Raw genomic sequence first — 288,358 nt, 5'->3', positions numbered from 1 at the left:
AATTTGCCAGACCGAAAGTGCAGCGGAACGTCTTTATGCGGTAGATTTAAACTATCAACTATTCTACCTTTAAAACTATGATGTTTTTATACAAAAAAATTAACCTCAACTGCCGGATAAGCATTGCTATGGAACGCATTCTGTGACATTCGCAAAAAAATATTTGCATAAAAGAAGTTATCATTACGTGAAAGCACTGGGATACTACGAACGGGAATACTGTCAATAGAACTATGAGCCTGATGTTATGACTGTCGAAACCCTACCTATCTCGTGGCTGAGAAGTGCTACAATGTTATACTGAGCACGTAAAAAACAAGCTACAATAATAGCTGTTCACCAGAAACTTAGAGATAGCAATAATTCCAGAAAATTTAATGTTAACAGATAACTGTAGTAAATAGAAATTGCATAATGTAAAACAATAGAACACTATACTTCCTTCAGATCAATAAACACATTCCAATTGAAATCCCCTCACTCTTAATGAACAACTATTCCCAAAATTCCTTCCTTCCAAGGCTCAATCATCCCTTTACTCGCTCCATTTCCAAATAGCTCTCTAGTAAATACATGTACCTTCATGTACTGGAAAAAATCAATGTCAAATTCAGGCATTTTTTTATGCATTTAACATAATGATGCCATCTATGTTCCTTAAAGGCTTTCAAACATTCTTAATACTTAAAATAACTCATGACATTATGGGTACGACCTACATTTTCGTAAATTTGCCACTGCGCTATTGTTAATTCAAGGGCGAGTTTAAGTGCGTTTATACCTATCAATAAACACGGTAGGTATAGTGTCCGGCTAGGATCGTGGTTTTTCGAGTGATTTTATCGGGTTTTTTCGAGTGTGACCACTTTTTTTCGAGTGAATCTGATCAAAAATGTAAACAAACAGACTTCTTTTCTGACAAGACGTGATATAGAAGCTTGAGTTTAATATACAAGGATATAAAAGGTGTGTTAGTATTTGAGATAAAAAGATATAATCAATCCGACATTATTATTCGTTAAAAAAGTTTAATTTAGCCTTACAATGCTTTTATTCCAAAAAAAAAAACAGAATACAGCCATTTTTATACACATACCAATGCAAATGTCGATGGAAATGTATAAATGGAATCCATATATCCTTAGATATACAGACACTTTACAAAAATCCTTGTTATTGCATTGAAAACGACATTTTGAGACTAAATTCATTTTAAGTGTTCGGGCTTTTTCGAGTACGTCCGTGTTTTATCGAGTGATGGTACAAATTTCCTATAGCTTAAAATGTTATGTGTCAATGTATTTACGTTTAAAAACAGTAAAAAGGGTTCAAATTATGTACTTTTTAAGGCACGAAACCAATGCATTCACCAGTTTTATAATGGTGTACTAACACTTACACTTTATAAACACGTATCGTTCATTTGTATATATTGTTGTTTGTCACATCTTATAAATTACATGTACAGTATATATTCATGATGTCAACAATCTAATGTAAGCATAGACAATTTGGATTGAGACGTACGTACATATAGTGTGTTAAGCTGATGAACTATTCATTTTATTGTTTACTATATATGAAATTTAATTCAAATTTTATTGTCAATGGGAATAAAACTGGTCGGATTAAGTGTGTGTATGGTTTTTTGTTATTAATGATTTTTTTTGTGGGGGCAGGGGGCAGACCTCTTTTAGTAGAATATTTTGTTTTACGTAATATTTTTCTGATTCTTCTCTGCTGTCAAGTAGGTTTCTTACTCCGTTTTTTAATAAACACCTGCGCCATGGGCGCATGATACGCCCGTCGCGTTTTCAAAGAATAAAATTCATTCTCTTATGGTTGTGGCTTATTATCTATTTTTTGCATGCATACACAAGAATTGCGGACAGCTCAGCTGGATGGCTTTATTAGCTACCACACAGAGAACCGTAATCATTGAAAAAAATTTTAACGTTATTGTCTATGGGGAATTATGACCACTAGCTAAATAAACGAATACTGTGTCTATTTTATAAATCTCATATAAAATTAATAAATTATAGAGATCTCACCAATTTTTTAGCTTTGAAATGGTGTAATAAAATCCACTTTATCTTGATATTTACTGGTGTCCCTATCATGTTGAACGCCGGGTTCGCTTTTGGTTGAGATATGTTAAATTACGAGGTATGCATATTTTATAAAAAATCATATTAAATTCATTTTTTATTGTAAATCAAATTAACAAATTATACAGTACTGGCAAATAATTTTCCTATAAAATGGTATAAGAATCGTCATTTTAAAATAATGTTTACTGTTGTCCCTAAGCATTTGAAAGTGAAACTCCATTATTTATGAATGCGATGTATATTCATTCAACTAAGATTGACCGTATTCAAAGACAAATTGGTCTTGTTATTTAGTTGAATTCTCATTTTTATGATGTGAACTTCTTTTCTAATTACATCCATCATTTTAATATCTAGTTAGGTTTTAAACAATATATTAATTTCTATTATACCAAAGAGTTCTTTAAACATCAAAATTTTAAAAGTAGTGTGGTTTTGTTGACATCTTGAAGAAAACTTTGCAAAAAGTGTTTTTTTTTTCTTTTTTTTTTTTAAAGGGCTCTGTCTAATTAATCTTATTTTGATTTGAGTAAATTATATTATTATTATCAAATATTTGAATACACAATTGCATGATTGTATTATTGAAAAAAAATGTCTACGAAATCTGAAAAACTAAATTGAAATAGAAAAGAAAAGGTGACAACGTGCAATTTTTAATGTTATTCAAAACATACAAAATTTCATACAAGTTTTGTATAATGAAAAGGTATAGGGAATATTATTCTTATCATTATAAGAAATGATCAAAGAAGTAAATGCAAGTATTTTGAATGTATACAGTAAGATATCATAGCATGCTAGATATGCTATCTTTATGTTCTCCTTCATACATTAATCTTATTGTTTAGTACAAGGATTTGTATAGTACTATACAAATCCTTGTTTAGTATATTCATAAAATGTCGTTTAATAATACAAATGACGAAAAACATCGAAGTCCTTTTTAAGAAAAGCTCCATAATTATCGATCTCAGCTAACATATAAACACGAATGTGTCAATATTTACATAGTATATTGTATAAGCGTCCCATGGTGCCACGGCAAATCCTTTCCGGTGCTGTATCACTATTCAATACCATATGTTACTATTTTATCTTATCATTTAAGTATTATATTGAAAATATAGTAGTCCATGCACAAGAGCTTGTTGGGAGACCCCCTTTTTTATTTTTTGATATTAATATATAATTCCAAAATAGTCTTTTCACATCAACTTTTTTACCTTGTCTAAAGTGTTCAAACTCTTATCAATGCGATTTAACAATAATAATGTATGTATGTATGTTGCCCTCTATTCTTATGTTTAAGAGTATTCTACACATACGAATATAGGGTAACACATATAAACTAATTTTATAAAGTCAAAATAAAATTGAGATACGGCTGAAATATGAACGAATATTTTCAAATAAGATTAATTACAACAACAAAAAATTATAAAATTAACTAGACAAAGTGATGCCCCGCACTTCACTCTGAAGTAACTGTATCATAAAGATAATGTAGAACTTTATCTGAGATTTAATTGTGTCTGGGAGACACAAATGATGCCCCCGCAGATGCATGGTGTTATTTTAAAATAACTTCAACTATCTCCCAAAAGAGCAAATATTAAACCCTGACCACATGCACATCTTCAATATATGTACAAACCACTAAACTTTAAGGAGAAAGTCTGCGGTTTTATTTACTGATATCTATGTCTAATTAAGGGTAGTGAATTATGTAAATTTTATGTTCCTAGTGGACAGAAAAATATTACAATTTAATCCACAGGTGTTAATGATTTTACGTGTTACCTAGATCAAATAAAATTCAGCATGGAGTATACATCTGGCTTATACAATGTCAATATCGAATACATGTGACCTATCCATATCAAATAAAATCTAAAATTGACAGTAATGTACATCTTGTTATATTTATGATATTGCCTTTCTGTAGCTTTTATTTATATGTTTTATGAGATTTCAACCCTCCCTCTATACCTCTCTGAGCCTATGTAGAATAAACAAAACACAGCAATACGCACAGTAAAACTCAGTTTAAAAGAAAGTCCGAGTCCGATGTCAGAATAGATAACAAAAGACACTTCACTAAGCAAAATGACAATGATACATGATAAATAAACTAAAGGACTATTAGCAATAACTGACATGCCAGCTCCACACTTCAATTAAACTGATTGAAAGATTATGTCTTCGTCATATTCATAAATTGTCTATCCTTTTCCAGAATCACGTTGAAGAGTTAAATGCTATTTTTTTTTTATATAAAACCATGGAAGTAATAATAATCTAGATAATACTCAAGCCTGCTTGATGTTGAAAGGATTTGTATATTGGATTTTCATCTAACTCAATTAAAAAGAAATATACAAGGATAGATCATGCAGTTTGCCTGCGGCTTTAAAATGTTTCTTTTATTGAACTTGTTAAAATCAGAAACACCGATGATAAATTATTTGGACTATCTTAAAGCTTCCGAAAAGGTCGTATGTAGTATAAACAGGGTTACAAATTTCATACAATAAGAAAATTTACTAGATTAAGAAATTTTTTTTTTTAAAAGTATTGATCAAGAGATATACATATATTATAAATATAGGAAATATAATAACATGTAAACAAACGTATCTCTTTTGAACCATCGTTAACAGAAAATATTCTTTCTACATCATAGATCATCATAGGGCATGCAAAACTTTTGTTTTTTTAATTATTTCTTTTCTATCGGCAATTTCTTCATCATTCATCTGTGTATAGTGTACGCGGGGTTTCTTTCTTAAATCCAACTGCGTTCGGAATTATCGTATAACTGCTAATATCATAAATTACCCTATAGGCATAACGTCAAAGTGACATCTATTGGCGGGGCGTTCGTTTAGGGGAGTTATCTATTCTTATCTACTGGTCACCAGACGATGAGAACAAGATGGGAACCAGAATAGAAAAGTAACACGAGTTATCTCGCCTTGAAATGTCCGTAATTCTTGTACATGAATAGAAATTTCTCGTATCACACTGCACGGAGTGTGAAACGAAAAAGTGATACGAAAATCTTCGTTAATTTGATTTTCTTATCCAGTATCATAAGACGATATTACGACATTTCCATTGGCTATTCGTTAGGTCATTGATGACCTCCAAAGGTTACGACGATGTACATTTCGTGTGCAAAATACTAGAACAACGATTCGCGGAATTTTTAATTTAACACAATGAGAGCGTTGACCATTAGACATTTAGGTTTAACAACTTGTGAGAATGGGTTATCGCTTGATATCAACTCTCGTTATTTAATTCAAATAGTAATAATAAACTCGCCAAAGGCTCGTTTATTATTATATTGAAATTAAATAACTCGAAATGATATCAAGCGATATCCATTCTCACTCGTTATGAAACCTTTAAATAATTTCTCAATGTCATATAAAAAATTTATGAGAAACTAAAGGGAGGTTACCTTAATCTATATAAACCAGTCTCCAAAGTTTCATGAAAACTCTTCAAAGCCATTAAAAATATTGTGCGAAAACTGTAAATCACCCCTTTTTAGCTCACCTGGCCCAAAAGGGTCAAGTGAGCTTTTATTATCACTTGGCGTTCTCCGTTGTCCGTCGTCGTCGTCCGTTGACTTTTACAAAAATCTTCTCCTCTGAAACTACTGGGCCAAGTTCACTATTGTAGATAACTGTAAACAGCAAGAATTTTCAGTAAGATCTACAAACAAGACACCATCACCAAAACAGAGAATTTTGTCATGAATTCTACTCTTGTCTTTAATGTTGAAGAGTGTCCTTTGTTCAATATGCACTGCAGCACATAAACCAAGGTGAGCGACACAGGCTCTTTAGAGGCTCTAGTTTGTTTAATAAAATCCCATAACTCGGAAACGTAAAATCTAAAATATATAAAATTCGAAAGGGAGGATACCTCAATAGATATAAACAATTCACCGAAGTTTCATGTAAATTGGTTACAGCGTTTTTGAGTTAATGTCCGACATGCTGACGACGGACGGACAACGGTATACCATTCTACGTCCTGTTTAAAAACTCCGGGGTTCACCACGAAAAATATTATTAACTGTGACAACAAAAGTACCATGAAATGCAGATGAAAAGATTATGAGTCCCCTGCAACTATGTTCTAAAGACCTTTTTATAAAGGATCCAATAATTTCTAATTTAATACTGGAAAGTTGTGGTAGAACGTTTTCCGAACAGAAAATTTGCATTGAAAAATGTTAATTTTGATCAACGTAGTAACATGTTTTGGCGATTTATTGAGAATATATGATATTTTCATTCATTAAATTACAGTTATAAACTAGAAAAGTCATTTTTTAAAGTCAAGAATACCTTTTTTCTTATTAAAATTTTCGTTAAAAAACCCGGACCATTTGTTTAACGATTTCACAGTTGCTCTCCAAAAGCCCAGACAATATTACAAACTGGATTTTTTGGTTGAATACAAGAAATTGTGCTTCTTTGTTGCTCAAAACGTGTATAGTATTCAAAATAAGATGAGTAGTCATGTGAAAAACTATTATAATTACGAAATAGCAGTTAATTGACCTGATCGCATGTTTTATCACTCGAACAAAAACCCGATCTACACTCGATAAAAATAGACAGATTCACTCGAAAAACCACGATCCTAGCCGGACACTATACCTACCGTGAATAAACACCCATGTTGAAATGATCAACCAATTCATGATACTTCTCTTTTTATAATTAAAAAAAAGTCCGCGCTTAGATTTACCGAGTTAGAGCAAATCGCAAACGCTCCATAATAATACCTCATTGAAATCTAGTTACGAGCGTACCAGATGAACTTCAAGGTTATTTCAGACCCGAGTTTGCTTTTAGAACATTAGTCACGAACGTTCATGATACCTGATGAAGGTTAATATTACTTTTAAGGGCCTTAAACAAGAAAAAAAACCTCAAATGACAAACAGAAAGCATTAAAAATTTCATAATCCCATTAAAAGCCATTGGTCTTAAACTCAGATTGTCATAGAGTGCAAAAAATATATAAATAAGAAATACATTAATTTCTGGTTTTACAACTTGAAGTAAAAAGTTATACAACAAAAATACCGAACTCCAAGGAAAATTCAAAATGGAAAGTCCCTTAACAATTGACAAAATCAAAATCTCAAACACATCAAACGAATGGAAAACAACTGTCATATTCCTGACTTAGTACAGACATTTCCTTATGTAGAACATGGTGGATAAAACCTGGTTTTATGGCTAGATAAACCTCTCACTTGTATGACTTGTATAATAGATCCTGATCATTTACTTTAAATTATATGGAAGGTGTAATAAGATAATTATCTGTATTTTGGATAGCCCACGGTTTTTGGGCTAAAGAAATTGAAATGCTGTGGCCTTACATAAAAGTTACCATGACACTTTTAAATTTTCATGATTTCGAGATTACCTAGAAGTTTCCAAACTTTCTTTTATCATTATCATGCAAAAATCTGTATGTTTAACATGTATTGTTATTCACAGTTCGGGTATATAGCATTACCAATGTCAAATAAAAAACTTAGATATAAAGTCATGTCAAATACACAAAGAAGAGCCAAACCAAACAATGTCGCACTTAACATAACCCTTGCTAAATAAGCTAAAATAAGCTCTTGGAAATAAACTGTGAAATGTAAACACGAAAAAAAAAAGAAAGAGACGTGTATTATCACAAAAATGAAAATTGTTTGTATGTGTGCAGTGCCATCCAAAGCCAACCATATTTCACAAGTCTAGCGTAGACGTTTTATTTGTATTAGTTGCTTTATCTTGTTTTTCTATTTCACGTGTGTGGGATGTATAAAACGTGAGGCCTTCAACGTGGAGCAAAAAAACCTCTCACCTCACTGCAAGTTTACGGCCCCTAGCACCGGTTGGAGCGGAATCCTTTGCAAAATAATTCGGGTAGATTTTGTAAAATCGGCCCGGTTAAAAAGAATATACTGAAAAGTAGTACATATTTAGAAAAAAAATTGTTCCTATGCATAGGAAATGAAATATAGGGGGAGTCCCTGGGGTCACCCACCCCCTCCTATTTGAGAACTTGTAATCGGTCGAGATCCCCACCCCTAAACCATATATATTCATGTATGGGACAATATAACAAATCAATATAACAAATCAATATAAATATCAAACTATGTAGAATATATTTGATAATTTAGGTATCAAATGAAAAGTGAAGGATTGGTGATCTTTGTAGAACACCTTTTGACTAAAAATTTTGAATAATGCAGAAATGTATGAATAAAACTAAAAAGGAGGGTTAATTTCGACCATTTCTCAGATATGAATTCGACCATTTCTCAGATATGAAGTACCTGATTTGGTATATCTAAAGTTCCGGTAACCATTACGGTCTGATATGTAAATAACGGTATATAAACCGCGACCCAATAAATGCCTTTGTCTTTATGTTTGCAGTTTTTTATAAGCTTCTTACCACACCACCTTATTTTGATATTCAAAAGTATGTCGTTAGCAATCCCTTTGAATTGTGTAACATCTTGTTATACTGGTGTCTTTTATAACCTACGAATATGTACGTGTTTTCTCATTGTGGAAGAACGGCGACTTACAGTAGTCCTTGTCCGTTGGTCTTGGAAAAATTGTTGTTTCTTTTGCAATCATACCAAAATCAGTTTATGTCTGTATTTAGTTCATCTTGCCTACCATTGCATACACATTGATTCAAGTTTCGTTAAACAAGTATGAATCATCGCTATTTATGGTCATGTAATGTTTATTGATCATTATGGTTACAAATAAGAAGGATCTAATTGTAGCAATACATGTTTTACCCTGGAGAAAGCGTTGTGTAGATTTAGAAGTTTGGCGGGAAAGTCATTTACCGTGGCGAAGTTTATAGGGGTATTTGTGAGGGATTCTCGTGTTCAGTGAGGGGAACATTGAGGAAATATTGTATTCTACCTGGAATGTATAAGCGGATGAGGAATACCATTCGGGTTCTGTCAATGTTTTTATAAAGAAGACCAGTTTACAAGCAGGGGTACGTTACTTAGATATAAGTTACATATAAGAGCTATAACATTGTGAGGACAACTTGTACTGGGTACAATTTGGTCTAATATAGGAAGTTGACAGAGCAGTCTGTCCCACTCGGAGGTCAGACTGCAACAATCCGCACTGAGTGGAAGTGACAGACTGTCCCACTCGGTGGACAGGCTGTACCAGTCCGCACTGTCTGGAAGTGACAAGACTGTCTCACTCGGAGGACAGACTGTACCAGCACGCACAGTCTAGTAGTGACAGACCGTCCTACTCGGAGGACAGACTTTACCAGCCGCACTGTGTTATAGTGACAGACCGTTCCATTCGGATGACAGGTTATTCGATTGTTATATTTTTGTATCTGTAATTGTTAGTTGTTACATTAATCGGCAAAGAGCCAGTGCGTATATTTTAGTTCATTGTTCACAGCATGGATAGGTAGTTGTTGATTTTTTGTATCAGCGTTATGTTCATGGACAGATTGAATCCAAGTATTAACTGAAACGAATCGTTTACGATATAAACGCCTTACTGTTTACTAGTTACAGTCCGATCGTTGAATAGTAACCAAACGGAAACCGGCATACAGTAATATCCATGTCGTGCATGAGCATAAACAAACAAAAAACAAATATTTAATATAATTATTCAGAACAGTGTTTCATTATCAATCTTGTCTTTTCTCAATTTCATTAAATAGTGATGTCAGTAAACAAAATTATACGGATAAAGTGGAAAATGAAATATGAATTTTAATTTCCTTGGGTAACAATAAACACGTTGGGACCACATACATGAGTTATAATATCCCGTTTTTGATATAACACCCTTAATGGGATATAATTTTATATGTGTAAAGAAAAATAATTTTTGGATTCAAGGGAAAAAATTATAAAGTGCGATTACATAAAATGCAATAACAGTTTGTTTTCTACTTTTCTGAACAACTAGTTGTTTTTGAGTCTGATCCTTTGGAAGATGTTTTCTTCAGAGGGATCAATCTAGCAAATTATTCATTTCATGGAAAAGTCATTAAGTAAAAGCTGTTAATATTGACCCTAACAAAAAAGTAGAACAACAAAAATACCGAGCTCCAATGAAAATTCAAAACGGGAAGTCTTTTATCAAATGGCAAAATCAAAAGCTCAAACACATCAAACGAATGGAAAACAACTGTCATATTCCAGACTTGGTACAGGCATTTTCATATGTAGAAAATGGTGGATTAAACCTGGTTTTATAGCTAGCTAAACCTGTCACTTGTATGACAGTCGCATATAATTCCCTTGTATTGACAATAATGTGTGAGCAAAACAAACAGACATAATAGGTAAAAATGTCAACAATTGGGGTACAGCAGTCAACGCAATCTTAATCACTATAAAAAACAAATAACTATTCAACAAAGAAAAACAAAATGGCATATAGAAACTCTATAAACAAAGTACATAAGCAAAAATGAAAGACAAGAAAACAAAAATTACCATAGCACAATAACACAATGGCGGGATGAATAAATACCGAACCACGCCAAAAGTATATTACCAAAAATGGACTAAACAGTAAAGTTTTAAAATATACAAAGGCAAATAAGCGAATGCACGTTTCAATATGTTTGCTAAATTCCAAAAGATTTTTTGCATGCACTGTAAATGTATGTACCACTTTTGGGTTTTAATACCAATTTTAGTGATTGGGTCCAACCTGATAAACAACAATAACTCTTCTAATTAAATGAAGAATGTAATTCATTGTTTCTATCCTTTTCGTCTGATCATCATAATTGATTCCTTCAGCGCAATTAACTGACCTTTCCAATGATACCATGTCATTGAGGTAGTTTGTTGTCCGTAATAACTAGCTCCTATATTATATTGCCCGTTAAGATTTGAATAGGAACATGATCCTGCGTACCACCATGCACCCTGACATGAATAACCAGTATTTACATCCTTTGTTTGGAATGTGTGGCCATTATGATGCTGTAGAGAATCTCCTGTATAAAACAAAAATAAAAATATTTACAAAATACATCATTTTTTGACAATTTTGGGACTAACCAAACTGGTTTTGATATTTAATCGCCCCGGTTATTGATTTGAAATAGTTTTGTTTTCTTTATAATATCAGGTAATTTGACTTTTGATTAAGCAATACTTTTATACGTGTCAATACTGGAAATAGACGTTCGTTAAAGACGTATAAACTTTACGGTTGCAAAAGTATTTTTGCAGTTGAAACGCATTGATTTATTTAGAATTTTCATTCGACATGAAATCATTTCTTGTTGAGAGCATTTTATAAATTGTAAAGATACAATCATATGATAATTGTAATTGGTTTCTTTGAAACACGGAAATAAGTAGATAACTGTTTTGTATTTTAAGCTTGGCCTACATCAAACCTATGTTTAAGGTTCATCTTAAACTGGGTAATTTACATCACAAAACGTACTATAAATACAGACAAACACGTGCATGTAGCAAAGTTTTAAAGGTTGGCTGGACCTATATATATATACAAGTAATATACTGTTTATGTTTCAGAAAATCAAAACAAAAACAAAAAATACTTGGATTTTGCTGTGCACTTTTTTCCAGTCTGCAGAAGATTGTTAAATAAATAAACGATTGAGTTTCACTAAATACGGTCCTGTCAGTTGCATTGTTACAAATTAAATCGACTAGAGTTGTGCAGATATCTTGTATCCCTCTATTGTCCAAGTAAATCAACACAATTCTTTACGGAGAAGTTCTCAAAAATCTTTCAAAACTTATTTACATACTTAGATACACCTTTACAGGAACAATAACAAAAATCACAACAAAATCCAGTTAAGTTAAAAATATTCTGAAACATAAAAAGCAGTAAAATTTATTCATCTAGGTCCGTACATGCCTTAAAACTGTTCCGGTCACACCAGTTTGTCTGTACTTATAATAACTTTAGTGGTGTGAAAATAACTTAAAAGTTATGATAAAGCTACCTTACACCCCATGATACATATGTTGATGTTGCAACAAAAAAAAATCACAAACAATATGGTGGTATGTGAAACATAATTTTCAACTGATCGATGAGTGAAATAGGTATTTCTATGTCATTTGGTCTCTTGTTGAGAGTTGTCTCATTGGCAATCATACCACATCTTCTTATTTTTATATTGAATATTCGTTTTGATATCCAAATAACATAAGTGTTTCTACAAACAACGTCTGCAAACTGCTACACAAATCATTTTGCAACTAAATAACATCTATTCTATCATCAATTAAAACCAGCCTATTAAATGAGGAAAACGATACCAAGTAGACAATACCATGACAAAAACGAAAAACCGCCAACAAAGTCCACAGAACAGTACACAGAAAAGTGAAGATTGTCAAACATTACTTTCTCTATTGGCGATACGAATTTGATGTGAATATTAAAACATTCGATGATATGTTAGAGTATATATTACATATTTCACTTTCTTCCTGAAATAGCACACACAATTTAACTTCATCGTTCACACACGAGTTAGTCGTCTTTGTTTAATAAAGCAGGAAAAAACACCACTTGTTTTAGGAAGAGAAACTTCTGTAAAATATATTTTCAATTAGTGTTGTCAACGGTTAACTGGTTTACCGTCTGAAGGACCAAATACCAAAAAACGCTAACCGGTTAATCGGACCTTTGTTCCATTTTAATAGATTTGATATAAATGTGTATTGAAATCATTAATAAATTTTGCTGAATTTTGAAATGATCGTTGTGATAACTAATTTGACAGATCAATTGTCCAGTATATTGATTGCTAATGTTCACCCTTAAAACATTCACGTTTTACAAAATTAGTTAGCACAAATACAACTTGTCTATCAGCTCGGGGCAACCCCTTAAGTAAACATTATTAGCATACATGTATGTTGAACAGTTGTAAACTGATTATATTTTACGGCTTCCTTTATTATTTTATTTTTGATTTAATATTGCGTAAACCTACATGTTCAAGGCTTTGTCATACTTTAAACGGAATGCCGACTCAAATATGGCGAAGGGCAAATCGTGTGAATGAAAATAATGTATACTGGGTGGTACGAGTAACACCCTTAATCATCTCAAATTGAAACACCCCACATAATTTTCTGAGACACCAGAGAAAATGAAACAACGACTTCAGACATTGTGAATTCGACGAGATCAAGAAGATTTTCATCTTCTCAATCTGAAGTTATTACAAACGCCATAGTAGATATGGTAGTATTGGATTATATAATATTCCTGCTGATATACTTTTTGAATTTTTCAAAAATTTAAATTCGTCAGATCCTGACGCTGGTGAAGAAACTATTATAGATGAGAATAACGAACTTAATTCACTATTAAACAGTCCTATTACGGAAAATGAAATTTTTAAATGCATCAAAAATCTTAAGAATGGCAAAGCTTTTGGTGATGACTTCATCATTAATGAATATATTAAAAGCACCACTCAGATTTTCATGCCAATCTATGTAAAACTGTTCAATATTGTTTTTGATACTGGAAAAGTGCCTGAACTTTGGTTTGTTGGTAATGTTATACCTTTTTATAAAAACAAAGGTGACCAGTCAGATCCCCAAAACTACAGACCAATAACTATAGTAAGCTGTATGGGTGAACTTTTTACGTCAATTATGAATTTAAGACTGAGTAATTTTTTGGAAGAATATTTGTTGTTAAATGAAAACCAGTTTGGTTTCAGAAAGGGCTATTCCACTATAGACAGCATATTTTATTAGGCAGTTAAGCTGCCTTATGCGAGCACCCTAGATTTGTGTTCTACCCAATAAATGCTGAAATAAGTGCCATTGTTATTATCTAGCTGGCTATTATGTTATTTATAACTAATTGGACATTTTTTTAATACTTTTATTTCTGGAATACAAAAAATATGACCAGAAAAACCTTAAATGATCGTCGAACTACCCAAAACTTTTGAAGTTGCACATAGGAAGTAGTGCTCAATAGAAATCCGTACGTAGTTTATTATCCCCTGTGCTTTTTGCTACGATGCCAAAGAACAATTGTATGAAATATTTCATCGGCGAAAATCGGTAATTACAAGTCGTTTATATTTCCCAAATGGCAAAATGCGCAGGAATATTGTTCATGTACAACAAATCTCCATGATAGAGGAAATAAAGTTATATAAGTGGGCGGTAATTTTTAACTTATCTTGCCAAATAAGGTTGTTGTTATTTTATGAATGAAACGAGGTCATGAAACAGATGCGGAAATCGACGTTGATGGGATGTTTTAAGTAATGTGGAAAACTCGTCCCCGAGACAAGTCGGACCGAATCCACTCAAACCGTCTGAGAAGACAACCTCGACCGTTTGTCAGATTTACTTAGGGTTTCATAAAGTATTAGACTAACATGTCTATCGGATCCATTAATCTTTTGTTTGTGCATTGGGGTCTATTTAGGGGTATTTGGAGGGGCCTGAAGAAGGGAGGGGTTTACTATAGAACCCTATCAGATTTTATTTTGTAAAATTTTCAAATGACTATTTCTCGAAAACAGTAAGTGATAGACACATGCAGTCTTCAGTAATGAGAACAGGACCCAAAAAAATCAACCAAAATATAGGGTGAGTTCCTGGGGGTCATCCCAACCCCCTTCAATTTGAAAATGTACTTTTATCTTGTAAACCGTCGCGATCCCCACCCCTAAACAATATATATACTTGTATGGGACAATAAAAGAAATCAGATGAAAATAATTTGGGGGTGTCCCTGGAGTCACCCCAACCCCTCCTGTTTGAGAACTTGGAAATGGTCGAGATCCCCACCCCTAAACCATATACATTCATGTATGGGACAATAAAACAAATCAAATGAAATATAGGGGGAGTCCCTGGGGTCACCCCACCCCCTCCTATTTGAGAACTTGTAAACAGTCAAGATCCCCACCCATAAACCATATATATTCATGTATGGGACAACATAACAAATCAAATGAAATATATGGGGAGTTCCTCGGGTCACCCCACCCCCTCCTGTTTGAGAACTTGGAAATGGTCGAGATCCCCACCCCTAAACCATATATATTTATGTATGGGACAATAAAACAAATCAAATGAAATATAGGGGGAGTCCCTGGGGTCACCCACCCCCTCCTATTTGAGAACTTGGAAATGGTTGAGATCCCCACCCCTAAACCATATATATTCATGTATGTGACAATATAACAAATCAAATGAAATATATGGGGAGTCCCTGGGTCACCCCACCCCCTCCTGTTTGAGAACTTGTAAACGGTCGAGATCCCCACCTCTAAACCATATATATTCATGTATGGGACAATATAACAAGTCAAATGAAATATATGGGGAGTCCCTAGGGACACTCCACCCCCTCCTATTTGAAAACTTGTAAACAGTCAAGATCCCCACCCCTAAACCATATATATTCATGTATGGGACAATATAACGAATCAAATGAAATATATGGGGAGTTCCTCGGGTCACCCCACCCCCTCCTGTTTGAGAATACGGAAATGGTCGAGATCCCCACCCCCTAAACCATATAAATTCATGTATTGGACAAGAAAACGAATCAAATGAAATATAGGGGGAGTCCATGGGGACACCCCACCCCCTCTTGTTTGAGAACTTGTAAACAGTCAAGATCCCCACCCCTACACCATATATATTCATGTATGGGACAATATAACAAATCAAATGAAATATTTGGGGAGTCCCTGGGGTCACCCCAACCCCTCCTGTTTGAGAACTTGGAAATGGTCGAGAACTCCACCCCTAAACCATATGTATTCATGTATGGGACAATATAACAAATCAAATGAAATATATGGGGAGTCCCTGGGGTCACCCTACCCTCTCCTGTTTGAGAACTTGTAAATGGTCGAGATCCCCACCCCTAAACCATATATATTCATGTATGGGACAATATAACAAGTCAAATGAAATATATGGGGAGTCCCTAGGGACACTCCACCCCCTCCTATTTGAGAACATGTAAACAGTCAAGATCCCCACCCCTAAACCATATATATTCATGTAAGGGACAATATAACAAATCAAATGAAATATATGGGGAGTTCCTCGGGTCACCCCACCCCCTCCTGTTTGAGAATACGGAAATGGTCGAGATCCCCACCCCCTAAACCATATATATTCATGTATTGGACAAGAAAACAAATCAAATGAAATATAGAGGGAGTCCATGGGGACACCCCACCCCCTCTTGTTTGAGAACTTGTAAACAGTCAAGATCCCCACCCCTAAACCATATATATTCATGTATGGGACAATATAACAAATTAAATGAAATATTTGGGGAGTCCCTGGGGTCACCCCAACCCCTCCTGTTTGAGAACTTGGAAATGGTCGAGAACTCCACCCCTAAACCATATGTATTCATGTATGGGACAATATAACAAATCAAATGAAATATATGGGGAGTCCCTGGGGTCACCCTACCCTCTCCTGTTTGATAACTTGTAAATGGTCGAGATCCCCACCCCTAAACCATATATATTCATGTATGGGACAATATAACAAATCAAATGAAATATATTGGGAGTCCCCGAGGTCACCACAACCCCTCCTGTTTGAGAACTTGGAAATGGGTGAGATCCCCACCCCTAAACCATATGTATTCATGTATGAGACAATAAAACAAATCAAATGAAATAGAGGGGGATTCCCTGGGGTCACCCCACCCCCTCCTGTTTGAGAACTTGTAAACGGTCGAGATACCCACCCCTAAACCATATTTATTCCTGTTCATCATTTCAAAAAGATTTGAATGACATACAGGGTCAATCTCCTAGGTGTCACATATGCATATCACTTTACTAGACCAAACCAATATGAACTGGACTTTGTCCAATGTCAGGAGACCATGGGAATGACGAATTATGGGAGCTTTGTTTGGGAGACTTCGTAACGGCATCCTGTTACAATTATTTCTTATTTATTATAAAATTTTATTGATGCAAAAATGAGTCTAGATTAATTACTTTAATTATTTATTAAATTATTTCTGGGCCTATAATAATTTTCATTTATGGCTCATTTTAAAGAAAACATATAAATCTTTCAAGCAGCATAAAGCCCGAGAATGTTTGACCAACTGTTTTATAATCACCTGTCATTTTATTCTAAACTTGGTATGGAGTAACATCATGCACTTGGGGGTGAAGATGGGGGTCATTTACATTGATATATGAGTTGCTTTTGAAAAACGTGATGAAATATTAATTAATTTGCCGTAATAATCAATTCATTTAATGAATATAAATGTTCAATATACGAATGTTTAATGTTTGTTCTTTCAAATCTTAAAAAAAAAAATGAAGCAACACTGCCACAGTTTTCATAATTACGTTTGCCTTGGTTTTTGGTTAACTGCCTACAGCGCTTACAGAGCTTTGATTTGAACTACTGAGACAAAAAAGAAAAAAAACTTTTTTTGTGCTTTTATTAATTTTGCTTAAGCTTTCGATACAGTTTGGAGATCTGGTCTTTGGTCAAAACTCATTTTACATACAGTGAATGGGAAGATGTATAACACTATTTTTAATATGTATAAAAATGTCAAATCACGAATATTCAGTGATGGGGAATATTCAGATTACTTTCCTTGTAATGTAGGTGTAAGACAGGGAGAAAATTTATCTCCCATACTTTTTTCTATTTATTTAAATGATTTAGAAAGCCTTTTTCAGGACAAAAATATAAATGGTTTGAAATCTTTATCAGATCAAATAGAGAACGAGCTAAATATGTATTTAAAACTGTTTGTTGTATTGTACGCAGACGACATTGTTCTTATGTCAGAAACACAAGCAGATCTACAAAAACAATTAGACGCTTTAAAGGAATATTGTGATACATGGAAATTAAAAGTCAATGTCCCTAAAAACAAAATAGTAATATTTTCTAAAGGTAGACCACTACAAAATGTTATTTTTAAATATACTGATATTGAGTTAGATATTGTTGAAGAATTTACATATCTTGGTGTATTATTTTCTAGAACAGGAAGTTTCACAAAAGCAAAAAAGGCACAAGCTGATAAAGCAACAAGGGATATGTACGATATTCTAGAAAAGGGGAGATTAAACGAGTGCCACATGTGGAGCAGGATCTTCGTACCCTTCCGGAGCTCATGAGATCACCCCCAGTTTTTGTCGGGGTTCGTGTAGCTTAGTCTTTAGTTTTCTATGTTGTGTCATCTGTACTATTATTTGTCTGTTTGTCTTTTTATTTTTGGCAATGGCGTTGTCAGTTTGTTTTCGATCTATGAAATTGACTGTCCCTCTGGTATCTTTCGTCCCTCTTTTAACATTAAATGTCAACTAGAATTATTTGACAAAGTAGTTAAGCCTATATTATTATACGGGTGTGAAGTCTGGGTAATGGGTAACACCTCTCTTATAGAACGTGTTCATCTAAAATTTTGTAAATAACTGCTTAATCTTAAAAAAGTCCACTCCTGATTACATGATATATGGGGAACATGGCCGATTCCCACTGGATATTTTTTTATTAAATTACGTACTATTAGTTATTGGGAAAAGCTTGTAACCGGGGAAGATAAGAAACTTCCTGTTATTCTATACAATTTTGTTACTGGTAGTTATAATGGAAATATAGCTTGGTGTAAGAATGTTAAATCTGTGCTTGATAATTGTGGACTATCAAATATATGGAACACTAAATATTTTATAAGTAAAAACTGGTTGTATGATACTGTTAAATTAAGATTAACTGACCAGTTCAGACAGACGTGGTATGCTACTCTACAAAATTCTCCAAAAGCTCTGAATTATAAATTATTCAAAAATAGTATAAATTTCGACACCTACTTTGATATTTTAGATGACAAAAATATTGCTTCTTTTTGTAGATTGAGAACTTTGAACACAAAAATTCCTATCGAAATTGGTAGATGGCAAAATATTCAGAGAGAAAATCGTATTTGTATTTTGTGCAATTCCGGTGATATTGGCGACGAGTTCCATTATATTTTAGAATGTTCGGCAATAGACGAAAGTAGACAAATGCTACTAAAGCATCATTTTGTAAACAGACCAAATATTTAAAAATTTCAAGGTCTAATGAATAGCAACAACCCGTCTGAACTAAACAATCTGTGTAAGTTTATAAGAATTATTATGAAATGCCTATAATCTCCTGGGTAACTCCTTTATGTCTCTACTTTACATTTGTATCTAAAATTTATACTATGTATGTTAATTTATTTGTATATGTCTCCGTACCATTGTACTTTGGTTTACGAGAATAAAGATATATATAAGTAACACCCTTAATCATCTCAAATTGAAACACCCCACAGAATTTTCTGAGACACCAGAGAAAATGAAACAACGATTTCAGACATTGTGAATTCGACGAGATCAAGAAGATTTTTATCTTCTCAATCTGAAGTGATTAAAAACGCCATAGTAGATATGGTAGTATTGGATTATTAAAAGTAGAACTTCGCCAGGAATGCTGAAGTCCAAGACTTATAATGGACAAGGGTGAACTTCAATGTACCGTATCATAGAAACGTGCATTTGTAGAGTACTGTAGATTAGGCCTTTTAACATCAACTTAACTAGCGGTCGAAAGATTATCCGAGTAACCGGTTAGGCAAAACTGTTCAATTTAACAACACTAATTTAGATATAACAAAATAAAAGAAAAATGTGACTAAGAGCACGAATGCCTCCGCTCAAGCTTGCTTGTGATACATTAATATACTTTTTGAGAGCATATGACGAAAATAATTGTAATTTTCCAAGTTTTAAAGGGGCATAACTCTGTCTGCGAGTTTGGGTTCTTAGCATTGTGTACGAGTTTCATAAAATTTGCATAAGGCAAACTTAAGTTAGAGTACGGTAATGAAAAAAAGAATTCAATTTTTCAAGTTATACAGGGGCATACCTCTAGAACGGTAAGCGACTCACTGCCCAAGCATTGTGTACGAGTTTAATGTTAGAGTGCTGAAACGAAAACAAATTGCAATTTCCAAGTTGTAAAAGAGGATAACTCTAGAACAGTAAGTGTCTCACTACCCAAATTCGAACTCTACCTGCAAATTTTGGTTCATAGCATTGTGTTTGAGTTTCACAAAATTTTTCACGAGACAAACTTTAGTTAGAGTGCAGAAATGAAAAAAATAATGTAATTTTCCAAGTTATACAGGGGCATAACTCTAGAACAGTAAGCGACTCACTGCCCAAAGTCGAAGTCTGTCTGCGAGATTTTGTTTTTAGCATTGTGTATGAGTTTCAGTTTCATGTAAGAGGACAGAAACGAAAAAAAAATGCAATTTCCAAATTATAAAAGAGCATAACTCTTGAACAGTGACTCGCTACCCAAATTTTGGTTCATAGCATTGTGTTTGAGTTCCATAAAATTTGAACGTGGCAAACTTAAGTAAAAGTGTGGAAACGAAAATGGGACGGACGAAATGACGGACAGTCAAATATACTAATGAATGCCTCCTACGGCGGGGGCATAACAATTTCCTACACTGGCACTACTAACATGCTTGTGTTTTTTTCTGATTGTAGCGTATTTGTTATGATACGTAGACATATTTTTCAACAAACAGTGAGCGTTCCTATTGGAACCAACTGTGTTTCTCTTCTCGCCATTTTTATTTATTTGTAAGAGACAGATTTCATACAGGTATGAATAATGTCCTCTCACTTGATAGTTCAAAGTTTTGTGACTATGTTAACTGCACCTATCCCATGCAACAGGATACACATAATCAATGACCACATTCCTCTCCCTTTTCCTTTTTAATACAGTAACATTACCGAATGCTACTTATCACCGTTATTCGAATATCATGAGCAACACGACGAGTAACACTAGTGGAGTAGGAGCTGCTTATCTATATTTTGTTTGTTTTGTCCATAATTCTTTATCAATGTTTTAAGTGACATATTTTGTGGACTATTATTTTATTTTTGTATTTTTTCTTTTGACCATGATTTTATCCGTTTTTCCTTAACCGAGTTTTGTGATTGACTCCTTGTTTCTTAAGATATGTGTACAATATTACCAGCTGTTCCAGAATATCCATTGACTGTAAGCACGTAATGCTACTTTCATCTCCGATTATAACTGTTGAATACTCTGCGTATGCATTTAATCCATTCCAATCCTTTAACTCAACACGTAACTCATGATGCCCATTAGAGGATATGTAGTGGATATTATCATTACTTGCATTTAAATAATGATAATACAAGGATAATTTAGAACAAACTGATCTTCAAATGAATATAAATTCGGCAAACTTGCATCATGTTTAAATTGTAAATTCGAATATTACGCACTGCATTCGCTTTGTAAACTACAGTGTAATGACATTTTCTATATGTATATTTAGCACAGACTCACTATGGCTGATACAGTTTACCCCCACGTTCATCCACATATAGCATAACCTATGAACACACACTTTGTCGATGTTGCTGTGTGAAAAATGAAATTGAAAAAAAAACTACAGAAGTGTTATAATTACTAATCTAAAGCATAAGAATAATAATTAGTGCATTAGACCTTGGGAAAATGTATAAAATTAAATTTTAAACTAGATTAAAACTCCATGAAATTTCAGAAATGATCTTGGCGCATTAACGTCATGTCAAAACGTGAAACAGGACGCCATTCGAATTTTCGCTTCAGTTATATAAATTGCCGTATTTTTCGTATTCATTCAAGTCATAGATTTTTTGTCATTTCCAATTGGCCTTATCAAATTCGAAAATAAAGGTCCAGGCCATGTGAAAATGACAGAAAATCTAAGGCTTGCATGAATCATTACTTAAATAACACAATAACAAACAGGGCTTTTTTTTAATCATTTTTACACTTATTTCTCTTTCTATATAAAGAATTTTATTTGTTGTATATCCCACTATCAAAATGCAGAGTCTTGTTAACTCTGTTGGTAGTTCAAATACATTTTATTGCTAAATTAGAGTATTGATTAAGTGATAACAAATACCACCGCCCGCAGCAACTGCGAGATCATAATTTTGTTTTGTGGTCCAAAATCAATTTCGAGAAGGGGTTCTCCATTTATTATCAGTATACCAACAATTTTTTGAACGGTAAAAGTGAAAACGACGGAAACCAAACCAAACCTGCCAAACGGAAATTGAATTTCACCTGTTTTTAGTGGTCCATTTAAATTTCAAAAGATTTTAAAAAGTGTTTTCTATTAATCACTTGTTGAGTAGAGACGATAAATACCATTTTCCTGGTCTATTTCGTTTTATTGTAAATTGACACGATATCAGTTTTTAAGCGCTTTTTTCATTCTGTCGACTTCGATAATAGAGTTGGATAAGATTTGCATGGCGAATGATTGATACACTTGAATCTCACTATTTTTGGAGTTCATTGGAACGCAAATGTGTATTGTGAACAAACATTGTTATTGTCTTACCGAGCCAATGATTGGCCTTCACATCTCCGAATCCAGATTTATATTCCGACCAGCCTCTGTAAAAGTTTACTGTTCCACTTTGCCTTCTCTGTATAACCTTTAAAATGGAAATGGGATCATATCAATAATCGGTTGGCTAATAAAAATACTCCTCCCCCTAAACAAAAAAAAATTTAAAAAAAAAAACATAACAGGACTTGCAATTGGATTTGGCTATTAGTTTTAGGTCATTTTTGGTCATAAGAATTAAATTGAAAAATATTAAATGCTGCTGAATATTTGAAACACAAAAAATCTATCAGTATGATTCAGATTTTATTTTGAAAATCTGTGATTTGTCACAACAATAACTTAACAAGTAATGGTAACTGGTTAGACTTACCGTCCATTTCTCACTTCCTTTCATGACACAGTATACGTTAACTGGGGACGAACTTCCGACTGGCCATACAGTGTACACACCATCCAAGTCAGATTGAACGTCTTCACATTCCCTTTGTTGCACTTCAACAAAAAAACTCAAAATGACACTGTTTGTACAAACGAATGTCTTAAAACATCCTAAATAAAATGCTTTAAATGTTTTAATTGTAAGCAAGAAAATCTCGTTAAAGATACTAGGCTTATAGTTATGTACGCCAGACGCGCGTTCCATTTACAAAGGATTCATCCATGACTCTCTAATAAAAAAAGTTAAAAGGCTAAATAAAGTACGAAAGGGAAGAGCGTTGAAGTCCAAAAATTCCGAAAGGTTTTGTCCAATACAGGTAGGGTAATATATTCCTGGGGTCAGAAAACCCTTATTAATTCGAACTTCCTAAAGTTTTGTAAACAGTTCATCTACTCTAGTATTAATTCCATATTAATGATAATTCATGTCAACACAGAAGTGCTAAGTACACCAATCAGTAAAAATATTGATGTTTGGTCCCGTAATAAAACCTTATTCATAATAGTTATTTAATTATGTAAGTATTATGCCTTTTCAGAGACAGTGAGTTATTAGATGATCCTAGCTTACATAAATGTGAACAAATAAAAGATATGGCATGATGCTTTAAAATCATTACTTAATGATCTTAAGGCATCACAAAAAAACTTGTTTTATTAATTGGTTTATTCGTTTACATTTTTTCATCAAATTTATATATATTTATATATGTATTTACATATTTTTGAACCTCAAATTACTATCTACTTGAAGTTAAACTCACTGCATACATGACCACTCCGATATGAAGTATTAGGACACACACAGAAGTTGTTGTGACAAGTGTACTCCTTCATACATTCTAAATTATTACTGCATAAAATGTTGTAACCTTTTCTGAAAAATATATATTTGGCATAACTATAAGTTTTTCGAAATAAAAATAGACATTTTCAACAGACTGCCTTGAATTTAAATAAGCAATATATACAATAAAACTGTAAAACCATTTTTTCAAGTGGTGTCCATTATAAATAATGAACACTATCTTTTAATTTTCTTAAAGATAAACGATTTCACACATAGCAGGAGACGCTTGCCATCTTGACGGATCTGGTCTCACTCCTTAAGAGTTTTTCTTGTTCCCTCAATTTTATAACGCGATTTGTGTCTTTTAAATGGATAGATTTAATTTGAACATCGGAAACTACTGTTGCCTACAATTCATGATATTTAGTCCCCTACCGACGAAGTCGAAGGGGACTTTAGGTTTGCACTCCGTCCGTCTGTCCGTCCGTCAGTCCGGCAAATCAGCTTTCAACACTTTTTTTCTTCGTTCTTAAAGATATTGATTTGATATTTGGTATATAGTTTTATCATGACAAGTTATAGATCAAGTTCGAATTTTGTTCCGGTCTAATGATTTAGTCCAGAGTTATCATGGCCCATATCTAATGTTAGAGTACTACATTTTGTATGTTAAACCATATTTCTGTACAAAGAGAGATAACTCATTTTTTTAAAGACATTCTTTGGTTAATTGTTTGAAGTATTTTTTATTTTGTATAAACTAATTTTCTGAATGCTATATACGTAAAAAAATATTATGAAGTGAAATCTTTTAATTAGATAATAATCTATTTTTATTAAGGTATGTATTTCATTACATTACATTGTGTATAGATAAAAGTTGTTGACATTTTAAAGATAAGTTACAAATCTATATTAGTTTGTGACAAATGAAGGAAAAATATTTGGAACTATTAATTATATTTGATTATAATTTGAAAATAAATATACATTGTATTACATCATATCTAATTTTAGAGAACTATTAATCACATCTAATGTTAGAGTGTTTTCCACACTTTTTTTCATCATGCTTGAAGATATCGATTGATAATTGTTATAGTTCTCCTCTTATATTTGATGTGTTTCTCTCAGTTTTAGTTTGTAACCCGGATCTGTTTTTTTCTCAATCGATTTATGAATTTCGAACAGCGGTATACTACTGTTGCCTTTATTTATATAGTTTTATCATGACAAGTTACAGATCAAGTTCAAATTTTTGTTTCGGACTGATAATTTTGTGCAGAGTTCTGGTCCTTGGACTTGAAAAAATTCACTCATATAATCAGTTTTCCACACTGTTTTTAGTCATGCTTGAAGATATTGACTTGATATTTTCTTTTTGTTTACACCATGACAAGTTATAGAACAAGTTAGCATTTTGTTCCAGTATAATGAATTTTTACCCGGTAGGGGACTATGTATTGCCATGCAATACTCTCAGAATGCTTGTTTATATATATATATATTGAATCTGTTATAATGCTTTGTTTCATAAGATAAATTGCAAATCGCAATATTTTTAAACCTTTCACTAAACAGTGCTTTACATTTGTATTTTTTTTCGTTTTTTTACGGGGTGGGAGTGAGCTTAAATATTGCAAACCAAATCACATTTTATCTACTTTTATTTTTATTATGATTAAAATCAAAACAATGGTTCACGAATTAAATGGCGCCTGAAGAGCTTTCCTGAGCTTACCTTTATCGGGAACGCTCAAAACTAAACTGTATTAATACTCGATGAGCTATATAATAACACGGAGCATCTATTAGTTTTTTTGGAAACATTCAGCAGATAAAGTACTTTTTAATTATACAGCACACACAATAGTTCCAAAATTTGTGTAATTTAATTCATAAGACTATGTATTGTATGCCATAACTAACAAATAAAACTTACGTTTGACACAATATTGTCCATCCCAGTAGTCTGTTTCACAACACAAACATAGACTATCTCTGCACTGTAAAGTTTCACCACATTCCGTTGGAGATTTACACGTTCCATTAAAGTTGGTTTCTAAAACATAATACTTATACTATCTTCCTAAAGCAAATCTATATTATTATTTTCATACTAAATCAAAACATAATATCGTGTAAAGGTGTTCCAATTAGAGTACCAAAGGATGATTGAGCTTAAACAGATACCTATGATAGTAAATTGGAAAAGATAAGTTTTGCAAGTATATACTAATGTTATAAAACATTTTAATCAGTGCCAACTAGAGCACATTAGATCTGTTATGTACACTGATTACTGAAATCGTACAAAAAAGTCAGGAATATGGCAGTTGTTATCAAGTAGTCTGTTTCTATGTATGTTGGCGTTTGTTTTTGTTTCATTTCAGCGTTTCTGTTGTTCCGTTGTTTTCGTCTTAAATTTGATGTGTTTCCCTCGGTTTTGGTTTGTGACCCGGATTGGTTTTCGCTTAATTGATTTATGACTCTTGAACAGCGGTATACTTCTGTTGCCTTTATCTTACACAGTTTTAATGAACTCTTCAGTGTATTATTCATTTCAAATTTCAGATATACGAATATTGTATCGGAAATGGGCTGGTAGAGGGTTCCATTTTATATATTTGCTTATGTTAATGTGTCAAATTGCAAAAATATATCGTGATATTGGATATTTGTCGTTCTCTTCTTGTCTTTTGATTTATAACAATTGGTCAGTATAGTTTTTATGTTAATTTCCTTAATGCTGTTAATTTCTCTGAATTATTAATATTTCAAGTTTGCTTCTTTTCTCTGAATTATTACTATTTCAACTTTGCTTTAACATTAAACTATCGTACTTAAGACACATAAAGACCCGTTCCAAAAGTCTGTAGCTGGACATTGACAGATATCGCGTGCACAATACATGGTTTGCTGGCATTCCCTTGTTTCCAAGCATTTCTCGTTTACGTCTCTCCCTGAAAATGGATAAATAAATGAATATTTTTGTCCTATATAGTAAATAGAAACGTTTCAGAGATAACAGAAACTTACCTCCAAAAAAATACAGCCGCTTAATTCCCAACACTTCATTCCTCCGAACTAAACCCTATATACAAGCAAGAAAATTCACAATGAAGGAGAGCAGGGTCAAGAAAATCAGACAAGGTACAAACACAACATGTAGTGGGAATTAACCAGTATTTCGTGACAACACACCCTCGTGTGCATCGTTTGACCAGATGTTGTACAACTAAACCACTATAGATAACACATACACATTTCATCTCCAACAGGATGACACTAACATGTAAACAAAGAACGAGTGTCCATATGCAACCATGCCCCGCTCGACATATTATAGAAAGCTACCTCAATAAAAAAAACATTAACCATATTTGTTACAGATCAAATGACGGATGGACACACAGACCGAAAACAAAATACCCCTACTTTCCTTAACGTCACATATTTATGTAATTAGGAAAGCAGGATCAACAAATGATATAGCTACGACAGAAAGCTATCTAGGATAGCAGCAGTTTTTTATTGGATTCTGTTGCCGAAAAATTCAAAAACAATCAGAAAAAAAAACCCCATACAGGTTTCAACAAGTCTAATCATCTATACTATTAAATGAGAAGACCTCATTTTGTGTGTCGCTTCTCTTCTTTCCACAATAAATTAATCATCATGCCTCTGTGTCCTATAGGTACCATGCATAGTCGCATTTGTCATCCTCGCTTATGATTATCCAGTTTGGGTTATTTTGGGAGAAAAACGAAAATAAAGGCGTCCGAATATTGTTTCCGTCATCGGACGGACTTTTAAGTCATGGACTAGACTTCCGTTTAGGACTGTGTTTAAAATTATACATAATTTTCATAAGTACTTGGGCCCAGGGCAATTATTTTCGCGTTTTTCTGTATACCATGATCATACATATACTATAAATAAAGTGTATTTGCTATTTACTATCAATTCAAAGTTTACTATCCGCGGCTGTCACTGATATATTATTGTGAGAGTCTCTATAATGACTATATCGCCTAGGATAGTATTACAACTTGGAATTGATAGTAAATAGCAAATACACTTTATTTAAAGTATATGTATATTTAAAGTATACAGAAAAACAGAAAACAAAAAATAACGGACTTTGGAAAAAAAGGGGGAGGGCTAAAAAAAATTGTCCTTTAACCAAGTACCTATAACTTTTGATACCTCTCCTGAAATTCTCCAGTCATAAAATCTTTTTACAAAAATTCATCCTACAATAGTTTACATACTTTCAACCACACTCTTAAGGTAGATGGGGTGTCTAAATTATAATCCATAGATTTTTTTAATAATTTGCCAAACTGTAGTTTATATCATGCTTTTTAAAAAAATAAAATAAAAAGAATGGGTCACGGGGCTTATTTTCACGCTACAGGTTGTGCAAAATTGACAGATTTTGTATAGATTATGCATGGAAAACCCAATTTTCTGCCATAAAACGAAAACTACACCATAGAATTTTGAGATAGAATATGAAAAGATAGCTCTAATAGTATGCTTTCAGATAAGAAAAAGAAAAAATGGGGTCACGGGACCCGTTTTCTTGCTACATAACAAAATAGGCAAATTCCTAACACATTCCAGTGTAAAAGTACCTTTATCTGAATTATCTGCCCTTACATTTGAGTTGCCTCCCCTTATGTGGCAAAGATGGAAATAATAGAATCAAACAAAAGTATTCCGTTTTTTTGTAAAATACAACCATAAATATGATAAAATATGTCATTTTCTATATTAAAATGAAAATTCTTACACATGAATTACCTACTACTCTCAAAATTTGCACCAATTATTAAAGATCTAGACCGATTGTTTTCTGGTATTTCAAAATTCAAGATGGAGGAAGACACCCTATCTACCTTAATGCCCGCGATTTCGCGGGTGTGTTCTAGTAAAGTTTAATTGAAATCAGAATTGTTTCTGAAAGGCCATTAAATAAAGGCAACAGTAGTATACCGCTGTTCGAAACTCATAAATCGATAGAGATAAAAATAAATCCGGGTTACAAACTAAAACTGAGGGAAAGGCATCAACTATAAGAGGAGAACAACGGCATAACAAAAACACAACATTAAAATGTAACACACACAGAAACGAAGTATAATATAACAATGGCCATTTTCCTGACTTGATACAGGACATTTTAAGAAAAAAATGGTGGGTTGAACCTGGTTTTGTGGCATGCCAAACCTCCCGCTTTTATGGCAATGTTAAATATAACATTAAAATGACAACATAACATGACATGACTACAATACAAATAATTGGGAGAACATATAGGACAAAGAAACACACGAAAAATAGCTAACAAAAGGTACTAGGTTTAAAATTTAATACGCCAGACGTGAGTCTCGTCCACACAAGACTAACCAGTGACGCTCAGATGAAAAAAGTTTGAAAGCCAAAACAAGTACAAAGCTGGAGAGCACCGAGAACCAAAACTTCCAAAAAGTTGCGCCTAACACGGCCAGGGTTTTCTGCCTGGGACAAGAACATTCTTATTATTTAAAATAATTTATACTTTTGCAAACAGTAAATTTTATAAAATGACTATATAATAGATATACATGATAAAACCGAAGTGGGGACTAAGAATTTAAATTCTTAAAAAAAAATTCAAAAAAAAGAGTGTTTGACAGTTGTTTTCTATTGGAAATGTGATATATGTTTGAGTTTTAATTTTTTCATTTGATAAGGGACTTTTCGTTTTGAATTTTCCTTGGAGTTCGGTATTTTTGTTATTTTACTATTTACTCAATTCTATCGCGTCTGTAGCCCTAGATGTTAAATGGTTCAGGAAATTTCAAAAATCATTTTTCAGTATCTAACTTATTCTAAACGACAATACTTCATAACGACGAGTGTAAAATACCGTCAAATATTGGTTTTTTTCCGATCAATACTAAATTTACAGTAACGATGCTGATATAGACTGTGAAAGGTTTCGAAACTATTTGAATTCCTATAAATTGGTTCAATATCATCATTTTCGTTTCATATGACTTAAAAAAAAAACCTATCAATTTCTACACTCGATGACTCAAAATAGATGACTGCACCATTTGCGACTCATGTCGTAAAAATAATACGTGTATAGTAATAAATCAAACTGAAACAAATTGTGTATTCAAGACTATAACTTACTTGTTTCGCATCGAGACCCATTCCAGTACTCTGTGTCTTTACAACCGCACAGCGACCCTTTACAGTGAAGATTGTCTGCGCACTCCATTGAATCATTACATGACACCATTATTGTTTTCCCTAAAAGCAAACAAAAAATGCATGATCAGATTTTTAAATTTTGTTTATGCTTATTATAGAAATTAACAACTTGGTCAAACACTTTTTAATGGGGTTCGTCTGGCTCAGTCTTTGGTTTTCTATGTTGTATTTTGTATACTCTTGATTGCATTTTGATCGGTTTTCGTTTTCTGCCATGGCATTGTCAGTTTGTGTATTTACGGCTCTCTGTTAAATAGTATTTTCCGTCAATCTTTATTGACTTTATAGTTTTTAAAGCATATGTTTCTTGATTTATTCTTGAATCAAAACTTTTGTAAAGTTCTAGAAGAGATCTCAATTACTGCATGTTGAAACATCTTCAAAACATTAAACTCTCGCCCACTCTCTTCACGCCCGACTTTTGTTCACGCCCTGCTAAATTCCTACTATAATTACTTAAGCTGCACTCCAAGCCATCCCAGTAGTGTGTATCTTTACATATGCAGCGTTGTTTGGTACATTGAAAGTTCTCCTTGCATTCATTTGTTGACATGCAGGATTCATCTTTTCGTCTCCCTATTCAAGAACAAAATTAAATCATTTAATATAAGTTAGCGTTTAACATGATCATGTTATTTAGTCAATACAAAACGACACAATATGGCATAAGATGATTTTGTTTAAGGGGCATTAGCTGTCAAATTCATGTTCACCGATTTGACTCAAGTTCTAATATTTGCTTCATAACATACAAAAAACGTATATCCAAATTATAAAAATCTAAGATAAACAATTCACAATGCATGGGCTCGATAATATGTATGAACACTTCGTGTGTACTTTAGTCTAGACGTCATCTAATTAACCATTGAGGTGACCTCTAAAGACTGTCGACGGCAATACAACCCAAAATAAACACAAATAAAGATATGAATAGATAGCGAACTCGAGCAATTAGATTTTTCTATGTCTGTTTGATTTCATATCATAGGTTAAAAATAGATGTTAATCGTCGTTTTTACCTGTATAAGAATTACTTTTTGTGGATCTAATCAGTCAATCAAATGGTTTATCCATGATTCACTTTCAATGTTGACATTATTTTCCCTTTAATAACTGAACACGCCTAATTCATGCGTAACCCATCTCTAGCTACGGGTTAATTAAAGTTCACATGAATACGGATTCAATGAGATCGAATTATTCACTTGCACGTTAATAATTCATCAGCGATATTTTTTTTAGCTTATTTTGACAAAATTTAACTGGCTTCTTAAAGTGAATTATTTTTCCACTATTTCACTTTCATTAATGATTGAACAAACAAAAAAAATCATATTTTAATTGTTTTTATATCTCGTAGCTAATGCCCCTTTAAGGAAACAAATCATCCAACATTAACAACGTCCAGTTGCTATTGTCAAAATTGTAAGCATCTAATTAAATTTACTTAAATTTTCCTTTTGTTACTCCAATGAACAAATTATTAAAAGAACAGGAGATGGTAGGAGTTTGATGAACATTAGACAGAAATAGTATTGAAACTGATACATAAGAGGCATATAAAAAGTTCAAATGGAAATATATGGTTGCTGTGGAAGTGATGCATCATAACATCTGATACAATACACTTTTTACTTTTAGGTCAGTAATTCTCATTAACTTCGTATTTTATTTGGCCTTTTAAACTGTTTTGTGATTCGAGCGTCACTGATTTTTCTTTTGAAGGCGAAACGCGCGTATAGTGTACACAATTTCAATCCTGGTATATATGATGAGTTTATTTGCATTTATGTTACTCGTATTTGTCAAGTTCTTTCATTTTTTTATAACTTATTCATATTACTTTTAATGCAGGCTGTTCCTTGCCAGAATTCTGACTCGTCGCAACGACATGTTCCTTCACTGCAACTTAGTGTATCTTTACATTCAACAGATGATTCACAATCAGTATGCAGGTCTTTCTCTGTAAATCGAAAGAACAAAGAATATATAGATTTCATCACAATAGTTTACAACAAGACTACATTTTACGAACGTAATTATAAGCAAAACGATTGCGCTTTGTCAGTTAATCCACGCTCAACTTCACGGGGTTACATAAGCGTTCCATATTGTATTTTTTATGCTCATCATTGAAGATTAAATTGTTTCCATTCACATTATGTATTTGAATATATCACATCTGCTCCATATCCTCTTGTTACTTAAAACTTACAAAAGTGTTAAATAAAGGCAACAGTAGTATACCGCTGTTCGAAATTCATAAATCGACCGAGAAAAAAACAAATCCGGGGTACAAACCAAAACTGAGGGAAACACATCAAATATAAGAGGAGAACTGGGTCAATATCCCTAATGCGCCTCAAATTGAGGAACACAAAATGTGTGTGTAAACAAAAAATCTCTGTGTAGTGATATTGGACATGTTTCTATTTTTAACAAATGACTGAGCTTAACCATTTGTGTTGATTTGGAAAGTAGACGACCATAGAATAAATGTGTAAAAACTATGGAGTTATTAAATGTATTCAAAGTATTAAATTTTCAAAGAATTTATTGTGTGAAAAAAAGGATTTTTTACCAGGAAGAGCCGCATTACGAAAGGATTTTCGGGGTATGCTAATTTACGGAAAAATGAATCACACTTCGTACCCCGAAAATTTAACCACATATGTGATAATGTCTCAGCTTCGAAACGAACCCTCATACATATCCAAGTTTACGATATGGACTGAGCTACAGAAGAAAACGTTACCATTACCGCCTATGGAGAAACAATTGCGCATATTGCCCCAACTACGACACAACAGAAACACAACACCAAAACGCAACACACACAGAAACGAACCACAACACAACAACGGCCACCCTCCCGACCCGGCACAGGACATCCCAAGAAAAAAATGGCGGGCTGAACCTGGCCCCGTGGCCAGCCAAACCCCCCGCCCTTACGACAACGTCAAATATAACACCAAAATGACAACACCACATGACAGGACTACAATACAAATAAATGAGAGAACATATAGGACAGAGAAACATACGAATAATAGCTAACAAAAGATACCAGGTTTAAAATTTAATACGCAAGACGCGCGTTTCGTCCACACAAGACTAACCAGTGACGCTCAGATCAAAAAAGTACAAAAGCCAAAACAAGTACAAAGTTGAAGGGCATTGAGGACCAAAAGTTCCAAAAAGTTGTGCCAAATACGGCTAAGGTTATATGTCTGGGATAAGAAAATCCTTAGTATTTAAAATAATTCATACTTTGCAAACAGTAAATTTATAAAAATGACTATATAATAGATATACATAATAACACCGAAGTGGTGACTAACTACAGAATAAAAACGGATACATAAAACAACATAAACCAGCACATAAAAATTCACAGCCGAGTTAGCCAAATAGATCAACGCAAAAAAAAGTGACGTCACATTTGAATTTCTGAAATTTCCCCAAAATAGGATAGAATTAGGATAGAATTCAAGATTTGGTTCATAATACTCATATAACATTTATTAATAACAATGAAAATTACAATACTAATTAATATAAAATGTGGTAGTAATTAGATAACTAATAGTATTATCTAGCTATGTCGGTGTTTCTTCTAAATCAAACTGTAAACCAAATATATCGTATAAATTAAGTTGACCCAAACTAAAATCTAATTAATGAACTGGGTGATTAATTATCTTTACCATAACACACGAATACAACAGAAACAAAAATAAGATTTACAACTACAAACGATAAGACATTTGACAAAATCCGATGAGAATAACAAATATAACATTAAAACTAAATACATGAATTTTGGATAGAAAAGTACCGTGAGACGTCTTATAGCAATGCGAATTAACACTCAGCAAAACAGTCACAATCGGGAATAAGTCACGTTCGGTAATTAGAAGATCAGACGACGTAATGTCAAACAACAATCAAACACGTGGTAAAAATGTCCTTAGGTACTTTGGACAAGAACACATCGTATGGATCGACCAATTCGTGATGGTGTCCGTAAAATTTACGGAGTGTCATTTAATCTGTCCTCCTCATAACTTTATTGGAGCAGTTTCTGCGTTAGGAGCACACTCCTGTATATGAAGTCCGTATAGTGTGAACATGCACGAGCATAACGTATCAACTGAGATATGTAAACACCATACGAAGGGGCAGAGGGTATGTTACTGCTGAGAAATGGGAAATTGATAATTGGGAAGTTGAAATCGTCCCGTTTGTCATAGATTTTCGTGTGAAGTCGTCCATCTGTGTCAATATTGAGGAAAAGATCAAGGTATGAAGCAGTCCTTCTAGTATCAGTTGTATCCTTAATTTCAAGTTCACTAGGATATATGAGATGTAAGTATTGGCTGAAATATGGGTTATTCAATGATAGGACATCATCAATATATCGGAAAGTAAAATTGAAGAATTTCGCAAGGTGCTTTTTCTTTTTGTCTTTTAGAAGGTTCTGAATGAATTCTGCTTCATACGAGTACACAAACAAATCGGCCAGTAGGGATACACAATTAGTACCCATTGGAATACCGACTGTCTGTTGAAATATAAATCCTCCAAACTCAACAAATATATTGTCGATCAAAAAGTCCAGCATTTTGATAATATCATCTTCAGTATATTTTCTGGTAGATTCAGTGTGGTTCTTCACAAAATATGAATTATTGTAACCCAATACAAAAGAAATTTGTATCTACGATTCCCATTTTTATAGAAAAAGCTCTGTTTAATGAGATGGTGAAGTCGATCTTTCAACTGAGCATGGGGAATAGTAGTTTAAAGCGTAGAAAAATCAAAAGTCTTTATGTTGCTGCAAAATTGCAAAGACTGTGATCGAAGATTAAGCAGTAGATCTTTCGAATTTTTGAGAATCCACATCTGGTTAACACCACTGGTAGAATATATCTCATCACAATATTTTTGAAGCCCATCTTTAACTGTAGAAAGAATAGTAGTCAGTACTTTAGAAAGATGTTTAGTCGAACATTTTGATGACCCAGCTATGTATCGTTCTTTATATTGAGTTTTGTGAAGTTTTGGTATCCAGTATAATGATGGTAAATTTTCTTCGTTAAGATTTATAACAATTTGGGAGTTATATAGGAGTAATCCGCATCCAATAATTTAATACGTGATTGATGTAGTAATGAAAAGAAAATATATAGACCGTGCACTTTTCAAAATATGTCTAAGATAAATCATGACCTCATGCCGATATCCCGCCTGTGGAACAATTCATGACATGAGGCCGATGCATTGACAGCAGAGCGGTTCATGGCCTTGATAGACTACAATTCTGAAAGCAATGGAATTGTAAACATGTTGAGAAATATATGATGTTATTCTAAAAGTACAATACAATACTTACTAGGGAGACATTCATTGTCGTTCAAGTATTTAGTAGTGGGACAATGACACGTACTCTCGAAACAACGGAGACCTTCCTGGCATTCATTTTCAATCTTGCACCCCATCGTCACTGATTTTCCTTAAAATATAAATACATGGAGTCTATACTCGGAAATGTGCTCTGAATTTTCAGACTTTATGTATCCCTCGTCACTTAAAATATATTTAACGTAAATAAATATAGCTTTACGCATAAATAGTATCGAAAAATCGTTTAAATTGATTGACATGTATTTCCAACGCTTCTACAGGTGTATTTGCTGTATGGTTTTAACTTGAATATGAAAGTATTATTATGACCTGATCAACGTCAACTTGATATAAATATAGGATTCATGTTTCTATTTTAACAAATTAAATTTATGAAATAATCGTATGTGTTGTTCAAAACTTTGTAAGAAAAGTCCAATATGGCAACATTTTTAATTACTTCAAGTTTTGATTACGATTATTGTCTGACAAATGATATCCGTTTTTTTTCGCTAACATGTTGAAAACAAATAAGTTGTTATGTAGGCAAATACAAATATTTTGACTGTTTTTACACGTGGACTAGTTTGACTTTAATAGTAATTGTTCAAAAATGACAAAACTTTAGGGTAGCTACTAAGAACTAGGATAATTAAGGTTATCGGCAACATAGATATTGTTTAAGGCCTACCTCCTCTGTCCTTATAAGCCATTAAGTTTATCATAAAATTTTCATCTGGGCAAGGCATGATGTATTTCTTTAGTAATACTCACTTTTCGTGCAGTAAATTTCATTCCAGTAATCATGGGTAGAGCATTGACATTTATTTAAGTTGCACTGAAGTGTATTACTGCATTCCAAATGTGTGTTGCATTTGGAATTAATAGTCTTTCCTGTATTGTGTAATGGAGAGGAGAAACATTTTAATTAGATTGATAAACAAAATACCAGTGCAAAATCATTTGCATACACTGAATATGCAAACGGAGACGACTAACAATTTTCTCTTGCAAACTGGCCCATTTCGTTTAACAGTAGCGTAAGTTTTGGTGGGGTTTGTGTTGCTTAGTCTTTAATTTTCAATGTTGCGTTTTGTGTACTAGTGTTAGTCTGGTGGTCTTTTTTTTTTTAGCCATGGCGTTGTAAGTTAATTTTCGACTTATTAGTTTGAATGTCCTTTTGGTATCTTTCGCCTCTTTTTTGTATGCCTTTTAAGACGTGCACATAAACATGAAAGGTAACCGTATATGATGTGTCGCGTCTTTTAACATCTGTTAGTACACGAACATTTGATGTTTTACCAAACGATATAGTTGTATTTAAATTGTGATAAAATATACGTTCATTAGAAATATATATTTTACAAATATTGGCTTTGATTATGTTTAGCTCTTCGTGTCAGTCAGAAGCATATCAACGTCTTGAACAGATATTACTTTTAACAGAAATATATCACATTACATATGGTAGAATCGACACCAAAGACTATAAACTATTTGACTAAAGAGAACACTCGTCTTATTTTTTAAATCGAACGGTATCAACCATACAGTCACTAGATAATAGATGAAGTAATAGTTGATGTTGGTACTAACCATTAACATAACAATTAAGCAAACCTTTAACTGAAACATAACACACACACATAAATACAATGTATGTCTTTGTGTTTACTAAAAATAATTTTAAATGGAAACATGTACCAAGTCAGGAATATGACAGTTGTTTTCCATTCGTTTGATGTATTTGAGCTTTTTTTATTTTGCCATTTTATAGGGGACATACCGTTTTTAAATTTCCTTGGAGTTCGGAATTTTTGCTATTTTGGTATTTTACTTTTTAAACTATATATACTTAATGAGCAGGAAGAACCATTCCAGTAGTCTGAGCTGAAACATTGACACCTTTGTCTGTAACAATGCATTGGATGTTTGCATTCCTCTCTGGATGCACAGGTTTCAAACACAACTTTCTCTTTAAATATAAAGACGTTAGTGAGTACTTATTCGTACGATAAATTGTAATAAATGAAAGAAAATTTTAAAAGATTTAATATATTTATAGATTTAAGACTTTTGTTTTCTTTTCATCATTGCGCCTCGATAATCTGGTAATCCTTTAGGTAGATATATCAGTTAAATTACCGAAGTTTTAGTAGTTTATCAAAGCAAGGAAATCACCACTTTAATATAAAATCAGAAAATAACTTCAGCGAATCGAAAGATCTCCGGCTGCATCGACAGAAGTGACTTCTCTCATATTGAATGCATCACCCACGATGCGAGTAAAGATCTAGACTCAGTCACATGTGTATTAATAAGACAGGAAAAGGATACAATCGGTAAATGTAGGATCAAACGACTATTATGGTGCCTTAAGATATAAGATAGCAAACATGTCTCTCGCAAGTAGAGATACAGACAGACACAATATACAGGTCAACCAATTCGTGATGGTGAGCGTAAAGCATGTGTAGAGTTGATTTTCTGCAGTCGTGCTTTTTCATTAATCTGCTTAGTGCAGGCGTTTTGGGAATTGTTATTTAAAATAAATTAAAGGTCATTATATTTGTAATGGCATGCCTTTATCTATTTTTGTTTAAGTCACTGTGCTTTTGTTGTACGCTTTCGAGAATAGCAAAAGTGCATGATTTTCGAGTGGGCAAATAAATTGAAGTATAATAGGACAAATGTTTCCTTTGTCCCTAGTAAAAAAACTCTATATTTTAGCAAAACACTTGACAGATAACAAATAATATTGAAATATAAATAATAAAATTTATGATAACTTTAACGTTTGCAACAATACTCAAATATGTTAGTCACAAGCGAAAAAACATGAACATAAACGCTGAGCTGAAATGTGAATTCCCCCCCCCCCCCCCCATGTCATATAAATACTAATGGTTTCAATCGAGGTTGATATAATAGTTTGGACAAAAGGTAAAAAGAACACGTAGATACTGTTTTTGAATGAATGAAGACTATGAGGTCGTTGAATTAAATCAGTATACAAAACAATTGGTCTTTAAACATTCATCATATCGCTATCTTCATAGACCTTTAATGAACTTTATGACAAACAATTTATTTTCCCAACAGATGCAAACCTAACCAATACTATTTTAGATTATAAATCTAATTTGGTTTTGTCAGGTTCTATGGACTTCCCCCTTTTTTTATTTTCCTTGGAGTTCTGTATTTTTATTAAACTTTTATACTAGTACATTGTAATTTGTATAACTGTCTGTATTTCAGACCTACTGAAAGAACATTTGTCGCCATTCCAAAAGTCTGTTTCCCTACACTGACACGTCGAATCTGAGCACTGCAGTAAGTCAACACATTCATTCGACGAACCACACGTCTGTCTCCATGTTTTCTCTGAAAATAAAATTCAAATTTCAGCCTGTCTTTCTTAAATTTTGTTATCCAAAATGGAATCCCGTAAAGAATTAAGGTTGGAATTTTCTGTTGACCACGTTTGATATCACTGAAGTACAGTTCACTCTTTTTTGTCTTCATTTTTTCATTGAAATGTGTAGTTTTTTAAATGAATAATTGTCAGCCAAGAATAATTAAAAGATTTATAATTCAGATTTCCGCGCATAACACGTATTCCTGAAATTATATTATCAGTTAGGCTGGAGACAATTTGTTTAAAATCTCAAACATATATTAAAACGTTTGAGATTATTCATAAGACATTAGCCTGTCGGACATCAGTTTTGTATTTCTGAATATTGTCTTGCATATTAACACAAGATTTACAAACTTCTTGCATTTAATGCAAAACTGTAAAAATGCCCCAAAAAGCCTCGTTTGAATTAGCGATCTTGACATTATTAGACAGATTATACAAAAGATATTATGATGTAATTAACAAAGATTTGTTAATGTGTGTAAACTATCCTTTTTGGTAAGAGCTTGGCGGATAAATTTGTTTTGTTCAAACACTCTGTATAAAAACTCATCGAAGGTACCAGGCTTATTATCTAGTACGCCAGACGTGTGTTTCGTCTACATAACCCTTATTGTTCGAAACAAATCAATTGAACTCCAAAACCATATACGAAAAAGAGAGGCGAAGGATACCAAAGAGACATTCAAACTCATAAGTTGAAGATAAACTGACAACGCCATGGCTAAAAAAGAAAAAGACAAACAGACAAACAACAGTTCATAAAACACAGCATAGAAAACCAAAGACTTAGCGAATCCCACCTAAAACTGGGGGTGATCTCAGGTGCTTCGGATGGTAAGCGGTTCTGCTCCACATGTTGCACCCATCGTGTTTCTCATGTAAGTACAAACCGGGTCATAAGTCTAATTCGGAAGGTTACATTCGGGGAAAAGGGGAAAAGATGACAGGATTGTAGTACGACAATTGGAACATATCTGCTGTCATCTGTGAAACGGATGTTCAATTACCAGGGGCGGATCCAGCCATTTTTAAAAGAAGGGGTTCCCAACCCAGGATAAAGGGGGGGATTCCAACTATATGTCCCCATTCAAATGCATTGATCGTTAAAAAAAAAGGGGTTCCAACCCCTGGACGCCCCCCCCCCCCCCCTGGATCCGCCACTGAATTACGGTCAAACATCTCGTGGCGTTCGTACAATTCACGAAGTGACGCGATTTCAACTTCACCACCTGGAACTCTTGGTTTAATAGCTTCCTTGTGAGCAGCAACCCTCTACCAAGGAAATGATGATAGGAAATACAAGTCCTGGAATATCTTATCAACTGGAATGATGCTACATAGAAATGGGAAGTTCACAATTGGGAAGCTGAAATTATCTCTTTTGTCGTAAAGTTTTGTTTTCAACCGACCATCATTGTCAATTTCTAGATGTATGTCAAGATATGAGGAAGACTTAACTATTTCTGTTGTATCAATAATTTGAAGATTATTAAGACAGAAAATTCTGAAAAATGTGCCAAATACGGCTAAGCCAATATATTTTGCCCGGTGTAGTTTGACCTTTATGTTTCGAATAATAAATTGGATGTTTTAGGTCAAATATGCAAATATCGACATATCTATGACATCATCATGATATCACAAGTGGCCTTTCTGTACTAAAGTGTACAGATGATATCAATCTATTAATTAATGAATACAATTAACATAATTTTGAAAATCTTGAATAATTTTACTAGTTTTGTAAGCTCAATGGCTATCATACTTCCCCCTTTACTTCAGGTTTTATTTGATCAATATTTAGATGACAATATATTTGTGATGAACTGATCTTAATCTAACCAAACTTACAAAACAAATAATTAAAATAACAATATATGCGTCGTAAGCGTTTTCTGGATTTATCCTCACCAAGACCGTTACCGCTCAAAGATGAATATTTCGGAGCCAATGATTTATGGGTCCTGGAACAGGCGAAGAGCTACATGACCAAAAAGGACCAAAAAATAATAGCTTCGTTTCTTAATTATATCTTAGTTTATAAGCAGACACTATCAGAAAGGTATTTTATAAATCATGTTAGTACCGAAGTACTGACTACTGAGCTGTTGGTACCCTCAGGGACTGACACTGAGTCGACCAGCAGCTGTATTGACCCAAGGCTCTGAAAGACCTATAAACACGTATAAAGATGGATATAGCATGAATGAGATACACGTATTGTATAATTTTGAAATTAAAGTCAACTTAAACATTTTTAAAAGATTATCACTTTATAATAAAGTATGCCTGGAGAAAATAAAATAAAATATATTTACTGATTAAGATATACAGTATCTATATTCAGACCTTATATCTAAAAAAAAAACCAAGGTGAATATGTTGATAAAACGTTCAATATTACACTTTATCTTAATATTGAATTAGCGTCTTAATCTTTTATTGAATGTCAATAACGATGATGTTCTGATGGGATTTTTAGAAATTAATTTAGTTAACTTGAATACTCACTATTATAACAATTAGTACCATCCCAGTATAAAAAGGCCTCACACTGACAAGTTCCATCGCGACAGAGTAATTTACCGTAACATTCATTTGAAGTGTTACATGGTGAACTGATGTTTGTTCCTGAAAAAAAACCCACATATTAGCATGTATAAACGTTAATTAAACAAGGCAATGTATTTAGAGTTTTGAATACTGAAGATTGTACCTTTAAGGACACTAAAAGCTTAATAGATTCTGTATATTTGTGTAGGTTCTTTTGTCCAAGGTATGTCTTGCCCAAGAATGTCTGCATACTATTTGTCGACTGTTTTTGTTATTAGCATTGAAATTGAAATACAGTCTAAGGTTAAAGTTTTTCAGACTTCAATTACTTTTTAAAACCTTTATGGAATTAGAAGAAATTTGGAGAGAAACTTTTTCCAGATCAAGAAAAAGTATCAGATAAAAAAGGTTTTAGTTTTCCCGTATTTTCCTGATAAATAGACTTTGTTTCTTAGCAGTCAACATAACACTTTTACACTTACATCAGCAATTGCAGGCGCGATTCAGGGTTCCGCGGTAGTATTGCTAATATTACAGGTTACACTGAGGTTCAAAAATCAAATAAACATTCATTTGTTTTCTTTGTGACTTTATTTGAAGTTCATTTTAATCGGATAACTTCCGATTTCGGCTTCGTATAGAGCTGTTTTAGACTTACTTGGGGAACAAGCGTTGCCTGTCCAGTAGTCTTCTTCTGCGCATCGACACTTGCCGTGAATACAATACAACGTCTGGCTGCATTCAAGGGTGTCGTCACAAGCAACAAATATTTGACTTCCTGTTTAAAATGATATTGATTATAATAATATAATTTAATACTATAAGATATTTTGAAAATCTAAGTTAGGAGTAGGCAAAAAGGATAATAATGATATAGATAACTATGGCGTGTCAAACGTTGCAATATTCACAAAAAAATCAAATATATGTTCAAAAAGTTAAATAATTGTACGTAAACACAAATATATGTTCATAAAAACAAAATATATAGGGTTAGGGTTAGGGTTAGGGTTAGGGTTAACAAAATCAAAATATGTGTTCATAAAATAAAATATATATGCATAAAACATAAAAAATTGTTCATAAAACAAATATTTCTTCTTAAAAAATGTATATATGTTCATTAAAACAAACAATTGTTCATAAACGAAATATATGTTCATAAGATAAATTATTGTTCAAAAGACATAAAAGTTAAATATATATTCATAAAAAGTTAAATATATATTCATGAAAAGTTCAATACATATTCATAAAAACAAAATGTTCATTAAAGAAAAATAAAAATATGTGTTCATAAAGTAAAATAAATGTTCTTAAAAATTTATAAATACGTTCAATAATTTGTATCATAGGATTCCTCGTTGCATTTGTAACAGTGTTTTTGATTGGGTACGCTCTGAAACCCGGATATTTAATCGAGACAACACCTTCGTCAGTGTCAATATTTCTAATTTTTTTGATAATATATATATATATATAATTACTCTAAATATTAGCACAACAAATATACCAGAACAGAACAGAACAGAACAGAACCCGGACCGGGCGGGACTCCGGACCCGAACTTTAATTTGGTCTGCAACCCGGACCCGGACTAAATGCCGGACCAGAACTGAGAAAATTATGGGGAAAAGCAAATTTAATATGTATCGGAACGTCTATGATATACATATGTAGACCGTATACTAAGCAGATAAGAAAAAAATTTAAAGTCTAAAGATTTGCGCAACGGTACTAAGATAATTAGATGGTAATATACGAAGATGATGCTATAAAATCGTGTTGACAAATATTTCGACTGAATAAATAGCCTTCGTCAGTGTCAATATTTCTAATTTTTTTGAGAATATATATATATAATTACTCTAAATATCAGCACAACAATGTTAAATCTGCAAATTTGCGGAAGCAAATTTTAGTTCTTCTCTCGCCGGGATTCGAACTCATGCTTTTGAGATATCGAGACAACACCGCCTGCACTGTGTACAGCGCTCTAGACCACTCGGCCACCTAGATTGGACTAAAAAAAATCAGCTTTCGGTGGCCTAGTGTTACCTTTCCTCGTCAGTAGAATATGCAGTTGTAACACAGTACATGATATATTAGGCATGAAGATGGAATTGATTGAAGATTAGCTAAATTATCTATCGTAAAGTATCGTATGATGCAGTCTCAGAAATAATTATTTTGATAAGTACGTCTAAACAAGTAACAACTCTACGACAAATCCATCTTTTGGATCACCAGTGAAGGTGATACACGGCTAAAAACACATATTATACATGTATATATATTTATGTATCTCAAAATGCTCACACTGGTACTAAAGAACAACAACTTCACCTTTGATGGAGATCATTATCTACAATTTAATTGAACTGCTATGGGTACCAAAATGATTCCATCATAGGCTAACATATTTATGGACAAATTAGAAAAACAACTCCTTGAATCTTCGATCGAAAAACCGCTTTCCTGGTATAGATTTATAGATGATGTGGATATGAAATGGAATAAAAGTGATGAGGATTTAATACATTCATCACTCATGCCAACAACATACATAAACGTGTCAAATTTACTCATGAGCGATTTAAATCCAAAATCACCTTCCTCGATACTTCCAGCTCCCTAACAGATGGCATGATAACAACAGACCTATATTCTAAGCCTACTGATACTCACCAATACCTGTCCCCAAAAAGTTGCCATCCTGCTCACTGTACTAAGAGCATCCTGTACAGTCAGGCACTCAGAGTCAAGCGAATATGTTCCAACACAAAAACAACAAAACAACGACTGAGTCAACTCGAAACCCGCTTGGAGAGAGAAGGGGATATAAACACAAAACTATTCAAACAAGTTTTCAGAAAGCGGAAACTATCACAAGGAGTAAACTGTTAGAATACAAAGAGAAAAATAAAAATAATAGGACTCCATGTGTTCTTACTTACCACCCATTTCTCCAAAACAGCTTCGGTGTCATTCCTGAGCAGCATTGCTAAAGTTGAAAAGATTTCCAAACTATCAAAGAATTTTCCAGCGACAGCTTCAGGAAAGCTTTTGGATAAAGGAACTAAATGTACTTCATCCAATCGTCATCAATAAGAAATACTAGCAGTTTCATAGAGGAACTCTTCTTATTTTATTTTATACACATTCTGACATACTTATGCATTTTGACAATTTGGGATGTATGTATACGCAGACACGTCTATCAAGTATTGACTGTATGTGTGTTCTTCAATGTCGATGTGGCATGCAGTATGTTGGCGAGACAAAACAGCCATTCAACAAACGCATGAATGGTCATCGAAGTGACTACACCTGCAAGCCCGACCTCCCCGTAAGTCGTCATTTGAGATCACCTTGGCACGCCCAAGCTGATCTCAAAAACCTTACCATCACTATCAAAGACCATAACGAGGGTTGGTCAAGGGCCGATAGACTTGCTCGGGAAAGTTTTTGGATAAGAAAGTTAAGGACAGTTTCCCCAGAGGGCATTAATGAAAAAATATAAAATGAGTCCCTACCATCACTTGTTTCCTGTAACTCAGGCTTCAGTACAGGACTCTCACAGTTTTAAGGAATTTTATTTCTCTTCCAAACATCTATATTGAAAAAATTTACCAGCGTATTGATTCGTGATAATTTGTATGACGATCAAGATTATTATTTCAGTTCGACTACCACATGTCAAGATAAGAATCATTTGATATCTTACTGATGAAGGATATTAGTTATCCGAAATATTTAATCTTTGTTCATGATTTTACTATTTTTTTGGTGATGTTGTACCCTTTTAGACTTGTTTATTATATATTATATTTTGTAGTGTACTGTATCATATTTATGTGATCCATCGCCTCGTAAGATTTATCGTTGGCTATTATTTGGACATTTTGTATATGTAGGACTCAAATCTATGGTGGGTTCCAGGTCTATGGAATATTCCTAATCTATGGTAAATATGACGCCACAAACGCCAAACAAATCATAAATCTATGGCAGTTTTTTGTTTTCTTCAAATTTATGGCAGATTTTGTTATTACGTAATTTTCCGGGAAAAAGTGTCAACTGTAATGTTCATGACGCCGCTAACGATGACGGTATTGTTATGTAGAAGGAAAAGAAAAGAACAGATTTTTAGGAACCTAATCCATAAATTAATTATTATATTTCAGAATTTCTGAAAAAAAAAATTGTGTTTCAAAATTTGAGTTTACGGTATCGAAAATCCTTGCAAATGAGAAGATAATTCGGATGATATAAGAATACTAGCGAACAAACCCATAGTCATTCATAGCCGCAAAATTGCTTGCAGGCAATTTCACAGAAATGAATATGTTTTTGTTGTTTTCGGTGTTTATGTTTCGCGATTGTTTCTGCCGCTCATCCGTGTTTCTGGTGTTGCCTAGTCTCTTGATTTTACGTGATTTTACTGTGATCACTGTGATGTTTTTTGCTTTTCTTTCATATTTTTTTTTATAAGCTGTTTTCTTGTTATTTTGTTTATCCCTATGGTACTCTTCAAATTTGTTTTAAACATAATCTACAGCATTTTCCAGCTATATTACAGCGACTACCTGTACTTTTGTAGCAAATAATCTTTCTTGAGATTTGGAAACTAAAAATAAACATCTGTCATAGATTTCTAATAACTATTTACATTATGTTCAGCTATATTGATGTCGTATAACTGTACAGTTGGAGAAATTAGGATTTTTTAAGAAAGCCATTTGTTTGAGGCAAGTCATTACAGGACTTTGACTTAAATTGTCACTAGTTCAAACGATTTATTAACGCTCAAATAAATATTCGGTAAAAAGTCAAAACGTTTAATTATTTTCATAGGAACTGATTTTTGTGTTGTTAAGGGACTTGATTAAATGACAGTCAACCAGGTACCATGCACAGAGTAGGAAATGCTTATTCTCCCGGAGCACATCATTTCACTCCTAAAGTCTGTGTTAGTGTGTATCACTTCTTTACTAAGAACATTTTATGGTTGTCATCACGATTTGGTTGACCATTATTCAATGTTCACAAATTGTTATGGATATGCTCCCGCTGTCGTACCTCTAATCCGTTTTTCTTATACTTACTTTTAATCAAAAGCAGCTTTTTCGTAACCTTTGGACATTTCCACTTGTTTAAGGCGTGTCTGGTCCTCTATTTGCAGAAAATCTGCCATAGATTTGAAAGCTGGAAATCCGCTATAGATTAAGAAACTAAAAATTTGCCATAGATTAGGGTTCTAAAAAATCTGCCATAGATTTAGGATGGCATGACGTCATATTTACCAAAGATTAGGAATCTGCCATAGATCTGAAACCCATCAGAGATTTGAGTCCTACATATATATTAACATACATCCAATATCAGTGCTCCCAAAACATATCATTCTTCTCCTCAGTAGGGTACACAAAAGGGAGAACCTAATGCTAGTAAATTTAAACACTTTTCCCCCATCATTTTCCCATGCAGAACCAACGAGGTATCCCATGATGCAAATTTATTAAGTTTTAAGAACATATATTTTGAATATATATTTTGTTTTTCTGAACATATACTCGATTTTACGAACGACTATTTAATTTTATGAACATATATTTCCTTTTTTGTGAATATTGCAACGTTTGACACGCCATAGATAACAATAAAATGATAATAAATTATTAGATTGAAATAACCTTAAACAAGTAATTTGAATTGTCAAAAAATATAACATCAGATACCTCTAAGGTGAACTCAATGTTTAAAATCCTCGTTCCATATGTATACATATATATATATACATACATATAATTTGCTTAAGTACCTTCAGCTACTTTCGAGACCAAACAATTTGGAAGCGAAGCACATAAACCGTTTCAAAACATCAACATAATAGAATAATCTATAGTTAACCAGACCTGGAAGAACCGTGTGAGGTCAACTTGCTTAAAGCAATTTTATGTTGTATCATTTGCATAATTCATTAAAAGACTACTTCCCGGCATCGAAGAGTGTATTTTATGATTTATATCATTACTATGTACAAGTACATGTCCAATGGTCTTTTTTATGGTTGTATCATTGACAATCATACCACAATATACATGTATTCGTATTCAACATACCTAAATAAACTCATCATAGATACCAGGATTATTTTCCAAAGTTCAAAGTTTTGTAAACAGTTAATTTATAATTATGAACATATCAATGATAACTCAAGTCAACACAGAAGTGCTGACTACTGGGCTGGTGATACCCTCGGGGAATTAAAACTCCACCAGCAGTGGCATCGACCCAGTGGTTGTAAATAAACTCATCATAGATACCAGGATTGAAATTTTATATTTGCTCCAGACGCGCGTTTCGTCTACAAAAGACTCATCAGTGACGCTCGAATCAAACAAATGTTAAACTTTACTCAATTCGCTAGGAACCATTTAAATTTTACTGTGCCATATTCTATAAAACAATACAGAACGGTAATCGAGACATTAAACAGAAACTCTCAAGATTATTTTCCGAACCATACTAGTCTCATCATGAAATGTACGTGTCGTATCTAAACTCTTAGTTTAGTGTTCGGTGTTTTCCTGTGCTAATTAAATGCTCTGTTATGTTTCTTGAGATTAAAACCAGGAAGTCAAGGTTGAGATATAAAAAAAAGAGCCCCACAAAAGTTCATTGCCTGTCGAAGTAAGGAACTTTGTTAACTGTTGTTTTTGTTGCATGTATAATAAACCTTTTGTATAATTTGTAGAATTTTGAATGATGACATAATGTTGATAGTGTCTGATGAATTTGTTAGCATTTTTAAGACTCGAGCGATTTTGAGCTTGACTTATTGTATATAGACACACTCACTTGTACATTTTTCATTTGTCGTAGTTTGCTGTATATCATATTCATTTTTCGTTTGTTGTTTTGTACATACATCTGGCGATTAGTTTTCTCGTTGAAGTTGTCTCACATTTGTCATTTCTGGGCCTTTTATAGCTTGCGCTGTGCGATATGGGTTATGCTCATAGTTGAAGTCTGTACTGTGACATATATTGCTAAGTTCTACGTCATTTTGGACTCTAGTTTAGACTTGTCTCATAGGCAATCATACCACATTTTCTTATTTTCATATTATAGATTTCTTTTGGTATTAGGTAGAGTCAGAAAAAAATGAAAACAACACGTATAAATTTAATGCGTCTGAAGCGCTTTTATGGATTTACCTTCATCATGCAGGAACGCTCAAAGCCGAATATTTGAAAGCCAAGAATATATAAAACCGAAACAGTTGAAGAGCTATATAATCAAAAATGACCTAAAATAATAGCCAAATCCTTCTTAGGCCAACTTTGCCTGAGGGAGTTGAAACCTTAGTTTCATTATAATTTCAAATTTATAAACGGCCAAATTTAGATAGGTTTGTTATTAATCATGTCAGTACCGAAGTCCTGAATACTGACCTGATGATACCCTCGGGAACTGATAGTCCACCGGCAGAGGTATCGACCCAGTGTTGTAAAAAATGAAAACAATACGAATAAATTTAATGTGTCCGAAGCGCTTTTCTGGATTTACCTTCATCAGGAACGCTCAAAGCCGAACATTTGCAAGCCAAGAATGTATAAAACCGAAACAGTTGAAGAGCTTGATAATACAAAATGACCTAAAATAATAGCCAAATCCGTCTAAGGCCAACTTTGCCTGATGGAGTTGAAACCTTAGTTTCTTTATAATTTCAAATTTATAAACGGCCAAATTTAGAGAGGTTTGTTATTAATCATGTCAGTACCGAAGTACTGTCAGAACAATTACAAAAATTGCTAAACGGTTCGAGAATATTCTTTCAAATATTTTTTGCCAAAAGATAATTTCCTACATACAAATACAAACTGAGACAAACGGTCCAATTATACCAATAGATGAAGTTAGGACAGTTAAAAACAACATCCACAATGCACGCGACATTTTAACAGATTTATAGTTAAAAAAAATATATATTAATACATATATTAGTTGATAACAATTTGCGAAGGTTAAAAAGGGAGAGACGAAAAGAATATTTTATGTTTTTACCATATCGTATTACAACTAATAATGAAAGCTTATAAAGTATTGGCATCGCTGTTTGGTGAGGATTCTTTTCAAATAGACGAAAATGATTTAAATCGGTTATGAAAATACATAAAACTGATATAAAACAGTCCTGTTGGTGCACTCATACTTAAAAGTTAATCATTGAAATTTGTACCTAGATGTTTGTAACAATATCTGAGAGGATATCATATCTTCAAAATTCTTATCCAGCTAATTATAAAATATATATACTTCCGTAAGTGAAGTTGCATTTCAAATTGTCATAAAATAAGGTCAGAAGAGAACTTTGGTTTGAAATTTCATTTCATTTTAATTTCTTGTAATATGTTATGGTCTGTTAATATCTGATGTCCCAGTCGTTCAGTCTGTTATAAATGTGCATTTCAAAAGACGTCGTTTTATAACTTTTTTACATAAGATTGAGAATGGAAATGGGGAATGTGTCAAAGAGACAACGACCCGACCATAGAGCAGACAACAGCCGAAGGCCACCAATGGGTCTTCAATGCAGCGAGAAACTCCCGCACCCGGAGGCGTCCTTCAGCTGGCCCCTAAACAAATATGTATACTAGTTCAGTGATAATGGACGTCATACTAAACTCCAAATTATACACAGGAAACTAATTTAAAATGATACAAGACTAACAAAGGCCAGAGGCTCCTGACTTGGAACAGGCGCAAAAATGCGGCGGCGTTAGTCATGTTTTTTGAGATCTCAACCCTCCCCCTATACCTCTAGCCAATGTAGTAAAAACAAACGCACAACAGTACGCACAGTAAAACTCAGTATAAGAGAAGTCCGAGTCCGATGTCAGAATAGGAAACAAAAGAAAATAAACAAAATTACAATAATACATAAATAACAACAGACTACTAGCAGTTACTGACATGCCAGCTCCAGGCCTCAAATACTGATTGAAAGATTATGTCTTCATCATATGAATATCAGGCACAATCCCTCCTGTTAGGGGTTTAGTATTATACCGTCATAAAATATATGAGAAGAACATAACCCGTGTCATGCCAACAACTGGTTTTAGAATAAATGTGTTTAATTCCGATGCAAAGACCCTATAAGTGAATCAAAATTAAAGCCAAAATATGCAATCTTTAATGACCTGACAACAGGTTTTGTTAGCTTTTGAGGTGAATACTGACATTTTTGTGCTTTGTAAAGAATATTACCATAAAAGAATTGATGTGAAATACCCGAACGTATAAGATGTCTGCATGTTGAGTTATATTTACGAATGATGTCCTTGTACCGATGATAAAATTTAGTAAATGTTTTGACTAGTTTATGATATCGAAAACCCTGGTGTAATAATTTTTCAGTAATACATAAATTTCTCTCGCTAAAATCTAATACGTTGTTACATACACGAGCGAATCGTACAAGTTGAGATATATAAACACCATATGATGGTGACAAGGGAACGTCACCATCTAAAAATGGATAATTAACGATAGGAAATGAAAATCATCTCTTTTATCATAAATTTTTGTATTAAGCTTCCCGTTAATGATATAGATATCAAGATCGAGGAAAGGACAGTGGTCATTGTTATTATTAGCTTTATTTAAAGTAAGTTCAACAGGATAAATTTCTTTAGTATACATACTGAAATCGTCATTATTGAGAGCCAATATATCATCCAAATATCTAAAAGTATTGTTAAATTTTTGTATCAGATGTTGTTTTGATGGGTCTTTGCTGATTTTAGTCATAAATTGTAACTCATAACAATACAAAAACAGGTCCGCAATAAGTGGTGCACAGTTAGTCCCCATTGGAATTCCGATAAGTTGACGATATACGGAATCTCCAAAGCGAACAAAAATGTTATCAAGTAAAAATTCAAGGGCAGATATAGTATCAAAGCATGTCCAATTGACATAGTTATTTTGTTTGTTGCTACTAAAAAATGACCTAAAAGAGTTTGAACATATGTATTCGCATTCCGACTTTTTAAATGCCCATTTAATTAGGTGTGTGAATTTTTTCTTAATAAGAATATGAGGCAAAGTGGTATATAGGGTAGAAAAATCAAAACTTTGAACAGATTCAAAATCACCAATATATGCATGTAATTTATCAAGTACTTCCAACAAGTTTTTGACACTCCAAAAGTAATTAATTCCACTATTTTCAAAGGCCTTATTTGAACAATTTATTATCAGGTTTTTGATTGTACCAAGTGTACTAGTAAGTAGAATAGACAATTTAGTAGTTGAACAATGACTTGAAGACGAAATAAATCTATATTTGTAAGGTGATTTGTGTAGCTTAGGAAGCCAGTACATAGTTGGGGCTTTTATTGTATTTGGTTCTGCTTGTAAAGAAGTAGCTAATAGTTTATGTTTGTTACAGATATCGTTTTCGTAGGTCCTTTACTGAGGAATGATTTTAACTCTCGGTCGCGAACGATGTTAAGGTCTCCTGTAATAACATGGGAAATGGGGCCATAAATGTATTCGGAATTACTACAATTACATGACGTAGGTGTATTTTCACTGATATTTACATCTTTACAGACTTGGCTATAATTAAACACAAATTTCTGGGTAGATTTCGTATAAATATAACAAATAAGAGGGAGTTCAGTATTATCAAAATATCCAGGAATTTGTTCTTTAACAGAATGGTCGTTAAAAATACTGGCAATATCTACAAAATCAAAACCTTTATTGACATACTTTATTTTAATAAAATGTTTTTTATGATCTTCAGGGCGATCAATTTTGGGAAACAGTTTAGAATAACAATATGCCATTATAATTTGAACGATTTCATACTTAGGACTGCAATATGAAATTGCGTTGCAATCCTCTAAAATTTTATTTAATTTATCTATAGGTAAATAACAGAGCTTGGTTAATAGATAATGTCTGCCGTTGTTTTTTGAAATAGAAATTAGGTCCGAAATATTTGTATGGTTGGTCCGAAATTTTCTTTGATTGCGATTTTTTTCTACGCCCATGAGAACGGTTTTTACGAACAGTTTTAGAAACTATATCCAAAATGTTAACAGAATCGGTTCTTGATATATTACCAATTCCCATGATATTATCATTAAGACCGAGAGGGTAGACTGTCTGTAATTTTTTAATCCAATTTAATTCAATTATTTTCCGTGATCGTACAAACTTTGAATGAGATTCACCAGGCTGCTTATTTACTACTTATAAAGGTTGAACTGTTAAATATTTGATAGGATGATTGTACTTTTTAAGATGTTGATAAATGATAATTTTGAATTTATTGGGTCTTTTAAAACGATACAGGTGTTCTCGCGTGCGTTTAGATAAATATCGTCCATTTATCTTTTTAATACATGCATTTATCTTTTTCAGTGAACATCCGTAATTTTTTTATAAATCCTAATTTTTTAACTTTAAAGTCAGTTCTAATGACATTTTAATTTAGGAATAATTCTCTTGACTCCAAAAATTTTAAAATCTATTAGCTAAATGTTTACCCACTCCAGCCGATTTCATTAAAGTAGCCGAAGGTCAGATCAAAATATGCGTCCAATTTCACATATTTTGCAGATTCCATCATGGTGTTCTTGTCAATGTCAAAGCAATCTCTACCCCAGGAATAGATTACCTTAGCTGTATTCGGCAAAACCTTTCGGAATTTTGGGTTCTCAATGCTTTTCAATTTCATACTTTTTTTTTGTCTTTTTAACTTTTCTGAATCGAGCGTCACTGGTGAGTCTTTTGTAGACGAAACGCATGTCTGGCGTACACAATTTAAGTCTTGGTATCTATGATGAGTTTAATGTTATGCTGCGTTTAAAAATACTATTAAAGTTAAAAATCTGAATTAAGATTAGATAATATGTCACTCGTTTTCATGTTAAGATTGCTCTGGATTCGATTGACCAATATTGTTTTAAAAAGATTTTGAGAAACACAACGATTCTAAAGAGAAGAACAATAGTTTGGTATTTTTTAAAACAATTTTTTGAGATACAGACTTCATAAAGTTAATTTTCAGAGCTAAACTTGATACAAAATAAAATAAAATATTCAGCTTACATTTTAGTTCCGAAAGGAACTAACATCTAGGACTAATATATTATTAGTACAATAGTGCCAGCTAAAAAAAAACAACAAAAAAACAAAAAATAAACAGAAAATGGCCACAGCCGTTCTTGCATTGTACACCAAGTAAGGTCACGCATTCATATAAGTGTATTATGGTTTTTATCAGCTTTGCCGCTCCAGTCATGCTTCAATGACTCCCTATATAATCAACCAAATTTTTCCCACGAAAGGGGGGCCGGGCCCCCAGCCCCCCCCCCCCCCCCCCCCCCTGGATCCGCCTATGAGAACATATAGGTCTAGAACAAGGTATACATTTTCTGAGCGTGTCTAGAACAGGGTATGTTTTTCAATATTTCTGTTTAGAACAGGGTATGTTTTTCAATGTTTTCTGGTTAGAACAGGGTATGATTTGACAAGTGCTGTCGGCACAGTTATACCCGAAAGTATATTCAGTGAACCCCCCCCGGGTCCAAGCGTCAATTGTTTGTGCAAGATGAAAACGTTTCCATTCATTCAATCGTGAAATGAAGATCGTTTTGTAAATGCTCGACCAGAAATAGAAAATAAACAGCAAAAGGCCACATAGTGGGAAACCCTATATCCGGAGACAGACTGAAGCTGGTGCCTAAAATGAATACTCAGTTATAGCAAAATGAACAGTAACTCTGAGACAATCAAGATCAAAATTTGAAGAAAAAAACACAAGCCAAAGGCTAGATCTCGAGTTTCCTGGCCGGGGACAGGCACAAAGAATTGTGGCGGGGTTAAATATGTTTCTTGCGATCTTTAACCTCCCTCTAAACATCTAGTGAAAGTAAAACAAATTACAAATTAGACTAACAGTAAAAATCAGACTTTAATAAATGTCAAATGTAAGGCCATTGTTTGTGCGAGATGAAAACGTTACAACTCTTTCAATCATGAAATGAAGATCGTTTTGGGAATGCTCTATGTTATGTAAGATGCATCCATTAGAGCTATTTTCCTAATGCTTGTAGTTTAAAGGTTTGGTTGGCTTGCTTGCTTTGTTTGTATAAATGTTTACTTAATCTTAATTACAATGCTTAAGCAAACATTTATACAAATAAAGTAAGTAAGCCAACCACACCTTTAAACTACAAGCATTAGGAAAATAGCTCAAAGAACGTTTAATTTATTAGTATGCGATGTAGATTTAGACCGAAACAGAAACTCTGCTTTTTCGGTGGCGTGGATTGGCTTAACTGTTCAAGATATATGTATTCAATGATGACATGTCATAGGAAGGGATAAATTTTATCCTATATATAGATCTTAATCTGGACAAATTATAAGAGAAAATAGAATTTACTATATTAGCAATAAATGCCATTTTTTAAGGAATTTATTGGTATATTACCTCATACTTTCACTCACTTAGTATATATATTTTGGCGTTAATATTGATTCACTTATACGGTCTTTGCATCGGCACTAAACACATTTATTTAAAAACCAGTTGTTGGCATGACACGGGTTATGTTCTTCTCATATATGTTATGATGGTATGATACTAAACCCCTAACGGGAAGGATTGTGCCTGATATTCATATGATGAAGACATAATCTTTCAATCAGTTTAATTGAAGTCTGGAGCTGGCATGTCAGTTAACTGCTAGTAGTCTGTTGTTATTTATGTATTATTGTCATTTTGTTTATTTTCTTTGGTTACATCTTCTGACATCAGACTCGGACTTCTCTTGAACTGAATTTTAATGTGCGTACTGTTATGCGTTTACTTTTCTACATTGGCTAGAGGTATAGGGGGAGGGTTGAGATCTCATAAACATGTTTAACCCCGCCGCATTTTTGCGCCTGTCCCAAGTCAGGAGCCTCTAGCCTTTGTTTGTCTTGTATTATTTTTAATTTTAGTTTCTTGTGTACAATTTGGAGTTTAGTATGGCGTTCATTATCACTGAACTAGTGTATATATTTGTTTAGGGGCCAGCTGAAGGACGCCTCCGGGTGCGGGAATTTCTCGCTGCATTGAAGACCTGTTGGTGGCCTTCTGCTGTTGTCTGTTCTGTGGTCGGGTTGTTGTCTCTTTGACACATTCCCCATTTCCATTCTCAATTTTATATATAATCTCTCCTTTTGAATTCATAAATTTTGTTAGAGAGTTGGCTGAATTAAGACTTCATATAGAGAAAATTAATTAATTTCCTTCTGTGAAAATGCATCGCATGTACAATAAAAATGAGTCGCCCTACAGTGAAAATGAAAGTCTAGTATCATTATTCGACAGTAAACATGAATCGCATAACGAAAACAGTATAGTGATTGATTGATTGTTGGTTGCTTAACGTCCAGTGGCAAATATTTCATGCATATTCAGGACGAGAACAAGTTCACAATAAATACAATAGGTAGGTTCTGTAATAGATTAAGGGATTATGGTCGGAGAAATTTAGACTGCCACGGGAAATGAGGGTATATTGGATAGGGACAGAAATTTAGCCTTGCAACAGGTCACCTACGGGCCCCTCTAAGAGTTGTTGCAAGGGTTCTTAACGTGCAAAGAGCGTGGCACTCTCTTTACACGAGGCATCGGATTTAACGTCCCCATTCTGACCGGACGTGGCTGCAAATTTGTACATCCCGCACAGCCAAACGGACGCCCCACTTTAGCACGGGTTTTACTGCCGGTCGGAGGAAGACCAATGGTGACCATACTTCTATTCCCCAGTCACCCTTGGGGGCCAAAACAGTATAGTGGAATTTGAGTCAATTTCAGCAAGCTGAATAACAAAACATGTTTTAAGTTATACAACATTAATAATTATGTCAAAAGGTACACTTTCCTGCAAATGAAACTTAACTGCTACTTTTGAATCTATTGCACGCTCTGTTCATGAACTGTTCTTAATATTTACCTATTTGTGTATCAATTTTGCACCTGGATGGCTGTAGGCGCGATGAAAACCCGTCCGCATCTCATACCTATATCATGAAATTATAAAAACAGTACACATTATTTATTATTTCTTATTTTATTCAAAAATCACGAATTTATCGTCTGTTTATTTATCATTCTACATCAGAAATTCATCACGGATACAGTAAAAATGACATTTCAGGATTCGCACATTACATACACTGTATATTTATGTGATTGATGAAGTATGAATAAATGCATTCACCGGGTAAATCGAATATATGTACATGTATAGTACTAGAAAATGTGGCGGATTTGCTTGCATTTATTATTCGTGCAGAACAGTGTAGTGTAAAGTGTTTTTTCTGAATGTTCGTCAATAAATGAATCAATCAATCAATCAATAAATGTGTAAATGATAGTAAATATCGTAAACACAACATAAAGCGAATAAACACATATAGTTTTACTTTTTGATAGATTAAAACGGTGACAATAGTTTGAGGACTGTAGAGTGCTGACATAACAAATTTCTCTCCATCATATAATTGTAAACGTACCTTCTCAAGTAACGAACACTATAGTCAGTTGCTGTCGTTTTTTATTTTGAGAATTTGATGTCATTTGTGTATATATGTCTCTATTGAGCTGTCTACTTCTTTGCCGATTTAAAGAGCTGAACATATGATATGAACACTTCTCCATCGGTCAAACTGCAGTAAACAATGTTGACCTATAGATGTATTTTTTATGGTTTTTTAGTGTTTCTGTGTTGTTTCGTTGATGTTTACCCCGTATCATTATGTTGTGAGATATTATCACAATACCGTCCATGTTGTTAAAAAATAGTCACCTCTCGATCCAAACAATGGTCCAGTTAAAACCAAACTTGACACGAATCTTTCGGGGTGTGTACGCACAAAATTATATCAAATCAACTATGATCCTGAAGAAGCATGTGAAGCACTGTTTATCAATCTTGGGTAAAGTGACAGATGTATTATCGTCAAGAAAAAGCCCAAGCAGCAAATTGCCAATCAACATCGTTGACATCGTTACGAAAAATTTAAATATTCACTAAAATATACAAAACTGTAATCTTTTGTAGCAATAAACATCAAAGACAAACTTTGTGCGGTGTTACACTGCTTTTTCTGGTGTCAGAGACCGGCTTAAATTAGAAAAATTGTGAAGCCAAAATATATACCATGAATTACAATTCCTCTCGATGAAGAACATTTTCACGAAAAAGACAGTTTTCTGCTCCATTTTTGCCATCACTTGGCGTCCGTCGTCGTCGTCCGTCCGGTGTAAACTATTTCAAACATCTTCTGCTCTGAAACTACTAAACCAGTTCCAACCAAACTTAAGCTAAATGATCCTTAAGGTGTCTAGAATAAAGTTTGTGTTTTTTGGTCTGTTTCGTCAAAAAACATGGCCTCCATGGCTAAAAATAGAACATAGTGGTAAAATGCAGTTTTTGGCTTATATCTCAAAAACTAAAGCATTTAGAGAAAATATGACACGGGGTAAAAGTGTTCATTAGGTCAAGTTCTATCAGCCCTGAAATTTTCAGATGAATCTGATAACCCATTGTTGGGTTGCTGCCACTAAATTGGTAATTTTAAGGAAATTTTGCAGTTTTTGGTTATTATCTTGAATATTATTATAGATAAAGATAAACTGTGAACAGCAAAAATGTTCAGCAAAGTAAGTAAGATTAATAAAATTGTGGTTGCCTATCAAAGGTACATCACAATGACTAGTAATTATAAATTTCTTTTCAGGTCCGTTTATGGAAACGTTAAAGCAAATGGAATTGTCCAGCACCAAACTGTTTTTAGAGCAAGAAGAAAGAATTAGAAAAGAGGAACACATAATTGAAGAAAAACGCGTGCAATCAGAGCGGCAATTCCAAATGCAAATGTTTGCCATGCAGCAGAAACTGCAAATGCAGATGATCACAATGTTTGGTCAGCAGATATCGTCCGCGTTTACCTGAAATGATTCACAACCAACAACATCTGGAAAACCAGCTGCCGACTGCAGTGGTGACGCATCCGGATATAGTAGGCAAGAACCCAATTTCTTTGAAATGCAGGATGCATTTGATTGCCTTGACACATACACGTACACAAACTTGTAAACATGATGACTGTACGATTTTCAGTTTCGCATTTAGTGTAAAAAATAAATGTTGATAACTAGTAAAGGTTATAAGAAAGTTTGTTAGATCTGTCTGCATGTTTTATTATTGGAATGGAACTTAACTGACTATGCGGTATGGGCTTTGCTCATTGTTGAAGGCCGTACGGTGACCTATAGTTGTTAATTTCTGTGTCATTTGGTCTCTTGTGGAGAGTTGTCTCATTGGCAATCATACCACATCTTCTTTTTTATATTAAGTGGTTTTATGCATACCAGGCTAGGCGTAATACTAGTTTGATTTTAAGCTTGTACAAAAGTTCATTTCCAAACATTGTTTTTAGTTGATCTGAATTGATTTGACGTTCTTCTTAGTAGTCGTTACCATCTCAATAATCATCTCCTTTGAAACGACAAATCGGACTGGAACAAACCTTTGTGTGATTTTTTTTTAGGGTATCCTGTACAAGCCTAACAATACATGGCAATCATTTATCCGTCGTCAAACATTGTTTGTGTAATTTAACAAGGTCCACAGGACCAAACAACATGTTTATTTTGCAAATATCTCAAAAGCCTTGAGATTGAGCAAAATTATAACAGGGTAAACGTTTAGTACAACGAGATCTGTATCCTTGGACCATGCCGGGTTTTTTTCTTGAGGATCAATAGATGCAAATTTATTACCCTTTATTGAAGCTTTTTGAGTATTTTGATGTTATCATGATAACAATCTTCTTCTAAAAATCAGAAAGTGGATTGGAACCCAAACTTCATATTAATGTTCCTTCGGGTATCCTAAAGAAAAATGACAAGACAATTTTCAATCGTTCGCAAACATGAAAGCTGTTACTTTATGGTCAAAAATATTTTATTTTGAGGATCGCAAAAATCTAATGTTTGAGCAAATTCTTAATAAGGCAAACACAATAAGGATGTGTGATAACTGTCCCCTTCGGTGGATATTTTCTTTTTAGCATTGTGACTTTAAGAGGGATTAATGAAAAATTGTAAAACAAACCCAAAACTTTCAGGGTAGGGGATACCAATAAGGGTAGGTAGCAGAACACTAAGCACGCATACCTTTTGTTTGCCAAATTGGTAAAATTGTTTAGCATAAATACATCTGTCCATAGAGGTTTTAAAAATCTCAAATACCGTTATATTTTTTCTTTCTTATATACAAATTGCAGTGAGTTATTTTTGCCGTGAGACAACCTATGTATCCATAATGAAGAGTTACGACACAAACAAAGGAAAACAACAAATAATAAACATGACTTTGTATTGACCGACAAAAAAAGTTGAGTACAAATGAACAATACTTTTTCGAAATGGATAAATTGTGTATTTTTGGAAAAGTGTAAAATTGGCGTATATTTAATTTATTTTAATGCAAAATATCGTACATATTTTGAGTTTTAAATTATCAGAGCATATTATGAAGTTAAATCTTAATTACATGTTATCAAATTGATACTTTCTCATAAAGTTTCATACGATTACGTTCACTGAAACAGGTACTCTGCTATCGCTTTTCTTATGTTTTTAGCATCACCTATTTGTCCTTCGAAATTTCCGCAAATAGCCCTAGCATTTTCAACGTCCCTTGTCACTTCTTCACCAAACCACTCTTCGATACAGACGTCCTTGTTGATTTCGCAAATATTGTGGAGAATAACACAGTCTGCAATAACATCCAACAAAAATGGAAGCTGCCCATCAAATCGCTTGAGCAGTCTTCTAAACCGGGCCTTTAATCGGCCAAAAGAATTTTCTACGACCATCCTTGCACTAGATAGTTTGTAGTTGTATGTTTCTTGTATTTCCGATAGTTTTCCTTTAAACGGGGTCATTAACCATGGTAGAAGTGGGTAGGCGGCATCTCCTATCAAGTGAATAGGAACCTGTGTGTTATTTAGATTTAACACCTTCTCTGGGAAAAATCCTTGGTTTCCAATTTCAAAAAGGGAAGAATGTCTGAACACTCGCGCATCGTGAACTTTTCCAGGCCATCCGACATGTACATCTATGAATTTATAAGAATGATCTACCACAGCCTGCATAATTATACTGTAATAGCCTTTCCGGTTGTAAAAGTCACTCGAGTTCTCAGAAGGCGCAATTATAGGTATGTGCGTTCCGTCTATAGCATCAACGGTTTGTGGGAATCCTAAGTTGGCGAAGCCGCTTACTACATTATCAGCCGCTTGGTTTCTTGGGAATTTTACGAATGTTTTAGTAAGAACTTGCATGTTTCGTGTACAATATTACACGCTGTCGATTTTCCTACCCCAAATAATGCGGCCAAAGATCGAAAGTCCATCTGTGTACCAAGATACCAAAGAGTCATTAGAAGTCTTTTGCCAACAGGAACAGCCGATCGCATCACTGTATCCTTCTTTTTTATATGTGGACCTAGCTCTTCTTCCAAGAAACTAAATGTTTCCTTCGAAATTCTAGTATGGTGCCTCCAATCCGAATCTGACCAAACACTTATTGCATCAATGTAAATGTCAACTGTTCTTTCTTTTGCCCACAGCGCTCTTTCTGTGCATGGCTTTCTAGCAAGATCAACAAACAACATACATGCCATTTTTCGCCTTCGTTGCAAAGATCGAAAAAAATGTCGTTTTCTCCTCTGTCTTTGATTTTGTAGCACCATTCTCCTCTTCATTCTCTTATCTTGTATCCACACAGAAAAAACTAGTCTCATGAGAATACAAAGAACAAAGCTGAACATTTTTTTGCGATCGAAGTGCTCCATATTGGTGTCTTGCAAGGAATACAGCACACGTCATTTGAAAAAGAAGATGTAGTATGATTGCCAATGAGACATCTCTCCACAAGAGACCAAATGACACAGAAATTAACAACTATAGTTCACCATACGACCATCAACAGTGAGCAAAGCCCATACTGCATAGTCAGTTATAAAAGGCCTTGAATTGACAAATGCAAAACAATTCAAACGAGAGAACTAACGACCTAATTTATGTACAAAAAATGAACGAAAAACAAGTATGTAACACATTAATTACAGGACAGACACATGCATACAGAATGTGACAGGGTTAAACATGTTAGCGGGAACCCAACCCTCCCCCAGCCTTTGCCAGTGGTGTAACAGTACAACATAGTCATTCATTACTGTTTCACACACATTTCAACATCTGTATCACAATATTTTCCTCTCTGAGTAACTGCGGAGCGGAAAAACCAAGATAGGGGTCTTATGTTGTTTTGAATTGATCAAGGCCAAGCAGAAACAATATATCAAAGTTCCAGGCATAAATTGCGCCGAACGTGCGTTGTTGAATAAAAGACTTGATCAGCGCTCTTGCCGAAACATTTGAGAAATGGGCAAATAATGTTCGTAATTTTCGGGAAATGTTTAAATTTTTTATTAGTTGACAAACAGTGTTTAGTAATCACAATTAGGCTCAAAATTTTTTCCAAAGAACATTCATTGTAAGACACATAAAGTTTGTTTCTTCTTCAAATGCATTGAATTTTTAATTTTATCTTTCTGATCAATTGATTTATTATTGGTAGCGAGGTATAATTTAGTTGATTTGTGTCAAAAAGTATTATATGAAAATCCCAATTTCAATCCAATCGGTATTGAACCCTGACGTGAAAGTGCATTATACCACTCTGAACAGAAAAATGTCACATAAAGGCCTCGTGTCACAACTTATACATACTAGTCAGCCAATGCTTTTTCTTAGTTTTGCATATCTTAAGACACGGCTGGTAATCTAAGAGTGATGACGGTTGTCGGGATACTTATAGGAAGACTTGATGATGGGAGTTTTTAACGACCTTGACTGGCTATACAGCCCTCGCACGGTCGGCAAGGAAGACTTATAGTAAACATTTTTTTTTATTTAAACAACTTCCTTCAAAATGGTAAGCAAAAGTGAATAACATTGCAAATTGTGGAAAACTTTAAATAAATAAAGGAACTCAAATGTCAATATTACTCAATATATGAATACTGAATAGAATAAAGCTAATAGATATGAAATATTAGCTAACAAATAAAACACATCTTGAAATGTTTAAATACTGAAAAGGGAAATAATCCATACAAGAGCAAGAAGGCGGGAGACGCAATTGGCCCATAAAATATTTTTTTGTTTTTGTTTTAAATCTTTTTGAATCAATCAATTAATTAATTGATAATTAATTAATTGATAATGCGAATTAAAAGATAACGACGTTTGGACAGTAAAGCGAATTTGACGCGCATTGCAATTCGATATTAGAATTGACGTTAGGACGTAAAACGTTTCGAATGCGAATTAAACTAATTCGAATTAGTTAATGCGAATCGATTTACGTGTGAACTCAACATAAGATCTACAAATAAGTTAATTTGTCAATTGACCCCTTAAGGAGTTTTTGCCCTTTATGGACAATTTTACACAATTTGTTTATCATGTTTTCTAACTTTAAAAAATCTTCTCCTCAGAAACTACTGAACCAATTCCAACCAAACTTAAGTTGAATGATCCGTAGGGTATCTAGAATAAAGTTTGTGTTTTATTTTCTGTTTCGTAAAAAAAACATGGCCGCCATGGCTAAAAATAGAATATAGGGGTTAAAATGCAGTTTTTGGCTTATATCTCAAAAACTAAAGCATTTAGAGCAAATCTGACTTGGGGTAAAAATGTTCATTAGGTCAAGTTCTATCAGCCCTGAAATTTTCATTTTGAATTAATCCATCAAAGACTTCTAACGTATAGAGCTTCGTCTTTTTTAAAGTGTATTATCAATCAATTCTATGTATCCCTGTAAGGAATTCAAGTCTTGAATATACTTGGACAAAAGTTATGATCTGAAGTGAACAACAAAACACATAAATGTGAAAAAGTAAAAACAAAACACATTTGAATTCAAGAAATAGGATTGTAAAGAACGTTTGAACTTTTACCGAATTTATTTAGGTAAACGATAAGATAAGAAATTCGCCGGTAACAAACTAGAGCGACAAAGATGGCTGTGATGGCTGCAATTTTCGCACTTTGTTGTATGACATTGGTGTACGCTGAAGACGAAAATCGTATTCAAACACTACAACATGATGTTGACACATTGCGCGTTATGGTACAAGAGCTGACTACCGAAAATAAGTTATATGCAAAACGAAATGATGACGGAGAAAATGAGACAGGTGGAAACCAAATTCGATAGAGAACTTTCTGGACAAAAACATGAAGGTGAATTCAATATTATTATAATTATCATATATACTTTATAATAAAGTTGTTTATTTGTGCAAATAAACAAAAATTAAAACGTCAATGACTGACTTATCTTATCGTATAAACCGTTACATATATAGCGAAAATATGACATGGGCAGAAATGCTCAAAACGTTTAGATCTTCAATCGTTAAATCCGTTAAGTACAAGTGTTGTACATTTATCATATAGTACCGTTGATAAAGTTAACGTTGAAATCCAAAAATAAAATATAAAGTTAACGTTGAAATCCCAAAATAAATCATGAGTTAATGTGTGATTGAGCCCCTGTATATAGCAAGTCCCAAGTTACACCGGTTGGTGGTGCGCCTGACAGAGGCGGAATTTACAGAATAGGTAACAGGTAACAGTACCATGATTTATGTGCAAAAATATTTTGTAAGGGGTCAGTTATTTAGTATAATTCGCACTTTCGGCGAAGTTTCCTATTGAAGTATAACTAATGAACTACTGTATATATAATTGTACATTAATGCATGTAAATTTCAACGTAAGGTTTGGTTTATGATATGTATCAAACATTTTATGTTTTCATTACTTATAGATAAAAGACTTCTGATAACCGACCAACCACCAGTATCTGCATCCCACCATGTTGCATTTTATACCCAGTTGACAAACAATTTACATCTAGCGACACATCAGATGATTGTATTTAATAACACAACTGAATAATGGTAATGCGTACAGTTCACTAGATGGAGAATTTGTGTGTACCCTGCAAAGTACATATGTCTTATCTTGGACCATCACCTGCTCAGATAATACAGCTATCGAGACAGAGTTGGTTGTCAATGGAATAGTAAAAGGACACATTTTCACAGATGCTGGAGACCATGCAGACTATGAAACCAATTCGGGAACGGCTGTACTAGATCTTAAAGTTGGTGATCGTATATGGATCGAGTTGGAAGAGTATACAATGGACAGATAATTGGATCAAGTCTGGGGTCTTCCACGTTTTCAGGATTTCTCGTAAACCAACAGTCTTCATGAATAAAACTAGAAATGAAACAAACTATTTCAACTTTAGACAACAATAGTGACACTGACATTTAATGTAAAGATTTCTTTTAAAAAATAATTACGAAACGCATAATAAAACCTACACTGCTACTTTTGCATAGGTACTATTTCTGTACTAAAAATCTGTAGTACTGGAAATTTACTTTTAATATTAAGTACAATTTCTTTACTTTAAAATTCTTGTAATATTTAGGTACCTGTATTTTACAGTACTTGATTTGTACTTGAATTTTTTGGTACAGAAGTAATACCAACAGTGATAACAATATTCCATGTTTGAAAATCATAACTTTAAGAGATTTGAAATAGACAAACTTTCAAAATGCTGAAAATGTAACGGTGTAACCAAAATTTTGTAGTACTTAAATTTCAAGTACATATCAAGTACTGTAAAATACAGGTACCTAAATATTACAATAATTTTAAAGTAACAAAATAGTATTGAATATTAAGAGTAGATTTTCAGTACTATAGATTTTTGGTACAGAAATAGTACCTCTGCAAAAGTAGCTGTGTAGGGTTGATTTAATATTCACTCTTTACAGGAGAAGGCAGATATCGAATTGAGAGGATGTATGATTGCCAATGAGACAACTATCCACCACAGTAAAAGGAAGTGATAGTGAGCAATTATAGGCAACCGTACGGCCTTCAACAACGAGAAAAAACCAATACCGTATAGTCGGCTATAAAAGACCCCGACAAAAATGCAAATCAATTCAAACGAGAAAACTAACGGCCTAATTTACAAAAAAAACAATGTACGAAAAACTAATATAACAGTCATGAACGAGCGACTGGTAATTTTCATTTTCATTTAAATTTAATTGTTATTTAATTTGACACTAATTACAAAAATAACAACGTCTATTAATTTTTCCATGTTAGAATAGACAGCATATGAAAATTCAAAATGCTGGAATAGCCAGAAGACACCAATATGCTCTTCAGATTTGTTCTTTATTTTAACTTTTTTGATTCGAGCGTCACTGACGAGTCTTTTGTAGATGAAACGCGCGTCTGGCGTACAAAATTTTAATCATGGTATCTATGATGATTTCTTTATAGCTCATATCAAATGCAATACATGGACGTCTCCATTATTTGAACTGCTGACATTTCTGAACAACCTGATTTCAAGCCTACATGCTAGTTGGATTTGTATTTTTCCATCTAGTTTTCCATCTAATTATTCGCAGACTACAACTTGAATTTTTATCTTTTTTTTTATTCTTTGTAGTGTTATTGTTATTTTATTTTATTAAACTGCATATCTTGCAATGCGATTATAATACAGACCGTACGTTTCAGCTTCACTTTCAAGTACATGATTAAGATTCTTGTAGGCAAAACATTTTAAATACTTCCAGTTAATTTTCAAATTTCAGTTTTTCACGTCTTTTAGTTATTGATCCTGTGATTTATTCAAAATTCTGTGGACGAATTTGTTAAAAAAATGCAATTTACAGTGAAAAATGTATATTTCATGTGCATTCTATACATCTACATCTATAGACCTTTTTTCACAAAATTAAAAATGTCGCCTAATTAAGGTCAATTACAGTAAATGGGTCATGTCATAGATTTTGCAAAGAACTGCGGTATGTTAAACACAAACTAGATATCAAAAATAATGTTTACATATCTTTTTTTCTGAAATATTATTTCATAAATGCTTTCAAAATAGAGGTATATTTTAATAAAATCCGTTAGATATAGAATATTCATGGGGTCACTGACTTTTTTTTTTTCAAACTGTTAATGTTTTGGGGAAAAAACACCTAGAAAACGAAGTTTTATGACTTTACAACACGAGTACGTTACGCTTATTATGACGTTATGATGATTTTTTTCACCAAGAACAACAGTTTGATTAATGACTACCCCCCTCCCCCCTAAAAAAAACAACAAAAAAACAACAACAAAAAACATAACAAACGAAGTCGGTGACCCTATTTTCATTTTCCATTATTAAAACGGAAACTAATATGACAAAAACTGTTTGATTAAAAAAACCAGTATCTATGAACTTGGTGTAGAGAAAGGAGTTTTAAAAGATAAATAAGACAGCTTTTTTAATATATTTTACGTATGTTCTATACAAAAGTTGAACTATCTAAAGGATTTTCATTCAATGATATTTTATCCAGTACTAGTTTATCGGGTAAATTGAATATTGTGTCAATTTTCAGTAAGAGTTCACGCTTTAAGAAATCGGTGAATTCAGTACTGAACATATTACTAAAAAAGGAATTCAGTACTGAACATATTACTAAAAAAGAAGAAAGCAGACATTTATCTAATATAGTTTTATTCGTATCAAAATAACTCCCAAGGAAATTACAACTTAAGGAAATAGTGAATGATCCCAAACAACAAAGACACAGGAGAGAAAAATTGTACATGGACTAAATCAAAGCAGAAATTGATCTTTTAGAGATGCGGACTAAAGCTAGCGAAAAACGATTTGAAACAACTGGGGCAATATGCGTAATAGATTCTCCATAGGCGGTAATGTTAACGTTTTCTTCTGTTGCTCAGGCCATATCGTAAACTTGGATATGTATGATGGCTCATTTTGAAGCTGAGACACTTGCACATGTGTGGTGCGATTTTCGGGGTGGCAAGTGTGATTCGGTTTCCCGTCAAGTGCCCAACCCCGAAAGATAGTGAAAAATGTCACTCTCCTCAGGAAATAATCCCTAAATTCTGACCATAAAAATCATCAAAAAATATGTCCTTTGTAATTGTTTGTTCAGGTTTATTTTTTTATACTTTTTTTCACATCACATCAGCTCTATAAAACACCAGTCCTAGTTCATTTATGTCAATTTTTAAAATCACAGCTTCCACAATTGTATGGCGGACTAATTTTTTAATGAGAGTCATAAATCTGTGTTCCTCATCTCAAGGTCCATTAGGGATATTGACCCATATTAGATCAGCTAATGTCAGATTCCACTTATATTGCAGTTTGTATCCCTTTAGTACACATTTCTGATCAATTCTGTGAAGTTTTAGCCATATCTGAAATAAAATAAGCTCATTTTAATACTTTTAGGTAGCAATGTTTATAACTGTTCAATATCCTTTTTAAGGAAGAAAAAAACACAATAAGCATATGTTATAAATTTACATTTTAAACATTTGTTTTAACTTTAATTGGTATAACTGCAATTCATAAGCCTCTTCTACCTTACAGACTTTCTACAAATCCTCATTTTTTGTTGATAAATCATGTAAATATAGTGTTTTTCACTTAAAAACTATCAGATTTAAGAAATTTTTCCACCCTGATAGTCTTGTTTCTATTATATTTTTTTTTATTGAATAAATATCTCTAATATATGTTCATTACTGTAAAGATTAGTCACAGACCTTTCTAAAACTAGTCTTGTTTTCAAAATCCATCAAGGAATAAGAATTTTAGAGGTTTTTTTGTATGTGTGTTGAAAGTGGGAAAAATGGGTTATTTCTTTGGTGAAGAGTACATTGTGACGTCATTGTTTTTGTGACGTCATTGCATTATGACATCATAATTTAGAGTTGTACACATCTTACAGAGTGTATTGATTTTGAAACATGAAAGGCAAAAAGAAACGAAACAAGTTTAAGGTTGGTAACCAAGCATTTTTATCCCGTTATGATTCCCTAGCAACAAATCAAGATTGCAATGGTGTTGCTCCATCTACAGCTCCATCTACACAGGTTTTAAAAAATTCATCTATGCAAGTATCATCTGCATCATCTAAACATGAAATTCCTCATTCAACTACAAATGTATTGCCAAAAACACCCACAGAATCCCTCTGGTTACCCCGCCTTACTGAAAAGGATTTCAAATTGTATTCTAAAGAAAGTTATGATAAGAAGTCATATGTAGCACCTCACACTGAAAAGAGTGCTACTACGGTGAAACTCCTTCGTCCATATAAAGTGTCTGATGACTATTTGGGTGAATATTTAGGGGATAAAAATACAGAAAATAGAACAGTGGATAGAGATTTAAACATTTTAATGATGAATAATCTAATAATTTGTCATATAAATCAAAGTCCACATTGTAATGTTCCACATTTTGAACTTGTGCAAGAGACTCAGTGGGGTCTCGGTTGGATTTGGGAACTAAAATGTACAAAGTGTAAGTTTATATCAGAAAAATATAAACTGTTTAGAGAAATTGAAAGTGGGCGTCCTGGCCGCAAGCGTGCCAGCATAAACTATGGGTTTCAGACTGGTGTAATAAACTCTAACATAGGTAATGACAGCGCACGAGTACTTTTGACCAGTTCGTGTATTCCTCCTATGGCAAGAACAACAATGCAAAGAATAACCAATAATGTATGTGACAAGGTTGTTAAACTTGCTGATGAGGAAACTAAAAAAGTTGTTGAGAATTTTAAAAGGAGAAATGAAACCTTAGGGTTAAATAAAAATAGTCCTATAAAATTACAAATGGATGGGACTTACCAGAGTATTTATATCAAAAGTAGACATAAAATGGGTCAAAATGCCTCGCAGGCAATTGGTATTGCCTGTGAAAATGAAACCGACAGTCATGATGTAATAGGTTTTCACTTAGTAAACAAACTATGCTGGGTCGGTGCATGGTTACGCGGTAAAGGTTATGATGTTGAATGTCCTAACCATGAGCATTGTACAGCAAATACTAATAGGTATGATCCTTTGAGTGAAAAGGATCTGGGGTATGAAATAGGTAAAAAAATTGCCACAAATGATTTACTTGTAGATTATTGCACTACTGATGGTGATGCAAAAAGTGTGAAAGGTTTACAAGAGGCAATGCAAGAAATATTTGGTCCTTTATGGTCAGTAAACAGACTTGCCGATACAATTCATAGGGGTCAAAGTCAGTTCCGTGAAGGAATCCGAGCAAAATTTAGTGTCGGCATGTTCCCTGGAGTAACAAAAGCCAAGAAAAATGATATAAAAACAGCTTTTGCCAATGATATAAAATTAAGGTCACATGGTATAATGAAATCATTATTTATGAAGTATAATGGTGACCGACAAAAAATTTCAAAATGCTTGCCTGGTATTGTTCGGTCTGTGGTGAATTGCTACAGCGGTAATTGCGGTGATACATGTAGATGGAGCATAACACTTTGTAATGGTGGTAAAACAACAAGCTGGTGGTATAAATCTATAAACCTTAATAGTCATGGCTTGCAAAATGGGTCTCTGATACCAACTGACAGAGACAAAATATTGATAGAATCCTTGCTAGAAATGAAACTCTCTCAGAATGCGTTAGATCAAATGAAATTTTTCAGTAATACTAACAAGTGTGAGTCTGTAAATAGAACTATTTCCACATAACTACCCAAAAATAAGAATTTCTCCCGCAATGCCATAGGTCGGGCATCTGCAGCAGTCTTGAAAGTAAATAATAATAGAGATGTTGCCTTGGTTAAAACTCTGAAAGCTGTTGGCTGCACAATGGGTAAAAAGTCTCGTGCTGCAGTAGCTCTGAAAAAAATACGTAAACTTGAAATATATGATTGTGCATATCAAAAAAGTTCAAAAGTAAAATATCGAAGGTTACAGGCTCGTTAAAGGCAGGCTATTAATTTTCTGCTTAATAAAAGTAAGCGAAAATACGGGTACAAAAAACATCAGTTAGAACCAAAGCTTAGTCAGATAACTAGCTGCAAAGAGTTTGTTCCACAGCCTGGTTGTAGTTTTTGGCTAGATTAACAAGGTCACAATTTCCATTTTTCTTTCAGCAATATTTCAAGAAATATTACAACATGTATCAATTTATTTATTTATTTATTTTCAATGATTACAGGGATTAATAAATGTTATTTAAATTATTGTGATGATAAATCAAAATCTTTTTCAGTAATATGCATGTGCATGTTGTTTTGAGTTATTTGTATTTTTATAATAAAGAGTTTGTTTCATTTGAACTGTTTTGAAAATGGGATAACGGTCCAAGACATTGAAACATACCACACACAGCATCATACATGCAAATTAACACACATGTATTGCATAAAAATTTATTTTTCCTATCATGCACACATTCATTGATACAACATACAAGGAAATAAAATAAAATAAAATCATGTCCATATTTACTTCCATTTGCAACTATTTCAGTTCTGTTAGCTTTTTATTTTACTTTTGATATCCTTATTTTATAATTTTGTAGTTTTTGTTTTGATTTGTTTGGTTTTTATATTGAAGATTTCTTTTAAAGCATGCTTACTTTAGTTGGTTCATGTGGTTTGAATGTCCCAATTTCCTGACACAGTTAAAAATACATTTGTAAACAACAAGAGTTACTCCCCCTCCTATGTCAATAAAAGGTAAACACTCGTGAAACAAGCCGTAAAATGTGTTACCTCAGGTTAATATAAACATGCATGTTTGTTTCAGTGTCTTGGAGGGTGAGAGGGAGGGCTTTTATCCCATTTTCATTTTTTTAGCAGTGTAAGAAACTTGTATTTGAGTAAATGATTCATGCAAAGTGAAGTGTGCAATATGTCACCTCGGAGACTTAAATTTTAGAATTAAAAATAGAACAAACCACAGTTTAAGATGCAACATGCAGTTAGGATATGCTGTGCCATGTAGTTCATGAGTGGTGCATTTTTGTGAAGTTACACAGACCTTACGGTGGTTATTTAAATCATGGGGCTCAAAAATTATATGGTCAGCATTAACACACAAGGCATTATGGCAGAGGTGCGAGGCATCTAAATTTCTATCAATGTCAATTGTTTTTAACTGTAACATTTTTGCCAAGCGTGCAACATTCATTTTTGTCCTTTTTCCATTTGGATAAGCCACATTTAGCATCCCTAAAATATAATTTCTTTTCCTCTGAATGGCCCCTGTCCAGATTTTACATGACCCATTTTCTGCATCAATGCTATTTAACAACAAAAAATTAGTATATTTTTGATAAAAATCAAAAGTTTGGGAAGCCATTTTGTATTGTTTTGATTAATTAGCACTAAAAGAGTGTAACTGACCTTGATTTCAGCAGCTACCATCCTAAATTGTGGTCACTGAGCCATGAAACACTCCATCACCTTTGAAATTCAAGGCCACAATTTGGGGCAATATGCGTAATAGATTCTCCATAGGCGGTAATGTTAACGTTTTCTTCTGTTGCTCAGGCCATATCGTAAACTTGGATATGTATGATGGCTCATTTTGAAGCTGAGACACTTGCACATGTGTGGTGCGATTTTCGGGGTGGCAAGTGTGATTCGGTTTCCCGTCAAGTGCCCAACCCCGAAAGATAGTGAAAAATGTCACTCTCCTCAGGAAATAATCCCTAAATTCTGACCATAAAAATCATCAAAAAATATGTCCTTTGTAATTGTTTGTTCAGGTTTATTTTTTTATACTTTTTTTCACATCACATCAGCTCTATAAAACACCAGTCCTAGTTCATTTATGTCAATTTTTAAAATCACAGCTTCCACAATTGTATGGCGGACTAATTTTTTAATGAGAGTCATAAATCTGTGTTCCTCATCTCAAGGTCCATTAGGGATATTGACCCATATTAGATCAGCTAATGTCAGATTCCACTTATATTGCAGTTTGTATCCCTTTAGTACACATTTCTGATCAATTCTGTGAAGTTTTAGCCATATCTGAAATAAAATAAGCTCATTTTAATACTTTTAGGTAGCAATGTTTATAACTGTTCAATATCCTTTTTAAGGAAGAAAAAAACACAATAAGCATATGTTATAAATTTACATTTTAAACATTTGTTTTAACTTTAATTGGTATAACTGCAATTCATAAGCCTCTTCTACCTTACAGACTTTCTACAAATCCTCATTTTTTGTTGATAAATCATGTAAATATAGTGTTTTTCACTTAAAAACTATCAGATTTAAGAAATTTTTCCACCCTGATAGTCTTGTTTCTATTATATTTTTTTTTATTGAATAAATATCTCTAATATATGTTCATTACTGTAAAGATTAGTCACAGACCTTTCTAAAACTAGTCTTGTTTTCAAAATCCATCAAGGAATAAGAATTTTAGAGGTTTTTTTGTATGTGTGTTGAAAGTGGGAAAAATGGGTTATTTCTTTGGTGAAGAGTACATTGTGACGTCATTGTTTTTGTGACGTCATTGCATTATGACATCATAATTTAGAGTTGTACACATCTTACAGAGTGTATTGATTTTGAAACATGAAAGGCAAAAAGAAACGAAACAAGTTTAAGGTTGGTAACCAAGCATTTTTATCCCGTTATGATTCCCTAGCAACAAATCAAGATTGCAATGGTGTTGCTCCATCTACAGCTCCATCTACACAGGTTTTAAAAAATTCATCTATGCAAGTATCATCTGCATCATCTAAACATGAAATTCCTCATTCAACTACAAATGTATTGCCAAAAACACCCACAGAATCCCTCTGGTTACCCCGCCTTACTGAAAAGGATTTCAAATTGTATTCTAAAGAAAGTTATGATAAGAAGTCATATGTAGCACCTCACACTGAAAAGAGTGCTACTACGGTGAAACTCCTTCGTCCATATAAAGTGTCTGATGACTATTTGGGTGAATATTTAGGGGATAAAAATACAGAAAATAGAACAGTGGATAGAGATTTAAACATTTTAATGATGAATAATCTAATAATTTGTCATATAAATCAAAGTCCACATTGTAATGTTCCACATTTTGAACTTGTGCAAGAGACTCAGTGGGGTCTCGGTTGGATTTGGGAACTAAAATGTACAAAGTGTAAGTTTATATCAGAAAAATATAAACTGTTTAGAGAAATTGAAAGTGGGCGTCCTGGCCGCAAGCGTGCCAGCATAAACTATGGGTTTCAGACTGGTGTAATAAACTCTAACATAGGTAATGACAGCGCACGAGTACTTTTGACCAGTTCGTGTATTCCTCCTATGGCAAGAACAACAATGCAAAGAATAACCAATAATGTATGTGACAAGGTTGTTAAACTTGCTGATGAGGAAACTAAAAAAGTTGTTGAGAATTTTAAAAGGAGAAATGAAACCTTAGGGTTAAATAAAAATAGTCCTATAAAATTACAAATGGATGGGACTTACCAGAGTATTTATATCAAAAGTAGACATAAAATGGGTCAAAATGCCTCGCAGGCAATTGGTATTGCCTGTGAAAATGAAACCGACAGTCATGATGTAATAGGTTTTCACTTAGTAAACAAACTATGCTGGGTCGGTGCATGGTTACGCGGTAAAGGTTATGATGTTGAATGTCCTAACCATGAGCATTGTACAGCAAATACTAATAGGTATGATCCTTTGAGTGAAAAGGATCTGGGGTATGAAATAGGTAAAAAAATTGCCACAAATGATTTACTTGTAGATTATTGCACTACTGATGGTGATGCAAAAAGTGTGAAAGGTTTACAAGAGGCAATGCAAGAAATATTTGGTCCTTTATGGTCAGTAAACAGACTTGCCGATACAATTCATAGGGGTCAAAGTCAGTTCCGTGAAGGAATCCGAGCAAAATTTAGTGTCGGCATGTTCCCTGGAGTAACAAAAGCCAAGAAAAATGATATAAAAACAGCTTTTGCCAATGATATAAAATTAAGGTCACATGGTATAATGAAATCATTATTTATGAAGTATAATGGTGACCGACAAAAAATTTCAAAATGCTTGCCTGGTATTGTTCGGTCTGTGGTGAATTGCTACAGCGGTAATTGCGGTGATACATGTAGATGGAGCATAACACTTTGTAATGGTGGTAAAACAACAAGCTGGTGGTATAAATCTATAAACCTTAATAGTCATGGCTTGCAAAATGGGTCTCTGATACCAACTGACAGAGACAAAATATTGATAGAATCCTTGCTAGAAATGAAACTCTCTCAGAATGCGTTAGATCAAATGAAATTTTTCAGTAATACTAACAAGTGTGAGTCTGTAAATAGAACTATTTCCACATAACTACCCAAAAATAAGAATTTCTCCCGCAATGCCATAGGTCGGGCATCTGCAGCAGTCTTGAAAGTAAATAATAATAGAGATGTTGCCTTGGTTAAAACTCTGAAAGCTGTTGGCTGCACAATGGGTAAAAAGTCTCGTGCTGCAGTAGCTCTGAAAAAAATACGTAAACTTGAAATATATGATTGTGCATATCAAAAAAGTTCAAAAGTAAAATATCGAAGGTTACAGGCTCGTTAAAGGCAGGCTATTAATTTTCTGCTTAATAAAAGTAAGCGAAAATACGGGTACAAAAAACATCAGTTAGAACCAAAGCTTAGTCAGATAACTAGCTGCAAAGAGTTTGTTCCACAGCCTGGTTGTAGTTTTTGGCTAGATTAACAAGGTCACAATTTCCATTTTTCTTTCAGCAATATTTCAAGAAATATTACAACATGTATCAATTTATTTATTTATTTATTTTCAATGATTACAGGGATTAATAAATGTTATTTAAATTATTGTGATGATAAATCAAAATCTTTTTCAGTAATATGCATGTGCATGTTGTTTTGAGTTATTTGTATTTTTATAATAAAGAGTTTGTTTCATTTGAACTGTTTTGAAAATGGGATAACGGTCCAAGACATTGAAACATACCACACACAGCATCATACATGCAAATTAACACACATGTATTGCATAAAAATTTATTTTTCCTATCATGCACACATTCATTGATACAACATACAAGGAAATAAAATAAAATAAAATCATGTCCATATTTACTTCCATTTGCAACTATTTCAGTTCTGTTAGCTTTTTATTTTACTTTTGATATCCTTATTTTATAATTTTGTAGTTTTTGTTTTGATTTGTTTGGTTTTTATATTGAAGATTTCTTTTAAAGCATGCTTACTTTAGTTGGTTCATGTGGTTTGAATGTCCCAATTTCCTGACACAGTTAAAAATACATTTGTAAACAACAAGAGTTACTCCCCCTCCTATGTCAATAAAAGGTAAACACTCGTGAAACAAGCCGTAAAATGTGTTACCTCAGGTTAATATAAACATGCATGTTTGTTTCAGTGTCTTGGAGGGTGAGAGGGAGGGCTTTTATCCCATTTTCATTTTTTTAGCAGTGTAAGAAACTTGTATTTGAGTAAATGATTCATGCAAAGTGAAGTGTGCAATATGTCACCTCGGAGACTTAAATTTTAGAATTAAAAATAGAACAAACCACAGTTTAAGATGCAACATGCAGTTAGGATATGCTGTGCCATGTAGTTCATGAGTGGTGCATTTTTGTGAAGTTACACAGACCTTACGGTGGTTATTTAAATCATGGGGCTCAAAAATTATATGGTCAGCATTAACACACAAGGCATTATGGCAGAGGTGCGAGGCATCTAAATTTCTATCAATGTCAATTGTTTTTAACTGTAACATTTTTGCCAAGCGTGCAACATTCATTTTTGTCCTTTTTCCATTTGGATAAGCCACATTTAGCATCCCTAAAATATAATTTCTTTTCCTCTGAATGGCCCCTGTCCAGATTTTACATGACCCATTTTCTGCATCAATGCTATTTAACAACAAAAAATTAGTATATTTTTGATAAAAATCAAAAGTTTGGGAAGCCATTTTGTATTGTTTTGATTAATTAGCACTAAAAGAGTGTAACTGACCTTGATTTCAGCAGCTACCATCCTAAATTGTGGTCACTGAGCCATGAAACACTCCATCACCTTTGAAATTCAAGGCCACAATTTGGGGCAATATGCGTAATAGATTCTCCATAGGCGGTAATGTTAACGTTTTCTTCTGTTGCTCAGGCCATATCGTAAACTTGGATATGTATGATGGCTCATTTTGAAGCTGAGACACTTGCACATGTGTGGTGCGATTTTCGGGGTGGCAAGTGTGATTCGGTTTCCCGTCAAGTGCCCAACCCCGAAAGATAGTGAAAAATGTCACTCTCCTCAGGAAATAATCCCTAAATTCTGACCATAAAAATCATCAAAAAATATGTCCTTTGTAATTGTTTGTTCAGGTTTATTTTTTTATACTTTTTTTCACATCACATCAGCTCTATAAAACACCAGTCCTAGTTCATTTATGTCAATTTTTAAAATCACAGCTTCCACAATTGTATGGCGGACTAATTTTTTAATGAGAGTCATAAATCTGTGTTCCTCATCTCAAGGTCCATTAGGGATATTGACCCAACTCATTTTTGGAAATGAAATATTAAGAAACATTTACAACAGTAACTATTATGAATAGCTGATTGCAAACATCAAGATGATATTTCCATACAAAGATGGCACAACTCTAAATTATGGCTTGATTAATATCGGAAAGAACCTCTTGAAGCAACACTAGCAGAAATCCTGTTTTCAAGCAAATACAGAATCGCTAACCACTACCACAAGAAATTAACAGGAACACAGAAAACAGAAATCGGCGCCATGTTCAAAGAAACCCTACAGAAAAAAGATACGATAGGTCTGAATCCACGTCCACAAAAACCTTGCAATGACAGGTATGATTTTTCAATTGGCAAATGTTCAAAGAATAAAAAAAGCAATCCCAAACTATTTTGCCACCCATATTACTTTTTTTAGGCCAACAATCAAGGTACATGCAACAGAGATAGCTGTAATAGAAAGGGGATTTAAATTACAGTAATCCGCTTGAAAGATAAATATTTATCAAACATAGATCTTAGTCAATGTGAAGTATCAATTCTATATAAAATCTTTTAAAACTATAAGAAAATTATCTGTAAAAACTCCTTACTGTAAACCCGGTACATACATTTTTTTTTAAAATCGACATATTCTTGCCAGAAATTTTTTCCTTTAAATGATTTAAAATAATCATATGGTCAGCGACTCCGTTATTTGGGTATACATAATTAAGCCAAACTGGTGGTACAGGTGATAAAATACCGAACACGTCGTCATGTTATAAAGATATATATTTTTACTACCAACACGGCAACATATTGTTTCTTTTTGTATATTGCATATAAGTTTAGAAAACTGTATCTACCGATGCCTCCATAAGTGCTCGAGATTTAAAGCATTAAAAATCAGAATGTATCTAAACAATTTAAGACCATAAACCAAAAAGTGCACTTAAATAGACGCTCAACAATACTTGAGAATTGGAGATATAATCCTTGACTTAAACAAAAATATATCCTTTTGTATACGGTGTTATGAAACTGGCAAGTACGTACTAGTTCATTTCCATCGTTAAAAAACAAAAACAAAACTTGTAAGAATCTTATAAAATTACATGGGGTTAGGTGACAGGCTATTGGAACTTGCGGAGTGCATACCAAGCTATGTCTACGTTTGTGAAACATTGCGGTGTAGAAATGTTGTCAAGTTGCAATTTAACAAACAAGTCTAGTCATGAGGGGTGTCCTAAACTGTCAGCCTTTCATCAATTCTATTCAAATATATATATATAAAAAAATCTAATAAGTGATTATTGCTAAAATCTAAAGAAGGCTTGCATATATACATTCAAGCATAATGTTAAATTTTAGAAAGATCCAATATACGTTCTTTAAACTAGCGAATTTAAACAAACAAGGCCCAATACTTAAAACAAGACATCTTTAGATTGTAAAAATCAAGAAGAGCTTTAATTTGTAGTTGAAAACATTGCAAACAAAGTCGGTAAAGCTTTGTAGAAGCCAATTGGAGTTGTTGTTAGGTGTGGTTTGATGTCTTGATAGTTCATTGTTTCTGATATTTACGTCTGATCATCATCATCGATTCCTTTAGCCCAATATATTGATTTTTCCAATGATACCATGTCATAAAGGTAGTTTGTTGTCGATGTCGGTAACTGCTCCATGAAGAAAATTGACCGTTGAGATTTGAGTAGGCACATGATTCTTGGTACCACCATGCACCCTGACAATTCGTTGCGTAACCAGTATTTAAATCCTTTGTTTGGAATGTGTAGCCATTGTGATGAATTAAACTATCACCTACACACAAAAAAAAAGCATTCAGAAAAAACTTGTATCGACTATATGCTGTACTGTATCGAAAGGTTTAAGAGTCATATCTGTATGCAAGATAAAATAATAGTAAAAATCATCTTTTTGTTTTAAATTAATTATTTTTGATAAATGAATGATGATTTATAATTGAAATTTAAGAAACGAAATGATAGTTGTGACGTCACTTTGATTTCATAAACAGATGAAAAAAAATTGACATATTTGTCATAAATGCCAATTTCATAGCTTTTGGTTAAAAAGTTAGGAGTCATAGCCTTACCCGAAATTGTTTTACCCGCATTATTATCCTTCTTTAAGACATTTTGCAGTCAACTATCTCTGTCGGCGAGACTGTGGCTCATAAATAGATATCAATGAGAAGACCTGGGCTATGTTTTTTACGGGTTTTGTTTTCCGTTTTGCATTAAAAAATAGACTGTTGGAGCTTTAAAGCAAAAATGTAAGACAAAAAAAAAAATACAAATATCTGAAAAACTTGTGCTTTGTGAGCGTTATGATGCTTTTTCCTTTTTAAAATGAAGGGACCAAAAGTGTTTCCTCCTTATCCAACATATTTACCCAAGGCGTTATACAGAGATTATCATGTTGTAAAATAACTTTGTAAAATATCTTAATCATCAATGATATTATTACCAGCTGTTCCGGAATATCCACTGACTGTAAGAACGTATTTGCTGCTTTCGTCTCCGACTATAAATGTGGAATACTCTGCGTAAGCATTTTGTCCATCCCAATCTTCCAACTCAACGCGTAACTCATGAGCTCCATCAGAGGATACATAGTGAATATTGTCATTACCTTATAAAAGCAAATAATAGTTATGATACAAGTATAACTTCAAAAGGTCAAGGCATATTAATAACCATAGAAATGGCAAGCATAGAAAATGACATTAAATGATATTTCTATTGTACACAAAGTACAACTATATACACATAATGTTATTCAATATTCTTTCATAGTTCGAGTCTCATCAACGTTAGAAAATGTAATCAAACAAAGATTTGTTCATGAAATGAATGACATAATTACTTTTCTATGTAATGTCGATATATATTACTATATCAATAAAAGAACAGAGTTCAGATATTGCACACATTTAATCTGTCCAAGGGCAATAACTAAAAAAAAATGTTTTTTTGAATTTATTTACTTTTTAAAATTATCTTAAAGAGTTGAAGACTTGAGAGCAATTTCTATTATTTTTAATATTTCTAAGGGGCATAACTCATTAAAAATATTCGATCGGCACTTATTTTCGAAATTGTCCGGGACACTGCTGTTATAAACCTTTGATATGAATTTCAAACAAAATCTGGCAAATTGTACATGTGCGAGCGCTTACAATGCAAATTTCCACATAACTTATATTTCTAAGGGCATAACTCTTTTGAAAATAATTGATCAGCACTGATTTTCGAACAACTTGTCTGAGACATTGCTGATATTAACCTATTATATAAGTTTCATAAAAATCTGGCAAGAATTGTACACATGAGAGCTCTAACAATGCAAGTTTCCATATAATTAATATTTCTAAGGGGCATAACTCTTTTAAAAATAGTTGATCGACACTGATTTTCGAACTCGTTCGACATTGCTGATATAAATCTATGATATAAGTTTCATTAAAGTCTGGCAAGAATTGTACATTTGAGAGCGCTAACAAGACCGGACGGACGGACGCCCGGGTTTTTCTATGTCCCATTAAAATTGGTTTGCAGTAGCCTATTCACAATATTTGCGAAAAGCGGAATATTTATATAAATTTTATATTTGCTGATTTTCAAAGAATGGGTTCAGCTTATTGATGACCGTAAAAGATAAGGAGCCGCTTAACTGTTTACAGAATTTGCAAACATCTTTGAAAGTAATCCGGATATGCCATCCTGTAGCTCATTGATATATTTGAAGATTTGACATAGTTTATTTACTCCTCTTCACTTTTGTTAGGGAATTCGGGTACGGCGGTTCCCTAACTTCATCTATTTAACAAATCTTTTCCAGACATCTGTGAGATTAAAATCGCATAACAACCGTCGTAGTTGTGCATTAAAATGCACATAAAAAATAAGTAAAGTGACATAACAAATAAGTAAAAAAATATACAGGCGACATTATTTTACCAATGTTCATATCTCGTAAAGATTAAGAAGAGAAAATCAAGGTAACAAATAGAAACAAGGAATCTCATGATTTCCAAAAGGAGCGACACCAGGTACGTCCACTGCTATGCATGTATAACCCGCCATGCAAATTCCCACCCAGTAATAATAAGACACAACCAGTAAAATCGGATGCCACACGTAGAGCAGTATCTCCTTACCAAAGCACATGAAATCATCCCCTTTCTATGGCGGGATTTGTGATGCTCGGTCTGTAGTTTTCTATGTTGTGTTTTATATATTGTTGTTTGTCTTCTTGTCATTTTGCGACTTAAACCATCGCGTTGTTTGTATTGCATCAATTTATGAGTTTGAATATTCCTTTTGGTATCATCCGCCTCTCTGGAATGTCATTAAATCTGGTTCACTTTTGTATTCGTGAAATCTTTGCAGTGATTGTTTTAGTAGGTGAAAAATAAAAATTTGATTTTGAATACTAGCCGTTTTTTATGAATAGCCAGAATATATACCATTATATCTTGTCTTTTGAAAGAGCAGAACAAATGTCGGAATAAGATTTGTTAAATTATTAGATAATATCATACCTTATTATTATTGATATGGCACCACGCAACTTATTTTATTTAGATGCACAGAGATTGAATAATCACAGACATTGGTGTTCTCGTGTGTATGTATTATTTTTTATCTAAACCATTGTTATATCCAGGTAAAATATAATCTGATATATAATATGAGCGGACACTATTATTGGGAAGATGTGCATTAAAAATCACAAAACAAATAAGAAATAAACCTTTAAGAAAAGATGACTATTTTGCTGTTCGTCATTATATCTTTACCGATAAACATATGATCAATAGTGCATTATCTGCAGCGACATATTTTAACCGAAAGGGTGGGTAATCATTTCGTTTCAGTTTGTAAATGACAGATCCCGCTTTTCATTTTGTGATTTTGTTTGTTGTGGTTCAACGTCACATTGTCATGCATTAGCTATATTACGTCGGGATGGACATATTGAATGATTCAATATGATCGGAAATTGTCCGATTGGTACCATACCGACACGCCGAGCAAAATTTGTCACGTTTCATCATAAATGGTATAAACTGTGCCCGTACGTATTGTTCTGACTAATTAGCCAGCCATCTTTGTTGTTATTCATTAGTGCTGCGTGTTTCACTTAAAGGAATTCGAGAAAATATATTTTCAAGATGCAAATCTTGAGAGACAAAAACATGACGAAATTGCATTACTTAGCAAGACTGGGTGTATCAAAAAGGTAAGCATCTCCTGCTTTGCATATATCACCTGGCACGTGGACCAAAATACATGCAACGTTGTTACGATTAAGAACAACATCGGTAAATTATTAAGAAACTTAGGTTTCAACTGCCTTTGATGACTTTGGTTATTCTTTTTGTTCCCTTTATATCATATAGCTATTAACATTTCTGAGCATTTATACATGCCGGGCCTTCAAATTGTCGTGCGGAATAAATGGATGTATGTAGCAACATTCCAGCAGCGCCTGCATATGAAGTTTACATCTATTAACTTTGATTCGACATTAATAATGTGGATTTTATAATTCAGAGTTGGATAAGGGTTGCATGGCGTATTATGTAGACACTTGTATCTCCCTGTGGTTTACGTTTATGCGGAACCGGTGTGTTTATGCAAATGTTGACATATAAAAATGTGAACTAACATTGGTATGGTCTTACCGATCCAATGATCATCCTTCACCTCCCCGAATCCAGATTTATATTCCGACCAGTCTTTGTAAAAGTTTACATCACCACTCTGTCTTCTCTGTATAACCTTTAAATGGGAATTGGATATATAATAATTAGCTATTAAAAAAAATAGAAAAAAAATATCTAATAGTACTTTTTAATGGAGCTTATGAGAACGTTCAAATTCAAGCAAAATATAGAAATATTAAATGTCGGTTTACATTTGAGACACATACATTCTACCACTTTGATACCAATTAAGTTATTTTAATAAAAAAAAAAGTAATTTGCATACCAATCACGCAACAACTGATGGTAACTGGTTAGACTTACCGTCCATTTTTCTCTTCCTTTCATGACACAGTATACCTTAACAGGGGTTGGACTTCCTATTGGCCATACAGTATATACACCATTCACGCCAGATTGAAAGTCCTCACATTCAGTTCGTTGCACTTATGAAAAATGAGATCCAAAAAGGATTTTTTTTTTAACGACATTATATATTTATTCACCAAATATGCTTGTTACATTGTTACATCAAGCTTTTCTTGATGTATCCTGTAATATTCCATTGATTACCCAGGTTAGTAACCAGCTGTTAATATATATATGTATATACACATTTCTTGAAATACAATTGTACAAAAGTTTTATGCATTATGTTTTTATCTATTCAATTGTGTATACTTCTTTTTAGTGACTTCAGTAATGGATTTAATTTCATTGCTCTGTTTTCGTTATATCTTTTTATGTATTCTTGAACAAATATTTGATAAACATTTACATTTGTCAATTTCTGATTAGTTACATAATATGATTTGTATATAGAAAAACCTAAAAATGCTAGGAAATAATTCAGACCAAAATAATCTTTTTCAAAAATCTTATATCCAAAGACTAATTGCTTTAACGATATGCTAAAATCTAAATTTGATTTTCTCATTAACTGATGAATACTTTTCCAAAAATTTTCTAAAAATCGTCAAGAAATAAAAAAGTAGTTATAATCTTCTTCTTCGTTACATACATTACATAGATCGTCGTTCTTCTGTTTCAATTTAAATAATAAGTGTTTTGTGTTGGTAATATGAATTGTAAAAGTTTCCATTTATGTATTTTTAACTTATTCTCTTCTAAATAATGAAACATGAAAAAATATAATTGATTAATACTAAATTAAGGTTCTCAATAATTTGTAAAATACGCAACCATTTGCTAACACCAATTGAGGGTTCAGTTTTATCTTTACAGATTCACTTGTATAATATGTTTGTTGAAAAACTTGAAACCTCAATGTAATTACCTTTCCAAATCAATTTATGTCTAGGAATATTTACAATACTCTTAATTGAACTTTCTGACTTTAACATCTGAAGCCAGTCTTTTGGGATGGCCTTTTTCAAAATATTTATTTCTGCTATCCAATTATTCTTACAGACTAATTTTTGCAAAATAAAATGTTGAGATATATCACCTGTGTCATCTATAATATAATTGACAAATATCAAGTTACTCTTTATCCAATTAAAAAAAATAACGGTTTTATTTTCAAAATTAATTTCAAAAAGGATTTATTACAACATTCAATAAAATGATTTTACGATGTCATAAAACTCACTAATCCATAACAGTTATTTAATAAAGTAAGTATCCATGACACGAGAGAGAGAAAGAGAGAGAGAGAGAGAGAGAGAGAGAGAGAGAGATGTAACAGTTTTAATTCCAGTAAGAGTAAATAAAACGACAAATTAAAAGAAAAGTGACAAATTTAGATACTTTAAAGAATCCTGACTTTATGATTTTGTAATGTTTACAAAAATTAAACATTGCCATAAAAGGAACTTTTTTTTGGTTCGTCCACCAATAAGTATTACTAGTGGGGGGTTTAACGTCCACACAGCAACTTAAGGCTCTAATTTGGACAGATCCAATTACTATATATGTTAATATGTATTGAAAAAGAATTGAACATCGAATTCCTATCTACTTGATGATAAACTCACTGCATGTTTGACCATTCCAATATGCATTATTGGGACACTCACAAAGGTTGTCGGAACACGTGTACTCCTTCATACATTCTGAATGAGTACTGCATGAACTGTTATAAACTTTTCCTGAAAGATAAAATTTGGGCTTTATTATAAGTTATTCGAAATTGAAATGGATATTTTATTCAAACTGCCTTTTATTGTCACAAGCAATATGTACTACAAGATGGATGAGCTAAAATATTGCCTGCCGTAATACCTCTATACTGACATACTATTATTTTATCATTAAAATTTAAACAACAAGCCTAAAGCACTTTTCTTGACTAACATTCTCCGGAACTCCCAAAACTAAACAACTGAAAGCTAGACTCATCGGATTTTGTCAAATGTCTTATCGTTTGTAATTGTAAATCTTATTTTTTTCTGTGGTATTCGTGTGTTATGGTAAAGATAATTAATCACCCAATTCATTAATTAGATTTTAGTTTGGTTCAACTAAATTTATACGATATATTTGGTTTACAGTTTGATTCAGAAGAAACACCGACATAGCAAGATAATACTATTAATTATCTAATTACTACCACATTTTATACTAATTAATATTGTAATTTTCATTGTTATTGATAAATGTTATATGAGTATTATAAACCAAATCTTGAATTCTATCCTAATTCTATCCTATTTTGGGGAAATTTCAGAAATTCAAATGTGACGTCACTTTTTTTTGCGTTGATCTCTTTGGCTAACTCGGCTGTGAATTTTTATGTGCTGGTTTATGTTGTTTTATGTGTCCGTTTTTATTCTGTAGTTAGTTACCACTTCGGTGTTATCATGTATATCTATTATATAGTCATTTTTATAAATTTACTGTTTGCAAAAGTATGAATTATTCTAAATACTAAGGATTTTCTTATCCCAGACATATAACCTTAGCTGTATTTGGCACAACTTTTTGGAACTTTTGGTCCTAAATGCTCTTCAACTTTGTACTTGTTTTGGCTTTCGTACTTTTTTGAACTGAGCGTCACTGGTTAGTCTTGTGTGGACGAAACGCGCGTCTTGCGTATTAAATTTTAAACCTGGTACCTTTTGTTATATGTTCTACCATTTATTTGTATTGTTGTCCTGTCATGTAATGTTGTCATTTTAATGTTATATTTAACATTGCCATAAAAGCGGGAGGTTTGGCTAGCCACAAAACCAGGTTCAACCCACCATGTTTTCTTAAAAATGTCCTGTACCAAGTCAGGAAAATGGCAATTGTTATCATATAGTTTGTTTCTGTGTGTGTTGCATTGTCGTTTGTTGTTTGTTCACTTCAGTGTTTCTGTTGTTTCGTTGTCCAAATGTACTATATTGTATTGTTTATTTGCGTAATTCTCTGTCCGCAATGTTGTACTGTATTCATGTCAGGTAATGGTGTCATTTTAGTGTTATATTTAACATTGCCATAAAAGTGCGAGGTTTGGCTAGCCACAAAACCAGGTTCAACCCACCATTTTTTTTCTTAAAATGTCCTGTACCAAGTCAGGAAAATGGCCATTGTTATGTTATAGTTCGTAATTGTGTGTGTTGCATTTTAATGTTGTGTTTCTGTTGTGTCGTAGTTCTCCTCTTATATTTGATGTGTTTCCCTCAGTTTTAGTTTGTAACCCGGATTTGTTTTTTTCTCAATCGATTTATGAATTTCGAACAGCGGTATACTACTGTTGCCTTTCTTTATAACTACTCGAGGAGCAATATAATCAAAAGGGACTTCTAATATATTTCTGGGGAAATTTCAGTAGATACTGGAACTTTAAATTACACAGCACACACATTTTCCCGAAAATGTGTGATCTTATTTACCAAACGTATGTAATGTGTACATAAAAAAAAAACTAACGTTTGACACAAAATTGTCCGTCCCAGTAGTCTGTTTCACAACACAGACATCGATTATCTCTGCACTGTAAAGTTTCATCACATTCTATTGAAGATTTACATGTTCCATTAAAGCTGATTTCTAAAATATAACTTTCCTATTAAATTAAATATAATACAATTTTCCTATTAAGATAAGATGTTGTCAAGACGTAAACAATGAGATTGCATCAAAACGAGTTCAGAATGCTTAGCAAAAGATATTATAGTTCCTTGAATTTGTTAACTTGATATACATTATGATTTTATAAAATGAATAACTAATCCAGGAATCAATATAGAAAAATTTTCATCTGGAATTGAACAGCAGTGACGATTAACTCGTGCGCTGCCACCATTCGTGATTTTATGTGTTGTTTGGTCACTTGTTAAATGATATTTCGATATTTGTATTCTCGGTTTAATGTTGTTCAATATATATTCAGAGATTTTGTCAAAGCATTTTTTTTAAATACTTTTTTATGTAACTTATTGTGTAGTGACATTATTTGGGAATGGGGTGTAGAGGGCCTCTTTCTTGTTGCTTGTGATAATGTATAACATTGTGAAAATGTGTCTTGATGTTTGATAATTGTTGTTCAGTTCTTATGATCTGATTTATACTAATGTGTCAAAGTTTTTTATGTTTGGAGAATTTGTTTTATACTATTCATTTCTCTGAATTATTCATATTTTTAATTTTGCTTGAACGCTAAACTATCGTACTTAGGACACATAAAGAGCCGTTCCAAAAGTCTGTTGCTGGACATTGACAGATCTCGCGAGCACAATACAGGGTTTGCTGGCATTCCCTTGTTTCTAAACATTTTGTGCTTGAATCTTTTTCTGAAAATGAATAAACAATTAATATGAGATTGTATTAGATATTACACATTAATAGAAAAACAAATACCATACGTCAACCATCAACACCCGTCTCCTTCAAACAAAATCAGACATACAAGCAAAGACACAACAACGTAGAGCACAGGGTCCAGAAAGCCTAACAGCAGTACAGGCACATAATGTGATGGGGTTAAACCAAATATACATGCCTCCCCGTTTACATCTCTAGACCAGATCTAAAACACACATTAAGATACAAAACCTACACAGTACAGCTCCAACAGGATGACAATTAACATGAAAACAATGCTATTTCAAGAATAAATATTCATACGCAACCATGTCCCGCTCGCATTATCACATCTCCATGTTCTGTGAACCGCAAATCGGGGGTCAAAACCGTAATTTAGCATATAAAAAATGATGAATATGAATATGTGTACTTCGTTTCAAATTGATGTCACCATAATGTTATGGAATTAAAAGTACTTGGGAGCACTAAAGGGAAAAGATTGCTTTCATTTTGCAATTTTGTGAATTTAGAATAAAACATTGAATAGTATTTAGCTAGGCAAATTATAGACTTGAGTGGGAGTTATCTCCTTTGTTCTTGATTGTACATTTGTAGTTGAACTTATTTGTATAGCACATCCATACACCATGAATGTAATTTTTAATTAAAAAAAAGTTTTCTTGACAAGTATATGGTAATTCGAATACACATCATATTGTAACTTAAATATATATGTATAACATATCATCAATAAATTGCATGACATTGACTGGATAGGATCTGAAGTGTAATCACTTCACTGCACTATTTTGTTTGAACTATCAAAGGTAGTGATAAACATTGGAAGATATAGATATCAAGTCAGTACCATAAGGGTTTTGAATGCATTTCATGCACTCTTTACCCCCAAAACTTTCTTATCCAAAAACACAAACCATATATGTTAAAGCCAAAAAAGGACAAACAAACGGACGAATGCACTGGCCTAAAACTGAATTCCGTACTATCGTATGCGGGGCAGAAAATAAAACGCCACATTCTCAAGTAATAAGGAAAGCAGGATCAACACATACTCGATACGACAGAAATTAAGCTAGGATAGCAACAGCTGTTAATTGGATCCTGTCGCTTAAGATATCAAAACATCTGAAACTGGTTTTATGAAGGCTCATCATAAATTTAATTTAAATCGGCAGTTTTTTTGTTAGGCCAGTAGGATCTAAATTCTTCCGACCATCCAAAAAGAAAAACATCATTACATAATTCGAGAGTCTATCTGTCTGTAACCCTTGATGTTGAAAGATGCAAGAAAAAGTACAAGTTTGAAAATATCATTTCTCAGTGTTTCAATTCTTTAAACGACAATACAATATAAGAAAGGATCTAAAATACCATTTAGTGTTAATTTTTTACGGGAAACCTTATATTCATAGATACGATGCTGATACAGACTGTTAAAAGTTTCGAAAGTATTTAAATGCTGTAGTATCTATTAATATGTAAACCTTACTTTGGTGTTAATGCAAGATTAGGTTCATTAAAGTCACCTTCATAAGAACATATTTTAGTATACCGAACTAGTTATGAAATGTACACGCCATAGGATGCAGTAATAGAAAAACAAGAAAGTTTTTGCAATTGTTGGCAAAGTTAAAATCGTCTTTTTGTTGTATATTTTTCATCGTTCTGCATCAATACAGCTATGTCTATAAATTGAGTCATCAGCATGAACTCGAAAGAAGCGAGATTGAGTGCTTCCAGAGCCTTCCATACACGGATACTATTCACTGTTATTACTGTCTTTATAAAGATGAAGTTTTTTCCGAAAAATTCATTTAGCATATTTAAGAAACTCGAGACAATTAACAGAAAGTATATCATCAAGGTAACTACTTTTTTTTATTACTATTATTAGCATTATTATTGTTATAATAATTGTCACTAAATTTGTCAGAATTTATCATTTTCACGTCTCATCATTATATAACAAAGAACTAAAAATTCATTGACCGCAATTAAAAAAATGTCGATGGTCAATGATCAGGTTTATTCAACATAAACTGGGAAGGCTATGACTAATGCAATGTTTCATGCGCAAGTGTGAACTGACCATTCATTTAATATACAACATAGAGTGTTGGAGTATAAACAAATTTAAAACAAACTCTTTCAAGTTTCTAATGTTAATGTTTACTCGATGACTCAAATTTAAGGACGGCATCAATCGCGACTCATGTCGTTAAAATGATATATTGATATTTTTGTCTAAAATCCTGGATACCCCATATCCTTTGTTTTTCTATTAAAGCAACTTCTGTATTCAGGTCTATACCTTACTTTTTAAGCACTGAGACCCATTCCAGTACTCTATGTCTTTACAACCGCACAGTGACTCTTTACAGTGAAGATTGTCTGCACATTCTATTGAATCATTACATGACACCATTATTGTTTTCCCTAAAGCAAACAAAAACTGCATTGTCAAATTTTATTTATGCTTATTATTATCCCTTATTACTATGTTAAATCTTTTTAAAAGTTATATTTGAATTTACAATCAATTACCAATTACATATTTTATCATTAACAAAATAAAATGTGTAACTAGGTAAACTCAATTTGCAGTTGAAGCCATTTGTTTTCAATAAATTAGTAAATTAATGGTCTGGTTGTAACTAGAAAATGGTTTAAAGAAATTTCCAACTAGGTCAAAATAGTACTATTTTATAAAGTATCTATCCGTCAAGGTTTATTGACTTTAAAGCTTTTAAAGCAAAATGAAAGAAGAACTCTTAATTTACTGCATGCTGAAATATCTTTGAATAGAAAAATCCGACTTTTTTCCATGCCCAAGCAGTTAAATTCCTAATATTATTACTTAAGCTGCACTCAAAGCCATCCCAATAGTATGTATCTTTACAAATGCAGCGTTCTTTGGCACATTGGAAATTATCCTTGCATTCATGTGTTGACATGCAGGATTCGTCTTTTCGTCTTTCTGTTCAAACATAAATTAGAGTAAAGAGTGCATTTATTTAATAACGTGTTCAGACTATAAAATATACTCTGGGTCGAGCCCACGATAGTTAACCGGAATTAAATACACAGGTCGACACTTGTTGAAATTTCTTTTCTCCCTCAACCTTAATACGTAGTTTGCACCAAAATAGTTATTATCATTTGTTCACGGGATTTGTTTACATTCTTTGCAGCACAGTTGCATTTTTTCTGTGTATTATTTTTTTGTCGGCAACCCTGGGTGGTTCCGTGTAAAACCGGCAACGCCCATCTCCCTTCTTTTGTTTGCGAAACATAACCATTCCATGTGAAGAAGTAAAGCTCCTTTTGTATCTAGCTCGCTCGACATTCAAGGTAGTGAAATAAATGTCTCCTACTTGCTCCATGTGAGACAGTATTTTAATAGCTAATTTTGTGCTTAGTGCATGAACTGCCATCTCTGGTTTCGTTTGATGGAAGAAAACCTTACTTGGCACTATAGAGACAACCTCACATTTACTCCTCTTTTCGTTCACACAAAATGTAAGGCAATTCACTCAGGTTCTCCCCACATTAACTCCTGCTAAAATTAGGGGTAATTTAACAGCCAAGTAATCAGCATGTTTGTGTTGACATGTAATATCATTGATATGTTCATTTTTTTTTCTGTAAAACTGCACAACAAATTTTGATTTATTCGAATGACTAAAGTTTTTCTACTCCAATGCATGAATTGCCCTAGCTGTGTTTGGCACTGTTTTTCGGATTTCTGGTTTTTAATGCTCTTCAACTTCACATTTAATTTGGACTTTCATTTGTTTTGATTCTAGCGCTAGTGCCAAATTGCAAACCTGGTATCTTTGATGAGTTTTTTATTCTGGTTTCGCCCCGGGTTAAGATGTTCGCACTACCTTAATCTAACCCGGATTAACTAATTCGGGACAATCTCGGATTAAAATTGCATAGTGTTGACGGGGTATAAGTTAGCGTTCAACATGGGCATGTTATTTATTCAATAAAAAACCTGACATAATCTCATTATATGGTCCTTTTGTAGTAAAAACTGCCAAATGTGAACAACCTTCAGTTGATATTGTCAAAATTGCGAGCATTTCATTTGATTTACTTAAATTTTCCTTCTGTTTCTCCTATTATTAATTTATTAAAAGGAAAGAAGATGATATGAGTTTGAGGAACATTAAACAAAGTAGTATAGAAACTGATTCATGAGAGACATGGAAATACATGACTGCTGTACAAGTGGTGCATCATAACATCTGATACAATACACATTTAATAAGTCACTTTATCATTCATATTTGTCGCATTTGTCGAGTTATTTCATATTTGATAACTTATTTATATTACTTTTAATGCAGGCTGTTTCTTGCCAGAATTCTGACTGGTCGCAACGACATGTTCCTTCACTGCAACTTAATGTATCTTTACATTCAACAGTTGATTCACAATCGGAATGCAGATCTTTCTCTGTAAATAAAAAGAACAAAGTATAAATAGATTTCATCACAATATTTTACAATAAAATTGAGAATGGAAATGGGTAATGTATCAAAGAGACAACAACCCGACCATAGAGCAGACAACAGCCGAAGGCCACCAATGGGTCTTCAATGCAGCGAGAAACTCCCGCACCCGAAGGCGTCCTTCAGCTGGCCCCTAAACAAATATGTATACTAGTTCAGTGATAATGGACGTCATACTAAACTCCAAATTATACACAGGAAACTAAAATTAAAAATGATACAAGACTACATTTTACTAACGTAATTATAAGTAAGAATTATAAGCAAAATGATTGCACTTTGTCAGTTAATCCACACTCAACTTCACAGGGTTGCATAAGCGTTCCATATTGTATTTTTTATGCTCACCGTTGAGTATTAAATTGTTTACATTCACATTATGTATTTGAATATAGTAACCGGTACATCTGCTCCATTTCCTCTTGTTACTTAAAACTTACAAAAGGGTTAAGACGTTTAACAATTTGGGAGGTACATAAGAGTAATACTTAACAAATAATTTAATACGTGATTGATGTAGAAATAAAAAGAAAATATATAGACAGATCTTTTCAAAATATGTCTAAGATAAATCATGGCCTCATGCTGATATCCCGACTGTGGAACAATTCAAGGCATGATGCCGATGCATTGACAACTGAGAGGATCATATCCTTGATAGACTATAATTCTTATAGCAATGTAATTGTTACCAAGCTAAGGAATATATAATGTTATTCTGAAAGTACAATAAAGTACTTACTAGGGAGACATTCATTGTCATTCAAGTATTTAATAGTGGGGCAATGACACGTATTCTTCAGACAACGAAGTCCTTCCTGGCATTCATTTTCAATCTTGCACGACATCGTCACTGACTTTCCTTAAAATATAAATACATGGAGTCTGATTTCACACACTGAATTTTGCTCTGAATTTTCAGACTTTTCTTCACTTAAAATATATTAAACGTAAACGAATATAACTTTACACATACATAGTATCGGATGAGGAAAAAAACGTTAAAATTAATTTACATGTATTTCCACGTTTCTACAGGTGCCTAAATGTTTTTACCTTATGGTTTTAACTTGATCATGGAAGTATTATATTGACCTGATCAACGCCAACTAGATATATATAGGATTCATGTTTCTTTCTTAGTATATAAACTTAGTAAAGTAAATTAAATTTGTAAAAAAGTCTTATGTGTTATTCAAAACTTTGTAAGACAAGTCCAATTAGGCAACATTTTTAATTACTACACGTTTTGATTAGGATTAAGGTCTGACAATTAATATCCGCTAACATGTTGAAAACAAATAAGTTGTTAGGTAGGCAAATACTAATATTTTGACTGGTTTAACAGGTGGACTAGTTTGACTTTAATAGTGATTGTTCAAAAATGACAAAATTTTAGGGTAGGCACTAAGAACTATGATAATTAGGGTTAGCGGAAACATAGGTATTTATGTTTAAGGCCTACCTCCTTGGTCCTTATAAGCCATAAAAAAAAGAGTTTATTATAAAGTTTTCATCTGGACAAGGTATTATGTATTTCTTTAGCAATACTCACTTTTCGTGCAGTAAATTTTATTCCAGTAATCATTGGTAGAACATTGACATTTATTTAAGTTGCACTGAAGAGTTTCACTGCATTCCAAATGTGTGATGCATTTGGAATTAATAGTCTTTCCTGAGTTATGTAATAGAGAGGAAAATCATATTAATTACATTGATAAAAAATAACAATGCAAATTCATTTTCAGTCACCTGAATATATAAATGGAGACGACTAACGTAACAATTTTCTCTTGAAACTGTCCCATTTCGTTGAACAGATGAGCAATTGTATGCGTTTTAAGACACAAACATGAAAGGTAATCGTACTAGTATATGATTTGTCGCTTCTTTTAATATCTTTTAGTACACGAACATTTGATGTTTTACCAAACGACAAGGTTGTATTTAAATTGTGATCAAATATATGTTCATTAGAAATATATATTTTACAAATACTGGGTTTGGTTATGTTTAGCAATTCGTGTCAATCAGAAGGATATCAACCTCTTGAACATACATTACATTGATAACAGAAATATATCACATTACATATGATAGAATCGATACCAAAGACTATCAACTATTAGACAAAAGAGAGAATACTCGTCTTATTTTCAAATCAAACAGTATCAACAATAAATTCACTAGACACTAGATGAATAGTTGATGTTGGTACTAATCATTAACATAACAACTAAGCCAAATTTTAACCGGAAACAGTACACACATAAATACAATGTATTTCTTTGTGTTTGCTAAAAATAATTTTAAATGGAAATGCATGTACCAAGTCAGGAATATGACAGTTGTTTTCCATTCGTTTGATATGTTTGAGTTTTTTTTATTTTTCCATTTGATAGGGGAGTTTCCGTTTTTAATTTTCCTTGGAGTTCGGTATTTTTGCTATTTTACTTTTTAAACTATATATACTTAATGAGCAGGAAGAACCATTCCAGTAGTCTGAGCTGAAACATTGACACCTGTGTCTGTAACAATGCATGGGATCTTTGCATTCATCTCTGGATGCACAGGTTTCAAACACAACTTTTTCTATAAATATAAAGACCTTACTGGTATATACTTATTCGTACGATAATTTGTAATAAATGAAAGAAAATTTAAAAAGAATTAATATATTTATAGATTTAAGACTTGTGTTTTCTTTTCATCATTGCGCCTCGATAATCTGGTAATCCTTTTGGTAGGTATATCTGTTATATTACCGAAGTTTTAGTAGTTTATCGATGTTCAAAGCAAGAAAATAACAATTTTAATATAAAATCAGGAAATAACTTGAGCGAATCGAAAGATCTCCGGCTGCGTCGACAGGATTGACTTCTCTCATATTGAATGCATCACCCACCATGCGAGTAAAGACTCAGTCAAATATATATTAATAAGATGGGAAAAAGATACAATTGGTAAAAGATAAATTTGGATCAAACGACTATTCTGGTGCCTTAAGATATAAGATCTCGCGAGTAGAGATGCAGACACAATGTACAGGTCAATCAATTAGTGATAGTGAGCGTAAAACATGTTCAGAGTTGATTTTCTGCAGTCGTGTTTTTTTTATGAAACTGCTAGAACAGTTTTTCATTGATAAGAACATCCCTATAAATAAAGCCCGTATGATATGAAGATGTATGCGCAATACGTATCAATTGAGATATAAAAAAGGCATACGATTGGATATACTATTTAAAAGGGGGTTAAAAGATTACAAGGGTTTAATAAAAATCATTTAGAGAGAAATGGAACAATGGGACAACTGGAAAAGATTGAGATTTAAAATTGAAAAATTAATATTGTGTTTAGTACAGGCGTGTAGGGAATTGTTATTTCGGAATATTAAAGCCCATTATATTTGTAATGGCATGCCTTTATCTATTTTTGTTTAATTATTAGCCACATTACCTTTGGAGTACGCTTTCGAGAATAACAAAAGCGCATGATTTTTGAATGGGCTAATAAATTAAAATATAATACTAGGACGAACGTTTCCCTTGTTCCTAGTAAAATAATCCATATTTTAGCAAAACACTAAACAAATAACCAATTATTTTGATACATAAATGTTAAAACTAGCAACAATACTCTTAAATGAAATATGTTAGTCACAAGCAAAATACCGTGAACATAAACGCTGAAATTGGAATGACATCTTACCGATGTCTTATAAATACTAATGGATTCTGTCAAGGTTTATATAATACTTTGGGCAAAAGGTAAAAAAGAACACGTAGATACTATTTTCATTTATCATATCGCTATCTTCATATACCCTTAATGAACTTTAAGACAAATAATGTATTTCCAAACAGACAAAGACCGAACCAATACCATTTTAGATTATAAATCTAATTTGGTTTTATCAGGTTCTATGGACTTCCCCTTTTTTAATTTCCCTTGGCCCGAGTTTGGTATTTATTTTCATTAAAACTTTTATACTAGTACATAGTAATTTGTATAACTGTCTCTATTTCAAACCTACTGGAAACACATTTATCACCATTCCAAAAGTCTGTTTCCCTACACTGACATGTCGAATCTGAGCACTGCAGCAAGTCAACGCATTCATTGGACGAACCACACGTCTGTCTCCATGTTTTCTCTGAAAATAAAATTCCAATTTAATATTACATGAACTTCAGCCTGTTTTTTTTTTTAATTTTATTATCCAAAATGGAATCCCGTAAAGAATTAAGGTTGAAAGTTTCTTTTGGCCACGTTTGATGACACTGAAGTACAGTTCACTCTTTTTTGTTTTTATTTCTCCATCGAAAAATTGTAGTTTTTTTAATGAATAATTGTCAGCAAAGAATAATTAAAAGATTTATAATTCAGATTTCGCGCATAACACGTGTTCCTGAAATACCATTATCAATTAGGTTGTTGACGAAATGTTTAAAAATTCAAACATACATGTATATTAAAACGTTTGAGATTATTCATAAGACATTAGTCTGTCAGACGTTAGTTTTGTATTCTTAAATTTAGTCTTGCATATATATTTACAAGAGATTTTCAAACTTCTTGTATTTAATGCAAAACTGTAAAATTTATGCCAAAAAAGCCTCGTTTGAATTAGCGACCTTGCCATTAATATTCAGATATGGGGCAAGGCTTTATCCAAAAGATATTACGATGTAATTTAACACAGATGTTAATGTGTGTAAAATATCATTTTTGGTAAGACCTTGGCTGATACATTTGTTTTGTCCAATCACTTTGTATAAAAACTCATCAAAGGTACCAGGCCTATAATGTGGTACGGCAAACGCGCGTTTCGTCTACATAACACACATTGTTCGCATCAAAACAGTTGAACTGCAAAATCAAATACGAATTTGAAGAACATTAAAACAGAAAATTCTGAAAAGATGTGCCAAATACGACTGAGCCAATTTATTTTGCCTGGTGTAGATAGACCTTTAAGTTTGACGTTTTCGGTCAAATATGCAAATCTCGACATATTTATGACATCATGGTGATATTATACAAGTGGCCTTTCTGCACTAAACTGTACAGATGATATCAACCTATTCAGTAAGGAATACAGTTAACATAAATTTGAAAATCTTGAATAATTTTACTAGTTTTGCAATCTCAAAGGTTATCATACTTCCACCTTTACTTCAGGTTTCATTTTATCAATATTTTAATAGATGACAACATATTTGGGATGAACTGATCTTAATCTAACCAAACTTACAAAGCAAATAATTAAAATAACACTATATAAGTTATATGCGTTTTTTTTTCTGGATTTCCCCTCACTAAGAACGCTCAAAGATGAATATTTTAAAGCCAAGGATGTATGGGTCCCGAAACCGGTGAAGAGCTATATGACCAAAAAGGACATAAAAATAAATGCTTCGTTTCTTAATCATTTCTTAATTTATATACGGACACTTTACATCCACTTTATTTGAACTTTGGTGGATAGTTGTCTTATTGGTAATCATACCACATCTCCTTATTTTTTTACTATCAGAAAGGTATGTTCTAAATCATGTCAGTACCGATGTACTCACTTCTGAGCTGATGATACCCCGGGGACTGATACTAAGTCCGCCAGCAGCGGTATTGACCCAAGGCTCTTAAAGATCTATAAATACGTCTAAAGATGGATACTTCAATAAGATACACGTATTCTACAATTTTGAAATTAAAGTCAACTTTAACATTTTTTTAAAGATTAACACTAAATAATAATGTATGTCTGGAGAAAATAAATAAAACATATTTACTATTTAAAATTTACAGCATCCTTATTCAGACCTTATATTTAAGAAAAAACAAGATAAATTAGTTGATAATACGTTCAACTTTGCACTTTATCTCCAGATTGAACTACCGTCTTAATCTTTTATTGAATGATATTACCGATGATGTACTGATGGGATTTTTTATAAATTCATTTAGTTAACTTGAATACTCACTGTTATAACAGTTTGTACCATCCCAGTATAAGTAGGCCTCACACTGACATGTTCCATCGCGACACAGTAATTTACCGTAACATTCATTTGACGTGTTACATGGTGCACTGATGTTTGTTTCTGAAAAATATGCAAATATGTTAAACAAGGCAATGTATTAAGAGTTTTAAAATACTCAAGATTGCACCTTCAAGGACACTAAAAGCTTAATAGATTCTATATATTTGTGTAGGTTCTTTCATTTTTTCAAGGTTTTTCTTGCCCAAGGCTGTCTGCATAATTTTTGTCGAGCAATTGCGACATTTTATCGTGGAAGCGAGAAATAGCGATCGAGTACGGCGTCGTCCACATTTATTAGGTTCTTCGTCTTTTGCTGATAACAGAACTTAGTTATTTGCAGCTATCATTGAGATAAAGTCTGGGGTTCAAGTTTTATCATTGAGATACAGTCTGGGGTTCAAGTTTTTTTTAGACATCATTAACTTTGTCACACCTCCATAGAATTTTATGAAACTTGTACAGATGCTGTTTATGATCAAAAGACAGTATCCAGAGCGTATATTTTGCGGATAAATGGATTGTTTTTGTAGTTAGCATTGAAATACAGTCTAAGGTTAAAGTTTTTAGACTTTTTAAAACCTTTATGGAATTAAAAGAAATTTGGAGAGAATCTTCTTCAAGATAAAAAAATACGTTTAGTATCTGATTAAAAAAAGGTTCCCGTATTTTACTGATAAATAGACTTTGATTTTAGCAGTCAACATAACACTTTTACACTGACAGCAGCAATTGCAGGCGCGATACAAGGTTCCGCGGTAGTATTGCTAATAGAGGTTCAGAAGTCAAATAAATATGCATTTGTAATCTTTGTGACTTTATTCGTAGTTCATTTTAAGCGGATAAATCCTGATTTCGGCATCGTATAGGGCTGTTATAAACTTACTTGGGGAACAAACATTGCCTGTCCAGTAGTCTTCCTCTGCACAACGACACTTGCCATGGATACAATACAACGTTTGGCTGCATTCAAGGGTGTCGGTGCAAGCAACAAATATTTGATTTCCTGTTTAAAACGATAATGATAATAATGATATAATTTAATGCATTAAGATATTATGAAAATCTAAGTTGGGAACAAACAAAAAGGATACTAATAATATATAGATAAAAATAAAATGATGATAAATTATCAAAATGAAATGAACAACTAATTTGAGTTATCAAAATATGTAACATCAGATACCACTAAGGTGAACTCAATGTTTAAAATCCCCCTTCCATATGTATATACATAAGAATTTGTTTAAATTACCTTCAGCCACCTTCGAGACCAAACAATTTGGAAGCGAAGCATATAAAGCGTTTCAAAACTTCAACATAAAAGAATAGTCGAAAGTTAACCAGACCTTCAAGAACCATGTGAGGTCAACTTGCGTAAACTTTATTTGTGTCACTTGCATAATTCATAAAAGACTGATTACCTGCATCAAAGAGTGTCATTTCATGATTTACTTAGTATATCATTGTTAAGTTTGATCATGGCTAATTAAAGGCAGTAAATTGACCCAAAATTATTCCCATCTTTGTCTACATCTACATCATTCTACATATATACATTGTTAACTTGTACAAGTCGTTGGTCCATCGCACATGTACATGTCCGATGGTCTTGTTTGATAGATGTCTCATTGGCAAGCAAACCACAACACATACTTGCCCAGTGTTTGTATTTAACTGTTCCGTACTTTACTCAATTCGCCAGGACCGTTTAAATTTTACCTGGTCCTAATTCTATAAAACAGTACTGAGCGGCAATCGAGACATTGAAAAGAAAATCTCAAAATTATTTTAGTCCCGAACCATATAAGTATTAGATGTACATGCCGTATCTAAACTGTTAATTTAGAGTTTAGGGTTTTACCTGTGCTAATTTAATGTTCTGTTGTGTTCCTTTAATTGCTCCAATACTAGTGAATTTGTAGAGATTAAAACCAGGAAGTCATGGTTGAAATATAAAAAATAGAGCCCCACCACATGTTCATAGCCTGTCCAAAGTAAAAACCTCGTTAACTTTTGTTTCTGTGCTATGTATCAACACTTTTGTAACTTGGACAATTTGGTATGATGACATTGTCTGATGAATTTAAGTTTTAAGACTCGAGTGAATTCGAGTTTGACACATTGTATATAGACACACGCACCTGTACATTGCTAACTGATTGATTGGTGATTAATTGATCACACGCACCTGTACTTTGCTAACTGATTGATTGATTAATTGATTGATCACACGCACCTGTACATTGCTAACTGATTGATTGATGATTAATTGATCACACGCACCTGTATATTGCTAACTGATTGATTGATTAATTGATTGATTGATCACACGCACCTGTACATTGCTAACTGATTGATTGATGATTAATTGATCGATTGGTCGACTGCGACATATATCAAATGCATAAGGACGATAATATTTTAAGAAGCAATGTTATGGATATACCCTGCTTTATACAAGACCGACACACAGAGTCAGATCTATATATATATATACTCGGACATATCATCCTGACTGCAAGTCGACCAGTCTTTGATCCTACTCCTATATGCCGTGGAGAAATAGTAAATTCCAGTTTAAAGTCTTTGGTTCGAATAATTCCATTTTAAAGTATTCGATTTGAACCTTCCAATTTCGAAGTACAAGTCGATGCGATTCGGATCGATCATTAAAATTATATATTGACTTATATTTGCCTGCAAACATGTTTTACCCCGCCATCATTTATATGTGCCTGTCCCAAGTACGGAGCCTGTAATTCGTCTTTTCTTTCTGTGTATAGTATTGATCTGGGTTAGTTTCTCGTTTGAGTTGTCTTACATTTGTCATTTCGGCGGGGGCCTTTTATAGCGTGCTATGCGATATAGGTTTTGATCATTGTTGAAGGCCGTACGGTGACCTATGGTTGCTAACTTCTGGTGGAGAGTTGTCTCATTAGTAATCATACCACATCTTCCTATTTCTACATCATAGATTTCTTTTTGTATTAGGTAGAGCTATAGAACAATTACTAAAAATTGCTAGACTGTTCGTGAATATTCTTTCAAATATTTGTTGCAAAAAGATAATTTCCCAATACAAGTAAATACAAACTACCTTTAGCCGTGTCAGTTGGACTTCGCTTTTCCTTTGAGACGAACGGTCCGATTTTACCAATACATGAAGTCAGGACAGTTAAAAGCAACATCCACCATACACGCGACATTTTAAAAGGTTTACAGTCGAGAAGAAATTATATTAATACATATAATAGATGATAACAATTTGCGAAGGTTAAAAAGGGAGAGACGAAAAGCATACTTCAATTTTTTAATCATCTCGTATTACAATTGATAATAAAAAGCTTTTAAAGTGTAGACATCGTTGTTTAGCGAGGGTTTTTTTACCAAATAGACGAAAGTGATTTAAATTGTTGATGAAAATACATAAAACTGATATAAAACAGTCCTGTTGGTGCACTCATACTAAAAAGTTAATCATTGAAATTTGTACCTAAGATGTTTGTAACAATATCTGAGAGGATATCATATCTTCAAAACTCTTGTCCAGCTAATTATAAAATATATATACTTCCGTAAGTGTAGTTGTATTTTAAATTGTCATAAAATATTTCATGGTCTGTTAATGTCTGAAGTCCCGGTCGGTCGGTCGGTCGGTCGGTCGGTCTGTTATAAATTTACATGTCAAAATACGTCATTTTATAACTTTTTTACATGCATTACTATATTTGCTGTTTCACCTCTTTTTCAGTGAACATCCGTAATTTTTTTTAAATCCTTTATTTTTTTTAACTTGAAAATCAGTTCTAATGAAATTTTGATTTAGGAATAATTCTCTTGACTCCAACAATTTTATTAAATCTATTAGCTAAATTTTTATCCACTCCAGCTGATTTCAATAAAGTAGCCGAAGGTCAGATTAGAATATGCGTCCAATTTTACATATTTTGCAGATTCCATAATGTTGTTTTTGTCAATGACAAAGCAATCTCTACCCCAGGAATAGATAACCTTAGCTGTATTTGGCAAAACCTTTCGGAATTTTGGGTTCTCAGTGCTTTTCAACTTCATACTTTATTTTGGACTTTTTAACTTTTCTGATTCGAGCGTCACTGGTGAGTCTTTTGTAGATGAAACGCATGTCTGGCGTAGGCAATTTAAATCTTGGTATCTATGATGAGTTTATTGTTATTCTGCGTTTAAAAATACTACTAAAGTTAAAAATCTGAATTAAGATTAGATAATATGTCACTCATTTTCAGGTTAAGATTGCTCACATATCCAGAAATCAACGCCACTTTGCTTATTTGAATATTATACTAAAGAAATCGGATACGGGTCACGGAAATTATATTGAAATGATAGGGAATTTAGAAAAAAAGTCTGTTTTAACTTTGATTTAAGTGATAGACAGGTTGCCGGGGCAGAAAATAAATATACACAACAATATACACCATTTAAACGAAATATAATGACTGGCGTTGCAAAAATCAAGGTTCCTGAGCTATTTTAAAAATCGAAGCGAGAGGATTTTAACATTGCAATATAAAATACAGGCTAAAATGGCTGAAACGTCAAATTTGCAAACTTCGTGTTGAAAATTGGCTTACAAGGTCATTAGAAATACAGGTTGCCGGGGTGAAACTTGAAACTTGAATGTCCAAAGAATAAGCAAGTCCAAACCTTGTATGTGTAGTCGTTGAACTCTAGGTTCCCACGTAAAGTTAAAATGCCTCTATTTCAAGAAGAATAAACTCACGAAAACACGAAAAATTCACTAAATTCGCGTTTATTGTTTTGGTTTTGACCGCCTGACAACTTTACGGAAATATCAGAGTGATTATAAACATGGACTCTGTGACGGGCAACTTATAATATCCGTGTTTTAAAGATTTTAATGATATCAAGCCAGTCCAGTTCAAACTATTATCACGTGGTACAATTCTCATTTACATATTATGAATATTAATTAGCAAAAGTACTACTAATTTCTGGCTATGAGGATTCGTTGACCATTATTGATTTTAAAGGGATTTTGAGAAACACAATCATTCTAAAGAGAAGAATAATAGTCGGGTATTTTTTATAACAAAAATGTCTGGAGAGCCACCACATACTTTAGATATCCCCAATAGGGCGACAATGATTCGGAGAACTTGCAATTTTTTGAGATGCAGACTTCATAAAGTTAATTTTCAGAGCGAAACTGGATACAAAATAAAATAAAATATTCAACTTACATTTTAGTTCCACAAGGAGCTAAAATCTAGGGCGTATATATTATTAGTACAATAGTGCCAGCTAAAAAAAAAACAAAAAAAAAAAAAAAAACGTTCTTGCATTGTATATATACCAAGTAAGGTCACGCATTCATATAAAGTGTATTATGGTGTTTATCTTATTTAACTTTGATCAGCTTAACCTTATTGTCTACATCTACATCTACATAATACTTCTTAACTTCAATATGTTGGAAGATTACAAGATACGGCAGGGAAAATTTAAAAAATCTTAACATATTTCCACTAAATTATAAAAATATTTTTTTGTAAAACCTTTTTTGTATAAAGATAAAAAAAAACCATTTATTTGTTCTAGCAATATATTTGGGATTTTCACCAGACTTAAATGCATCTAAGTCTGGGCTACTGACTACCTAGTTTGGTAAGGAATTCCACAATCTTGGAAAAAAAGAAACTAATGGTAACTTGTTTGTGCAAGAAATATATGTTGTATGTATGGCAAGCCGTTTTACTATTTATTCTAACTTCAAGATATCTCATATAATATATAAGATATCTTATATTATCCAGTTTTTAAAAGATATCTTATAAACTTTATAAGATATCTTATATACTTTATAAGATATCTCATAAACTTTAGAAGATCTCTTATATAGTTTATAAGATATCTTATATAGTTTATAAGATATCTCATATAATTTATAAGATATCTCATATAATTTTCTTTATAAGATATCTTAAAAACTTTATAAGATATCTTATATATTATATGAGATATCTTATATGTTTTATGAGATATCTATATAATATTATTTATAAGATATCTCCTAAAGTTTATAAGATATCTTATATAAATAATTGCATTGAAAATCAAAGTCTCCCTTTAAATCAACCAATCAAAAAATATTATCAAATCATTGAAGTGCGAACTAGTAAACTGGATTCCTACGTTTCATTTTATAAATAATTGTGTCCATGAACCAATCTTAGCAAAATCTACTAATATTATTGCCTATAGGATATTTTATTTCTTGTCCGTATCTTGTTTCTATATATAATGATTTTCTATGTATGAGGGGGAGTCGGAGGGGTCCTGATCCCGAAATCCCGGGTTTAAAAACATGAAATCCCGAGGTCCCGAATATAATGAAATTTAAATCCCGACATCCCGAAATTCGAAAAAAGAATTCCCGGATCCCGAAAGGATCAATCCCGAAATCCCGAGCTTAAAAACACCCGATCCCGGAGTCCCGATAAAGGTCCGACCCCTCTCATGTATCGCTGTGTATACGTTATATGCAATTTTGTATGCATTTAAATGTTTGGTTCAATTACAGGTTTATACTACTAATGCTTTGTTAATGCATGATTTGGTGATTCATATATATAGCATGTTTCTCTTATATATATTTACTTTAACTTATATATATTATCTTTAACTGTTAAAACCTGATTTGACCTTTTCTCGGTAGATTGTTCTGTGGTTAATTATAAACTTTTACACATCTATTTATTTGAAAGGATTTTTCCAACGTAAATTAATGATCTGTGGTAATCAACTGGTCTTCTATGAATTTCTTTGATTTGATGATATTACACCTGGTGTTTCGGATATCATTTAGGTCAAGTTCGACCAAGGCCGCTCATCCTCGTCAGGTGCCCTGGCCTACTTTATTTTTGTTAACTATAATATTTGATTATAATTACTTTTTAATTATAATCAATATGTTTCTATCGTGTAACGTATCAAATGCAGTTACATTTTTGTGGTTCTGATGTAGGGAACGTTTATTATTTAAAAATAATGGTTGAAGTCGCGTTTTAAGATATCTTATAAAGTATATAAGATATCTCATATAATTTTCTTTATAAGATATCTTATAAACTATATAAGATATCTCATAAAGTATATAAGATATCTTATAAAGTTATAAGATATCTTATAAATATTTTTTATATAAGATATCTTATATACTTTGTAAGATATCTCATATAGTTTATAAGATATATTGTATAGTTTATAAGATACCTTATATAGTTTATAAGATATCACATATTGTTTATAAGATATCTTAAATAGTTTATAAGATATCTTATAAAGAAATTTATATGAGATATCTTATAAATTATATGAGATATCTTATAAACTATATAATATATCTTATAAAGTTTATTAGATATCTTATAAAGTTAATTAGATATCTTATAAAGTTTATTAGATATCTTATAAAGTTTATTAGATATCTTGAAGTTAGAATAAATAGTAAAACGGATTGCCATATGTATGTCCTTTATGGTTTGATATCAGTATTGTGTATGTATTTGTCGGTTATAAAAGCTTAAATTATGTTTTTGTTTTGTGACATTCTAATTTATTTGATTTGATGGTGTTCCGTTGAAAAGGGAGGGATTTATTAAAGGTGAACATGTTCATTATCGTTTCATTTCCCGGTATGTATCAGCCCGAAGTAAACAACAAATGAGCTAACAAAACGACCTGTTTGACTACACTCCATATCCTAGCAAGTCTCATAAAATCTTGGGTAGTCCGATAATTTGGTCATATCATAAGGAAAAACCTACGAGATTCTAATCCCATTAGTATAATAGTCCCAGCTACATGTAGTATTGATAGACGAGTTTCCAGTCTTTTTAACAATTTTTTAGACAGAATGTTATATACTTGTGAAAGATAATATCTGACCTTGACATTTAGCCTTCTAGGTCAAATAATTACTATTTATATTTCCATCCAACACACAATACATTTTATATATTCCTGCTTTCAAGGCAAACGAGGTATGTCCAGTGCACGATGTAGTGACGATATGGCCGATATTGTCAACTTCGTTCTTGATTTTATACCTGCTCACAACATTGTCTACATAGTCCCCTTTTCTGTCTACATTGCCGACATCGTGACGACATCATCCCCCTTTCCTGTCTACATCATTGACATCGCCGACATCGTGACGACATCATCTACATCGTCCCCCTTTCCAGTCTACATGGTTGACATCGCCGACATCGTGATGTTGACAACATAGTGACGACATCGTCTACATCGTCCCCCTTTCCTATCTACATCGTTGACATCGCCGACATTGTAATGTTGACAACATATTGCTGACATCGTCTACATCGTTTTTCTTGCAGTCTACATTGTTGATATCGCCGATATCGCGATGTTGACAACATCGTGACGACATTGTCTACATCGTCCCCTTTTCCTGTCTACATCATAATGACATTGACATCGCCCACATCATGATGTTGACAACATTGTGACGACATCGTCTACGATGTCGGCGAATCCGGGTCCGTTTTCGCGCCCATTCACGTTCGCCCCCTTTCACGTTCGCACCCCGGGTCCGTTCGCACCCTTTTTATTGATTTTGTCTTAAATAATTTTTCAATCGTATTTTGGTTAGTGTATTGCTATAAATATTTTTTTGTTCATTGTTTTAAAATGAAGTGACTTTCTAAAAACGATTTTTGTGTTCAATAATTTTTTAATCGTGTTTTGGTTATTGTATTGCTATAAATAAGTTTTTTTTCATTGTTTCAAAACATGCAAAATAAAGTGACGTTTTTTGTGTTGAATATCTTTTTAATCGTGTTTTGGTTAGTGTATTGCTATTTTTTTTTTCATTGTTTCAAAATAAAGTGACTTTCTAAAAAGGTTTTTTGTGTTGAATATTATTTAAATGTTAAGATACCAAACCGCTTTAAACTCAACAACAATAACATTTTGAATCTTAATTGTTTTTACTCATACCAAGTTAAATATATGCTAATATAACTACATGCAGAATTTACATCAAGTTTAGCTGTGTAAACACCATATATAATTAACAGTAATCATAAATAATTAATCATCAAATCAATTTAAAACAATATTTCATTTAAAAAATTCAAAAATTGCCAAATTTTTCTTTATTTTGAGATAAACATCTTAAAAAACATCTCATCGGGTTTTTGAATAAAAAAAAAGGTGCGAACGGACCCAGGGGGCGAACGTGTATTGGGCGGAACGGACCCGATACCGATGTCGGCAATGCCAACCATGTAGAGACAAGAAGTTTATCAATTTCAATTTCAAATAATGTATTTATATTACGTCTGTGTCAATGTTCTTAATAGTAGAACTTATTTGGACAGTTTTTTAATGTTTGCAAATCTCTATCCTCCTCCTCCTCCTCTTCCTCCTCCTCCTCCTCCTCCTCCTCCTCCTCCTCATCATCATCATCATCTTTGCGATGTTGACATTATAGATTACTTTGTAAAACAGGGTTTTGACATTGTCTTTTTCGCGATGTGGGCAATGCCAACCATGCAAAAACAAAATGATGAAAGGATATCGACAAAGTAGTACAACACCATGTCGACATCGTTGTATTCAAAATTAACAATGTAAACAGGAGTAATGTGTTAGCGATATCGGCAATGTCAACGATGTAGACAAGAGTATGAAACGATATCCACAACGTTGTACACTATCGTGTTGACATTGTCTACTTCGCGATATCGTCAATGTCAACCATGTAGACAAAAGTATGAAACGATATCAACAACGTTGTACAACATTGTGTCCACATTGTCTACTTCGCAATATCGTCAATGTCAATGATGTAGACAAGAGTATGAAACGATATCGACAACATTGTACAATATTGTGTCAACATTGTCTACTTTGCGATGTCAACAATATCGGTACTACTTTGTACACTGGACATGAATGAGGCAAACAAACAAATACTCTTTTTGCCAATCATGGCGCCCAAAATGAGCAGAATAATTACAATATAATTTTTCAAACATAATATAAAAGTAAATTAAAAATGGATTAAACAAATTATAACATGTTTAGTTTTGATTTAATTGATTAACATCTAATCTCAAAGTAAATGAAATAAGTAAATTGTAATAATAGAAATATATAATATGACCCATAGTTTGTTGTTCTGGACTCTTTACTAACAGCACACCTCATAGTATTATCATTATTTATTAAATGTTTATAATGACTAAAGTAAATGCATATATGATCATATATATCTATAACTCTATACAAAGTAATCTTATTTAGTATTGGCATTTGTATTTCTGTTTTTATTTCAAAACCTCTAATAGTTGACAAATTATTGTCAAAATGTTTTTATCTTCATTTCCCATTAAACCAAATAAAATAAAAAGAGATATGTTATCAAGTTTTGAAATATTTTTATTTTTACTAAATATTTTGCGAAAAAGGGATTTCTAACATTATTCAAAGCTACCACAAGCCCTTTTCAATGCAACAAGGATTTGAAGATGGGGGTCATAACCGACCCCCTCATGGGGGGCATGGTAATGCTGTAACTGACTATCACCTGACCATACTAACTACAAACCAATGTTTTGCAAACATCATTATGCTTACTAAGAAGATTTTGCAAGACACTTGGTAGTCCAGCTGATCCAATAGGCATTTGTTAGCTATTGCAATCACTTGGAATTTGTAGTAACACTTTTTCAATCATAGAAGCTGTTTCTTGGGACAGATGCTTCTTATAGCAACTATTGAAATTATTTGTAACAAAAGAATACACATATTTGTACAGTAAATACATGTATATCATTTACTTTACAGGACTTCATTATGTTAGTATCAATCCTTTTATTCACCAGTCTTTCTACACTTGTGATTGCATTAGACAATGGGCTGGCTTTAACACCAACAATGGGATGGAGAAACTGGGAAAGATTTAGGTGTGAAGTGGACTGTGAAACATACCCAAATGACTGTATCGGGTAACTATACACTAAAAATAGGCAGGTTGTTTGTCATATAATAAACTATTGGTTGATGGATTGATGTTTGTTTAATACCTCCTTATTGTAAATTACAAAATGCTATATATGTAATTAAACCAATGACATTTATTAAGCCCTTGAATTTTTTTTTTTTGGCAAATTTTTAGCAAAGATTTTATTTTGTTTGAACATTAAGATAATATTTAATCTTAACATAGTATTTTCTGCATACAGTACTTATGAATTAAATGAGATGTTGGTTAAAAGTCATAAACAATAATTAAACAAAGAAATAACTCAACATCACAATAACATGAATAAACCAGATAAGTATGAATAGAAGGGAAAATGGTACTCCATTAGTCAAGGTTTTGAAAATTACACTGAGCATAGGACAAGTATTAATATATTACACTGAGCATAGGACAAGTATGAATAAATTACACTGAGTATAGGACAAGTATGAATAAATTACACTGAGTATAGGACAAGTATTAATAAATTACACTGAGTATAGGACAAGTATTAATAAATTACACTGAGTATAGGACAAGTATTAATAAATTACACTGAGTATATGACAAGTATTAATAAATTACACTGAGTATAGGACAAGTATTAATAAATTACACTGAGTGTAGGACAAGTATTAATAAATTACACTGAGTATAGGACAAGTATTAATAAATTACACTGAGTAAAGGATAAGTATGAATAAATTACACTGAGTATAGGACAAGTATTAATAAATTACACTGAGTATAGGACAAGTATTAATAAATTACACTTGAGTGTAGGACAAGTATGAATAAATTACACTGAGTACAGGACAAGTATGAATAAATTACACTGAGTATAGGACAAGTATTAATAAATTACACTGAGTATAGGACAAGTATTAGTAAATTACACTGAGTATAGGACAAGTATGAATAAATTAGAAACTACCAAAGGTCTGCCATGCTTTTATTTTCTGCTAGACTGAAAATTTTGTACATACTGTAACTGTTAAGAACACCTTGTATGAGTTTACAAACTGATGCCTTGATGTTTTAAGATTCCTAACAGATAGTCAGTAAAAAATATTGGATGTGAAAATTTGACAATCTTACTTCACTGCATTTGATTGGTTGAATTCTGAGTCTGAGTACGATAATGGTACACAAATTTTTGATGACGTTAACGGGTACATCCGTTAAAATTTAACGTGGAATTCACAAACTTTTCCGTAAACATTCTGATAACGGGTGTGCTATTAACGGGTGCATTAGTATGCAAATTAGACGTAATTGATGTGTAGGGTGTTTTCATTTGTTTATAAATCAACTTGGCAATGCAGTAAAAAAATGGAATGTTTTCATTTTTATCATAATAGGGATGATTTTTCTTGTAGTTATGCTTATAATATTTGCTGCAATACGTCTAAAAACAAACAATAAATCAAGACTGCATCTTGGTGGTGTTATTTGTTCATTTATCTGCAACGTTTATTATTTTATTTTTTTATTTGATTTGATAGGCTAATGGTAGTAGTGAGCATGACTCACGTGGGAAATGTAGCGGTTTGATTCTTCCAACCAAATCCCTGAGGATCCCTGCGAAGGTTATATTGCAAGGAAAAAATATTCTTCTTTCCAACATTCCCTAATATTTTTAAAACTAAGTCAAATGTCTTGTCCTTTATCGATCCCTATCGATCAAATCATGTAAAACCAATAAAACTAGATCTTTTGTTAACATGTTCTCGGTCAAAATATACATGTACATCAAATATCTGCCACTGAACATTAAGCAAACAACAACCAATCATTCAATTTGTGTTAGAGTAGTTTAAGTATAATCATTTTTTCTCTTTTTGAACCACATTAGGATATTGTCTCCACTTTAAACTTTGACAACAATGTTAGTTTGACAAGTAAAAATAATTTGCCATTTGAATATACACTTTATAATTTAGTTGTGTTTTACTATTTGAACTATTTCTCCTGATTGCAGTCTGGCATATTTTATTCAGTGCAATATTTTTGTTGCTAATAAGCACTACACTTACTTAGTATGTGTCAAGAAAACCAAATAAGGACAGTCAAATAAAATAACATTTATATGTAAAAAATGTGTACAACTAGTTAAACATTAAATAACTAAGCCATTGGCATTTGAGTTTATGGCAAACCAATCTCAACCTTCCATAACCCGAATGATCACTTTGGATAACCATTCAAAACATTTGTGTGTCAGATTACCATGAATATAAGTTAAGCTATTCAATGTTACAACGGGCCCTTCGTACATGTACTTGTCACTGAACTTATCATTGGATTACGCTTGATACATAACGACGACAGAAATTGATTATGCCTGAGTTTTTCCCCCCAACTCAATATTGAGTTTTCTAAACACCTTGCATATTTTTATGACTGTTTTTCAGGTTTCATTGAAATAATTTCGTTTTCATATTGCATTTAAGAAATATTGCAAAGGTCGAATTCATATATAATGCACTCTTAAGTGCCAGTTTAATGGATACATTAATGTACCCATTAATTATCGGGCTTAACGAAACATTTAACAAAGACGTTAACGGAGGCTTTGTGAATTCAAATTAAAATTAGCGGAAACTTAACGGAGATATTAACAGGTTTGGTAGTTAATGGATGGTTTGTGAATAAGCTCCCTGGCCTCAATGAAATTATTGAAATTAATCATAGAAATACCAAATACCATTTAGTTATGATTTGCCTTTTAGATTAAGACTTGTCTGGCAATTAAGACTGTTTCTGGACTATAGCTCTCTGTGTTTTTGGAAAAGTTCATCCATACAGAACTAAAGCAATTCATCTATGTGATTTTTATTATTTAGGTAAGAACTTACATGTATGCCAATATTCTTTTTTGAAGTGAAAGATTATTTATGGATATGGCCGATGCTATTGTAGCTAGTGGATTTAAGGATGCAGGGTACCAGTATGTCCTTCTAGATGATTGCTGGCCAGCTCCACATAGAGATTCTTCAGGAAGATTACAAGCAGATCCAAAAAGATTTCCTCATGGGATTAAAGCACTGGCTGATTATGTAAGTAAAACACAGACAAGACAGACTATTCTGAAAATATTACTGCATTTATTTTATCCTGGACTCGAAGACTTTGTGAAAATCATCTAACCTGGTTATTCTGACTGCAAAAATTTTCCTCAAGGTCTTCCATTATAACGTTTTAGGTCTTATTGTCTCACTGTTTTAAGCCATCGTTTATGGTCTTCTGGTATGTTGTGACATTCAATAGTTGGTCATTTCATCAGGCACTAGTTTCAGGATTTCCCAGTAGTATTTGTCAGCTGAAATAGCAATTTTGGAACTATAGTTTAGGTACTTTCATATCGGCACGGCCCATTTAGTTTGCTTAGGTGACAATGCCAGGAAAACATTTACGTTTACATAATTTGCATTTTTTATTTTCTGCAAGTGAAGTGGGAAACTTGAGTTGTTATTCTTGTCAATTACCCAGATAAAAATAGAAGCATAATGCTTCCATTAATGATCATGAAAATCATAAAAAATTGCGGAATTTTATGTGAATATTATAAATATAAAGTTTGATAATTTTTAAGCTCAGAACACAAAATTTGAGGCAACCAAGGAACATGATGTTTACAAATAATTGAGATTTTAATGTTATGTTTATGAACAGATCCATTCTAAAGGTCTAAAGTTTGGTATTTATGAAGACTTTGGTAAGAAGACATGTGCTGGTTATATAGGCAGTGAGTTCTATCTACAGACAGATGCCCAGACCTTTGCTGATTGGGGAGCAGACTTGGTTTTCTTTGATCACTGTAATGCTGCAGCTAAGGATATGAAATATGGTAAAAATAAAAGTATAAAAATAAAGAGATGTGGTGTTCTAGTTCCTATATATAATGCCCTATTAAAGAATTTTATATAAACTTAAATATCATTTTCAATTGCCAAGAGATTATAGGAAAGTAAACCATGGATTTTACCTGCACAAAATATGTACGACGTACCACCTCCAATCAAAATTAACATTATATACAAAATCAATTAAAATCTGTTATTTAGATGACCTCATAAATACAAGCAGTAAAGAAACATCACAACCAGGAAAATAATATATATCTATATCTTACAAGTACCCCTGACAATGTAATATTTAAAAAAAAATCCACAGCTCTAAATTTTACCCAACACATGATATATATATATAGTAATTAATTTTTATGCCCCACTAAGGGGCATTATGTTTTTCGGTCTGTGCACCGTTCATTTGTCCCGCTTCAGGTTAAAGTTTTAATTTAAAGTTTTTGGTCAAGGTAGTTTTTGATGAAGTTGAAGTCCAATCAACTTGAAACTTAGTACACATGTTCCCTATGATATGATCTTTCTAATTTTAATACCAAATTAGAGTTTTGACCCCAATTTCACGGTCCACTGAACATAAAAAATGATAGTGCATGTGGGGCATCCGTGTACTATGGACACATTCTTGTTTTTTTATATTTGTATAAAGGTTTCCCTATTATGGAGTTTTTCTTGAACAAAACTGGCAGACCAATGATATTCACTTGTCCTTGGCCTATGGATAACAGAATACAGCATATTAAGGTATTGTGAAGTAAAATTTGTACTTTTGAGGTACAACAGTACTTTTTTCTATTTTATACTAGATAATACTTTGATAATAAATCCAGGGAATATGCTTTAAAAAATTGACCAAGCAGCATCCAAAATTGAATGCTGCATACTACTATAAATTCAATTATTGTTTGCATTTATTTTTGCAAAACCTTTACCTCTGGCAAAAATGCCAAATCTAATTATTGTGACTCTGTTAGTCTCTGATACTGTCGTATCTTTTTGCATTATTAAAAGCATCGCAATAATTTCTGAATTTATAGTAATTTGTGAAATTTCAATTAAAATGCATGATTAAATCCACCCATGACAAGTACATGTACATGATACAATTTACATTATTCACTCGAAATTACTGATCTCATGACTAAAAACTAAAAATTCTGAAAAAAAAAGGAGATGAGATTGTATTTTTCACATTTCTGTTTCACTCTTTTTCCAGCCAGAATTCTTTTTATAAAAAAGATTTGTAACATTTTTACATTACAGCTATTAGGAAAATCTGTTATATTTGGAGTTTATTTATACTTTATGATTTCTAACGAGAAACAGAAAGTTTGATATATTTTGAGTATGTTTTGATTTTATTATTTCTAGCCAGATTTCCCTGCTATAAGAAAAACTTGTAATATGTGGAGAATTTACAATGATATTGAAGATTCCTGGGACAGTGTGATAGGGATAATTAACTGGTGGTCTAAAGACTGGTACAATATGTCTGCTTATCATGGACCTGGAGGATGGAATAACCCTGATATGGTAAGAGTTATGGCTAGTCTGAAGTTAAGGGTCCTAAGTTGACATTACTCACATTTATGGACCAGATTCAAAATAAAATGTTAAGTTGACAAAAGTTGAATTAAATACCTAGCTGGAAATTTTTTTTTTTATGTACCTGATACAGTTATGCCCCATGTCAGGAGAATATGTTTTTGTTGAGCCTTTTGTGGGAGTTATGGGACTTTCACCATTTTTACATTGTTGTACAGAAGCCTACTAGTTTCACAGCTGATTTGGACATTTCAATACTTAATCATGATCATGTTTATTTATTCTCTGTTGTAAACAACATTTATGGAACTGTTAACAAAATTATAGATACTTAATGTTGACACAACTCCTCTGCTAAGGTCAATATGAAAATAAGAAGATGTGGTATGATTGCCAGTGAGACAACTCTTCACAAGAGACCAAATGACACAGAAATTGACAACTACAGGTCACCTTACGGCCTTCAACATTGAGTAAAACCTATACTGCATACTCAGCTATAAAAGACCCTGAAATGACAAATGTAAAACAATTCTATCGCGAAAACTAACGGCCTAATTAATTTATGTACAAAATAGTGAAAGAAAAACAAATATGATATACAGCAACAAACGACAACCATTGAATTCCAGGCTCCTGACTTGGGACAAGCACATACAGAATGTGATGGGGTTAAACTAGTTTGAAGGTGCCAACCCTCCTCTAACCTGGGACACTGGTGTAACAGTACAACATAAGAACAAACTATACAAATCAGTTGAAAAGGGCTTAACTCATCAGATGGATACAAAGCAGAAATACATCTAAGAAAAACACAGAGTGGAAGTGGTAGGGTACTTATACATCCCCACAACAAAAACTTATAAAAGTATATCATGCATCTAAGACTAAAATATTAATCAGTACACATCCAAAATCCAATGGATTTAGTGTAAAGACGTCATTAACAGTCAGAGAAAAACATGACCTTGTGCAATGCCAAGATACAGATATAAACAGATTGTAGATCCATGAATGTGCATATGTATATAAAAATAACATTTAGTTTGATTTTAATTTACTGATAACAAAATCAATATTAATACCAATAAAAACAATATTCAAAGTTCTAATTATAGTGTTGAACATAGATTACATTCATTGAAATCCAAAACATTACAACAGAAACGGGCACAGCAAACAAGTTGTGATATGTAAACACTGTAAGATGGTGCCAAAGGATCATCACAGTCCAAAAATGGAAAATTAACAATAGGGAACGAAAAATGTCTCTTTTGTCGTAAATTTTAGTGAAGAGTTTCCGATGTAAAACTGAAATATCTAAATCTAGGAAAGGACAGTTATTACCGTTTGTATTTGATTCATTTAAAGTAAGAACCTTTGGGTAAATTTCAGCAGTATATTTAGAAAATTCGTGATTATTTAACGAAAAAATATCATCAAGATAACGGTAAGTGTTGTTGCATTTATCAATTAAAAGCAATTTAGACAAGTCTTTACTGTGTTGGTCATCAACTGTGATTCATAACAGTACAAGAACAAGTTTGCTATTAAAGGGGCACAATTGGTGCCCATAGGAAAACCTACAACCTGCCGAAATGTACATCAATATTATCAAGGAGAATAATGCATTATTCCTTTTCAGATAGTTGTAGGTAACTTTGGGTTGAGTCCTGATCAGGAAAAAGTACATTTTGGGATGTGGTGTATATTTGCTGCACCATTGCTACTGGCTAATGACTTAAGAAGTATAAACAATCGGTCCAAGGCTTTGCTACTGAACAAAAGACTACTTGCTATCAACCAGGACCCCTTAGGAATACAAGGAAAACCAATTCAAATGGTAGGTAAATTATTGACTGATTGATTGTTTATTTATTGCTCTGTGGCAGGTAAGAAATTCAAGTTTTTAATTGTTTATTTATTGCTCTGTGGCAGGTAAGAAATTCAAGTTTTTATACAGTGCTGTCTTCAAAACACCCCTGGTCTTGCTCTTTTTGGAGTTCATTTGATTCCCTCAGTTTTTAACTGGATTTCCAAAGGAAAATATTGGTTATTGATTTTCTGATGTACAGCGGGTGGCGGCCAGGTGGGCAGCTGCCAAACAGTGTCCATGAAATTACTTGAAAACTTTTTGATGAAATCTTTTCAAATTTAGATATGTTGTTTCTCTGTGACTAAATGAAGGTCAAGTTGTTGAGTTGTAGACATTTAAGTAGGGTAAAGTGATAATTAAAGCATTGTCCATGCAATAACTTGATAAGGTTTAGGTGAAAATCTTGTGATACTTTGAAGAAACAAGACAACAACTGTTTGAAAGTGGGTTTCTGGAAAATTATTGGTGTAACCACAAGATCCTATAATTTCATATTAAATAAGGTTATAAACTCATAAACATATTTTTTTTATTATTGACTTTATGATGTCTGCCTACCCATCCCTGCTGAACAAATGTGTGTGTACTTATATACTCTCTTAAATTCCAATTTTATGTCACTTATGATAAATAGGAGGTCAAGATTGATTTTGGCCTTTCCATTTCTGAACCCTACAAAAATTCATTTTTTTTTCACTTTATCTTGTTTTGGGGTCCAGATTTGCAAATATCATTTTCATGCAGGAAAATCCGGTTTGCTGTCAATCTGAAAGTCTCTTGTTGTTATTTTTTTTTTATTTGACTCTTCTTAATCAATTTCCCAGATATGAACATCATTATACTACTGTCTCTGTAATTTGACACAGTCATTAGTACTAACTTAAATTTATTGAATGGGTTTTGTTTAATTCCTATATAATAGTTTCTTTTTACTTTTTACAAAAATCAAGGTTTGAAATCCTTTAAGCAAAGTTGCTATAACCTGATTATTTCTACAGGATACATGCTGTCCATGAAAGTGGCATGAAACATCAACAAACAACCTGATAATATGGATATTGTTGTTGATATGAATAAAAAGTGATTTAGCCTATACTTAATGAGACACTAACCGAATGACACAATCAACCAGAATAACCCTACATTTTACAGACAGATATATTTAAAATGATTCAAAAGGATAAATTTCAAGACAATTTAGTCTTTATTCAACTCTACTAAAAGATGTAAAATTCTTATTGTGTGTTGAAAGTCTTTAATAAAAATAGATGAGGTATTTAAATATGCCTTTAAGTTTACAACCTTTAATAAAAATAAGATAAGATGATTTGAATTTACTAGTTTTTGTTGAGATGATACGTTAACAAAAACTTAGGTGATTAAAAATTCAATTCTTGTTGTGTATCTTTAAATTTATTTTCATTATTGAATTGATTTGACAGGGTGATGTCCAAGTGTGGACCAAGCCTATTCTACCAAAAGGAAGCAAAGCTGTAGCTGTCGTTTACACAGTACAAGGAGGCAACTTTATACGAGTCAAATATCCCCTAGAATTCTATGGATTAGATGCTGGAGAATACCATCTAACAGAAGTATTTGAAGGTCATGATTTAGGACAACACAATAAATCCTCTGTTATAAGTTTTACTGTAAATCCTACTGGTATATATATGTTTACAGCTAAACCTGTGAATTAATTGTATGTGTTTTCATGCTGTTCAGTATATTTAATCTCTGATATCAACATATTATTTATGCGAGTACAAAATTGAAATGTATAATTCATTTTTTACAAAAGTATTTTCAGACTCCTTATTTAACCGGATTTTCAAAGAAAATTTTGATATGTTGTTTCCTGTAACTAAATGAAGGTCAAGTTCAATTTTCACGACTTTAGCTTTTCTCGTTCTTGAATTTTGGACCCTTTTAGAAACCAGAAATTTACTTATTATGTGATTGAGTTATTTCCCTTCGAACAGAAATTAATAAGTTTATGTATAGCTGAGATGTATAGATAGTCTATCAATGATTGTATCTGTTCAATTGATTAGTCAGGAGTTGTCAAAAATTTCTTTATAACTATTTTTTTTTAAGTCATGTGTGTTTTGAAGGTAGATGCCACAGTTGTTATGTGGTATTTTATTTTTGTTGTTTGTGTTAATGTTAAATTTTTACTTGATCTTGTTTGGGTGTCCAGATTTGCAAATATCATTTTCATTAGATGATAATCTATTTTTATTAAAGGATATATTTCATTACATTACATTGTGAAGATAAAGTTGTTGACATTGATAGATAAGTTGCAGATAAGATATTAGTTTGTGACAAATGAAAGAAAAAATGTTTGGAACTATTAATTATATTTAATTATAATTTGAAAACATCATATCTAATTTTAGAGAACATTTTTTTAGTGGTGAAATCATATCTAATTTTAGATTTGCATTACTGGTTCATGGAAACAAGTTTGAGTTATTTCCATTTGAACAGAAATTGTTTTAATAAGTATTTCATCAAAAATTGAATGTTTGTGGTTCTTTGATAAGCTGATTCTAACAATGTACTTAGATTTTGGATATTGGACCATAATATGTAAATGTCCAATTTTAAAATTTTTAGTTCTTTGACCACATTTATTTTGTGTCACAAACCTATGCTGTATCAAATATTCAATCACAATCCAAATTTAGAGCTGTTTTAAGCTTAAATGTTGTGTTCGACCTCTGCAGGAAAATCTGGTTTGCTGTCACTCTGACAGCCTTTTGTTTCATATTACCATAGATTTTAACTTGATTGAGGAAATCAAAAGTTTTCTAAAAAAAAATCTCTAGAGCTTGTTGGTTATATACATTTATTTAATTTTTTATGACAGCTGTGCTTTAAATACAATCAAAAGAAATCATGTTGTTTTTGTACAATTAATCATTCCTGTCTACATTTTACTCAGTTTGCTACAATTTATACATTCCAAAATATATATTAAATCAAATGTTTGAGTAATGTCAATTAGGCATAACATATTGATGATAACTGTTATATTTGTTCATAAAATGTAAATGTTCATGTTGAAACAGACATATAGTTGTTAAGTTCTGTGTTTGTGTTAATTTCTGTGTCATTTTCTCTTGTGGAGAGTTGTCTCATTGGCAATCATACCACATCTTCTTATTTGTATATTAGTCTGACAAAAGTTTTGCCACTAACATCATGATTCATTTTTTGAACACACATGGGTTTATGTGTCAAACCACCGATTCACCCGCTCCAATTTCAAATAAATGTTAAAGTAGTCCTACTCTGACAGAAAATAGTACTTTGTTGTTGTTTGCTTAAACTAGCGAATGATGTTACATAAAGGTAACTTTTTCTGATTCAGAAATATATTTTGATCATTTTTCACCCATATTTACTTGGGCATTAATGAGTAATACAGTTTTAGGATAGGTGTGCTCAATAATATTCTTATGAAGATTTTCAATGATCCAACATGCTATTTTTAGTAGTAGGGGACTTCCTAAACACCATGTGTCACTACAGGACTTTCAACATTGGTTGAAAATTGGTATGTAGAAAGTTGATGCATGTATAGATTGAGATATACATGGTTTGCATGAAGTTAAACTTAAGTAAAATATTTAGAGTTGTGAAAATTGAAAAATTTTGTTGAATATACAGGGATTTTGAATTGGTGGTCTGATGCCTATAGCAAGAATTAAACTTAGTTTTGTCTCAACTCCTTGGTGAGATGTTTTTTTTTTTGCAGTGTTTGGTACCGGTATAGTTAGAGTGTTACTTGAGTAATGATAATTTGCTTGAATTTTTCTATTTGTTAGGACTCCTGGAGGAACAGTATGATTATGCATAATATTTTAAGCAGATAAACAGTATCTACATATTTTTTGGAATTGTATCTCAAGTTTATACACACATATATATATATGATTTATGTATTTGACCTAGTTTTTATTTATAATATATCTTTATTGATTTTTTTTTATTGTTGTTGTTGTTTTTAGCTTAGTTAAGCTGCTAAGTTCATTTGTCAACATTTTGATTTCCATAAGTAATTGGGCATCAGTATATAGTTTAAGTGGAGAACTCCTGTTGGTAAAATTATATTTTAGCAATTGGGTACATTTGTTTAATTTCTAATTGAAAGTACATAAAATCATGTTATGGCAAGGAAATGGGTCTACTTTGAGATAGTGTGTTAGTATGTTTTCTTTGTGAGGATATACTATTGCAGATCACTTATGTTCTGTTAAGTACGAAAACGAAACATTGTGTAAGTGGCATTCCGTCTTTTCAGCCTGGTCATAGGGTCAAAAATTTGATGGTGACCCTTTCTTCTCATGACAGAAGGTTATATATCTTGCACAAAACATTGTGTAATAATTATGTACTTCTTACACAAAAGTCCCTGTCACGTTTGATGATCTAAGAACAGCATAATGACATATATTGTTCCAATTGTCATCACCACTATCCCATCGTCATTTTCCTCGATTGTGACATCACTGAACATGACTGGTAATTGAATTTATACTTACCATGAGAAACACTGCGAGTGACACTAGTTAAGCTTACCTTTCCAGTGCACCTTAGATCACCCCCATTGACACAAGTAGAGCTGACCTTTCTGGTGCACCTTAGATCACCCCTCATTGACACTAGTGGAGCTTACCTTTCTGGTGCACCTTAGATCACCCCCCATTGACACTAGTGGAGCTTACCTTTCCAGTGCACCTTAGATCACCCCCATTGACACTAGTGCTTACCTTTTTGGTGCACCTTAGATCACCCCCAATTGACACTAGTGGAGCTTACCTTTCTGGTGCACCTTAGATCACCCATCATTGACACTAGTGGAGCTTACCTTTCTGGTGCACCTTAGATCACCCGTCATTGACACTAGTGGAGCTTACCTTTCTTGTGCACCTTAGATCACCCCCATTGACACTAGTGGAGCTTACCTTTCCGGTGCACCTTAGATCACCCCCATTGACACTAGTGCTTACCTTTTTGGTGCACCTTAGATCACCCCAAATTGACACTTGTGGAGCTTACCTTTCTGGTGCACCTTAGATCACCCGTCATTGACACTAGTGGAGCTTACCTTTCTGGTGCACCTTAGATCACTCTTCATTGACACTAGTAGAGCTTACCTTTCTGGTGCACCTTAAATCACCCCATTGTTAATGGGGTTCATGTTGTTTAGTCTGTAGGTATGTATTGTTTTGTGATCTTTTTTTACTTCGTCGTTTCTAACCATGGCATTGTCAGGTTCTCTCTACTTGTGAGTTTTGAATGTCCCCTTGGAAACTAATGCCTTTTTTTATCAGTCAATTTACACTAAGTTAAACTAAATGCAACATAAATGATCTTTTAAAATTGAATTATTTATTAAAAGTCTTCCAAAATCAATTTTCTGGTTAATTGATCAAAACCAATAAGACTTAGAAAAACCAATTCCCCTCACTAAAAGCACTTACAAAATTGCTGGCATTTTCTAAAAGCAAGCCCAAGGCACTAAATTTGCTTATATAGAAATTCTTCCTTCTCACTGTTTTTAAAAGCAAGTTAGAAAATTATGTTTACATATGACCAGATTCTCAACCTACAGAAACTTAATAACTGGCAAAAATTGACTGAAGTAAATAAAAAAAAAAGATCAATGAAAATTCTAACATTTGTCTAGCCTGCAGAGATAGTTGCTACAGATTGCAATCAGGCAGCAGCAGTGTAAACTTTTTGTATGAAACTTTACATTACAGGAGGTAGAAGACCTGGATGCTTCATACAGTACCTTGTATGCAGATGCCTGTAAGCTGTAGGTCAACTATTATTGGTTTATTTTATGATTGTAAGGTGTAGATGTCTGTCTAATGGGTTTCATCTGACTGACTCTCATTTTCATGGTTTTTAGTGTTTTAATCAGTTCCTCAGATACTACAAAAAATAGGTCAATTATATTTGGTGTATGTTATGATTGTAAGGTGTGGAAGTCTGTCTGGCAGGGTTCATATGACAGACTCATATCATGGTTAATTGGTCAATGTTATGTTTCCACATTGAGTCTCATTTTTATGGATAAGTTTTCATGGTATGGTCTGTTTTTAGATACAATTCGCTTAAAGGCAACATTCCCCATTTCCATTCTCAATTTTATTAACTATATTTAGTAATTAGTATATGAAATTACTATATGGTGTAAATGTCTAGCAAGTTCTAGTGACCTTGACCTTATTATGTATGGTTCAAAGTCAGTGTTTAAGTCTGTTTCTCAGATACTATAAGCAATATTTGCCACATGATGATTTTAGGCAACCACCAATCAATCAATCAATTATACAATATTTTTGGGGGGAATACTTCATAAAATCTGCAACTTGCCCAAAAAATTAACAAAACAAATGTATATTTTATTTATTTTAAGTAGGACCCCTTTGAGGGTTAAAGTTAATAAAATGGATCTATACATAAAAGACAAAACAGGAAGGAACACAGCTGAATATAACAAGGGTTTCATTATACATAACGATCACTTTGTGTTTTACCAAAATCTATTAATGCATCAAATATATGGTGAAAACTTCATTTAAATGAAAGCATAAATCATATAAGCTACATCAAAATCTGAAAGAATGCACACAATGTTTTAAAATAGAAACTTTTCATTATTTTAAATTCATTAGTTATCTTCATTGGCTTTTCAACTTATAGTAAAAATTCAAAATAGATTAAGGGATGTTCTAGACAAAAAGGAATATATGGGTTTTTAAAAGCACTTTTAAATGCCTCACACCCTGAATTATTTACCTGAAACCTAATGCTAAAATATGTTCCGGACAACCCAATGAAATACATCTGCAATATAATTGACCCCAAAGGTGGCAAAATAACTTATTTGGAATAGGCCTAATTTCAAACCTTTCACAGATTTTTTTATTAGCAAAGAAGGTTACTGCAACCAAGTTTGTTGTTTACAAATGTGTAACTTTAAAAAATTCCTAGTGCAACAAATGCCCAATCCTTTGAAAAAAGCAGATATGCTTTAAATTCAATTTCAGAGATAAAATTTTAACATGAGAAGGCTACCTTCTTAGGAAGGTAGACAAAATCATCAAAAACTTCACTCCATATCATTAACCGAATAAGATCCAAGAATTACAAATAATCAATTTTAAAACAAAAAATGATAATATTGCTAAAATTGAATTTATACATTAAAATCCTATCTGATACACTTAACAAATAGTATAAAATTTAAATATTAATAAATTTTAGGTAAAAACAATAACTGCCCTAGTGAATATAGTAACGATATGTCATCAAATGACAGAAATAAAATTGTGATAAGAAAAATATGTGGTCATTAAATGACAAATATGAAAATTTATAATTAAAATTTTTTGAAATCTAATGTCATGATATGCTCATTTTATTTGATTCTTATTTCATTAGAATTATTTCTACATAGCTAGCCTTCACCTTTTGATAATGGATTAAAATATTGTAATATGAACAGAATTGAAAAAAAACATTTATATATAATTTTAAAAGCCAATTTTCCAGGATATTGAGAATAGTATCATTAAATCTTAAGTTTTAAAGATTGTTTTAGAACAGAGATATAAAACATTTTGAAAATTTGTTAGCATTTTAAAGATATGGATAATAATATTACTGGGAATTATTCTCTGTACTTTGAAGGCCTTGTTTGTAATCCCAGAAATGTTGCTCCAAACAGTGAAAGTTAAGAGCAAAGATGGGTTAAATAAATGTATGAGATATGAGGTTTATTTCACTCAAGCATGGCACTTTTTACAATAAGGAAAGCTTTCAGCACTTCATGAATGACTATTACACCTAAGATAACTTTATACACGATTCAACTTTGAAGAGACATAATATTTACAGTGAATATATACATGCGCTTATATAAAATATATGTTTGATTATAGCAATACTGGTTGAGCTTTTAAGAAATAAAGAAAAATAATATTATTCACTCAAAACATTAACTGAACTTGTCAGTCTGTATAGTTAACATATTGACCCTCCCAAATAAAAGGATAAATGTCAACAGGACAGCAACCTTACAATACACAATAAAAGTTAAACAGTCAGTCATTATCTGTCACTAAATTACACTCAGTATACATGTATATAAACCATTGATATAACATACTATCAATAATCTAATGACAAAACTCAGTAAACAAATATTTCATTAATTGTTTTCTAAGACATAATAAAATCAAAATCACTAATGCTTAAAACGTAGAGTTTTTAATAGAGTTATCAAACTTAACTAATTACTTTTTGTAGTCACTAATGCAAAAAATGTTTATTGCGTAATGCCAATTTAATATGTAATGGCAAGATCACTAGTAAATAAAACCTGATAGCATTATATATCACTGAAATTATGTATTAATGATATGTAAGGCACATGCTAACATATTGCTTCATATATTCTTATTTAGTTCAGATTTGATTTAAGTATGATATAAGTGTGACAAAATCCTTAATATTAATTTACACACTTTATCACTTGAAAATTAACTGATATATAAGTACTACTTTTACATTTGATTTGCATGAAAATTTAAAAAGTTAACAGACTTTATAAACTCTTTTAAAAATTTCAACATTATAATCTAACATCTCAATAAATTTAGTACAAATGAATATTTACATTTCAACATAACAATCATTAACGTGTTGCATAGACAAAATATTTAATTTGCAAAATTATTAGGTTGCCATGATATAGTTGCACAATACTTGTTGTATAATAACATTTATTTTATAGTGAGAAATTTTTTACCAGGGGTTGGTTTTTCGCTTTTTCAGAATTTGATTTAAATCAAGAAAATATTCCCATAGGTCAATTTAATCATATTCCCATAGGTCAATTTAATCTTTAAGGAAATAAGTATAATCAGAAACAAGAAAAACAAGTTATAATAAAATTGTGTAAATAGCTTCCCACCATTTAGCTCTAGAAATGGTGAATATAAACTCTCAAGAAAAATCACTTCACAGAATTAGAAAATTGGTGCTACAAGAGAATACACATCATAAATTATGTAGAGTTGACACAACAATAAATACCAAAATCTACTCTTTTGCTTTTCAGTACAGGGTGGTCTTTATATAGATTTAGAAAGACAAATACACACAGATGTAATAATCCCCAAATACTGTATTACACAGCAATAAAATATGGTTATATAACAAAGGAATTTAATGGAATAAGTCTATATGCATTGTATATAATATGAGTAAAATGAATGGGTGTATATATACTTGTAAAAATCCTGGCACATTCGGTGAATCTAATAAAACTTGTCAAAAATATAATATCATTCAAGTATACACAAACATTACTGACACACATATCACAACTATAAATATATATTTTTGACAATGTTGCCTAGCGACCTAACAAAATGTTTAAATGTTCTTGGTTTATACATGTACCAGTATATCATAAAGTCTTCATAAATTTGTGTTGCATCAAACTGTTGCTTAAACTATTAGGCTGCCATGATAAAGTTGCATAATTCAGAAATTTCAATCAACTAAAAATTGAAAATTATAGCTTGGGGAAAATGACAGAACGTTTAATTTCATATCCTATTAATTTTTTATTGACCAGACTTGCACTTTTAAAAAAAAATATCATTAAATGAATTGAACAAAATCAAATCAAAATTCATGAGAACAAAAATATGTCATTGTAACAAATGTGTGAAAAATATAGGAAATATAGGTACAATACTGGTCTGTTGGAAAGGTTACTCAAATCTACAATTTTGTGTTGTAGATATACATATGTATTCGATCAAATCTGAAAGTTTGTGATGTAGATCTCCCTAAAAAAAACACCAAAATTTTTTACTGCCATAAATATATATCAATAAGGTTTAAATAGAGTAAGATCAATAAAAGAAAAAGCAAGTCTGTCTGAGTAAAGATATTTTAAAGACAATACAACAGATATCACAGCTGAAAGTGTATTAAAGCTACAGAATATTTTGCATATAAAAGAAACAAAGAATGCTGAAAACGTTGAGCATCATGTATTACCATGTCAAATCACTAATACTGAGATAGGACTCTTCATGTAATACCAACAATCATTTATTGTAATAATATCACAATTAAAACACCAATATCTTGGCGTAACCAATGTCATACTGCTAACAAAAGCTAACCACTAAAAACTTGGCGTAACCATATTATTAAAATTGGTGTTATCAGTCATACCATTTTAAACCAACAATACCTTTGTATGACTAAACCAACATATACATCTATGGTACGGGTGAAACACTAGGATTCTTGGTCTACCTTGCAAAACAAAGAAGAGAATCTATTGGGACAGTCAAGTAAAGCTTTCTACATTTATTTGTATAAGAATCTAACAATTTTATTAATGGTATAAGGGTATAAGATTCAATGTTGCTTTCTGTTGTTGTAAATATATACCGTAGAAAGGCTTGTATAGTTCGCACTGGTACATAGTCCGCACCCCCTTCTCCCCACGAAATTTTAGGTAAAAAAACTTTTTGTAACTGTTAGAAAAGGTCTAATGAAACTCCGGTAATTTCAAATCCTGTGCGGTTGTTTGCTGTATTTTCTTGGAAAAACCTGTTTTCCATCATCAAACAGAAGCTGAAACTGCTTGTAAATGATTCTAGAACGATTCATGATTGTTAAAATAAGTTTAATTCACTTAAAAAACAATTTAGAAACTTGTGTATGTTTAAACAGGAAGTATAAAAAGCACGTGTAAAAGAAGAAACTAACCGGTGTGAGTCTAAATCTGTACATAACAGATATCACTATAATACGACTTTGAAAGTAAAACAGTTCCATCCTTTTGTAAAACAGTCTTTAATATATCTATCACATTAATGTTTGAAGGGCCTTAAGCTAATACAAACCATATTAGTCAGTATGAAACACCAAAACGAAACGAACAATAACCGATTACGTTTTGTAGTTTACAAATTCTAAGCTGGTTTACGGTTGTCTTTTTCACTATGTTTGTATCGTTTCAATCAAGCAGATACCAGTTTATTTCAACCAATGCATTGAAAAGAAACGAGAAATTTGTAATGAAAGGTTTAGTTTTTATATTTATCAGTATTAATTTGATATTGAATAGAAATAACTTATTAATATGGATGAGTTAAAATTATTAGTTTGAAAAATGATAAGAGCGCCCTCTACAATATAAATAACAAAGATGGCGGAAAGTAAACAAACCACCTCGCCCGCGAAATTGAAACTTTTCTCTTATTTCTTGCTTATTGCACTCTATAGTCCGCACCCCGTCTGGAAGGTCCAATTTTGGAGAATAAAACCGCTGACTATACAAGCCTTTCTACGGTAGTGATGACCAACACTGCTGATACAACCTCTGAATTACTTGACAAAAAACTACCTTTGAATTACCTGAAAAAAACTACCTTTGAATTACCTGACTAAAAACTGTTTGGGTATGAAATTTCTTTACCAAAAAAAACTCTGATCAAGACCTTTAAAGGGTTTCCAATGATTACATGGATTTAAGATTTTTCTTTTCATTAATTTTCATCCATAAGTATCAGACCTAAGTCTTGTTTATATCAAATTATTGTTTAGGGTTTTTCTATGAAACTTTAGTTCAATAACATTAACGGTATCAGTTTTTCAAAATGACAAATATGATTAGGACATGCTATAAAACTTTGATTATAACGACAAATGTGATTATGGCATGGTCTTAACCTTTGTGTTGCATACTTACATATACATCCTAAAAAAACAATAACATGCCAATATAGATCTTGAACAATATTGAAACTAACAAACTACAGCCTAAAATATAATAAACTGCACAGAGACAGAACATCTAAATACTGAACTATCATCTACAATTACCAGACAACATAAATTTGCACCATCACTGAAAATTAAAACACCTAATAAACTTACATAATAAGTAACTAGTTAAAAGGTAAATGATATTTAACCATACATAAGTTTATCAGTACAGTATGCTGGGTAATAAATAAATCTACAACCTTGCAGTAGTATGATTACAATTTTTTTTTTACAAAAACTATAAATTTCAAAATTCAAAACATTTTACTAATTACTGAAATGCAATTTATTTTTTGATCATAAAAACACATGTAAAAATTGTTTCCATAGCAACTTTAAAGTATTAACTAAACTATTTCAGTTGTTATTGACAGTTTTTGCAACGAAAACTTGTTCATTAATTCTGCTTAACATACATTCTTTAAGACACGTATTGGCCTATATTTGAATATATATACATTCAAAATTCTTGTGCTAAAATTTTATGATTGTTATTTTTTGTTAATCTATAGTTTCATTGGAAGTTGTTAATGTATAATTATCTTTAATTTTTTATGTAAGGTCTTTATATATTATCTTTTCTTCTAATATCAATATGAAAAGATAACGGGTAGAGACAATTAAGATAATTTCCTGAATATATTGAGGTAACAGTTTACTGTGATCCAACAATTGAAGCATGATTCAGTTTACCTTTAAGTTGTATGGTATTGGCAACAAATCAATGAAAATTTGCATACTAGCAAATATTTTGTTTTTAATAAAAGAATCTTTTTTTCAACAGTCTGAACTGTACAGCTACATGATTTCTATTAGTGAACATCACAGACAACTTTAGCAAACATTTAAAATGACTGATAATAATGTTAAATACAAAGTTTATCTAGCACCAAATTCAACCTGACACATGATTCGTCAAATGCTTAACTTACTGAATTAAAAAGCCATCGTTTTAAGTTTATTCCTATTTATCAAGAAATTTGAGATGACAGTGACATATTTTAGGTCTTTTTGATATTCAAACTGAGACAATGAGAGTCAACTATTTATACAAGGAAATTATGCAAATAAGAAATTATACAAATCATTGATGTGACACGGATTAAAATGTTGGTATGATTTAAGTCCCTTTAATAAGAAATGAATTGAGTAAATATTCAGTATATCTGTTTAGCAGGGCTCTCCTGATGTATTGAATATATAGAGATATGGAATGAATTTCAACGAGACAACTATCCACCAGAGATCAAAGGATAAAGATTTAAAAACTATGAAGCACTTTATGGCCTTCAACGATGAGCAAAACCCTTCCCGTAAAGTAACCATGTTGAAAACAATCTTTATACATATTTGTTTAGGGGCCAGCTGAAGGACGCCTCCGGGTGCGGGAGTTTCTCGCTGCATTGAAGACCCATTGGTGGTCTTCGGCTGTTGTCTGCTCTATGGTCGGGTTGTTGTCTCTTTGACACATTCCCCATTTCCATTCTCAATTTTATTACATATCTCTGATGGTAACAGTATAGGGTAATTACTGTTTTCTATTAAGGTAACATATGCTTTTTTAGTGCAACTACAATATGAAAGATAACTTTGTACAAAGAATTTTACTTACTATTAAATTTAGTCAGATATATATAAATATATAAATACAATTCAATAAAAAATTCAAAACCAATACCACTACTTTTTAATGACCATTTAAATCTGTGCTTAAGGCTCTTCAAGAAAGACTTATTTGGGGTCTTAAAATGCAAATATTTAAAAATAAATTTAAAATACATTCATTAAAACTAACCAATAAATATATGCCAGAGTGGGGTTCAGAAAAAAAATCTTTAAACATTTTTTCTTTCTGAAAAACATATTTAAAATTTTATAAAATTGTTAATGTTTCACACAACAAAAATATCAATAAAACAGCTTAAAACACAGAAGTTTATCCGTTACTTGATAATCAATAATTAACATGTATATACACACTAAAATAAGAGTAATTAATCCAATTAAAATACAACATATTACTATATTGCTATGAGCAGTCTGATTTAGAAGACAGATCAGAATCACCGAGTTTTGACGCCATTCCTGAATCTAAATTGCTCTCTAAATCATTCTTCTTTGCCGTCTCTTCCTCATGTTCTGACGGCAGTCGTTGTATACTACACACAGAATCCTCATCAACACCTGTCACTGTATGATTATACTGTTCTAATCTACTGTCTATTTGATTTGTAATATCACTCGCTTGTGGTATGTCTGTGACTGAAATTACATTAAAAAAATATTTGAAAGAGTATTACAATTGTACACTACATGGAGGTTAAGTCAAATGTAGAGCCCTAAAAGTTATAGGTATACTAATAGGAACACTTCATTAAATCAAATTAAGGGCTTGTTACCGAGCACATATATACTGTGGATTCACTTATTTTCGTGGGTACCAATTTTCGTGGATTGAGGAAAAACTTGCATTTTCATGGATATTTGATTTCGTGGTTTTGCCATAGTCTGTAAAATTCCTAAACAAAATTTGTAATTCGTTGGACATTTGAATTCATGGTTCCAGGGTAACCACGAAATCCACGAAAATTGGTATCCAACGAATAATAATAAATCCACAGTATACAGTATATATGAATGAATTAATTAAGAAGTAATCTAAGGATATTAACATTGAAAATAAATAAATAAAACTCCTCCCTATAAGGTGTATAAATATCAAGAGAATAATAACTGTTTGTTTTTTTCAATACATACGTATTACATGAATTTGTAGCCCCTGCAATGAAATGTTCTTATTTCAAAACAAGTACTAATAATTCTTGACACTGAGATAGTAACCTTTTCTGACTAGACGTCCACCAAGTAAACTGACCACTGACATACCAATCAGGGTAAGTTTTACATACAATACATGCAACCTCAAGAACAGATTTCCTTTCCTTTTCATATGCAGCATGTATAAACCTGCATATTACTACAATACTTACTGTATCTTTATCTTTTAAATTGATTTTTTTATTGCTTATATAATTATTGATGAATTACATGATATTTTAATGTAATCCAAGACTATATTTGTAGAACTTTAAACATAAATTCTCACAATGGAACTTACTAAATTTCTTGTAGGTAGGAACACATATACAATATATGTCTAAATTTTCATAAAAATAACAAAAGTTGATTCTGGGGCTTGAATAACTAAACTATCTGCCATAAATATCAACATAAAAAGTTGATCTGGAAAACATAAAAAATTTTCTTTGGAATTCTAAGAGAATATCCAATCCATTTCATATTCAAAAGTTTAAATTGTTAAGTTCTAGTATAAGATATGGTTAATGTTTATGTGTCAACTGTATGACAGCACAAAAGTGTTAGGGTAACAGATAAACTTTAACATTTCTGAGTTTTTCATGCATAACATCAGGTTATTTCAGAACAAGATCTAGATTTAACTTGGCTATTCAGTCTATTGTGAATAGTATCAAATAGAGAAACAGACATTAACACAAGAACTCAACACTGGCCTTTGAACAATAAAAGTGAGGTCAAGGTTAGATAAATCCTGCCAGACTGACATGTACATCTTTCAATCATTCCATACACCAACAAGTGACTTAGTGCTAATAGTATCTGAGAATCAGACCTTATCAAGAAATCTTAACCTTGATGACTGATCAATGAAATGAGGTCAAGATCAGGCAAACCATGTCTGATAGACATGTAGACCTTGCAAGGATACCATATACCAAATATAGTTATCTTATTTGAATAAGTGAGATATTCAGGATATTTTGTTTTAAGCAGCAGCTAAACTATGAAAATGAGGTCAAGGACAATCATGACAATGGACATATGACAGACAGAAACTTTGTAACATAAGGCATATGTGTATACAAGGTATGACACATCCAGGTATTCTACCTTCTGAAAAATAAAGCTTTATACAAATAGTTTATGCCATTGCCAGATTAGCATCCCTGTCTCATATTCTGTGACTTCAACAATGAGCAAACCTATACTACTATATAAGCTATAAAAGGCAACAGGATAACAAAATGTGAAATAATTCAAATGAAAAAAAAAACGACAGCCTGACTATTAAGTTGGGTACTTACCATGAGATAGATTATGACAATCATTATAGTCTCTGACATCACTCATGTGTGGTGGTTCTAACATTGTAGTACTAGGATTGGACTCAGCAGTCACTAGAAAGAAGGATAGAAGATTGGTGTTAGTAAGAATGGAAGGAAAAAGATCACAGAAAATAAGTTTTATTGTTTTAACAGTAAAAGGTAGTCCATTCCTATTTGTAAATACCTTAAGTACCAAGGCTTTGTGACCTCAAATAAGTTGACCTGCCTCAACAACTTTCACCCTGACTTATCACGTCCTCTTCCAGTTTGCTGGTGAGGCAATGAAAAACTATTGTTTCTATTATAATAAAATGCTTCGCTGGGGCGCAGCTTGATACGACCGCAGAGGTCGAACCCTGAACAGTTGGGGCAAGTATGGACACAACATTCAAGCTTGATACAGCTCTGAATTTGGATTGTTATTAAATATTTGACACAGCATAGGTTTCTGACACAGAAAGAATGTGGTCTAAGAACTTGAATTTTTTTTAATTTACCTATTATGGTCCAATGTCCAAAATCAAAATACATGGTTAGATTCAGCATATCAAAGAACCCCATATATTCAATTTTTGTTAAAATCAAACAGTTTAATTTTGGACCCCAACTTGGACAAACTTGAAAACTGGGCCAATAATCAAAAATTTAAACACATGTTTAGATTCAGCATATCAAAGAACCCCAAGAATTCAATTTTTGCTAAAATCAAACTAAGATTATATATAATTAATTTTGGACCCTTTGGACCTTAATGTAGACCAATTCAAAAACAGGACTTAAAATTAAAAATCTAAATACACAGTTAAATTTGGAATATCAAAGAACCCCAATAATTCAATTTTTGATGAAATCAAACAAAGTTTAATTTTGGACCCTTTTGACCTCAATATGAACCAATTTGATAGCGGGGCCCACAAATAAAAAATCTAAATTCATGGTTAGATTCAGCATATCAAAGAACCCCATATATTCAATTTTTGTTGAAATCAAACAATTTTAATTTTGGACCACAATTTGGACCAACTTGAAAACTAGGCCCATAATCAAAAATCTAAACACATGTTTAGATTTAGCATATCAAAGAACCCCAAGAATTCATTTTTTGTTAAAATCAAACTAAGTTTAATTTTGGACCCTTTGGACCTCAATGAAGACCAATTTAAAAAACAGGACCCAAAATTAAAAATCTAAATACACGGTTAGATTTGGCATATCAAAGAACCCCAATAATTCAATTTTTGATGAAATCAAACAAAGTTTAATTTTGGACCCTTTTGACCTCAATATGAACCAATTTGATAACGGGGTCCACAAATAAAAAATCTAAATACATGGTTAGATTCAGCATATCAAAGAACCCCATTTATTCAATTTTTGTTGAAATCAAACAAAGTTTAATTTTGGACCCCAATTTGGACCAACTTGAAATCTGGGCCAAAAACCAAAAATCTAAATACATGTTTAGATTCAGCATATCAAAGAACCTCATATATTCAATTTTTGCTAAAATCAAACAAAGTTTTATTTTGGACCCTTTGGACCTTAATGTAGACCAATTTGAAAACTGGACCCAAAATTAAAAATCTAAATACACTGTTAGATTCGGCATAACAAATAAATAAATGTGATCAAAGATTTTACAAATCTAATGCGCCATACTGTGCAATTAAAGATTACTTCTTGAAATTTTCAATATTTGAAATTTGAAAAAAAAAAAATATTTGAAGAATAATTCTTTTTAATTTCTGAAATCTGAAATGAGAAAAAATTGACCCCCCACAATTTCTTTTTATCCCCCCCCCCCCCTTTTTTTCCCCCAAAAAATTCTTTCCCTCAAGATATGGTCATAATCTCAATTCAAATTTCCAATGGAGTTGGCAACCATAATTACCCATTTAAATTTACCATAGTGCTAACTTAATCTATTTTATAATAGAATTAAAAATATAGTGTCAAATCTTTCATATGGATTTTTTTGTAAAAAAAAAAAGATGCAACATTTGCAGATATTTTTACTGGTCTTCCTTTATAAATATGCATTTCTTTAAACATAATTTAAAAGCAGTGTAAGGGAAGTAACCAAAACGTTGTATTTGGATTACCTCCCTTACACTGTTTTAAATTATCTTGATTGTTCATTAACCATTACTTTATACATAATTTAAAAGCAGTGTAAGGGAGATAATTTCAATGATGTATTTGATTTATCTCCCTTACACTGCTTTAAATTATGTTTTGTACTAAAGTATTTGTCCATTAACCAGGACAACCTTGTTTTTCCCCCTTTTTTGCCCCTAATTCCTAAACGGTTTGAGCCATAACCCCCCAAAGCAAATCCTAACCATCCCTTTGTGGTATGGAAACTTGTAGTATAATTTCAGAGAGATCCATATACCGTTCCACAGTTATTGTCTGGAAACTAGAAAATGCTTATTTTTGGCCCCTTTTTGGCCCCTAATTCCTTAACTGTTGGTACCATAACCCCCAAAATCAATCCCAACCTTCCTTTTGTGGTATTTAACCTTATGGTCAAATTTCAAAAAGATCCATTCACTTAAACTAAAGTTAGAGTGCGAAAACCAATGTGTCTTCGGACGACGACGACGACGACGACGACGACGCCAACGTCATACCAATATACGACCACAAAATTTTTTTGCGGTCGTATAAAAACACACAACTACATGTGAATCTATTTTCAAAATCTAAATCATATTGATTGTGTTTAACATCAGCTGCTTGAACAAAATATGAAGCCTTTTATTAACTCTCCCGCAGTGCTCACTCAAAAAAAAAACACTTCATATTGTGAATCTTAACTGATATTATACAGTATCTGAGTATGAATTTGCAGAAAAAACTGATAATCAGTAAATCTTCCATCAATCAATATAAATTTCTAATTGGATATAACCAAAAAAACACCCTTTCAACTCTAAAACAAAAAAAGTTATGTAGGACATTCTAAAAGTACAGAATTCACCGATAAAATCATATTTATAATATCTTTTTGTTTTCTTATGTTGTAGGCCTAGGGTAACTTTCAAATTATTATCCCACATCTCCTTTTAATGACCTACTATGATCATATGACCTAGATATACATAATAACAATGAATAACATCCTTGTTCAGGATACTCATACATGTAATATAAGATTTAACCTTAAATTTTAGAATTTGAGCTCACTTGTCATGCATGTGCTTGTTAAAAATATTAAAAAGAAATTTTTGGTAATTTAGAATTGAGGAACATGACTGGATGAAGAGATAAGTAATTTTTTTCAAGAATTGCCTAGAAACGTGTTACAAGTGCGAAAATTTTCTTACAGAACTTGATAGTACCTTACTGCTGTTTATGGTTGTATCTGTTAATACAAAATATTTACAAACTATGGGAAGTACTTAATATATATTTACAAAAAAAAAACATTCATCAAATGTTAAAACATGATGTCATTTGAAAAAATTGTAAAATGTTCTGAAATTCATTTTATTGTATTGATTTAGCATCCAGAAACAGCTTTTCTGTAAAAAAGTTTATTTTTAGTCACTTTGACCTTGACCTTAGTAATAAAGACCTCAACATCAGTAGTTATTTTACTCTCACTATATGTGACTTTATAATATCCAAGTAACACATGAGTAAGGTTACAATCTAATATTAAGTATTGAGTAAGCATCCGGAAACAAAAATGACTGACAAACTGGTTAAAACCTACATCATCAAACTAAATCTTCTTTTACCAGACCAAAAGTTAATTATAGCATCATAATGATAGAGAAATTGTCCTCAAAATTGATGGTCATTGCAAATTGTTTGTGTAAATAATTTTTATCTTCTTTTTCTTAGGAAAATAGAAAGTGGAAGCATACTGTAATACTGGACATTTCAAAAGGTCACACCCTTCATCAGTTTTCGTCATTAGTTAACTATTAGCATCAGAGAAACTATTGTCTACACTGTTGACAAATACATGTACGTCTAAAGTTTCATCAAGTAATTACAGGGGTATACATGACCATTTCTACATCATTAAAACCATCTGATAAAAGTTATATACCTTCTTCTTGTATTTCTTTACCAGTTTCTTCTGGAATAGAACTATAGGGAGAAGTGCTGTTAATATTATCTACTGATGATTCTGAATCTAAAAAATTAATGAGATTTATTTTTTTATTTCTTTAAATGTTTATTATTAAACATGTACAACAATTTTTTTGTTTTTTGTTTTTCGCATTCAATTTTATTGATTTTTCAATCATAACACAACTCCTCAATGGTTTGCTTATCATGCTTGCCTCAATTGCAGGAGGTCATGGTTTTAACCCCTCCCTCAGTCAATCAAAGACTGGAAAATTTGTATTTTCTGCATCTTCACTATGCATGTAACGTTAGTCTTTGGCCAATGACCTCCTAATCTATAGGAGTCTTCTTCACATTAATAAAAATTTTATTTAGAGCTAAAAATTTGCTGTTAGTATTCTTATACACTGTGGATTCATTATTATTCATTGGATACCAATTTTCATGGATGTCATGAGTGGAGGCTAATTTAACGAATTTAAATATTCAACGAATTACAAATGTTCTATTAAGTTGTATACAGAGTTTGGCAAAACAACGAAATCAAATATACACAAAAGTTTTCCTCAATCCACGAAAATTGGTAATCATGAAAACAAATTAATCCACAGTACATATTCACAAGTCTGTATATATGTTGTCTATGAATAACATTACTTAAGGTTTAATAAATCAACCATTAAATATTATATGTAGACCTTACTTCCATGGTTTGAAAAATGCCATTGCAATCTATAATATTTTTTTACTTTATCCAATCAATTTGGCTTACCTTTACTTAATGAACGTTTAAATTCTGCTATATTGGGAAGTTCAGTGTTCATGACTGGACTAGATGATTGTATATTATCAAAGTCTGGCAGTGGAATACAAGCACCGCCCCCATTGTCCAAATATGGGTAACGTGTAGGTGAAGGCAATAACTGACTTGTAGGACTGTGAACTGGTGAATTTCCTATATTAATACACATATCTCCATCCTCCTCGCATGAGACCTGCTGAGGAACAGATTCAGAACGATTTAATCCTTGACGGTTAATAATAAATTCACCATGAGGAAATACTTGTCTATCAGGCACAGAGTTTGCATGATTTACACATTGAGAGTTTGAATTTAATCTTTCTTCTTGTATTAAAGGACTACTTTCTGAAGCAGTACTATTTATTCTGTCTGTCACAGTAATGTTTGACAGTTGTCTATTTATAGACACAGTACTACCTGAGTTAAATCTCACACTTGGACATTCACTGTCAACCCTTGCTAAGTTGTTATTTTCAGGTTTATCCGTCACACTAACATGACTAATATTTCGTTCTATGACATCCATATGTCTTATATTATTTATATTATCCTGCTGTTCTGGACCTAAATCATTGAAATTTACATTTCTGTTCAAAGGTTGCATTTCCTCTTCATGATTAACTACTACTGAAAAAAATTATTATAAACTGTTAACACAGATATATAGCTAGCTTGTGCTATCTAATCACAAACTTTAACAACTTCTGACATCATAGATACTAGTAACACTTAACCTTAGTCTTCCTATATATAGCTACAGTGACTATCTTTGCATGCAGACAAGACTAATTAAGCAGAACATCATATCCCAGATTCAAACATATAAATTTTTGAATGTTGTCATTGTCTCTAAATCTAAGTATTTTTTTATGTTGATCTAGGCTTAAGTCCCCTCATTTTGGAGATAATAATTTCATAATTTGCAAAAATAGTAATATTATCCTGTGAGAGCATTTAATGGCTGGCTAATGTAAACTTAAAATAGAGGCTCCATGGAGCCTATATCAATCACAAGACTTTTTTTTGCATAAAATTGACACAATGCAATAAGAACATTTTTATTAGTTTTTGGCACAAAAAAAAAACCCAAATGAGTAAAAAACATCATTCAAGGGCAATAACTCCTATAAAGTGTCATCTGATAATTTCTGTCATATTGACTTATTTGTAGATTTTATTTTGCTGATCATTATGTTACTACACTGTTTCTCTTTAAAATAACACAAACTGTGAACAAACTTTTGTTCAAAAGCAATAAGTTCTCTAAATAGTTGATGGAAGATTTTGGCCATGCTGACTTGTCTGGATTTTGTCCTACTATAAATTTTGCATACATACAATCAAAGTGCTGGTGAGAACTGAAGGGTAAAGATAGCTTTCATTTTTCAATGTGAACTTAAAATTTAGCAAGAACACATTCTTTTGAATTGGAGTTATCTTCCTTTATTTGTTGAAGATATAATTGTTAAAAAAAAGCTCATATGAACCTTTGGGTCAAGTGAGCTAAAAACACTATAACCACTCTTTTCTTTTTTTTGAGCAAATCATTTTTAACACTTGATGCAAATCCCTCATTTCTACAGTAACTTGCCTGTACAAGTCATTAAATTAAAGTTGTTTAACATATGTGTTTAAAGCATTTACTTATTATATTAGTTAAAATTGCTGAATAATATATTGTACACATTATATTTTCAAAAGTATAATAATAGAAAATTATGTAGGTGTATGGTTCAAAAATTGTAATTTGCATTTTACTGATGGTTTTGTAAACACATCAGCTATTTAAATTTCATTTATAATTTCATGACTTTTATAATACCTTCAGGTGAAAAGCAATGAAGCATGAACTATTTACATGATGAATTTTATTAGATAAAAGAACCATATACATTAATGATTAAAATATCCAATTCATAATGGCGATAAACTTATCAGTCAAGAAGTATTGAAGTGTGACTTACTCAATGGATGAATAACTTTGCATGACCTAATGTAAGCAATGTTAGGAAATTAATTATCTGTGTTACCGTACAATGGTTTAAATACTGCTGTACCATATCAACTAAGTTAAATTACTTTTTTAAAGGGATGATACATTTTCAAACAATATTGTTGTGAAATATGCAACAAAAATTTCTTTCAGATGATCAATTCCAGAATAGATAAAAAATATAAATGACTGAGTACAGTTGTACTAATGGATAATGATTCAGACATATAATGTTTAAAGTATCAAATATTGCTTTACTCGAATTTCAATTTTAATTTTTTAGCTTCATCATTTTTCCAAATGTTAACTTCTATATATTGAAATGATCAAACTCATGAACAAATCATTGCAGGTTTTTCTACAAGTACTAAACAATTAGTAATTTGGAATCACTGATAAATGGAGATGAAAACATTTATGGCAGTTGCACCAAAACCTAAATTCACTTCTCATCTAGACTTGAACAAATAAGAACTCGTCATTAGTTGAAAAGTGTACAGTGACATGTAAATATTTTTTTCATGGGTTTCTGACTCATTGACCTTCACCCTAGGTATCCTATTAAAGGACATTGTGTGACTGCACATTCATCTTGTGACATCTTATCAAACTTTTCTAAAAGTATAAACTTACCTTGATCTTCCACATTTCTTCTGTTCCCATGGCACATAGCTTTTATCTTTTCAAATTTTTTCTTTTTGTATAGAAAACAAATTACTACTGCAATAATTACCAGTAGGATAATACCAACCACTATACCAATTCTGTAAAAAATCAAAGCAAAGTGAGCGCTATGGGCAGTTCATCGAAAACCAAGGCAAAAATAATGATGTCAACTTTCTGTCTTTCCATTAATTCTAAATGTATACAGTCAACTATCTGTCATTCCTTTAATTCTCATGAGTTAAAACTAATATAAGTGGTTAGATACCAGGATTTAAAATGTGTATAACAGACACATGTTTCGTCTACAAACAACTCATCAGTGACGCTCGAATCAAAAAAGTTGAGTAGGCCAAATAAAGTATGAAACTTTAGCATAAGTTTTAAAGTCAATAGACCATGACTGAGGGGACGGGTCAAATAATCCCCATGTAAATGATGTGCCAATGCTAATACAACTACATTCCAAATATCATTGACCTACCACTAGTTGTTCCTTATAAACTGACCTAATCACAAACTAATACACTGTTGACGATAAAGAAACAGCATGCTTAAATCTCACTCTAAGTCGAAGGGAGACAAAAAACAAGTACTAGATAACCTTAATTAGGTTAGAGGTAAATATTGCTCCAATTCAAAAGTCTCTTCCATAACAAGAAATCACACATGTTGTTCTTATTGTGAGAGAAGACTATTGATGTACTTATTGTGAAAGAAGACTATTGATGTACTTTTGTGAGAGAAGACTAGTGATGTACTTATTGTGAGAGAAGACTAGTGATGTACTTATTGTGAGAGAAGACTAGTGATGTACTTATTTTGAGAGTACTAATTGTGAGAGAAGACTAGTGATGTACTTATTGTCAGAGAAGGCTAGTGATGTACTTATTGTGAGAGTACTAATTGTGAGAGAAGACTATTGATGTACTTATTGTGAAAGAAGGCTAGTGATGTACTTATTGTGAGAGTACTAATTGCCAGAGAAAACTATTGATGTACTTTTTGTGAGAGAAGGCTAGTGATGTACTTATTGTGAGAGTACTAATTGTGAGAGAAGGCTAGTGATGTACTTATTGTGAGAGTACTAATTGTGAGAAAAGACTATTGATGTACGTATTGTGAGAGAAGGCTAGTGATGTACACTTATTGTGAGAGAAGACTAGTGATGTACTTATTGTGAAAGAAGACTAGTGATGTACTTATTGTAGAGGAAGACTATTGATGTACTTTTGTGAGAGAAGACTATTGATGTACTTATTGTGAGAGAAGACTAGTGATGTACTTATTGTGAGAGAAGCCTAGTGATGTACTTATTGTGAAAGAAGACTATTGATGTACTTTTGTGAGAGAAGACTATTGATTTACTTATTGTGAGAGAAGGCTAGTGATGTACTTGTTGTGAGAGAAGACTAGTGATGTACTTATTGTGATAGAAGACTAGTGATGTACTGATTGTGAGAGAAGACTAGTGATGTACTGATTGTGAGAGAAGACTAGTGATGTACTGATTGTGAGAGAAGACTAGTGATGTACTTATTGTGAGAGAAGACTAGTGATGTACTTTTTGTGAGAGAAGACTAGTGATGTACTTTTTGTGAGAGAAGACTATTGATGTACTTTTGTGAGAGAAGACTATTGATGTACTTATTGTGAGAGAAGGTTAGTGATGTACTTATTGTGAGAGAAGGCTAGTGATGTACTTATTGTGAAAGAAGACTATTGATGTACTTTTGTGAGAGAAGACTAGTGATGTACTTATTGTGAGAGAAGACTAGTGATGTACTTATTGTGAGAGAAGACTAGTGATGTACTTATTTTGAGAGTACTAATTGTGAGAGAAGACTAGTGATGTACTTATTGTCAGAGAAGGCTAGTGATGTACTTATTGTCAGAGAAGGCTAGTGATGTACTTATTGTGAGAGTACTAATTGTGAGAGAAGACTATTGATGTACTTATTGTGAGAGAAGGCTAGTGATGTACTTATTGTGAGAGTACTAATTGCCAGAGAAGACTATTGATGTACTTTTTGTGAGAGAAGGCTAGTGATGTACTTATTGTGAGAGTACTAATTGTGAGAGAAGACTATTGATGTACTTATTGTGAGAGAAGGCTAGTGATGTACACTTATTGTGAGAGAAGACTAGTGATGTACTTATTGTGAAAGAAGACTAGTGATGTACTTATTGTGAAAGAAGACTATTGATGTACTTTTGTGAGAGAAGACTTTTGATGTACTTATTGTGAGAGAAGACTAGTGATGTACTTATTGTGAGAGAAGGCTAGTGATGTACTTATTGTGAGAGAAGACTAGTGATGTACTTGTTGTGAGAGAAGGCTAGTGATGTACTTATTGTGAGAGAAGGCTAGTGATGTACTTATTGTGAGAGAAGACTAGTGATGTACTTATTGTGAGAGAAGACTAGTGATGTACTTATTGTGAAAGAAGACTATTGATGTACTTTTGTGAGAGAATCTGCCAGAGTAAAGTTCTCTAATGCATACTTATCTATTGTTGTATCAAAAAATAAACTTACATCGTTGGCGTGGTTGAGTTGTCACCACCCCCTCTCGGCCCAGGTTTGGACACAATGACTGTTGCTAAAGTACCTGTTATAAAAATCTTAACCATTAATAAATTTAAGGATGTAATGCATTGACTTTCAGCATAATAAATATATTAGGTCTGATTTAGTATGCTGAATAAAGTTTTTGAAATAACATAATAATGAAGTTACACAAAATAAAAAATAAATTGATTTTTGTTCTGCTGTTCTGTTAATATTTATACACATGATGGTACCAAAATCATGGGATAGATATGTGATAAATAGACCATTATATGAAATTTTCCATATCAACCCTTCAACATATATCACAAGTTTATCCCAGTCCTATATTGAAGTATTGTGCTGATACTAGCATGACTTGGGTCAATATGGAAAATGCCATGTAGTAATCTATAATTAGGATCATGTACATACTTTTTACAATCAAGGGTGCAATAGGTTGTTATAATCATAAACATAATTAACATAATCATTTAATACATAATTTATATTCTTAATCAGATTACTATTTAAAGCTTAGCACGGATAATTGTAAGTTTTTGTCAACAATGATTGAGCTAAGAACTATGACCAGAAACTTACTTGTTGTTGTAGTAGTAGTGGTTTCAATAACTGGTGGTTTTGGCTGGTATGTCTGTATTGCACTGCTTGCAGTGGTGGTCTCAGGGTATGGTGAAGGCTTTATAATGCTGAAAATTAATAAGATCACACACAATGAAAATATGCAGCATCTTAAATGATTTCACAAAATTATTTGGAAGCTTCTCAATGTTAAGATACAAAAAGTAATCTATTAATAAGTACACTTTCTATTGCAAAACAACTAATAATAATGACATACGTGTACGATTTATTGAGTCAAATGTCAAGCACAGAGAAATTATTAGTTGGACTGGAGCACTATGCAAGTTCTAATGTAATAATCCAAATTTGTTCTCATTTTAAATTTTCATGGTACTCACCAGGATACTAAAGTTATAGCAATGTTGTGCAATTTCTAAACTGACTGAACTTTAATTTTACATTCATTAAAATCAGGATTTAACCTCAAGTTAAACTTCCAAGTTAAGACCCTTTACCATACAGGCTATCATTTCAAGGCCTTTTATAGCTGACTATGCGATATGGGTTTTGCTCATTGTTGAATGCCGTACGGTGATCTATAGTTGTTAATTTATGTGTCATTTAGTCTCTTGTAGAGAGTTGTCTAGTTGGCAATCATACCACATCTTCTTATTTTTGTATTTCAGTGTTTTTTTCCATAGTGCAACACATTTAAATGAGAATCTGACATGACATTTAAATCTCAAAATATGATCATATCTGTTCCAATAGTACAAGCTTATACTATGATTTCTGATAAATACAATTATTTGTATGAGGTCCTTGTTTTGGAATGATTTGATTGGGTATTTTAGGCATGGCATGCTCACTTACAATGGCTTATTTGAAACGCTCGTCTTCAATTATTATTTACCAATGGAGATAATTATCCACCAGAGACCAATGGACAAGGATTTGAACGTTAAGAGATCACCAAAACCCATATTATACAATTAACTATATAAGGCCCTTGCATGAAAAAAATTAGAAACAATTCAAAAGAAGAAGTAGAAAGCCTCATTTTTACTTAAACAATAATAAATGAAAAAAAAACTTTTTCTCATACTTTAAGAAAAACTTACGTATTGTTTCCTGGTACCCTGAGACAGGGACCACATCCAATGGCTTCCTTTTTATATCCAGGTGGACATGGAACACATTCTACAGAAATGAAATTAACCTTCTTATAAGGGTATTGCACATTAAAATTATTTTTGTCGTTTTAAGGTTTCAAAAGATTATTGATTATATTCCCTTTCTCTATTGTATTTTATTTTGGTATGAAAATTCTTAATATAATACATATATATATATATCTTCAAGTTGCATATTTTCCTAGATATATATTGTGAACCAAATTTGAACCACTGACCTATTCAAAAGCTTGAAACTATTTCCATGTGCTTAATCTAAAAAGAACGTTAGAAAATATCTACAAAAGTTAAAGAAAATTCATACAAAGACGAATCATTTGATTAACAACCTACTTCCAGAATTATCCAGATGGAAGTCTGGGCGGCACTTTTCACTTTTCTTATGTGAAAAGTTATCACAAAGACATGGATCACCATAGAAACAAGCGTCTAATTTACATTTGCATCCCTGTCCAGATATACATGCCGCTCCTTTATTCAGGGTCTTGGAATACACTTGATCTGAAAATAACAAATAAATATTAGTGTTATCAGATTCTTAGTGCCAATCCGATGAAACAAGCCTTTTCCAGCTGATTTTTATAGTTTTTTCTTATGTTGTGCTGATACACCACTGTCTCAGGTTTGGGGAGGATTAAACATTTTTACCTAACCAGTTACTAGAATAATCTTTATACCTACAATGTATTAACCAGTTTACAAGTAGTAAAGTTGATGTTACCTCAAGCTGTTTAACAAAATGTATAAATTGTGCTGATTAATTATTTGTAAATTGAATGTTTTCATTGTTGATCAATACTGCTCACTTGTTAGATCTATATACAGTGGATTCTTTTATTTTCGTGGATACTTAATTTTAGTGGATTGAGGAATAAGAGTGCACACGCTGAAATGTCTCGCCTGCTTTACTGACCACTGATTTTATGTTAAAAGTCTTAAAGATAAAGGTTTTACTAAAAGCATTACAGAAACTTAACATTTTATGACAATGAGGTCAAGGTCAGATAAATCGTGTCAGACAGACATATACACCTTACAATTTGTTATACACCAAATATAGTTGACCTTTTGTGTATGGTAATATAATTAAATAAACAGCTGCGCCATGAGAGCATGATATGCCCATCGTCTTGTGTGTGAGGTTTTATGCAATAATCATAAATCGTTTCTGAGATACAGCGTGACATGTGAAAACCACCCTTTTTTTATAAAAAAATCAATAACTCTAAAATAAAATTTTGAATCATCACCAAAAAGTATACAGATCTTTAGATTAATATAATTAAGAAGTGTGTAAAGTTTTAAGCAATAATCATAAATCGTTTTTGAGATACGGCGCGACATGTGAAACCCCCCCCCCCCTTTTTTAAAAAAAACTCAATAACTCTAAAATAAAATTTTGAATCATCACCAAAAAGTATACAGATCTTTAGATTAATATAACTAAGAAGTGTGTAAAGTTTTAAGCAATAATCATAAATCGTTTTTGAGATACGGCGCGACATGTGAAAAAAACCTCCCCCTGTTTTAGTTACAAAGTCCCGTAAATCAAAAAGTTTTAATCTTATTTTCACAAAAAAGTATACAGATCGTTTGATCATCATAAGAAACAACTATGTTAAGTTTCATGAAATTTGGATAAATCATTCTCAAGTTACGGTGCGACATGTGGACGCCAGACAGACGGACAGACAGATAGACTGACAGACGCTGGACATTTGTATACCGTAATATGGCCCGTAAAAATTTTGACAGGCGTATAAAAACAGACCAAAACATAAAAACTTAACACTGACCAATGAACCATGAAAATGAGGTCAAGGTCAGATTTTACCTCCCAGACAGACATGTGCACCTCACAATTATTCCATACACCAAATATAGCTGACCTATTGCTTTAGTATTTGAAAAACAGATAAAAACACAAAAACTTAACACTGACCAATGAACCATGAAAATGAGGCCAAGGTCAGATGATACCTGCCAGACAGACATGCACACCTTACAATCATTCCATACACCAAATATAGTTGACCTATTGCTCATAGTACTTGAAAATACAGACCTAATCACGTAACTTTAACCTTGATCATCACTGATCAATGAAATGAGGTTGAGGTCAGATGAACTCTGTCTGATGGACATGTTGACATTGCAAGGAACCCATATCCCAAATATAGTTATCCTATTACTCATAAGTGGGAAATTCACATGACCAAAAAACTCACTTTTTTTTTCAAGCACAATGGACATATGACAGACGGAAACTTCGTAACATAAGGTATCTGCATACACGGTATGAAGCATGAAATATTAAGCTTTTTCTGAAATATTAAGCTTTATACAAATAGCATGAATAGTTTACGCCACCGCAGACGTGACTAAAATTGTATTTTCGTAGATATTTGATCTAGTGGGTTTGTCAAAGTATGAACACAAGCCTTTAGAACATGTGTACTTCGTTGGACATTTAAAAATCTGGTTAACCTATACCCACGAAATCCATAAAAATTAGTATCCTACAAGATAATAATGAATCCACAGTACTACAGCAGTGTACAGTAAATTCAGAGATAAGTAATTCTGCCTCACACTTTACTCAGAGATCAGTAATTCTGCCTGCACACTTTCATGGAACAACATAAAAAGGGGTAAATGTCATAATTCAAGAGAATGCAACAATTACATCATATTTCCCTCACATTTACCTAGATGCTCAGTAAAATGGCTGAATCCAAAATGTCAATGATGTTTTCTTTAAACATGTTAAATGTCAGTTTCTTTCAATTTTACAGAATGCAGTTTGAACATATATGATAATGGATGTAGCCCTAATGCTCAATTCAGGATTATGGGAATACTCTTCAAAATTTTTTACCCCACATACCTACCTTTCTGTTAGGGGTTATACTTTTGCAAGTGCCTTTTTTATTAGCTGGTACATATAAATATTTTTGAGGTCAAGTTATATCTCTAAGATATTCATATTTTTTTGTATTCAATAGTTGTCTTTACTATTCATTTAAGTATAATTTCATAGACAATTAATTTTAAAAATCCCATTTGTCTGTTATCGTCTTCAAGTATATAAACATGACTTGTATTTAGTTTTACCCATACTGCCTTTCATAAACCTTTATGACTGCATCAGTAAAAATCATATAATTCTATATCCTGGCCTTTTTTAAGTTTAAACTTTCTACCCTTTAGTAATTGTCATGATTGTTTATATACTACCAGATGCAGATCCAGGACTTTGAAAATAAAATGCTTCGCTGAGCGCAGCCTGATATGACCGCAGAGGTTGCACCCTGAACAGTTGGGGCAAATTTGGACACACTATTCAAGCTTGATACTGTCTGAATTTGGATTGTGATCAATTTTTTGACATAATATGGGTTTCTGACACAAAATAAATGTGGTCAAAGATCTTATAAATCCATTGCGAAATACTGTGCAATTGAAGATTTCTTCTTGAAACTTTTCAAAAAAAAAACGAAATTTAAAAAAAAAAAAAAAAAAATATGAATCCCTTAAAAAAATTGGGAAAAAAATCCCCCCCAACTTTTTGAAACCCCCCTTAAAGCAATAACCCCAAAACTCAATCCCAGCCATTCCTTTGTAGTATGGAACCTTGTAGTACAATTCCAGAGAGATCCATACACTTACACACAAGTGATTGTCTGGAAACTAGAAAAATGCTTGTTTTTGGCCCTTTTTGGTCCCTAATTCCTACATGTTTGGGGCAATTAACCCCAAACTCAATTCCAGCCTTCCCTTTGTTATATGGAACCTTGTGGTACAATTTTAGAGAGATCCATACACTTACACACAAGTTATTGTCTGGAAACTAGAAAAATGCTTGTTTTTAGCCCCTTATTGGCCCTTAATTCCTAAACTGTTGGCCCCATAACCCCTAAAATGAATCCCAACCTTCTACTTGTGGTATTAATCATTGTGGTACAATTTCAGAGCAATCGAAATACTTATACACAAGTTATTATCCTGAAGCTAGAAAAATGCTTGTTTTGGGCCCCTAATTCCTAAACAGTTGGGACCATCATCCCCAAAATCAATCCCAACCTTCCTTTTGTGGTATTGAACCTTCTTAAAAAATTTCATAGAGATCCATTCACTTAAACTTAAGTTATTGTCCGGAAACCAATGTGTCTTCGGACAACGACGACATCATATCATTATACGATCCCAAAAATATTTTTTGCGGTCGTATAAAAAGGGTGTGTGTGTGTTTGGAGTGGGATATATATGTAAAAAGTCTATGCATCAACCATATATGTAGCTCCATAAGGGGGAGGGGGTAGGGTCCCCTTCCCCCTTATTCTGCCTCTGACTACAATGAAAATGTATAATTTACAAAATAAATCAAAGCACTGTAAGCGCTGGAGGCAGTTAACCAAAAACCAAGGCAAAAGTAATATGAAAACTGTGGCAGTGTTGCTTCAATTTTTTTTTTTAAGATTTGAAAGAACAAACATTAAACATTTGTATATTGTACATTTATGTTTATCTAATGAATTGATTATTAAGGCAAATTAATTCATATTTCATCAAGGTTTTCAAAAGCAACGCATATATATCAATCTTCACCCCAAGTCCATGATGTCACTCCATAGCAAGTTTTGAATAAAATGACAGGTGATTATAAAACAGTTGGTCAAACATTCTTGGGCTTTACACTGCTTGAAAGATTGATATGTTTTCTTTAAAATGAGCTATAAATGAAAATTATTATAGGCCCAGAAATAATTCAAAAAATAATTAGTGTAAATTCAATTAACCTAGACTCATTTTTTGCATCAATAAAATTTTATAATAAACAAGAAATAATTGTAACAGGATGCCGTTTCCAAAACAAAGCTCCCATAATTCGTCATTCCCATGGTTGCCTGACATTGGGCAAAGTCCAGTACATATTGGTTTGGTCTAGTAAAGTGATATGCATATGTGACGCCTAGGGGATTGACCCTGTATGTCAGTCAAATCTTTTTGAAATGACGAACAGGAATAAATATGGTTTAGGAGTGGCTATCTCGACCGTTTACAAGTTCTCAAACAGGAGAGGGTGGGGTAACCCCAGGGACTCCCCCTATATTTCATTTGATTTGTTTTATTATCCCATACATGAATATATATGGTTTAGGGGTGGGGATCTCGACCATTTCCAAGTTCTCAAACAGTAGGGGGTGAGGTGACCCCAGGGACTCCCAATATATTTCATTTGATTTGTTACATTGTCCCATACATGAATATATATGGTTTATGGGTGGGGATCTCAAACGTTTACAAGTTCTCAAACAGGAGGGGGTGGAGAGACCCCAGGGACTCCCCCTATATTTCATTTGATTTGTTTTATTGTCCCATACATAAATATATATGGTTTAGGGGTGGGGATCTCGACCATTTCCAAGTTCTCAAACAGGAGGGGATGGGGTGACCCAAGGGACTCCCCATATATTTCATTTGATTTGTTATATTGTCCATACATGAATATATATGGTTTAGGGGTGGGGATCTTGACCGTTTACAAGTTCTCAAACAGAAAGGGGTGGGTGACACTGGGTACTCCCCCAAATTATTTTCATTTGATTTGTTTTATTGTCCCATACAAGTATATATATGGTTTAGGGGTGGGGATTGCAACCGTTTACAAGATAAAAGCACATTTTCAAATTGAAGGGGGTTGGGATGACCCCCAGGGACTCACCCTATACTTTATTTGATTTGTTTTATTGTCCTTTACTCATTACTGAAGACCGCGTGTGTCTATCACTTACTGTTTTCGAGAAATAGTCATTTGAAAATTTAAAAAATAAAACCCCACAGGGTTCTACAGTAAACCCATCCCTTCTTTAGGCCCCTCAAAATACCCCTAAATAGACCCCAATGCACAAACAAAAGATTGATGGCTGCGCTAGACATGTTAGTCTAACATTTTATGAAACCCTAAGTAAATCTGACAAGCGGTCCGAGTTGTCTTCTTAGACGGTTCGAGTGGATTCGGTCCGACTTGTCTCGGGGACGAGTTGTCCACATTACTTAAAACATCCCATCGACGTTGATTTCCGGATCTGTTTCATGACCTCGTTTCATTCATAAAACAACAACCTTATTTGGCAAGATAAGTTGTAAAATTACCGCCAACTTAGATATATAACTTTATTTCCTCTTTCATAGCTATAGAGATTTGTTGTACATGAATAATATTCCTGCGCATTTTGCCATTTGGGAAATATAAACAACTTGTAATTATAGATTTTCGGCGATGAAATATTTCATACAATTGTTCTTTGACATCTTAGCCAAAAGCACAGGGGATAATAAACTACGTACGGATTTCTATTGAGCACTATTTCCTATGTGCAACTTCAAATATTATGAGTCGTTCGACGATCATTTAAGGTTATTCTGGTTATATTTTTTGTATTCCAGAATTAAAAGTATGAAAAAAATGTCCAATTAGTTATAAATAACATATCAGCCTGCTAGATTCTAACATTTGCACTTTTTTCAGCATTCGTTGGGAAGAACACAAATCTAGGGTGCTAGCATAAGGCAGCTTAACTGCCTAAAAATGCATTTCGGTCTCCAAATGATAAATTGCACCAAGTTATTACCCTACAGTCCATAGTCATTTTGACAGTAGGCGTAGCAAAGAAAGTGTCCACAATGTGTTCATTTGATATACTAGATATAGCAAACTTTATGATTTATAACTTATAATTGATAAAATTACCATGTCCAGTACATCTAGCAAACCTCAAATTGGTTTGTTGTAGAGGTTTAAAACATTTCAGTTGATCTATGGTTCCATCAACAGAGGAAATGTAATTAGGTTGTACAAATTTAGATTCTGGTGATTCTGACCCATTACTATAGCATGGCTGACACTGTTCTTTGGTAAATTCTTCTATACATGGCAATATTTCATTTCCTGTTTGAAATAATTAGAAAGATTAACTATTTCATCATTTCCTGTTTGAAATAATTAGAAAGATTAACTATTTCATCAGTTAAGAAAGAAGAAGAAGAAGAAGAAGAAGAAAATGTTTTATTTCCATTAAATGGGCTCACAAAGAGCATAATACAATATAAGACATTAATACATGTAATAAGACAACAAAAAAAAAAAAACAATAGTCAAGAAGACATACAAAGAAAAGAAAAAGCAGTTTGAACATGAAAGAACTACACACACATATAAATATATATACATGTATATACAAGTCTAAATTGAAATCAACGTTCAAACCTATGATTGCGTTGGATAAAAACTGCAATTTTTATATGTGTGCATGCAAAACAAATTTCTTGGTAGAGGGGTCTAAATACAGCACAAACAACATTTTCCAAAAGACCAAAAAGTGAAAAAGTATATTTTAACAAAACGCATTTGACTAGCAGGTCGAACAACGGATGTTCTTAAACCCTGCTGACTGCCATGGCGATTGCCAAATAAACAGATCACAGATGTAACAAAATGGATCTTAATTTTAATCTAATACCAAATAGAAAAAACAAAAAACTTGCGGAAAAGATGGTATACCGCAAACATGAGGTGCAAAAATTTGTACACCATATCCGGATTTCGACAATTAATGTCTCTTCAGAGATGTTAGGAATCGAAACGGTATTTGGAAGGCCATATAATTTACCTCAATTTGGGATTGACTCTTGAATTTTGAAGAGTCGAAATAGGATGAACGGATCATATAAACCCGAAGGCAAATATAATACAAGCCCAAACGAAAAAATATAAACAAGTCTAAATTGTATATATATATATATGTTTAAGAGTGTTGTATCTCCTTCTCAGGTACACCCCAACATGAAAAAGTTCTTTAAATAAATTGGCAATGTATTGGATATGTAACTTAACTGCAAAAGCCACCAAGGGACGGTGCTGCAAGGCAAGGTGGGAGATAGACATGATAGACGCACATGGCATATACATGTATGTAAATAGACAATTTGGTTTGATGAACCTGGTATGTCATCCTCGTGCCTGATGCAGAGGGGTTACATTGTAATACATATTGTAAGGTGACCCGACTGCAAGAGGCACCAAGTGACGATGCTAAATGATATACCTAAGTATATATAGTACTAAATAGAAAATACTTATATATAATATATAGGGAATAATTCTGATTGTCAATGATAAAATAAATACAAGAAGGTACATTATTATTATTGGTGAGTCTAGGTAACCACCATGCCATCCTCGTGCCTGATGCAGAGAAGCTAAATCTATATTTTGCCTTCATCAATCAGATTACAAACAGATATTAATATACATCAACATTCTCTACATCAAGTAGCCAGATTAGTTTTTGGCTAGGAATCAAGTGCTTAAAGTTAAGACAGAGTGAGTTAATCATGGAGTACATGCACTTTCTCCTAGTAAAAGATGATGTGCATGAAAATAAAAAATGTTTTTCATCATCAATTTCATTCGAGGTGAACCTGAGACATACTCTGTTTTGTCAAGAAATACCATGATATCTACCTTGTTCAATTCTAAGTCTATGTGATGAAATACGAGTAAAATTTCTCCTCCGCTCAGGGGATCGCAATAAAATAACATATCTTTCAAGACATTCTCCACATTCTTTATGTGCCAATTTATGTCTAATTGCCAGCAACCTGTTCTCACCAAGTCAGTCTATCTTGACCATGTGTTGTTTGCTTTTATTTGCATGTCTGTTTTTTTCTATTACATGTAAGTTGGGTGTTGGTGGTTGATGTGGTATATTGTACTATCCAATATTTTAGAAATTCCTGTTATCTTTTTAATGTATTACCATGATTACTGACCAAACTTCCAAGACGACCTATGATCAATGACAATCTAAAAAAGTGACTACTCAGTTTTAAACTGTATTTTTACATTACTCACCAGGGGGACAGTTATAGAAAGGAATACAACGTTTCAGTTGGCCATCGATTATTCTCTCTACATATTCTCCATGTATAATGGTCAACTATAATGTAAAATGTATAGCTTTCAAAAATTATAGTATGTGAATAAAATAAAACAGACAATTTGTTAGCATGTAATTTACAAATAATTTAATCCAATTCATGCATGTATATTAATGACATCAGTTAACTAGTGTGTGTGTGTGTCACCAAATGAACAAAAAAACACAAAAAAATATTGGGAATTGATCAATATTTTACGAATTTCAGTATTCTCCCCATTACTTTTAAAACCAAAGTTGTTTGGTCCCTAAATATTCTAAATGAAAAATACAACCACCAGTACCTGACATCATTCCTGATTATTGTTTAAATGAACTAATACACTACAAAAGTCAAAAAGTCTGAAAAGACCAGTTTTTTGTCTGAATTTGCATGAATTTTTACTCGACATTCTTAATTTGTCTGAATAATTTTTAAAAATTCTTGACATAGTATGAATTTGTCTAATAAGGTTCTTGATTTTTCTTGACCAATTCTTGACTGTCTAAAATTTGTCTCGATCTGTCTTGACATATTCTTGACATTCTTAATAATGTCTGAGTATGTCTCGACATATTCTTGACATTCTAAATAATGTCTGAATATGTCTCGACACATTCTTGACAGTCTTAAATATGTCTTGACACTATCTCAACAGTATAAATTTCGCCTGTAATGTGAACAGACTTATTCTGCACTGTTTATGACATTGTATTGCTGTTATATACTCCTTTTTATTATGGCTAAACTAAACTTTGTAGAATCAAGGATTAATTTGGTAAAGTAAGATACCCTTTTGGTGCAACTAAGTTGGAATACCCTGAATAATCCCCCATGTAGTTTAATTTTGATTTATTTTTATTAAACATTTAAGTAATTGTTTTCACTTGGAATATAAGTCGAAGGTATTGACAAACAGCATTTAGATTTTTGCCGTTCGCAAAACTGCCAGTCAAATTTGCTTTACTAAAATAGGTGTCTTGTATTTCTTTTGGACCCCACAATTCATCTTTTGGGTTTGTGTGGCTAAAAAAAGAGGGGGGGGCTTTCCTTTAGGTCAAAGAATTTGTTCCCATCTTGATTCAAAAACCTTATTCATTTTTTAGAACAACCCAAAAACATTTTTTATTCAAATTTGAGTGTTGAATTTTATAATTTTTTATCAAAAATAAATATTTGTGATAACTCCTTCCTGAAAAGAAAAAAATGTTTAGATCTATATTATGCATTTCTGTTTGAGAACCATTTCATAAGACCGATGATTTCTATAGAAATCATTGATGGGACCCATTATAAATACATTTTTTTTATTATTCCTGGAGTAGATAATAATTTTCTTTTAATCTTTGGGTTTATCAATTTGTTTTTATGTTAAAATAATTAACTTCATAATTTTGATGAAGAAAATCCATTTCAATTCAATTTTTTTTCATCAAAAAGATGATTTTCATTTTCACCTATCAACAAACTTTTTAAAGTGTAGTGGCATGGTCGGTCAACTGATAAGTTGTATGGCTGATTACAGGTAAAGCAATAACTTCTATTTGACAGTTGCGTGTACTCTGGGGAGTGGAATACCTTAATTTTATGGGGAACATCCTGTCCATGTGTAATACTTAATATATTCCAACAGATGACATTACACAAATTTTTCTTCTGTTAAATGAATGATTTGTATATCATAATTTGCTATTTATATAAAAACCACATTTTGGTATAATAATTATTTACCATATCAACATTGAATATTATGAATGTAGAATGAAATATGTCTACAGTATGATTGGTTTGAATCATTTAATTTATAAGATTTAGGAATCAAAATTTGTAATTATTTAAAAACCCACATTGAAATTGTTTTATATCAACACACCCACATTTGAATTATTTTATACTTTAGATTTCATAGCCATATTTGCATTTGTTAAAATATTTATATACCCAAATTTTCAATTATTTTACATGCCCAACTTTTATTTTTGTTGTAAAGAAGTGTAACTTGAAACAACAGTATATTAATAAAGAGAAATAAAGATTAAAGTTATATCATGAATATTGGTCATGATTTGTAAAACTCAGAACTGTCAAGTAAATTTAAGACACGATTCAAAATGTTCAGAATATGTCAAGCCATACTGAGAAAAAATTAGAATGTCGAGAATATGTCGAGAAATTTCAAGACAGTATTCAAATGTCAAGAATTTGTCAAGAAATTTTAAGACCATATTCAGAATGTCGAGAATATGTCGAGTAAATTTCATACAAATTTAATATAAATGAGAATTTGTCAAGAAAAATTAAGACACAAGTCATACTTTTGGAGAATGTCGAGTAAAAGTTCATGCAAATTAAGACAAAAACTGGTCTTTTCAGACTTTTAGACTTTTGTAGTGATATGAAATTAAAATTCATCATAATTTATTATAATTTGTGATTTAAACATTTTCCATCACCAGTGGCAGCAAAAAACTTCACAGCATTTGGGACTCGATTGGAAGCAGTACCTCTGTCCGAGTGAAGCCAGTCGAAATGGTACGGAATTGAAAGTAAAATGTCATTCAAAGATTCCATATTTTCTGTATTGAATTTTTCCTGATGACCATGATCACAGTGTGCTAGGCACAGAAACATGTTGATCTCCTTAAATTACTGCAGCAATCCCATAAGTGTTGTTGTTACAATTGCTTTCACCTTTTGTGTTTTTTATCTTAACAATAAAATTGAGAATGGAAATGGGGAATGTGTCAAAGAGACAACAACCCGACCATAGAGCAGACAACAGCCGAAACTCCCGCACCCGAGGTATCCACTTCAGGGATTCTATAGTGTTGAAGATTTACCAGGCGTTTGTTCACTTTTATTTGTAATTATATATATGTTTATTTATAAATACCTGAATGACAACATAAAACCACAATACAATCATTCTGGAAGCATAGTTACTTATGTAGTTTACATGTCACACTTTTCTAGGGCATCTGAAATTAATTATTATCAGTAATTCTTACATGTAGAAGCAGACCATTTCAAGAATTATTATCACTTACACATTGTATACATATGATATATAAATGTTAGACTCAGAACGATGTTCAGTCTCTAATCAAGGTCTAATGTAAAGTCACATTCTCAAATCAGTGTCCAATATTTTGACCCTCTTATAGACGTCCAATGGGACATCATGTATTCAACGTCTGATTGATCTGTCTCTGCTCTCATCTAACATGTCTAAGTCCAATATCATTTAATCATCAGTTATTCTGAGTTTGATCTTCCTTTATACTATGTGGATTGGTTAATTCCTTTAATATTTATATTCATTTAAATACATGTAGATGTCATATATATATATATATATATGCATGTAGATACATGTGTATACGACAATGAGACAACAACCTAACAACAAAGATAATCAAAAGACATCTTAGGGAAATATACAGCCTCAATGCAACCAATAGACTGAATGAAGAAGTACAGTCAATTGTTGAAAAAATGTATTATTATTTGGACTCTGCAAGATTTAAAATCTTATATTATTTAACAACTTTTTGAGTTTTAGGTCCAACCAACCATTTGCATTCAAAAAATGTCTGTATCAAATCAAGAGTAAGACATTTGTTTTCATTATATAAACATGATAAAGTAGTGATGTCATTACCTTAAGTCTGATAAAATGGCATAGAATAGAAAAGCCAAATATTAGATGTTTATTTGAGAACAACAACACAGATTTTCATTAGAGGGGCATAGAATTGGCTGTCGATTCAGTTTCTTATCTAATTATGACGTCAGATTTGGACGATTTGAGGAACGAATGTCATTAAAAGACCAGACGTTGATCTGAGCCTTTCATATATATTTATTTTACATGCTATAGGTGTAACACTACTAATTCAGGCCCGGCCAGAAAGCACATACCAGAAAGTAGTACATATTTAACACAAAATAGTTCCTACGCATGAGTGTAACTTTCAAAATATGTAGAATATTTAGGTATTTTTGGTATCAAATGAAAGCTGAATGACTGGTGATCATTGGAAAACACTTTTTGACTTATAATTTTGAATATTTAAAAAACTGCACCAAATTTTAAAAAGAGGGTACATTTTGCCTGTTTGTCAGATCTGAGGTACCTGTTTTGGTACATCCGAAGTTCCGGGAACCAGTTCTTTCTTATATGGCATTAAAGGTATGTTGATTTTTTCATTACAAGACACCATAAAGTGTGGCTTTGACATGCAATGATTTGTCACTTTATTTGAACTTAAAACAAAAGAGTTGTGCCTGCTTGAAGTTGAGGAATTTAACATAGAAAGCAATGGAGCCATGAATTAGTGGTGTACATCCTGTTACAGAGAATCATCAGAAATTCAATTTTTAGAAGTTGTATAGTCCGTTTGACTTCTATAAATCTTCAGAAAATAATTCTTAAAAATTCAATTTTGCAAATAAACAGTTTTTTTCTTGATGTATGTTAATGTATGATATATATGAACTCTGACTATGAATATCATAATTTTAGGCCAATAATCAAAAAAGTTACCCATTAGGTCTCTATGTCACTTCTATTTTTTTCTATATATAATACTTGATGGAGTAAGTATGAATAGTGTAACAGCCTTCCGTTCAAAACAAAAACATAAGACATGTGTTTTGAGCCTGTTTCATTGTACCATGTGACTTAACTCATTTAAATATCAAAGGACATTATACATGTCATGAAAAATGACCATCATCTAAATTTTTTTTATAACTGGTTTCATATGATTTTATAAATGAACTTGCATGTATCTACAAAGATGTTATTTGTGGGAAAAAATATTATAATCAGATGTTTTATTTTGTTTTTATTCCTTACCAAATCTTAATTTTTGTTACCTTAATTTGATTATATATTTATATATATCTTATAAAAGAATATAAGCAAGCTTTTCATGCTTAAAGCATGATGACAGTATTAACAAAATGGAGAGCCTCTAAAAAGTTTCACTAATAAGTATTTACAGAATACATTTAATATTTACTTTTTTCTTGAAAAAACACAGCTTATGACTTTCAAAATATGAAAATAAAATTAGATAAAATATAACCATAAAGACCTTTACTGATGAAAAGGGGAACTTTTTGATAAAATTTCTAAACTGAATTATGCATAAAACTACTTTGTAGTTTTTAAAAATGTTATACTAGTAATGTCCAGTGGAAAATATTACTAAGGTTACTCATAGAAATGGAACAATGAAAAATACAAAATCATGTATACAATAAGTTCAGTAATCACATGACATAAAACTTAAATGAAGTCCAAGTTTGTTTGCTGGTCAGCGTTATTTGAATGACAAAAGTCACATGGTATAATGAAACAGGTTTAAAGCACATGTTTTATGTTTTTCTTTTGAATGGAAAGCTGTTACACTATTCATACTTACTCCATCAAGTATTTTATATAAAAAAAAAATAGAAGTAACATAGAGACCTAATGGGTAACTTTTTTTGATTATTGCCCTAAAATTATGATATTCATAGTCAGAGTTCGTATATATCATACATTAACATACATCAAGAAAAAAAACGTTTATTTGTAAAAATGAATTTTTAAGAAATTATTTTCTGAAGATTTATAGAAGTCAAACCGACTATACCTTTTCCAATAAAAATTAGTCATATTTGATGTCAGTAATCATTTTTAATCATCTTTTTTGGATGAACAATTCTGTTTATGGGAAATTTCAGCTCTTAAATTGACATAATAAGGTATTTTAGCCTTTTATGGTCATACAACATGCATGCAGTTAAGACTTGACTCCAAGTTCTTATGTTTGCATACATGTAATTTGGGATTGAAATTAATAAAACATGTATATTATGACTTGTTTATGGTAAAAAAATAGCTCTTTGTCAAATAATCCTATGATTTTTTAAGTTTTATTGGTTTTCTTATGGTAGCCTTTTACAATCTAGGCAGTTGGTATATACTCATATAAGAATTCCAAAATCTCACTGTACATGTACATGCAATTTTGAACCAGTTTAGCAAGTTATCCAGCTGAGGGATATATAAATTGCTCTTAAAAATCTTTGTTGTACCACAGAAGTATATGGTTTATACCAAAAATGTCCCTTTTCCAATTTGAAGAAAAAAGGGGGGACAATATTCTCAATTATGTCTTAGGTTTGGACTAATATATTTTTATTAAAAGAACAACCTCTGGTAAAAATATGACTATTGGTAAGCACATTGCTTTCTTAATAGAACAATGATATTGAGAATAAAAAAAGTATATTGGCCATTGGTAATATCCATATGCAGTTTTCTTTGAATAACCCATATGTTACTACCAGCATGACCAGTCCAATTTGAGCTTAAAATTAGTGAAATAGTATTTGGACTAAGGCTTTAAATGTTTTTATTGCTTGAAATAGATCATAGAATAAATAAAGTGATGCTGAAGTCAGTATAGCAAGTTTGATTCTGTTATAGGTGTAACACCACTAATTCAGGCCCGGCCAGAAAGCACATACCAGAAAGTAGTACATATTTAACACAAAATAGTTCCTACGCATGAGTGTAACTTTCAAAATATGTAGAATATTTAGGTATTTTTGGTATCAAATGAAAGCTAAATGACTGGTGATCATTGTAGAACACTTTTTGACTTATAATTTTGAATATTAAAAAAACTGCACCAAATTTTAAAAAGAGGGTACGTTTTGCCTGTCTGTCAGATCTGAAGTACCTGTTTTGGTACATCCGAAGTTCCGGGAACCAGTTCTTTCTTATATGCCATTAAAGGTATGTTGATTTTTTCATTACAAGACACCATAAAGTGTGGCTTTGACATGCAATGATTGTCACTTTATTTGAACTTAAAACAAAAGAGTTGTGCCTGCTTGAAATTGAGAAATTTAACATAGAAAGTAATGGAGCCATGAATTAGTGGTGTACTTCCTATATATACATGATATATATATATCTAAAGAGTGGACCAAAATTTAAAAAAAGAAATAAAGAAGAAAATAAATAAAAAAATATATGTTAGCCTTCAACTTCATTCAACTAATTTTAAATGTTACGGTGAGTATATATTCATGACTTTAAACCTGATAAAAAAGGATAAATTAGGTAGATATCTAACCAACATTTGGGCTTGTATTTTGACTTCATTTAAATTGATGCTTGGCTTATGATTTTCAGAAATATCTAGTCTATTAAATGAAAGCATTATTTTAGCCTTCAATCCTCCCTTTAAATGTTAAGGGTAAGTGTCAATGTAAATTTGTGCATATTAATCATGTTAATCAAGTGTTATGAGTTCAAACACAATAAATTCGTAATCCAGGTACATGTATTAGTCATCATGTTCAAATGATCGCTAGGCTTACAAATGTAGGCTTAGAGCTCTAATGTCAATGGAAAACATCAAATTATATAGTAAAAGACATTGGAGCTTTTGTTACATGTAGATAAAGACATATACATGTATATATTAATTATGTGATGTATGTGTACATGTATCAGCGAAAATAAATTATGACCAAAAAAAAGTCAAGTTAATGCCTAAAAACTCATAATTAACTAGCACTGTGTTACAGCGTCTGGTGATGTACATGTAGCCTGACCAGTTTCAGTCTTTCATGGACCTTCCTCATAACAATGGATTGATATAGTGGCAAAATATAGCTTGGATTTAAGGACAGACATGACAATTGGACACAGTTTTAAGATAAACATGATGAGGGATGTTTGTGCTGAAAAAGGACAATTTGATTGACATGATCATGCTGATTGAAATATATATAAATTAATAAATAAAATTAAATAATTGAAAAAATTAAATGTATTTTTGCTGGATTGATATAGTAATTTGGGGTTGAAAAAGCTTTTTTCCTAGTCTGTGCCAAATGTTGTCAGTCAGAGTCCTGACCACCAAAATCAATGTCAGACTGTCTGGTTCTGATTCTCCAAAGTTGTATTGGTATACAGTTCAGAGTTTTTGCCAAACATGTGATGTCACAGGTTACCATGGTTACAGTTGAACTTATTTCAGTTAATCATATATACATTAATCATTAATTATATAAATCAAACGTTCTTGAAATTTGGGTTCGTCAAATTTTACTGACAATGTCTTTCGTCAGAAAATTTATTTCATACATGTACTTTCCGGAGTGAAGGATCTTGGGAAATCAGGGAAAACATTTAAAAAAAAACAGTTGGTTATCGATACCTCAGATGGAATTGTAACTTCTTTTATCATTACAGTGGAATCCCCTGTGTCCATGCAGCTGGTGATATTGCGCATTACATGTACATGATTTCTTCATATCCGCAATGTAACACAAATAGAATCATTCTTGTAATTGTTTTAGTCTTCCAAAGGGACAAAAAGATCAAAATTGATAAATTCATTGCAATCCCATGAAATGTATATATATCATGTATATAGACATTTTCCATAAAAAAATAACATCATCAGATAAAATTGGTTCAATTTAAGTAAAATTTTTACCAATATGAAGTCATATGGTTATAATTTTTTGCAAAGATTCAAAGTCTCACCTTTTTTGTGCTTATTGGTGCAAAATATTTCCAGAAATATCCAAAAGAAATGATAAAATAAGATACGATTCCATTTGACAGTCAAGGGTCTAACTTAAATAAGTTATTAGAGAAAAATAACATACATGTCGTTATTGTGGGCTAAAATATCAAAAAACTGTGATAACATATGTATGTTACATGTTTCAAAGAAGCAATATACATCCTTTACTTTGTTAAATTGTATACAAGTTCTACTGGTATTATTATTGTCTTTATGTATACTAAACTTTAGAAAGATATAACAGTTTTATATAATTTGCCAATCATGTTATTACAGAAAATATATGCCTGTAATAACTAAAGGGTGTTACTACAGCTTTTCTACATCTCTTCAAAGCCATTTCTCAGACATATATCACAATGTATTTTAATTCATTGTAAGAAATAATGATCAGAGCATGTAATGAGGTTGTGAGCAAGCTTCCCAGTAATTCCCAAGTGTCTCATTTTATAAGTTACATGCCTGTAATAACTAAGTCTTGTTATTACAGCTAAGTGTATCCCTTAAAAGCCTTGTCTCATTGGTTGATCAAAAATGTATTAATTGAATTGGAAAATTAATTATCAAGGTTACAAAATGTATGCATTAAGTTTCTGCGCAAAGTTTCAAGAAATCCCAAGAGCCCACTAAAAATAAAAATATATTTTGATATATTAACTAATAACAAACATATGTTACCACAGATTAAGAAATAAAGAGCAGACATCTCATGAAAGTATCTGTAATAACACATGTATGTTATTTTTCTCTAATAACTTATTTAAGTTAGACCCTTGACTGTTTGAGGTGGGGGAATATTTATTTTGATTTCAAAATGGTTTTCCAGAATTTCCAACATACGTCACTTCCGGCGAATATAAAATATCAAATTCGCATACCTGCCAATCCTCCCGTTTTGAGCGGGAGACTCCCGCTCAAATGGCGAAATTCGGGAAATCTCCCGCTTGTCGGTAGCCCCCCACGCGGGAGTATAGAATCTCCCGCTTTGGGATATTTTAACCTTGAATAACAAGTCAACATTAATTACGTTTTTGTCTCACTGATGAGGGTTGTTTTTACCTGTAAATCATAGACCATGTGAAATTAAATGGCTTCACTTCACAGCTTGGGTGTCAAACATAGTACTAATTAACGATCATTAACGACTTTTGCTTCAAGCAAAACACTTCAAAGAAATTTCGGGTTACTTCCCCTGTTTAATCCTGTTTTAAGTTACCCTTCTTAAAATAATGTGAATTGATAAAACAATATAAACTAAATACAAATTAAACAAAGAATCATAAAAGGATGGCAATTAAAAGATTTTGTATGCCTTAAGACAAAAAAAATAATTATATTTTAAAAATCACTTAAAAGATCTATACTTCTATTCAATGTTTATATTGAAATTTATAAGATATGTATTTAACCAAATTTAGTGAAATACCGACCGTGCAAGGGCTGTATAGCCAGTCAAGGTCGTTAAAAACTTCCATTTGTTTGTTAGTGAAATAAATATGTGCACACACAAAATGCACCTGTAACAACATGATTGCTCTCTTATAACAGAGGTATCTGGGGTGAAAATTGTCCGGAAGGAATTCAAATGTCAAAGTTGATGAAATAGGAAAGAAACAAACAACACACCTTCTGTAGGATATAACCATATTTAAAGAAACAAAGTATATCTATTAACTCTTATATATATGTGTATCGTAGATGAATATATAAACACGTCATATATTTCACTTGAAAATGTCGTTCCCGCAAAATCTCCCCCTCAGCTGTCATAGCTGAGAGGGAGATCTCCCTCTTTGAAGGTTTCAGAGGTTGGCAGGTATGAATTCTGCAGATTTGGCAGAATCGAATTTCCTGATCATATAAATAGAACGTTCCGGAAATTTGGGCCCATTAAATTTTACCGAGTTTGATATTCTATATTCACCGGAAGTGACGTATCTTTGAAATCAAAACAAATATTTGCCCCCTCAAATGGAATCGTATTTTATTTTATCATTTCTTTTGGATATTTCTGGAAATAGTTTGCACCAATAAGCACAAAAAAGGTGAGAAAATCAAAATAGCCTTCCAACAGTCTTAATCATTTGGACTAGGTTAGAGCTATTGTTAGGGCTAGATATGGGTTGAGGAGAGTTTAATAAAGCAGATGGGTTCGGACCCTGCAAGTAAACAAAGGCCATAAACAGATAAAGGGAGGTTGCTCAAGAGGCCTCAGACATGCAAATATTATATATATATATATATATATATATATATACTTATTTGGTACACAGACAAACAACAATTGCTTACAAATAAGCCATTGACAAACTCAGTAATGACATTTATTCTACGGTATTTGCTAGTTACATAGCACAGAAATTACATTTTAATTTCGAAACTAACAAACTGAAAAGGGAGATAATGACACACTTTACCCTTTGCCGTTGAATGTTCAAAGTTAATGAATTAGACTAATATGTACTTCTATGCTCAAAAATAAATACAAATCTAAACTAAAAAACTATTATTTAGAGCGTCGAGCCATTAAAATACTTACAAACACTTGAGAATCCATCTTTCAAAGTGCATTAAGTCCATATCGAAAACAGTCTGAGGTCAAGGCTACAATGTAAATGATACATCTAAATTACCAAATGCAACAATTACCCAAAAGAAAGAGCAGGACCGAAAACTGCAACTGTCTACACATTTTATATTTATCAAAAAAGAAGGAAATAGTTATTATTTTGTTTTACTTTTAAAAAGCAAAAGCACTTCATAATAAAAATGTGCGCTTGATCAACGCTTGAACAGCCCTATAAGATAAAAAAAAAAAAATCAATTCTTATATATAATTACATTTTTATGTTACAACCATGATATTAAGAGTCATATGAAGTTTTTTCTCTTTTTCATGCATAGTTTTTTTTTTTACATTTTTACGGATAGCACGTGTAGTCATTATTTAATAATATTTTATTGCATTAATCAAGTGTAACGGGAGTGGAGTTTCCACTGGCTTCGTTTTCCCGTTGTCTACCCAAGTTCTGGGATATTGGACAACTAAAACCACGTAAACATAAAGATGATGTTTATTAAGAGACATACGTTATGGTTGAATATAAGTTACATACAAGAATAATAAAATATACGGTGGTGGCTAGTCTACTTGTCATTGTAAAGTTCTATATAAATTTGCAAGCCAAACGGTATGAGCGCCTGCTCATTTCAAATCCTAAGTGTAGACTGCCCTGAACCCGGTGAGTGACGTCATACTTATAGTTCCTAGGGACAACGAGCCCGGCCGGGCCGGATGTCAGGCACGTGCAAGAGGCAGGAAGTCCCGACAAGAATAATTACATGGCCGGTCTCGGAAGAAAGAGTTACGGAACTATAAATAATACTAACATTAACCAATTTCCCCAAATAAATAGAATAAATAACAAGTAAACAAAGTGACCACCATTACACTCCCCCTCTCTTAAGACATAATGTGCCCACACATTAGTCCTAAGATCGGTCAGGTATACTTACCAAATTTCGTATACAGACACACATAGTTATCAACAAATTAATCAATTTACTGTTAATGTCAATAAATAATTTCAAAAATAGTTCAAGATATTCAACGGTCTTTAACTAAATGTTCAAAAGTCACAAATACATCACGAGACATCATCACGGAGTAAGGAATCCAATTTTAAAGTTTGAGCGGAGAATCCAGATACACATCTTGTCCAAGGTTCCAGGGAGGTAAATATGGTAAAAGTCGTCCAGTAGATTTTCCAAATCTGTAAAGTAGTCCAAGTAAGTGTTCCCCAACATTTAATTCCATGTGGTTTAGTTACGTTTAAAGTTATCGGCAAAAAGGCCAATATAAATTTCAATGTTCCCTCATTGTGGCCAGCTATCCACGCACTGAAACAATTTCAGTTTAATCTCCCATATTTTATCAGACACTGGAATAATTAAGAAGCACATTCTTCTTATAAAATCCTGACTCACCAAGAGTCTATACTAGTCTAAATACACAAGCACTGCACCACTTGATCGGGTGCCCCAATATGTATTTGTATACGTCTCCGAAAGCATATAGCCCATGGAATTAATATAAACATATAGAACACACATTTCTATACTGGAATCCATACAAACTGATTGTTTGTTTATCAAATATTTCAAAAATTAGTAAGTCATATAAAACAATTGGACTCTATAATAAATCATCCCTTGTATTCCAGTAATCCCCAAACAATATCCTTAACCATGCAGACAGCATACCCATGGTGAACCAATAATTAGGTAGTAAAAATACATACGCAACAAGACTAACCAATAGTCCATACCCATCCTAGTGCCATTCTCTAGCACATAAGGTATTTCCAAATTTGCCTGTATGTACCACCGAAAGCAGCTTCCCACAGCTAAAATACTGAGTGTACTTTCTTCTATTTAGCAATAATCCAGCACAACTCGTACAAGACAACCCTATTCCAGCTGTATGACAAAAATGTCATTATAATCCAAATTCTGACTACATCCACAATTCCTTCATACGCATTGCTTAACTACTGAAAAGATTCAGTATTATTTTCCCTCCACGTAACAACCCCACCAAACTGAAATTAATTCAGTTTATTTCCAAAAGACCAAAGTAAAAATGAACATCATGATGATGTTATATAAAACATATTCTAGTACAAAACTGTACTTTTAATCCTTTTTTCAAGATTAATATAAACCGAACAAATTTCCAGAATATAATCCATGATGGCACAATATAGCCTTTTACATACGATATAACTTTGAAGTTTTGTGTATTGTTAATTCCCTCCTTTCCATGCAAGAAAGCTAAATAATTGCTATTACATCCACACTCACAAGACATAAATGCAGACAATACTGACAGAAATGCAAGTACAAAATGTACTTTTTAATCCAAAACAATTTCAAGTATAATCCAACAAATAATTTGACTTTCCAAATCCAATTATGACAATAAATATAAATACGAATCACTTAAACGGAAATAACAAATTAAACAGCGTTTTCATAATTAGAACGACAATGAGTATTCCCTATTGGTACCTCCATACACACATTCCTTAGATGTCATGTGTTTTGACGTCAAAAATGTGACGTCATTTTGTAAACATGGCGTGATAAATCGCGGACTTCCTGAAAATTGAAAAGCCATAATAAGCTTTATCCTGCAATAAAATGCAGTTAAATATTTAATTTTGCTGTTGTGTAAATTAGTACAAACATGGTGTGTCTGTTTTTCTTTTATGCAAGAACTGCATTTTTCCTCTGGAACGTGAACAAAATATTCACCTTGTGCTCCAATTTTAATTTTCCCTGCTGGATTTCTAATTTCAATTTCTGAAGGTAAGTCACCTTTACTTATCTTATTGTACAAAACAATATTGAATGCAGTACTGGTCATTGTCGGACCGGCACAAACGGCCGAAATGATAAGAAGACGAACAATAAACTGTTCGATTTTGACTCCTAGGGATACAAAAATCCCTTTTATTCCAGCCATATTGCAGAAATAATGTACAAACAATACGTTTGTTTTAATTATTATCCTAAAATATCCCGGACGAGCCCCCAATGTAACGGGAGTGGAGTTTCCACTGGCTTTGTTTTCCCGTTGTCTACCCAAGTTCTGGGATATTGGACAACTAAAACCACGTAAACATAAAGATGATGTTTATTAAGAGACATACGTTATGGTTGAATATAAGTTACATACAAGAATAATAAAATATACGGTGGTGGCTAGTCTACTTGTCATTGTAAAGTTCTATATAAATTTGCAAGCCAAACGGTATGAGCGTCTGCTCATTTCAAATCCTAAGACAGTGAGGCTAAGTGTAGACTGCCCTGAACCCGGTGAGTGACGTCATACTTATAGTTCCTAGGGACAACGAGCCCGGCCGGGCCGGATGTCAGGCACGTGCAAGAGGCAGGAAGTCCCGACAAGAATAATTACATGGCCGGTCTCGGAAGAAAGAGTTACGGAACTATAAATAATACTAACATTAACCAATTTCCCCAAATAAATAGAATAAATAACAAGTAAACAAAGTGACCACCATTACACAAGCAATAGGATTGGACACAAGTTATAACAACTTATATTAAGTCTTCTCCTTACATATACAATACACATATATATGATGACAGCAAACACATACATAATATAGCGACAGTTATAGAAAATAAAGGAAGGAATCACACATTGGCATGGCAACAAAAAAGCAAATACGACAGAAAGAAAAAAGAAAGCTGCTGACTTAGAACGTTAAAATCTTTCAGTTGACTGTTTAATGAAATAACGAACTTTATCAAAAATTTTAGAGTTAGTTTCGTAATTATCTGCATCTTTTCCAAACAATAGCGTTTCAATATCAATGTGTATGTTCATATTTATAAGATCATTAATCAGAGATATTCTTTGGTTATGATATAATTGACATTCTAGAAAGTAATGGATGGTATCTTCAACAGGAGAACCACAGGAGCATTTAGAATCATTCACTACATTTATCTTATTTAAGTCTGCATTTAATGAACTGCACTGGTGCCTCAGTCTTGTATGCAGTATATTAAATTTTCTAGGCCCTTCACCATAATATGTTGGAGGTCTAAATAGTTCACCCTTTATTTTTCGTTTAAATTGTGGGATAGTTGGTGCGTTTCTTATTGTTGGATTTAAATTATTCCATATTCTGACAGTAGATGGTACGAATGACTTTTTATTTATTCGAAGTCTACATCTAGGGGGTATATAATTATCATTATTTCTTAGGTTGTATCCACTGATATCAGATGTAACTGGAGGTAGGCAGTCGATTAGATATTGGGGACAAAATTTATTATGCATTTGATAGAAAGTTGTTAATTTTCGTTGTCTACGCCTTTCTGCTAAAGTTTCCCAGCCCGTTTCAAAATATAAGGATTCTAAACTTGGAAATTTTGTAAGCCCTGTTACTATCCTTGCAGCTTCCAATTCTATTTTTTCTAGTTTATTAGATTCATATTCAAAACACCCATCCCATACTTCGCATCCATATTCCAATAGTGGTCTTATAAAAGTGACATAGATATTGGATAAGCTTTTATTGGAAAGTGTAAATTTTAGTTTCCTTAGTACATTTACTTGTTTTAATGCAGACTTTGTAATATTATCTATATGGCTGATCCAGTTTCCATCTGATGAAAGTGTGACACCTAAATGCTTGTGACATTTAACAGTTTCAACGTTTTCGCCATTAAATAAAATATTCATTACTGGTGGTTTAACATTTGCAATCATCAATGCTTTGGTTTTCTTTGGATTAAAATCTACCAACCATTGTTTTGCCCATTCATTTAAACTAAATAGGTCTTTATTAATATCACTTTCAATTGTTTGAAAGTTGCTACCAGAATATGAGAGAGAGGTGTCGTCTGCAAATAAACGGGTTAGGTTATGGAGATTATCTATAATGTCGTTAATATATAAAAGAAATAGTAGAGGACCCAATACAGATCCCTGCGGAACTCCTGCCTTGATTTCGCCATGATTTGAAGTTTCATTGTTTATAAAAAACAACTTGCTTTCTGTTGCTGATATAGTTCTTAACCCAGTCTAATAGTTTACCAGATATTCCATACGAAAGTAGTTTTTGAATCAGGCATTCATGCTAGACTCTATCAAAGGCTTTTGATATATCACAAAATACTATAATGGTAGATAACTTTTTGTCTAGGTTTTGACAAACCCTATGATAGATTTCCAAGAGTTGGTAAATAGTCGAATGGCCTTTAAGAAACCCTGACTGGTATGCATATAATAACGAGTGCTCTAATATATAATTATAAATATGTTTATACACTACTCTTTCCATAACCTTTCCTACAGAACTCAATAAAGATATTGGTCTATAATTTGAAGGATTTGATTCATCCTCTTTTTTAAAAGAAGCCATAACTCTAGCAAGTTTCCATTGTGTTCGGAACTTACCAGCTTGAAGCGAATTATTGAATAGAATCACTAGAGGTTTATAAACAGATTCCGCGGTGCCTTTCAGCATTTGATGGCTAATTAAATCATTACCACATGCTTTGCCTATTTTCAATGTTTTTAGTATATCTTTAATATATCTTGCTCAGCTATTACCAGATCAGACAAAGATAAATTGGTTCTGGGTATTATAATTGGTGCATCATGGTTAGTGTCGTCAACAGATGAAATTGAGCAAAAGTATTCGTTTAAAAGATTTGCTTTGTCTTTATCATTGTATACCGTTTCGTTTAAATTACTATCAAATAGTGGTGGAATATTATAACTACTATTTGTTCTCTTTAAAAGTTTTTTAATAAGATACCAATAAGCCTTTGAATCGGTTTTCGATATAGACTCGACAAGTTCACTGGCACTTAAGAAAAACTGCTCGCGGGCGTATTTTATCATATTATTAACTTTGTTTCGCTGAAATTTGTACTTAATAAGAGCATGGTTAGTTTTGATTTTCCTTTGCACAAAATGAAGACGATCCCGAATTCTTTCCCTTCTGATTTCCGAATTAAACCAAGGTTTATCGTTAGGTCGGACAAGAATTGCCTTGGACGTTATATGTTTCCGAATCATCCGTAGTCATAGCTGATGTATACTATTTTATACGGAAATAAAATATGATATTGGAGTGCCTTGCGATTTATGTTTAATCAAAATTACGGATTCTAATGAACCATACAATCATGTCATGTAATTCTTTAGTAAAGAAGAGGATAGAAAAACAAATCAAAGCTATAATTGTTTATCAACAAACAAAAGTAATTTTAATACTTCTTAAATAATTTTTAACTTCATAATTACCAACCCTACCTTATAAACAATATAATTGTAGTAATTAGAATAATAGAATGCTGCAATGAACTACGTAAGGACTTAACATAATCAACAGGTGATATATAGCCTTACTAAAACAACTTTATGACCGCGAAAACAACATAATGGTGACCAGAGTCACAATCCAAAACATGCGCCAAGACCGTGATTAGCAAAATTAGATTCGTGTTTTTTTTGTACGTTTATGTCGACAAGCCGATAGTTACTCAGTTTGTCGAGCCAAATATAGAGTCAGGACTACAAGATTCACAGCAGGTACAAGTTGATAGCAGCTCTTACGAGAATGCGAAACAAACAGTAATGGAAGAAAAAAATGGCATATGTACATATTGTAGCAAGAAGGGACACGACAAAATTGCAACAGCTCGTCTCCGCAAGACAGATTGCACAGCATTTCGCCATAAGGTGGATACTATAACCATGACCATCCCTTTGAAAAAAATAAACAGAAATCCAAAACTTGGACACCTACTCATAATACGAGAGATTGTAAATGGGTCATATATCTTAATGATAATTTGTCTTATTCCTGGACTAGGAAAGCACCGAATCCACGATCATTCATCCACCTTAGAATAAGAAGCTTACCTAATGGTTAAGAAACCGTTAGTTTCCATATTAAAACCAGACCACATACTTTTTTTTTATCTCTGGTAAGCTAGATGTGGAAACCAGAGCTGTCTTGTGGGTACCAAATTCACCCTTAGATTCGGCATAACTCGGACTGAACTAATCCTGGTCAATACGAAGATATAAGCTGCCAACAATAAAGGTATCACGATCCTTGGCGCCACCATACTCCGCATCTCTGGCAAAGACAATCAAAATCGGCATGTTGAAACAAGACAAATGATCAATGTTACTGACAATCCCGATATATACATTTTTGTAATCTAGTTATCAGAGGTGAAGCTTGCATTCCTCATGGAATGATCTCTGACAGTTTTGGTGAAATCCACGAAGCAGAACAGAAGGCCAATACAGTGACTCATCAATATACCCATGGCAAAGTTGGAAGCGTAGGCGGTATAGCGACCGTCTGTAACTGTCATAAAACGACAGTTTCAACCCCTTGAAATTCAAAGTTGCCATACCAAGCATATGAATTTAACATAAAAAAAGCGGCAACAGATTTCTTGTGGACTATTACAATTCAATCCACTTCAATATATGTGATCACCAACTATTGCCACTGTTGAATGGATCACCAATGTGGTAAATGGTGGATCTTACAGCTGAGCCTGTTGAACACCACTCTCAAGTTCTAGTTCCACTGGTAGTTATAATAATAATAATAATAATAATAATAATAATAATAATAATATTATAATAACAAAATAATGATAATCATCTTTTTTAAAGAGGATAACAGTAAGCTATAAAACTAATCACCCAGATACCCTCATGAATACATTTGAATATATAAACAAACAAGCGTTAGGTGTTAAAGCGACCACAAGTAACTGTCCTTAACGGCAGCTACCACCTGCTTTACCCACAAATTTACCATATCAAGCTTCTGAATCCTACCCCACAAAACTGCAAAAATTTGTTATTCGCTGGCAAGAGGATGTGGATCTGAAGCTTGTTTTGACCAATATGTTCGACTTGGTGTATTTGAACCAGTTCGTGTTGGGGAATTAGTAAATTAGTACCACAGAATGACCGTTTACGCCATAACCAATGAAAAACACCACCGCACTGTTGATTGGCAACCTCTAACTGTTCATGTAACACGAGAAACGAACATTACATCGTCACCTTTTCACCAGGCTAGATCAGAACCCAATGAAAGAATAAAACAGCATTTGACGGCTAGAATGGTTAAAATAGCGTGCTTATTCGGGAAGAGGATTGCAATTTAACCCTACCTTTATTACACCTTGGAGAAAAAAAAAGTATAACAAAAATATCAAACTCCAAAGTAAATTCGAAAAGGGGAAGCCCACAAAACCAACAAAAGAAGATATCTTTGCAAGACAGTTCAATAGGATTTCATTGCTTCAGGTAACTGCTACTCAAGACGATATGATAAAATTGTTGCTGACATACCACATCAAATCAAAAATGTGTAGATTGTGTTCTTTATGTGATGCTTAAGTCGAGGAAATCTTTTTTTCAAGCTGCAAAATGTCATCACATTTAATCCTGAAAAAAATCATTTATGGATGTTGTAGATTTTTTGGCATTCGAAATCATATCCAATACCGTTCCAATTTTATGCAATACTTGTGAGCAATCGCAAACTCTCCAACAACAAAAAATGTACGATCTTGGTTTGGTCTTATTAACCAAGTGTCCTACGCTTTTACATCGGTATACTACTGTTTCCTTTATTTAGCCTGACCGAAAAGGTTATATCTTTCTGGTTGTTAATAAAACCTGGAACGCTGTTTTTCTGTGAGGTACACATAAACGGACTCCTCGATGAGTCAAAAGCTGCTATTAGATAGGAATGATCCATATACCAGGTAAAAAGCATCGATCATACCACTTATAGTGTATCTAGTCACCCAACTGGTAACCTAGAAAAACTTACCATTTCAGATTACAAAGCAGCCGTCAAGCCTGCTACAATATCCCTGCTACCGCCTAAATAGTTTTTATCAGGCATGCATATTTCAGATATAGATTCTAACTACATGGAAAACAGCGTTATCAACCTAGTTGTGCCTTCATTTGATACTCCAATAAGATCAGTGAAATGGGATGCAATTCGTTTCCGCGACAGAAAGTGACGACAGTACGAATGAACTTCTAAATCTAATTGAGTCTGATTGCCAGAATGTCGCTTAATTTTTTCTCCACAGCCGAGGGAGTTTCTTTAATTCTGTGACTGTCTTTATTATTGAAGGCGTTATAGTATATAGGGATCGAAAACTCATATCCCTATAGCCTCTGACGCGAAGATTAATCTGCATTACACGCAATCTACCAATGTGTTACCGCCATTTTTTCTAGAGCAGATTTATCAGTCTTCTGGACAGGTATTCATCTGCAATTACAGCCGGATGTAATTTTAGTGATTGAATAGCACCATCTAACTCAAGTGCCCCTCCTTCAATTCTGATATACCTAGACTACATGCACACAGGGATCTGGTGTCTCGTCAAAGTAAACTGATACTCGAACTGGCCAATTATTTAAAGATCACAAAACAGTGCAACTGGGCTCATTACTTGCCTTCGACAAACGATTGTCACGTTTGTAATTCTTAATGAACTAGTATCTCTCGGAAGATAAGAATTAACTGCCACTATTACCTGCAGACAGTTTTGTGTAGACAGGGACGTATATCAGGATCATACAGGATGACATTTGCTGTCAAATTTACCTACAATATCGACAATATCAAGCACTGACACCAATTAAGTTTTAAAACCAAATTTGGATATGTATCGGAAGCTCCAGAAACATCTTTTATACAACCGGAAAGTGTACAAACGCGTCAATCTGGCAACGTCCAAAACGAACCTAAAAAGAATACTAGTAGTCAAATGAGTCTTAGTACTAGGTCAAATATGTCTGATGGAGTTGGAAACTTAGTTTCTAAATAATTTGAGAAATGTATGTTATAAATTATGATAGAACCGAAAAAAAAGTAAAATAACAAAAATACTGAACTCCAAGGAAAATTCAAAACGGAATGGCAAAATCAATAGCTCAAACACATCAAACACATCAATCAAACTTGAAAACACCTGTCATATTCCTGACTTGGTACAGTCATTTCCTTATGTAGAAAATAGTATTTAAACCTGATTTTATATCTAGCTAAACCTCTCACTTGTATGACAGTCGCATATAATTCGATTATATTGACAACAGTGTGTGAGCAAAACAGACATAATAGGTAAAAATGTCAAAAATTGGTGTACAGCAGTCAACATTGTGGTATAATCTTAATCACTATAAACACAAATAACTATTTTAACAAAGGAGCACTGACTACCGATGAACTGATGATACTCTCGGGGACGAACAGAACACCAGCAAATAGATCGACAGTACCGTAGCACTGACTACTGTTGAGTTGATGATACTCTCGGGGACGAACAGACCACCAGAAGATAGATCGACAGTACCGTAGCACTGACTACTGATGAGCTGATGATACTCTCGGGGACGAACAGACCACCAGTAGATAGATCGACAGTACCGTAGCACTGACTACCGATGAACTAATGATACTCTCGGGGACAACCAAACCACCAGTAGATAGATCGACAGTACCGTAGCACTGACTACCGATGAACTGATGGTACTCTCGGGGACGAACAGACCACCAGTAGATAGATCGACAGTACCGTAGCACTGACTACCGATGAACTGATGATACTCTCGGGGACGAACAGATCACCAGTAGATAGATCGACAGTACCGTAGCACTGACTACCGATGAACTGATGATACTCTCGGGGACGAACAGACCTCCAGCAGATAGATCGACAGTACCGTAGCACTAACTACTGATGAGTTGATGATACTCTCAGGGACGAACAGACCACTAGTAGATAGATCGACAGTACCGTAGCACTGACTCAGTGCTAGTAATGGAAAATAACTCTTTATAAATTTAGTTCGTCCGAAACGCCTTTCCCGTAAGTTATCTAGTTCCTGGCAAGTTCTGGTAAGTATTTTGTGAACTGTTTTTTATTATGGTTATTCCATCATAATCGTTATAATCGATAAAACTAAATGTCAATCCTTCAGAGTATTATTCGTCTTGATTATGCACTATTTTTGTACAAATCAAAGGGAACCATGTTGTTAGAGTCATACCGTATAGAGGGTTATTTTCGCGGGTGTAAAATTTCGCGATTTTCATTGAATAAGGTATACGAAAATTTTGGCGGTTATTATTTTGGCGGATTCAAAACTTTTATCAATACCTTTGCATGTGCCCTTTTAAATTGGCGGAATTTATTTTAGCGATTTTGTTCTATCCGCGAAAATAAGCGAAAATTTACACGGTATTCCCCAGGTTATGTGGAAACACCGCCATTGCACAGACGATTAGTGCCCGATGCAAAGGAGAAGTGTTCCTAATAAATAAATAGATATATATTCTTATGTTTTGTGGGAACAAAAAATAAAAACACCTACCGGACTCAGAATGTTGAATTATCACAATATTAAGCAATATGTAACAATGGTCATATGTAGGAATCCATTGATAACAAACTGTTTCCTAAATCCACATGTTATGTGCATTAGATACACTATTGATAGGGTGTATCTAATTTGTCTAATTAACACCAGCATATTATTTTTAATAGAAAATGATAGATTTCAATAATTAAGAAGGGGTCATTCAGAAATTCGACTTTATGTTAAGATTAAACATCATGAATGAATATTCAAATACGTTTAATATAATTTTGGTGTTAATATCAAATAGAAAGAAACGAATCTCCAACTATATTTTCCGTATTTTTATTATCCATCTGGTGTCTATTTCAAACATTCGTAGGAGGAAATACATTTCTGACTTTAAAGATGTTTTATGTAGTTTCCTCAATTTCATGATCCGAAAATTCACAAGTGGACAACTTTTATCATTGTTCATTTCATAGGTAAAAGAGAGGCGAAAGATACCAAAGGGACATTCAAACTCATAAGTCGAAAGTAAACTGACAATGCCATTGCAAAAAAACAAAAAAGGCCATAAGACAAACAACAGTACACAAAACACAACATAGAAAACGAGAAACTGAGCAACACGACCCAACCAAATAATGAGGATGATCTCAGGTGCTATGGAAGGGTTAACAGATCCTGTTCCAAGAGTGGCAACCGAGTGCTCATGTAAGTACAAACTTTACGACAATTGGAACATATCCGTCGTTATCTGTGAGACATTCCATAACGGTCAACCAACTCGTGATGGCGTCCGTAAAATTTATGAAGGGATGATTTCAACTTCACCACTTGGAACTCTTGGTTTAATAGTCCTGGTGTAACGTAGCAACTTGGAAATATATACTCCATATGCTTACTTTCCTCTTTACATACAAGGGCAGATAACGTAAGTTTAATTTGATGACACCTTATTCAAATGTATTTTGATAGTTAAATGGACGATTGCAGAACTTTTTTTTAATTTCAACTCTCTGATGAAAACGGTTGCAGTATTTATTAAACTTATCAAAATAAAAAAATAAAATTTTGAGGTATTATTATTTGTATGCATATCTTTTTTCCTGCTTGAACCGTTTCATGTATTTAGATCTATTTACTATCATATGAAAATCAGATTTTCACTGGTTTCTTACTATTGAAAACCTTCAAAAAGCCAAAGAAATGCAATAACGATAAAAGTCTGACTGCATATCTCATAGTAAAATAAATAGAGCATTCCTTTACATTGATATTGTTTCATAGGTATTAACAAAATAAGGAAGAAGGCATTCACTATAAGAATATATCGTGTCCGTGTACCAGCTGTAGAAAGAAAACTAAACGGAATACTTTATAGAATACAAAGTAAGAATGTATGCTGTTCGTGTATCGAGCAAACGAAATCTATCGTGTAAGGAAATCTTATTTCACCGCCATTGCACAGACGATTAGTGCCCGATGCAAAGGGGAAGTGTTCCTAATAAATAAATAGATATATATTCTTATGTTTTGTGGGAACAAAAAATAAAAACACCTACCGGACTCAGAATGTTGAATTATCACAATATTAAGCAATATGTAACAATGGTCATATGTAGGAATCCATTGATAACAAACTGTTTCCTAAATCCACATGTTATGTGCATTAGATACACTATTGATAGGGTGTATCTAATTTGTCTAATTAACACCAGCATATTATTTTTAATAGAAAATGATAGATTTCAATAATTAAGAAGGGGTCATTCAGAAATTCGACTTTATGTTAAGATAAAACATCATGAATGAATATTCAAATACGTTTAATATAATTTTGGTGTTAATATCAAATAGAAAGAAACGAATCTCCAACTATATTTTCCGTATTTTTATTATCCATCTGGTGTCTATTTCAAACATTCGTAGGAGGAAATACAGTTCTGACTTTAAAGATGTTTTATGTAGTTTCCTCAATTTCATGATCCGAAAATTCACAAGTGGACAACTTTTATCATTGTTCATTTCATAGGTAAAAGAGAGGCGAAAGATACCAAAGGGACATTCAAACTCATAAGTCGAAAGTAAACTGACAATGCCATTGCAAAAAAACAAAAAAAGGCCATAAGACAAACAACAGTACACAAAACACAACATAGAAAACGAGAAACTGAGCAACACGACCCAACCAAATAATGAGGATGATCTCAGGTGCTATGGAAGGGTTAACAGATCCTGTTCCAAGAGTGGCAACCGAGTGCTCATGTAAGTACAAACTTTACGACAATTGGAACATATCCGTCGTTATCTGTGAGACATTCCATAACGGTCAACCAACTCGTGATGGCGTCCGTAAAATTTATGAAGGGATGATTTCAACTTCACCACTTGGAACTCTTGGTTTAATAGTCCTGGTGTAACGTAGCAACTTGGAAATATATACTCCATATGCTTACTTTCCTCTTTACATACAAGGGCAGATAACGTAAGTTTAATTTGATGACACCTTATTCAAATGTATTTTGATAGTTAAATGGACGATTGCAGAACTTTTTTTTAATTTCAACTCTCTGATGAAAACGGTTGCAGTATTTATTAAACTTATCAAAATAAAAAAATAAAATTTTGAGGTATTATTATTTGTATGCATATCTTTTTTCCTGCTTGAACCGTTTCATGTATTTAGATCTATTTACTATCATATGAAAATCAGATTTTCACTGGTTTCTTACTATTGAAAACCTTCAAAAAGCCAAAGAAATGCAATAACGATAAAAGTCTGACTGCATATCTCATAGTAAAATAAATAGAGCATTCCTTTACATTGATATTGTTTCATAGGTATTAACAAAATAAGGAAGAAGGCATTCACTATAAGAATATATCGTGTCCGTGTACCAGCTGTAGAAAGAAAACTAAACGGAATACTTTATAGAATACAAAGTAAGAATGTATGCTGTTCGTGTATCGAGCAAACGAAATCTATCGTGTAAGGAAATCTTATTTCACCGCCATTGCACAGACGATTAGTGCCCGATGCAAAGGGGAAGTGTTCCTAATAAATAAATAGATATATATTCTTATGTTTTGTGGGAACAAAAAATAAAAACACCTACCGGACTCAGAATGTTGAATTATCACAATATTAAGCAATATGTAACAATGGTCATATGTAGGAATCCATTGATAACAAACTGTTTCCTAAATCCACATGTTATGTGCATTAGATACACTATTGATAGGGTGTATCTAATTTGTCTAATTAACACCAGCATATTATTTTTAATAGAAAATGATAGATTTCAATAATTAAGAAAGGGTCATTCAGAAATTCGACTTTATGTTAAGATAAAACATCATGAATGAATATTCAAATACGTTTAATATAATTTTGGTGTTAATATCAAATAGAAAGAAACGAATCTCCAACTATATTTTCCGTATTTTTATTATCCATCTGGTGTCTATTTCAAACATTCGTAGGAGGAAATACATTTCTGACTTTAAAGATGTTTTATGTAGTTTCCTCAATTTCATGATCCGAAAATTCACAAGTGGACAACTTTTATCATTGTTCATTTCATAGGTAAAAGAGAGGCGAAAGATACCAAAGGGACATTCAAACTCATAAGTCGAAAGTAAACTGACAATGCCATTGCAAAAAAACAAAAAAAGGCCATAAGACAAACAACAGTACACAAAACACAACATAGAAAACGAGAAACTGAGCAACACGACCCAACCAAATAATGAGGATGATCTCAGGTGCTATGGAAGGGTTAACAGATCCTGTTCCAAGAGTGGCAACCGAGTGCTCATGTAAGTACAAACTTTACGACAATTGGAACATATCCGTCGTTATCTGTGAGACATTCCATAACGGTCAACCAACTCGTGATGGCGTCCGTAAAATTTATGAAGGGATGATTTCAACTTCACCACTTGGAACTCTTGGTTTAATAGTCCTGGTGTAACGTAGCAACTTGGAAATATATACTCCATATGCTTACTTTCCTCTATACATACAAGGGCAGATAACGTAAGTTTAATTTGATGACACCTTATTCAAATGTATTTTGATAGTTAAATGGACGATTGCAGAACTTTTTTTTAATTTCAACTCTCTGATGAAAACGGTTGCAGTATTTATTAAACTTATCAAAATAAAAAAAAAAATTTTGAGGTATTATTATTTGTATGCATATCTTTTTTCCTGCTTGAACCGTTTCATGTATTTAGATCTATTTACTATCATATGAAAATCAGATTTTCACTGGTTTCTTACTATTGAAAACCTTCAAAAAGCCAAAGAAATGCAATAACGATAAAAGTCTGACTGCATATCTCATAGTAAAATAAATAGAGCATTCCTTTACATTGATATTGTTTCATAGGTATTAACAAAATAAGGAAGAAGGCATTCACTATAAGAATATATCGTGTCCGTGTACCAGCTGTAGAAAGAAAACTAAACGGAATACTTTATAGAATACAAAGTAAGAATGTGGAAAATATTACTTTTTTTCCAAAAAGTGTGATCCGTTATAATATCTTGATAGTTCAAATTTAAGAATAGGTCGTTTTTTATTTTTGGATATATATATATATCAGGGTTTAAGAACATCCGTTGTTCGACCTGCTAGTCAAATGCGTTTTGTTAAAATATACTTTTTCACTTTTTTGGTCTTTTGGAAAATGTTGTTTGTGCTGTATTTAGACCACTCTACCAAGAAATTTGTTTTGCATGCACACGTATAAAAATTGCGGTTTTTATCCAACGCAATCATAGGTTTGAACGTTGTTTTCAATTTAGACTTGTATATATATATATATATATATATATATATATATAGTCTTAACGATTTATTTGTAAGCGATAAATTATACCTGGTTAATTTTGTCTGGGCGGACTAAAAATTCTTGGCAGTATAAAAAGTCCATGGTTGCATAATTTGCTAGTATTTTAAATCCGATGTCAGTTAAATAAAAGTCTAAAGATTAATTTTCCTTGGTAAAAAAAACACATGTCTTGAATTTAACGAGAAAAATGTCTTGATTTGAAAGACAATTATGTAGATATAAACATAGGAATGTTTTTGTATTGCTATGTTTGAATATGTTGGTGTATATTAACACCAATCAATCAATCAATCAGTCAAATTTGAAATATTATAAATGATTTTTAAGGATTGAAGTTGTAAATGGACATTTATCATACTTTAACTTTGTTTAAACCTGTTTATTTACTTTTGACTTTAATTATTTATCCCTTATAATTTTTTATTAACTGTGTATTTGCATTCAGGTGTCACAGGTCTAATTTATTCGTTCATTGTGTGTTAATTTACGTTTTTTGATTAAGTTAAGCCTTCCAATTGATATTTTATAGTGTGTTTTTCTATGTTGTGATGTTATACTATTGTTTCAGAAAAGGGAGAAGGTTTGGTACCATTAAAACGTTTAATCCCGCTGCAAATGTTTGCACCTGTCCTAAGTCAGGAATCTGATTACAGTAGTTGTCGTCTGTTTATGTAGTTCATACGTGTTTCTCGTTTCTCGTTTTTATATAGATTAGACCGTTGATTTTTCCGTTTAAATGGTTTTACACTAGTAATTTTTTGGGGCCCTTTATAGCTTGCTGTTCGGTGTGAGCCAATGCTCCGTGTTGAAGGCCGTACCTTGACCTATAATGGTTTACTTTTATAAATTGTAACTTGGATGGAGAGTTGTCTCATTGGCACTCATACCACATCTTCCTATATCTATTTGTTTTTTTTTCTAATGAAATTGATAACATGAACTGTTATTACTTGGAAAGCTTATTTTTCAATCCATAAACAGAGTTTCCAGTCTTTTGCATCCTGTAAGTAAACAGGATCCCTGACTTTGCTTCCAAGGTAAAATAATCAATGTGCTATGCTTTGTCTGAAAATGAAGTACCTGACCTATTTCCCAAGGTAAAATAAGTGCCAAATACATTTTACGAACTATGGACACATTTTTCTTGGAGATGATTTCCAGGAACTTAAGTTTCTAGTACAGTGATAAAAATGGGCTTATTTTCAGGAATCTGATGTTCAGTAGTTGTCGTTTGTTGATGTGGTTCATAAGTGTTTCTCGTTTCTCGTTTTTTATATAGATTAGACCGTTGGTTTTCCCGTTTGAATGGTTTTACACTAGTACTTTTTGAGGCCCTTTATAGCTTGCTGTTCGGTGTGAGCCAAGGCTCCGTGTTGAAGACCGTACTTTAACCTATAATGGTTTCATTTTATACATTTTGACTTGGATGGAGAGTTGTCTCATTGGCACCCATACCACATCTTCTTATATCTAATTATTTTACTAGAAAAACAAGGTCCAGGAGACATTTTGTGTGGACCAAATTTACTTTTACATATTTCCTTAAAGTAATATTTGAATAAAGTCCGTTTGAATACGATATTTGACTTAAAAGAATATTTGCTGCATATCCATCGATTTTGTTGATATCGTATTTTTTAACCTCTCTGTGGCTACCTGCTTATATAGACAGCCTAGGTCCGAGTTCTAGGGACGTTTACAGCCAGTACAAATAAAATGAGGTTAGTTTTTGTTTCATTTAACTTTTTGCCGGATCTTTCCTAGTGAACATGTAATTAGTAGCGTCCTTACGTAGAACGTACCAAACACTGCCGAGTTCTTTTTCCCAGTGTCTGTAGGAGAAGCATTTTTTGCCATTATAATTTCTGACATAAGTTTTTTAACAAATGTCAAAGATAAGTTGTATAAATAAACCAAATCAAATCAAATCAGATATCTTATTGAAGAAAGCACATTTAATGTATAAACCATTAACAACATATACAACATGACAAATAATGTTAATAAAATGAAATACATAACAGGTGAAAATGATTACAAACAGAATATTAAACAGCAAACAGCAAAAGACGCACAAAAATATGATTAATATAAAAGCTGACAAAATGAAATGTTAAGAAGTATTGAAAAAATAGATATAAAAAATAATGAATAATCATGCTGTCATATTTTCATAGGCTTTTTAATTCAGAAATAACTTCTCTTCAGTATGCTTCATTTTTAAATATACCTCATTTTTTCGCTTTCGGGCAATGTGTTTATTCAAATTGCTGAACAGTTCTCAGCAGTAACATACCCAATGTTTCTTCTTCATTAGTTTTATCAAGAATTGGTTAACCGATATGACACATCTTTATTTCAACCCACTAGCGATCGTAATCTTCGATATTTAGATAACGATATAGTCGACTAATCGATAATTTTGCCGATTGTGTCCTATTCCGATTGTGAGATTTTGACTGAGTGTAGATCCACATGATGTTTATCCTGTCGACGCACCCGTCTACACATAACATAACATAACACATGTTGCCCGTTGTTTGTTAAGTTTCTATTGTTTCTGTCCTTTGTTTTTTTTATTTGTCGAGCAATTAATGATAGAATTTGTTTGATTTCGTTTTAAATACAATTCACAATTGTTTATAGGGGAATTCCACTCAATAATTGCAGTGAGGTGAATGTGTTTGCATCACGTGGACGAGATCACTGTGAGTTTGAGATGAATTATAGCAAACAAAAAAACCGATACTGCTTTTCATGTGAGTGTTTTAATTTTATGACAAAACAAATATATATAAAACATATATATATATATATTTGTCCTGCACAATGGAGTTGTCTACTGATATGCATTAAATAAAAATACCAAAAAAAGCAGACAACCAATATGATATGGATCACACCGAGGTAGGGATCGTAGATAAATATGCTGAGATCAATGTCGTAGAAAAATATGTTGAGATCAATTTGGTATGAATACGTTTAGTTAGATTGATATACGATCGAATCGAATATTTGACAAACATATACACTTTGAACTATTGACATTCGTTTTTCTCTGATCCAAATACACCACTGTCTAAACTATTTGGTCCACTATGTTTCGGTTTAGTCTCTGATTTTCCACCATAACTTTTGCAACTGTTATAAGTTCCTCTAATTTCATGATTAAAATACTCTAAATCACTGACAATGCTGTCATCATTTGTATTGCTGCTGTCTAAAGCTGTAAAGAAAGTAGATCTATTGTAATATTTCTGTTATATATGTACAAGTGTTACGACTGTCTAAAACTGTAAGGAAAGTAGACCTATTGTAATATTTCTGTTATATATGTACAAGTATAACTGATATCTAAAGCTGTGAGGAAAGTAGATCTGTTGTAATAATTCTGTTATATATGTACAAGTATTACTGATATCTAAAGCTGTGAGGAAAGCAGATCTGTTGTAATATTTCTGTTATATATCTTCGAGTATTACTGCTGTCTAATGCTGCAAGGAAAGTAGATCTATTGTAGTATTTCTGTTATAAATGTACAAGTGTTACTGCTGTCTAAAGCTGTAAGGAAAGTAGATCTATTCTTATATTTCTGTAATATATGTACAAGTATTACGACTGTCTAAAACTGAAAGGAAAGTAGATCTATTGCAATATTTCTGTTACATATGTATAAGTATTGCTGCTGTCTTAAGCTGTAAGGAAAGTAGATCTATTGCAATATATTGGTTATATATGTATAAGTATTACTGCTGTCTAAAGCTGTAAGGAAAGTAGATCTATTGCAATATATCGGTAATATATGTATAAGTATTGCTGCTGTCTTAAGCTGTAAGGAAAGTAGATCTATTATATTGGTTATATATGTATAAGTATTACTGCTGTCTTAAGCTGTAAGGAAAGTAGATCTATTGCAATATATCGGTTAAATATGTATACGTATTACTGCTGTCTTAAGCTATAAGTATTGCTGCTGTCTTAAGCTGTAAGGAAAGTAGATCTATTGCAATATATCGGTTATATATGTATACGTATTACTGCTGTTTTAAGCTATAAGTATTGCTGCTGTCTTAAGCTGTAAGGAAAGTAGATCTATTGCAATATATCGGTTATATATGTATAAGTATTACTGCTGTCCTAAGCTGTAAGGAAAGTAGATCTATTGCAATATATCGGTTATATATGTATAAGTATTACTGCTGTCTTAAGCTGTAAGGAAAGTAGATCTATTGCAATATATCGGTTATATATGTATAGGTATTGCTGCTGTCTAAAGCTATCAGGAAAGTAGATATATTGCAATATTTATGTTATATATGTAAAAGTATTACTGCTGTCTAATGCTGAAAGGAAAGTAGATCTATTGCAATATATCGGTTATATATGTATAAGTATTGCTGCTGTCTAAAACTGAAACGAAAGTAGATTTATTGCAATATATCGGTTATATATGTATAAATATTGCTGCTGTCTAAAACTGAAACGAAAGTAGATCTATTGCAATATATCGGTTATATATGTATAAGTATTACTGCTGTCTTAAGCTGTAAGGAAAGTAGATCTATTGCAATATATCGGTTATATATGTATAAGTATTGCTGCTGTCTTAAGCTGTAAGGAAAGTAGATTTATTGCAATATATCGGTTATATATGTATAAGTATTGCTGCTGTCTTAAGCTGTAAGGAAAGTAGATCTATTGCAATATTTCTGTTAAATATGTAAAAGTATTGCTGCTGTCTTAAGCTGAAAGGAAAGTAGATCTATGGCAATATTTCTGTTATATATGTAAAAGTATTACTGCTGTCTAAAGCTGTAAGGAAAGTACATCTATTGCAATATATCGGTTATATATGTATAAGTATTGCTGCTGTCTAAAGCTATCAGGAAAGTAGATATATTGCAATATTTATGTTATATATGTAAAAGTATTACTGCTGTCTAATGCTGAAAGGAAAGTAGATCTATTGCAATATATCGGTTATATATGTATAAGTATTGCTGCTGTCTGAAGCTGTAAGGAAAGTAGATTTATTGCAATATATCGGTTATATATGTATAAATATTGCTGCTGTCTAAAGCTGAAAGGAAAGTAGATCTATTGCAATATATCGGTTATATATGTATAAGTATTACTGCTGTCTTAAGCTGTAAGGAAAGTAGATCTATTGCAATATATCGGTTATATATGTATAAGTATTGCTGCTGTCTGAAGTATTACTGCTGTGTAAAGCTTTAAGAAAAGAAGATCTATTACAATATATCGGTTATATATGTATAAGTATTACTGCTGTCTTAAGCTGTAAGAAAGTAGATCTATTGCAATATATCGGTTATATATGTATAAGTATTGCTGCTGTCTTAAGCTGTAAGGAAAGTAGATCTATTGCAATATATTAATATATTGGTTATATATGTATAAGTATTACTGCTGTCTTAAGCTGTAAGGAAAGTAGATCTATTGCAATATATCGGTTATATATGTATACGTATTACTGCTGTCTAAAGCTATAAGTATTGCTGCTGTCTAAAGCTGTAAGGAAAGAAGATCTATTGCAATATATCGGTTACATATGTATAAGTATTACTGCTGTCTTACATGACGTCACAAAGTATGTCGGTTTTTAGATATTCTAAAAATAACCGTGCAATATGCTTTTTGCTGTGCAATATGCTTTTTGCTATCCGCCGTTTTCTCTCTACCTTCGAAAATATAGTTTAACATGTGACTATCTCTGACCGAATCAAATTAGTTAAAAAATACAAATTAATAATATTGCAATATATCGGTTATATATGTATAAGTATTACAACTGTCTAAAGCTGTAAGGAAAGTAGATCTATTGCAATATATCGGTTATATATGTATAAGTATTACGACTGTCTAAAGCTGTAAGGAAAGTAGATCTATTGCAATATATCGGGTATATATGTATAAGTATTACTGCTGTCTGAAGCTGTAAGGAAAGTAGATCTATTGCAATATATCGGTTATATATGTATAAGTATTGCTGCTGTCTTAAGCTGTAAGGAAAGTAGATTTATTGCAATATATCGGTTATATATGTATAAGTATTGCTGCTGCCTTAAGCTGTAAGGAAAGTAGATCTATTGCAATATTTCTGTTATATATGTAAAAGTATTGCTGCTGTCTTAAGCTGAAAGGAAAGTAGATCTATGGCAATATTTCTGTTATATATGTAAAAGTATTACTGCTGTCTAAAGCTGTAAGGAAAGTACATCTTTTGCAATATATCGGTTATATATGTATAAGTATTGCTGCTGTCTAAAGCTATCAGGAAAGTAGATATATTGCAATATTTATGTTATATATGTAAAAGTATTACTGCTGTCTAATGCTGAAAAGAAAGTAGATCTATTGCAATATATCGGTTATATATGTATAAGTATTGCTGCTGTCTGAAGCTGTAAGGAAAGTAGATTTATTGCAATATATCGGTTATATATGTATAAATATTGCTGCTGTCTAAAGCTGAAAGGAAAGTAGATCTATTGCAATATATCGGTTATATATGTATAAGTATTACTGCTGTCTTAAGCTGTAAGGAAAGTAGATCTATTGCAATATATCGGTTATATATGTATAAGTATTGCTGCTGTCTGAAGCTGTAAGGAAAGTAGATTTATTGCAATATATTGGTTATATATGTATAAGTATTACTGCTGTGTAAAGCTTTAAGAAAAGAAGATCTATTACAATATATCGGTTATATATGTATAAGTATTACTGCTGTCTTAAGCTGTAAGAAAGTAGATCTATTGCAATATATCGGTTATATATGTATAAGTATTACTGCTGTATTAAGCTGTAAGGAAAGTAGATCTATTGCAATATATCGGTTATATATGTATAAGTATTGCTGCTGTCTTAAGCTGTAAGGAAAGTAGATCTATTGCAATATATTAATATATTGGTTATATATGTATAAGTATTACTGCTGTCTTAAGCTGTAAGGAAAGTAGATCTATTGCAATATATCGGTTATATATGTATACGTATTACTGCTGTCTAAAGCTATAAGTATTGCTGCTGTCTAAAGCTGTAAGGAAAGAAGATCTATTGCAATATATCGGTTACATATGTATAAGTATTACTGCTGTCTTAAGCTGTAAGGAAAGTAGATTTATTGCAATATATCGGTTATATATGTATACGTATTACGGCTGTCTTAAGCTATAAGTATTGCTGCTGTTTTAAGCTGTAAGGAAAGTAGATCTATTGCAATATATCGGTTATATATGTATACGTACTACTGCTGTCTTAAGCTGTAAGAAAAATAGATCTATTGCAATATATCGGTTATATATGTATAAGTATTGCTGCTGTCTTAAGCTGTAAGGAAAGTAGATCTATTGCAATATATCGGTTATATATGTATAAGTATTGCTGCTGTCTAAAGCTGTAAGAAAGTAGATATATTGCAATATATCGGTTATATATGTATAAGTATTACAACTGTCTAAAGCTGTAAGGAAAGTAGATCTATTGCAATATATCGGTTATATATGTATAAGTATTACGACTGTCTAAAGCTGTAAGGAAAGTAGATCTATTGCAATATATCGGGTATATATGTATAAGTATTACTGCTGTCTGAAGCTGTAAGGAAAGTAGATCTATTGCAATATATCGGTTATATATGTATAAGTATTGCTGCTGTCTTAAGCTGTAAGGAAAGTAGATCTATTGCAATATATCGGTTATATATGTATAAGTATTGCTGCTGTCTTAAGCTGTAAGGAAAGTAGATTTATTGCAATATATCGGTTATATATGTATAAGTATTGCTGCTGTCTTAAGCTGTAAGGAAAGTAGATCTATTGCAATATTTCTGTTATATATGTAAAAGTATTGCTGCTGTCTTAAGCTGAAAGGAAAGTAGATCTATGGCAATATTTCTGTTATATATGTAAAAGTATTACTGCTGTCTAAAGCTGTAAGGAAAGTACATCTATTGCAATATATCGGTTATATATGTATAAGTATTGCTGCTGTCTAAAGCTATCAGGAAAGTAGATATATTGCAATATTTATGTTATATATGTAAAAGTATTACTGCTGTCTAATGCTGAAAGGAAAGTAGATCTATTGCAATATATCGGTTATATATGTATAAGTATTGCTGCTGTCTGAAGCTGTAAGGAAAGTAGATTTATTGCAATATATCGGTTATATATGTATAAATATTGCTGCTGTCTAAAGCTGAAAGGAAAGTAGATCTATTGCAATATATCGGTTATATATGTATAAGTATTACTGCTGTCTTAAGCTGTAAGGAAAGTAGATCTATTGCAATATATCGGTTATATATGTATAAGTATTGCTGCTGTCTTAAGCTGTAAGGAAAGTAGATCTATTGCAATATTTCTGTTATATATGTAAAAGTATTACTGCTGTCTAAAGCTGTAAGGAAAGTACATCTATTGCAATATATCGGTGTTATATGTATAAGTATTGCTGCTGTCTTAAGCTGTAAGGAAAGTAGATCTATTGCAATATATCGGTTATATATGTATAAGTATTACTGCTGTCTTAAGCTGTAAGGAAAGTAGATCTATTGCAATATATTGGTTATATATGTATAAGTATTACTGCTGTGTAAAGCTTTAAGAAAAGAAGATCTATTAAAATATATCGGTTATATATGTATAAGTATTACTGCTGTCTTAAGCTGTAAGAAAGTAGATCTATTGCAATATATCGGTTATATATGTATAAGTATTGCTGCTGTCTTAAGCTGTAAGGAAAGTAGATCTATTGCAATATATTAATATATTGGTTATATATGTATTAGTATTACTGCTGTCTTAAGCTGTAAGGAAAGTAGATCTATTGCAATATATTAATATATCGGTTATATATGTATATGTATTACTGCTGTCTAAAGCTATAAGTATTGCTGCTGTCTAAAGCTGTAAGGAAAGAAGATCTATTGCAATATATCGGTTACATATGTATAAGTATTACTGCTGTCTTACATGACGTCACAAAGTATGTCGGTTTTTAGATATTCTAAAAATAACCGTGCAATATGCTTTTTGCTGTGCAATATGCTTTTTGCTATCCGCCGTTTTCTCTCTACCTTCGAAATTATAGTTTAACATGTGACTATCTCTGACCGAATCAAATTAGTTAAAAAATACGAATTAATAATATTGCAATATATCGGTTATATATGTATAAGTATTACAACTGTCTAAAGCTGAAAGGAAAGTAGATCTATTGCAATATATCGGTTATATATGTATAAGTATTACGACTGTCTAAAGCTGTAAGGAAAGTAGATCTATTGCAATATATCGGGTATATATGCATAAGTATTACTGCTGTCTGAAGCTGTAAGGAAAGTAGATCTATTGCAATATATCGGTTATATATGTATAAGTATTGCTGCTGTCTTAAGCTGTAAGGAAAGTAGATTTATTGCAATATATCGGTTATATATGTATAAGTATTGCTGCTGTCTTAAGCTGTAAGAAAAGTAGATCTATTGCAATATATTGGTTATATATGTATAAGTATTACTGCTGTGTAAAGCTGTAAGAAAAGAAGATCTATTACAATATATCGGTTATATATGTATAAGTATTACTGCTGTCTTAAGCTGTAAGAAAGTAGATCTATTGCAATATATCGGTTATATATGTATAAGTATTACTGCTGTCTTAAGCTGTAAGGAAAGTAGATCTATTGCAATATATCGGTTATATATGTATAAGTATTGCTGCTGTCTTAAGCTGTAAGGAAAGTAGATCTATTGCAATATATTAATATATTGGTTATATATGTATAAGTATTACTGCTGTCTAAAGCTGTAAGGAAAGTAGATCTATTGCAATATATCGGTTATATATGTATACGTATTACTGCTGTCTAAAGCTATAAGTATTGCTGCTGTCTAAAGCTGTAAGGAAAGAAGATCTATTGCAATATATCGGTTACATATGTATAAGTATTACTGCTGTCTTAAGCTGTAAGGAAAGTAGATTTATTGCAATATATCGGTTATATATTTATACGTATTACTGCTGTCTTAAGCTATAAGTATTGCTGCTGTTTTAAGCTGTAAGGAAAATAGATCTATTGCAATATATCGGTTATATATGTATACGTACTACTGCTGTCTTAAGCTGTAAGAAAAGTAGATCTATTGCAATATATCGGTTATATATGTATAAGTATTGCTGCTGTCTTAAGCTGAAAGGAAAGTAGATCTATTGCAATATATCGGCTATATATGTATAAGTATTGCTGCTGTCTAAAGCTGTAAGAAAGTAGATATATTGCAATATATAGGTTATATATGTATAAGTATTACAACTGTCTAAAGCTGTAAGGAAAGTAGATCTATTGCAATATATCGGTTATATATGTATAAGTATTACGACTGTCTGAAGCTGTAAGGAAAGTAGATCTATTGCAATATATCGGTTATATATGTATAAGTATTGCTGCTGTCTTAAGCTGTAAGGAAAGTAGATCTATTGCAATATATCGGTTATATATGTATAAGTATTGCTGCTGTCTTAAGCTGTAAGGAAAGTAGATTTATTGCAATATATCGGTTATATATGTATAAGTATTGCTGCTGTCTTAAGCTATAAGGAAAGTAGATTTATTGCAATATATCGGTTATATATGTATAAGTATTGCTGCTGTCTTAAGTTGTAAGGAAAGTAGATCTATTGTAATATATCGGTTATATATGAATTACAATGTCTAAAGCTATAAGGAAAGTAGATCTATTGTAATATTTCTGTTATATATGTACAAGTGCTACGACTGTCTAAAACTGCAAGGAAAGTAGACCTATTGTAATATTCCTGTTATATATGTACAAGTATAACTGATATCTAAAGCTGTGAGGAAAGTAGATCTGTTGTAATAATTCTGTTATACATGTACAAGTATTACTGATATCTAAAGCTGTGAGGAAAGCAGATCTGTTGTAATATTTCTGTTATATATCTTCAAGTATTACTGCTCTCTAAAGCTGCAAGGAAAGTAGATCTATTGTAGTATTTCTGTTATAAATGTACAAGTGTTACTGCTGCCTAAAGCTGTAAGGAAAGTAGATCTATTCTTATATTTCTGTAATATAAATACAAGTATTACGACTGTCTAAAACTGTAAGGAAAGTAGATCTATTGCAATATTACTGTTATATATGTAAAAGTATTACTGCTGTCTTAAGCTGTAAGAAAGAAGATCTATTACAATATATCGGTTATATATGTATAAGTAATGCTGCTGTCTTAAGCTGAAAGAAATTAGATCTATTGCAATATATCGGTTATATATGTATAAATATTACTGCTGTCTAAAGCTGTAAGGAAAGTAGATCTATTGCAATATATCGGTTATATATGTATAAGTATTGCTGCTGTCTTAAACTGTAAGGAAAGTAGATCTATTGCAATATATCGGTTATATATGTATAAATATTATTGCTGTCTAAAGCTGTAAGAAAGTAGATATATTGCAATATATCGGTTATATATGTATAAGTATTACAACTGTCTAAAGCTGTAAGGAAAGTAGATCTATTGCAATATATCGGTTGTATATGTATAAGTATTACGACTGTCTAAAGCTGTAAGGAAAGTAGATCTATTGCAATATATCGGTTATATATGTATAAGTATTACAACTGTCTAAAGCTGTAAGGAAAGTAGATCTATTGCAATATATCGGTTATATATGTATAAGTATTACGACTGTCTAAAGCTGTAAGGAAAGTAGATCTATTGCAATATATCGGTTATATATGTATAAATATTACTGCTGTCTAAAGCTGTAAGGAAAGTAGATCTATTGCAATATATCGGTTATATATGTATAAGTATTGCTGCTGTCTAAAGCTGTAAGAAAGTAGATATATTGCAATATATCGGTTATATATGTATAAGTAATGCTGCTGTCTTAAGCTGAAAGAAATTAGATCTATTGCAATATATCGGTTATATATGTATAAGTATTACTGCTGTCTAAAGCTGTAAGGAAAGTAGATCTATTGCAATATATCGGTTATATATGTATAAGTATTGCTGCTGTCTAAAGCTGTAAGAAAGTAGATATATTGCAATATATCGGTTATATATGTATAAGTATTACAACTGTCTAAAGCTGTAAGGAAAGTAGATCTATTGCAATATATCGGTTATATATGTATAAGTATTACTGCTGTATGAAGCTGTAAGGAAAGTAGATCTATTGCAATATATCGGTTATATATGTATAAGTATTACGACTGTCTAAAGCTGTAAGGAAAGTAGATCTATTGCAATATATCAGTTATATATGTATAAGTATTGCTGCTGTATAAAGCTGTAAGAAAGTAGATATATTGCAATATATCGGTTATATATGTATAAGTATTATAACTGTCTAAAGCTGAAAGGAAAGTAGATCTATTGCAATATTTCTGTTATATATGTTAAAGTATAATTACTGATGTCTAAAGCTGAAAGGAAAGTAGATCTATTGCAATATATTGGTTATATATGTATAAGTATTGCTGCTGTCTTCAGCTGTAAGGAAAGTAGATTTATTGCAATATATCGGTTATATATATGTATAAGTATTGCTGCTGTCTAAAGCTGTAAGGAAAGTAGATCTATTGTAATATATCGGTTATATATGTATAAGTATTACGACTGTCTAAAGCTGTAAGGAAAGTAGATCTATTGCAATATATCGGTTATATATGTATAAATATTACTGCTGTCTAAAGCTGTAAGGAAAGTAGATCTATTGCAATATATCGGTTATATATGTATAAGTATTGCTGCTGTCTAAAGCTGTAAGAAAGTAGATATATTGCAATATATCGGTTATATATGTATAAGTAATGCTGCTGTCTTAAGCTGAAAGAAATTAGATCTATTGCAATATATCGGTTATATATGTATAAGTATTACTGCTGTCTAAAGCTGTAAGGAAAGTAGATCTATTGCAATATATCGGTTATATATGTATAAGTATTGCTGCTGTCTAAAGCTGTAAGAAAGTAGATATATTGCAATATATCGGTTATATATGTATAAGTATTACAACTGTCTAAAGCTGTAAGGAAAGTAGATCTATTGCAATATATCGGTTATATATGTATAAGTATTACTGCTGTCTGAAGCTGTAAGGAAAGTAGATCTATTGCAATATATCGGTTATATATGTATAAGTATTACGACTGTCTAAAGCTGTAAGGAAAGTAGATCTATTGCAATATATCAGTTATATATGTATAAGTATTGCTGCTGTATAAAGCTGTAAGAAAGTAGATATATTGCAATATATCGGTTATATATGTATAAGTATTATAACTGTCTAAAGCTGAAAGGAAAGTAGATCTATTGCAATATTTCTGTTATATATGTTAAAGTATAATTACTGATGTCTAAAGCTGAAAGGAAAGTAGATCTATTGCAATATATTGGTTATATATGTATAAGTATTGCTGCTGTCTTCAGCTGTAAGGAAAGTAGATTTATTGCAATATATCGGTTATATATATGTATAAGTATTGCTGCTGTCTAAAGCTGTAAGGAAAGTAGATCTATTGTAATATATCGGTTATATATGTATAAGTATTACGACTGTCTAAAGCTGTAAGGAAAGTAGATCTATTGCAATATATCGGTTATATATGTATAAATATTACTGCTGTCTAAAGCTGTAAGGAAAGTAGATCTATTGCAATATATCGGTTATATATGTATAAGTATTACTGCTGTCTAAAGCTGTAAGGAAAATAGATCTATTGCTATATTTCTGTTATATATGTACAAGTATTACGACTGTCTAAAGCTGAAAGGAAAGTAGATCTATTGCAATATTTCTGTTATATATGTTAAAGTATTACTGATGTCTAAAGCTGAAAGGAAAGTAGATCTATTGCAATATTTCTGTTATATATGTTAAAGTATTACTGATGTCTAAAGCTGAAAGGAAAGTAGATTTATTGCAATATATTGGTTATATATGTATAAGTATTGCTGCTGTCTAAAGCTGTAAGGAAAGTAGATTTATTGCAATATATCGGTTATATATATGTATAAGTGTTGCTTCTGTCTTAAGCTGTAAGGAAAGTAGATCTATTACAATATATCGGTTATATATGTATAAGTATTGCTGCTGTCTTAAGCTGTAAGGAAAGAAGATCTATTGCAATATATCGGTTATATATGTATAAGTATTGCTGCTGTCTAATGCTGTAAGGAAAGTAGATCTATTGCAATATATCGGTTATATATGTATAAGTATTGCTGCTGTCTTAAGCTGTAAGGAAAGTAGATCTATTGCAATATATCGGTTATATATGTATAAGTATTGCTGCTGTCTAAAGCTGTAAGGAAAGTAGATCTATTGCAATATTTCTATTATATATTTATAAGTATTACGACTGTCTAAAGCTGTAAGGAAAGTAGATCTATTGCAATATTTCTGTTATATATGTAAAAGTATTGCTGCTGTCTTAAGCTGAAAGGAAAGTAGATCTATGGCAATATTTCCGTTATATATGTAAAAGTATTACTGCTGTCTAAAGCTGTAAGGAAAGTACATCTATTGCAATATATCGGTTGTATATGTATAAGTATTGCTGCTGTCTTAAGCTGTAAGGAAAGTAGATCTATTGTAATATATCGGTTATATATGTATAAGTATTACTGCTGTCTTAAGCTGTAAGGAAAGTAGATCTATTGCAATATATCTGTTATATATGTTAAAGTATTACTGATGTCTAAAGCTGAAAGGAAAGTAGATCTATTGCAATATTTCTGTTATATATGTTAAAGTATTACTGATGTCTAAAGCTGAAAGGAAAGTAGATCTATTGCATATATTGGTTATATATGTATAAGTATTGCTGCTGTCTTTAGCTGTAAGGAAAGTAGATTTATTGCAATATATCGGTTATATATGTATAAGTATTGGTGCTGTCTAAAGCTGTAAGGAAAGTAGATCTATTGTAATATATCGGTTATATATGTATAAGTATTACGACTGTCTAAAGCTGTAAGGAAAGTAGATCTATTGCAATATACCGGTTATATATGTATAAATATTACTGATGTCTAAAGCTGTAAGGAAAGTAGATCTATTGCAATATATCGATTATATATGTATAAGTATTACTGCTGTCTAAAGCTGTAAGGAAGGTAGATCTATTGCTATATTTCTGTTATATATGTACAAGTATTACGACTGTCTAAAGCTGTAAGGAAAGTAGATCTATTGCAATATTTCTGTTATATATGTTAAAGTATTACTGATGTCTAAAGCTGAAAGGAAAGTAGATCTATTGCAATATTTCTGTTATATATGTTAAAGTATTACTGATGTCTTAAGCTGAAAGGAAAGTAGATCTATTGCAATATATCGGTTATATATGTATAAATCTTACTGCTGTCTAAAGCTGTAAAGAAAGTAGATCTATTGCAATATATCGGTTATATATGTATAAATATTACTGCTGTCTAAAGCTGTAAGGAAAGTAGATCTATTGCAATATATCGGTTATATATGTATAAGTATTACTGCTGTCTAAAGCTGTAAGGAAAGTAGATCTATTGCAATATATCGGTTATATATATGTATAAGTATTGCTGCTGTCTAAAGCTGTAAGGAAAGTAAATCTATTGCAATATATCGGTCATATATGTACAAGTATTGCTGCTGTCTAAAGCTGAAAGAAAGTAGATATATTGCAATATATCGGTTATATATGTATAAGTATTATAACTGTCTAAAGCTGAAAGGAAAGTAGATCTATTGCAATATTTCTGTTATATATGTTAAAGTATAATTACTGATGTCTAAAGCTGAAAGGAAAGTAGATCTATTGCAATATATTGGTTATATATGTACAAGTATTACGACTGTCTAAAGCTGTAAGGAAAGTAGATCTATTGCAATATTTCTGTTATATATGTTAAAGTATTACTGATGTCTTAAGCTGAAAGGAAAGTAGATCTATTGCAATATATCGGTTATATATGTATAAATCTTACTGCTGTCTAAAGCTGTAAGGAAAGTAGATCTATTGCAATATATCGGTTATATATGTATAAGTATTACGACTGTCTAAAGCTGTAAGGAAAGTAGATCTATTGCAATATATCGGTTATATATGTATAAGTATTACTGCTGTCTGAAGCTGTAAGGAAAGTATATCTATTGCAATATATCGGTTATATATGTATAAGTATTACGACTGTCTAAGGCTGTAAGGAAAGTAGATCTATTGCAATATATCAGTTATATATGTATAAGTATTGCTGCTGTCTAAAGCTGTAAGAAAGTAGATATATTGCAATATATCGGTTATATATGTATAAGTATTATAACTGTCTAAAGCTGAAAGGAAAGTAGATCTATTGCAATATTTCTGTTATATATGTTAAAGTATAATTACTGATGTCTAAAGCTGAAAGGAAAGTAGATCTATTGCAATATATTGGTTATATATGTATAAGTATTGCTGCTGTCTTCAGCTGTAAGGAAAGTAGATTTATTGCAATATATCGGTTATATATATGTATAAGTATTGCTGCTGTCTAAAGCTGTAAGGAAAGTAGATCTATTGTAATATATCGGTTATATATGTATAAGTATTACGACTGTCTAAAGCTGTAAGGAAAGTAGATCTATTGCAATATATCGGTTATATATGTATAAATATTACTGCTGTCTAAAGCTGTAAGGAAAGTAGATCTATTGCAATATATCGGTTATATATGTATAAGTATTACTGCTGTCTAAAGCTGTAAGGAAAATAGATCTATTGCTATATTTCTGTTATATATGTACAAGTATTACGACTGTCAAAAGCTGAAAGGAAAGTAGATCTATTGCAATATTTCTGTTATATATGTTAAAGTATTACTGATGTCTAAAGCTGAAAGGAAAGTAGATCTATTGCAATATTTCTGTTATATATGTTAAAGTATTACTGATGTCTAAAGCTGAAAGGAAAGTAGATTTATTGCAATATATTGGTTATATATGTATAAGTATTGCTGCTGTCTAAAGCTGTAAGGAAAGTAGATTTATTGCAATATATCGGTTATATATATGTATAAGTGTTGCTGCTGTCTTAAGCTGTAAGGAAAGTAGATCTATTACAATATATCGGTTATATATGTATAAGTATTGCTGCTGTCTTAAGCTGTAAGGAAAGAAGATCTATTGCAATATATCGGTTATATATGTATAAGTATTGCTGCTGTCTAATGCTGTAAGGAAAGTAGATCTATTGCAATATATCGGTTATATATGTATAAGTATTGCTGCTGTCTTAAGCTGTAAGGAAAGTAGATCTATTGCAATATATCGGTTATATATGTATAAGTATTGCTGCTGTCTAAAGCTGTAAGGAAAGTAGATCTATTGCAATATTTCTATTATATATTTATAAGTATTACGACTGTCTAAAGCTGTAAGGAAAGTAGATCTATTGCAATATTTCTGTTATATATGTAAAAGTATTGCTGCTGTCTTAAGCTGAAAGGAAAGTAGATCTATGGCAATATTTCCGTTATATATGTAAAAGTATTACTGCTGTCTAAAGCTGTAAGGAAAGTACATCTATTGCAATATATCGGTTGTATATGTATAAGTATTGCTGCTGTCTTAAGCTGTAAGGAAAGTAGATCTATTGTAATATATCGGTTATATATGTATAAGTATTACTGCTGTCTTAAGCTGTAAGGAAAGTAGATCTATTGCAATATATCTGTTATATATGTTAAAGTATTACTGATGTCTAAAGCTGAAAGGAAAGTAGATCTATTGCAATATTTCTGTTATATATGTTAAAGTATTACTGATGTCTAAAGCTGAAAGGAAAGTAGATCTATTGCATATATTGGTTATATATGTATAAGTATTGCTGCTGTCTTTAGCTGTAAGGAAAGTAGATTTATTGCAATATATCGGTTATATATGTATAAGTATTGGTGCTGTCTAAAGCTGTAAGGAAAGTAGATCTATTGTAATATATCGGTTATATATGTATAAGTATTACGACTGTCTAAGGCTGTAAGGAAAGTAGATCTATTGCAATATATCAGTTATATATGTATAAGTATTGCTGCTGTCTAAAGCTGTAAGAAAGTAGATATATTGCAATATATCGGTTATATATGTATAAGTATTATAACTGTCTAAAGCTGAAAGGAAAGTAGATCTATTGCAATATTTCTGTTATATATGTTAAAGTATAATTACTGATGTCTAAAGCTGAAAGGAAAGTAGATCTATTGCAATATATTGGTTATATATGTATAAGTATTGCTGCTGTCTTCAGCTGTAAGGAAAGTAGATTTATTGCAATATATCGGTTATATATATGTATAAGTATTGCTGCTGTCTAAAGCTGTAAGGAAAGTAGATCTATTGTAATATATCGGTTATATATGTATAAGTATTACGACTGTCTAAAGCTGTAAGGAAAGTAGATCTATTGCAATATATCGGTTATATATGTATAAATATTACTGCTGTCTAAAGCTGTAAGGAAAGTAGATCTATTGCAATATATCGGTTATATATGTATAAGTATTACTGCTGTCTAAAGCTGTAAGGAAAATAGATCTATTGCTATATTTCTGTTATATATGTACAAGTATTACGACTGTCAAAAGCTGAAAGGAAAGTAGATCTATTGCAATATTTCTGTTATATATGTTAAAGTATTACTGATGTCTAAAGCTGAAAGGAAAGTAGATCTATTGCAATATTTCTGTTATATATGTTAAAGTATTACTGATGTCTAAAGCTGAAAGGAAAGTAGATTTATTGCAATATATTGGTTATATATGTATAAGTATTGCTGCTGTCTAAAGCTGTAAGGAAAGTAGATTTATTGCAATATATCGGTTATATATATGTATAAGTGTTGCTGCTGTCTTAAGCTGTAAGGAAAGTAGATCTATTACAATATATCGGTTATATATGTATAAGTATTGCTGCTGTCTTAAGCTGTAAGGAAAGAAGATCTATTGCAATATATCGGTTATATATGTATAAGTATTGCTGCTGTCTAATGCTGTAAGGAAAGTAGATCTATTGCAATATATCGGTTATATATGTATAAGTATTGCTGCTGTCTTAAGCTGTAAGGAAAGTAGATCTATTGCAATATATCGGTTATATATGTATAAGTATTGCTGCTGTCTAAAGCTGTAAGGAAAGTAGATCTATTGCAATATTTCTATTATATATTTATAAGTATTACGACTGTCTAAAGCTGTAAGGAAAGTAGATCTATTGCAATATTTCTGTTATATATGTAAAAGTATTGCTGCTGTCTTAAGCTGAAAGGAAAGTAGATCTATGGCAATATTTCCGTTATATATGTAAAAGTATTACTGCTGTCTAAAGCTGTAAGGAAAGTACATCTATTGCAATATATCGGTTGTATATGTATAAGTATTGCTGCTGTCTTAAGCTGTAAGGAAAGTAGATCTATTGTAATATATCGGTTATATATGTATAAGTATTACTGCTGTCTTAAGCTGTAAGGAAAGTATATCTATTGCAATATACCGGTTATATATGTATAAATATTACTGATGTCTAAAGCTGTAAAGAAAGTAGATCTATTGCAATATATCGGTTATATATGTATAAGTATTACTGCTGTCTAAAGCTGTAAGGAAGGTAGATCTATTGCTATATTTCTGTTATATATGTACAAGTATTACGACTGTCTAAAGCTGTAAGGAAAGTAGATCTATTGCAATATTTCTGTTATATATGTTAAAGTATTACTGATGTCTAAAGCTGAAAGGAAAGTAGATCTATTGCAATATTTCTGTTATATATGTTAAAGTATTACTGATGTCTTAAGCTGAAAGGAAAGTAGATCTATTGCAATATATCGGTTATATATGTATAAATCTTACTGCTGTCTAAAGCTGTAAAGAAAGTAGATCTATTGCAATATATCGGTTATATATGTATAAATATTACTGCTGTCTAAAGCTGTAAGGAAAGTAGATCTATTGCAATATATCGGTTATATATGTATAAGTATTACTGCTGTCTAAAGCTGTAAGGAAAGTAGATCTATTGCAATATATCGGTTATATATATGTATAAGTATTGCTGCTGTCTAAAGCTGTAAGGAAAGTAAATCTATTGCAATATATCGGTTATATATGTACAAGTATTACTGCTGTCTAAAGCTGTAAGGAAAGTAAATCTATTGCAATATATCGGTTATATATGTAAAAGTATTGCTGCTGTCTTAAGCTGTAAGGAAAGTAGATCTATTGCAATATATCGGTTATATATGTATAATTAATACTGCTGTCTAAAGCTGTAAGGAAAGTAGATCTATTGCAATATATCGGTTATATATGTATAAGTATTACGACTGTCTAAAGCTGTAAGGAAAGTAGATCTATTGCAACATTTCTGTTATATATGTTAAAGTATTACTGATGTCTATGGCTGTAAGGAAAGTAGATCTATTGTAATCTTTCGGGTATATATGTTAAAGTATTACTGATGTCTAAGGCTGTAAGGAAAGTAGATCTATTGCAATATTTCTGTTATATATGTTAAAGTATTACTGATGTCTAAAGCTGAAAGGAAAGTAGATCTATTGTATTATTTCTGTTATATATGTAAAAGTATTACTGCTGTCTAAGGCTGTAAGGAAAGTAGATCTATTGTAATCTTTCGGGTATATATGTACATGTTTTACTGCTTTTAACGCTGTAAAGAAACTCCATCCTTTGTAAAATGTATGTTATCGATGTATTATGACAGTCATAAGTTGGAAAGAAAATATATTAGTCGTAATATTTCTGTCAAATATGTATATGCATTGCGAAAAATCTAAAACACATTTATTAGCTAGTAGAAAATTATTATTCTTGAATTAGAAAAAGCTAGTATTTCAGGCCACAAAATTCACATTATTGAAAAAAAATTCGGCAATTTATTTTCATTTGGCTAACTACATGTAATAGTACTGATATGCGAGTCAATAGACATGAATGTCTCTGCTAAACACGTTGGGTCACCTACATTTTATGTGAATGACATAACGTATAACACAATGTACGTTACTTTCGTATGCTAAAATGTCAGTAAGTAAACCGATTTGACATCTTGCACATATAAAAAGAAAACTTGACACAAAATAGGAATTCCTTTCGTAATTGTACTCCTAAATCGTTGGCACATACAGATTATTCCTCAAGAACGCTGTCGATTATAAATTTTCAATAAAACATTCTGGTAAATAGTGACAATTAAAACACAACACAAAGAGATATCATAATATTAAATGTTAACTATACCGAAAATAAAAAAAGAAATTCTTAGATGGTGATTCATTTTAATGTTTGTTCATTTTATACTGCCATTTGTTAAGGGACTTACCGTTTTGAATTTCCCTGGAAATCGGTATTTTTGTTATTTTACCTTTTGATATTGAATTTGTTTGGATTATGTGTGATACAGATTAAAACATTATATTCCATGATGAACGAATTGTAATTGGTATTATGCATGTTTAAATCATTTATGAGGGAAAATACATAGTTTAATATTGATACATGAGAAAGATAGATACTTATGAACTGACATACATACCAGATTCATTCATAGGGATGTACTCTCCAGATGCCAGTGGATAGGAATCAATGGTATCTACAAATATAGACTTTACTTAAACGTATATTATTGATATGGAGAGTTATCATTCTTAGTACGTATATATTGTGTCTTATTGGATATTTTATATGTTGCAGGGTATTAATTTGAGATTGCCAATAATAAACATAAGAACCCTCCTCACCCAAAGCTGATTTATCTTCATAAACACGGCTTAAACACATTGTACATAGAAGTTTACTGAAAAAGTATAGCGATGTGGAAAACAAGTTGAATATGGTTGATTTATGAACGAAATTGTGAACTTTGACCTCAATCATATCGGTGAAGGGAAATATCTTTATCCTTACTCATGTCGATAAACAACGTTTATATATATAATAAAACATACTTAGTACCTGAAATTATTAGGTCAGTCTTTACTGATTGCAATTAAAAATGACAAATGGATTTAAAAAGCAACATGCAAAATATGGCGATCCTGATAGATGGTCTTTAAGTGTGACATAATCAATGACCAGGGAAATACTAGTTATTTTGATTTAATTTTGATTTTTGGTGTTTTCACGCCACTTTTAAGCACCGCTTTTGGGCTATTTCGTGGCGGCCAGTTTTTATTGGTGGAGGAAGCCGGAGTGCCCGGAAAAAACCACCGACCTTCGATAGGAAAACTGACAATCCTAGTCAATTAAGATTGGAGTTATTTTGATCAGTATATATTGACCGAATTAAGGAACCAAAACAAACCTGGAATGGTAAGAGCAAAACTCTTCCTGGTTTTAGAAAATGAACTGCAAATATGAGGTTCGGTTTCTGTTACAACCGGACTCAGGGAGGATGAAAGGCCAAAATCATCATATGAATCGTTTCCCGTCGAACAATCTTGGGACGGCTGTTCTTTCTTTGTTTCGTATGAGCAGTCATCATTGTCCTGTTGGTCTATGTTTAAAATATCGCGTTTGTTCAGACATCTTGCACATTTAGAATCCATTTCGGTATGCAAACACAATTGATTTATCAATGGGTCACTGCCTGACATATTTTCATCACTATCTTCGTGAAATCCCGATTCAGTTGAACTTGCGTCAGTGAGAGCTGCATTCTTTGTGTCTCCATTTATAGCCAATAGATTAGGATATAATCCTTTTTGTTCAACTTTCGGTAGAGCTGTTTGCATATTGACTGTTACACTATCTTCGTCGGTTGGATTTCTTATTAGTGCGACTCTCTGAGTATGGTTTCTATCCTGTCTATTCTGTTGTTCAGTATTATCTGTAACACATTTTAAACACCATCAAGTCTTAAATTTCATAGTGTTTGTATTTTGATTTGTTCACAAAACCTATGATATGGGCGAGGGGTGGCGCCAAATATAAAATAGTGAAAAACAGTCGAAAAAGGTGACAATTTTCTAGAAAAATGGACTTAAATGAAATCTATTCCTATTTCAGGCTGAAATGCTTATGATAAATGAACACATATACAGTTTTTGATAAATTAATAAATTCCAAACATTACCTACATAGATTTATAATGGTCTGAATATACGTCTTTATGTTATCAGATATGACAGAAACATCAGAAACATGCAATTTGATGCAAGTAATAAATAAGTTCTAGTTGTAAGCGAGTTACAGTAGTATTATGTATGGTCACTCTGATAAACTGGATGATTCAGAGTTATATTTGTTATAGGAACCTGTGTATTCTTTAAGACTGAAAGTCTTAAGTAATGATTCAGTTGCTGTTTCCTAAATGTATTTTAAAAATTTCCTTTTATTTATATTCCATAATACAGAATTCTTCTCTATCGAACTTTACTAAAGTTTCATCCTGTTCAGTTAAATACTAAATTTGCGAGTTTAGAGAAACATCTTTTTTACCAGTACATGTATGACCACGACTTATGATTTTCTTTGTATTTAGATTTAATGTTTTTAAATTAAATTGACTATTTTTGTCACATTCATAATCCAATTAGAAAAAACAAGTTTCTTTTATTGTCGTCAAAATTATACAGCCAGCGTTTATTTTTTGTCTGAAAAGATCTCAAGCAAGTGACTAAGTGAAGATAATAACTATCGATTTTCTATCTCATTTCGAAAAATTATAATATTAATTTTATAGATCGCATTATAATACAATACTGACCATGACTCCAGCAAATTCCAGTTAAAACGATCCCAGGCTTCCTTATACAGTACACAGATATGGCAACCAAGAGGAACACAAATATAACACCTAGGACTACTATGCTGTTAAAATAAACAATAAAATTAATGAAAACAATTCAAACTTACGTTTTCCGTCATATTTCTAGGTGTAACAATGTGTCAGCCTCGAATTTGTCTAGCGTGTATGATATCTATGTCTACACTACTGCATATACGAACTACGTGTAGGATATCACCAAACATGTAACTGTTGAAAATGACGGAGAAGCAAATTTCAATAAGTATCAACATCATATGTATTTAACCATTGTTATCAACACGACTGGTTGTGCAATCATGCATCACCTTCTTGTGCACCAAAGTTGACCTGATTTTGAGAGGGTTAGTGTTGCTCAATGTATAGTTTCCATGTATGTTTTGTATCAGTATGGTATGTTTCGTTGTAAAAACTACGGCTTTGTCATAATAGCAGAACGCACTAGTGCCATATCGACATCCTATTTGACGCATAGTTTTAGTTGTGTCAAATTTTATTACTTTTGTTATTGTCAATATTTTCTATTTCAGAAAGAGTCTGCTCTGTCAGATTGATACACATCTAAATTTTCGCCTGTAATGCAATGTATTTTATAAATCCCTTACGCTATTCAAATTTGGTATCTTCCAGGACAGAATTAACCTTAATTATTTTTCTTATTGTTATATACCAAGATGTCAAGTTTATCAAATATTCTCTTTATTATTTACTTACACAGGTATTAAAATGTGGTTGTCATTGTTTTTTCTTTCCTGCTGTAAAGCTAAAACATAGGTCAGTTTGTAAATATTAAGATATACGACCACACAAAGAAAAAAGTAAAATCACAAAAACACTGAACTCCGAGGAAAATTAAAAAAGGAAAGTCCCTAATCAAATGGCAAAATCAAAAGCTCAAACACATCAAACGAATGGATAACAACTGTCATATTCCTGACTTGGTACAGGCATTTTCTTATGTAGAAAATGGTGGATTGAACCTGGTTTTATAGCTAGCTAAACCTCTCACTTGTATGACAGTCGCATCAAATTCCATTATATTAACAACGATGCGTGAACAAAAGTGGTGCGGTAAAAATATGTGCCGTTCAACTTCGTACTTTATTTGGCCTATGTAACTTTTTTGATTCGAGCGTCAGTGATGAGTCTTTTGTAGACGAAACGCGAGTCTGGAGTACACAGTTTAAATTCTGGAATCTATGATAAGTTTATTTATATAATTATAAGTCATAGATATCTTTCGCCTAAATACATGTATATAATTGAATAAAAAAAAAGTATTCGTGTATCATCAGCCCAGTAGTCAGCACCTCTGTGAATTATCATTGAGATGGTCATAATTATAAATTAGCAGTTTACAAAACATTGAATTTTTCGATATACTAAGGATTTTCTACACCACGAATAGATTTACCTTTCGCAATTATTCAATGATCTTCAATTTCGTACATTATTTGGCCTTTTTAACTTTATTTTATTGATCATCACTGATGAGTCTTTTGTAGATGAAACGCGCGTCTGGCGTACTAAATTATAATCCTGGTATCTTTGATGAGGTTTTTTGGTACTGTTTATTTTATTATAAATCAAAGATAGCTATCGCCGAAATAAATGAAAATAATTGAACGAAAAATAAGCATTTGTGTATAAAGTGTGTATCTCCTCATATAATATTTTTTGGACTAACTTTTTACAATGCATTATTAGTTGTAAATTGTATCTTTCAAGTTTGGAGAAACTGGCAAAGGAAATAACCCGCAATGCATCAAGTGCTTTTGTGAACTTGTTTAAGAAGGGGGGGGGTCGGAATTTGCCAATTGACAATCAGATTTGAACAAATTGAACTTTAAAGTCGTACATTTTTAGATTAGATAAATATACTACTATTAGTGTAAGCTACAATAAATCTGGTGATGCAGATATATCATTGTTGGGCAAAAGAGGACACTAGAAGTGCCCATTGCATCTTGTCGAGCCTTGTAACTTCTCTTACTATCCTTCCATTTCAAAAGTATATTCAGCTGCTTATTTACTATATAAATTTATATTAAAGATTTGAAAAAGCACTATAATATTTCAGGACAAAAAATAATTCTACCATTTTAATTGTGTCAGAATAACAAACATACATACGTTGAGGGGAGATTGATGAATAAACAGGGATTGGTCTTTCCGAGGACAGAGGTTGCTGCGTACTGTGAATAACTATGGCGGTTCTACAAAACATTTTATGGAATAAACTGAACTAAGACATTAGCGACAATTCTTAAAAAAATAAGAAAGAAAAAAAAATCAAACATTTTGCCCATAAGCGAACATTTGTGTCAAGGTTTAACACTTATTCAGTTGTTGTATTGTTTTTGTTTAAGGGAAAACAGAACTTACAATTTGAACATAAAGTAAAACGATTTTAAATGACAGGTGTCATTGTTTATACATGTGTACAGTGTACACATTCACCTTTTGTTGTTAATTGTTTTGTTTTTCATTTTGTTCGAAGTCTGAGCAAATTTGATGAGAATATTTCAAAACACGTTTATATTTAGGCTCAGATATTGATTACCGGTTTTGTGTACTGCTTCTTGATCGGTACTTCTGATGAACAATCGGTTTGCAAGGAAATAATTCCCCCTCGTAGCTAGTTATTCAGTGCTAGGTTCCGTTCAATTTTTTTTATAACTGTACTGAAATTAAGCAAAACGAGCTCATCTAGAGAGTTATGGCTGCCACTTCAATATTCTTGTTTTGGGTTTTAGTCTTTAATGTAATGAGGAATATTCTTGAAAAGGTGTCGTACGAAGCACAGTACGTTCTTTTCCGTATTGGCATAAGGATGTTTCATATTACTAGGATTAATCCTAATGAAGCGAATGTTTCCTCTTAAGTCTACATCAATGTACCAGAAATGCACTTCAATATACACAATTTTTTTTAAAGTTTATATGCACTCTTATTATGAAAATTAGAAGATGTGGTATGTTTGCAATGAATTCCACCAGAGACCAACATGACGTAGAAAATAGCAATTATAGGTCACCGTACGTTCTTCAACAGTAAACAAAACCCATCTCGCATAGGAATAAAGGACCTGGAATTAATCTCACTTCTTATTTTGTTTTCTTGCGTACGTATTTAAGTATCTAAATAATTGTTTTTGTGTGAGTCAGTTCTTCCAAATGTAATGCAACAAAAGTTATGAAGGACGCATAAAAGGTTACAATACCTAGTTATCTTTAATGGTTGAATAATAACTGCAGTCTGATTTCTGTAACAAGAAACATATTAAAACTTAAAAGCTACTTAATCTTATTCATAGCCGGAATTCTAAAAACAAATGGTTGCTATTGTAAGGAGAGAAGATTTAGCAAAAGACACATAAAAAAAGTATAAACTTTAAGACACAATAGACTGGCTTTAATACATACTGACAAAGTTTGAAAACCCGGTACTGAATCTGGGAAAACGAGAGGAGATAAAGAATTCCGTGGTTTTGTAGTGGCATGATATTACGAAACACTCATACTGTACTTTTCAGTCAATAAATGAATAACTTTTGGCGGGGTTCGTGGTGCTCAGTTATCAGTTTTATTTGTAGTATTTTTGTAGGCTTTTGTTTGTTTGTTTTCCCAGGGTATTGTCGAATTTTGCAATGGTTCTGTCTGGTTTCACAATGATACTGTTGGTTTTTACAATGACATTGTCGGTTTTTCCATGGTATTGTGCAATGATTTTGTCGGGTTTCTGGGACTTATGATTTTTGTTGTTGTCCATTTTATCTCTTTTAACAACGGGTTCTTTTTAACCTTTGTATTAACTGTGTCCTTAACCATATCAATATGTAGAGAGCTGGATTGCTAAACCTTTGGGAGCTCCTAAATTCAACATAAGGTTTTCGTCGTTTTATTTTTTTGTGCATAGGATCTGTCTGTGATTCTCTTATTTGCTGGTTTAAAAAAATCCCTTTTGTTCTCTTGTCTATCTTTTTAACAATACCGTCCGTAGTTGCTGTAAATTCAAATGTTACATCCTTAGATAACTTCGAGTGCGACTAAATGTTAAACTAAATATAAGTCGTTAATAAGTACAAATGAAGTATACAAAATTGTACCTTTTTCTGATTCTCCGACAAGGTCCACAACCAGTGTCATTTTTATAGGTGTTCTCAGGACAAGGAACACAAACTGAAAGATAAAATGTTTTAAAACTTATTTTCATTATTTATTTCTATGATTTCGATAATACCATACAGGAAGCAATACTTTTGTTTTCTATCATACAATAATTTTATCTATATTGCACAGAACCATCTTTTTCACAGAAAAATTCTGTCTGATTGCAGGTTGGCAATTACATTTATGAAGTGTTATCTGACTTATACGGGAATTGCCTTGTGAAAATAAATCAATCACCTTATCGTAATACAGAAAAGAAACAAGCTGCTACATGTATATAGTGATAGCAATACGATAATAACGATTAAGCAGATACCAAGGCACAAAAACCTACAAGAAGCAAGACCAAACATGACTTCAAAAACACAAACAAGAGGCTCATGAGAGCCTGATATCGATCACCTGCAGTTTCAGGAATTCGACTTATTTGTAGATCTTACTTTGCTGAACAATTTTGTCATTTACACTTTCTCTCTTTCTATAATAATATTAAAGATAATACACAATCCAAAACTGTAAAATTTCCTAAAAATTAACTATTTCTGGACAGTAACCCAACAATAAGTTGTCCTTTTGGTCTAAAGATTACTTGACAGGTAGATCTAAACCTGTTTAACACTTTCACCTATGTCAGTTTTGCACTTACTGCTTTAGTTTTTGAGATGAAAGCCAAAAATTTCATTTGATCCCTATGTTCTATTTTTAGAAACTGCCGCCATGTTTTTGAATGGATCAAATTTCTGAATACAATCAATATGTAATACCCTAAGGAACATTCAATTAAAGTTTTTACGTATTTGGCCCAGTAGTTTCAGAGAAAAAGATGTTTTAAAAACTAATTAGACTTGCACAAAAAAATGTAAAAAATAAACGTTTCAAGGGCAATAACTCCTAAAGCAGTCAATTGACTATTTTGATCATTTGACTTATTTGTAGATCCTACTTAGCTGAACATTTTTGCCATTTACACTTCTCTCAATCTATTATAATATTAAAGATAATAACCAAAAACAGTAAAATTCTTCTGATACAGTTTATAAACTAGATACCATAAGGAACATTCAGTTAAAGTTTGAAGGTATTTGGCCCAGTAGTTTCTGAGGGGAAGATTCTTGAAATAGTTTACGACGTCGACGACAGACGACGACAGACGACGGACGACGACGGACGCCAATTGATGGCATAAGCTCACATGAGAGCATTTGGGCCCGGTGAGCTAAAAAACGAAACAGCTATAAGTTGTTAACAACAATTCTAAACAACTACATAGAAAATCCCAATATTTAACAACACGATTCCCACCAAAAATAAGTTATGATCACTTAATAAAGCACTATTTGTGCTGATTGTGTATCGCTCCATATAAATTTAGTTGCGCTGGTCATGTTATAATAGGAAACTTTGGCATCGCAAACAGTAAACAACTCAATGAGTTGTTAGGCAAATGCCAGAATTATGGAAGTCCACCAGAACAACTTCAGACTACTGATGGATGCAGTTGAGGATTACTCCAGCAAAGGGGTAAAGCACAAACCAAATAAAACTAAACTGGTCACTTCAATTGAATTTATCAAAACGAATCGGCATGCATTCAGATGCGCATTAAACATCTACGGTGTACCAATATGCAGATGAGTTGTGACTGCTTTATTCTCGCTTTACGATAAATAGGTTGTTACTGTATCAGACAAAGCCTAAAACAACATTGCTTAAATATGCAAACATTATCATATGGAATTTTTCACTAAAGAACTTGGAATTCACAGAAAACTAGGAATATCACATGTAACCCTACACCATTAACGAAAGCAGGGATAGTTAAGAAAATCACATAATTGTCATGTTTTCCTTTAGTATTAACATGAAAACACGACAATGAAACTTCTGCTCCATCAGATGGGGGTTTACACCTCCCAGTTAATACATTACGCTCCTGCATGTTAACGCCAAACGGACTTCATTAACAGGGATTTTCTCTTTACAAAAAAAATCCTCCGACCAGCGTTATGAGGAAGAACGATTTAAATCGACACTACACGGTCACCATCACAAATTGGTTGATCGGTATGATCTGTAGCTGTCTTAACTCACTGGCTGCAGTTTTCGCGGTCTCAAAAGTAGATATTAATGTAGACGTCTGATCTGTTACACTACAAACCATTAACAGTCTGAAATGCCATGCCTATATCTGTACTTATTTTTACTCGACCAGTCTGAATTGATCTGAAATTTACTTGATATTACTCGACTGTAGTCTGAACGATACCTAACAGTCTGAACTTGTACTCGACCTTTACTCGATCAGTACTAAACCATTGTATACGAGTCTGAACCATACTTGACATAGTCCTAACCATTCTCGACCAAGTCTGAACCTTGATCGACCTAGTCTGAACCATACTCGACCTAGTCTGAACCATACTCGACCAAGTCTTAACCTACCAAGACCTATTTTTTGATTCTATGGATTGTATTTCATCAATTTAGGAACTGTTATTAATACATATATATATATATATATATATAAACAAGTCTAAATTGAAAACAACGTTCAATCCTATGATTGCGTTGGATAAAAAACCGCAATTTTTATACGTGTGCATGCAAAACAAATTTCTTGGTAGAGGGGTCTAAATACAGCACAAACAACATTTTCCAAAAGACCAAAAAGTGAAAAAGTATATTTTAACAAAACGCATTTGACTAGCAGGTCGAACAACGGATGTTCTTAAACCCTGCTGACTGCCATGGCGATTGCCAAATAAACGTATCACAGATGTAACAAAATGGATCTTAATTTTAATCTAATACCAAATAGAATACAAAAAACTTGCGGAAAAGATGGTATACCGCAAACATGAGGTGCAAAAATTTGTACACCATATCCGGATTTCGACAATTAATGTCTCTTCAGTGATGTTTGGAATCGAAACGGTATTTGGAAGGCCATATAATTTACCTCAATTTGGGATTGACTCTTGAACTTTGAAGAGTCGAAATAGGATGAACGGATCATATAAACCCGAAGGCAAATATAATACAAGCCCAAACGAAAAAATATAAACAAGTCTAAATTGAAAACAACGTTCAATCCTATGATTGCGTTGGATAAAAACCGCAATTTTTATACGTGTGCATGCAAAACAAATTTCTTGGTAGAGGGGTCTAAATACAGCACAAACAACATTTTCCAAAAGACCAAAAAGTGAAAAAGTATATTTTAACAAAACGCATTTGACTAGCAGGTCAAACAACGGATGTTCTTAAACCCTGCTGACTGCCATGGCGATTGCCAAATAAACGGATCACAGATGTAACAAAATGGATCTTAATTTAAATCTAATACCAAATAGAAAACAAAAAACTTGCGGAAAAGATGGTATACCGCAAACATGAGGTGCAAAAATTTGTACACCATATCCGGATTTCGACAATTAATGTCTCTTCAGTGATGTTAGGAATCGAAACGGTATTTGGAAGGCCATATAATTTACCTCAATTTGGGATTGACTCTTGAATTTTGAAGAGTCGAAATAGGATGAACGGATCATATAAACCCGAAGGCAAATATAATACAAGCCCAAATGAAAAAATATAAACAAGTCTAAATTGAAAACAACGTTCAATCCTATGATTGCGTTGGATAAAAACCGCAATTTTTATACGTGTGCATGCAAAACAAATTTCATGGTAGAGGGGTCTAAATACAGCACAAACAACATTTTCCAAAAGACCAAAAAGTGAAAAAGTATATTTTAACAAAACACATTTGACTAGCAGGTCGAACAACGGATGTTCTTAAACCCTGCTGACTGCCATGGCGATTGCCAAATAAACGGATCACAGATGTAACAAAATGGATCTTAATTTTAATCTAATACCAAATAGAAAACAAAAAACTTGCGGAAAAGATGGTATACCGCAAACATGAGGTGCAAAAATTTGTACACCATATCCGGATTTCGACAATTAATGTCTCTTCAGTGATGTTAGGAATCGAAACGGTATTTGGAAGGCCATATAATTTACCTCAATTTGGGATTGACTTTTGAATTTTGAAGAGTCGAAATAGGATGAACAGATCATATAAACCCGAAGGCAAATATAATACAAGCCCAAACGAAAAAATATAAACAAGTCTAAATTGAAAACAACGTCCAATCCTATGATTGCGTTGGATAAAAACCGCAATTTTTATACGTGTGCATGCAAAACAAATTTCTTGGTAGAGGGGTCTAAATACAGCACAAACAACATTTTCCAAAAGACCAAAAAGTGAAAAAGTATATTTTAACAAAACGCATTTGACTAGCAGGTCAAACAACGGATGTTCTTAAACCCTGCTGACTGCCATGGCGATTGCCAAATAAACGGATCACAGATGTAACAAAATGGATCTTAATTTTAATCTAATACCAAATAAAAAACAAAAAAACTTGCGGAAAAGATGGTATACCGCAAACATGAGGTGCAAAAATTTGTACACCATATCCGGATTTCGACAATTAATGTCTCTTCAGTGATGTTAGGAATCGAAACGGTATTTGGAAGGCCATATAATTTACCTCAATTTGGGATTGACTCTTGAACTTTGAAGAGTCGAAATAGGATGAACGGATCATATAAACCCGAAGGCAAATATAATACAAGCCCAAACGAAAAAATATAAACAAGTCTAAATTGAAAACAACGTTCAATCCTATGATTGCGTTGGATAAAAACCGCAATTTTTATACGTGTGCATGCAAAACAAATTTCTTGGTAGAGGGGTCTAAATACAGCACAAACAACATTTTCCAAAAGACCAAAAAGTGAAAAAGTATATTTTAACAAAACGCATTTGACTAGCAGGTCAAACAACGGATGTTCTTAAACCCTGCTGACTGCCATGGCGATTGCCAAATAAACGGATCACAGATGTAACAAAATGGATCTTAATTTAAATCTAATACCAAATAGAAAACAAAAAACTTGCGGAAAAGATGGTATACCGCAAACATGAGGTGCAAAAATTTGAACACCATATCCGGATTTCGACAATTAATGTCTCTTCAGTGATGTTAGGAATCGAAACGGTATTTGGAAGGCCATATAATTTACCTCAATTTGGGATTGACTCTTGAATTTTGAAGAGTCGAAATAGGATGAACGGATCATATAAACCCGAAGGCAAATATAATACAAGCCCAAACGAAAAAATATAAACAAGTCTAAATTGAAAACAACGTTCAATCCTATGATTGCGTTGGATAAAACCCGCAATTTTTATACGTGTGCATGCAAAACAAATTTCATGGTAGAGGGGTCTAAATACAGCACAAACAACATTTTCCAAAAGACCAAAAAGTGAAAAAGTATATTTTAACAAAACACATTTGACTAGCAGGTCGAACAACGGATGTTCTTAAACCCTGCTGACTGCCATGGCGATTGCCAAATAAACGGATCTCAGATGTAACAAAATGGATCTTAATTTTAATCTAATACCAAATAGAAAACAAAAAACTTGTGGAAAAGATGGTATACCGCAAACATGAGGTGCAAAAATTTGTACACCATATCCGGATTTCGACAATTAATGTCTCTTCAGTGATGTTAGGAATCGAAACGGTATTTGGAAGGCCATATAATTTACCTCAATTTGGGATTGACTTTTGAATTTTGAAGAGTCGAAATAGGATGAACGGATCATATAAACCCGAAGGCAAATATAATACAAGCCCAAACGAAAAAATATAAACAAGTCTAAATTGAAAACAACGTTCAATCCTATGATTGCGTTGGATAAAAACCGCAATTTTTATACGTGTGCATGCAAAACAAATTTCTTGGTAGAGGGGTCTAAATACAGCACAAACAACATTTTCCAAAAGACCAAAAAGTGAAAAAGTATATTTTAACAAAACGCATTTGACTAGCAGGTCAAACAACGGATGTTCTTAAACCCTGCTGACTGCCATGGCGATTGCCAAATAAACGGATCACAGATGTAACAAAATGGATCTTAATTTTAATCTAATACCAAATAAAAAACAAAAAAACTTGCGGAAAAGATGGTATACCGCAAACATGAGGTGCAAAAATTTGTACACCATATCCGGATTTCGACAATTAATGTCTCTTCAGTGATGTTAGGAATCGAAACGGTATTTGGAAGGCCATATAATTTACCTCAATTTGGGATTGACTCTTGAATTTTGAAGAGTCGAAATAGGATGAACGGATCATATAAACCCGAAGGCAAATATAATACAAGCCCAAACGAAAAAATATAAACAAGTCTAAATTGAAAACAACGTTCAATCCTATGATTGCGTTGGATAAAACCCGCAATTTTTATACGTGTGCATGCAAAACAAATTTCATGGTAGAGGGGTCTAAATACAGCACAAACAACATTTTCCAAAAGACCAAAAAGTGAAAAAGTATATTTTAACAAAACACATTTGACTAGCAGGTCGAACAACGGATGTTCTTAAACCCTGCTGACTGCCATGGCGATTGCCAAATAAACGGATCTCAGATGTAACAAAATGGATCTTAATTTTAATCTAATACCAAATAGAAAACAAAAAACTTGCGGAAAAGATGGTATACCGCAAACATGAGGTGCAAAAATTTGTACACCATATCCGGATTTCGACAATTAATGTCTCTTCAGTGATGTTAGGAATCGAAACGGTATTTGGAAGGCCATATAATTTACCTCAATTTGGGATTGACTTTTGAATTTTGAAGAGTCGAAATAGGATGAACGGATCATATAAACCCGAAGGCAAATATAATACAAGCCCAAACGAAAAAATATAAACAAGTCTAAATTGAAAACAACGTTCAATCCTATGATTGCGTTGGATAAAAACCGCAATTTTTATACGTGTGCATGCAAAACAAATTTCTTGGTAGAGGGGTCTAAATACAGCACAAACAACATTTTCCAAAAGACCAAAAAGTGAAAAAGTATATTTTAACAAAACGCATTTGACTAGCAGGTCAAACAACGGATGTTCTTAAACCCTGCTGACTGCCATGGCGATTGCCAAATAAACGGATCACAGATGTAACAAAATGGATCTTAATTTTAATCTAATTCCAAATAAAAAACAAAAAAACTTGCGGAAAAGATGGTATACCGCAAACATGAGGTGCAAAAATTTGTACACCATATCCGGATTTCGACAATTAATGTCTCTTCAGTGATGTTAGGAATCGAAACGGTATTTGGAAGGCCATATAATTTACCTCAATTTGGGATTGACTCTTGAATTTTGAAGAGTCGAAATAGGATGAACGGATCATATAAACCCGAAGGCAAATATAATACAAGCCCAAACGAAAAAATATAAACAAGTCTAAATTGAAAACAACGTTCAATCCTATGATTGCGTTGGATAAAACCCGCAATTTTTATACGTGTGCATGCAAAACAAATTTCATGGTAGAGGGGTCTAAATACAGCACAAACAACATTTTCCAAAAGACCAAAAAGTGAAAAAGTATATTTTAACAAAACACATTTGACTAGCAGGTCGAACAACGGATGTTCTTAAACCCTGCTGACTGCCATGGCGATTGCCAAATAAACGGATCTCAGATGTAACAAAATGGATCTTAATTTTAATCTAATACCAAATAGAAAACAAAAAACTTGCGGAAAAGATGGTATACCGCAAACATGAGGTGCAAAAATTTGTACACCATATCCGGATTTCGACAATTAATGTCTCTTCAGTGATGTTAGGAATCGAAACGGTATTTGGAAGGCCATATAATTTACCTCAATTTGGGATTGACTTTTGAATTTTGAAGAGTCGAAATAGGATGAACGGATCATATAAACCCGAAGGCAAATATAATACAAGCCCAAACGAAAAAATATAAACAAGTCTAAATTGAAAACAACGTTCAATCCTATGATTGCGTTGGATAAAAACCGCAATTTTTATACGTGTGCATGCAAAACAAATTTCTTGGTAGAGGGGTCTAAATACAGCACAAACAACATTTTCCAAAAGACCAAAAAGTGAAAAAGTATATTTTAACAAAACGCATTTGACTAGCAGGTCAAACAACGGATGTTCTTAAACCCTGCTGACTGCCATGGCGATTGCCAAATAAACGGATCACAGATGTAACAAAATGGATCTTAATTTTAATCTAATACCAAATAGAAAACAAAAAACTTGCGGAAAAGATGGTATACCGCAAACATGAGGTGCAAAAATTTGTACACCATATCCGGATTTCGACAATTAATGTCTCTTCAGTGATGTTAGGAATCGAAACGGTATTTGGAAGGCCATATAATTTACCTCAATTTGGGATTGACTCTTGAATTTTGAAGAGTCGAAATAGGATGAACGGATCATATAAACCCGAAGGCAAATATAATACAAGCCCAAACGAAAAAATATAAACAAGTCTAAATTGAAAACAACGTTCAATCCTATGATTGCGTTGGATAAAAACCGCAATTTTTATACGTGTGCATGCAAAACAAATTTCTTGGTAGAGGGGTCTATATATATATATACAATGTATATCACGTTTAAGATAAAAATAAAACAAGGTGATCAAAGGAAGTAATTTCTGGTTGGATTAAAAAAAAAATATCATGTAATAAATTCAGGTTTTCGTTAAAAAAAAATTTATAGACTTGATATCATGTTCACATTACTTTATGTATATAAAAAATACTAGAACTTTCAACCATTATTCAAATATCTTAAATGCTATTCATTTTTTTTTATCAAAATATATATAAAATAGTATATAAAGCAACTTAATAAATGTTAAAATTGACACCTTTGTTTTGTGAAACCAAGAATTTAATATAATAATAATAATAACTTCCATAGTAATCCTTAACAACCTTTTCAAATAGGAAATGTATTCCAAAGTTGCAGTAGAAATTTGTTTTGATTAAATTTAAATATGTTTTGTTAAAATTAAAGAATGACATACAAGAAGCTTTTTAATAAGGTTTAATTACCTTAGTACAGGTGTGTTTTACAGGTAAAAAGAAAACCCTATCTTTCTTAAACTCGTGTATTACTTATCTAGTGAATTCAAAAGGCCTTGTGATTTAAGTTTTACAGGATGTTGTAATTTTCAATGGATGTTATTTAAAATTTATTACTCTCTGACCAGGTATGATCTTTTTAATGAGTGTGCCACAAAGAGGATGTGTTACTTTATAGTTTACCCTTAATCAGAAGAAAAAAAATATTTATTTCTTTAATTTTTTATCCCTTTTTAAAATATATATATATATATTCCAAATTATAAATACGAATAGATATATTTCTGATATAAGGTTAAACAATGTCAGTGATTTGGTTGGCTGTTGTTACCTCAAAAAAAAGATAGTTATATAACTATTGTATGTAACCATGAAACCTATGTAGTTTTTATTTAGGAATTTAGGAAAATCAAGTTTTGTTTAAATAAAAAAAACATAAACACATGCCAAACAAAAAGCACCTTAATAAGGTTTTATTACCCTCAGTATAGGTGTGGTTTTCAGGTAAAAGAGAGTCTTTTTATTTAACAATACTCAGACTTTAAAATTAGATAATTTAACTATCTCGATTTGATAAATCTGAGAATCATGTAAGGATGTAAAAATCTGTGTTTATATATATCTTGTTTTATTGCGGCTGTTGTCATGTCAGTTAAAAAGAAAGTTATTTTAACAATCAAAATTATAAAAAGTAAAGGTTATTTGGTCACGTATGGTTCAGACTGGTCGAGTATTGTTCAGACCTTTGGTAGAGTATGGTTTAGACTGAAAAAAATAGGTCAAGAGCTGGTCAAGTATTGGTCGAGTACAGGTCGTGAATGGGTTAAGACTGTTTCGGACTGGTCGAGTAATAGTTCAGACTATTTTCAATAACAAAGATAAGGGTCAAGTACAAATCAGTACAGTCCGAGTATGGTTAAGACTGGGTCGAGTAATATTAAGTAAAATTCAGACCAATTCAGACTGATCGAGTAAAAATCATTACAGTCGAGTACAGATATAGGCCATTTCAGACTTTTACTGGTTTGTAGTGTAATTTAACCGAATGTGTCTGCTATTTCGAATGATTGTGGATTCGCATGGCTGATAATACAAGCACAGCAGGAGACACTTAACCTCGATACATTTGGTCCTTTTTGAGTTCATGCGATTTCTTCAGTTTTTGTTTTTTAGATCAATTTGTCTCTTCATAATCGATTGAGGAGATTGGAATATCGGTACTTCTGTCCCCTGAATTTATCCATAATTTATAGCGGATTTTAGCATAATTTACTTTGGCCGGAGCCCCTGATCCAGATATTTTGGTTACCAGGATTCAATGTAACCCTTGGTATCGTTTGGTTACAAAGCATTTTGGATCTTAAGATTTTTCTAAAGCTCTTTATATCCAAGAAATTCACAAAATCATCGTACTTTGACAAAACCCCAGAATGTGCTGACTTTAGAGCCTATAATATACCATTGTGAAGAGATTTGTATTATTTAACATATATAACGGCTTTCAAAAAAATAAATACTGTTATGATTTCATGATTACGTAAATGAAAATATTTCTTGGTTCTGTTCAATTTTTTTAGTACTTTTTATGAAAAACTCTGGTTGTGATTTGCAGTTCTATGTGTACATAACTGTATAATCTTTATTGAAGGGAAATATTATCTTGCGTAAATAAACTCATCCTAGATATCAGGATAAAAATGTTGTACACCAGACTCGCGTTTCGTCTACAAAAGACTCATCAAAGACGCTCGAATTAAAAATGTTAAAAAGGCCAAAAAAAGTACGAGCATTGAGGACCCGACATTCCGTAAGGTTTTACCCAATACAGCTAAGGTAATCTATTCCTGTAATTGTGAGCTTATACATACCTCCTAAATTTGTCAAAGTTTTACCTATTCCACATCTTTCTTTTGTTGAACATAGACACGGGTCGCCAAAGTAACACAAATCGGTACGGCACTTACACCCTGGAAGACTGTCACAGAAAGCATTTTGATGTTTATTTTTGCTATACGTTATATCTGTAATGAAAGTACAAGACATTAGATTTAAAACTGAAGCTATATTAAAACTGTTGTGGTCGAATGTAGCTATTATGATATAAGCGACAGCCAAATAGTCGCATCCGAAAAAAAAGTATAACAAGTCTTTACATCATTAATGTGTTTATACTGCAATTCAAAACAATTCTATACCTAATTTGTGTTATCGTTTTTTAAAATAGTTTTAAAACTGCTACTAAAGGTTCCCCCTAGAAAAGGCCTCTTCTTCGTTGATGTTTATATCATGACATTGTGATATCTTTATATCTTAGTTGTTTGAAGAATTTAGTGTTGATGGCAGATTTTCTTTAAATAGTCTCTGCTATAAAGACGTGTGGCGTAGGTTAACGTATTGTTTAGACTTTCTACGGTTGAATTGATACGTAACGCCATACTTTAAACCTCACAATGATTGCTAATATCAATAAAAGACATACATGCATGGTAGTTTGACTGTTTAATTCTGTCTGCCGATATCGAAAATGGTTGCTGGTATAAAAATCTTAAATATTTTGAAAAATTTTGAAACTTGTGTTATCTGAAATCGGTATATTAGTTTTAAGTTGATGTTCGCATTGATTGTTTAGTTATTTTTCTCTCAGTACTGATTTCAGATCTTCCTTGTATAACATGTGATACTACAGTTGTGTCATTGTTGTTGACCTTAATCTTGACGTAGTATTGATGATACAGATACTCACACTATCCCTGTACAATTGTCACCAGATTTACAGTATTTTTGAACTTAGAACAAAAGCGTTACTATAAATGAAACGGGTGATGATTCTACGAATTACACCTTTAATGGTTCGTTTTCTAGCACGTGCACGTTTCATGTGTTTTCTGTGTAATATTTACATAAGGATACCTGAATGAATACCCTTTGTCTTCTAACGATAATTTCCCCGTACGATTTGATTTTATGTATCAACATTCTTAAAGAGTTTTAAGTCTGGAAAGCTAAGGATGTAAGGATACTCATTTGCTAATATCTGTATATTTGCCTTATTCACCGTGTTATGTCTGAATATTTTGCTCACGTACCATGAATGTTTCTGTCCAGTATAGTTTGCTTTTTTCTCTTCATTTTTGTGTTTGTTTAGAGTGCTACTGTTCTTTGTACTTTTTTCTACATAGAAACTCTGCTTACGTACCGTGAGCTAAACATTCAGAGGTAGCTATAGGTTTAAAACATGAAGTTTCATGTATCCGCCCTGAAGAAGACAGAAGATCAGGCTGAACATATCCTTTCTTGCATCTTCGACATTTATCCTCTTGAAAGTTCTTCTCACATGGCAAAATTTCATGATCTGTAACAAATAAAAACAATACTTTACAAATTACATGCGTCCGAATCGCTTTTCTGGATTTAACTTCATCAGGAATGCTCAGTGTCGAATATTTGAAAGCCATGATGCATTTTGTTTTTCATGGATGGAAAGAATAAGTATTACCTTGCTTTAGTATTGTGCAGTTGGAAACGATAATAAAAAAATCTAAAAATAAAATAAGTGTTTTCCTTATACATGTCATAAAGTACATATGTCTTTCATTTCCACTAGATCAGCTTTATTCTCTGACACGTTAGTCCCAACATCTGTTATGAATATACACTGTACCATTAGATTAATCATTGAAAAAGGAAAACAATACTCTATAAATTGCCTGTGTACGAAGCGGACCTCTTGATCCACCTTCATGAGGACCATTCAAAGCCGAACACACGAAAGTTTAGGATGTTTAAGAACCAAACCAGTTGAAGAGCTATATGACCAAAAAGGGACCTAAAAAACGCCAAATCCATCAAAAGCCAACTTTGCCCGAGGGTGCTGAAACCTTAGTTTCTTTATGATTTCTAATTTTATAAACAAACGTTTAAATGAATTAAAGGATACTTACTTTTTGTGCATACAGAAACATTCATGAAGTATGCTCATGATGAAAATGATGAAAAGTTTTGGAAAGTCAACCAGATAAAACATTATAAAAATAACCCCCAAATAGTCTTTATAGAACAATTAACTTAAAACCGTCGAAGGGTCATCTTTGACTGAGGAAGCTACAACCTTAGTTATAACATGGAAATATTATATTGACAATATAGAATATAATGCTTCCATGGTTATAATGAAATAAGGTAAATTATGAACTCGAAATTTACGTATCATTTAAATAATATCAATACCGAATCATTTGATACCCTCTGTGACTGTTAATCCTTAACCACAGGTTCCGGCTATAAAAGTAAAAAATAAAACAACAAAAAACATGAAACTGATTTTAAGTTCTCTAAAGGCTACACCTGTAGTTTTTTTCATGTCTTCGAATTGATAATAAAAAGAAATTGCTTTTAAAAGAAGATGCTGAACAAAACCAAGAAGTTGGAAACTTCTGAGAATATGCAAGAAACGGGCAAACAAGACAAAAAGACCCCGCAAGATGGTCTAAGGCAAGAAACGGGCAAACAAGAAAAAAAGACCCTGCAAGATGGTCTAAGGCAAGAAACGGGCAAACAAGACAAAAAGACCCTGCAAGATGGTGTAAGGCAAGAAACGGGCAAACAAGACAAAAAGACCCTGCAAGATGGTCTAAGGCAAGAAACGGGCAAACAAGACAAAAAGACCCTGCAAGATGGTCTAAGGCAAGAAACGGGCAAACAAGACAAAAAGACCCTGCAAGATGGTCTAAGGCAAGAGACGGGCAAACAAGACAAAAAGACCCTACAAGATGGTCTAAGGCAAGAAACGGGAAAACAAGACAAAAAGACCCTACAAGATGGTCTAAGGCAAGAAACGGACAAACAAGACAAAAAGACCCTACAAGATGGTCTCAGGCAAGAAACGGGCAAACAAGACAAAAAGATCCTACGAGATGGTCTAAGGCAAGAAACGGGCAAACAAGACAAAAAGACCCTACTAGATGGTCTAAGGCAAGAAACGGACAAACAAGACAAAAAGACCCTACAAGATGGTCTCAGGCAAGAAACGGGCAAACAAGACAAAAAGACCCTGCAAGATGGTCTAAGGCAAGAAACGGGCAAACAAGACAAAAAGACCCTGCAAGATGGTCTAAGGAATTTAATCTATTGTGTTCATCTGGAGATTTCAAATAAGGGTCAACGTTTGAAATAATTTATTGATATGAAATGCCTAAACGATCATCAGCGGGCTTGCATGTTTATTTCAATACAGTTTTTTGTTACTGATTTTTGATTGTCCTGAAGTTTTCCTATATATATAATTGTCTTCATTGTAGGCGTCATAGAAATATGAAACAGGATTAAGACAAATTGGAAATTGATATAAACTTACCAGGAGGGCAGTCATAGTACGGCAAACATTTCCGGTTTAACTTCTTGTAATATATATAATCCAAATAAACCTGAAAATAAACAAAGATCTAACTATATCTTACCATTTTAGCTTAGTAAAAATTAACATTTCGTCAGGAGATCGTTGGATAAAACCTCGTCAGTTAAGAGTTTGTGCCTTATCCATTGTCTTTTGTCTTTTTTGACAATCAAATATGTTTAAAGTAGTATATAGTTCGCCTTTCCTAGTGAAATTTTGAAAAACCTGATGTAAATGGATTTCTATTATTTTATTTTCGAGACCGAAATGTAAATAAGCTACAGTGTTTGCATTTAATTGTTCATTTTATAAATATTTAGAAAACGACTTTTCATTAGTGTTATTGAAGATTGTTGAAAAATGTTTACGATAAAAAAGATTTGTGAATTTATTTTTCAAAACAATATAAGTTAAAATCATTGAAATCTTTACCCCAAATAATATTTTATTGCATAAAAAGTAAAATAACAAAAATACCGAACTCCAAGGAAAATTCAAAACGGAAAGTCCTTTATCAAATGCCAAACCAAAGGCTCAAACACATCAAACGAATAGAAAACAACTGTCATATATAATAAAAAGAAATTGCTTTAAAAAAACTTCCATACAATAATTGAAACCAGTCATTGTAACTAAAGAGTACCACGTAAAATTCATTTCTTAAACATAACTGCTGCTTCAATTTCAGTCTAGAAAATTACACATATTTTCTATGCAATATCTTTCTTTATTTTAACTGTTTGATTGTCAATCCGAAATAAACAACAGAGAAAAATATTAAAAAAAAAATAAAGAATAGAGAAAAATAGCCAAAATTTAAAGAAAAGAGAAAAAGAGGCCAAAAAAAAAAAAATAAGATTAGAAAATAGTGGGATGCTAAAATAGTAAAAATAGAGAAAATATATAAAATAGAGAACAATGGACAAAAGTTATAAAGAAAAGAGAAAAAAAGACTTACAAAATTAAAGAAGTCAGATTCCCCATTTAGACCCTCCTATATGAGAACATTGAAACATTAGATATTGGTGAATACCTTACAATCATTCCATACACCAAAAATAGTTGACCTATTGCTTATAGTTTTAGAAAAACAGACCAAAACACAAAAACTTAACTTTAACCACTGAACCAGGAAAATGAGGTCAAGGTCAGATGAACCATGCCAGACAGACATGTACGCATTCCAATCAATCTATGCATTAAATATAGTTGACCTATTGTTTACAGTATATAAGAAACAAACTTAACCATTAAAACTTAACATTGACCACTGAACCATAAAAATGAGGTCAAGGTCAGATGATACCTGCCAGACAGACATATACACTTTACAATCATTCCATACACCAAATATAGTTGACCTATTGCTTATAGTATCTAAGAAACCAACTAAACCATGAAAACTAAACATTGACCAATTAACCATGAAAATGACGTCAAGGTCAGATGATACCTGCCAGACAGACATATACACCTTACAATCATTTACACCAAATATAGTTGACCTATTGCTTATAGTTTTAGAAAAACAGACCAAAACACAAAAACTTAACTTTAACCACTGAACCAGGAAAATGATGTCAAGGACACATGACACATGACAGTTGGACATGTACACCTTACAATCATTCCATACACCAAATATAGTAACCTATTGCTTATAGTATCTAATATATGGACTTGACCTCGAAAACTTAACCTTGTTCACTGATCCATGAAATGAGGTCGAGGTCAGTTGAAAACTGTCTGACAGGCATGAGGACCTTCCAAGGTACGCATATAATAAATACAGTTATCCTATTACTCATACTAAGAGAGAAATTACCATTACAAAAAATCTGAATTTTTTTTTCAAGTAGTCACGAAACCATGAAAATGAGGTCAAGGACCATGGACATATGACAGACTGAAACTTCATAACATAAGGCATCTATATACAAAGTATGAAGCATCCAGGTCTTCTACCTTCTAAAATATAAAGCTTTTAAGTAGTTAGTTAACGCCGCCGTCGGATCACTATCCCTATGTCGAGCTTTCTGCGACAGAAGTCGCAGGCTCGACAAAAACCAAACAAACGACAAAAGCAATAATGATAAAATAATAATAATAAAATCAAAACAAAAAGCAATAACTTACCTAGCTGTGTTTCTTATTTGAAGCTATTACAAATGATTAAATAATATTCAACAATGTATGTATGTTAGTTAATCTTATCCTAAAATCTAAATAAAGTAGAAACCGAAAGGTTCCAATTATCATTGTATATTGTTAACGAGGACCGAGACGGCAATACTCTATGGAACTCTGGAATTAACATTAAGTTTAACATAACTGTAGAAATAAACGCAAAGAATTATTTGTTATTAGTACAACAGCGACCGATAGCAGGATACAAAATATGACAATGTTTCCTTATAAGTACTTGATTACAGTACTTTTAGACAATATTATACTTGTAGTTCTAAGGTCGTGATAATCTTCCATATTAATCTATTTTATCAAGATTAAGCAATATGTATTACCATATTATTATCGTATCACTCACTGTTAATAGCATGTAAAGAAGACTGAAACAATGACTAATATGGAAACGAAAGCATAAAAGAAAACGAAACTTTCCTGTTTACATGGAAACGCCTGGTTAAATTGTTCTTCCCGTTTTGACCACACGATAGAGAAGTTCAACAAGTAGGTATATATCATACCGATATGAAAATAAGGAGATGTGGTATGATTGACAATGAGACAACTATACCGTATGGTCGGCTATAAAAGGCCCCGATATGAAAAATATGAAACAATTCCATTGAGAAAACTAACGGCCTAATTTATAACAAACCAATTTACGAAAAACAAATATGACAAACATGAACCAACGACAACCACTGAACTACAAGCTCCTGACTTGGGACAGGCAAATAAAGAATATGGCGGGGTTAAACATGTTTGTGAGCGCTCAACCCTCCCCTAACCTGGGACAGTGGGGTAACAGTACAACATAAGAGCATAGATATAAGAAGATGTGGTATGAGTGCCAATGAGACAACTCTCCATCCAAGTCACAATTTGCAAAAGTAAACCATTATAGGTCAAAGTACGGTCTTTAACACGGAGCCTCGGCTCACACCGAACAGCAAGCTATAAAGGGCCTCAAAAATGACTAGTGTAAAACCATTCAAACAGGAAAACTATAAAAATTAGTTGAAAAACGCTTAACTCATCAGATGGATACAAACAGAAATACATCTACCAAAACACAGAGTGGACGTGGACGGGTACTTGTTCATCCCAAAAACGATAAGACACTAAGTACAGATCTAAGAGTACTCGCAGTTGCTGACTGCTAGTTCAAAAGCAATAACAACTAATGAAAAAAAATATGTATCTAAGACTAAAATATAAATCAGTACACATCCAACATCCAATGGATTTAGTGTAAAGACGTCATTAACAGTCAGAGAAAAACATGACCTTGTGCAATGCCAAACTATAAGTATCGACAGATTGTAGTACCATGAAAGTACATATGTGTAATATTTAGTAAGGTTTGACACTGTTTACAATCTTGATCTTTATATTTCATTCAATAAAGGAAAGGCTTAAAACATCTCACATATCCACGTTTGGAGAATTCCCAGTTACTATATTCATGCGTAATCTGCATTCCGCACCCCCTGTAAAAAATTCTTGCCAATTTTTATGATTTTCCCTTTATAGTCTATGTATTTTTGGCATATCGTGTTGCTAATTTCAATAGCTCGTATCTCAAAAACGAAATCGGTTACCTCCTTTTTAAATTTTAATTTCTGGTGTATTTTTACAAGCAGAATCTATATGTGAAATTCTGTGGAGTAGTTAATTACGTACACTTTGCCTTAAATAAAAAAAAATACACCAAGAGATATTATTGATGTTAAATAGTTACATGCATTTCCTGTTTAACTGCTACAAAGAGTTAAGCAAGTTTTATATCCGTGCACAAGCTAAAATCAAGATGAACAAAAAAACAAACAAAAATCCTTCAATGAAACAGCAAGAATATTTGGAATTAGAATATCCTGCCCTCTAGACAGATTTTAGTGTATGCTTGTCTTGAAAAAGGCGTTTATGTTAGCTGTTAAAACAAAAGGCAGCAATTCTGCGAATTGATATCTGTACATTTGCAAGTGTATTGCATATAAGGAGGGATATTATGAAAACATTGGGCTTTTTGAAATATTAATAGCTAACTTACCTCAGATTTTCATTACTAAGTTATCACAAGTACCTGAGATTGAATGCACCTTTTTGGTTAGTTGATAAACAATCATATTGACACATGGTTTAAATATTTAAAGATTTTGTGATGAAGGACGATTTGAGGGAAAACAGATCGCTAAGTTTCAACAAAAAGGCCCCGAAAATGGCGTTTAATTTCAATTTCAAACACTTCAAACCAATTTTACACAAAACTCATGTAGCCTCCAGTTCTAATCGAATCGTTTGCTACATAACGAATACAAAAATAAGAAGATGTGGTATGATTACCAATGAGACAACTCTCCACAAGAGACCAAATAACATAGAGGTTAACAACTATAGGTCACCGTACGGCCTTCAACAATGAGCAAAACCCAAACCGCATAGTCAGCTACCTATAGGCCCCGAAATGACAAATGTAAAACAATCCAAACGAGAAAACTGACGGCTTGTTTATGTACAATACAATGAACGAAAAATAAATTTGATATACATTGTATATCAACAAACGACAGCCACTGAAATACAGGCTCCTGACTTGGGACAGGCACTTATAGAATAAAGTCCTTATTATAGAATATGGTAATTCTGTTTTCATCTATATTTTCTGCATTTCCATGGTTTACAAATACGTTTTTTTATGAATTTAGCATCAATAACGTCCTAGCGGAGAACGTGACAAACATTAAAGAGTTTCAATTTCTTACGAGTTTGCAGGAGATTTATTTTTATAAGCCGCTAAATTTTTCAAGTGGAAGAGAATGCTCAGTGAAATAATTTTTTCGAATTTCAGGTGCCAATTAGTTACTTTTATTAAGCCGCCTTAAAAATAAACCGTCCGTTTAGATGTGAGGGATGTATAAATATGCAGTTACGTCCGGTCGGAATGGGGGACGTTACAACCGATGCATCGAACTGAATAGTGCCAAGCTCTCTTCACGTTAAAAAATTCTGGGGGTTGCCTGTTCCAAATAAAGTTTCTATCCTTGTCCAACATGCCATCATTTCCTGTATTCAGGTGAACCTACCTTGCAGAACCTACCTATTGTAATAATTGTTAATTTGGTCTCGCCCTGAATATAGATGAACTATTTGACACTGAACACAATCGATGCTCACGTACACGTTATATATTACAAGCGATAAATGGTATATCTGTGTATGAATAGAAACACTTTAGTCAACTAAATTTACTTACAAAATGTACGCTAATAGTTTTTTTTGACAAATTTGGTTATGAGTAATGTATTTATGTATTTATTTGTGTAATGCATGATATATGAATACTTACAGAACCAATACAACTATAGATCATCGTTAAATATATTATAAGCATGGTATCCACTCCTACAAAAATAAATAAAATAATTATTATTACACTTGAATGATACGATAAGATGTGCCAAACACAATGTATAACAAATATTTGAAACAACTAAACTTGCGAGTAAGTAACTAAGGCTTACTAATGAGTACTCAAAATAACATAAACATATCATTCCCGTATATATATATATAAAAGTAAGAAAAAAAGTTCACATGCACAGAATTATATATTTATGAAAAAAAAAACCAATAGAAAGTGCGTTAAAACATTGTCAGTTGTCTAGAGGCTTTCATCCATCTGAAGGGACTTTTCAAGACTAAGGCTTTGTTGTTGGTATACATATATATCGTAAAGTTGTCACATATTTAGCCGTATAATAATCAAATTAAAAATATGACGGCATGGTAAGTAAAATTATCATCCTTATTGTGAAAATCCATGTATGGTACCAGCGGGATTCGAACCCTCAATCTCGAGATCTAAAAACAGCGCTCTTACCAATTGAGAAAAAGAAGATCTTCCCTAACTCAACCAGTTAGACTACCTTTAAATCTCCAAGTCGTCAACACCCTTTACGGCAGACAAAAAACAGCTGATCTGCAAGGTATACCATCTACTTGCCCCCTATACATCATGTAATGTGTTACAACTCTAAATAAAGCCAACAAAGAAAGGCATTACTCGACTAACGAAAGCTATATTTTATAGCCTAGTTGGTCGAGTAGTCTAGGGTGTTGGAAACAGTATAGGCGATGTCTCAGATGCAGGGGTTCGAGTCCTGCTGAGAGGAGAACAAGCAAATTTGCATATCTAACACTGTTGGGCTAAATTCATATATAACCAGAACACACCCGCGACATCGCGGGTCCGTGACTCAATTAAAGTACCTACGCCTTATTTATAGCCTGAATTTTTAGTATTCGTATTGTCATCTGATAAAGTCATGCTAAATTAATTATAAGGTGCACAGTTTTCTCTGCTTTCAAAATCTTTCTGTTTGAACCCGTCCTGGTTTTCTTTCTACAACCGGAAACTACATGTGACATATGTCAGGGATTAAACCGAAATTCTATATATATATATATATATATCATATACTTATAGAAAATAATGGTATAATTGTACCCTTTGATAAAACTAATTTGTAAATATATTTATTCATTAAATTTGAAGAATTATCTTTCGTTATCAACTGCTTCCGGTATATATCAACTGCTTCCGGTTTATATCAACTCCTTCCGGTTAATATCGCATGCCTTCAAGTTTCTTTAACGTTATCGTAAAGCATTTCGGCGTCATTCTGCAAACTCCGGAAAATAAACCTCAGTGGTACATTTTAGTGTTACTAAATAGTGTAAAAAACGAATAGTAGGAAACAGGAAAAATATATTATTAAAAAATGCAAAACAAATAATAGATTAAATGAATTTTATAAAGTTTTAAAAAAGTGTTCTTGTCTATATGGCTTCTGCTGAAGTGTATGATAAAAAGAACATAACATGTCATTTTTCAAATCAGACCCTCTATCAGCTCATGGTCAAAATCATCCCTCGAGCCTGTCGGCCTTCGGGCTGATATCATGACCTAGGACTGATAAGGGGTCTGATATGAAAAATGCCATGTTATAATGATCTATATATATGCATTATGTAAATAATTCACTTGCACTTATAGGTGTAAATAGTATTCAATTACGGTTTTTATATTTCTGTATATTTTTAGGACAATAACATTTTATGAAGGAATGTATACACCCTTTTTGTTTTTAATTCTTAATTTTTTTGATTTTTGAATATTAAGAAGTATGAAAATTAAGGGCCTTTAATACCGTGTAACACGGGTGCTCCGATAACGGAGGAATTTAAGTGAAGAAGAAGACATATACTATTGGTATCGGTATCAGATTCGACCAGGAACTTGTTAATTATTGGTAATATCAATTAAATGGACAACAAAAGGACCTGGAATGGTGTAATTTTAAACAACACCATTATCCTATATTAGTTATATAAAAAGTTTAATTCTTTGATTCGTCGTTTTACGTCATATCGACTAACAAATTGGACCTCGTTATTTTAGTAGTATAATTATTTGCCGCTAAATGTTGAAAAACAGCAGCACAACACAACAAGCAAGGAATGGATGTTGTGTTTTATCTACATCAAATGAAGGTTGCATAATTATTATGAAAATAACACCAATTTGGTGAGTACAAAGCGTTTCTCTAAATTTCCCTTAAGTAATCAGGAATGCTGAAACCCAAAAATCGAAAAGACAATATACCTGAACACGAAGAGAGCTATGTGACCACAGTTGACCAAAAAGAATAGTCAAATCAATCTAATGTCAACCATGTCCAAGGGAGTTGGAATCTTCTTTTATTTATATCTAAATTTATCAACGAATAATATATATGGTTTCGTGATGTTAATATATAAACAAATGTCAATGGCAACAAAAACCAATAAAGTATTAAACTTATGCAGTTGGTATTACTTCACAATGTGAAAGAACTAATAATTTTGGAAAAATTTGTTGAATGCAGGAAAAAAATAAGTAGTTTTTATTCCTTACTTTAGTATATAACTATTGTCATTCTCTGCCATTTATATGTTACAATTGAGAATGGAAATGGGGAATGTGTCAAAGAGACAACAAACCGACCAAAGAGCATTAAACAGCCCAAGGCCACCAATGGGACTTCAACACAGCGAGAAAATCCCGCATCCGGAGGCTGGCTTCAGCTGGCCCCTAAACAAAAATATGTACTTGTTCAGTGAAAATGGACGTCAAACTAAACTCCGAAACATGTAAATGAACTAAAATAAAAAGAAAAAAACATACAAGACTAACAAAAGCCAGAGGCTCCTGCAAACATGCGGCGGGGTTAAACATGTTTTGTGAGATCTCAACCCTCCCTTATATCTCTAACCGATGTAGAAAAACAAACATACAGCAAAACACACAGTAAAACTCAGTTTAAAAGAAGTCCTTGTCCGATGTCAGAATAGGTAACAGATGAAACTTAGCAAAATGACAATGATACATACTTTAACAAAGGACTACTAGCAGTTACTGAAATGCCAGCTCCAGACCTCAATTAAACTGATTGAAAGATTATGTCTTCATCATATGAAAATCAAGCACAATCCCTCCCGTTAGGGGTTTAGTATCATACCATCATAAAATATATGAGAAGAACATAACCCGTATCATGCCAACAACTGGTTTTAGAATATTTTTTTTTTATTTCCGATGCAAAGACCTTATAAGTGAATCAATATTAATTCCAAAATATGCCATCGCTAATGACCTGACAACAGTATCGTATCTATATCCCTTCTGAATATGTCTGTTTAAAGATTTGGTTAGCTTTTGAGTTGAATGACGACATTTTTGTGCTTTGTATAGAATATTACCATAAAAGATTGGATTGAAATACCTGAACGTATAAGATATCTGCATGTTGATTTATATTTACGAATGATGTCCTTGTATCGATGATAAAATTTAGTAACTGTTGTGACTAGTTGTTGATATCGAAAACCCTGGTGTAATAATTTTTCAGTAATACACAGATTTCTTTCGTTAAATCAAATACGTTGTTACATACACGAGCGAATCGTACAAGCTGAGATATATAAACACCATAAGATGGCGACAAGGGGAAACAAATGGATAATTAACAATAGGAAGTGAAAAATCATCTCTTTTATCGTACATTTTGGTATTAAGCTTCCCGTTAAAGATATAGATATCAAGATCCAGGTAAGGGCAGTGTTCATTGTTAGTATAAGCTTTATTTAAAGTCAGTTCAGCAGGATAAATCACTTTAGTGTACATACTGAAGTCGTCACTATTGAGAGCCAATATATCATCCAAATATCTAAGATCGTTATTAAATTTTGGTATCAGATGTTGTTTGGATGGGTCTTTGCTGATTTTAGTCATAAATTGTAACTCATAACAATACAGAAACAGGTCCGCAAAAAGTGGTGCACAGTTAATCCCCATCTCCATAGCAAACAAAAATGTCATCTAGTAAAAATTCAAGGGCAGTTAGGAGGTCCAATTGGCATAGTTCTTTTGTTAGTTGTTACTAAAAAATGACCTAAAAGAGTTTGAACATATATATTCGCATTCTGTAATAGTTAATCACCGAGGGATAGGTGTGTCGGGATAAGACACCCCGACGGCCGGAGGCCGGAGGGGTTTCTTATCCAGACACGCCGTATCCCGAGGTGTATAACTAACTTACACCCCATGCTGAACCCTGTATTTCTTAACATTGATTACTAAATGAAAAAGAATGGATATCTTATTTATTTACAATATGAAACCATGATTTATAAGAATTTTATTTTACATGAAACCCCACTAGTAACCTTACTTTGGCTATCTTCGTTCAAACTTTGACAAGTGAGTAGGTTTTACAAATGTCAAAGTTGCTGTTTTGCATATTCCCGTTAAATCCTTGTGTTAATATGGATCAGAAGGTCCAGGTTGACCGTTTTGTGCATTCTTATTACAAAAAAAAATACATCATGCTCCTTGTATGCAGTTGTGAATATGGACGGGTATAAGACGGACGACATTTTGAGTCAAGTGTTTGATTTAGTAGACATGGTAGAAGAGACTAAAGATAAAGGCAATATTATAACTCAAAGTACTTACCTGTATCAGTTTAATGAAGGTAATCATAAATGTATTTTGTATGTTACGGTTTTATAACCCCCCCTCTATTCTCAAGTGTAAATAAACATTCATATTCGGACATACTGAGGATAGGTGTGTCTGGATTAGAAATCTGAGAACCGGACACGCTCAACATACAAAAAGACAGATTGAATATTTAGGAACTCCCTTTTTTGTGGGGCAATCCAAGGATGGAGGTCCGGGAGTTAGAATCTCTGTTTATTTAAAGATCAATGCTTAAGAATAGAGACAAATGACCGGGATCAGTGGCGGATCTAGGGGGGGGGGGGGGGGGGGGAGTTGGTCCGGGGGTTGGAACCTCCCTTTTTTTGTGACGATCAATGCATTTGAATGGGGAAACATGGTTGGAACCCCCCTTTTTATCCTGGGTTGGGAACCCCCCCCCCCCCCCCCCCCCCCCCCACACTTTTTAAAAGTGACTGAATCCGCCCCTGGGGATCAAAAGTTTTATCTTCAAGCAAAGGAGTATTTAAAGGACTTTTTTTATTCAAAATAGATGCTAAATACTATTTTCGCTATTTGAATTTCAAATATCGGAGCTTTTCTCATCACTTGGCGTCCGTCGTCCGTCGTCCGTCGTCGTCCGTCGTCGTCGTCCGTTAACTTTTACAAAAATCTTCTCCTCTGAAACTACTAGGCCAAATTTAACCAAACTTGGTCACAATCATCATTAGGGTATCTAGTTTAAAAAATGTGTCCGATGACCCCGCCTGCCAACCAACATGGCCGACATGGCTAAAAATAGAACATAGAGATAAAATGCAGTTTTTGGCTTATATCTCTGAGACTAAAGCATTTAGAGCAAATCTGACATGGGGTAAAAATGTTCATCAGGTTAAGATCTATCTGCCCTGAAAGTTTCAGATGAATCAGACAACCCGTTGTTGGATTGCTGCCCCTGAATTGGTAATTTTAAGGCAATTTTGCAGTTTTTGGTTATTATCTTGAATATTATTATAGATAGAGATAAACTGTAAACAGCAATAATGATCAGCAAAGTAAGATCTACAAAGAAGTCGACTTGACCAAAATGGTCAGTTGACCCCTTAAGGAGTTATTGCCCTTTATAGTCAATTTTTAACCATTTTTCGTAAATTTTTGTAATCTTTTACAAAAATCTTCTCCTCTGAAACTACTAAGACAAATTTAACCAAACTTGTCCACAATCATCATTAGGGTATCTAGTTTAAAAAATGTGTCCAATGACCCCGCCCGCAAACCAAGATGGCCGACATGGCTAAAAAAAAAGTACATAGGGTAAAATGCAGTTTTTGGCTCATATCTCTGAAACCAAAGCATTTAGAGCAAATCTGACAAGGATAAAATTGTTCATTAGGTCAAGATCTATCGGCCCTGAAATTTTCAGACCAATCAGGCAACCTGTTGTTGGGTTGCTGCCCCTGAATTGGTTATTTTATGAAAATTTTGCAGGTTTTGGTTATTATCTTGAATATTATTATAGATAGAGATAAACTGTAAACAGCAATAATGCACAGCAAAGTAAGATCTACAAATAAGTCAACATGACCAAAATTGTCAATTGACCCCTTAAGGAGTTATTGCCCTTTATAGTCAATTTTTTACAATTTTCATAAATTTTGTAAATTTTTGTAAATTTTTACAAAATATTTTCCACTGTAACTACTGGGCCAGGTTCATTATAGATAGAGATAATTGTAAGCAGCAATATTGTTCAGTAAAGTAAGATCTACAAACACATCACCATCACCAAAACACAATTTTGTCATGAATCCATCTGTGTCCTTTGTTTAATATGCACATAGACCAAGGTGAGCGACACAGGCTATTAGAGCCTCTAGTTAGCTTATGCCATCACTTGGCGTCTGTCGTCGTCCGTCGTCGTCGTCGTCTGTTGTCATCTGTCGTCGTAAACTATTTAAAAAATCTTCTCCTCTGAAACTACTGGGCCAAATACCTTCAAACTTTAACTTAATGTTCCTTAGGGTATCTAGTTAATAAATTGTATCCGAAGTTTTGATCCATCGACAAACATGGCCGCCATGGCTAAAAATAGAACATAGGGGTCAAATGCAGTTTTTGGCTTATATATCAAAAACTAAATCTTTTAGAGCAAATCTGACATGGGGTAAAATTGTTCAATTGGTCAAGATCTATCAGCTCTGAAATTTTCAGACGAATCGAACAACCTATTGTTGGGTTGCTGCCACCAAATTGGTAGTTTTAACTGTTAGTTATAAACTGTAAGCAGCAATAATGTTCAGCAAAGTAAGATCTACTAAAAAGTTAATATGACCATAATTGTCAATTGACCCCTTAAGGAGTTATTGCCCTTTAAAGACAATTTTACACAATTTGTTCATCAAGTTTGCTAACATTTAAAAATCTTCTCCTCTGAAACTTCCTGGCCAATTACCTTCAAACTTTAACTAAATGTTCCTTAGGGTATGTTGTTTATAAATTGTATCCGAAGTTTGTATCCATCGAGAAACATAGCTGCCATGGCTAAAAATAGAACATAGGGGTCAAATGCAGTTTTTGGCTTATATATCAAAAACTAAATCTTTTAGAGCAAATCTGACATGGGGTAAAATTGTTTAATTGGTCAAGATCTATCGGCCCTGAAATTATCAGACGAATCAAACAACCCATTGTTGGGTTGCTGCCACCGAATTGGTAGTTTTAACAAAATTTTGCAGTTTTTATTTGTTATTATTTTGAATATTGTTATAGATATATATAAACTGTAAGCAGCAATAATGTTCAGCAAAGTAAGATCTACAAAAAAGTTAATTTGACCACAATTGTCAATTGACCCCTTAAGGAGTTATTGCCCTTTAAAGATAATTTTACACAATTTGTTCATCAAGTTTGCTAACATTTAAAAATCTTCTCCTCTGAAATACAGGTGAGCGATTCAGGCTCTTGAGAGCCTCTTGTTACTTTATTATATAACTATTGTCATTCTCTGCTATTTATATAATATATACTTTGTAGTTGTTATTTCTTACTTCAGTATATAACTATTGTCATTCTCTGCCATTTATATAATACATACTATGTAGTTGTTATTATAATGACACTGATGCATCGAATATTTATTATAATCTAAAGTAATACTAAATGAGGAGACACGTTTTGTTTGTCGCTTTCCGTCTCCCAGATCAAATCAATCAATATTGTTTAAAAACAGTTAACAAATGTACAATATGTATGGGAAGTTAGAATATTGACAAAAAGAGAAAGAAATGAAAAGTAATGAGAAAAAAAATATGACCAAAGAAAAGAAAAGAAAAGAAAAGAGAAAAATATAGCGTATTAGATTTTCATGCTATTGGTTTACGAACAATGACATATTAAGGAATCATAACAACAGTATTATATTCTCTGTCTTATTAAATATCAAAATTCCCTGCATTGCAGTTCTAAACAATTTACCCTCTTAATAATAACTAAAATTGACCCCCCGGACCCCCCCCCCCCCCCCCCCAAAAAAAAAACAAACAAACAAACAAAAAACAAAAACAAAAAAAACAAAAACAAAAAACAAAAACAAAAAAAACAAAAACAAAAACAAAAAAAGCAAAAACAAAACAAAACAAAACAAACAAAACAATAAAACAAACAAAAAAAAAAAAACCAAAATCGCCGACATAATTATTCAAAGGAATATTTCATTTACAAAATAAGATTTAATCCTTGAAATGAGATATTAAAAAGTACTTACATATTTATCTGTTCCAGTTCTAGGTCCAAAATCAGTACTTTCTATTGAGCAACACTTTTATTAACTGATGTAGTGCTTTCATGGATGTTCAATAACTCAAAAACTTTAACTTAAAAACTATGTGCAAATTGTTTTTTATAAGTAGGTTAAACGCCTACATTGAGGAAACATTAGTGATGTTTAATGAAAATATTTCTTATAGGTGCTTCTTTTAAAGAAAAAATATTATTGATGGTCAAGTTATAGATAACACCTCTTCATTTTGAAGGAGAAAATGCACTTGGTGGACCGTTTTATAACCGAATCGTTACAAAATCAAAGGGTATTTTCAATTTTTTGTAGCTACGCGTAAAGACACCAAAACCATTATGGTCGTCATAGATCCTAGTTTCAAGTCATTCATTTGTCCTAAATTGTCGAATGCATTTCCAATCTATAGTTGATTTTTTTTTTTGCATTTCTGTTCATCGTCCAGTGGCAAATGTTACATATGTATAAATTGAAAAAAATATATGGGGAGAACACAAACTGAGGGATCAAAAGAACTAGTGTGTTGCTCGTCTGGATCTATCTGCATCTTTTTACAATGACCATTCTCTTGCATTATAGACGAGAACGTTATTCATGACTAAAATGTATTTTTTGTTACTCTTGTAATGCTGATCATTTTTGCTGTTTCGAGTTTCTATCTATCTATTACAGTTTATGGACAAAACGGGCTATTACAACTATGTTCACCGATTTGTAGATCATGTCTCGCTGATATTTTTTTGTTGTCAAACTATCTCTTTATCTATTACTGTTTTCAGGATTTTACCCCAAAATCCCAAAAATCGTAAAATTAAATATTCAAGGACAATAACTCCTATAAAGGGTCGACCTACAATTTTTGCCATTTGACTTATTTATAATAAATATTGTTTTGCTGATTTTTTTTGCTATTTGAAATGTTTTTTTATCTATTTAAGTCTTGAAAATAAAGGATGAAACAAAACAAAAATGGCAATAAACATAATTCAAGGGCAATAACTCCCATAGGGAGTTGTCTGACAATTTTGGGCAAAATAGACACAAGCATAACAGTTTTGTTTCTGTCAGATTTTCTCTATCAAATCGGTTTTCAAATTAATAGACAATACTTGCATTTAACCCATATAATCTTTTTTTTTTGCCGTAGCGACCGTGCTTGTTGGCAGGCGAGATCATTTACACATATTTTAAAACTATTCACCCAAATGATGGTTGTGATCAAGTTTGATTCCAATTCGGCAATGTTGTTTCAAATGAGAAGTAAAGGTTAACGGATGATGACGACAAACGATGACGACGGACGACGACGACAAACAACAACGACAGACGTCAGACGTCAATCCTAACGGATTAAAATAGCTAACTTGACCCTTTAGGTCAGCCGATGCTAAACCAGGAAAAATAGGGCAAAGATAATTAAAAAAGCAGATTGGTAATTTTGGAGCAGCAACTAATCTAGAAACTGCCCGTTTCAAGTGTTCAAATTTCCAGTGCATTGTTCTTTGACCACGAAAGATCGGACAGCCCCGATCTACCGAAACCCCACTAGTAAGATACTTCATTGATCCGACCCCACATTAATCCGACACCCCATCTATCTTACCTCCTATACATTTCTAGGAATATGATTGGTTAAAAGCAACCGCGTGGAGACCGTGTATATTTCATATTAGGTTAATAGGCGGGGTTTATTTCAAAACACGGTTAGTAGTGGTGTTACGTCCCTTTATAAAAACAACACGGTGTTAAAGAAAAATCTGAACGGTTTCAACAGACGGAGAAATTGATGATAAACGATTGAAACAAATTCATAAAACATATTTAAAGGTAGCAAGTTGTTATTGTTGGCATTTGTTTTTGTATAGACAAATGGAAGCAGGTTCTTAATACTAAGTATTGAAGACTTAATCACTTTGATAGGCCACAGGTCTAAATACCACATGTTAAAATAGTCGGTAAGATAAATTCGTTACACAGTGTGCTAGTGACCTAATACGATATATATGGGGTCAGTAAATTCCATATGGGGATTCGAGCTTCGCTCTCACCACATATGGAATTTACTGACCCCATATATATCGTATTAGGTCACTAGCACACTATGTAACTAATAATATCAGACACTCTATTAGAACACCTTCCTCTAGTTCGACACACTCAATTGTCCGACACTGGAATATTTAGATAATAGTTAATATCTTGTTATATCAGTAAGCCGACTTACAAAGTGTTCTTTCAGTATTAAACAATAGATTAAGTGCGTTTAAATTGACACATAAGGTTCTGTTCATCACAGGTATGCAAGTTATTTCGTCCTTTATGAAATGGCAAAATCAAAAGCTCAAACACATCAAACGAATGGAAAACAAATGTCATATTCCTGACTCGGTACAGTCATTTCCTTATGTAGAAAATGGTGGATTAAACCTGTTTTTATAGCTAGTTAAACCTCTCACTTGTATGACAGTCGCATGAAACTATGCTTGAATAACACTAATTTTCTTTCATGGTAACACGAGATTTTGCAGTTTGAATCGTATTGAAGACTTTCATGACTTTACAAATTTCTTTTTTATGTGGTACTTTTGTCACATCGACCAAACATGTAATAATACAATGTTCTCAATTTCCTACTAGGGACGTCGACAGGGTCTTGGTATTTCTTAGATACCCAATATGCAGTATATATATGTCATTATCCATTGCTTAAATACATTCAAAATAATTATTGATTGAATGGTAAAATTGAGAATGGAAATGGGAAATGTGTCAAAGAGACAACAACCCGACCATAGAGCAGACAACAGCCGAAGGCCACCAATGGGTCTTCAATGCAGCGAGAAACTCCCGCACCCGTAGTTGTTTTGTTTTAGTTGCTTTACGTCCAGTGGAAAATATTTCACTCATTTCTAGGAAAGAAAATATTAACAATTCATACATATGTAGGTCTGATAAGTAGGTTAAACGAGATGAAAGACGGACAAGTTGGACTACCACTGGAAATGAGGGCAAGTTGAATATACAGGGGAGGAAATTTGCAGAGAGCGTGGCATTTAACCATTACGATGAATCGTATTGAACTTCCCCGTTCAGCGACGTTTATTTCTTTTTATGGTTTGCTTGTTTCCATTCATTTACCAGTACGTTGTCACGTATAATCCTTATAATTCTTTAAAATTTGGGATAATTAATTTAATTTCCCCACCCATAACCTCTATCACACGTAAATTGTATATTTGTGTCATTGAATTGGCCTGGCGCATGAACATTTTTTGGTTAATGCAAAAAAAAAAGTATTCCATGAAATTTGCTTTCTGATAAAAAATAAACTACAAAAATATCTTATTATCATTCAAATGAATGTTTTGTGTTTATTTTGTAATTTAACGACGAAAGCGAAGTGAAAATAAATATTTTTAACGTCGAGCTGGTTTGTGTTCAACGTTACCATCGCTGCCATCTTGTTTACATTGGTTACAAAAAGTAGTTCCGTCATCGTCTATCGAAAAAACAAATAACTTCAAGAGCAACTACCGGAAGCCGTCTCGACCAATCTTATAAACGTATTCCTCAATATGCAAATAATATAAGAATTATACCAAATTATACATACGAAAATTGAGAAGAATACATTTTAAAAAGAAATACACCAATCAGAATATTCTGTCAACCTTTTTTTATTTTATCTTGGCTGATCATACGTAGTATTGGTTGACGTTAATGGAAATATTTACATGCATTATATAGGCTAATTTTTTACTCAGCATTGTTACATAAACTACAATATAGGAGGATCTGGATTAGGGGGGGGGGGGGGGCTCCTTCATTTCTGACCTTTTCTTTTATTTTTTAGGTAATTTTTCTGTATTCTTTATATTATTGGCCATTATTTTCCATCTATATATTTTAGCATTCCATTATTCTCTATTCATTGTTTTTTTGTCTTATTTTTCTCTATGCTTTATTTTTGTTTGCCATTTATTCAGCACATTTTCCCCTTTATACTCCATTCTGTAAACCCCATCCACACCCTCATATAGAGAGGTACTCTAAGTCAATTTTTTTTCTTTTACTTTTTTTTTACTTTTTGACACTCTCATGACATTGTCCTATGACATACTTTACTCATGAACTTTAAAGAGAACTCATACTCATATATTATATGCCAGCAATAATAAGCTGTTAATGCAGTAAGAACTAATCGTAGATTACTTTCACTTTCAACCTGAAAAAATGTACTATTTTTTTTATCGTGTAAAGACTTATTTTTAACCACTTCTGTAAGGGTTACCTCTAGCATCTTTCAGCGGAACTATTATCCTTGTGCCATACAGATACAATCACAAACTTGAACGTGATTGAACAAACATTCATTCTCTTGACGTACCTGAAGGACCCATATATCCATTATTTAATTGATGCAAGTACTTGTTCATTACTGTATCCTACGCAAATATAACATAGAAGATTCTGAAGTGTTGTTATCTTTTAGTTCGATTGGTCTCTAATATAACGTCTCTCGCATGAAGTCAAAGTAAGGCGAGGTGACGTCAAGCTGATTTTTCCAAGGCAAATGAAATGTAATCACATGATAGTAGCGACTCTCATGTAACAGGGAATATGGAAATAAAGTGCAATAATCTTTGTTATAGTCATTGAAGTAAAATACTGCGTTCAGTCATCTATCATTATGTTTACGTCACAGTTCATTTTGTGTTCTTCTCAATAGATATTCCGACAATCTACATCTATTGTATATTTAGAATACATGTTTATGTTTGAATTCCCGTTTATGACAGCAGTAAATTTTTAATAGTAATTTTAATATACTTCCCGTTTTTTTATGTTTAAAAATTCTGCTAAAAATAGAATCAAGTAACTTAACTGGTACAATAAATAGCTTATATGACAAATTAATTGTATGTTTTATATATAGATTAGGCAAAATGCAAATTTGAGATATATATATAGATATAGATATAGATATAAATAAAACTCATGCTTACCGTCCTTCTATCTTTATCAAGACGACCCGGAAATAATAACAAAAGGTGAAACTATCCCATTACTATTTCCTTTGGACGCTATATTATGGGTCAAACTATATTTTCGCAGAAAACACGACACAACTATAATTAAAACTTTTCTTGGAAATGTTTGAAACCGAGAATGCTCTTTTTTCTGGGTACAGATATTGCGTGTTTGTGGATGATTTACATCAGTCATAATAGAGACCAGTTTTTTTGTAAGGATAACATGTAAAACGTTAAAATGGTCTTTGTCTAAAATTATCTTTACAAAAGCTTTACGTGAATGGAGACGTTAATATTGCAGCTTTATAAAAATATGAATATGTGGTATGTCAATGAGACAACTCTCCACCAGAGACTAAATGACGTAGAAGTTTCTTACATTTTTTAGTCAGTCAATCTACAAAAAATTAATTGTACAAATAATATGCACTTGGTCTTTAAATATGTCAAGTATCAAGTGTGTAGGAATAATATTTTTTTTTTATATAAATCATGAATTGGTCGTTTTTTTCCCAGTACAGACCAGGTTATGTTGAGGTGAACATATATGCAATCAAATCTGTATAGTCAATATCACAAGTCGATCAATTTTAGACAGATTTTAGTTATAATATACAAGTTTTGAGAACAAACGTTGTTCCTAACGATATATTCAACGTAAAATTCAACTTTTCGTATCGTCAAGTTTTTCAGTTCTATAAGTACATTTAAAATTTCTGAGTTTTTTTTTCAAACATGGTCTTGGTTTTCAAAGCAAATATAAAAAAAGAAAGATGGCATTCTAAGCCTTGAAAAAGGAATTTATTTATCTAATTACTGTAATTAAGTGAAGGACAAATAACATATATTTATAAATGTACAACAGGAGCGAGACATCAGACGACACTTTTTGTATCTAAAGAGCTAAAACCGTGAAACCAGGTCTCTATTGAGTTGCAACACAGACATATCGTATCAGTGGCTACTAATGAAACCATGGGTGGTGGTGGGGGGTGTCTCTTCCTATATGAAGATATACACAGACATGCCGCTGGAATAGGTATCCTTTTAATATGTCAAATATATCAATGGGTCGAATTTAAATAACTAAAGGTAATATGCTAATGGGTCAGTAATTTTCAACTTGCGATTAGACTGTGCACTATTCCTTACATATAATTGATATATTATTGACCCCATTTGTAAACATCTTAATTTATCTGCTGAAACTTTAATTGACACAAAATAAATGGTTATTCCAAATCAAATTAAAACATTCAATACAGATATGTGATAACCTAGAAATATATGTATGGGTTATAATTTTGGCACGTCTGCACCACATTTTTGAGGTTATTTTGAATAGACAGAAAAAATATTACAGTCATTACTTATAATTTAATTCAGCCAATCAGAAGACGTGTTACATCATAAATTAAGTTATTGAACGATAACAATGATTGTTATCGTTTAACAAACAAGTAAATGAAAACATTTAGTGTGTGTATTCTATGAATTTAAAGACAACATCCATACTCTATGTGACACAAAACAACCTATAAAAATGGACGAAACTTTTTCTATGAAATGTGTAAATACAGCATGTTTGATACATTTCAAAGCATTTACATTGTGTTAGATTTGTCTTTGTGTTTTGAAAAGTACTTTTTTTTTAAAATTACTCATCAAACGTATATGCATAGATAGATCAAATTTTATCCTACAGGAATTCTGGGATTCTTGACCGCAACTCTTTAAAACATGGACGTTTGTATGAATATATTTTGGATATTGATACAGATATAAATAAAACATGTCCTTCAATTTTTGCTTTCGTATAATTATACTTCAGGGCTTTATTCTATATTTTAGAATTACAATATTCTTAAAGTAAATTTAACGTTTATAACTTAATAAACTGTTTAATGATTCCAACAACTTTTATCACAAATACTAAGTCACCTTGTATATTTATTTCAATCTTCGGTTTCACATTTTGCAACAAAAAGAAGTCTGTTTATTTACATTTTACATCTTGATTACGTTTAAAAACATGGTCATAAAAAACACAACGCAACCCAAACTATTTAAAATAAGGAAGTCATAGATCTAATGACGTGATGTTAGAACTACATATACTGTTGAATGGTGAATTGAAGCAAGAAAGAAAAGAAAAAGAATAAGAAGTCGAACAATTATACCAATAATTTGTAACCTTCAATATGAACACGAGCCCCAAAATGTTTTTAAAAGAATTAAAAAAAAAGAAGAAAAAAATGAATTCTTTCATGTTTTTGCTAACGTCCCGTATCTGTATAATTTAAAGAAGGTTGACCTTTAAATTCAATTGATTTCTAACAATTTGCTAATATCCCTGTCAAGGTTTTTAATATTATTCATGAGAAATTCAATACTGAAATCCCGGCAGTTTCGTGTTCCTGTTAATAACTATTGTATCATTTTTCTAATTTTATCAAGTTTATTCGAATTTGAAATTTGAAAAGTATAATTCAAAAGGTTTCACATTAAATATAAAATTTTGAGGATTTTACGAATCGACAAAACTATTCGGTCCATACAATGTACAAAGTCCCTAAATGATACAATTCTATTGACGGCTTTATTGTAAATATATAAAGCAAATAGCTTAAACTTTCATTATTGCTTTCTTTCTTTAAGTAGGTTGGGCAGAAATTTAGGTGGCATTCTAGTTCTGTCTTCTTAATGTAAACAAAGGAGTTGCAACCTTAATTTTAGTTCAATTTCATATTAAATATAGACTGGAAATTTGGATTGCACCAATGGTATCGTCTCCCTAAACTATCTACAAAACATTGCCACAATTATTTATTTGATATTTAGTGTTTACGAATAATATCAATTATGTCCTGTGAAATACTTATATTTTAGTTATTACAAGAGATAGAAAGGTTCGATACAAATCACAAAAACAATTAACAAAAACACTTAAGTCGCAAAGTACCGATCTGAGAATACTTGCATAGAATTGTTACAGAAGTACCAATCTATTGTTTAAGGTGGTACCCAACACCTTGCCTAATATTAATTTGGCTCGTTTAATTTTCATAAAATTTTGACAAAATGTTAACTTTGACCCTTTGACAAAAATATAAAAATTTCAAAAAATTTGAACCAACCACTTTATCAGAAAAATTTCATTGGTTATATAGCAGTTTGACAAACACTAATTTTGATCATTGAGAAGCTTAATATTTCCTTTACAATACAACGTTATTAAAACGTTTAGCTGATTTTTACAGAGTTATCTCCCTGTAGTGTTAGGTACCACCTTAACCAATTCGTTTCAATTGAATACAGTTTTAGTATCAATCAATCAATGAGTTGATTATATTGCTATCGTTTAAGACTTGATAAATTCAATCAACTGTAAATTCTTGTTTCTACAATAACAATCGTTCAGAATTGATAAATAATTCAATAAATCATCTTATCTGGTTTTCAAGGTTAACGATCAAATCAATCGAGTTCAATCATAACGATTGTTTTAGGGTTGATATTTCAATCAACTGTCTCGTCTGGATTTCAAGGGTCAAGATCGAATCAATCAAAATTCAATCTTTATGATTGTTTGAGAGTTGATCAATTCAATCAAGAGAGAGGCGAAAGATACCAAAGGGATCATATTCAAACTCATAAGTCAAAAATAAACTGACAACGCCATGGCTACAAATAAAAAAGACCAACAGACAAACAACAGTACACAAAAACTAAAGACTGAGCAACACGAACCCCACCAAAAACTGGTAGTGATCACAGGTGCTACGGAAGGGTAAGCAGATCCTACTCCACATGTGGCACCCGTTGTGTTACTCGTGTAAGTACAAAACTAGTCATAAGTCTAATTCAGTTGGTCACATTTGGGGAAAACTGGACGGAATTTTACTTATAATTGGAACATATCCGTCGTCATCTGTGAAACAGATATTCCATAACGGTCAACCAACTCGTGATGGCGTCCGTAAAATATACAAAGGAATGATGTCAACTTGACCACTCGGAACTCTTGGTTTAATATCTCCCTTGTGAGCAGCAACCCTATATCAAGGAAATCATGATAGGAAATACAAGCCCTGGAATATCGTATCAGCTGAGAGATATATACTCCTTATGTAGGCGCTGCTGGAATGTTGCTACATAGAAAATAGAAAGTTCACAATTGGGAATCTGAAATCATCTCTTTTGCAGTTGTTATCAAATAGTCCGTTTCTATGTATGTTGGCGTTTATTTTTGTAGCAGTTCAGTGTTTAAGTTGTTCCGTTGTTTTCCACTTATTGTTGATGTGTTTCCCTCTGTTTTGAGTTGTGACCCGAATTTGTTTCAGTAAAATCGATTTATGACTATTGAACAGCGATATACTATTGTTGCCTTTATTTGTCGTTACGTTTTGTTTTCAACCGACCCTCCCTCAATGTCAATTTCTAGATGTAAGTTAAGAAATGAGACAGACTTAACTGTATCTGTTGTATCCTTTATCTCAAGTTCGATAGGATAGATGGGTTCAACATGGTCACCAAGTTTTGAACTATTTAGTGAAAGAACATCATCTATATAGCGAAAATGAAGTTACGGGTACTGCTAACTTTTTTCTTTCTTCATAAGAAGTTCCTGTATGAGGTCAGGCTTATGTGAATCAAGGAACTATTCGGCAAGAAGAGGAGCACAGTTGTCTCCAATGGGAATGCCGATTGTTTGTTGAAAAAACGCGTCCTCCAAACGTAACAAAAATGTTGTCAAGCAATAAATCAAGCATCTTGATTATAGTTCGACTTTGAATACTGATAAAATTGATGTAAAAAATTTAGAAGAAGGTTTCGCGGAACACTAGGACGACCCAGCATTATAACGTTCGTAAAGGCACTTAAGTAGTTTAGGTATCCAATACAGTGAAGGATATCTAGTTGTTCATCTTTGGTTGGAATTCCAAATATATATTGTATATTTTGAGTTTCCAAGTGAATTGTCAATACCTAATTCACTGATCAAGATATACACAAAAACGATGTTGTTTGTTGCTTTACCTGCGAGGACAAAAACATATTTGTCATGGAGGTAAGACAGGTGTTTTGCAACATTTGGGTCTTTAAAAGATTGATGTAGCATTTGTATTCACTGATCCATTCAGTTTTCAAATTCTGATTAGTATCAACAACATCACAGCCTTAATCTATTCACAAAGAGTATCTATCTACCTCTTCTTTCTCGTGTTTAAACCACTGCCTGATATAATCCTCGACTGAATACATCAGTATTTTGAGTTTGTGTTTCCAATTGATGGATATAGGCTCACGATATTTCGGGCCTTTGGATATCACATTTTGATCAGTCGGATTAGATATGAATGGGGAACTAGCATAGGTGCAATCAGGAGGTTTAGACTTGAAGTCGTCAATATTGAGATCCTGCAACACGTGTTTGTAATTGAAAATTGTTAGTAGCAATTTAGGTATAATAAATGATAGGTACAAACTGATATTTAAAATAGGCAGGTATTTTCCAGTGAACTGATTTATGATGAAGGATATTGCACAAGTTGCTGGCTTCGAAACCTTTGTTGGCAAGGGATTGTTTTAGAAAGGATCTTTTCTCCTTTTCATCTTTTCCAATGCGAACTGGTTTGAAAATTCTGTGACTGACAATATACGAGGTGATAGCTGTAAGATTGTATTGGTTTGAATGGGGGTATGTAACAGTCAACTGTCTCTTCTCGTTTTCATAATTCACGATCTTATCGATCGTATTCAATAGTTACCTTCGTTCAAGAGTTGACCAATTAAACGATAGATTCTAGTGTTCAATCGTATCGAATGTAAAAATCTAGTGTTTGTATTTTTATTATTGAGTTGATGTTTGGTAATCAATCTTGATCAATCGTATATATCGTAATGATTGAGTGTTGGCACATTTTACTGAATTGAGTGAATTGACAGCTGGTAATCAATTGTGATCAATCGTATCAATCATAACAATAGAGGTCCTGTAACATTTTCTTGAGTTGATTTAGCTGAAATTTGTTGTTCAATCAATGTCAATGTTATCAAATGTTATGATAGAGTATTTTGAATGTATTGACAATTGATGTTCAATAATTCCAATTGATGCTATCGTTTGATCAATTTTGACAAACTGTTATTGTATCAACCGATTGTCGAATACTGTACCTTAATAAAAAATATTACTATTATACATCATAGTTTGTCATCATGCACAAGTCAGAAGGAAATAAAAGGAATAAAAGAAACATCAACAAGTAACATGTTTTTCTCAAGCAAACACTTAAAATCTAAATTAATTAATCCTTTATCTTATTTTTCAAATCTGTTGACCTTGTGCCGTCGCATTCGCTGACTTGTGTACATGCACGTTAATACAAACTCAACAATTTGAAAATATACATAAAAGGAAATTAGTTAGGCGTGACAAATTATAAGGGTTAAGCAGTATGCCATAAAAAAACACGTCCTTCTAAAAGGAAGTTCAAAGGATATTTCATTGTTTAACGGGAAGTAGGAATCTGTTGTATTATGTCGAGACAGAAATCCTGCAATACAAAGGAACAACGTATTTATTGGTTATATTCAAACAATGAGATTACTGATTCAAAAAAACAACATTTGTTTACAATGCATTCGAAAATGAAATCAAATTATATATTTTTAACATATTTAGAACGTGTGAATTTATCTTCTTATTCTCAAATATAAATAGCAGTTTTTGTATTTTTTCAAGTGAATTTATATTAGATCTTTATCTCAGAAATGAAAACTCTTATTTCAAGTTAATACCAAATGAAGGGAAAGGTATGAAAAGGCAAATTTTGGTCCCTTGATTTTGATAACTAAGAAGAATTATCTACCAATTAGCATCTTTTAGATTAGACATTAGTCTGTCGGACTACCAATATTTGTATTTTAGAATTTTGTCTTGTATATTTGCATTTAGGGCCTCAAACTTATTGAATTAAGTGCAAAACTGCATAAACTGCTAAATTAGCCTTATTTTGCGATTTTGACATTAATTTTTTTATATGAGCAACAGCTTTACCCGAAAATATATTTTTCTACAGTATGTATTTTACACAGATGTTAATGTTTAAAATATTTGTTTTGGAAGGGCTGTTGCTCATATCGGTTTTTACGAAAACTATATGTAAAAGGGTCATATAAGGTCAAATATTCCAAAAAATGTTTATGCTATCACAAATGACCTTTCTGCACTGAACTGTCTAGATTATATATTAACCTGTTCATTTATCAATACAATTTATATATGATTTTGAAAGGCTCAAGTAATTTTACATTCTTTTTGCAATCTCAAGGACCAAATAATGGCTCTTATCATACATCCTCCTAATGTCAGCGTAAACAGCATTGCGATTAGAAGAAAACAATTAGACTACGACTTAAATATAGAAATAAGAAGATGAGGTATGATTGCCAATGAGACAACTATCCACCAAAGTTCAAATAAAGTTAATTTAAGCAATTATAGGCAACCGAAAGGCCAACATCAATGAGAAAAACCCATACCGTATTTTCGGCTTTAAAAGGCCCCGACATAAAAAATATGAAACATTTCAATTGAGAAAACTGACTAATTTAAAACAATTTACGAAAAACAAATATGACAGACATAAACCAACGACAACCACTGAACTACAGGCTCCTGACTTTGGACAGGCACATAAAGAATGTGGCGGGGTTAAATATGTTTGTGAGCGCTCAACCCTCCCCTAACCTGGGACAGTGGTGTAACAGCACAACATATGAATAACCGATAAAAATCAGTTGAAAAAGGCTTAACTCATCAGATCGATACAAAGCAGAAAAACAGGGTATTTATACATCCCTCATCGCTTACAACGACAAGTATGCTTCCGGATACCAATTTTCTCTTGTTTTTTTTTAGAATAAAATACATTTAGGAATGTTCGTATTGTTTCAAAAATTAAGATTGCAACACATTTACGATTCGCTAACTGGTCCACATGCAATACAATTTGAAAAACTTCACAACAAAAAGTGTTTTAAAACTGTAAAAAAACAATAATAGAACGATACACAGATTGTCCAGTTTTCTATGTAGAGATATCGTAAAATATCAGCCACTCGACACAATGTGAATCTTCTTTTCTTATTCGATGCGCTCACTCTGGCTCGCAGCTGATATCTTATGATATCGATGGGTAAAAACCCGATATTTATTTGTTTTTCGTTCATTATTTTGTACATAAATTAGGCTTTTAGTTTTTTTGTTTGAATTGTTTTACATTTGTCATTTGGGGGCCTTTTATAGCTGACTATGCGGCATGGGCTTTGCTTATTGTTGAAGGCCGTACGGTGACCTATATTTGTTAATTTCTGTGTCATTTGGTCTCTTGTGGAGAGTTGTCTCATTGGCAATTTTACCACATCTTCTTTTTTATACGTATGGTATTATATGTTTCATGCATTTAATTTGACCAAAAAATTAGCAAAGTACAGTTAAAAGAAATTAGGAACACATTATTGATGAACACATTGCGTATGAACACATTGATAACGAACACATGTTTATGAACACATTGATAATGAATACATTGTTTATGAACACATTGATTATGAACACATTGTTTATGAACATATTGATTATGAATACATTGTTTATGAACTCATTAATTATGGTCACATTGTTTTTGAACAAATTGATTATGAACACTTTGTTTATGATCACATCGATTATGAACACATTGTTTATAAACACATTGATTATGAACACACTGTTTATGAACACATTAATTATGAATACATTGTTTATGACCACATTGTTTATGAATGCATCAGTAGATAACAAAACCTATATACATACTAAAGAACATTTTTGTTCGCTATAGAGATTCCGTTTATCGTCAGGTTATCGGGATTCCCATGAGAACTAACTGTGCACCACTTATTGCGGACCTGTTTCTGTATTGTTTTGAGTTACAATTTATGACTAAAATCAACAAAGACACATCGAAACAACATCTGATTCAAAAATTTAATAACTCTTTTAGATATTTAGATGATATATTGGCTCTCAATAATGACGACTTCAGTGTGTACACTTAAGAGATTTCTCCTGCCGAACTGACTTTAAATAAAGCTAATACTAACAATGAACACTGCCCTTTTCTGGATCTTGATATCTATATCTTAAACGGGAAGCTTAATATCAAAATTTATGATATAAGAGACGATTTTTCATTTCCTATGGTTAATTATCCATTTTTAGATGGTGACGTTCCCGTGTCACCATCTTATGGTGTTATATATCAACTTGTTCGATTCGCTCGTGTATGTAACAACGTATTTGATTTCAACGAAAGAAATCCCTGTTTTACTGAAAAAATTATTACACCAGGGTTTTCGATATCACAAACTAGTCAAAACATTTACTAAATTTTTATCATCCGTACAAGGACATCATTCGTAAATATAAATCAACATGCAGACATCTTATACGTTCAGGTATTTCACATCCAATATTTTATGGTAATAAAAATACAAAGCACAAAATTGTCGGCATTCACCTCAAAAGCTAACCAAACCTTTAAACAGACTTATTCGGAAGGGATATAGTTACGATACTGTTGTCAGATCATTAAGGATTGCATATTTTGGTATTAATATTGATTCACTCATATGGTCTTTGCATCGGAAATAAACACATTTATTCTAAACATAGTTGTTGGCATGATACGGGTTATGTTCTTCTCATATATTTTATAATGATATGATACTATACCCCTAACGGGAGGTATTGTACCTGATTTTCATATGATGAATACATAATCTTTCAATCAGTTTAATTGAGGTCTGGAGCTGGCATGTCAGTAACTGCTAGTAGTCCTTTGTTAATTTATGTTTCATTGTCATTTTGCTTAGTTTCTTTTGTTACCTATTTTGACATCGGACTCGGACTTCTTTTAAACTAGTTTTACTATGCGTATCGCTATGTGTTTCTTTATTCTACATTGGCTAGAGGTATAGGGGGAGGGTTGAAATCTCTGATAACCACCTCCGGGTGCGGGATTTTCTCGCTGCGTTGAAGACCCATTGGTGGCCTTCGGCTGTTATCTGCTCTTTGGTCGGGTTGTTGTCTCTTTGACATATTCCCCATTTCCATTCTCAATTTCATTTTATACAGTTCTTACATAATAATAAATATTGCACGGTCTACATTTCAAACACAATTTTGTATGGTTACTTGTAAATTATTTACTTTACATGTAACCACATCCTTTGTTTGGAATCTCAAACGAATCATTTCAATACAGAATAGAAGCACGCGTTTGGTATGCACGATCAAAATCATACATTTTATTCGACTTAATCTGAGTTCAAAGTGGATGATAGTAATCAGATAAAACTGCCATAAATGAACACTGAAGAATACTATAGCTATTGGCTCTGTGTCCTCTCCTTATGATATCTTCTTGGTATATCTATTTGTTTCTTTTTATATACCTGGATGTTTGTATGTTAAAGACACTCCACTGTCAATGCTATTTTGACCACAATGTTTCATTTCTGTTTCTGATTGATCGTTCATGCTATTAAAAGTGTTCATATTAATACCTTTGATTTCAAAAACATAGTTTTCCAGATTACTGAGTATCGTCTCATTAGTGTCACTTCTACTGCTTAGTGCTGGAATAAAAAAAAACTCCATTTACAATCTAATGATACTAAAATTGTTATATTGTTATGTTTCAGGTTGTCTCCTTCAACAAAAACTGCTCCAACAAAGTAATGAGGACGAACGACTGAGATCGACACTATGTAAATGTTTTACAGTCAATATTACGGATTGAATGACCGATAAGACATGTTAGTGATACACCTCACCTCACTTTGCGACATGTTTTCGAAGTCTAGAAATAGTCATCTAATCTTAAATTTTACCGATTGTGTCCTATTCCCGAGCATTTTGACTGAATATCATGACGCTTACCCTGTCAACACACTCGGTCTACCATCTGTTTGAGTTTTGTTAGTTTTTGCCTGTTACTTTGGTGTGTCTCCTTAAACGATTTATTGAGATTCGAACATCGGTACACTATTGTTACCTTAATCAACGATCGTCGAGAGTGCAGTATATTGTAGTTATTTCAGGAGGAAAGGGAGAGAACTTGACTAGCAGTACATTTTCCAGTTTGATCTAGAAGGTTAACCCAACATTTGTGTAAATTATGTGATTTGACGCACATAGTTTTCTTGTTTCATAAACAATTACATTACTGTTTAGTCAATTAAGATATTTTCAGTCTATGTTCAGACTATTTCTAACCCCGACACATTATGTATGTGCCTGTTCCAAGCCAAGAGCCTGTAATTCAGTGGTTGTCGTTTGTTGCTGTTTATCATATTTGTTTTTCGTTAATTTTTTTGTACTTAAATCAGGCCGTTAGTTTTCTCGTTGAATTAATTTACATTTGTCATTTCGGGACCTTTTATAGCTGACTATTTAATATGAGTTTTGCTCATTGTTAAAGGCCGTACGCTGACCTATAGTTGTTAACTTCTATGTCATTTGGTCTCTTGTGGAGAGTTGCCTCATTGGTAATCATACCACATCTAATTAGTTGTATATTCTGTAGTTGTTATTGACCTGTATACAGCATCATTATCCGGAGTTGTCTGAAAAGCTACTGAAGAGTACTAAATTGACTGCAAATGAATTTTCTGAACAGTACTGAATTTACTGCAGAGGAAAAGTCTAAAAATTAGCCGAAATACAAGACTGAATATTTTATTGTTCACAATTGTCAGATGATGTTAAGATCAAAAAGATCGTTTAAGACTGAAATTCATTTATTAGTGTAATACAGTATGGTCAGCTATAAAAGTCCCCGACATGACTAAATATGGAACACTTTAAACGAAAAAAAAAACAAACCCAACGACCTGATTTATGACAGAACAAGAAACGAGAAACAAATATGACAGACGGCAACTAACGACAACCACTGAATTACAGTTTCATGACTTGGAACAAGAACATATGAAATGTGGTGGGATTAAACATGTTTGAAAGCGCCCAATTCCTCACAATAACTTGTGACAGTAGTGTCACAATAAAAAACAACTGGTTCTTTTGTCTATTTCTATTACGAATAGAATGTCTGATTTTCATCGCTGGTTTAAAAATACCTTAAATACCAACGAGGGTCTCGCACGGGTGTATAATGAACGAGGGTCTCGCACGGGTGTATAATGAACGAGGGTCTCGCACGGGTGTATAATGTTTGATTACCGCCTTGTTTTCCTGTCAATTATTGATTCTGTCCGTCAAATAACTATTCCTTAAGTTCATATTACCTACCAATTTGAATTTAATAATCATTTAAGTTACAGTAAATGTTCAAAAGCATTACATATCGTTGCCGCGTTCTTTATGCGAATGTTTATATTCACGACTTGTATCTGTAATGCAGTGGTTGTCAATATTTGCTGTCTGCCATAAGTATTATTTGTTTACTAGTATTCTTAAAGTATAAATCAGACTGTTTTGCTTTTTTTGATTTGTTACACACGTTGCCATCCCTGAGCTCACTATACTGTATGGAATTTGTTGAAGGCCGTACGTTGATCTGTAGTTGTTTATATTTCTTCATTTAGTCATTGATGTATTGCAGTGTATCGAATGTCATATATTCAGCAAGATCTGCTTACACTTCCGCAGTACATGAGATCACCCAAGTGTTTTTTGGGGGTTGTGTTGCTCAGTCTTTAGCTTTTCCGTGAGAGTAATGTTTTGTGGACTAGTTTCTCGTTTTTTACAAGATAAGACCGTTGGTTTTCCAGTTTGAATGGTTTTACACTAGTAATTTTTGGGGCCCTTGATAGCTTGATGTTCGGTTTGAGCCAAGGCTCCGTGTTGAAGGCCGTACTTTTACCTATAATTGTTTACCTTTTATACATAGTGACTTGGATGGAGAGTTGTCTCATTGGCACTCATACCCCATCTTCTTATATCTATTGGATGGAGAGTTGTCTCATTGGCACTCATACCACATCTTCTTATATCTATTGGATGGAGAGTTGTCTCATTGGCACTCATACCACATCTTCTTATATCTATTGGATGGAGAGTTGTCTCATTGGCACTCATACCACATCTTCTTATATCTATTGGATGGAGAGTTGTCTCATTGGCACTCATACCACATCTTCTTATATCTATTGGATGGAGAGTTGTCTCATTGGCACTTATACCACATCTTCTTATATCTATTGGATGGAGAGTTGTCTCATTGGCACTCATACCACATCTTCTTATATCTATTTGATGCAGAGTTGTCTCATTGGCACTCATACCACATCTTCTTATATCTATTGGATGGAGAGTTGTCTCATTGGCACTCATACCACATCTTCTTATATCTATTGGATGGAGAGTTGTCTCATTGGCACTCATACCACATCTTCTTATATCTATGGATGGAGAGTTGTCTCATTGGCACTCATACCGCATCTTCTTATATATAGTTTGTCTTTTCGTCGTCTTTTGTGTTACTGTTATAGTATGAGAACGAATTAAACTTTTGCAGTTAAAAGAAAGGTTCTCATTTATATGTGTTCACAGTGTATTCAATGGCTGAAATGTATTTGCATGTATACAGTTTTTGATATATATCTGTGAAAGTTTGATGTCCTTAGTCATGTCAAAATACATTTGGCATTATTGAGATGAACTGTGCAGCCAAAAAAAATGGTTTCCAGTAAATAGTTAAATAAACATTCTATCTTCTGCCAGAACAACACATTATGTACCAGTATTCTACATTTCAAAATATGAAACATGAGCTAACACTTGAAGCTAGTATACTTACGTATACTTACTAGACACATTCATAGACATGTAGTCCCCGGAAGCTGCAAAAGTCGAAGGCAAAGTTTCTATAAAATATTAACAAAATAAGATTAGTAAGCATGTATATTTTAAGATATACAAAAAAGGCAGCAATATACATAAAAATGAACCATAAATCCTTAATTTTTGTGATAGTTTTCAATTTGAATAGTACAATACTTAACTTAATTAGTTGCAGATTAATGTCAACGCATCAGGCCTTGTTTCTTTTGAAGTTCATGCAATTACCTCAGTTTTTAATTGTTACCTTGATTTGTCTTGTTAAACGATTTATGATATTTGAACATCGGTTGAAATGCCTTTGATAAGATTTACATTTGAAACATTTAGTTGCTCTGAATCGTATCAGTATATGAACACAACAAAGAATAAGGCTAATTATGTTACATAGTGATACACTCACCCTCATTATATTGAGTTTGATAGCCACTGGTATCACTTTGATGTGCTGTAATTAGATAAAAATTAGGCTTGAATTAAGTGAAATGTGTTACTGCAAAAAAGATGTAGTTAGTTTATCTGGTCTACAAATAGAATAATAGAATATTATCGGGTAATTTAAATAATTCTTATACTAGTATAAGACCTTAAAAATATAAAATCTAATAAGACAACAAATATTTCCTTTTAGGATTTTAGCTAAAACAATGTAACAAAGATTTGTTTTTCGGACATCTTTTGCCCTCTTTCACGTATTTTGTTATAATTTAACTTTTAAATTTAAATTCCTTCATGATTTGAGAAAATGAAATATATTTGTCGCTAAAACACAGGTTATGACATTGGTTGATTCGTTTATCAATGCAAATTCACAAAATGTTCAAATACAGATCGATGAACATTTAATGGCATATACATATATAAGAATCTCAGAATAGAAACCAACTAATTTGTGCAGCGACACTGACAAGAGATATATACCAATACGATAATTTTACATTGCATATATTTTCGGCACAGCAAATGACATCGACAGTGTCGGTCTTTTTTACAATAAGAGTAAAATGTGAATGTAAGCTGATACGATTGTGGTAATTTTGTGTTGAGATTCTTAATTCTTAATATACTAACAAAATTCCCTACTGAACAACTAGAAATAAATATAAAGATTAATGATTGTGTCTATTGGTTGCTGACTCAATGTCATGTACCTCACGATATGTAACATTAATATAGGTAACATAAATAAGTCATTTCAACATTTTATATTTTAATTTACTAAAAAAATTTTCACACCAGTTTTACAGCCAATTAAAATACATAAAAGAAAAATATACCTTGACCAATTCCTGTCCAAAGAGTATGAGGTTCAGAGTCTGTTGTGACTGGACTGCATGTGTCAGAAACATTAAAACTGTCATTGGGGTTCATTGTTGGTATATCAATTGATAATGGTTTCTGCATTTTATTTTTCAATTTCTTTTCAATTTTCATGTCTTTTTTGCCACTAGTTTTCGCATTTGTCGGTAATTCATTAACGTCTGTTAATTGCTGCTTTAAAGCTTGACGATACGTGTTGTAATAATTCGATGTTGAATCTGTTGACTTTTTACAATTTTCACATTTGCCATTTACTGCTGCAATTATGCCATTTCCCTCATGAAAACCAGATTCGTTTGAAATAGACATGACATCTGCCTGTGTCCCGCTTTTAAAATTATGCGATGGATAATGCCATTGAGGTTGACCACCCGGATTATCAGTTATATTTCGACCTTCTGTCTTTCGAATTGTTACATTGTCATCTTGATTCGCAACTTTAATCAAAGGTTCGATGTGTATATGATCTGTGCTGTCTGGTTGTCCTCTCCCTTACAGGAAATAATAGAAAATGTTGTAACATTAAAAGAATGTCAAGACCCACATATTTCTCTAACCTTTGGGAAATAGTTATGATGTATTGTTTGTATTTATTGTCTCTTCAATCTTACATGTTGATAAATTTTATTCTTCAATGTCTGTTCGCTTCTATCAATCAATTAAAATCGGATTAAAAAAATGAGATAGGGAATGCATAAGACAAGAGACAAATTTGCTATTGTATGATGCTTTATAATAGACTAAAACTTGTCTCTGGAATTAAAAAAATGAAGATAACCTTAATACTTTTCCGAAGCAACTTCATGTATTTTATGGTGTTTGGGAATGATAGTCTTTAACGTGTTGCTTAATGATTATTTTTTGTGAACAATTGTTTGTCTTTTGGCCACGTTTTTCTTTGATTATATCGTCCTTTTTTCTCGGATTACGTCTTTAATTGTTTTGTTTGCAAGGTTCAAGATACGGTGCATTAAAAAACTCTTTGTCTTCGTTTACTCAGTGATAAGAAATTATATCACATAATTCTATGCTTGAGATTGCATAACGAAATGTCTTTTGAATGCAAACGAGTTATTGATTTTGAATTTTTGCTTATAATAGATCATAAAAAAACTCATTTACTCAACGTAGACTACAATTATGTTTACAAAATATAATTACTGTTCTATAAATATGTGAAACTATTCGATCAATGTAGGAAGATATTCCAGTGTCATAAAACATTCTATTTGACTTACCATGTGTCCAACAGATCCCTGCAAGAACAAAGCCGGATCTTTTGAAGCAAATCGCTATAGTAACCATAGATAATAATATGATCAGCACGCTAAGGGCAACGATACTGTAAAATATGGTCAATTCCTAAGTTAATAAAATGTTCGTAGAAACAACAACAGGAATAATAAGAAAGTAGATTCCATTAGGGAATAAAAACCATAAGCTGACGGTAGACCAACAACACTGTGGCAAAATAGACGAACAGACCAGAAATTCAATAATGGACTACACTCTTCGGTACATATTTATAATGGACAAATTTTTTATCGTTAAAAATCCTTGCTTTTATTGCAATGGACTATATGTAAAGTAAATTGTAAAAATTGTGTATACTTACAAAATTACCAAAAGATTATTATTTTCTTCCGGTCTATTTGGATTCATCTGAACATCTGTAATGATGATTATATATGTATATGAATGCAAAAATGACAAATAAATTTTAGTGATGTGAAAACAGAAACATCAATTAAAAAAAATTTACGAATAAAACGTTTTAAAACAGTTATAGCTATGAATGATAATTTCTCAACAATATAAACTTCTTATGGAAGTGGAATACATGCAATTGTACTACGTTGCAACTAAAAACGAAAAATGCAATGCATACACATTCCAAGTTGTTGAAACAATTCAAAATAGTTGCTTATATATGTTACAAGCATGCCAGTAATCACGACATATATATTAGAACAGTCATATACACGTACAGACAAAAGTCATATATGAATTTGACTCAACGCAAAATGATTGAATTATACATACGTGCAGGTGATGGTAAAGATATGTAAGTGCTAACTATACGAGCGTTCTGTGTAGTAGGATTGACAATGTGATTACTGAAATGAATCCAACGAGATGAATTGTCAAACTTGACTAAAACAAACCGGAAATGTTTTGTACAATTTATAAAGCAAATGAGAAAATTCTGCAACAGAGTAATATTGGTTGACAATTTCGCGTAAGGTCTTCATCCAGATAGTAATATTTGTTGAATGTTCATATTAAAGATTTCTTAACAGAGTAAGATTGGTGGATCGTTTCCTTTGAAATATTTATCAACAAAGTACAGTTGGTTGACTATTTCATCGATACAGTTATAATGGTTAAGTAAACCACAACACCGTAATTGTAAAGAATCAGTTCGTTGGACGATCCACAAAAGTTGTCGTTAGCATGCTCACTCATTGACGCATACTCCACATTTCTTTTCATTCATATGAATAGAGTTGTGTTGTTTGAAATGCAAAAACGCTAGAAAGTAATGCAAAACATTCGTATAACAAGTGCAATAGTTAAAAACAAATACGAAAGACTACACAGCTATGGAATGTTATGGTCTCCAGACCATGATTTATGTCGGTCAAGTAGATAGATAAAAGATGGGAAAAATTCATTGAAACAGGTTTCAGACGCAGGATAATATCGCACGCACCTACCATATCAAGGAATCCGCGTTAACAATTTTTAGATTATAAGTTTCTATATTACAAACCTTCTTTGCAAATGTCGACAAGGACCACAGCCGTTGTCATTCTTATATGTACCATTTGGACAGGGAATGCATTCTAAAATTTGAGAAAATTTGCATGGAGGTAAAATCCATGATATATAGCTAATACACGTTCATATACAACAATAAATATTTCATGTTTTATGTTTTTTAGGTCATATTCTCCAGACATATTTGGTTTCTGATGCTTTCGAATAATATGTAACAATTTTATGAATCTGCTTTGCCTCATTTACTTACATTTTTTGACGCATTTCCCTGGATCTCAAAAGGACTGATATTTAAAGGGTAACATCAGCTCAGTAGTCAGAACTTCGGTACTGACACGATTTATAACAAACCTTTCTAAAATTTTCCGTTTAAATGTTCCCTCAGGCAAAGTTGACCTTAGTTTTTTAGGTCCTTTTTGGTAGTATAGCTCTTCAACTGTTTAGGTTCTTATACATCCTTTACTTTCAAATATTTGGAATTGAGCGTTCCTGATGAAGGTAAATCCAGCAAAGCGCTGCGGACGCACAGTAAATTCTGAACATTCTAATATGATGACCAGTCGTTTTGCTTAAAATTCACCAAATAAACCAAGTTCAACGATAAGTATACAACTTATTGAATACCTCCGGCTTCGTTTAATGTTGTTCCAGGTTGGCAGCCATCTCTTTTTTCGTCACATAAGCAGGGATCTCCGTAGAAGCATGCTATTGTTTTGCACTTGCAACCATGTAGACTGTCACATAAACCTCTATCAGCATTGTTCCAATTTCGTTTGTTTGTGATATCTGTAAAAAAAAGAACTGAAACTAAAACATGTAATTCTGGTACTCGTGTATTATTTGCGTGTATAGATTTGTATTTTCTTGGCAGAATTATCTTAAATAGTCCTAAAACTAGGTACACGTACAGACTGCTTGTTTCGATTACAAATTCCTTTTCCGCCCCATTACGTTCATCAATAAGAAATGTTCATACGTTCCATCTGGGTGTACTATATTTGTTCTGTTATATTTCTACATTCCTTAAAGATCTTGAATGTTGTTTAGCGAGTCCATCCCGTTCTTTAAAATTGCCAGATGTAGATACGATAATGTGAGTCAATTGTAATATATGATCTTTCATGATGTTAAAAAAATAATTTTAAACTGATAGTTCGCCCATTTCATTTGTAAAATGTGGATAGTTAGGCCTTTGAAAACGGAATTGAAAGTCAACGTAATTTGGCTTTATGAGGAGAAATGCGAATATCAGTTGTCATCAGTAATATGAACAATGAAGTAACATATCTGATAAAATAGTATGCCCCACGATGGTATTTCATTTCACCTGTATAAAAATGCAATGTTTAGAGATCAAAAGATTCTTACATACAAACTTGCTCACATTAGTATATTAAATCGTTAAATCAAAAGTCATATCATGCCTAATTATGCTGATTATAAATGTACAAATCACGGGGTCTTCTAACTGATTATCACATTTTAATATCTTTTATGTATATAAACTTCTTAAAAAATATTGCTGGTTTGGTTTTCATGGCAACATTCATAAAAAAGTTCGATAATCCACGTTACAGATCGGTAAAATGGACGGGTATACAACATATAGTTTAAGAAATTGAAACAAATTACCACAGATAACATACATCGAAAACAGTGTTTGACACGGTAAAATTGCAACATCCAGAATGATCAGTTTGTTCTCAAGGACATCTGGCAGGTGTTAATCATATTATATCCTGCTATCTATGATGAGTCTATATGCAGATAACAAAATATGAAGGGACATGATTTATAAACTTCGGACGTTTTCGTTGAAATTTTTTATTTTATAAGCTAACACTAAAATATAAGAGATATACACGGAAGTTTTCAATTTTCATGATTTGTTTTTAAATACTTTTACCGGATGCAAAGTAGCAATACAAATTTTACTCAAGTTAATCTTTCATAAAACTTATGATGTCGACTAATTCTTGAGTGATTATACCAACCCACATTAGGTCTAGCCTTAATATTTAGTCTTCGTTAACAATTATTGAAAAATAACCTTGCTGTATTTCAGGAGTTGATGTCGATATCAAATATTATAAATGAATCTCCAATAATCAGTCAACACGACGGTTTCTGGATTTTTAAATTTGTAATTTATGATTATACCTTGCGCTAGACAATCATTTTCAGGTCTGAAACATGCAGTATCACTTGTACTGCCCTTCACTGAAGATGATATGAGATCTGGCTGGACCATTCCATCAACACAAGGTCTACATAAATCACGAGTAGAGTTCACTGTACATGGTTGTATTTCATTTTCTATAAATAAGAAAAACATTGAATTTATCATCTTGATATCGTTTCATTTTCAGAAAGAAAAGTAAAACAGTAACTGTCTTTATTTATTACCTCTTTTTTCTTCATATTTACACAAAAAATGGAAAGGGAAGAAAGAGAGAGTAAGATACGGTATGATGAATAAATAAGTCTTACTGACTTGCCTAGTCTTCCGGAGCTTGGTTTTTGGGGGTTTGTGTTGCTCAGTTTTAGTTTTCTTTGTAGTGTTTAAGTGTAGTTGATTGTCTTTTGGTGGTTTTTTGCCATGGCATTGTCAGTTCGTTTCCGATTTCTGAGTTTTATTACCACTTTGGTATCATTTGCCTATTTTGTTATCATTACAATGCGATAAAAAATTATAAAACAATATACTGACTCTTTGAATGTGTTTTACACATGCACTGCATATATCACGTACCTGGCTCACAATCATAGTAAGGAAAACAATATCTGTTAAGCTGTTTGTAATATATATGGCTCATCGAAACCTTGAACAAAAGAAACAAAAGCTTTCATACATTAACGATTAAATATATCTGGCAAATTCTAAATGACATTTCATCGTCTACAATGCGTCTATAATACCAAAAGAACATTTTTACGAAGCATGGCTCACAAGGGAGACGGATTTATATAAGTTCTTTTTGTTTCAGAATCCCTGTATTTCTTTTGGATAATTGTAATTTGTGCACTTATGAAAAATAAAATATTGTTTGAACTAAGCATGGTTCGAAATGAAGAGCATATAGTTATATTGTAAAGGTTGTTATTGCAAATGGTTTATGCCTGATACGAACAAGCATTTATTTTGCGTTTATTTGCAAATGTAATTTTTACGCACTTTTGATGCCAAAGTCTGTGAAAGTGCTTAACCATGGACAGAGCTACACGTTGAAATCAATTGTAGCAATCACTACTTGTGTCAAAACTGAAGGATATTCTTATTCAAAATGTAAACACAAGAATTCTTTTTCTTGGAAAATATCTAACAGATGTTAAAGACTTTGATTACACTTTTACTTTCATTTTATGTGTTCAACTGAACCAATTACAATAGAACGTTTGAAGAAAACAATATTGTTCATTAATCATTTTACAAATCGATCATATACAGCGCATGTTTTTGATATTCCTGCATGCCTTTACGTAAAATCGGTTGACATAAAAAGACAACTCGAACAAAAGTAAAAACCGTATCGAAAAGAAATCTGAAATTGATTATTATCAATAACAAGAAAGATCAACGATCTAGGACGTACATATTCGCAGACTAAACAACATCAATGAGAAATTGGATCAGACGCCGTTGCATTTTTACATTTAATATGAATAATACGAACTTAATAAATTCCAGAATATGTAAACAATTTTGATTAAAAATAATGTTTTAGGGTTTTCTGTAAGAAATTGTCCATGTCTATTTAAGACTAACTTCCTTGCAGATAATATATACACCTCAGACAAGTTATTTCTTTTCCGCTTTGGTAAAAAAAATTTCTATTCAAATGAACCAAACCGTTTCCATAAAACAAAAGCATCTACAGCATTTGCATGAGTTTAGACTTTGATGAGAAAATGAAAAATAATATATAAGGAATTGAATAAACAAGCGATGAAGGTAGACTGTACATTCAAAATAGACTGAGACCTGTTGTCGACATTGTTTTCATTGTCTATAGTATTCGTCACGTGACTCCAAAGTCTAATGAGCTAAATTGAAAAACCAGTTCGACAATAACAAAAAATCGTGAGCTACACCGCATTAATGAATTATGTAGAAAGTTGATGAACAAAATCATTGTTATGATCAATCAATTCTTGATATTATATTGAGAGATTCAAACTTATATTTATGAAATAACTACATTTAGAAATATGATTGAAGTTAACGCTCATGTGAAAGGGACGTACAAGTTGTATCTAGAATTCCTGATATGTGATGGGGTTCCTTATCTAAAATTTACCACCGATCTTTGCTGTCCCTCACCAAAAATAGATAAAAAAAAAAAAACACCACTTGAAATGCTGTTGTACATTCCTGATAGACTCATTTAGATTGTCACGATACTCTTTAGATTTTCAGATAATACGACTATGCTTCTGGAATCATGAAAGGACATTTACTAAGATTAAGATTAAGGAATTATATTGGGTTCATACCTCAGTAATTGACTTTAGCAGCCAGTTAGGTCCAATTCTATTAAATTAAGAAAAAAAATTAAGGGAAAATAACAAAAATACCGAGCTCCGAAGAAAATTTAAAACGGAAAGTCCTTAATCAAATGGCAAAATCAAAAGCTCAAACACATCAAAAGAATGGATAACAACTGTCACATTCCTGACTTGATACAGGCATTTTCTTATGTAAAAAATGGTGGATTAAACCTGGTTTTATAGCTAGCTAAACATCTCACTTGTATGACAGTCTCATGAAATTTCATTATATTGACAACGATGTGTGAACAAAACAAACAGACATAATAGGAAAAAAAAGTCAAAAATAGGGATACCGCAGTCAACATTGTGTTATAATCTTATTCACTATAAAAACATCGCTGATATATTTTAGTCTGGTAAGACAATGATAGACTTCATTAAGGTCCGTATACATGCGATCTTTTATTTCAAGTTTGACACGGGTTGCGTATGTGCTCAGCATGTTCATTAGTTAAAAATTTAGAGAATGTCAAAATTGAAAAGGGAAACAAGGTAGACTTGTTGAAAAAAAACATTTCCTCGACTGATTCGGTGAAAAATATTGATAATAAGACTTACAAAAAGTCATTGTATTATTGTACCTGCTTGCCTGTCTATTTAATTTCAAAATTGTATATCTATTGGGTCTAATGACTATCAAGAATCTTTGGATTTCTAATTGATAGTTTAAAGGACACATGGAAAGATAAATGTCGTCTAGTCATGAAATATGTACACAATACTGATACAATTTTTGACTTGTTTATTGTTTCCGATGGAATATTTGCAATTCTGGAAAGTATTTCAGTATGATATGAATCAATTTGAAAATTTAAGACGATGGTTATAAGTATGGCAACTAATATCCCCTTTAGAACTTATCACTTTATGTGTCATGCTTGAAATAGCATCATATTGTTTTCAATTTTTGGAAGAAAATGAAAGTCCCATGTTATAGAGGTTCATGGAAGGAAACTTATATGAAGTAATTTGGAACATGCAGGGTCACCTCTATAAAAACAATAAGTGAATCCGACGAGAGGTTTAAAAGAAACCGAGTAATGTTCTTCTTATTGGCCAATTTTCTTAATAAAACAAACAAACAAGAACAACAAAGGGTACATTGGCATCTTATAAAATAAAATAAATTCTAATAAAGTTAGAACAACGGAAGGACACTTCACTGCGTACAATTTCAACGTTAAGATTGACGTTATAATAGCTGACTATTCTGTTTGGAGTAAAACCTGAAAATCGAACTCTGTAGTAATGACAGCTTGTTCTGTTTCAAGGAAAGACAAATGAGTAATACTACTATATGTGTACATATATGATCTAAACTGTTCAATAAAATCTTGCGAAGATTCCTTGTCGTTTTGTTATCTGAAATTGGTGTTATACACATTACGATACCATATTATTAACGAAAAGCTCTTATCAAAAAAATAAAAATAACCAAGTTGCACGATGCTTAAATAGTTTATAATGGTGTGAATTTTATTTGTCTAATGTTCACTATTTGATTGATTCACGTTATTTATGCTGACATCAACATTGATATGAATTACTGGATTGTGTAGAAATTTTAAATTGATCTTAAAATGAGTGTAGTATGTAAGTTAAAAAGCACAAAGTAAATAGCTTGTTAATTTTCTTAACAGACTATAAAAAGTATGTCAAATTATGATTATTAGATAATTAAATGAAGTAGACAAATATTCACTCTTAGTGAAACTACAATGCTAATGGGACGTAGTTTTGTAAAGTATACCCCTGAAGATCAGATTGAGTACAAGTTTTCAATAACAACAAGGAAACGTAAACTACACCAATTTTCAATTCTTCCTTTCTAATAAAAAATAATAAAAAACAAATTATTCGTTATTCATGTAATTATACACTTTATCTTGTAACAAGTTGTCAAGTCATATTTTAGAAGGTTTATAAAGGGTAGCTTATATGAATTAATTTGGAACATACAGGGGTCACCCCTTTGAAGACAGTAAGTGAATCCGGTCAGGGGTCACAGAAAAACGAGTTATATTCTTCTCATTGGACGATTTTCTTTATAAAAAAAAACAAACAAGACAAACAAAGGGTACATTGGCATCTGATCAAAAATAGAACATTCTAATAAACTTAAAATAATGGTTGGTATGTTTTGAATCTTTACAAACTACAATAAGTATGTTAAATGTTGTTTATTGGATAGTTTTATTAAGTAGATATATATTCACACTTAGTAAAATTACAATGCTAATGGGACGTAGTTTTGTATACTTCACACCAGAAGATCAGATTAAGAACAAGTGTTCAGTGACAATGAGGAAACGTAAACTTTATCAATTGTCAATTCTTCCTTTTCGATAGAACAAAAATTGTAATCGTACATTTTATCTATTAACAAGTTGTCAAGTCATATGTTTTAGAGATTTATAGAGGACGCCTTATATGAATTAATGTGGAACATACAAGAGTCATCCCTATGAAGATCATAAGGCAATCCTACCATGGGTTTAAAGGAAAAAGAAGAACATTGTTGTAATTGGCCGATTTTCTTTACAAAAATAAAATAAACGAACAAAACCAAAAAGGGTACATTGACATTTAATACATATAGTAAATTCTCATAAAGCAAACACAATTGAAGAACACTATACTGCATACATATTTAACGTTATAATGGACCGGATACAAGCTGGCTAAACTCGGAAGACTCCTCTGTTTGGGGGAAAGCCTGTAGGACGGAGTCGCACTCTCTGATAATGACAACCCTTTCTGTTTAAGGAAAGACGAATGAATTTTGATCCTAGTATATTTGTATATATATGATATAAACTGTTCAATAAAAACGTACTAAGAGCTCCTTGCAATTGTTTTTTTTTTATCATAAATAAATGTTCTAAACATTACAATACCATATTATCATTAAATAGCTTGATCTCATTGATTCACATGATTTAATCTTTTGTCAGTTTACATGATTTTTTAAATGATTGAATTTTGTAGAAAGTGAAATGGGTGTATACTGTTAGTTAAACAATACAAAGTAAATAGCATGTTATTTTCTTATTTTATTCTTAACAAACTTCAATAAGTATGTAAGATATTAATTAACAGATAGCTGATATAAGTAGATATATATATATACTTTCTTCGCAAAATGGCTGTTCCAAGTCAGAACTTTGTAAGCTGTGACCGTTTGTTCCGTTTCACCTCAAAAGAGCTTATACATGAAACTCACGTGAACATTTTCATGTGAATTTCACGTGAATTGAGATTCACATGAATCTGACTTTAAATTTTTCACTTGAACTTTACAAAAACAAAATTGGTATTTTGCATGATTTTAATTTAATTTGAAAATTTAGATGTTATTTGAATTACTTTATTTTAAAAATTCACTTGAATTTCACGTGAAAAAAATTCATGTGAGTTTCACATATGATTCACGTGAAACTCACATGAACTGATTTCACGTGAGTTTTACGTATAAGCTCGTTTGAGGTGAAATTCACGTGAGATTCACATGAATTTGAATTCACGTGACATTGATTTGAGTGAAATTTCCCTGTGTACCTGATCAGATTGAGTATAAGTTGTCAGTAACAATGATGAAACAAAAGACTTAAACTAAAACTATTTTCAATTGTTTTTGCGATAAAACAAAAAAATCATCAAAATATTCGTGATCTTATATTCTATCTTAATCAGATTATTATCTTTCATCCAATGTTATAAGATAATGGAGACAGAAAGAAGAAAAAATCAAATTATAATCCTCTTTCAGATCTTCATTTGTCATTACTTTTCCATTTAAACTAATGTTTATAGTATTTGGAAGACCTTTCGGAATTATGGGTCCTCAATGTTATTCAACTTTGTAATTTATTTGGCCTTTTCACAGTTTGTTATTCGAGCATCGCTATTGATGCTTTTGTAAACAAAACACTCGTTGTGTACATAATGTTTAGCCTGGCAATTATGATGAGTATATAATTATACAGATTATATTAGATAAGGCTATATATGCCGTCTTACTCAAACGACCTAAATAAATGTTAAGTTTGTTAACAGAAAGGCCGTGTTAACACACCGTATAATTCAGTGAAAATAACATTGATTTCAGACAATTTAAATATTATGAACAGAAAATTATGCCAAAATAAAATATTTCGCATACAGACCGGCATTAAACGGTGTAATACTTGTATACAATTTGTGTTCCAATGAAGCTCATCAGAGAAATAAGACTTAACATGTAACATAGGAATGTGTCAACTGTTTCATCAAGATATGTGTCTATAAATACTCACATGGTATATGGCAAAGACAAAAACAAGAACACCAAGCATGATTATATCGACCTACAAAATAACAAAAATATGCAGACGTGTGTAGGACGTAAATGAGACAGTAACCAAGATCACAAAAAATCCAAAACAAACATAAACACACAGACTCACACACGCACAGAAAAATATAATATTCGGGTTTTGTTTTTACTCTTTCATGATCAAATATAAAAATACAAAATAAAATTCGAATTTCTCAGACCGAACTTAAGTGGGCACTGTTTACACCTTAAGTTTTTTTTTATGTTAGATATATAAAATATATGGAAACACTAGAAAAAAAAATCCAAACATTTTCGTATATTTCGAGCACTACTGATGAGAAATTCATTTTAGAAGTGAAGAATTGCTGAATCAAAGTAAATATTGTTACCAGTACTTTTGCGTTGAATTTCAACCCCTAAATTTAAGAAAATTTATAACTTAGAAAATTATGAACATGTACTATGTCCGTAGGGTCAGTATCAAAACATTGGAGTTACTTTTCCCTTGATGATTCAAATCTGTACAAATGTACAAATATATACAAATTATATTTATAGAATTTAAATTAAAATCGTTAACTGCAGGAAGATGAAACAAGCAATGTAGTAATGTTCCTTCATATTTTTGACATTTTTACCTATTATGTCTGTTTGTTTTGTTCAACCATTGTTGTCAATATAATGGAATTGTATGAGACTGTCATACAAGTGAGAGTTTTAGCTAGCTATAAAACCAGGTTTAATCCACCATTTTCTATATAAGGAAACACTTATATTATTTATTCATATAATAAAAGAATGTTAAACAGTGAGATATTCAGCTTTTAAAACTGATTTTCATTTTAAATTAAATACATAATTACTTAATGATTTATATTATATTAACACCATATTTCCCTGCTATAAAAAAATACATACACCTACCTCCTAATGAATATTATACAGATGCATTTGGACAATAATGTCCGGCACTTCACCTACATGTAATACTGATACCATACGTGGGTAGATTTGTATGTACTGTCGAGGAACTATTTAGAAAAATCCCCTTACACAGTCACTACTGTATTTTCACATCATTAGTGTTGTTTAGTTAAAGCTGTTTTAACATCTTTCTTTACCTGTAATTAAGTGACAACCTTTTTGATTAAACCATTTTGAAGTTGAGATTAACACATGTTGTCTAATTTCTTCTCTTGTTTAAAGACGAATATAAATTCTATTATTAAAATGTAACCGAATATTCAAATGCAAGTTCGCCCATTGGGGGTTGCTGCTTACAAGGAAGCTATTGAACCAAGGGTTAACGGACGCCTGGACGAGTTTGCGGACCTTCATGGGATATATGAGTCACATAAAACCATGGATATGTTCGAACAACAATCCCATCTTCTTTTGAACGATTGTGACATCACCGAATGAGACTCATCACCCGATTTTTACTCTCCATGAGAAACTAGACGGATGTAACTAGTGGATGTGGGATATACTTACCCCCGATGCATTTGGGATAACCCCATTCTTTTGGTGGGATTCGTGTTGCTGAGTCTTATGTTTTTTATATAGCGTTTGTGTACTTGTTTCTCTTTTCGTCGTCCTTTGTGTTTTGTCATATATTGGGTTGTCAATTTATCAGGACTATTTGAATATCATCTTTGTATCATCGGCCTTTTTTTAAAAATAAATATGAAGTATTTATAAGATCTCGTCTACATTTTTTGCAAATAATATATATAGGTGTTGTTCAGTCTTTTTTTTTTTGTAATTTCTTTATTGTAAAACTTAACTTATGAGGTAGAATTACTCCGAATATTTAATTTCATACTGTTCATTTACACAATTGTATTCAGTAACAAAGGAAAGACGATGATCTATATTTCATTATTAATAAAAAAAAAGTATTTCAAACGCAATCACGGTACATTATTTTCTTAAGATTCTGTCTTCAAATTTTCATTCTAATCAATCGTTTGTCGCTTTCTCTATACAACCTTTATGAAACAAGGAAAGTAATGTATAAAGGCGTATTGAAAAATACTTTTTATGATATTTTCTATTTCAAAACGTTTTGAAAAAATGGAAAACACCAACGTTATAGTTCATGTACCCCTATATACCTCTTTGGTCAGAATTGATGCAAAAATATGTACAATTGTCTTTTATGTTTACATTTTACGAAACACTTAACACATGTGATTAACCCCCATGACCACTCATGGACCATGATTATACAACGATCTTTATTCATGAACTTATATAACGCCAAACGAAAAAATATATACGTAGTGTTCAAATTGCACCAGTGCGTTTAATATCAATAAGAAGATGTGATATGAGTGCCAATGTGACAACTCTCCATCCAAGTCACAATGTATAAAAAGTTAACAATTATAGGTCAAAGTACGGCCTCCTAGACAGAGCTTGGCTCACACCGAGCAACAAGCTATACAGGGCCCGAAAATGACTAGTGTAAAACAATTCAAACAGGAAAACCAATCTAATATATATAAAAAAGGAGAAACGATAACCACCTATGAACCACACCAACAAACGACAACCACTGAACAACAGGTTCCTATCTGTTTTGGCCGCTCATATTATTAAAATTGTTTATATGAAGACCTTTCAAAATTAAAGTTTTCCAGATAACTGATCATTTCCTCTTTAGTGTAACATCTGCTTTTCAGAGCTGGAATAATAAAAATATAATTAAAATCTCACGATTTTAAAACTTTACAAATGACATGCTAAAGTCGACAGTGTAGTACTTATTTAAATTATTATTTCAAATGAAAAGGAAAAAACCTTGCTTAACAGTACATTATTATCGGTTTGGTCTACAAGGTCAACTTAACACTGATGGATATTTTTATTGGATTTCGATGTGTTTATGTGAAAGCAAATTTGCAACACATCGGTTTCTTCTTACTTCAATAATCACTTGCATATCTCCCCATTGTTTATTTGCATTCTTAAGAATATATTTTGCATTGTCCTTTTGCCACAGTTGCATGACCATTACTCACCTTTGTAGCAAGTGATTTAAAACTCATGTGTTTCCGGATGAGAACTTAAGTATTCCTTGTTTGCATGGAAAGCAACTTAGATAGTTAAAGATATAGGATAAGGGAAGAGGTCTAATGAATTATGGGTAAATAGGTCGAAAATGGGAAAAGGTCACTGTAACGTAAAAAAACTTGTTTGTGGAATACATGTTAACGGATTGTAGCTTGAGTTTCACTTGCTATTTAAGAACGAAACTTATGCAGATGGAAGATATAAGGAAGTTGAAGACTCCTCTAAATGTTTGGATCAACATGTCAAAAGTCAAGTCAGTCTTATCAGGAATATATCGTAGTTTTTGGCAAAACCTTCTCAATGCTATGCAACTTCGTATCTTATTTGACCTTTTACCATATTTTAATGCGGGCGTCACTGATGGGACTTTTGTAGATACTAAATTATCAAAAAATATGATTTCCGGATGGTATCCCACTATGAATTGTAACACGGCGAATTAATTGCAAAACTAGTACATGATTATTTTGTCTTTCCAGACAAACTAATATCTTGAATAACTGAAATAAAAATGTTTTTCTCAATGAATGCGCAGTTCGGGAGCCTTCAGAAGCAACATGCGAACGTTTTAAAAGAGAAACGAACGATACCAGAGGGACATTCACACTCATAAGTCTAAAATAAACTGACAACGTCATGGCTGAGAAGACCAACAGACAAACAATAGTACACAAAACACAGCATAGAACACTAAAGAATGAGCAACACGAACCCGAACTGGGGGTGATCTCAGGTGCTCCGGAAGGGTAAGCAGATCCTGCTCCCCATGTGGCATCCGTCCCGACTTTGCTCATGTTAATACAAACCTGGTAATAAGTCTAATTCGGTAGGTCACATTCGGGAAAAAGGAACGTGGTTGTAGATACGACATTAGGAACATATCCGCTATCATCCGTGAAACGGATATTCCATAGCAGTCTACCAACTCGTCATGGTGTCCGTAAAACTTACGAAGGGATGATTTCAACTTCACCACTTGGAATTATTGGTTTAATAGATTCCCTGCGAGCAACAACCCTCTATCAAGGAAATCATGATAGGAAATACAAGCCCTGGAATATCGTATCAACTGGGAGATATATACTTTCAAGTAAGTAGGTGTCGTTTGCACTGTCTGTCATAATTGTTATTCATGTATTGTTTAAGTATAGTTTAGAAATGTTTTCATCCTTGAGTATACACTATGTGTTTAGTTGAAGTCTCTTTAATGAGATGAAGATGTTCATTACGTATACCTGTCGCTTGTTTGTTGGTGGATAGTATAATTACATTGATAGTAGCGCAGTTTCCATAGTAATCACTAAGTATTATCTTGTTGAACAATTTGTCATAAATGTTTTCAATGTATTGATTTAGTACAAATTTGATTTTTTCTACATTTTGTCATCCAAGAGCTTTACCTGACGAGTTTTTTGAAGGCGTTGACTTGTAATGGTTCATAACTTTCCGTGTGATGTTTGATAAATAGCTGTCTAATAGACATTCTTGGCACTCTTTATAAATGTATGCAAAAGGACTGTTATTGTGAAACTGCCTTTTCTATAGGTGGCGTGAATCAGATGGGGATACTTAAAAATTCCAAAGATCTTTTAGAGTACATACAATCTAAGACTCTTTCATCTTGCAACAGTAGTAAAACATTTGACTTTTCTACACTTTACACAAGTATTCCCCATTCCAAACTAAAAGACAAATTGAAAGAGATAGTATTGCTTTGTTTCATAGAAAAGAATTGCCAACGTAGATACACGTATCTTGTCTTAGGGAGGGATAAATCCTACTTTGTAAAAAATCATCCTGATTCTAACAATTTTTTTTTCTGAAACTGACATTATCAAGATGCTTGATTTCTTTACTGACAACATATTTGTTACGTTTGGAGGACGTGTATTTCAACAAACTATCGGCAACCCATGGGAACCAACTGTGCCCCTCTTCTTGCCGACTTGATCCTTTGTTCTTATGAGGCTGACTTCATACAGGAACTTCTTAGGAAGAAAGAAAAGAAGCTAGCAGTATCCTTTAACTTTACTTTCCGCTATATAAATGATGTTCTCTCACTAAATAATTCAAAATTTGGTGACTATGTTGAACGCATCTATCCCATCGAACTAGAGAAAAAGGATACAACAGATACAGTTTAGACTGCCTCATATCTTGACTTACATCTAGAAATTGACAATGAGGGTCGGTTGAAAACAAAACTTTACGACAAAAGAGATGATTTCAGCTTCCCAATTTTGAACTTTCCATTTCTATGAAGAACATTCCCGCAGCGCCTGCATACGGAGTATATATTTCCCAATTGATACGATCATCCCGGGCTTGTATTTCCTATCATGATTTCCTTGATAGAGGATTGCTGCTCACAAGGAAGCTATTAAACCAAGAATTCCAAATGGTGAAGTTGAAATCATCCCTTCGTAAATTTTACGGACGCCATCACAAGTTGGTTGACCGTTATGGAATATCCGTTTCACAGATGATAGCGGATATGTTTAATGTCGTAACTACAATCCTGTTCCTTTTTCACTAATGTGACCTACAATATAAGACTATTTACGGGGTTTGTACTAACATGATCAACACGACGGGTGCCACATGTGGAGCAGGATCTGCTTACCCTTCGGGAGCACCTGAGATCACCTCCAGTTTTTAGTGGGGTTCATGTTGCTTAGTTTTAAGTTTTCTATGTTGTGTTTTGTGTACTATTGTTTGTCTGTTTTTCTTTGTCTTTTTTAGCCATGTTGTCAGTTTATTTTCGATTTATGAGTTTGAATGTCCCTCTGGTATCTTTCGCCTATCTCTTGCATACTTGTATGATCTTTTGGATAGTAGTTTATAATTTCTTTAAGTTGCACTTTGTAAATACAACTGTTTCACAAACTTCGCCTCTTTTTGGGTATATAATATTCATAGATATTTTGTTTTGTTTACCTAATGGTTACCGGATATGATCTCTATGTTTCATCTCGTAGAGACATAACTTGGGAATGTTACCAGTATAAATACACATGGCTAGCAGCTGAATGGAGTTCAGGAAGACCCAAGGTGGAGAGAGGGGTAGTATAGAATTTGAGTATAAATTTTAAACCCTTAGAAGTTTGAGGCATATACATGTTGAAAATATGCCGCATAGCCCTATAGTTTGACTTTTGAAACAAATAGTAGTGCATATGAACTTTCCATTCTATGATATATTTTTTTTAAGAAACTTCATAGCAAAAGTGGCACAGTTTTAGCTTAAAAGGAGTTTCTATGGGACATTGCATTTTCTATATTTACAAAAGTGTAACCTATAGTAGTCGGAAAAGACGTTTCCATAATGATTGAATTAAACAGCAGTAACTAGAATTTTTAATATCCGCCATATAAATCCCATCACCCTATAGCCCAAACACGTAATCATGGTAATGTAACAATATCCAAAATTTAAAAGATACAATTTATATATTCGTTTTTCCAGTGTGTGTTTGTGTAAAACTGATAGTCGAAATTCTGTTTCAAAATATATTTTATGTTTTTCCCGTCGTGTATATGCATGAAATATTTGCCACTGGAACTACACCAACAACCAATCAACCATGGAAGCATCCAATCCATTTAATCAATCGATAACTTTATATCTGAAAATGACGCCAGTTTTCCACATGATAATCTTGTTTATCTAAATATAGTTCAATAGTCGAAGTGAAATCATGTAACATTTAATATTAAAGGTTGTATTCAAACTGTGATGCTGGTTTCAATGGCGATTGAACCATAAGTCTCATGTGATGCAGTTTGCTATACACGTGTAATAGCACAATATGATTTGTGAGGAATTTGACATTGCAGTCTCTGTAATAATTATTTTATTCCCATTATCAATCAATCAGTTAGTATGAGAATCTTCGCAGGACATCAAACTGTGAAATTATTCTGTGTCGATATGCTTATTAGCGTCACTGTTTAAAACTTTAACATCTGTAACAAATCTTAAGGTCAAATTTGTTAAAGGTTCCTGTCTGGTGAATGTTATCTTAGTGTAGTGTCAGCAGACTGTAGATTCAATAATAACTTTGTCACGGAACCATTGATACTAACAATACGGTGTAAATGTAATATATTTATTATGAATATTACACTAAATAAAATGAAAACGTATTTTCTGTACTAAATATATAAAACATATTAAATTGTTTGGCCTTGGGAAATCACTCAACTATCTGACGAATAATTTTGCTCCAGGACTTTATCAGGAAGCGATTCTTTCGTGGAAAGTACACCAGCTGACAAGTCACTACGCTCAACTTGAACAACACAACTAACAAAAGAATGACAAATCGAAGCTTCATCTGACGGCCCATGCGTGGCAGTGGACCAGCCCCCGCGTGACGGTGGGCTACAATGTTTTAAGGTGTTGAGTTGAGGTTGGAGATGTTAAATGAAAAATGCTTGGAAAATTAATGAAAATTATGAATGATAAGTGAAATATTTGAAAAGGTGCCAAGAAACTCTGATGAAATAGTGATGAGAAATCAGATGAGTCTGAGTGACCCCCAAGTATTTAGAATGAGGAATCCCCAGTGATCACCTTCAATAAGCCAACGAATAACACAATAATAAGGTAAACAAAAGAAACAAAATATACATATAAAGCAACCATGCAGTTCTCCTGTCAATAAAATCGAAGTTGACTATAATATAATCAATGATAAATAGATTCAGCAAGCTGCTGTTGTGCATGTTTTATAGAGGTTGGTTGAGTACGAATATGATGGACATAGCAATCTGAAGACCAACGACCTAATGTTTTGATCATGTAATCCTCTATGTTAGCCTGACCAGCTGCGGTTCCAGCACCTATTCTAAATGAATGACCTGAAAAGTGTTTAGGATCATAACCGCATAACTCAAGAACATGTCTGATTTTTGTTATGAAGAATTCTCTTTTCATTGCTAAATTGCCAATTGATACAAAAGAGTATCAGTGTTTTGATAAGACGACATAAACGTTTTCCTAATCTCTAAATATCTTTTTAAAACACGATAAGGACAAATATGACTATTAATTTTGTGTTGTTGAATATCTATACCCTTACGGAATGGATCAGTTTTTGACTGTTTCATGTGAAAGCAACATTATCTGTGAATGAAATGTCTGATATACATAAATTAATTGCAGGTTCAAATTGTTCGGATTTGATGACAGTTATATCTCTGCATCGGAGGAAGCTAAAGAAAGAAATCACGCTAGCTGTTTCTATGATGAGGTAAATGAACGTTGAAAAAAACTCCCTTTCGTAATCTCTTTATAATTTGTTCAAGAATATAAAAAGTGATTGGTAGCCTTACTCTCTTGTTTTGATTTTGAGATCGTTTGACAGAATATAAGATCAATGTAAGCCTAGAAAATGGTTTGCCGTTATATAGTTCTAAGGGATCACTACAATTTTCCTTCAAATAGTTGTACCTGATTCCACAAAGGTTAATGGTAGAATAATGAAGTTTCAGAACTGTTTGACAATGGACAACAAAATATATGAGGATTTCTTCTGAAACTGGGGCCAAATTATTTGTAAATGTCACATTATTTAACAGTAAATATCTCTTAAAATGCATGAAACCAATATCATACACGTCCTTAGTCCTTTTAGATATAGATGTCTTCCATAGTTGTTCGACGTTTGTTTTGACACCATATTACATCTGAGATTTTGGGACACGGTTCCGGAAAGGGGTCTGCATCTTGTGCCAGGGTTCTGAATCGTTGTATCTGAAATCGAGATAAGGCATCACTTATATCGTTTTGTAAACCTGGCACGTGTTTTGCACTAAAAAAGAAGTTGTTTGTACATGCGCACCATGGTAATTTTCTCATTAACTTCATAATATACAAACATTTTGATCTGCCTTTCCTTATCCTCTCGACTGTAGACATATTATCAGACCAAAATAACACTTTTTTTGTTTTCCATGAGGCGCCCCATGAAACAGCTGCCACAACGATTGGGTATAATTCAAGAAATGCCATTGAATGTTTACTGTTTGTGATGTTTTTTTTATTTCGGTCGCTCATGCAGAATAAAACCACTTTCCACCAATATATCCACCAAAACCTATAGTTGAAGATGCATCTGTGAATAATTCCATATCGTAATTAGATATATATGTAGAATTATAAAACATATTAATTCCATTCCAATTCTTTAGAAATCGTAACCAAAATTCAAGATCTATCCGACATTCTTTATTTAAACGCACATAATGATGTAATTCTTTCGCTTTGGTTGATAAATTGATTAGATAAGACACAAATGACCTGCCCGGTAGTATAACTCTTGAGGCAAAATTTAAATGCCCAAGCAGTTGTAGAACTTCTCTCTTAGAATAAGAGGATTTGACACTTATACTTGAAATAAACTCACAAATTCGATCAACTTTTTCCTACGGTAAACGGGCTTCCATTTTTTGTGAATCGAGAATGATGCCAAGATATTCAAGACACGTTACAGGGCCAACAGTTTTGTGCATCGCTATTGGAACATTTAAGCATTTAAAAATCATAATCATTAATGCCATTGATCGCTCTCCGTCAGCGTGTGGCGGATCTATAGTTAAGAAATCGTCTAATAGGTGTAAAATGTTATTGACCTTGTAATTGTTTGTGGCAATATAACATATTGCTTGTGACAAAGTATCGAATATAATGGGACTAGATCGCCAACCGAAAGTTAATCGTACATAGGAATAATATTTTTCCTCCCATTTAATGCAAAACAAAGGCCATTGTGAAGGTAAAATAGGACAATTTTTGAATGCATTGGAAATGTCGTACTTACATAACCAGGAATTTGTCCCGTATTTCAGGATAATATCTATAGCGTTGTCGATCTAAACGTATGACATAGAGCAGATGTCTTTGTCAATTAATTCATTGATGCTAAAATGAATATCACTTTGATGAGGTGCCGATAAATCCAATATAAGTCGTTTTTTCTTTAAATATTTTCCTTCCGCAACTCTCAACGGACTTGAAAATGGAAGTGTATCAAAAGGCCCGTTCATAAATCCATTTTCACACTCCTTCCTTAACAATTCATTTACTACGCTCGGTTGTTATCGTGCAGACAAATTATTACGACATTCAAGGGTTGGTAAACTAGTCACAGAAACTTTAGTGTCAAAACCATATTTTAAACCATTGCATAAATAAAATACAAAAGATTTGTCACTGTGATTTCTAAGTTTATTTTGTAATACTTCTACGTTAATTGGAGTAGTAGCATGTAGGTGGAAGTTAATATTTGATAGTCATTTTTCGAAACCGAAGCTATGTTTTGTGCAGGAGTACCAGTCTTAGCAACAGTGTTTTTAAAAGCGCGGTTCTTTCTATTTTTCTCGCTATCGTTATGCGAAGATTGACGATGACAGGCAGTTACGCTATGATCATAGTTACGGCAATTGGAGCACATGTGTAAGAAAAGGCATCGACCGTCTTTATTACAGCCAGACATGCTATTGAAATTATTGCAAATGTCTTTTCCGTTGTGATAAAAACGCTTCCTACCACGGATATCAGAATTACCGCTATTTTTCGTTAGATGTGGGGTAGATACGCTTTTCTCTGATAATTGCAATGGATAGAATTTTGTGTCATGGTCAACCATGTGACAAAGTTTGCAAATATTTATTTCAACGCCCGCATCTATCAAGATCATCAGGTCGCGATCCCTTTGCTCCAATCGACTTTAATTTGTTTCTTTTGAAGAAGGGTCGAGGCTTTTGCTGAAAACAATTTATGGTAGTCGTAGAACTTCTGACCGTAAAAATTACTGATCTCTATGATATCCTCCTCGTAGGCGTCTAATTCAAATCTCCTACCTGGAAAAGCAGATGTCATCACACGCTTGAATTTTCCGAAGGCCTTTACGAATTCCTGGATGGTTAGTTGTCGATTTAAACACGGGTCTGGCTTATTCCCTGCCTTAATTTACATACCGTCTGCCAAAATGGTATGCGACTGGGGACTCTCGAAACTAGGAATAAGGAGAGAAGCTAAGTTAATGTCCTTACCCTGTATTATTTGTTTCTGTAATGCTGTAGAAACTATGTCGACATTGGGAAAATCGTCAGAACGAACTCCTGTTCTATTTAATCCATGAGGTAACGCATCCAGTGTGTTTTGTATCGACGGTGCGGTATTACTGGAATTGTACCATTGATGTAGATTATACGGTTTGCTAGTATCATACAGCTTCTCTGTCATCAGGGTATCGACAGATTTCTAAAGGCCATTCACGCATTGTGACACAGTGTTAAAAGCAGCCACCAATATATTTGTGTTAACATTTTCCGTAGCAGAAGAAGTATTATCAATGCTTTCACGGTTTTGAGTCTCTGTTGAAGCAGTTTGCGTATCAGATGGAAAACTGTCAGTTGCACTTAAAATATTATCGATGGCTTCTACGCGAGCATCACTGTTTTTGTTACCAATGTTTTCTGTATACAGAGTTTTAACAACGTTTAAAGTCAGATTTGTAGGCACTTTGAAACCAATTTTAGACAGTTCGTCCACCATTTCGGTTTTTGTCCTCTCAGAATTAGTTTTTGTAATAACAGTTTCAGTACTATATGGCTGGAAACGGGATTTCCGTTTCGTCGGAATCCGTTTTTTACTTGGAAGCATAACTTATATCTTTGTAAACAGTGTTTTGAGAATAAGTTTTAAACGCTGTTGCCACAAGGAGCAATTACTAAGACTGTGATTCAACTTGTGTTTCACAATTTATTATTAAACTGCAAGCACGCAACTCTATCTAACCTATATTTTTTGTGACCTCTTAACCGATATTTAATGTCGAGTAACGGGTTATGCAGAAACTCGTCTATAAACCATGATTATACAATTCTATAATCTACCAATAGTGAGTTACAATATGAGCTCAAACATTTATAGACATGTACATGATGTATTCCCCAAGAGGCTGCACAAATAGAACTGTGAACTAGTCGAGGGCAATGCATCTACAATAAAAAAAAACTATAATTAATAGCAGGAAAATCTTATTGCATTTTGTATTAATTTTGCGTTCCAATTGTTTTGATTTCAGTTCTGTCATTTATAGACAAACGCTCATCATGCATACTAAACTATGCCGGAGGTATCTCTGGTGAAATCTAAGAAACCCAGGATCGATACAACTGGTGTTAGATAATTCCTCCTCAAGGGTATCATCGCCATGGAGGTTGAAGATGGTGCGTACATTAAGTATCATGTTTGTTAATGTTTGTAAATCACTGCTTATGAAATGTGTAAAATAGAACAATTCATCAACGAATATAAGTCTGAATATTAAAACTGAACTATCTAAAAGTAACCACCAGAAGCGATTGTACCAAATTATAATAAATAATTTCAAATGTAACTATGTAGATTATGCAGGAATCAATAATTATATGATATACTAAATAGCATTAATTAAGCTGACAGTATTTTATCTATGATTAAATTTCGAAAATCAATTAAGAAAGAGACAAACCAAGGCAACACACAAAACTGCGGAAATGGCATGTAACAAAAACTGGTGTGTCGACAGGGTAAGCGTCCCCTGCTATGCACAAATCTCCCGTTGTGCGAATCCCGACTCAGTCAAATTGTCAAAATCGGGAATGTGCAGCTGGTAAAATTACTGGTCAGACGACTTAAGTGGTATCTAAAAATCTGAGACCACGAAAATATGTAGCTAGTAGGAGAAACGGACACATCGTATCGGTGAACCAATTCGTGATGATGACCGCTAAACTAATAAAGTTGTATATTTAAGTCGTTCGTCCTCGTTAGTCTTTCAGAGCAGTTTTTGTGCAAGCAGCACACTCCTGTTAAAGAAATCCGTAATAGATGTACAATTGTGTAAATTTGGAAAAGTTGATATAAAAACCATAAAAATGACAAGATTGTTTCAGAATTACGGTTTTACATATAATCACTATCTTAATATTTCAAAAGGTTATCTATGAAATAAGGGCAATAGCTATTGCTGCTAGGTTATTTACTGTGATGTTAATCATATTTATCAAAATACTTTGGTCAGATTGAGTTTGATAGCCACTAGCTTCACCTTGATTTTCTGTAAAACAGAGAAAAAGCAATCATGCATTTATCATGTTCATGGCACCATTATGTTATGTTACTATAATATATTGCTGCAAAACAGACGCAGTTAGTTGTTCAGAAATTTAGACGACAACATCATTATGTGTAAAAATTCACCAAAGATACCGGGTTAATAAAACAGAATACCACACTTGTGTTTCGTCGTCACACGACTCGTCAGTGGCGCTTGAATCAAAATAGTTCGAAAGCTATTCAGTTACGAAGTTGAACAGCAATGAAAACCTTATTTTTCAAAAGTTTGTGAAGAATTAGGTTCAGGCAAACTATGGCCCACGGTAGAAATACCATAGTAAAATATTACGTTATGGTGAAGATTAAGATTAGATACAAGTGACATTTGTCTAAATCTATACACTGAAATGGTTTATTCAGGACTTTAAATAATAATTTATATCTATAAATACACACTGAAATATTTTCTGTATGCTTTTTGTTAAATGCGATTTGGTTAAACGATTTAATATCTTTCTTACACGCACAATTTGAAACATAACATTATCACTTAAAGACAAGTAAAGAAAATTGTTTTGATTGATTGATTGGCGATCTAGCCCGAAAACATGTTAATATCCCAGACAAGGTATCAATTGGTCTAACGTTTGTACACTTTGCAGCGAATGATTAACACCAAAAGAGCAATTAAAATTGACAAATAGAGTTAAATAGCTGTAGCAAAATGCAAAACATAGCAACCCCAGATAGATGTTCAGTTTAAGTGTGAATGTATACTGTGAATTCTGACATAATTAATGACAAGGGAAATACTAGTAATTGTTTCTTAGATCAGTAAATATTGACCGCAGTAAGGCATCAGCAACACGCCTAGTATGGTAAGGGCAAAAACTCTTACTGGTTCTAGAAAATGAACTGCAAATATGAGGTTCTGTTTCTGCTACAATCGGACATAGGAAGAATGAAAAACCAAAAGCATTGAAATCGTTTTCCGTCAAACAATTTTGGGACGACTGCTCTTTCTTTGGTCCGTAGGAGTAGTCATCACTGTCCTGTTGATCTTTATTTATAATATCCCGTTTGTTGAAACATTTAGAATCTATTTCAGTATGCGAACACAACTCATTTATCAATGGGTCATTTCCTGGCATATTTTCATCCTTATCTTCGTGAAATCCCGATTCAGTTGAACCTGCGCTAGTGAGAGCTGCATTCTTTGTGTCTCCATTTATAGCTGGGAGATAAGGATATAATCCTTTTTGTTCAACGTTTGGTAGAGGTGTTTGCATATTGACAGTAACACTATCTTCATCGGTTAGATTTCTTATAAGTGCGACTCTCTGAGCATGGTTTACATCCTGTGCATGTTGTTGTACTGTATTATCTGTAACACATTTTAAACATGAACCCAAGTTTTAAATTTCATCGTGTTTGTATTTTGATTTGCTGACATGAATAAATTTCTGACAGTACCTGAATAATCATGTTTGTGCAAAGGAACGTGTTTTATATTTATTAAATTACTTATGTATGACGATTTACAAGGTCTGACTATATATTCGCATGAAAGCAAATATGACAGAAACATAAGAAACATGCAATATAATGCAAGTAATCTCTAAGTACTAGTTATCGCTCTGATCAACTTGTCATGCTAAGTGACTCATAAGGAATTGTGGTATGATTGTCAATGAGATGTAAGCAATTATATATCCTCAATCACCAGGCGATCTTGAAATTGAGCAAAATCCATGCTGTATATTCAGCTATAAAAGGCCACGACATGATAAAATGTGAAACAATGTAAACAAGAAAACCAACCAATTTTGAACTGTATTCAGTGGACGATTGTTTTACTATTGATCTGATTTTACATTCGTGTTTAAAACAATATTATAAAATAGTAATTTTGCTAATATTAGATTAAAATTTTCTTCTGATATAAGACTACACTGCTTACAAATTGCGATCTCAATTATTTGCATATTCAATAACGAGGAATAAAATCTCATAAGAAATTGTCTTATATCAAATAAGGTCAAGTTTGTTCAAAATCAGTTAATAGAAAATATTTGATTAATTGTATGAACCATTTGCCACTTTATCGACCCAGGATGATTCCGAATTTTTTATATATGTTATTTTTAGAGACTGTTTTGTATTTTCTGAATGTCATTTCGTAGTGGTTCGGCTGCTATCTCCTAAATTTATTTTCAAATTTTCCGTTTATTCATATCCCATAGTGCAAAATGCTTCTCTATCGAACTTTACTAAAGTTTCATTCCAATTATTTTAATACTAAATTTGCGAGTTTTGAAAAACATCTCAAGAAACAATACGATTTTTACTAATATGACCATGATTCTCTTCGTATGTAACATTAAAGATTTGACATTAGAATTGACCATTTCTATATATACCATTTTCGGTCATATTAGAAAAAGAAGTTTCTATTATTGCCGTCAAAATGAGACAATTATACAACTAGTGTTTCCTTTTTGTCTGAACATATCTCAAGCAATTGACTAAATGAAGCACATGACTATCGATTATCTATTTTAGTTCTATAAACTAAAATTTATTTCATAAATCGCATTATGATGTTATACTCACCATGACTCCAGCATTTTCCAGTTGAAACTATCCTAGGCTTCCTTATACAATACAAAGATATGGTAACCAAGAGGACAACACAAATACCACTTAGGACTACTATGCTGTAGAGAAAAAATAAACAATAAAATAAATGAAAACAATTCATACTAGCGTTTCCGTCATATTTTTTTTCTCGAACAATGTTTCAGCCTTGAATGGTCTAGTTAAACTGATATTTATGCATACACTAAAACATATACAAACTACATATAGAATATCATCAAAAACGTAATTATTGAAAATTACGGACAACCAAATTTTAAAAACTATCAAAATTATATTTATTTAAACTTAGTTCTCAACACGACTGGTGGAGCAAGCATTATATATCATCTTCTTGTGCATCAACGTTGACTTAATTTTAAGAGGGTAAGTGTTGCCCAATGTATAGTTTTCCATATATTGTATGTTTCCTCGTTAAAACTATGTCTTTATTACGATAGCATAAAACGCTAGTGCTACATCGACATCCTATGCGATGCATAGTTTTAGTTGTGTCAACTTTTATTACCTTAATAATGTAATTGTCGATATTTTCTGTTTTAAAAAGAGTCTGCGCATTCAAATGGGAGGTTTAGCAAGCTATAAATCAGGTTTTACCCACCATTTGTTTCTGAAAATGCCTGTACCAAGTCAGGAATTTCACAGTTGTTGTCAATTCGATCCGTTGGTTGATATTTGTTTCAACGTTTGATTTTGTCAGATTTTAATATTTTTCTACTAGATTGATTCACCTCTAAATTGTCGCCTGTTATGCCAACAAAGGAGTTCTTAAAAACTGTTACGTCTGACCGACGTTCACCGGAGTAAATTAACCTTAATTCTTCTCCTAATTTTTATATTTCAAGATGTATTTCAACGTATATATAACTTATACTATGAGTATTATCTTTATTATTTACTTACACAGGTATTATAATGCGATCGTCACTCTTTTTTCTTTTTAGATGTGCATCTAAAACATAAGTTATGTTGTAAATATGATATATATACGACATCACAAAGGTAGTGGTGCAGTCAAAATTGGTACCGTTTATATTATTATGAGTCATATATATTTATAGCGAAAAAATAAATTAGATTGAATAAAAAATAAGTATTCGTGTATCTAGTGTTACAATCTTGTTATTTCTTCATACAGTATTTTTTGGACTAACTTTTTAGAATTTTAGGTTGCAATTATTTTTATACCATGCGTTATTAATTAAAGAATGTGTAACATCAGCCTAGTTTGTTGAAAAGCTAGTAAAGAAACCACCAGACGTCCTACAGCAAGTGCTTCTGTACTGGCGTGCTATAATTTACGTAATTTAGGTTATATATAATGCATATTTTAAGGGTTTTCTTGTCGTAGAACACATCGAGGGGTGTCAGGATTGATCAAATGAAAGACCGACCGTAGGGAGGTCTTTCTTTTGGCAATCCTGACACCCCGAGGTGTGTTCTACGACAAGAAAAACCTTAAAATATGCATTATCTGACTTATATACCGTAAAAAAATATTGTTTTTTATAAAGATTTGCAAAATTTAGCATCCTATTTTACCGAAAGATATTCCTTTCTAATGCGTTCAGGTTTTAATACGCCCTATGGCTCATTTAGAATGTGAAATAAAACTCACTAATTAATCTAGATATAAACCTTAGAAATTATTATCCATACACAATAAAAATATTACTGTAACTGCATGAAGTAAGACACAAATGAATTGTTACCATCTGATAAAGGTGTATGAAAAATACAAGACACTTTGTAAGTAATTTATTGTACCAACTTAGTTTATGGAAAGGGGGAGGTGCTATGTTTTTTTTGTCTATTTGTAATGGCATTTTATCGCGGAAAAGTGATTATTTTTTCAACAATTTTAATTGAATCGAATGAAATATTCAGAATGATTTTCTTTTGAATAGCAATACATTTTTTAAACAGATAATCAGGATATAATTATACACCCTCCCCCCACCCGACCTCATTGTGAGGTACATGAATGTATATTCAATAGAATATAAGAATATTTTATTAGTTAATCATTTGATAGAGTAAAAGGTATACATAAATGTAAAAAAGTGAAGAACTGACACGAAGGGGGCTTGAAATCGTGATACATGTACATGTTACACGAAAACGAATATCAATACATGTAGGTCACAGTATGATTTCCAATTCAGTGTGTATCGTCCTGAACATGCATGAAATATTTGCCACTGGACATTAAGTAACCATCAATCAATCAACCTATTCAGTGTGAATCAATAAGATTTTCAAGATCTTACACACGAATATGTTAAATCTGGCTTTTTTTTAAAGTGTTATGAAAGTTTTACATTAAAATTCATCTCGCATATATGATAATGTCTCTGTATTGTAGCGATAAATTAGCAAAACTTCACATTATTTGTCTCTAAAATTAAAATTCGGGCAATGACGATTTTTTTACACCTATCATAGATTGAACTTTAAAAAATAATTTCCCAAATCGGCAACAGAAACTATCAGACAAATATAATTTTGAAGTAAATTATAGTTTGCTTTTTTTATCAAGGAAAATAATGACCTCACGCAGGTCATTATTTTATGCCTTAGAGCATAGTTCATTGAATCATGGTATCGTCCGGGTTGATTCTTCGAAAAAATGACCTATCGTTCTGAAAGAAAATAACTCCATATAGGTATATAATTAAGAATCACGCGCTTGCATATTCGCCCCTGTAGGCTGTTTGACCTTAGCCGTTTTTTAAGTGGCGTTCTATTTAAGCCACTTAGGAAAATGTTTGAAAAAACGATTCATGCGAAATTAAATATGTGTCAAATGTTTATTTCGTGCTCATTATTTACAGAGAAACTGAAAGTAGAGGGACTTCCCGAATTAGCCATTGGCAATCAGATTTGAACAAATTTTGAAAAGAAATTCGATATTTTATGGACTGCAGTTGCCCTTCATTCCAGAATTATGGGTATACACTATTAGCTTATCGAAAGTATTTTTGAAGACAAATAAACAAAAAAGAACTCCTTCACGTACCTTGAAAAACATCGTTTTCCAATAAAACGAGTGCGAGAGCAACAGTGTGACCATATACACATGCATACGAAACATTTAAATCTTGCTTTCTTAGGTTTCTGAGAATAAGTGTAAATCAGTTATTTCTAATTCCTCCTCCATATTTGGCAGAAGCTGGTTTTCCATGACTTTTGACATCTGAAATCAAAGTTCGAGGTACTCCATTTCCATTTAA

At 32.4% G+C, this 288,358-nt stretch overlaps 5 protein-coding genes and 1 pseudogene across 37 annotated transcripts; 2 read left to right on the top strand and 4 right to left on the bottom strand.

The window, feature by feature from the left end:
- Nucleotides 1-63,739: 63,739 nt before the first annotated feature.
- On the top strand, nt 63,740-65,004 carry LOC127720766 (collagen alpha-1(X) chain-like; annotated as a pseudogene).
- A 13,589-nt stretch (nt 65,005-78,593) lies between these two features.
- LOC127719468 (prion-like-(Q/N-rich) domain-bearing protein 25) lies at nt 78,594-101,432 on the bottom strand. Its single transcript, XM_052225608.1, has 17 exons — nt 101,323-101,432; nt 99,109-99,228; nt 98,166-98,285; nt 96,215-96,334; nt 94,651-94,770; nt 93,734-93,853; nt 92,921-93,040; nt 92,003-92,122; nt 90,516-90,635; nt 89,975-90,094; nt 87,505-87,624; nt 86,762-86,881; nt 84,883-84,996; nt 83,210-83,331; nt 82,865-82,961; nt 79,642-79,806; nt 78,594-78,972 (listed from the first exon to the last, which is right to left on the bottom strand). The coding sequence occupies exons 1-17, from the start codon at nt 101,429-101,431 to the stop codon at nt 78,716-78,718; spliced, it is 2,184 nt and encodes a 727-aa protein (XP_052081568.1). The 5' UTR covers nt 101,432; the 3' UTR covers nt 78,594-78,715.
- A 7,657-nt stretch (nt 101,433-109,089) lies between these two features.
- LOC127719467 (alpha-galactosidase A-like) lies at nt 109,090-120,557 on the top strand. The gene is made up of 7 exons (XM_052225607.1): nt 109,090-109,261; nt 112,163-112,337; nt 112,954-113,128; nt 113,794-113,888; nt 114,516-114,677; nt 116,335-116,532; nt 118,008-120,557. The coding sequence occupies exons 1-7, from the start codon at nt 109,110-109,112 to the stop codon at nt 118,260-118,262; spliced, it is 1,212 nt and encodes a 403-aa protein (XP_052081567.1). The 5' UTR covers nt 109,090-109,109; the 3' UTR covers nt 118,263-120,557.
- A 2,420-nt stretch (nt 120,558-122,977) lies between these two features.
- On the bottom strand, nt 122,978-164,669 carry LOC127719466 (uncharacterized). 2 transcript variants are annotated; one of them, XM_052225604.1, is made up of 13 exons: nt 164,593-164,669; nt 156,341-156,425; nt 153,383-153,467; nt 151,220-151,417; nt 144,799-144,966; nt 144,394-144,472; nt 143,291-143,397; nt 142,676-142,748; nt 140,108-140,238; nt 137,452-138,108; nt 136,657-136,743; nt 132,573-132,665; nt 122,978-130,710 (listed from the first exon to the last, which is right to left on the bottom strand). In XM_052225604.1, the coding sequence occupies exons 2-13, from the start codon at nt 156,371-156,373 to the stop codon at nt 130,478-130,480; spliced, it is 1,944 nt and encodes a 647-aa protein (XP_052081564.1). In that variant the 5' UTR covers nt 156,374-156,425; nt 164,593-164,669; the 3' UTR covers nt 122,978-130,477. The 2 variants fall into 2 exon arrangements, with proteins under 2 accessions (XP_052081564.1, XP_052081565.1); XM_052225605.1 differs by having other exon boundaries at nt 137,452-138,105.
- Nucleotides 164,670-182,829: 18,160 nt separating this feature from the next.
- Nucleotides 182,830-242,402, bottom strand: LOC127719464 (uncharacterized). 27 transcript variants are annotated; one of them, XM_052225578.1, is made up of 13 exons: nt 242,367-242,402; nt 228,873-228,928; nt 223,304-223,373; nt 221,147-221,302; nt 219,819-219,971; nt 208,865-208,937; nt 207,980-208,021; nt 206,890-206,972; nt 205,471-205,519; nt 204,697-204,800; nt 203,293-203,817; nt 202,525-202,581; nt 182,830-184,120 (listed from the first exon to the last, which is right to left on the bottom strand). In XM_052225578.1, the coding sequence occupies exons 2-13, from the start codon at nt 228,915-228,917 to the stop codon at nt 183,933-183,935; spliced, it is 1,545 nt and encodes a 514-aa protein (XP_052081538.1). In that variant the 5' UTR covers nt 228,918-228,928; nt 242,367-242,402; the 3' UTR covers nt 182,830-183,932. The 27 variants fall into 27 exon arrangements, with proteins under 27 accessions (XP_052081538.1, XP_052081535.1, XP_052081537.1 ...); XM_052225575.1 differs by lacking the exon at nt 242,367-242,402 and adding an exon at nt 241,748-242,244; XM_052225577.1 differs by lacking the exon at nt 242,367-242,402 and adding an exon at nt 237,331-237,728.
- A 6,253-nt stretch (nt 242,403-248,655) lies between these two features.
- LOC127719461 (uncharacterized) lies at nt 248,656-270,410 on the bottom strand. 6 transcript variants are annotated; one of them, XM_052225570.1, is made up of 14 exons: nt 270,203-270,404; nt 269,256-269,306; nt 264,904-264,940; nt 263,162-263,231; nt 262,570-262,725; nt 261,034-261,195; nt 260,402-260,474; nt 259,672-259,745; nt 259,244-259,298; nt 258,867-258,970; nt 257,586-258,119; nt 256,712-256,756; nt 256,278-256,334; nt 248,656-253,082 (listed from the first exon to the last, which is right to left on the bottom strand). In XM_052225570.1, the coding sequence occupies exons 4-14, from the start codon at nt 263,223-263,225 to the stop codon at nt 252,892-252,894; spliced, it is 1,515 nt and encodes a 504-aa protein (XP_052081530.1). In that variant the 5' UTR covers nt 263,226-263,231; nt 264,904-264,940; nt 269,256-269,306; nt 270,203-270,404; the 3' UTR covers nt 248,656-252,891. The 6 variants fall into 6 exon arrangements, with proteins under 6 accessions (XP_052081530.1, XP_052081532.1, XP_052081531.1 ...); XM_052225572.1 differs by lacking the exon at nt 264,904-264,940 and having other exon boundaries at nt 256,268-256,310; nt 270,203-270,410; XM_052225571.1 differs by lacking the exon at nt 264,904-264,940 and having other exon boundaries at nt 256,268-256,334; nt 270,203-270,409.
- Between the last annotated feature and the right edge of the window lie 17,948 nt (nt 270,411-288,358).

Source organism: Mytilus californianus, unplaced genomic scaffold (assembly GCF_021869535.1).
Source record: "Mytilus californianus isolate M0D057914Y unplaced genomic scaffold, xbMytCali1.0.p SCAF_11, whole genome shotgun sequence".
Lineage (NCBI taxonomy): Eukaryota > Metazoa > Mollusca > Bivalvia > Mytilida > Mytilidae > Mytilus > Mytilus californianus.
This window is presented reverse-complemented; position numbering and strand designations above follow the sequence as displayed.

Coding starts and splice junctions, on each gene's coding strand:
- LOC127719461 (XM_052225568.1), bottom strand. CDS start 269,294: ATGCTTGGTGTTCTTGTTTTTGTCTTTGCCATATACCAT. Junction 263,232..269,255: donor TTGTCTTTGCCATATACCAT/GTGAGTATTTAT, acceptor CTTTTGTTCAAG/GTTTCGATGAGCCATATATA. Junction 256,757..257,585: donor TTGGACAGGAATTGGTCAAG/GTATATTTTTCT, acceptor ATCTAATTACAG/CACATCAAAGTGATACCAGT.
- LOC127719464 (XM_052225575.1), bottom strand. CDS start 241,796: ATGAACAAGTACTTGCATCAATTAAATAATGGATATATGGGTCCTTCA. Junction 203,818..204,696: donor TGGAATTTGCTGGAGTCATG/GTCAGTATTGTA, acceptor AATGTGTTACAG/ATAATACTGAACAACAGAAT. Junction 202,582..203,292: donor TTTTGCTCTTACCATTCCAG/GTTTGTTTTGGT, acceptor CTATATTTGTAG/ATACCATTGATTCCTATCCA.
- LOC127719468 (XM_052225608.1), bottom strand. CDS start 101,431: ATGTCGCGTGTATGGTGGATGTTGCTTTTAACTGTCCTGACTTCATGT. Junction 87,625..89,974: donor TGGGTCTCAGTGCTTAAAAA/GTAAGGTATAGA, acceptor ATTCATTTTCAG/AAAAAGATTCAAGCACAAAA. Junction 79,807..82,864: donor GAAGGATGATCATTGGATCG/GTAAGACCATAC, acceptor TGCTTTTATAAG/GTAATGACAATATTCACTAT.
- LOC127719467 (XM_052225607.1), top strand. CDS start 109,110: ATGTTAGTATCAATCCTTTTATTCACCAGTCTTTCTACACTTGTGATT. Junction 109,262..112,162: donor TACCCAAATGACTGTATCGG/GTAACTATACAC, acceptor TCTTTTTTGAAG/TGAAAGATTATTTATGGATA. Junction 112,338..112,953: donor TTAAAGCACTGGCTGATTAT/GTAAGTAAAACA, acceptor GTTTATGAACAG/ATCCATTCTAAAGGTCTAAA.
- LOC127719466 (XM_052225604.1), bottom strand. CDS start 156,373: ATGATTGTATTGTGGTTTTATGTTGTCATTCAG. Junction 153,468..156,340: donor GGTTTTATGTTGTCATTCAG/GTATTTATAAAT, acceptor TTTACATTATAG/TTGACCATTATACATGGAGA. Junction 144,967..151,219: donor TGCTAGATGTACTGGACATG/GTAATTTTATCA, acceptor TGTTATTTTCAG/ATCAAGTGTATTCCAAGACC.